General features: G+C 35.8%; 1 protein-coding gene and 1 long non-coding RNA gene across 6 annotated transcripts; one reads left to right on the top strand and one right to left on the bottom strand.

The window, feature by feature from the left end:
• Positions 1 to 54,676: 54,676 nt before the first annotated feature.
• Positions 54,677 to 56,113, bottom strand: LOC149536451 (uncharacterized). The gene is made up of 4 exons (XM_089804217.1): positions 55,869 to 56,113; positions 55,633 to 55,757; positions 55,263 to 55,538; positions 54,677 to 55,155 (listed from the first exon to the last, which is right to left on the bottom strand). The coding sequence occupies exons 1-3, from the start codon at positions 56,088 to 56,090 to the stop codon at positions 55,451 to 55,453; spliced, it is 435 nt and encodes a 144-aa protein (XP_089660343.1). The 5' UTR covers positions 56,091 to 56,113; the 3' UTR covers positions 54,677 to 55,155; positions 55,263 to 55,450.
• Positions 56,114 to 63,216: 7,103 nt separating this feature from the next.
• Positions 63,217 to 267,339, top strand: LOC149536450 (uncharacterized). Of its 5 annotated transcripts, XR_016356910.1 has the most exons (9): positions 63,217 to 63,275; positions 63,527 to 63,746; positions 145,012 to 145,157; positions 156,651 to 156,761; positions 156,925 to 157,030; positions 254,199 to 254,288; positions 254,554 to 254,907; positions 258,262 to 258,342; positions 267,043 to 267,339. It is a non-coding gene; the product is annotated as an uncharacterized LOC149536450 (long non-coding RNA). The 5 variants fall into 5 exon arrangements; XR_016356911.1 differs by lacking the exons at positions 63,217 to 63,275; positions 63,527 to 63,746; positions 145,012 to 145,157 and adding an exon at positions 156,448 to 156,531 and having other exon boundaries at positions 156,657 to 156,761; XR_016356913.1 differs by lacking the exons at positions 63,217 to 63,275; positions 63,527 to 63,746; positions 145,012 to 145,157 and adding an exon at positions 156,479 to 156,531.
• The last annotated feature ends 21,019 nt before the right edge of the window (positions 267,340 to 288,358 follow it).

The raw sequence follows: 288,358 nt of genomic DNA, 5'->3' as shown, positions 1-288,358 counted from the left end.
CCGAAGCGGCAAACAATGTGGTATAAGATGAATTTGGAGACCTGAACTCCTGTAGCTGAGATGAGGGGGACTGCTTCCACCCATTTAGTGAAATAGTCTGTAGCTGTTATGATCCATTTATGTCCATCAGATGAGAGGGGTGTGATAGTTCCAACTAGATCAAGGCCCCAACAAGTGAAAGGCCAAGGTGGTGCAATAGGCTGTAGATCCTGTGTCGGAGCGTGCACAAGATTTGCATGCTGCTGACATGGGAGACACTTTCTAACAAAGTCACAGGAGTCTTCTTCAATGGTAGGCCAATAGTAGCCTTCTCTAAGGATTTGTCATGCTAGGACAATACCACTTGTGTGGGCACCACAAAGTCTAGAGTGTACTTCCTTTAACACCATCGCGGCCTCATTTTGGTCTAAACATCAAGAGAGAGTATCATGATAACCCCGACGATATAGGGTATTGGCTATGATAACATAACGGGATGATTTTTGGATGAGGTTCTGGTGTTGGGTACGTGTGAGGTGAGGGGATATGATACCATCGTTAAGGTAAGCGTGAATCTCATGGTACCAAGGGGATTGAGAACCAACCAAGATACAAACACGATTTGAATCCTAATTCACGTAGGCGGGTGTGAGGAGCTGCTCCACTAAAAACTCATACTGTGTAGCTGCTTGGGGAATTTCCAAGAGCGAGCCGATAGTAGCCATAGCATCGACTGCTTTGTTCTGTATTCGAGGCACTTGTGTAAACTAAAGCTTTGTAAAATGTTGGGTTAGCTGATCAACTAGCTCTTTGTAGGGTAATAGCTTTTCATCTTTGGTTTGATATTCATTTAGGGCTTGCTTGATGATGAGCTAAGAATCACCAAAGATTTGTAGATCAGCAATGTTCCATTCTACAGCTATCTTTAATCCTGCTATGAGGGCCTCGTATTCAGCTATATTGTTGGTGCTAGGGAATTGTAGCTTGAAGGCTTTTGGAATGTAATCTCCTTGAGGTGTGACCAAAAATATTCTTGCCCCTGATCCATGAGATGTGTATGAGCCATCAAAATAAAGCTTCCATGGGGGTTGTTCTTCAATTAGGCAGATATGCTCGTCTGGAAATTTTGTGATCAACGGATAAGCATCTATTAGAGGTGCATCAGCTAGGTGATCTGCTATAGCTTGCCCTTTGATTGCCTTTCTATCCACATACTAGATGTCAAATTCACTAAGGAGCATAACCCATTTGGCCAAACGGCCTGTAAGTGCTATTCTAGAGAGCATATACTTGAGAGGGTCAATCTTGGAGACTAGTTGGATGGTATGACTTAGCATGTAATGGTGAAGCTTTTGAGTTCAGAAAACAACTGCCAAACAAGCTTTTTCCATAGGAGTGTAATTGAGTTCATAACCAACTAGGGTTCTACTGATGTAGTAGATGGCTCTTTCTCTATTGTAGTCATTGAGCTGTGCTAGAAGTGCCCCTAGAGCAGTAGGTGTTGCTGATATGTAAAAAATTAGGGGATGACCAAGAACTGGTGGAACCAAGATAGGGGGATTAATGAGATACTGCTTGAGATGGTCGAAGCTGTGCTAACATAAAGGATCCCACTTGAAGTTCTCATCCTTCTTCAGTAAATGTGAAAATGGTGTACACTTATCTGCAAGCTGGGAGATGAAGCGCCGAACAGATTGAAGCTTTCCTTGAAGAGAACGAAGCTATCACAGTGTCTGGGGAGGAGGCATGTCTAAGATAGCTTTGACCTTCTTAGGGTTGATCTCTATACCTCGTTTAGAAACTATAAAGCCTAGAAGCTTGCCAGATGTGACCCCAAAGACACATTTCTTGGGATTCAGCATGAGATGATATTTGGCTAACCTATCAAAGACTTTCTCCAGGTCAGCAAGATGATCCATGAAGGTATGAGACTTGACCAAGATATCATCCACATAATCCTCCAAAATGCTATGGATGAGATCATGAAAAATGGTTGTCATAGTTCTTTGATAGGTAGCCCCAGCATTCTTTAGGCCAAAAGGCATCATGTTGTAGCAAAAGGTTCCCCAAGGCGTAGTGAATGATGACTTATGTTGATCCTCTTCTGCAATCTTGATCTGATTATACCCAGAAAATCCATCCATGAGGGACAGAATTTCATGTCTAGCTGTAAGATCTACAATCATATCTATGTTGGGTAAGGGAAAATCATCTTTTGGACAAGCTTTGTTAAGATCTCTAAAATCAGTGCAGATTCTGATGTCACTGGAAGGTTTAGTGACAGGGACCATGTTGGAGATCCATTCTTAGTAGTCGATAGGGCGGATAACCTTAGCAGTTAACATTCTTTCTAATTTAGCTTTGACCAATAATGCCACCTTAGGGTGCATTTTTCTAAGCTTTTGTCTGACGGGCTTGATCTTTGGATCGACTACAAGATGGTGAACTACAAGCTTTGGATCCAACCCTGGCATGTCCTGATATGACCATGCAAATCGGTCAATGTTCTCTCTTAAGACCTCAAAGGGAGATCAGCTTGGTCTTGTGATAGAGATGCAGCAATGTGAACAAGCTTAGGGATCTCTGAAGAATCGATGTTGACTTCTCTAGTATCCTCAATTAGAATAGAAGATATCTCTGGTTGATTATCTTGAGGAGGCAATGCTAAATCCTCATGTTGTACTTGTGGCTCTGGATTTTCTTGCTGAGGGGATCTCTTCGCTGCTTTAGCTAGTCTCAGATTCACCTTAGTTCCAGTTTTGGGTGTATCAGAACTAGGTTGGGGAATTTCTCCAAAATACCCCTTGGGATCTAGCTTGTAGATATAGGCAGAATCTGGCTTTGTTTTCTTGTGAGGAGTTTCAGCTCCCATGAATCTTAGAAGTGCCTCCTCTGATGTGAACTCATCGATGTGTATGACACTTGGTTGGTCCCAATCTATGAGTTGTGGATGGATGAGTGATAGGTCAATGAGGTGGATGGATAGTTCTTGGAGAACAGAGTCTCCAAGGGAGATTTGGTCTAGGATATTGTCGTAGGCTCTCTTTTCAACTTCCTTAGGAATGTCTTCGATTTCGACAAGGTTGCGGTGAATGTTCAAAAAAGCATGACCGTTCTCATTGGTGCCCCCAGTTGTGGGTATGCCAAAGCCAAGACCTGACTTCGATTCCCACTTGTGTGTGTCGATGGGGCACTGCATGCCTCTTTCTTCTGGTCCTAGACCACCACCTTGATAGTTCCATTTGTCAGTGATGAGCTTATGTTCTTGGGGATACTTTTGGCTAAAGTGATCAAGGCGTGCTTGATTTCTTTGAGGTGCATCCTTATGTAACCATTTGTCGATATCTGGAGTGAGCTCCTCATGAAGAGGGATTTTCGAGGATACAAAGGTTGTTGGGCCAAACTGTTTGTATCGAGGAGGTGGAATCTCCTTAGCTTTGTGATATGTCGATCATCCATGGGCATGTGGATCAAGTGGGAGTGCCCCGACAGCAAATGCATCCGACAGACTATACTCTCCACAACCTTTGTTATTGATCTTCACGGTAGACAGGGTAGAGGCGAGGATGGTTTCTAGGTCATTATAAGTGTGGGATGAGCTGGCCATGGATGTGTCGATATCAATTCCAGGGCAATGGTTTGTATATGAAGCTTCAACCGCATTGCAGTAAGAAAAGGGTTCTGGATCGGCATGGATGGTTACCTCAGTGCCTTGATGCGGAAATTTGACGCACTGATGGTAAGTGGATGGAATGGCTTTCATGGCATGAATCCATGGGCGACTGAGGAGGATGTTAAATGGTAGGTTTAGATCAATAACATGGCAGAGTGTCTCTTGTATGACTGGCCCAACCTTGATTGGCAGCAAAATAGTTCCTTCTGTGGTTCTTTCCAAGTTGTCATAAGCTTTGATGGTGATAACCTCACTGATGATATCTGCCTCAGTATACCCAACTTGTTTTATGAATTTTAGGGTGCAAATATTCAAGGCTGATCCATTATCTATCATTACTCTTTTCACAGCAAAGTTGGATACCATGATGGCTATGTGAAGCGAAAGGGTGTGATCTGGCTCGACCACGGGTATGTTGGTGGGTTTGAACGATAGGGCACATGAGGATAAGAGGTATCCAACAAGATTACGAAAATTAGTAGCATTGATATCAGAAGGGACACAGGATTCTATGAGAGCACTATCAAGGATGTTCTTGTACATAGGACTAGTGCGAAGAAGGTCTAAAATGGAGATTTGGGCTGGCATCTTCCCAAGGTGTTCCAAGATATTGTACTGGCTTTTTGATGGAGCTGATGGTGTTGGTGTAATGGGTGGGCCTGCGATGTTAAATCGTGCTCTTCAAGTGGTGACTGCACACTCATTGTTTGGTCCTTGGATATTGATAACATTGACGGAAGGCTCTTTCTTGGATATACAACCTATAAGGCTACCATAGTCTATATAGGATGAAGTGTGGTCATTGTTCTTCCCATGCTGTTGGTTTGGCTAACGATTGTTGGTGTTGTTGTTGTTGGTTTGGATAGGTGCTTTTCCAAGATTTTGATTGTTGTGAGGAGGAAAAGCATTTTGATAGATCTGTAAGCCTGCATTCGGAGAGGTTTGGGCACAAACAGTGATTTCCTTTTGATCAATGAGGTCCTGCACATAGTCTTTCAGTTTCATGCATCTGAGGGTAGTGTGACCTTTTACCCTATGAAATTTGTAGTACTCATTGTCCTTGTACCATGCAGCTTTGGATTGGCTTGGGTCAATTTGCTGGGTAGGACGAAATTTGATGAGGTTTTCCTTGACTAATTTCTCAAAAATGACATCCAATGGCTTACCAAGGGGTGTATAATTTCTAGGTGCAGGTTGGAATTTGGGCTTTTGTCCTGCAGCTACATTGATGGCATTAGCTTGATTGTTAGACCCTTGAAAGTTGGGTCTTGGATTGTGGCCTTGATAGCTTTGGTGATTCTTCTGTTGGTAGTTGATAGCTTGTTGATTATATGGTTGATATGGTGGGTTGGACTGCTTGTGAGAAGGACCAACAATATTCACATGTCTGGTGTCAGTGACGCCATCTGTTGCAACATGCCTATTTTTGTTCCAATACCTAGACTTGTCATTGGAATGTGATTGATTTTGGTTGGCCTCTTTGTAAATTTTGACCACACCATCTTTAATGAGTCATTGCTCAAGGATCATTCCTTTATCTTTGATATCTTTGTAGGTCTGCAAACAATTCATGGTCATGTGGTGAGCCAAGCTAGGATGGGCATTATGAATAAACATTTTCACCACATGGCGTTCTGGCAAGGTGCAGGATATGCGGGTGGTAAGGGTTTGCCATCTTTGCAGGTATTCAGCAAGGCTTTCTCCACCTTTTTGCTTGGTGTGGACAAGATCAACTATTGATAGCTCTGTTTCAATAAGATGGGCATATTGGGCTACAAATGCCTCAGATAATTCAGCAAAGTTTTTAATTGTGCCATAGGGGATTCTATAAAACCATTCAAGAGATGGTCCAACCAAGCTTTTGGGAAAAAGACACAAGAGGAAGACATCATTGTATGCTACGTCCTGGCAGTGCATGTAAAATTCTTTGATATGTGTGACAGGGTCTCCTTTTCCTCTAAATTTGTCAAATTTGGGTACCTCAAAGTGTTTGGGAAATGGTGTCATGGTAATGGCTCTGTCAAATGGGTAAGGACACACATTCTCAAACTTGAATGTCTTCGGATCATTCCCTTCTTGGATGGCTTTCAGAGCTATCTTCATTTGCTCCCATTTTGAATTAATAGGTGATGGCTGGGGTGCCCCCAATGTAGGAGTGCCTTGAGGTAGGTATTTGTTGGATGGGGCCACTGAATATGGATGGCTATGAGGGATTTGCTAATAGGGATTGTACATTGTTTGGGCAGCTGCATGGTGGATGACAGGTTGCTGAGGGGGAGGTGGCGCATATTGCTACATGTGCTGCGAGGCTTGCTGTTGATATGGGATTTGAGGTTGGGATTGAGGAACATAAGCTGGCTGTGGGATAAATGGATTGCTTTTTGGAGGTAAGGTATAAGATGGTTGTGAGGCTTGGGGAAAGGATCGGGGGGCTTGTGGGGTTTGACCAATATATGTGGGTTGTGCCTCCATTTGGGATGGTATCAGCAAATAATTGGTGGTTGGCTGGGGTGGTGGATTACCTCCTAGAAGTGGCATTGAAAATTAGTTGGTAATTGGAGGTAATGGATTAGTTGGTGGTGGAGGTGGTGGGATTTGAAAGCTTGGGAATGGAATTGATGGGGTTTGATAGCTTTGTGGTTGGATTTGGAAGCTTGATAGAGTGGTGGCAGGGGCTGGGGTCACTTGGGAGCTTGGTAGAAAATTGGTAGTAGCTTGTGGGATTTGATAGCTTTGTGGAATGAGGGTAGTAGCTTGTAGATTTGTGGCTAATGGTATTGAGCTCCCAAGACCTAATGGAAATGATGGAATTGTGCTTTGGGTTGCGGTGAACAAGCTGGGGGTAATGAAAGGTTGATTACTTGGCCCCATGGGTGGCATCCTTGTTGTATATTGCTGAGGTTGTCCAAAGATGCTAGCACTGATTTGGGAGATGGGTGGATTTGGAAGGCTGGGTTGGGGAGCAGCAGCAACAATAGTGAAGGGGGTGAACGGTGAGTTGTTTTGGGTAAAGGGGGTTTGGAGCGGAGAGGTATGAACCAAGGATGGAGTGGTGGTGGCTGGGTTGGCTTGCGGCATGGAGATTTCAACTTGGGTGGATGATGGTATCTTTGGGTCTGTTGGATCATATGGATTGGCTGGAGGTTCTTCTTTTGGCATATATTAAGGATAATTTGGATCATAAGGGCCTATGGGTGGTGGCAGCTGCCCAAACAACGGGTGAGATGGATCTGATAATGGAGGGGTTCTTCCAAAGTCAAAGGTTCCTACATTGTCCCTTCAAAAATTAGCCATGATTGTCTCTTTGTTCTTGTCTATAATGGCGTTTACCAATACTACATTTCCTGGTTGGTTCATGAAAGCTTCAATGTCAGTAGGTGATGGCATAGCTTTCTCTGGGATGAAGCATGGCTGAGTGCTCAAGGGGGATGAGCTTGTTCGATCCAAATGATAGGGCTCCATTGTTTGTTTCTTCTTGGCTAAGCGAGTGACAGGTGGCATGAAAAATGCTCCTAGGGATGGGATGCAACAAATGTTGGTGGATGCAAAAAGGGGGGGAAGGCTTTTCTATGCAAATTATTTCCTAGGTTGAGGCAAAGCTTTATGAAAAAACCTAAGGAGGATTGGGTTTGGGATTCTAAATTCAAAGATATGTTGCCAAAGCACAAAAGGTCTGCTTTTCTATGTGCAAGCTTGGTGGTGATTGTGTCAACTTAAGGATAGACTGATGATCCTTTAGGAAGAACACGAGATTGACCACTTGTGGATCCCAACCTTTAGCTCAAGGTGATGAGGGATAACAAGTGACAAAGCTGGATTACCCTAGACAAAGCTCTGTCAAAGGGATAACCTTGGTGAGATTGGTGGATTTTGAAAGATTTTAGGAATGGCAAACTTTTGGCAAGGTGACAATAATTTTGAAAGCTTAGATGTGCAGATTTTGGATTGCTGGCTAGATGGTTTGATTCTAAATGAGATGGATGAGCTAATAATTCTTAAGGGGATAACCTAAGATGGCTGGCTTTTCTACAAAGATGACTCTAAAGTGAAGCTTATCCAAGAAGATGTGGAGAAACAAGGGTGTCTAATCATAGAAATAATGCCTAGTTGGTAAGGCATAAGCAGGATTAACTCTTGGATGTTGGCTAAATTTGATGTTGCGCTCTAACCAGGCCTCTTGAAGTGCTTTGTCGGTAACTTTTTCCTCTACTTTGTGGAGTTTTGCAATTCGTGGGCTTGGTGTTATTTCTTTTCTCTTGGATGAAAGTTCTTGGTATGCTAGAGATGGTTTGAGTTTAACTTTGTGGAACTTCTATTTGGGTTTGGGTTGCTCTGACATCAATTCCTGAATCTGCTTGGCTTTGAGAGATCTTGGTTTTTTTGCTTCAACTTGTTCAACTTCTGGAATAGGTAGTGACTACGCTAAGTATGCCCTGAGCTAGGATTGACCAAGTTTGGCAAACATTCATTCAACAAATAAAAGATCAAGCAATAGATAGAAACAACCAGATAGAAGTTTTTGATTCTCAAAAAGTGATACTTGCGCCAAGGAGTGTGTATGTTATACAAATGTTTTGATCAGTCACCTCAAACACATTAACATCCTAGATGGTTGTCTACAAGGCTGATAGTTGGTTTAGCTAAGGAGTCCTCGATATACCCAAGGTACGTGAGGCCCAAATTCGTAGATAAGACCAAAAAGATGTCACACAGCTGAGAGGAGTAGTGACCCACTTCTCCTCTTTCACTTCTCAAGGGTATAAAGTTCCTTGAGGCTTAGCCTGAGTGACAAAATCTTGATCCCAAAAGAGGTTTCTTTCGATTCACCTCCCGATTCTTATACTCCGCTAGAATGCTAGAGTTGAGGTCGTCCAAGGGGTGATGAAATCTCCAAGCAGGCCTCCTAAAAAGAAACAAGGTTTTGGATCCTAATCTTATGCACCCAAGATGGCCTCGAAAGACAACAAGGGGAGAGAAGACTTGGATGACCTTGGGCTAAAAAACACGCTTGTTCTTTTACCAACTGACTCTTATGTGTGCTAATCTAGACTTTGCAAGCACTCATGTTTAAGAGACAATGTTCAATTCCAACTTGAAGCGCCAACAAAAGTAAATCGATCAAAGAATGCAAACAATAAGAAGAGTTAGGGTCAACAAAAGCAAACTCGCGCGCCCAGAGGCCCTCCACGTCAAGTATCAATTAATTTTATTTAAGGCATTCAAGTTTGAGTGTGAGTTTGTTTTAAGCCCAAAACAAAAGTGTGTGAGATTCGATTTCAAGCGTGCGCCCGGAGGCTCTCTACGTCAGTTGTTGTTCAATTTTAGTGCCCAAACTTGAAGTGTGATCGATTTAATCTAGAGTTTTGATCATTTAAAATTTTTGATAAAGTTAAAGCAAACGTTCAAAGACCAAGTGAGTGAGTTAGATTGTGGAACATTTAACACCTTTTTCAAGTAGACCCATCCCCATAAATGGCACTGAGATTGCAACCAATGGTTAATATTTGATGGGTGATTAGAAAAGAGGTGAGTCCAAGGAACTACTCAAATTGATTTTTGCAAATTTGTATTTTAACTTAACAAAGTTTTTTAAATGTCCAAAAATCAAACTTTACCTAGATTGCATGTGGAAAAGAGATTTGTTTTGTTCAATTTTTAGAAGCTCCAAATGAAGTGTTTGATATTGCAATGGTTAATTGATCCTTGGCATTCAAGATTGGATTTGTTGTTTTAATCATACATTCAAGGAAAATTTGATTTTAATCCATGGCATTCAAGAGTGATTTTAGCAACATGCATTCAAAGACAAGTGGTTAAACATTCAAGTTTTTTCCTTTGAGCATTCAAGATTGAGATTTTGTGTGTTGTTTTAAGAACTTTGAAGTGCTTTGTTTTAACCTTAGATCATTCAAGATTATTTTGGACTCAAAATTGAAAATGACTCTTTGGACTTTGGTTTTCATTCCAGATTTTGTGTTATAGTTTGCATATTTTAAGCCCCAAAAATGATATTCCTAGATTGTTTTGATGCATGAAAAACCTAAGAAACATTCAAGATTTTGCAACAAGACATTTGTTTGGAACAAATAAAAAAGCTTTTAGGACAATTTTTGGCAACCATTTAGGACTCTTAGTTTTCATGAGATTTTTAAAAGAACTTTAAAATATTTGCAAATGAGGTTCATTTTATCCTTGATTGATTCTTTGAGTTTGATTTAGATTTTGGTGTGCACTTAGTGTTGATTTTGAACCTTTTGAAATGGAAACTTGAAGTTCCTTTTAAATTCCTAAAAATGAAGTGTTCTTAATTTTGCATGAATGCATCTAAAACCTTGATGTTGCACGGATGCAAATGATTAGATTGGTTTAGTTTCACTTGTTAAAAGATTTTTTCTTTTTTGAAAATTTTTAATTTTTCAATGGATTTAAGTATGATTTGGGGGTTCATTTTAAGCACTAAAAAGAAGTGTGTATGATTTTGCTTCCTTAAAAAAAATGGCCAAGATCTCCCACAAGAAGAAGAAGAAGAAGTAGATGGAATAAGAAGAATATAGACAAGAAGAGGAAGAAGAATTCCAAGTTCTTTGTCCACCTATAAGCTTGAAAAATCTGCAAACACTATGAGATATACTATGAGTTCCTTTGTCTTCTTCATGCTCATGTGGACCTACAAAACCAATTTATACAATCCTACCAATCACAAAAACAAGCAAAATTAGTCAAAATCAGCAAATGACATACAAAACTTGACTAAAAAAGCTAATGAAGATGACCCATGCGGGGTCCCACCGGGCGTGCCAAAATTTATATGAGCAATGTTAGTATGCTAATAGAAACCAAATTTAAATAAAGCTTCTACAAACTAAATAAAATTCATAAACTTCAAGATAGACTAAGATGAACTCTCAATTGAGAATATGAGCCATTAATGGGCTCTCTCAATGAGAAGCTCTCTTGTTGAGTAGCTTTGTCTAAATAGATAGGATGTATGCTCAAGCTTATGCTTCAAAAAGGGCTTCAAATGGAGTTGGAATTTGGGTGTGAGTGTATGGTTTTGATGTAAAATAGATTCTCAAAATGGCATTATGACTTTAATTCATGGATTGTGTTATTTTGCAAAGGGGAAGGATCCAATTTATAGGCAAGAGGCTTGAGGGATTGAGGGCTAAGATGCAAGGATGGGAAAAAGCTCATGGAGGGCTCAGATTGCATGAGAGGAGAGCACATGGATTGTGCTTCCTTACAGCCAATCAAGGAGTGACACATGTCACATGGTGAGAGGATGGAGGAAAGGGGAAGGATGAGTCAACAAAGGAGGCTCAAGGGATAAAATCTTCATAAAGACCCTCATAATGACTTGTAAGAGCAATAAAAGGACTTGGAAGAGTCATTTATGGCCTAGTGGGCTTCATAAAGTTTTATGGTTGAGATATTTTGAGGGTGATGAGAGCAATTTCGACTTGGACTTGATTAGGAAGGTTTTAAGCTTGCTTAAGCTTGTGCAAATAATTAGAGGATGGATTAGGATGGTTTAGGATTAGCTTAGGGATAGGCAAGTGGATGGCATTTAATGAGGGTGGGTGAAGGAAGAGATATTTGTTAACTTTGGCTCGGGTTAGTAATTCTTAACCCATGTTTAGGGAATGTGACAAGGTTAGGAGGGGATTAGGATTAGGTTTAAAGACATCTTCTAGAAGAGTTTAGACTTTGGATGAGGATAAAGACTTTCTAGAATAGTCTAGAATTTTCTACGATGAGGATGAAGACTTTCTAGAAGAGTCTAGAACTTCTTAGGATGAGGATAAATTAGATTTTTAGGAACTAAATAAAGTTTTATTTATTTCAAGGGTTTGGGTTGAGGAGATATTTATTAAAACTTTTTTAATAAACATGAGGATTAATATTTAATCTTGATTAAATATTTTGAGTTGGGATTAGGGGTAGGAAATGATGGGATTAGCCTTTAATCGAAATTAAAGAAGGATTAAAAGATTTTGGAAGAGTTTAGTGGTCTTAAGGAAATTGGCCAAGTTTTGGGCAAATAATAAATTTTTTTATTTATTTTGGGTTTTTTGGTCAATTTATTAATTAAATAATTAATAAATAAGGAAATAATGTTTAAATAAGATTTAAACATTTTTGGGAGGGATTCTTTAATTAAATATTTTTAATTAAGATAAAGGGATTTAATGGCATAAAAATTAATTAATTAATTAATTAAATAATTAATTAATAAATGATGATGTCATCAGGACTTTTTCAGAAAATAAAAATACTTTATTTTCTAAAGGTTTTTAGGTGTCTACAATAGGAACAAAGTAGATTTTCAAAAATAAGTAAAATGTAAATAGAGAAGTGGTGAGAAATAAGGCAAGACTAGTTTGCAAAGGTTATGCACAAGAAGAAAGAATAGACTATGGTGATAATTTTGCACTTGTGGAAATATTGGGAGGCATAAGAACATTGTTGGCTTATGTTGCCTACAAGAAGTTCAAAGTATATCAAATAGATGCCAAATCCACATTTTTTAATGAAATACTTGAATAAGAGGTCTATATAGAACAACTAGAAGGGTTCATTGAACCTGATAAGAGGAACATGGTTTTTGAATTGAATAAGGAATTGTATGGACTAAAGAAAGCACCAAGAGCATGATATAAAAGGTTATATTCTTATTTGATTAAGATTGGATTTATTAGATTAAGTGAGAACAATAATTTGTATTTGAAATGTGAATATGAAAGTATGGCGTTGATTGCTGAAATATTTGTGGATAACATTATATTTGGAGGAAATAACATGTTATGTAAGACATTTTCTGATCTAATGAGTAAATAATTTGAGATGTCTATGTTTGGTGAGATCAAATTTCATTGACCTAAAAGTTCATCAAGTAAAGAATGGTATATATTTGACTCAAACTATGTAATGCCCCACCCGAAGATCCTTGGAACGCAAGGATAAAATGTGCACTGAATAATTTTTTTCTTAAGATAAGTTACTTCACAAAAAAATAAAGTAACCAAGTGTAATAATGAAACACTAGGAGAAGGTGATGAGAATAGGGAACATGGCAAGACTCATATGTTCACATACACTAGCAAAAGTCTTACAACTACTTCCAAAGATCTCCATGATCAAAACCACAAATCATAAACCAAGACCACATGAATCATGGGAATATACCAAGGGAATGTTCACTTTCAAACCCAAGGTAAGAGATCCTAGCATGGTTATACATATAAGTCCATATTCACTAAACATATCATAATCAAGAATTACAAGCAGAGACCAACAACGGTCATGCAAAAGACAATGGCTCACAGGACAACCACTCATCAACTAAACACCATGCTAAAAGATTATGCTGACTCCTAAAATTTGGCTAAGTTTTAATTTATGAAACCCTAATATTACCTAGAATCTTTATCTTAACTCAGAGAGGTTTGGAACCTATCTCAAATGAATTGTCACATAAATTAAAATATATCTTAAGTTTCAACTTATACTTAAACGATATAATTTAAACCCCATAGAAAGACTATTTTGAATTGGATAGGTGTGAAATCCAACAAGGTGTCCAAAACCATCTTTCAAACTTTCCTCAACCAAGCCTAAATGCCCCTTGTTTCTCACACAAGGAAGTGCATTGGTCTTTAGTTTTGTGTGAGACTTTGCATCACTGGGTGTGAGGAAGTGCATTACTCTGTGCGAGGAAGTGAATTACTCCACATGAGGATTTGCATCATGTCATGCAAGGAAGTACACACTTTTCACAAGGAAGTACATTCTCATGTGAGGGAGAATGTATATCTACATGAGACAATACATTCTTGCACGAGGAAGTACCTTTCCCATGCGAGGATTTCCAATAACACAAAAATGAAACAATATGAAAACACATAAAAACATAAATCCTCCACACCGAGGAGTATTGGATCCACATAAATTGAGGAATGATCACTCAAGAGCATAAAAGACAAGACATCATCCAACAGAAAGGAGAAAACATATATCCATCTAATCCATAACAACATATGAAAGAAATTGCAGAAAGAAACATCGCAATGAACATACATGGTTCATAAACCAAACATCATATCATGAAGGGAAAACATAAACATCTAAGCACCAACACAACTAAAACTCGTGCACAGTTCCTCTCAATCATAATGGCATCATGAGACCTCAAAAGACCTAGCTATCCCCTACACATAATATCCCAAACTGACAACTAGATAGTCAGAGTTGTCTTATGAGGGTGTTACTACTACAAAAGTAACTAACATCATAAGAACAAGAAGATCTAACATGGTAATCCAACAAAGCATAGATACTCCAACTAGCTATGAATCACATCATCTAACCATATGCTACAACATCATAATAAAGGAATGCACCAATGAAACTAACATCATCTAAACATGATATCCATACATTCTAATAAAAGCATAAATAACAAGGGAAACATACTCTAGAAAACTTGAAATACCAAGTGAACATCAAGCATCAGTTTTAACTAGAAATAGACCATATTTGTACACCAGTCCCTAATATTGGTATAGTTAGCTACACCTCCCAACCATTTGGAACCCATAGGTCCACTCCTATCATGCTAATGGATATAATGATCCAACCATAAACACACATAAAGAAAACATCCATGGCTAACACTCATGCTAGACAGTAAAGATGATTGAAACCAAGATCATGAGTCAATGCAAGTATAATAGGTCCTGGTTAGACACTCAATGGGTAACTATGTGGGGACTCGCTACATGGAGAGTCACTTGGCATCGAATAGCCCAAGCTAGATATCGTGTGGTTTAACTTCCCAACAAAAGGCTCTCACACTGTGTCCTTTTATTATCTTAGTTTTATTACCCAATATTTTATTTAGTTATCACTTGTTTAAAACTTCTTTTGCCAACCCTGAGGACACAATGATCACCAAGATGTGAGATAGAAGCCCCCTCCATGGTGTTACCCTACCCTACCCATGCTCATCCAATGATGAGTTCCCATAGGCATGCAATATATTTCCAACTCAACCCCAAATAAACATACTTGCCAAAATACAATAGGAGTTTGAGCATCGCAAGTCACCCAAAAAATGCACACACACATGCCCATGTTGGTGCGCCACCATCATGAAGCTCATAAAACAAGGGTTGGATGAGATACAAGAAAAATAACACTCAACCAAATACAAGCTTGAGAGGATAGATTCTACATGAATCACAAAAGACAAAAAAAGAAAAAGAAAAACTATACATCATGAACTCACTCAACCAGCCTTAATCTGGGAGTATGGATTCTACATGAATCCCAATGATGCAACCAAATCACACACCATAAACTCACTCAATCGGCTTCAATTTGAGAGTATGGATTCTACATGAATTCTAGTGTCCACGAGAAAGCAACAAGGGTTTGATTTGAACAATAACACGAGATAAAAAGTCACTCAACCGAACACAAAGTTTTGAGTACAGATGTGACACACATCCCAATACAAACATAATGATGCAATAATGGTTGGATTGACATCCTATGGATAATCTAAATCCACAACCGACACCATGCTAAGAAAACTCGAGTAAACTGGGCGATATGCAAATCGAGACAAAAACCTCAAAACTTGAAAACTTTAAAATTAAAAATCATTTGGTCTTAGGGCACAAAGGCCATGAATATCAAATAAAATATGGGTTTGGAGTTTGTACACACAAATGGCCAGCATAACGGTTCAAAACTCCAAACCCCCATCCTAGAAAATAGGGAAATGCTCATACCCACCCAACTAGGTAAATTTTACATACAAAAATGGAGGGGGAAACTAATTCTCAACCTCCCAACAAACAGCTACCAAAGACGAAAGTAGAAATGAAGCTGAAAAAATAAAATGGGAGAGCCCTACCTCGCAACCAAAAGGGAAAATACAGAAACATGAGCAATAAAATTAAAACCCTACGAAAACTGTTGAAAGTCGTGGCAATCCAAGGTCTCCCTAAGATGGATCCAACAAGACCAATTTCATTATGATCCCACATCTATAGCTCCCACAACAAACAGAACATTATTTCCTCATGAAGAGGGTTTTGGGTTTTACTCTCAAACCTTCTAATTTAAAAGTGAGAAGCGAAGAATAAAATCCCTTTTTGGATACTTATTCACTTTTTTAGTGAATACAGGATTAGGTTAAATAACCAATTCACCTAGTTAAATCCTAAATCAACCCAAAAAAAAAACAAGCTATTATAAGTAATTGGAATTCATCTACGTCAAAGTTGTCGAGAATTAAATTAAATAAGAAAAAGCCCAAAATTCCCTTAAACCAAAATCACAGAATCCCTTAATTACTTTTGTGACAAATGTAAACCTCTAAATGCACAGACATGCTCACAAGTCTAATCACATAATGCAAATGATTTTGGATTTATTAAATCATCAAAGGTTTAATTTAAATAATTAAATAGGGTACATCGACCATACAGGGAGGACATTGGTTAAATATGAACAGCATAATCACTAACTCCTCACTAACTTTGTGTGCCACTACCAGGGACATAAGCCCTGCACACTAAACAACATGATCAAGTGAAATTACATATGATAATATAGCTAAAGTGATAAATGCATTAAATTACATTAAATAAGCATTTTGCATAAATTATCGAAATGAACAAGGTAAGTATCTGTAGCACATAACCAATGAACCCAACATGGACAATTCATTTCTAATTATTTAAGCATTTAATAATGGTTGATTAAACAACATAAAAAAGCACTTAAAACACATAAATGAATAAGGTCAAATACTTGACAAACCACTGCTACATGAACTTGGTCCAGTGTAGCAAGATAATAGTACATGGTGCAATCTCTACACACATCTCAGGGTAATCATGGAACAACCTCATGATACCACATCAATCATGGTAACTACTAGCATAAACCTCAATGAAACCATCTAACACATCATAATCTCATGAATCAGCCATAAGCATCACCAAAGAAACTAATACAGTAACATAAATCTAAACACCTCAAGGGTGTAGATCACTCATGGTCCCAATCATGATCATTCACAAGGAGAGATCATCAAGATTGCATCCAATAGGATGATTTACATAAATCAAATGGGAGAGACACTAAAAACTAAGTATGTAAAGGAAATCCTGAAAACTTTTGGAATAGTTGAGTCAAGACTAGTCGATACACCTATGGTGATTGGAGTAAAATTATCAAAGGATGATACTACAACAGGGATAAATGAAACACAACATAATCAATGATTGGTAAATAAAAATATATTGTGCACACTAGACTAGATATTTCACATAATCTTGGAATTGTTGCAAGTTTTTCATCTAATCCAAAGGAAATACACATGACTATTATAAAGAGAATATTCAGATATCTAAAAGGAACATAAGATTTTGGACTATGGTATAAGTAAGAGAATGACTTTACACTTAAATTCTATATTGACATAGATTAGGTTGGTAATGTGGATGATAGAAAAAACATAAGTGGTGGAGGTTTCCTCTTTAGGAGAAAGTTCCATTATGTGGCTAAATAGGAAATATAGTTGCATTTCACAATCTATTGTTGAAGCTAAGTATATTGTTGTTGCAATCAATTGTTCACATATTGTATGGATTAAGCAACTATTGGAAGGTATGCAAGAAGAGATAACTGATCTTGTTATTATTTATTGTGATAACACTAGTGCAATAAATATATCAAAGAATCTAGTGATGCATGCAAAAATAAAGCATATATCAATCAAGTATCACTACTTGAGGGAGAAAGTACAAGATAAACAAGTTAGGCTTAAATATGTGAAGTCTGAAGAAAAAATTGCAAATATATTTATTAAACCATTGTCTAAGGATGTTTTTGAGTATCTAAGATGTAAACTAGGGGTCCTACCCCTATCCAAAATTTACTAGGTAAAGAAGCATGTTGCATCAATTCATGAATGAACACAAATATCTTTGTGGATTTGATGCAAGAGTTTACTCTTTAGTAATTTCCTGAAGTTGTGAGAATGACTATGATGAGGCAAATGCAAATAATACATGCAAGGTACAAGGATAACTACAAGATTTTATAAATTTCACATTGGAACTTATAATTACCTTTGGCATTTTTGTCGGAAGAGAATTAGTACAAAGATGGAAAGAATCTGTATGAGATAGAGATAATTAGTAAGGAAGAATATGCAAAGGGAGTGAATTAAGAGAAATACTAAGTATACAAAAGAAGATCACATCCTAAGGGGGGGAAATGTTGAAGATTGTTACTACTAAAGATACAAACTAAGTACACATCAAAATGTTAGACCTAGAGTATTTTAGAGCCCCTAAAATATTGGAAGGTCTTTTGAGACCAGCCTTGCTACCTGAGGGAATGAGGCTAGATCATAATTGGGGGGATATTTTTATGTTTCCTACCTTTTCTCTAATGAGAGTCTATGGTTTCCCCCAACCACCTCATATCTTACCAAATTTCATTCCTCCTAGATTAGGAATAATTGAATTTATTTGGCAATTGTTCATGGTTAATAGAGAATATCTAGGCCCTAAGGTGCATAGGGGAACATTTTTGTGTAGATGTTTTAAAATTGGTGATTTTACCATTGGAAAAGAGGCCCTAGATTATGTTCATTCTTTCCTGCACCACTATAATTTATGCACAGGCCTTTATAGAATGTATGACTTTGAGGGATGGATGAGGGCAACATTAAAAGAAATGAGAAAATATGTATTGCCCAATTCCAAGGAGTTGCCCCATGAAGACATCATCCCAAACATAGTGGTAGAAGGGGAGGCAGCTAACAAGCTTGCAAAGCTTAATGATGTTCTGAGGGTGGAGAGGGAATTGAAGAGAATTGACCCCCAATTTCCAAGTTTTTACATGGATATCCCTTACCTCTAGAGAATCAGAAAGATGGTTATGGACCATGCAAAGATAATGGCCAAGATGCCAGAAGGACCAATGGGGGAAGAGGAAAGAGTGTGTCCTGATAGCCCAGAGCTTGATGTCACTCTTGAGGTAGGAGAAGATGATATGCCTCAGGAATCATGTATGGCAAAAGGACATAAGAGGCAAAAGATTGTACAAATCCCTCCCTAAGTCAGGCAAAGGACTTTGCAAATTTTGCTAGGGACTAGTCAGTATTTTGCTAACATGAGACATAATTACCTCCAAACCAAGGCTACTATAGTAGAGAACACTTTGACAAACCTGGAGTTGGCAATAGCAAGACTGGATGATAGGATCATCCAAGCTTAGCAATTCTTGGAGGGTGATGGATTCATCAAATCCAATGAATTCAAGAGCTTTTTATATAAAATTAAATAAAGTGAGCTTGTCCTCAAGATGAAACCTAATGAATCAGATGAACAGAGGATGGAGTTGATTAAGAAACTGTAGGCCTATGATCCTGAAAGTGAAGTAATGACTTTAGAGGAAGCTAGGGATCTTGTCCAAAGAAGTGGTATGTTGCTAATTCCTGGTTGGGACTTGGAGCAAGCTTTCATGCTTGATCAAATCAGAAGACAAGAAAATGCCATCTCCTATGAGGCAATTGGTGCTAAGGGATTGAAGAGAGGGACTGGTTTCAATATTGATACCAAGTCCTTAGTAGTCTGGAGCATGGCCCCTACTTCTAACAAACCTAAATTGATGGATGGGTAGAGCACAGAATAGGGCAACATGATAATATGGACTCTATAGGGCACCTTTGGCACAAATATCTCCAAGGCATTAAAACATTTTTCATTTATGAATGAAGCCAAGGTAGAGGAAATGGAGACAAGGTTGGCCCAATCCATACATGACTCTACATTGATGTTAGGAAGCTCAATGAAAATAAGCTTAGAAGGAGTCATGTATACAAGGAAAGAATTGTTGAGCTTGAAGCTAAAGTCCAAGCACTTGAGGATGAAATTACATCCATCTAAGAGCAGCTAGCACAGGTAGAATAGAGAATGGTTCAAGCTCAGGGAGAAGAAGGATAAGGGACTTCAGTGCCAGTCAAGGATACTAGTGAGGCTTTGGTTCAAACTGAAGATATAGAGGAAGATGAGTCCTCATAACCAAGGAGAATGAGCATTGACACTCAATCAGTCTAGCAGGGAGGAGATGTAAGGACAGAGATCCTTAGAAGTATGATGAACCATAGGGTTGATGTCCTAAAGAACCTATCACAATAGGATCATAATTCCTTTGTTGCTTTACAAAGTGCTGAGCAGTTTTGCAATGAGGCACTCTCATGGTTAACACCCACTTTTGGTCTATGGGGGCCCTACATTCAATTTTTTGATAGATTAATTGTGTTGATGGCTAAAAAGCTAGACTTGCTAGACAAAATTTTCACTGTGAAGGAAAGCCTAGAGATGGTAAAAGACTTAAGTGGCTTCTTTACTAGTAAGTTGCAAGTTATACAAGGAAAATTGAAAGTTTTATCTAATGGAGTAGACCATTGTATACCATCAATACTTAGTGCTACCAATGTATTATGGGACTGGCAGGAGTGGTCAACTTCTTTTGATGAAATTTTAACCCGAGAGATTATAGTAGTAGTTTTTGAAAATACCTTTGATTCTCCTTTCCATACTTTGACTGATTCTCTTTTTAAGGCAGACATAAATTTAAATAAATTTGTTGTTGAATCCAAAGCAATTATGGATGCCAGGTGGACCAAGGCCACTCAAGATTTACAAGAGGTAAAGAATACCGACTGGCCCACCAAAAGAGAGATTTATGTTTGGGAAGCAGTAGGTGAAATAAAGGCTCTACTGGCAGGGGGTAGGTGAGATATTTTGCATATATGGGCAGAAAAATACATAAAGAAGAAAAGATCAAAGTCTCAACATTAATGCTTTTATGCCATCCCATCTACTTATCTTTTTTATTGATATTTTTGGAAGAATTTTTAGTATTTTTATTATTTAGATCTTCCAAAAAGTTTTGTATTCCATTAAAATTTTGACATGTGTCCTCCTCTCATATGTAGCTTAGTTGAGAAGTAGAGGTCGGTTGTCTGTAGAATTTTCATATATGTCATATTATTATTTTGCAGTCCATCTAGAGTGTTATGTAGTTACTTGAATGAGTTTTGTTATATGCATATTTGAATACAAAAAGGAAAACATTCTAGAAAAGCGGTTTTGTCCTTGTATTATATTCTAAGTTTCCTTAGCAATATTGAAATAAAAATAGAAGGATTTATCCTTAATTATCATTATCTTTGAAGTTGTGTCTCTTTTTCATATATCTATAGCTTTGAGACTAAATAGATAAGTTTTTCTCTTCAGTTTAATGCAATCTAAATGGTTGTATATCTCTTATTGATTGTTTTTGATTTAAAGAATTAGGTAATTGCTTTCTATAATTGATAAGGTTTAAGGTTTATGAAAAGGATGAGAATCAAAATGAAACTAAAAGTTTAATGTTGACTCTCTTAATCACAAGTTGATTAAAAAGGTCTAAATTGCTAATCATTGACTCTATAGCCCAATGGATAAGGCACTAGCCCATCATAAAGTTTGAAGGCATACTAGAACATTCATATAATTATAGGACATTTACACAACAAAAATATCAATTTCCCTTTTTATGTATTGAAGAGATAAAAATGTGGGTCATAACTTGTTTGTTATTTCTTTCTTTGGTTGTGGTTAGCCACCATAGTCAAGAAGTTTATCAGAAAATTGTAGAAGAATATTGACCATTTCTACTATAAGGGACAGTCTATTATAGAAAGGATATCAAATCAATGAGATAAATCCCTTAGGTTTTCCTGCCTTGGCTTAGCAGAGCCCAAAGTGAAGTGAGTCCTGATGACTCTTTTAATTGGCCTAGAACCAAGATTTAGCCTTGCTAAATATAGGATTTAGCTCATCCTTAGACTTGTCCCTATCTTTGTTTCCTAGTATCAGGTTTGAATCCACCTGATATGTTCTTTACAGGAAAGAACTCCAAAACCCCCAATTGATGATGTAACTAGGAATGCTATGAATACATGTAAAAGATTCATATCAATTTTTATGGTGTCATTGATATCAAGTATTAGTTGATTAGACATTATGCTAATTCAATAGGGTGATGTATCATTTGATTGATAAAAAGGATATGAAGAAAGTATGTTGATGACACAAGTTGATAAGTATGGTATTCAATGGGCACTTGATTGACTTGGACAATGATAATGTAATGTTGGTTTGGTTTGATTATTTTACAATCATAAAATCTTATAATTTAATGAGTTATCCAAGCTACACTGAGTGATAAGGTGAAAGAAGGAAGACAATGTTCACTAAGTGACTATAGTTGTCATTAAGTAGTTAACATGAAATGTTAAAGTTCAATGTTGATTGAGTAAGTCTAGTATTAACCTAGTGATGTTTTATTGGAGTGAAATGTTATGTTCACCAAGTAGCAACATGAAGAACACATTTATAAATATGGAATATGAGGCCAACTTTTAAAGAAAATAAATAATATTTGAGAGTTTCAAAGGTATGAGTCAAAGTTTGCTACAAGATCTCCAACTAAAAAATATAATGAAGATCTGATGATGGAGATTGAAGAAGGATAAAGATGATCAAAAAGTTCTATTTTCTAAGTTACCAAGTGCAATGAATCTAAGATTGATGATTGTGGTTAAGTGGAAAAACCTACAAGAATCTGGAAGTATGGATACTACTATTTAAGGAGTAGTTGAACAAATTTTGGTTGTTGATTAATTTGTTGAAAAAGGAGATAAAAGTGTGAAGTTGTTGAAGCTAAAAGAAGCAAGGAGGGCTGAGAAGAGCACAGAGAAAATCAAAGTATAAATAAGTAAAAGTGAAAGTGAGGAGGAGTAAATCATCCAAAAGAGATCAAAGAGAGATAAAGTAGAATGAAGATGTAAACAAGAAAGGTAGTGCTAAACCTAACACATCATTTGAACTATTACTTTCTAATAATTGTAGTTGAAAATCTCTTAACCAAGTGGACCTAACAAGTCTGTGAAATCCTATATGGTAACATTGATTAGTGATGTTTGTAAGTCCTTTAGAGCAAGCCACTCTTCAAAAAAAATCAAGGAGTGATAAGGTCTAGATGACCTTTTGGTGTAAATCCTCTAACTAGATTACATTAATAATGTGTATATAACCCTTCCACAATGTTGGCTTCTAAAAGAGCCCACTTTAGAAGAGTGAAATTTTTGGGTTGCGAGTCCTAGGTGGTTTTTCTCTTTACAAGGTGTCCATGCTAAAAATCTTGGTGTCAGATGTGTGATTATTGTCATGTTGTAAGTTAATTTTTACTATATTTAATTTTCACTACAAGTCAATAACAACTAGGTAGCTGTAAAGTTATAATTTTGATAGTTAGTAAAGTAATGAACAATGAGTTAATAGTTTGAGGGAAATTGATTATAAGAGTTGATTGTCAAGTTGAATCAGATCATGGAGTAGTTTCTTTTTTTTTGTGAATTTTTATTGGTACTAAAGTGTTTGAAGGGATTGTAGGATAACTGAACATATCTAATTCAACCCCCTCTCTCAGTTATCTGACAATTATTTCCTTCTAAATTAGAAAATCCTTCTTTTTGTTCTATGTAAACTTCTTCTTCTAAGATATTGTTCAAAAATGTTGTATTGACATACATTTGATAAAATATAAATCCTTTGTAAGCAATAAATGCAAAACATATTCTTACCCCTTCGATTTTGGTTATAGGTGCAAATGTTTCTTCACTATATAGGCCTTCTTTTTGTGCATATCCTTTGCAAACTAGTCTTGCATTGTTTCTAACCACCTCACCTATCTTGTCCATATTTTTTTGAAAACCTATTTGGTTTCAATTAGATTCTTGTCCACTAGTTTGGGCACTAATATCCAAGTATGACTCTTTTTAATTTGTTCAGCTTCCTCTTTCATGGCTTTTATCCAATCTTAATCCTTTAATACATCTTTTACTATCTTTGGTTCAAGTTGAGATATCAAACAAGTACCTTCTCTTTCCCTTCTTCTTGTCATTACACCAACATTTTTATCACCAATTATTTGATCCAAGGAGTGATTTATTTGACATATCTTGGTAATAATGGTTCTACTCTAGGACCTTCTTCAACTATGCAGATTAATTCCTATATATTCACCTATTCTTCCATCAATTCTTTTACAACATTCTATTTAACTAGCTATTTGTAGACAAATCTATGATGTTTCTCTTTTGTCAAATTCATCATTTTTCTTTGAGTTTTCATCACTTCTTATGCTTGCACTTTCTATAATCTTGTTTCTTCTCTTGCTAAAATAGTTGTAAGATTTTCTCTTAGTGGAATAATAGGTAGGAGTATCTTTGCATCACTTCTTAAATCAAACTTGTATCAATGATCATCTCTCTTTATATAAAATTTGCTTCTAAACACTTTTAAATAACTCACACAAGGTAATAAACCATACCACAATTCATAGGGATTTTTTTTTTTTGTAACTTTCTATGTTTGAACTTTGTTTAATATGTAAACTATAATACTCACCACTTCTCTCTAGAAGGTTTGAGCAACACCTTTCTACAACATTAATGTGGCATAGTCAACAATTGACATATTTTCCCTTTTAGCAATACCATTTTATTGAGGTGTCCTGGGAGCTGACATCTACCTTATGATTCCTTCTTCTTCATAGTATGCAGTGAATTCATGTGAAGTGAACTTACCTCCTCTATCTGATCTAAGGAATTTTTACCTCTTATTGGTCTCCCTTTCTACTCTAGCTTTGAAGATCTTAAACTTGTAGAAACCTTCAAATTTACATTTAAAAAATAAATCCCACACCATTCTAGAGTAATCATGTATAAAAACATAGAATAATTATCTCCATAATAACTTTGATTTCCTATTAGACCCCATAGATTAGTATGAACTAAGTCTAGGATTCCTTCAAATTAATGACTTTTACTAATGAAGAACTAGTTAACTTCCCAAGTTGGTATTCTTTATACATTACATTTTTTGGTTTCACTAGTTTAGTCAGACCTGTTACTAATTTCATCTTACTTAGTTTGATTAAATTATCAAATTTAACATGACAAAACCTCTCATGCCATAACCAACAATCTTCAACTCTAGCAATCAAACAACTCTTAATAATAGAATTTAGATGGAACAAGTTACTGTTAACCCCAACTGATAATTCTATTTGTAAGAATTCACCTTAGGTAAAAATTCACCCAAGAAATAAGAACTCAAACACAAGCACAACTGTAGACCAGAAAGAGTATGATCAGAATATCGATATGTATTCAATTCAATAGCCATGAAAGTACACTAGGAGTGCTTGTATATAAAGGCCTCTAAGATGCATCTAGAATACCTAAGAATCAACATCATGATAAGTCATACAACCAGGCACATGTCCACCAGATATGGGTTATCCTCCATTAAGCACAGGAGTAAGTGCGATGATGAGAGGATAATCCTACAAAGGTGTAGCACACAAATTTATGTTGTAGACACCATGTACTAAATTAGGAGTACAAATAATTGTGTTGTCTACATGACAACTCAGTGAATGATGCAAACTCTAGCATCGTAGACACCATGTGTTGAATTAGAGTTGCATACTTCTATGTTGTCAACATGACAACTCATAAAGGTACACAAACTCCTAAGTGTCTCACAAATAAATAATAAAATAATGCATTAACCTAAGTAAACTTAAGTAAGTGTAAATAGTAAATATGTATTTACACCAACACCCCCCCTTAAGTGCAACTTAGGGGAATGCCCTTAAGCTTAAAAAAACTAGGATGAAATGCATAATGGGTCCCAGCTACTAGGCCATATTAGGTACCTGTGTACATAATGAAATGCAATCTCTCATAAAGTGGAGAAAGAGGGAAAACCTCATGGGAAAAACCCTCCACCAAAAAGAGAGATGAAAAACAAGATGCATGGATAGATGGAGTAATCAAGACCCCCCCATTACAACTTAAATCAAGTATATACAATAGTGAAAAATGAGAAGAACAAGACCTCATAAGAGGAAAAAGACCCCCCATGAGAAAGAAGAGGAAGATAGACAAGGTAGTCCCCCCCCCCCCCCCCAAATGAAGAATGTTGACCAGTGACTACTACTCCAAGGAAGAAGTTGGTCCAAGATTTTTGAATGATATTCCTCCCCTTTGGAAGAAACAATGGCAAAGGTATAATCTTGAAGATGTATGGTGGCTGTGAAACCTGCTCAAGTGTCCCTGTGTCATTGTTGGTAGTTGCCCCTTCCAATGTTGCTGAAAAGAACAAGTGGAGATCTGGAAAGGATGTTTTTTGAACCTATCCCAATGAGCCATCTATCTCCTCAATTAATAAAGATGCCTTCGACAACTATTTTTCATAAAGATCCATAATCAAGTAAACCTGTAAAGATTGATCATGTAGAGAATGGACATGAGGGTCGGAGTGAGCCCTTGCAACAATTATAGAAGGATAATCTTCATCAAAGAGAAGATGTAAATCATCAAGGCTATCTCCCAAATTTGCGATGTGTGACTCCATGAACAAACTTGTAATGTCTCCCATGTAGTCATCAACTGAAGCTAGAGCTAGAAGATAAGAAGTACTATGTTGTGCTAAACCTATCACTTTGGCAATGTATGCATGTGGACTATACTAATGTTGTGACTCCTCGTTGCAACTGTTGATAGAACCCCACGTATCTGAAGCTATTGAAGCATTCTCCCTGGTGTCACTATCATTTTCCATAGTGTATGCAGTGCAGAGAGGATTAGAGGATAAGTTGGTTGAACTTTCCTCAAAGTGAACATCCTTCTCCACAAAAATATTATGAGTCTCTGGATCCATAAGTTTGTAAGCCTTAACACTGCCTTCATACCCAATGAAAGTACAAGGCCTAGGTGATGGTGCCTTGCATCCTCGGAAGATAGGTTTTCCCATGTTGGACAAACAAAGACTCTGAAGTGACTCAAAACTAGTTTTCTACTACACCATGCCTCAAAAGGAGTCTTCTTGTCTAAGGCATTATGAGGAGACCTGTTAAGTATGTGAGTAGCACTGCTAATGACTTCAACTTCAAGTGTAGGATCAAGAAACCTAGCTTGTATCATGCAACTTGCCATGGACTTAAGAGTTCTAATCCTAAGTGTTGCAACATCTGTCTTGTGCAAGCTAAATGCTGGTAGCTTCTGAAGATCAATTCCCTCAAGTTTGTAAAAGTCTTGAAGTCTTCTATCCACATATCTACTTTCATTGTCCATATGTAGAACCTTGATGGCTTTCCTTGATTTCTATTCAACATGGTTCTCAAAGGATTAGAGCTTATGAACCACTGCACTCTTGTGATGAAGAAAGTAAACCCATGTGAATCATGAAAAGTCATCAACAAAAGTAAAGATGTAGCAGCCTTGGCTAATTGATGTCGTTGCAAAGGGTCTTGCTAAAACCATCTGAACCAACTAGAGAACAACTAGTGGCCTAGAAGACTTCCCTTTATCATACTTCTCCTCAAGATGCATATCCACTAAACATGATGAACACTCACCCTTAGAAAAGTTGATGTTAGGTAGACCTTTGACCATGTGTTTTGAGCAAAGTTGCTGAAGATAGTGAAAGGCAAGATAACCATGTCGCTCATGCCATAGTTTGATTTTTGAATGTGAATGAGTTAACAAGGCTTGAGAAGGAGACTTAGGCACAAAGTGGGAGAAGGAATAAAGCCTCTTGTCATGATTGACTTTCCCGCTGCAACCAATGAATCATCTCTAGGACTGCACACCATCACTGGATCTAGAAGGAACTCAACTTTGTTACCATCTCCAAGGTGAGTGATTTGGTAAATTAAGAGGAGATTGGAGCTAAGGTTTGGAATGTAGAGAACCTCTTTGAATTCCCCATTTTCCATTTTCACATGTCATTTCCCTTCAACTTCCATTTTAGTATCATCTCCCACAAAGATGTGTGATACCTATGACTGCTTCAATGAAGAAAAGTCTCCCTTTGAAGAACCCATATGATAGGAGGCATCTGAGTCAAGAATCCATTCTGAAGAAGAACTTGTATTTGCCATAAGTGCTTGCCCTTTTTCCTTTGAAGAGGTTGGAGTTGAATCCTTGGAAGTACCTAGCACTTGAATTTTGTTCTTCTTGAGTAGGTTTTCCAACCCATCGATTCTCTTAGTCTTGCAATGATGCTCATCATGATTTGGCTTTTTGCAATATGCACAAGAAAGTTTGTCCTTCTTCTCATTACTTCCCTTATTGTTGGAAGAAGAATTTCCTTGATGTGAGGAGGATTATTGTGTCTTAGATTGTAATTTTTGCTTCCAGTGCTTGTTGTTGTTGTTGTTAGAACTTCTTCCTCCTTCACTTGATTGGTTCTCATCACTAGCCACCAATGCTTTGGTCTTTGATGTCATGAGAAGTCCCAAATCTATCAAGTGAGATTGCTCAATAATCAACATCTCTGCAAATGCATCAAATGTAGGCTTCTAGAAAGCACTTCTCATGGTCAACCTATGAGTATTATAACTTGAACCAAAAGAGGCACACTCTGAAGGTAGCCTCTTCAGGATATGATGAATCAACTTGTCATCCTTCATGGAATTTCCACAATATTTAAGTAGTTCCCTATACTCATTGGCTTTAATGATGTAATCTTGAATTGTGTCAAAGTTCTTTGGATCCAACAGAAGTAGATCATCCTCAATCTAAAATCCCTTTTCCTCATCCACCTTACCATACAATGATTCAAGTTTGTCCCAAGTGGGTTTGGCTTCCTTGAAATTGGCAATGTGAATGAAGACATCTGTATGTACACAACTCTTGATTGTCTATAATTTTCCAATCAATGAGCTCTTTAACATTAGTGGGTTTTGGAATTGTACCATCAACATAAATATTTAGACATTTTTCCATTAATCTACTCCATATAATATCTTTCCATGTAGAATAATTGCATGAAGTTAGAAGTGGACCTTTAGGTGAACCCATGATGCAGAAAATGAAAGAGAGACACAAAAAAAATAGTACACACCCCCCTTTTAACTTAATCAAAAGAACCCCCCAAAAAATATACTTTTGGCACTTTATATGTAGTGCGTGCACAATAGGCTACTTGTCAAAATGAAAAAAGTGGACTTCTAATTTTACTTTTTACATATTCCTTTTGAGGCCGAAATCTGTCACTAAGCACTTTAGCTCAGATGTACAACAATTCTAAAAAGTAATCAAAGCATTACAATGCAGAAAAAGCCCTAATTCTAAAAGTGAGATTTTTTTCCACACAACCCACAATTTGATTGCATATCTAGAAAGTAGACAAAAAATAATGCACTTTCAAAAAAAAATAGAACCTAAAAAAGTGTCCAGATGAGCCTATACAGAGTGTTTGAAGTTGTAAAATGTAAGATTGAATAGGTACAATCACCAAAAAATGCAATTTCTGAAAAATCCTTGCACCAAAACTAGGAAAGAACACCACGACTAAATTTTTTAGGAAATTTTACCTAATTTCAAAAAAAATCACACTTGATTTGAAGTCCAGATGTTTGAGTTATGGACTCTCAAATTCAGGCTACCAAATCAAAACTAAATCTGAAGAGGGGTCTGGGGAGAAAATTGGGAGCTTAAATTTGATGGTCAAATGGCCACCACTGCAGTTATAAAATGCCTAGAAATAATGATTAGACAACTGTCAAATTTAACTTTGTAAAATGTCGATGTCAGCAAAAAACAACCAGCCTGGTGATGTGGTAGTATAGATAGTACACGTGGCATATGACTTTGCTAAGTCAATTGTACGAAAGAAAAACATGTGGCAGTCTACATGTTAGTCCAAGTGTGTAGGTACAATGTTCACATGTCCATCCATGTGGCCACTGATTGATGCAGGCACGTGGCTTAGGTAGAACTAACATGTACAACGCTTATGTGTCAATGAGGACATGTGGTTGTTTGTTAAATGGTCATGTGTCTTGCCAGAGAGGTCTTTGCAGGGGCCATGAAAGGATCGGCTAGCAATTTCAAAGGAAGTAGTGGTGTCGGGTCTTCAAAATGTTGATTGCCAAGAAACCTTTGCACGGGAAGACAAAATGTCGCTAGAAAGATATATTGTGGTCACCAAAAAATTTCTTGCCGCCGATGCAATAGACAATTGCCAAAAGGTGCCTTTAGTGCCAAAATTCGAACCATTACTGCTGAAGAAGTCTGTATGGGATCAAAGTTTGATATCAATAGTCCCACATTTATGTGAAAAGGAGTTCAACACTAGTTTAAAAGAAACCTTGCCCAACGTTAAAGTCAAATGCAAAGTGCTCGCCGGATGTTGCCTTGTGTAACCAGACTTGTGGTATGCAGTCGCTGGCGCAGGGCAATGCAGTCACCAAATTATGATGAATGCTGTCAGAAAATGCCACCAAATGAAATGGAATATTCCCAAAATATTCTACGCAGGGCTAGGGTGTGACTACCTGGCACCTATGCAAAAAAAAAAAAAAAAATCTCTCCTGCCTGAAGGGCAAAAAAATTCTAAAAAATTACAATAATATTGTAATAGAAATTTATGAAAATTTTCAATAATACTATGATGGAAATACAGAGAAAATAAATTGTAGATCTGAATAAAATTAAATTGCAGATCTAAAAGATCATACCCAAACTTGCAAATCGGGTCCTCCAGGTGCCAATTTGCAAAATTTTTTTGCCTCATGATCAACTTTGGGCTAGGGTAGCCAAATTTATAGTGGATCTTTATCGAGTCGATGTTCTGGATTCAATGACGAGGTTTTTTCTGGCCTTAGACGCTCCTAATATCTACGATACTTTGGATCTAAGTCAAGGTGCTAAAGTAACAATGGTCTTGAATGGCTATGTGAAGAGAGATTCTCCAAGCTCTGATACCATGTAAGAATTTGCCTTAGGGAAAAATTTACCCAAGAACTAAGAACTCAAACACAAGCACAACTATAGACCACAATGAGTATGATCAAAATATCGATATGTATTCGATTCAATATCCATGAAAGTACACTAGGAGTGCTTGTATATAAAGGCCTCTGAGATGCATCTAGAATGCCTAAGAATCAACATTATGATAAGTTGTGCAACTAGGCACATATCCACTAGATATGGGTTATCCTCTATTAAGCACAAGAGTAAGTGCGATGATGAGAGGATAAGCCTACAAAGGTGTAGCATGCAAATTTATGTTGTAGACACCATATGCTAAATTAGGAGTGTGAATAACTGTGTTGTCTGCATGACTAACTCAGTGAATGATGTAAACTCTAGTGTTGTAGACACCATGTGCTAAATTAGAGTTGTGTACTTCTGTTTTGTCAACATGACAACTTATAAAGGTATGCAAACTCCTAAGTGTCTCACAAAATAAATAATAAAATAATGTGAAATAATAAAATAATGCATTAACCTAAGTAAACTTAAGTAAGTGTAAATAGTAAATACGTATTTACACCAACACTATTATTATATGTAAAAGAGTCATATCAGTTTTTATGTTATCATTAATGTCAAGCCTTAGATGGTTAGATGTTATGCTAATTCAATAGAGTATCAAATCATTTGATTGATGAAGAGGATTTGAAGAAAGTGCGATGATGAAAGAGATGATACATATGGTACTTAATGGGTACTTGAATAAGTTGTTCTATGAAATTATAATGTTGGTTTGATCATTTTAAAATCATGTAATCATGTGATTAAGTGGTAAAGATCATGTATATGCAAGATAGTTCACATAGTAAAATAAGAGATATAGTATTAACTGAGTTACTACAGTTGTCACCAAGCACTTGGCAAAGAAGAGTTAAAGTTTAGTGTTAATCGAGTGATGTATTTCTTGAGTAAAGTTATAATGTTAACCAAGTGAAGAAAAAAAGGAAAGATTAATCTGAGGATGACTTTTCATGAAAATTAATAATTTTTGAGAAGATCGAAGGATAAAGTCAAAGTTAGTTATGAGATCCACAGTTGGGGTATAATGAAGATATGATGAAGGATATTTAATAGAATGAAGATAAGCACAAAGTTCAAGATGTGACTATTTTCCAAGTGACCAAAGTCATTGAATCTGAGATCTCTGATCGTGATTAAGTGACAAAATTTGGAAGAATATGGAAGGTAGAAGTTGCCTATTTAAGGAGATGAACAAGAATATTTTTGGTTGCTAATTATTTTTTGATTACTTGTTGATTGTTATTTGTTATGCAAAGTGAATAAGGAAGAAGAAGATAGAAGGTAAATTGAGCATAATAGAAGTACAAAGATCAAGAAAGAGGAAGTGCTAAGTGATAGTGTGAGTGTGTGAATAAACTAGTAGTACATCAGAAGGAAGAGACTGAGCAAAGAAGATATCTGCACAAGAAAGGTAGTGTAAACCTAATATATCACTTGACTTTTACTTTCTTAGCATTGTAGCAGATAAAATATCTTAACCAAGAGGACCTAACAAGTCTTTGATATCCTACATGGTAGCATCAATTAGTGATGTTTGTAAGTCCTTTAGACTAGACCACTCTTTACAAATTCCAAGGAGTGATGAGGTCTAGATGATCTTTGGTTAAAATTCTCTAACCATGTCACACTAAAAATATGCATGCAACCTTTAACAAGGTTGGCGCCTAGAAGAGCTCACTTTAGAAGAGTGAAATATTTAGGTTGCCAGTTCCTAAGTGGTTTTTACCTTTATAAGGTTTCCATGTTAAATATCTTTGTGTGTGAATTATTACGTGTTGCAAAGTCTATTTTCATGTTATTTGTTTAATGCTACAACTCGGTAAAAGCTAAGTGATTACTCTAAAACTCAGAATAAGTAGGAATAGTGAAATAATAGTTTGAAGCAAAGTTGTTATAAGTTTGATTTGAGAAGTTGAATTTGGTTACTGAGTTATTGATGCAAAAGTTTATGAAGTTTGAATTGGTATTAAATTATTTTAAAGGTCTCTAGGATAACTGGGTATAACTGATTAAACTCCCCTCTCACTTATCTAACAGTTACCTTTGATTTATTCACCAATACAAATCAAATCTCCTAATTTTCTAATGATCCTGCACATTCCTTCATTGAAGTCAAGCAACACCTAATAGATTGTATTTCACACCTTTAACCCAGTAAAGATCATCATGGTTTGTCTTATTATGTAAAACAATAAAACCTTTACCTTTCATAGCAAATTGACTATTGTTACCAAACCCTATTGATTCTCCATCACATTCCTCCATTACCATGAACTTGTTCTTATCACTAGTTGTGTTATGTGAGAAACCATAGTCAATTATCTAGTCTTAATTGTGACTCGTAGTACAAACCAATGCTTTCTCATCACCATTAAAGGGATCTTCTTTAACTATATGAAATACAATTTCTTCGTCATCTCTTCCATTAGATTCCTCATATGTTACACCTTCTTCTTCAAGATAACATGCCTTCTTGTTGTTCTCCTTGGATTTTCTTTTCTTTTCCTTCTTTACCTTATCAAGGAATATGAAAGCAAGATGTCTAATTTTATTGCATGAAAATCACTTCAAAGGTAGTATAGCATTGTATTTACCACTTCCTCTAGGTAACCTTCCAAAAATAAAAACTTCTAATTATTCTTGTTCTTTTTCTTCATTCAAAAAAAATTCATAGACATTAGAATAATATGTAGAAGAACTATTTGTGATATCCATTACTTTTCTTGCAGGTGCAAAAGCAATAGATTCCTTGAATTCAACTTCTATCTTAGGCATATTATTATCAAAGTTACTCAATTCAAAATTAGTAAACTTGCCTATCAATGCATCCAAAGTAATTGTACCATTTCCTAAAGTTCTAACTTCTTGAATAGCTAAGACTTTAATATCATATCGAGGCAATAAAATTTGAAGCATCTTACTCACCACATCCTATTTCTCAAGAACACCTCCAACCCTTCCAATAGAAGAAACTACATCTTTGATCCTTTGGCTATATTGGTCAATGTTATCATTCTCCATCATCCTCATTTCATCAAACTTCCCTTTCAAATTGTCTACCTTAACCTTCTACACATTTGAGTCTCTACCATAGACTCTCTTCAATTTCTACCACATGTCATGAGTAGTCTTTAGGTGTTGGACTTTGATGTATTCTACATTAGAAAGAGTTCTATATATAGACTTCATAGTAGTTGGGTGCTCTTGTTGTGCCTTCAACTAATCTACATCAAGAGTTCTAATAGGGATAACATATCTTGTGGCAACATGATTCTAATATTTCTCACCCATAACTTTGAGATAGAGTTTCATCCTACCACACCATACTAGGTAGCTCTCTCTTGTGAACTTAGGACCTTCCTTCCTCATCATCTTTGGATCTTTCCCTCAAGTTGTTAAGGTTAACCAAAATAGAGGACCACAACTCTGATACCAATTATTAGTCTAAGGGATCAAATTACTGAGAGGGAGGGTGAATCAATAATCATCCAAATACTCAACTTTTCAACCCTTTAAACTATTAATTGATAAAAAAATTGATAGTAGTACATCAAAAAATCCAACACATGAAAACATCCACACAGTTAACTCAAAATTTTTTGTATTACACAAACCCAACTTGGAGAAAAAACATAGTGGAGATTAGTACCCACAAATTATGTACTCTTTTGAAGTATGCTCTGCTAGAAGCTTAACCCTAGTAAGAGTTACAAAAAAACTATTCGATGTCACCCTGTTAGGGGTAGTCTTGTTAAAGAAATTCAAATACTTGTTAAAGTGCCACTCTGTTAAAGGATTTATGACAAAAGGACCTATTGAGATCCACCTGATTAAGGGATTTCACTACTATAACTATAAAGAATTATTTGTGTAACAACACTACCTCTATCTGACCAAATTCACTAAAGCTCAAGCTTGCTTCTCAATACACTAACTTCTTCCTAGTTGGATCACACATTTCACTTCTTCACTATACTTACTCAACCATGATCAACAACACATATTATTCATCCTTCACTAGTATAGACTGGCCTTCCAAGTTCACTACCTTAATAAAACCCTAAATGTATTATTGATATGAGTTTCAAATATATCACTCATATCCAACTATCATTAGACAATATCTTATGCTATGAAACAAATTTACATGACTACATAAACTATTTCATAGAATTTTGTGCTAGAGGTCAAACACATTTTGACCAACCACTTATTTCATCTAGAATATTCTCTATATATTTTCCTTGAATGATGTGATGCTAGATCATCACGTCTAGGTGTCCATCCACATCACTAGATCACTACAAACTAATCTAGAGTCACTACAACCTTGACATGGATCACCAATCATCAACTAACTAATTGTTACTCAAGAACTCATTATTATTTAACTTATTCATCAAATATATCACTCCTTCATTGGTCACCTTTCTATCTTGTAATTCCTTTACTTGTAAAGATAATGAGTTTTTATTGTAACCATGTCATCTTTACCGACTTCTTCACATCATCCTAGGATTTCTTCACTACATTCAACATGGATTTGACAACCAATCATGATCACTTGTCACTAACTATTTTAGTACTTGAGTTGTGAATTAAATGACCATCTTCCTTTTCACTTCAGTAACAACAACCACCATATACACTTCAAGAGACATCATCCTCAATTTTCTCATTGTGATCACACCCACTAAAACCCATTGGAATACTCTTCTCATCATAATTATTCTTGCAAACACATTAGTAACACTAGGTCAATAGTTGACATCAATGGAAATACAATAATTGATCATCATGCAATCAAATTTGTATCATGACACTTACTAATATCACCATTTATCACACTGTCAACTATATCAATTGGGCCAACACATCACACCACAAAAACAACCAAAAATAGATCACACTTGAGATATATATAATGCATATTACATTTACTTAGATTATCATAACACCATAACCAAGACCAAATGATCATCCACAAATATTTGAATCCATTAATAGATGAAACTTGATAGAATCTATCTAAATCATGATGTAGCCAATAAACCAAACCTGTCTAAAGAATTGTATAATAGATTTTGAAGGATTTATATCTAGACAATAGTACAATCCATAAAACCTGAAGAACGTTTGCATGTAAGAACCTGTCACAAAGACAAAAAAGCAAAGAAAAGGCAAGGGTTTTACTCTAAAAATATGAGAACTGTATTATTAGACTGAAAAGATGAGAGATAATTACAAATGATAAATCCTTATAGAAGGAGATTGGATACCTAAAAGGGAAACCCTAAGAGGTAAATGACATTTAATAATTACTAATTAATTATTAAACAGAAATGTAAGGTGCATAAAGTGAAATCTTAAGAATAGAGTAAAGTTAATTTAATAAATGAAATGAAATTAACCTTTTAATCTAACCTCCCTTAAGATGAGCAATAATGCAGCTACAAACAATGCAAAAAAAGAAAGGAAACTATAATACAATGTTGAAAGCAAACTTGGGTCCCAATAACAAAGCCTGATGAGGTACCCAAACACAATCAAATCTCTATGAAACAGAGAAATAGAGAAAACCTAGTGGGAAAAATCCTAATCCAAAAAGAGATAGAAAAGGATGCACAAATGTAATATCTAAGAGACTCCCTCAAGACCATAAGTACAATAAAACCCCCTATAATAGAAGCTTGAGACTCCATAGCCCCCCATAATGACATAACTTTTGTGTCAATGAACATACTAATGTGGCTCTAATATGAAAGAAACAAAGGTGGTGGAAAAGGAGGGTGAAACCCCTGAATCTAAGGTGAAGCTGGAAGTCCTAGTTGATGCTCAAAGGAGAATGCGTGAGAATCCTAAAATGGAATATCCAATGGAGGTGGGATAATAGGTGTGCTTCATCTGAGAGGAGATGTGTGTCCTTTGATATATCCTCAACAACTACAGTAGGTGGCTCGATGAATAGAGCTACAATTATAGGTAACACTGAAGAGTAATCCTATGCGATAGATGGAATCTAAATTAGAGGTGGAGGTGTAGAAGTCACAACACTAGTCTCAGGAACAACACATAAGTTCAAGTGACCTAAATTCACCTCAATATTCTCTTGTGAAGAAGGAGAGTGAATCTCTGATAGTGGAGATGGTGGACTAAAGTGAGAGAAATAGTATAGGTGGGAAGAGTGATCAACAATCCCTATAGCAAAAATATTGCATGTCTCACTATCTCTGATGTGCACTGAATCTTGTGAAAACTCAACTGTCTTCCCTATACCACTATATGTAATTTGATAAATAGACAAAAGGTTAGAGGACAAAGATGGAACACAAAATACATCATGAAATGTACCATCATCAATGCTAATATAACCTTTCCCACATACAATCATAATAGTGTTGTTCCCCATCAAAATGTGTGGAGTAGAAGATTGAAAAAAAGAGAAAAAATCCTAAGAAGATGCCATATGGTGTGAAGAACCTAAATCCAGTAACCATCTAGAAGAATGTGGAGTAGTAGTTGCACATAGTGCATGACCCTTTCCTATATCTTTACCATCTGACTAAAATGATGACGATGAAGACAATCTATGAGAAGTAGAAGTAATATCAATGTTGCTCTTCTAAAGGAGATTTTTCAAATCTAAAACCTGTTTAGCATAGCCCTCTAACTTCTTCTCATAGAAATGTGAGTCATTGTGATTAGGCTTATTACAATAAGCACACTTTGATCTTTCTAGCTTTGGTTTACCCCCTTAGGAGGAGGTGGTCGAAATGAACTATGAGGGCCAAAATTAATCAGAGACTCTGTAGAATTTGATTTTTGTGTCTTCTCCTTCGTCCCAAAAGATGGTTGAGCTACCAATGCATAAGTCACTTTGATACCATGAAGGATTTGAGCAATATGTAATACAAATCCACAAAACTTGAAGAACACTTGCATGCAAGAACCTGTTACAAAGAAGAAAAAGCAAAAAAAGGCAAGGGTTTTGCTTTGAAAATATGAGAACTATATTATCATACTATAAATATGAGAGATAATTACAAAAGATCAATCCTTATAGAAGGAGATCAAAAACCTAAAAAGGAAACCTTGAGAGATAAATGACATTTAATAATTACTAATTAATTATTAAATGGAAATGTAAGGTGCATAAACTGAAATCTTAAGTGGAGAGTAAAGGTAATTTAATAAATTAAATTAAATTAACATTTTACTCTAATAAATTGTTACATCACATCAAAATCACATATTGATGGTGGAGAGGGATCTCATCAGGGATATAGTTACTATGCTAACACCCTCCATATGATGGAGCCATTTACAACTATTTAGCATGTGGTATTTTCACTCACTACATACCATGTTGATAATATAAGCCTATGTGGACGAAGGGTCAAAGGGTTGAGGGACTCAAACCGATGACCCACACTCTAATACCATTTAGATTTTGCCATCACACCAAAAGTATGTACTAGAGATGGAGAGGTATCTCATCAGGGATATAGTTGATACACCAATAAACACTATACACATATTAACATTATCAGATTTCCACAATCCATTAAGAATTGAGAGCAATGGTTTTGGATTAGATTGTGTGAGTTTTTTTAGCATCAAAAAAATAAAAACGTTTTGGATCACACTACATGATCCATCATCAGGATGAGAGAATGCTAGAATAGGAATAATGTAGACCAAGAGACCTCAAGCAGTCCTAAAAGGAGGGAAAAAGGAGGAGCACAAAAACCAAGAAGACCATAACTAAAGACAAATCTAAAAACAGAATAAGAAAAGAATACAAAACTAAGAAAGAAGATTGATAAAGAGAAAGAAAAAGAAGTAAAAAGATAGAAATAAAACAAACACAAAGAAAAATGCATAAAACTATAACTAATTGACTATCATCATCATTATATATATATATATATATATATGTAAAAATATAAATGAGTATATATGTATATCTATTATCTATATCTGTAGATATATCTATATATATGAATATATAGATGCTAAAAAAAATCACACAATCTAATCCAGAAACATTGCTCTCAACTATACACATAGTAATCAATAGGTGTCAGCAAAAAATCCATGCAATGCTAATTACCAAAAATGTACAAGTATACCCAAGTATTTAAGCCATGAGTATAACTAAGTACACCTATCATAAAATATGAGAACTATATATAGTAGATCCATCTTGTGAATAATTGAAACCTCTTGATACATTACGAACAACAAAAATGTATGTAAATGAAACTACCAACAACAAACTGATATTGCCAAGATGTCAAGGCATGAAGGTTTTGACATCAATGACAATAATGCAAACAACATCTCAATATTTCTAACACTTATTACATACCATGTACAATAAAAGCGTCAAAAAGTAGAGAAAAGGGTAAAAAATCACATAATAAAAAATATCCACACATAAAATGAGAGACACAAGTATTTGATCTACAAAACAACATCCAATAAGACCTAAAAAAAGTTTAGACACCTGTCAAATGATAACTACCACAATGTTGAATGAAAAACCTCCTTTAAAACCAAGATGATGATTAGAAATAATTTGTACGAGTGCCCATAATGACACTACTCAAGTAATGAACAAATAGAAAACAAAGGTAGAATATCTACAATTTGGAGATACATTTTAGACATATTTTTGCATGAGTGACCCAATGACACTACTCAAACAATTAAAAAATGACAAATAATAGATAAATATTTATTTGTCAAAGATGTAAATTACATATGAATTTTAGCAAGTGACCTTGATGACAATACTCAATGTGTGAGAATAATTTAATAGGAAAAAATATCGGTATCAATAGTCTAAACAATTGATCAACTATAAACTTAAGGAAGCATTAACACTTATATTATAACCCCTCATGTGCCATAATGTTGATAAATAAGAGACATGAGAAGTCCATGAAGGCAATGCAATGTGGAAAGACCATGACCTTTATTTAATTGTAAAGAAGAGTTAGGGACTAAAATGTAATGTTGTTATATAGATTCTCCTAAAGTCTATAGTCTCATGCGACAATTATTGGTTGTATATCCCACCTTGCCACAAAAATGTCAAGGTTGGTCCCTAACTTCTTCTTTACTACGAATGAAGACTCATTAGACCAAGAAGAAGGATATGAAGGATGATTCCTCATATTGAATAGTTGCAAGACAACCACCACCTTCACCACAATAGTATAATAGAACCCCTCATAAATATGGATAGTCAAGAAACCTTAAAATAAAAAATTGTGAGAGATCAATGTATATATGATACAAATTCTTTAAAAATTTGACCTAATACTATATAGAGGACACCAAGAACTTTTTGATAGTGTAAAAGTTGAAAAATGGAGTCCATTTTCTCAAGTCATGGCATCAAAAGTGCAAAATCGAAGGCTAACTTTGGAGACATAGTACAAAAAATATATTCCAAATCTAATGAAACTAATATCATAAACAGATTAACACAATAATTACCTTTCTGATGATATCTATTTTTCACAATTATGACATTTCATGCTTAATTTATGGGCAAAAATTGAACAAGTGCTTTCAAGGCAGGGAGGTCAAACTAATCAATTGGTGATGCTAAGAAAAAAATGAATATGAAAAAAAGTCATATAATAGTCTTGAAATATTCCCTGTTGTCAAAAATATAGGTTTACTAAAAAAATCATATTATCAAAATATTCCTCAAAGCCATTTGAATATTCCTTAGGATAGTTAGACTATTCTTTTGAAATCTTCCAACTTGTTACTAAATCTAGCTAGAGGTATACTAAAATTGGAGGAGCCACAAAATCTAGTGGCATTGTTGCTAGTATTATGTTGTCACCAACACTTTGTTGTTGCAAGTTCAAGTCCACGCCTTTTTTTTTTGTGGAAAAAAAAAACATTTTTTTTTTTTTTGCAAAAAATCATCACATAAAAAATGTATTAAATTTTTGGAAAAGGTGCAGACATATATTATTTTATATAAAAGATTGAACCCCCTTCAAGATTAGGACCTATCAAACTATTGATAAAAAATGTAATTTACCTATTTAATATACTGATGATACACTTTTCAATGGATTGGAATTGGTAAAATTTATTTATACTAGGTTTGCATGAGATATTCCTATGTAACAATAAAACCTAGTATTAAGTGGGGAATATGAATCAAGGATATAAAACACCAAGTTCATAACCACACTCAAAAAACTCAAAGAGGGAGTCAAGGAAATTGATCTTTCCAATCTCAATTCTAAAGGACTAGATCTATAAAGATTAGTTCTATCCAAGTGAGAAAAAGAGCACCAAATACAAGCTAGATTTAGTGGGGTATAATAGGGGAAAAGACACCAAAGTCCTTGAGATCCCTATGAATAATGAGAGTTAGGGCTATACATGTAAATGAAATAAGTATATATGATGAAATGACAAAGAACGTAGAGGAAAGACCTTTTAGATCTGATTTTATAATTGTTGTGCTACTTAAAATTGATAAATAATGCCTAATTTGGGCATGAGATGTTGAAATATGTGAAACCCAAAAATCATTTGATGATCTAACAGAGGTGACTCCAATCGGCATAGGTGACTTCATATGACATTGAATTAAAGGTGACCTCTTTGACCCTATAAAATTGTGTGTGATGCTAATTCTAATTTCACATTTATGAAGAAAGCCGAAAAGGGTATCCATATCTGCAACCTATTCACCAATTTGAGATCCACAATCTGTAATAATTGATGGGAGGTTTGCCTTAGTCAAATCTTAGTTTAGGAATTAACCTTGAATTGAAATAATTGAATTTCATAAATGTAAATTGAATATACAAATTCACCTTACAATAGTAGAATCTCTTGAATTGAATACAATGTGCTTACTTAACCAATTGATTTGGATCAAGAAGATGAAAATGAATTAATGTAGAAGATACAAAAAATGACCTTGAATGGATTGAAGGAGATCTTTAAGATAAACTCCTTTAATTGCTCGAATGCTTGAATCCTTGATCTTCAATGGGAGAAATTGCTTGAAGGATGCTTGAAGACTTGAATGCTTGAGAAGTTGAATGTTAGTGCACTTGATCATATAATTCTTGGGTATGAACTTGATGGATGTAAAATAGAGAACATGTATTGGTTTGTATGGGGCTCACAATTGACTAACTCCTACAGGCCGACCCACTTAGTAGTTAGCACCCCAAAACTACCTAGACACAAGACCCAATTAATGGAACCAAAATAGGGTCTAAACATGGATGTACTACATCCTTGATTGACCTATTAGGGGTGCAATACATCCCTAATTGGATAAGGGTGCAATGTAGCCCTATTAACGAGGGCTTAGAACCTTCAGAATTCCCTTGGGGTCCCAAAATAGGCCCCGATTCCCAAAAAATAGGTACAAAATCCAAGATATAGCCATTTTAGTATAGATAAGAGATTCAGAGTGATTAGATGAAGGAAATTGATGACTTAGGTGGTTAGATCCTATATTGATCTTTACAACATGAAAATAGTATTTTTAAAGAGGATCAATTAGGTCTTACCCCAATTCCACCAAGGAGAAAGGAGAAGAAAAGGGAAGAAAGGAGGAAAGGTGGAAGGAGATGGCGATCTTGCATTAAATAGGTGCTAAACCATCATTAAATTAAAGTGCTTCCAATTTAAGATGATACACATAGTTTGGTGAATAACTAGTTATGCTCATTGCTAGTCGAAGATAATAGTCAACTCCTGCCTAAATTTCTTTCCCACCTAGGGATGACTTGCATTAATTTGTATTATTTATCATTATGTTGTTATATTTACTGACATTGCATTTAGATATCACACAACATTCAGTAACATTCACATTATACAAACATTTATATGTTAGTATATACTTCTACTAAACAACTAAAATGAATATGATTTTGCAATACTCACATTAGAAGCATTTTCACAACTAAAGAGGCTTTTTTTTATCACTTACCTAAGTTATCTAGGGATAGATGAAAAAGGAGGTGGAAGAAATAAAATCAAATCTAGTGAATTTGAGAGCAATGAGCCACATAAATAAGGCATAATCGAATTTCCACTACATTCACACCCTCTTTGTTATAAAATATTCTACAATAGTTTACTTCAAACATTCAACGTATGCAATAGACAAATTAAAAATAATACATGTCTTGCTTTGGATGATTTTTTGCCAGTCTAAATGCTTCTCTTGAAATCATCATTAGTCATTCTTCTTAGCTAGAAACAAAACCAACAATTTGAATTAAGAACATCAAGTCAACACTTTTTATAAATGTTACCAATGCATAAATACTCTTAGAATTGATTAGACATAAGATATGATTGCTTCCAATATCAAACTATCATTCATTCATATAACACTTCACATACTTATATGTTTTTAAGTTTTGAAATTTTGAAATATATGTTTAAAAAATATCTTATATTAGAATTGCATGTATTAGAAAAATTAATTTTTAATATTATATGAAGTTTTCTTTACAATCTTTAGATTTTCTAAATGAACGCATACCATTTTTCGATTGGTAAAAGGTCAAAGCCAAGATTCATTATTACTATTACGTGGTGTAATTAATTATTATTATTACATGCTATAATTAATTATTATTATTTATTAACCTCGAGTAGATTCAAACCCAAGACCTCTCAGATAAGAGGCTCACAATTTACCATTGTGTTGTAAGCTCTTGCTTATTTTTTTTTCTAAATTATTGCCTATATTCCAATTGTCTTCTTATATTTTTAAAAATGATTAAACAAATTACAAACATATTCTCTTCTTTTACACCTCCATCCAAAGTGTATTCTTTTATTAGTACTTGCCCTAAGGCAAATACTATTGTATTGACTTGTGTTCAATTAATCAATCATACTCCACCAATCACAATAATCTATTTTTCTTCTTTTCAAAATAAAGTACCACTATCAAAACATAACAATTATAATTCCTAATTTTTTTCTTAAAAAGAGCTTATTTATCTCTAATATGATTTGTTAAGACAAATATGTCTTATAAGGCAATCATAATTATGTGTTTGTGAATTCTGATGATTTTTTATATAGAAACTTTTGTTTTTAAGGTTTAATACTAAATAACAATTAAAAAAAAAAACTCTAATGTGATGAAACTATTTTCAAAGTGTATACTTTAAAAACATTTACAATGAATAATTCTATAACTACTATTTTTTAAACTAAACTTAAACTCATATAATATATAATAAATAGGAATATGTAGGCAAGAGCCTACAACACAATGATAAATTGTGAGCCTCTTATCGAAGAGGTCAATAAATTGTGAGCCTCTTATCAAAGAGGTCTTGGGTTCGAATCTACCCGTGCTTAATGAAATAATAATTAATAATAATACACTATAATTAATCTTGGCTTTAGCCTCTTACTGATCCAAAAAAAAAAAAAAAAAGAATATGTAAAAGAGATTTGTGTAATTTATAATTTCATCCTAATATAAAGAAAATAAATTAATTATAAATTTATGAAGTCTTTGATTCATTATGTTTTGCAAAAATCATAAATATCTATAATGATGTGCAAGACTAACTAAAAATGTGTTAGTAAAGAAAATTATGCGAAAAAATTCTATACCTCATTTTTTGTACTATCATGCAGTTGTAGGAGAATGAAGATTTCGTTTTCAAATTCATCACAATAAAAATGGAATTAATTTTGTACAATACTTATTTTGTTTGATTTTTAATTATATTTATAGTTTAATCAAATAGTAAAATATTAAATTTGTGTATGAGAAATATCATCCATTAGTTACTAACATTTTTTTACACCATAGTCTTCTTTAGTTTCTAGCTATTTAATTAATTCTTCACTATTTATAATTCAATGAAAGCTTTATAATTACAACTCTTTTCAAATTCATCACAATAAAAATGGAATTAGTTTTGTACAATACTTATTTTGTTTAATTTTTAATTATATTTATAGTTTAATCAAATAGTAAAATATTAAATTTGTGTATGAGAAATATCATCCATTAGTGCTAACATTTTTTTTACACCATAGTCTTCTTTAGTTTCTAGCTATTTAATTAATTCTTCACTATTTATAATTCAATGAAAGCTTTATAATTATAACTTCTAAATTCAATGTAAAAAAAGATTTATACTTGACATCAAAATTTGTAAAAAAGATTTACTCAAAAATCATAGGTAGCTTTTTTCTAAAGATTTCTATATATTTGTAAAAAAATTAGAAACAATTTAGAAAAGTATTTACAAGACAACACTTAATTAGAAATGTAAAGTTTTGAAGTGATTTGAGAATTATATATAAAAATAGAATAATAATAATTAAAATTTCATTTAAAATTATTCTTATACAAATATCAAAATTATAACCATCTATTTTTAAATTCAAAATATCTATTTTGAAATTAGAAATAAATTAATAATAGTATTAATTTCTTTCTAAATTTTACAATAAAAAGATACCTTTAAAAAACTTCAATTTTAAAATTTATGTAATTATTCCTTTTACAATTAGAAAATACAATTGGGAAATAAATAAATATATAAATACTAAGTTTCAAATTACTTACTCTGAAAACTTTGAATAAATAAATAAACAAATAAATAAATAAATACACACACACAAAATTTTAAATTACTCACTTTGTAATTTGTAAATAAAAAATATAGAAACTATTTTGAAGAAGATTAGATTTGAAATTTTTAATTAGAATTTTATTAATAATATATTTTCAAATTAGAAATAAAATAATAACTAATTTAATTTCTTTTCAAAATTTACAATAGAAACATACCTAGCAAAATATAAATAAATAAATAAAATTTCAATTTTAAAATTTGTAATAAATTATTTTTTACAATTACAAAATGTAGTTGAAAGATATATAAATATTAAATAATTTATTTTGATTTTTGATTTAGTAAATATTTAAAATATACATTCAACAAACTTTGTTTCAATGAAATACATTATATTTTTATTTTAGAAAATATTCTAAACTTTATTTTTTTCTTATTTTATTTACATTTTGAAAAATATAAATATTCTAATAGATTTAGTTATTTAACAATTAAAATAATTTTGATATTTTTAGATATTAATATATTTAATTATTTATAAATGAACAATAAGGGTTACTTTATCTATTTAGATTTTTAGATTTGCATTTGTAGTGTAGTTCTCACCCACATAATATTGGTTGTTATATAATGCCATGAGTTCTTAATAAATCTTATATACAATTATATCTAGTCTATTTTTCACTATTACATTTGGTTACATTAATGTATATAATATCATAACAATAATACTATAATAATTTCTTCGATTAAACTTAACCGCAAGTATACTGGCACTTGTTTTAATGTCACTTCTTGCAATTGGAAGCAAAAAGCAGAGGAACCGAGAAGAACAGACATTGTTTTTTCCCTTTAAACAAAATCGCAACGGCTCTCTAGCACGTTGGAGGGTGGAGTATGTGATATGAAATATCCTCATCGTACCGTTGGCTTTCCATATCTCATAATTGCAGGAGTGGAATGGGAGAGACAAAGTAGACGAGGTAGGGGAGAAGCAGAGCAGATGCAAAGGGAATAGAGGAAAGGGCGAAACGGGGCAGAGGCGCCAATAGCGAAGCGCTGGGAGGGATAATTTCTCTTCTTCCAGGCAATGTACATTCGTTTTTTTTAATATGTTTTATTTCATATTTCTTGCAATAGCCAAAATGCCAAGGCTCTGTTTATGTTATTTTCTTTAAACTTACCTGCCGGACATTTTATTATGTTGAAAAACTTTTGGTGTGAATGTTTCTTTGTTAAAGTTTAATTTTAGAAGCCCTTTTTGATTCACCTTAATATGGTTCCTCCTCAGGCTTTGCACAGTTTTAGGAATCTATCATTGCCTATCTTTGTTATCTTTTTAAAAAAGCACACAAGAAAAGATTTCAAAAATTGATTGGCACATAATAAAAGATTTCCAAAATTAATTAGCCAACAAATTATTGGAAAACCTCCCCAAAAAGTACAATTACATGTATGTGATTGTGATGCCCACCAGTAATCTGCTTCAAACACCTCAAAAGTGTATAGAAAACTGTAGGAATGTCAGTTACCAAAGCTCACTAGTAGACCTCCAAGGAATGACAAAATTTGCTAGCAACGATTTGGCCATCCCACACAAGATTCTGTCACATCCCTGGTCTCTTTTTTGTCCTTTTATAGCAAGCTAAAAAAGCATAAAGATAAGGTATAAAAAAGATACGCTGGTGGGTAATTGCAAATCCAAACACTTATACGCAGTATCAATTCCCATAATGGAGCTGCTCCATTAACGAGCGGTTTTGCATCTTCAAACTTGGTAGTGGAAGCAAAATAGATTTTGCCCTCCTATTACTGGCACACCAAGGGTTATTTTCCTTGAATATCAAGGGTTTTTGTCTTAGAATACTTCGAAACTATAAATTGGACGGAAAGTGAAATTCACATATCTGGATGATTTGTTTTATTCTTTTGCCTCCTTTTTATTGTTGCCTTTTCCGTAGACTTTATATTTATTTATTTATTTTTGCTCCAAGGGTTTAGAAGTAATTTTAAAATTAATTTTGTTCTTTTAATCTTTTTTTTTTTTTTACCTAGGACCTTTTTTTTCGGTCGGTAATCAAATTCCGAGGACCTATTTTATTATAAGTGATTCATCCCAATTTTATTAATATTTAATTCTAAAAATGATGACATGAGAAGTTCACCCGTTTCTAAAATTTGGTTGCCGTCAGCAATGTTAAGCCTAGATACTCAAGTATCACTGTGCCAATGTGATGACTCATGATGGCTCATGATGCAATTAATGCCCATGGAACCTAGATCTTGTATTTGATAGATGACGCATTGCTTGCCAAAGAACATGATGCAAACCTTAACGTTGGAGTGCCATCATGCCAGTGTCTTGAATTAGATTGACATATGCATGTTGTCTGGATTTTTTACTTTTACATCTCCAATTTGGATTAAACTGCTGATTATCATACTTAGTTTATTTTGATTTCTATCCTTTATATATAGTGAGATATGAGGAATCTTTATAGTCAAAGTGCAGAAGAAAAAATTCTAAGGAAGGTGTTTACACCCTTTATAGAAAGAGAAATAATCTTGAATGGGATATTGATATGCTACAGTAATTATTAACACTTAAACTGTCGGCAGAAATGTATATTGGAGATCAACCTGTAATATCCACCATAGAAGACTGACATATTATATGTGTTCCTTATTTTATATTATCATAGGTTGAACATAGCATATGTATGAATGGTGAGAGTCACGTTCCCGATGGGAAGTGACTTCACCGTGGAGTCACATGCAATCGTGCACGTGACTCACAGTTTGAATTATATTTTTAAACATAAAATATCTTAAATCCATGTCGACCAAACACATTAAATTAGCAGTCTGTCAAACATATGTCTCGTTCAATCAGTCTCAAATGATATAATGATTAATATTTCATATATATATATATATATATTAGGTGAATTTAATATAATATATATTAATCTCATCTAATATATATTATATATAATAATATCATTATATATATTGAAACATTTTACATAAATATAGATATTCAATGATATATATTTATCTTGAAAGAACTAACACATCAACACTCCTTCGTAGTTTAGAAGGATAAACACATATGAAAATAGAACACTATTTGGTAATAGTTTGAAATCACACATCAAGGAAATTTTTGATTAGAAGATTTCCCATATATGATATCATATGGGTATTGGCCTTTTAGAATATCAACACATGATATTCACCAAGTATACTCTCTTGATATCATATTAGGTAACACAAGTATTGGCCTATCTGAACATTAATCAAATGATATTCACTAAGTACTCTGAGCAATGGCCTATCAGAACATCAACTAAATGATATTCACCAAGTACTCAATGTGGTAATGGCCTATTAAAATATCAAGACAAGAGATTCACCAAGTACCTGTCACATTCTATACAAACAACTTATAGACAGTTAACTAAATGACATCTTACACTTAGTTGCTGATTTACAAGATAAGGCCTTTCATGATCTATTTCAACATTTACACAAAATATATATCATGATTTTAGTTATTGTAAGATTGTCACCTTCCAATAACTTCTACAAGTACAAGTGATAATCATTTGGAAGTCGTCACTTCCTCATGATGTACACAGGGGGGCAGGCCCATTAAAATCATGTAGTCACGGACATGACATCAGAAGTTTACATGAAGTCAAACTCCCTTTGAATTTGATATCAACTTTTCGTACCTCTTAGTACAAGGTTGTCTTTGATGAAGTATCAAACTCCCTCTGAATCTAATATCATCCTTCTGACCTCCTGGCAGCAAGTTGTGTCATCCTCCTTGGTTCAACAAGTGTCCATCTATCTAGGAATGTCATAGTCTAGATATTCCAGCCTACACACATGAAACTTCATCCCATGAATCATAGTCCTTCAACTTCTATAGTTTTCTGATAAAAAAGAAACCCTATAAGCAGAGTCTACTCCTTATAAATCAATATCACCAAGATACTCGGAAGTTAATTGAAACATGTCCTCTATCTTTTCTCTCTCTTTGTCCAAGGTTTTCTCTAATAAAAATGTCAGGCTCCTTCTTGATATAGAAGGATACTCGAAATATCAATCATCCAAGATATATGCTTCAAGAGCTGTACTTTATCTTCTTTTCTTAAACATCATTGATACAAGTTTCTCCAATAAATGTCCATATCAAATCAGAATGCAAAGTTTTGAACAAATGATATATTTCACACTTGAGAAGCAAAAGAACACAAATATTGCAGGCTCGCCAGTAAAGCTAAATGATGCCTTCAGTAAATGAACTATAATTTCCTACACTGTACTGTAGAGATGCAAAGGGAATATTATTCCTTATCTTAAGAGGTGCCAAGATAAAATTTTGTGGTAGTATAGATATATCTTTTCAACCCATGTAAATGATGCAAATGTTGACGCTCTTACGATCTGAAAAATATAATCTAGGAAAGACTACATAATCTGGAAGTGGTGGCCCTCCAATTATGACCTAGATGTAAATAATAACTCTTCCCAAGTTCATGCCCCCGAAAAGACAATTGTGCCAACTGTGATGTCCCCTTTTAAGATGAGTTAAAAAAAATCTGCCAGAATCATGTTTGAATGATCCTCTCTTGCTATGAATCATCCTTTCTCGACATACATAACTCATGAGACGTGGGTGGTGATATTATTGTTTCACAAGCACTACACATATCTTGGGTTACTTGCAGAATACTTACTTCTTGATATACATATAATCAATGATATCTCTGATGTAATGACTTGCTATACTTTAGCTGAATTAATCTCATAACTATACGTAGGGCACTAAGGTCTTTACTATACTTGATCTGCGATGATCTGGTTACTTATTTCTATCAGGATAATAGACTGTCATATATAATAACCAGTCCTCTGTGAATTTTTATGTGTATTTTTTATTTGAAATCTTTTTTTAATATGAACACTCTACAAATATTCCTTGAAGGTCCGTTATGATATTTATATTTGGTGGCCCTTGATCCTTCCTAAGGCACGATGGAATGATTGTATTTCTATTAGATATGTCCTCCCAAGGATTCACACTCTTTCATGAACAGTTCTCTTTTATATTAAAGCTTAATAATCAATTCACCATCGATGATTGTTATTGAACTCATCTTAGTCTCGATCATCAATTTCATAGATAGATTGGCTAACATATGTTCGCTGTGAATGTTCTACTTCTGATTCTTTCCTTGTTACCATAACATCAAAAAGAACACTTTCAGCTAGAGAAAATATGCATCTAGTTTAATTACTAATAGGCTTTCATTATTGGACTATCTACAGGCTTTTGGTAGAATAAACAATGAATATTGCAATTGTGTCGCAAAGCATTATTCCCTTTCCTTGCGTTCAGTATTATCATTCTTATTGTGTGAATGTCCTCGGAGATCTTTTCGACAAGTATTAGCACTGCCTTGGATATAGACTTCCGTGCTTTAAGATGTTCTTCTCGTGATATATATTCTATCACTATATCAAATACTAAATATAGATTCCTGTGTATAGAAGCTTTTGCAAGGATAATCAGAATTGTTCCTTAGCCTCTCTATAAGCTACAGTCTGTCATGTGCTTCTTCACAAAGGCCAAACGAAAACTCCTCTATACTCGGAAAGGATCCCATCTGCAACATATATGTATAACTAGGTCTATGGCCCCAAGATCCACAATCAATGGTGATCGAACTCTCAAATTTCAGTTCCAATGGTTCATGCGAGATTTAGCCTCCTAAAACGATGAGCGAATATAAAATAGACGATTGAGATGTAAAAAATAGATCAAACACAGATGGTTTCTCTTTCCTCTGCTAATATATATTCCTGATCAATGATAATCCAATATATTGTAAATTGCCCCCTTTCCTTGTATAATCAATGTACACCGATCTCAATTGCTATTACCGATCACTGTATTTCAATGACATTGGTTATATAACTTCATCCTTCAAAATTTCTAGATGCGTTTTATTATTTCTTTGTAGTCTACCAAGGATGTCTCTATAGGCTGAATATGGGTGTTTCTTTACTCCCAAAGACTGGTGCATATCTGCAGAAGAGTCAGTTCGATCCCCTCTCCGTGAAACTAATTCCTTCAGGATTGACACCTTCTCTGATACCATGTTAAATATCAGACTCAGTTTATTTTGATTTTTATCCCTTATACATAGTGAGATAAAGGAATCTTTATAGTCAAAGTGCAGAAGAAAAATTTCTAAGGAAGGTGCTTACACCCTTTATATAAAGAGAGAATAATCTTGTATGGGATATTGATATAATACAGTAATTATTAATACTTAAACTATCGGCAGAAATGTATATTGGAGATCAATCTGTAATATCCACCGTAGAAGACTGATATATTATATGTGTTCCTTAGTTTATATTATTGCAGGTTGAACATGGCATATGTATGAATGGTGAGAGTCACATCCCTGATGGGTTGTGACTCCACCGTGGAGTCACACATTAAATTAGCAGTCGGTCAAACATGTCTCATTCAATCAGTCTCTCAAATGATATAATGAATAATATTTCGTATATATATTAGGTGAGTTTAATATAATATATATCTCATTTAACATATATTAATCTCGTTTAATATATATTATATATAATAATATCATTATATATATTGAAACATTTTACATAAATATAGATATTCAATGATATATATTTATCCTGAAAGAACTAACACATCAACATAAACAATAAAGGGAGCCGATTCTCTATATGCTTGTGAAGATAACTGAACCTATCCACTCACACGAGACCTAAGGATGATCTATGATTTTTCCACCATATAATTCTGCACCAATCTGACATTAAATGAGCATGATGATGACTCCTCCAGTTCTAATAGATCCTATCAATATAGCTGCAACAATCCAAATTTACCCTATGTTAGGGTCAAAACAAAAATGCAGTACTTGTTAATAATTGTTTTCTGCCACTCTAATGGTTGAAACCCTTAACAAGCAATGTGATGCATTAAAAATTTCCACGAATCTACAAACTTGTAGCTGAATATGACTCACAATCACAGTCTAAAACTAAAAACCCTGAATACCGCTAGTAATAAAATGGTACAACAGCTGCAATATTGAAAACCCCTTGCAAATATCAGCAACATAAAGGCCACAAACAATCATACAATGATTGGGAACTCTTCAATAACAGCAACAAATTGATGATCACTCAATCCTACGAGTGAGCACATCCATACTGCTGCAAATGGTGGATCATAGTATAAGGGAATGGTAATGTTAGAAAACACAAAGCCGTCCACTAATTGACAACAAATTTTGTCATGTTCCTCGTGCAAGATATTTTAAAAATGTGAGAACTGCTTCTTCGTTTTTATACCTGGTTTATATCCTATTATAAACAAATCAAAATTTTTGTTTCTTCGATCAAGCTCATTGACATCTTTGAAGGGCCTTTGTACTATAGCATCAGCTTCCTCTAGATGAGAGATGACTTGAAACATTATCTCCATTTCCTTGGGCTGTACCCAAGGCATGCTTAAAACTTGCCTTGTTTCTCCTAGATTTCTACTTTATAAAATATTTCCCTGATGGATCTCATGGCATTTCCTTTAATTAATCTTAGTCATGAACGAATTTGTGTAATGTCTCCAGTTAGGGATATTTAGAAATTCCTTCAATTTCTTATATTTGCACTAATGAATCTTGCAATTGAACTAGTTTAGGGAGATCACAATATCTTAACGGAGATATTAACTATGTGATGTTAACATACTTTGGTATTATGCAAGAGTTGGACTTCTCACCAATGCTTGCATATTTACAAAATGATAACGAGTTCCTTTGATCAACCAATGTTGTTTGTTTACTAAATTATATAGAGTGATCAATGTATATAAAACTATCTTGAATATCAAATGTCAGGTCTGAGATGTATTCAAGACCCTCTATACATTAAGTGTAATTTAATTGGAACTAATTACTGATTTAACCAGATTGATCTGAATATGACAAAAAGGTACGACTTCTGAAGTTATGAAACTGGTATTATACAAGAGCCAAGAAATGGATTGTATGATCAAGTTGCTGCTTTGGATTAAGCTCAAATACTTACGAACTTAACTATGTCACTGTTTTCAGACTAGTCTTTCGTCCATATGATCACAGTATCATCCCTGATCTGTAAAGTTTAACTTGTAATCAAAGAGAACAGTTGTTCTTCTTGGGAAAATCTACTATGGAATTGGATAAGATGTGTTTGACAGATAAAGTTTCTCAATTTCTCCAATTGGTAAAAGAGGATTTTAGTTCTTGACTTGCTTTCCATAAATTTGATGTGTCCGGCAAAAATCATTCCACAGATCGGTTTCCAATTAATTTCTTTGATTTGATAGCCAATCGATGCCTGTAGAAGCCAAAGTAATAGATAAGTCTATTTTTCTCCAACAATTATATATGCATATATATATATCCTCAAATTTTGATTATGCAAGGTGTATTCTGAACACTCATTTCTGATTCTTGATCTCTGTCTGAAAACTTACACTATAAAGATCTTTTATTACCTCCTTTGCCCAATACTCTTAAATGTGACGACTCTGATAAAGGAATTCAAACTCACTTTAATTTAATGATTCCTGTCATAGTTGTTGACTATCTTAGGCTTTGGTTTTCCGGACTCCTTGAACAATCAAATACTGCCCTGTCTTGATTGCAATTGTGAGTACCACAGCGTAAGATGTCAACCATGTTCTTGTTCCCCATAACATCTATTCCCCTCAAATCTCCTATTTATCCTTCACTTTGTTCGATGCGTCAGTTTTGCTTGCTTGGTCAATACCATGTGATTGCTGATTGCCTTTCTAGGCAGGGTAAAGAAAAATACCTGATTGTCCTGTCCTGTTTTAGATCTGAATGTCTGCTGCTTGGAACGTGTGATATTCTGAAGAAAATAGCTGATGAAAATATTAAGGCTATGATTGAATGAACTCCTTGATTTTCTGATTAGTTTAATGCTTAGTTGCCGATTCGTGACATGAATCCGATTCGGGCACGTGAATCGGATCCGTGGATTCGGGATTTTTTTTTTTCCCCAATTATGATTCGTGGAGGATTCGTGCATATATATATATATATATATATATATATATATATATATATATATATATATATATGCATTATATATACTAAAAAAAAGAGAAATATACATAATTCTAAAACTAAATCATTTCATAGTATGAATCTATGATTCTAGTATGCATCTATGAACCTAGTATACTTGATCAATGACATTGATAATTAATCTATTTTCACGATTATAAAGAAAATCAACACATTCACATTGAATTACTGAAAGTGAAAGTTTGTAACATTCAAAATATAGATTATTAAACTTAAAGTTTATAACATGATTTACTCATAAAAGAGTCAAGAGTCAACACTAAAGTTTTTTATTTAATCATCAAATGGATTTTCAAGAAAATCCGCATCAGAGGGGTATTGGTGAGCTGCAAGTGCTGCATCTGTATCAGTAGAGGAACCCAAACCACTAGTAGTAGAGGGGATTGTTAACTCATAATCCTCCTCCTCATCATCCACATCAATCAAAGTGGATCTAGCAAGATCCCGGATGGTCATATCTAAATCAGGAGTCTCGGGTGCTACATCCCAAAGCTTTTCGAGCCCCTTCTTTTACTTAGGATCCTTCCGTGACAACAAGCGCAAATTGTTGTGAATGAACACAAGGTCTTCTGATTTTTTTGGAGCCAACCAGTTGCGTTTGATTGAGTGGATAAAGGAGTAAGTACTCCAATTCCGCTCAGCGGCAGAAGAGCTGGCAACCTAAAGAGAAATTAAAAACTATCAATACAACAATCAAGATAAATAAATTAAATAATAAATTCAAGGAATTGAGAATGTTAACCTTAAGCTTAATTTTACAAACTTACTTGGGATAGGACCTTTATGGCAAGAGGTTGGAGGTACGTGAAGGCTTGCCCATGAAGGTACCACCATTTGATGGCACCCATCCTGCTTTGGTCTGCTATGGCAATAGGGTCGAAATCCTCACCTGAGTTGAAAGCAGCAAATTCACTCCTCACAATTGCCCCAATCTCTGGATCTTGGAATATCTTAGCTAGTGCCTCTTATACCCATCTGCAACCTCTGCATCTCTAAATGGTGGCACTCTACCTGGAAGGCGAAGTACATCTGCACTATAGTACCTGGGGTTAACAAAAGACAATTGAACACTATCAAATATCAATAGCACAAACATTGGATAAAATAAGCACAAACATTTGATAAGAACTACAGTACCTCGGGGATAGAGCATATGCAAGGAGGTGCAAAGGTGTGGTCATCTTGTTCCATCGATGATGAACAATTTTTTCCACCTTCTTGTAAAGGGTGTCCTCAGGATCATTCTCCCTCCTCTGTATGACCTAAGATATGAAATATGAATAATAATTATAATTATTGAATATGTCAATTTAAACTTTAGAATCTAGATATCTCTCAAATAAAAAATTGTTGTAAAAGAGCGTAAAACTTACCATTTTAATTTTTTCCAGCATACTATCCATGGAATCATAAATATCCCCAAGGCATGGCTCATTACTATCTGCGAAGCGAAGCATTGCCATTATTGGATCGGTGATTTCCAACACATAACTCACAAGACCCCACCAATCCTCATCTAGTATCATTCTTCTCACATTTAAAGCCCTTGCTGTATTGGAATTCTTCCAAATGCCCCATTGGGGGCTAATGACCATATGCTTCAATGCTTCTTTTACCTTCACAAGTTGTCTCAAGACGATTGTGTGAGAGGCAAAGCGGGTTTCAGCAACCTAAGAACATGTTAAACTCAAGTTAGTAAAACATTTAAAAATTAAAACATGTTAATGTAAACAACAACAAAAATTAATAATTGTGGAATCCAATAATATTCAATTATATATTAAATATAAAAATTTACCTTCAATAACTCCAAGTCCGAGAAACTCCTAAAAATTGCTTGTGACATGTGGTGATTTGTCACAAACATTTGAATCTCTTCAGCTTCCTCATATATCCTTTTCACCCAATCTATTTCAGTGCCAATTGCTTTCATCACTAAATTGAGAGAGTGGACGGTGCATGGTGTCCAAAAGATATGATCATATCTAGACTCTACAATTATCCTTGCAGCCCTGCAAACTTTTGCATTGTCCGTGACCACTTGGACAACATTATCAGGACCCACTGACTCTATGGCATCAATGAGAATGCGTGAAATAAATTCTGCATCTTTCACTTGCCCTTCACAATCAACTGCCTTCAAGAACATTGCCCCCTTAGGGCATACAGCAATAACATTGATCAATGGACGATTTCTACAATCTTTCCAACCATCCGAAATAATAGACACACCCGATTGAACCCAAAAATCTCTTATTGGTTGAAGTTGAGCCTCTACATTTTTCCTCTCATCATGTAATATGGTAGTGCGCAACTTCTCATAACCAGGCGGTTTGTAACCATGGGGTGCATCATTTATTGCTTCCACCATCTCCCTAAAATAAGGTGATCTAGCAAAATTAAATGAAACACCATTTGCAATTAAACAACGTCCAATTTTGTGATCAACAATGTCTCTCTTTTCAATTTGGAATGCCCTATCTAGTGGGCCTGTCTTGCGGGTGAGTGGAGATGGGTCTTCATCTTCATCATTTGTAGTTGGCATAGGCAAAAAAGGATGTGTTCTTGTGTTTGTTTGATCAGATGATGGTGTTGGTATATTTGTTTTTTTGGAAGCACCACGTTTTGCTTTTGCAACTGCTCTATCAGCATCATCTTGCTCTTTTGCTAATGCTGCTATTTGTGCAGCTGGTAATCCCTTCTTATCACTACCTTGACACATGTGAATTCCTTCACCCGTAGGGCCCAAAAAATGTAGTTTCACTCGGGAATAGGAGCTTCTATGTTGTATGTTGCAAAAATTACATTTCCATATTTATGCCCCACCCCCAGGACATTGTGCAACTCTTGTTGTGTGTCTCCATAAAGGAGACTCCTTATCAATTTTGAAGCTTGGTGATGCAGCCCCACCCCCACCCACTGAGCCTTGACTACTCATTGTTCTATTCTTGCAATCTAGAAAAAAAAAAGTGAAAGAAAACCATGCTTCACACTTGCACAAAAACTTGAAAATTTGGAAAACTAAAAATAAATCAATAATCTATGAAAAAATTCAAGAATATGGTTGAAATGCATACCTTAAACACTTCTTGCAAGGTATTTGAAGCTCCACAACCGATCTCCTTCGAATCCAAGCACTTCACTTCAAACTAGCAAGTATGAGAGAGCAAAATAGAGAGCAAATGAACCTGCATTGTGATTTAGAGGGTCGTTTTTAGGGTTTAGGGCCTTTAGGACAAAAAAAAAAATTAAAAAATGATAATGGGCCCACGTTTTTGCAAGTTTATCTTGGCATTGCCGCGGATTCACGCGGATCCGCGCGTGGATCCTCGAGGATCCGGGTAGGATTCGTAATCCTGCCTGTGGATCCATAAGGATCCGCGGGCCGCAGATCCTTACGGATCCACAGGCAGGATTATGAATCCTGCCCGGATCCTCACGGATCCATACGTGGATCCGGATCCGAATCGGACCCGAGTCCGGATCCGGCCATTTCCAGGCGAATCCGGTAACTAAGGGCTTAGGTGATGCATAATAGATTTATTTTATACATCTCTTAATTGTTTGTATTGTAAAAACTATATATTTTCATATAACAAATTTTGACTAAATTCCTCTCATCTACATTAAATATGAGCTTGTTGTTTCTGGATTCGATTGTGTAAAAGTTTTTGCTTCAACGTTTCAGATCACACTCTGTCATCCACTTATTATGCTATATTTCATGTTCCTCCTCATGATGGATCACAAAGTGTGATTTGAAATGTTGATGCAAAAACTTTTACGCAATCGAATCCAGAAACAACAAGCTCAGTGTCATATGGATTGTGGAAATCTTCTTGTTCTTACATTAAATTTATTTTTTAAACAAAATACAGGGTTGGCCTTGTCTAGATTTATTAATAATTGAAAATAATCAAGATATTAAAATTGATTGCTATGTTTTGATTTTAGGAATCTATCAAATAATAAAATAAATGGTGCCATACCAGATTTATCTGCACTAACTGGACTTGAATACATGTAAGTGGGTGATACAAATTCACATGTATTAATAAGCTATTTTACTATTGCAAAATCTCTAATTCATTTGAATTCCCAGAGGCTTGAGCAACAATTCTTTCAATTCATCCACAGGTCCTTCTTGGCTAGCCAACACAAAAAGGTTGACCACCATGTAAGTTATTCAAAGCTCCAATTACATTTGAATTTGAAGAGAAAATCTAGATGAATGGTCCAATAATTTTCCTGGTTGTTTCAGAGTCATGGATAATTGCAGCTTAACTGGACAAATTTCTTCAACAATCTTTGACCTGCCAGCACTTGAAACAGTACAAATGAAAAACAACCAGCTGAATGGGACAGTAAAAGTTGACATTAGTGATTTTAATGGAGTGCAATGGATAGACCTTAGAAATAACAGTATAATTCAAGCAGATGTCCAGGGCAATACATCTTTATGGTGAGTAGAATGTTGATTAGTATCCTCGCATTTCATTGTTGTAATTGGAAGATGAGAAAAGGTCAACTTGATTTAAAATGATGAAAACAAAAAGTTTTGCAATGCTGATTGTCTCTATGTAAAATTTACAGGACTGTAGGAAACCCAGTTTGTATCTCAGGATCTAGTCTCTCAAGCTCTAAATCATGTCAAAACATGGAGCAAGAGAAAAGCTATGAAACAGTTATGAGACAATGTGGGGACAAAAACTGCTCTGGAGAACTGAAGCCCAATCCCATGACACGCAAGTGCCAACAACCATATGAGGATGAATTGATATTTAAGGCTCCCTCATTTTCAGATCTTACAGATATACAAAGATTCAAATACTTGGAGGATGATCTAAAGTCTAACATTGGTCTAGGAGCGATCTATATGTGTTGCATCTATTTTGATAGCACCAAGTTTCTGATTGTGCCAGTGAAATTTTTCCCAGCAGATGCTAGGTCCTTTAATTGGTCAGAGGTTATTCAGATTAGTTTCAATCTAAGCAATCAATTTTATATAGGTCCAGACGAATTTCGACCCCTTTTATTTAATGCAACTCCATATCAAATCAGTAAGCAAACCACTGAATTTTAATCTGGGTTATAAATTCATTGGTCCTATTCATAGTGGACCATAACAAGAGACTATTAACTGTTGAGTGACCAGATTGCCTACTTGATTGATTGCAAATGCAGGGTCTGAAGGATATAACACATGTCTAAGTTTGGCAATAATTGCCGGAACAGCTGTTGGGGCAGTTGTTTTGATCTTTGCAGTTATTGTCATAGGAATTTATGCATGGAGGCACAAGAAAAGAGCAGAGAAGGCCATTGAAATGCACAAACCCTTCGGTACAGTATTGTCTTCCATTTTCTTAATCTTCTTCACTAAGCACCCCTCAGTTGAGAATGTTACTCCCGAAATCAATCCCAAATTGATTTATAATCTCCACTGGGGACTTTTTGAAATTCTTTTGGATTGAACCCTAAGCATCTCTACCCAATTTCCAAAAAGAATTTACTGAATTTCATTCTCAATTTTGAGAATTGAAACCCAGAAGAACTAAAACTAGCACTTGCACCAAAAGAAAGTGCAAGGGATATGCCGATAGGTGTTTGATTTGAAAGCATAATTAAAGATTTATATAATAAAAGTAAGTTTTACTAATAACCCTTCCCATGGAATATACATCCTTCTGACATTAGATAAATGAGAGGAGCCTTAGCCTTTGGTGTAATGTCTATCAAGCGTACTTCAGATCTTTTTTTTTATTAAGAACATATTGTTATAGACTCCAAACTAATTAGCAAAACCATGTTAAGTTTCATAGTATGTACTATGTATTAATTCACTCTTAATGTGAACATATTTTTTAGGTATATACTTTAAAAAAAATCCATAATGGTGTCCTCCTGCTGCTCCTATTGCCTCGAGTTGGCCTGCATCAGGTACAGATCCCACGTGGTCATGTCCCCGTCTAGACGTGGTGATTTCACCTCCCAAGGCGGAGAGAGAAGAAGTTAAAGAGAAAGATGTTGCCATTGATGGGTGGGGTCTTCCTGAGCCACCCACCAACCATTGATCTTGCTCTCTTCTTGGCTCCTTGATGGATGTATCAAGAGCTCCAAGGTCAATTCTAATGTTCTGACAGACAATGTCAAACATCTGTGCATCATGCTTTGTCTAAGCTTGAATGGATGCAATGTTAGACAAATTTGTAAACTCAACATCAAATCAAAATCTTCTACTGCAACTTTTTCTCAGTCCTTCAGATCTAATTTTGTCAACTTTATAGTCAAGGTGCTCAGAAGTTTCTTTGTGACTTCCATCAGAGATCTTTGCAAGCTCTTCACCTTCTTGTTTTTGTCAATGATCTTTCTTAGTGATGAGATTGGTTTAGTTTGATCATCTTCATCAAAACTTGTTAGTACTGCAAGTGTGAGGGGTGTCCTAGAAGAACTAGGTACACTTGCCTTCATTTCCTCTTCCTCCTTTTTCTTCTTTTCCTCTTCTTCTTTTTTTTTCTTCTCTTCTTCCTTTTTCTTGTCTTCCTCTTCCTTCCTATTTTTCTCTTCCTCTTCCTTCATTTTCTTCTATTCCTAGTCCTTCCTCTTCCTTCCTTTTCTTTTCTTCTTCCTTTTTCCTGTTATCTTCTTCCTTTTTCTTTCTTTCTTCCTCGTTCTTTTTCTCTTCCTCCTTTATTCTTTCATGTTCTTCCTCTGCCTTTCTCTTTTTTTCTTCTTTTCTTCTTTTTATTGTCCTCTTCTCTTTTTCTTTTCTCTTCTTCTAACCTTTTCTTTACTTCATCTTGTTCCTCAGAGCTAGTGTAGCTAGTCTAATTACCAACATTTGTGCCAAAATCCTTAAAAAGTTCTTCAGAAGTGTCAAAAATCACCTTCATGTTGTCAATCTATATTGTGTCATTTCCATTGGTGACCTGTGGTGGTGTCGATGTCTTATTTAGATCTGGCATCATTTGTATAATGGTCTTTTCTATCTCTTCGTTGGCTTCCTAATAATTGCCTCCCATTATCAATATGGTTCTTGTCTTGTTCCTAAGATAAGGTTCAAGACTCTTCATTAGGCTGGCTAAGTGCTCATTGCTGTTAATCTAGCATAGTTTTTAAATCTATTGTTCTTCGATGCCTCCATCTTCATCAACTACCCTCTTTCTTCTATTCATTAGTCTCTCATAGAGATCCTTAGGTATCTCATTCTTACCAAAAAAAAATTTCTTATCAGACAATATCAAGTGTCTAATAATGGCATTCTCAAGCTCCAATCTATCAATTCCAGTGTAGAGATGATAAAACTTGTTTAATTGCACAAATTTACCTTCATCAATGATTGTCTTGTTTAGCTTCTCAATTTTAGGCTTCCATGCCTTTCTTCTATGCTTGCAACTTTTGGTTTCTTATCTACTGGCTTCTTAGGATCTGTCTAAACTCACATCTTCTTCTTAGGTATATTTGGAATTATTTCCTTGTGTCTCTTTCCAGGTCCTATTGCCATAGCTTTCATCCTTTTCTTTCTACTAGAATCAAGGGATTCTTTTTTTACTTCAACCAACTTAACTGATTTTCTATTGACTTCAACCACTTCCACTTCCTCTTCTTCTTCGGGTGGCTTAGACAATAGAATGGAAGGTGTTATAGGTGTCTTCTCCTGTGACACTGCTGCATATTATGTTATAGGTGCTACTATAGATGATGCTGCTATTGTGACTCCCTCAGATGGTCTTGTCAATGCCAAGCGTGGTATATATATTGATGTTCCCTTGCTGACCTATCTGCCTCATACCTGTGATGATATGCCTTACTGCACTCACCTCTTCTACTATCATCCCTGCTTGCTGCATGGTCTTCTTCATCACTATTTGAACCTTTTTCTTTGTTGTCTTCTCAATTTGTGCTTGGTTGACTGATTGTATCAACTCTTTGTAAGTCCCAAATCTATCAAATTCTTCATCCTTGTTTGACTTAAGGATTGTCTTAACATATCCTTCAATTTCTGCCTCAGAGACTTCATAACCCAATGGCTCAACATATAACGTTCTTGGTTCTACTGCTCCAATGTAAGAGTAATCAGTATCTACAATGAAAAATACATTATTTTAGAACTTTTCTACCATGAAGGGTGGAATTCTGAATCTTTCCCTTAACTCTTTCCAAATTGTCTTCATAATATGATCTGCGATGCTGTTGACCTTTTCAATAAGACACTTATTGTGAATTTTTGATATATTTTCCATTGCACATCTGTCACTTCTAATTTATTCAGATACTGGCATGAATGAAAACCTCTTAATCAAGTGGAAAAACATGTGTGTAATTAAGGATTGGAATTTGAACTGACCACATTCTTGACCTTTTTTATTCTTTCAAGGTTCTCAACCAACTGCGCTCTAAGAATCTTACTCAAATTAACCTTTTCTCTTTCCATACAAATCTTATAGGCTTCTTGTACGAATCTAGCTGCCATGTCATCTTCTCTTGAACTAGAACATTTCCTTTTTGCAATGATTCTACTGAGAATTCTAACATAATCTTTCTTGATCTTGCTAATGAATATTCCTCTATCCTAAGCATTTCTACCCAATTTCCAAAAAGAATTTACTGAATTTCATTCTCAATTTTAAGAACTGAAATCCAGAAGAACTAAAATTATTTGGGATTATACGTAAATGTACAAAGTGTTTGGTCAACTGGTTTTAAATTCAACTTTTATTTTAATTGTTGCAGCCTCATGGGGAGCAAGAGCATGCATGATGGAGACATCCCTATACTAAAAGGTGCCAGATGCTTTTCTTTTTCTGAAATCAAGACAGCAACAAATAACTTCTCTGAAAGTAATGGAATTGGTTCAGGAGGATATGGAAAGGTAGTAGATACGCAGTTCTAATATTTGGGGGACTTCAACAAGTGTTTCAACTATGATTTGAAATAGGTTTACATTTTAAAAGATGTTAAGCAGTGTTTGGTTATGGATGATTTTGAAAACTTTTGCTAGATTTGACCCTCATCATTCCTGTATCATCTACAGGTATATAGGGGAATGTTGCCAGAAAGTGAAATGGTGGCAATCTAAAGGGCTCAGCAGAGGTCATTACAGAGTGGTACAGAGTTCAAGAATGAGATTGAGCTTTTATCCCGTGTTCACCATAAAAACTTGGTGGGACTGATTGGTTTTTGCACTGAGCAAGAAGAACAGATGCTAGTATACGAGTATATCCCCAATGGAACTCTAAGACAAAATCTCATTGGTAATATCTCCTCTTCATCTCTACAATTAGAAATCAGGTGTTTTACTAAAATAACAATGTGTAGTGATGTGATGTCAATTAGACCTCTGTTGTCTACAACAAATCACTAAAACGCTGCTCAGCTCCAGAGTAAGAATCTCGTAGCACACTCAACAGCTAAAAATTAAACAAGCAACTAAAAATTTTAATCGAAACAGCAAATAGAAAAAGAGTCCATGGTCATTATAATCAGAATTCATAAGGAAAAGCAGCAACACCAAAGAGAACTCACTGATACTAAATAGCACCAAAATCTATAGCATCTACTACCAAGAAAAGACTTAGTTGCCGAATTCATCCAAGACAGGCTGGATCAGGATTCATGCTTGGATCCTTGATTCTGCCTGTGGATCCATCAGGATCTGTGGTTTGGATATGTGGCCTGGACCCTGCCCAGATCCTCAAGGATCCAAGCCACAGCATGAGGATCCATAGGCAGAATCAAGGATCCTGCCTGGATCCTCAAGGACCCAAGCAATAGCCCAAGGATCCTCAAGGATCATAATTTCATTTTGTAATTCAGTAATTCAATGCGAATGTGTTGATTTTCTTTATAATCATGAAAATAAATCAATTATCAAATATACAAGATTCACAGATCCATACTAGAATCATAGATTCATATTATGAAATGATTTAGCTTTAGAATTATGCTTAGTTACCGGATTTGCCTAGAAATGGCCGGATCCGGACTCGGGTCCGATTCCGATCCGGATCCACGTATGGATCCGGTCAGGATTCGTAATCCTGCCTGTGGATCCGTAAGGATCCGCGGCCCGCAGATCCTTACGGATCCACAGGCAGGATTACGAATCCTGCCCGGGCCCGCAGATCCTTACGGATCCACAGGCAGGATTACGAATCCTGCCCGGATCCGCCGCGGATCCTTACGGATCCACAGGCAGGATTACGAATCCTGCTCGGATCCTCGAGGATCCACGCGCGGATCCGCGTGAATCCGCGGCAATGCCAAGATAAACTTGCAAAAACGTGGGCCCATTATCATTTTTTTATTTTTATTTTTTGTCCTAAAGGCCCTAAACCCTAAAAACGACCCTCTAAATCACAATGCAAGTTCATTTGCTCTCTATTTTGCTCTCTCATTTTGCTCTCTCATACTTGCTAGTTTGAAGTGAAGTGCTTGGATTCGAAGGAGATTGGTTGTGGAGCTTCAAATACCTTGCAAGAAGTGTTTAAGGTATGCATTTCAACCATATTCTTGAATTCTTTCATAGATTATTGATTTATTTTTAGTTTTCCAAATTTTCAAGTTTTTGTGCAAGTGTGAAGCATGGTTTTCTTTCACTTTTTTTTTTTCTAGATTGCAAGAATAGAACAATGAGTAGTCAAGGCTCAGTGGGTGGGGGTGGGGCTGCATCACCAAGCTTCAAAATTGATAAGGGGTCTCCTTTATGGAGACACACAACAAGAGTTGCACAATGTCCTGGGGGTGGGGCATACATATGGAAATGTAATTTTTGCAACATACAACATAGAAGCTCCTATTCCCGAGTGAAACTACATTTTTTGGGCCTTGCGGGTGAAGGAATTCACATGTGTCAAGGTAGTGATAAGAAGGGATTACCAGCTGCACAAATAGCGGCATTAGCAAAAGAGCAAGATGATGTTGATAGAGCAGTTGCAAAAGCAAAACGTGGTGCTTCCAAAAAAACAAATATACCAACACCATCATCTGATCAAACAAACACAAGAACACATCCTTTTTTGCCTATGCCAACTACAAATGATGAAGATGAAGACCCATCTCCACTCACCCGCAAGAGAGGCCCCCTAGATAGGGCATTCCAAATTGAAAAGAGAGACATTGCTGATCACAAAATTGGACGTTGTTTAATTGCAAATGGTGTTTCATTTAATTTTGCTAGATCACCTTATTTTAGGGAGATGGTGGAAGCAATAAATGATGCACCCCATGGTTACAAACCGCTTGGTTATGAGAAGTTGCGCACTACCATATTACATGATGAGAGGAAAAATGTAGAGGCTCAACTTCAACCAATAAGAGATTTTTGGGTTCAATCGAGTGTGTCTATTATTTCGGATGGTTGGAAAGATTGTAGAAACCGTCCATTGATCAATGTTATTGCTGTATGCCCTAAGGGGGCAATGTTCTTGAAGGCAGTTGATTGTGAAGGGCAAGTGAAAGATGCAGAATTTATTTCACACATTCTCATTGATGCCATAGAGTCAGTGGGTCCTGATAATGTTGTCCAAGTGGTCACGGACAATGCAAAAGTTTGCAGGGCTGCAGGGATAATTGTAGAGTCTAAATATGATCATATCTTTTGGACACCATGCACCGTCCACTCTCTCAATTTAGTGATGAAAGCAATTGACACCGAAATAGATTGGGTGAAAATGATATATGAGGAAGCTGAAGAGATTCAAATGTTTGTGACAAATCACCACATGTCACAAGCAATTTTTAGGAGTTTCTCGGACTTGGAGTTATTGAAGGTAAATTTTTATATTTAATATATAATTGAATATTATTGGATTCCACAATTATTAATTTTTGTTGTTGTTTACATTAACATGTTTTAATTTTTACATGTTTTACTAACTTGAGTTTAACATGTTCTTAGGTTGCTGAAACCCGCTTTGCCTCTCACACAATCATCTTGAGACGACTTGTGAAGGTAAAAGAAGCATTGAAGCATATGGTCATTAGCCCCCAATGGGGCATTTGGAAGAATTCCAATACAGCAAGGGCTTTAAATGTGAGAAGAATGATACTAGATGAGGATTGGTGGGGTTTTGTGAGTTATGTGTTGGAAATCACCGATCCAATAATGGCAATGCTTCGCTTCGTAGATAGTGATGAGCCATGCCTTGGGGATATTTATGATTCCATGGATAGTATGCTGGAAAAAATTAAAATGGTAAGTTTTACGCTCTTTTACAACAATTTTTTATTTGAGAGATATCTAGATTCTAAAGTTTAAATTGACATATTCAATAATTATAATTATTATTCATATTTCATATCTTAGGTCATACAGAGGAGGGAGAATGATCCTGAGGACACCCTTTACAAGAAGGTGGAAAAAATTGTTCATCATCGATGGAACAAGATGACCACACCTTTGCACCTCCTTGCATATGCTCTATCCCCAAGGTACTGTAGTTCTTATCAAATGTTTGTGCTTATTTTATCCAATGTTTGTGCTATTGATAATTGATAGTGTTCAATTGTCTTTTGTTATCCCCAGGTACTATAGTGCAGATGTACTTCGCCTTCCAGGTAGAGTGCCACCATTTAGAGATGCAGAGGTTGCAGATGGGTATAAGAGGGCGCTAGCTAAAAGATATTCCAAGATCCAGAGATTGGGGCAATTGTGAGGAGTGAATTTGCTGCTTTCAACTCAGGTGAGGATTTCGACCCTATTGCCATAGTAGACCAAAGCAGGATGGGTGCCATTAAATGGTGGTACCTTCATGGGCAAGCCTTCACGTACCTCCAACCTCTTGCCATAAAGGTCCTATCCCAAGTAAGTTTGTAAAATTAAGCTTAAGGTTAACATTCTCAATTCCTTGAATTTATTATTTAATTTATTTATCTTGATTGTTGTATTGATAATTTTTCCGCTCAGCGGCAGAAGAGCTGGCAACCTAAAGAGAAATTAAAAATTATCAATACAACAATCAAGATAAATAAATTAAATAATAAATTCAAGGAATTGAGAATGTTAACCTTCAGCTTAATTTTACAAACTTACTTGGGATAGGACCTTTATGGCAAGAGGTTGGAGGTACGTGAAGGCTTGCCCATGAAGATAACACCATTTGATGGCACCCATCCTGCTTTGGTCTGCTATGGCAATAGGGTCGAAATCCTCACCTGAGTTGAAAGCAGCAAATTCACTCCTCACAATTGCCCCAATCTCTGGATCTTGGAATATCTTAGCTAGTGCCCTCTTATACCCATCTGCAACCTCTGCATCTCTAAATGTTGGCACTCTACCTGGAAGGCGAAGTACATCTGCACTATAGTACCTGCGGATAACAAAAGACAATTGAACACTATCAAATATCAATAGCACAAACATTGGATAAAATAAGCACAAACATTTGATAAGAACTACAATACCTCGGGGATAGAGCATATGCAAGGAGGTGCAAAGGTGTGGTTATCTTGTTCCATCGATGATGAACAATTTTTTCCACCTTCTTGTAAAGGGTGTCCTCAGGATCATTCTCCCTCCTCTGTATGACCTAAGATATGAAATATGAATAATAATTATAATTATTGAATATGTCAATTTAAACTTTAGAATCTAGATATCTCTCAAATAAAAAATTGTTGTAAAAGAGCGTAAAACTTACCATTTTAATTTTTTCCAGCATACTATCCATGGAATCATAAATATCCCCAAGGCATGGCTCATCACTCTCTGCGAAGCGAAGCATTGCCATTATTGGATCAGTGATTTCCAACACATAACTCACAAGACCCCACCAATCCTCATCTAGTATCATTCTTCTCACATGTAAAGCCCTTGCTGTATTGGAATTCTTCCAAATGCCCCATTGGGGGCTAATGACCATATGCTTCAATGCTTCTTTTACCTTCACAAGTCGTCTCAAGACGATTGTGTGAGAGGCAAAGCGGGTTTCAGCAACCTAAGAACAAGTTAAACTCAAGTTAGTAAAATATGTAAAAATTAAAACATGTTAATGTAAACAACAACAAAAATTAATAATTGTGGAATCCAATAATATTCAATTATATATTAAATATAAAAATTTACCTTCAATAACTCCAAGTCCGAGAAACTCCTAAAAATTGCTTGTGACATGTGGTGATTTGTCACAAACATTTGAATCTCTTCAGCTTCCCCATATATCCTTTTCACCCAATCTATTTCGGTGCCAATTGCTTTCATCACTAAATTGAGAGAGTGGACGGTGCATGGTGTCCAAAAGATATGATCATATCTAGACTCTACAATTATCCCTGTAGCCCTGCAAACTTTTGCATTGTCCGTGACCACTTGGACAACATTATCAGGACCCACTGACTCTATGGCATCAATGAGAATGCGTGAAATAAATTCTGCATCTTTCACTTGCCCTTCACAATCAACTGCCTTCAAGAACATTGCCCCCTTAGGGCATACAACAATAAAATTGATCAATGGACGGTTTCTACAATCTTTCCAACCATCCGAAATAATAGACACACCCGATTGAACCCAAAAATCTCTTATTGGTTGAAGTTGAGCCTCTACATTTTTCCTCTCATCATGTAATATGGTAGTGCGCAACTTCTCATAACCAGGCGGTTTGTAACCATGGGGTGCATCATTTATTGCTTCCACCATCTCCCTAAAATAAGGTGATCTAGCAAAATTAAATGAAACACCATTTGCAATTAAACAACATCCAATTTTGTGATCAGCAATGTCTCTCTTTTCAATTTGGAATGCCCTATCTAGGGGGCCTCTCTTGCGGGTGAGTGGAGATGGGTCTTCATCTTCATCATTTGTAGTTGGCATAGGCAAAAAAGGATGTGTTCTTTTGTTTGTTTGATCAGATGATGGTGTTGGTATATTTGTTTTTTTGGAAGCATCACATTTTGCTTTTGCAACTGCTCTATCAGCATCATCTTGCTCTTTTGCTAATGCTGCTATTTGTGCAGCTGGTAATCCCTTCTTATCACTACCTTGACACATGTGAATTCCTTCACCCGTAGGGCCCAAAAAATGTAGTTTCACTCGGGAATAGGAGCTTCTATGTTGTATGTTGCAAAAATTACATTTCCATATGTATGCCCCACCCCCAGGACATTGTGCAACTCTTGTTGTGTGTCTCCATAAAGGAGACCCCTTATCAATTTTGAAGCTTGGTGATGTAGCCCCACCCCCACCCACTGAGCCTTGACTACTCATTGTTCTATTCTTGCAATCTAGAAAAAAAAAGTGAAAGAAAACCATGCTTCACACTTGCACAAAAACTTGAAAATTTGGAAAACTAAAAATAAATCAATAATCTATGAAAGAATTCAAGAATATGGTTGAAATGCATACCTTAAACACTTCTTGCAAGGTATTTGAAGCTCCATAACCGATCTCCTTCGAATCCAAGCACTTCACTTCAAACTAGCAAGTATGAGAGAGCAAAATGAGAGAGCAAAATGAGAGAGCAAAATAGAGAGCAAATGAACTTGCATTGTGATTTAGAGGGTCGTTTTTAGGGTTTAGGGCCTTTAGGACAAAAGAAAAATATTAAAAAATGATAATGGGCCCACGTTTTTGCAAGTTTATGTTGGCATTGCCGCGGATTCACGCGGGTCCGTGCGTGGATCCTCGAGGATCCGGGCAGGATTCGTAATCCTGCCTATGGATCCGTAAGGATCCGCGAGCCGCGGATCCTTACGGATCCACAGGCAGGATTACGAATCCTGCTCGAATCCTCACGGATCCATACGTGGATCCGGATCCGAATCGGATCTGAGTCCGGATCCGGCCATTTCCAGGCGAATCCGGTAACTAAGGTTTTATGGGATGATGGCTGTATTTTGTACTATTCAAAACCTTTTTTCTATTCCATGCTTTCTTCTCTTTTGTTGATGATACTTGTTGACTATAATAGTCATGATGTTCTATTCGGTTGTTTCTTTATTTTGACTCCTAAAATTCCACTGTTCGGATTGGAAGATCTAGTTTTATGCGATAGTATTTTCCTTTCCTTATCCATGATTGGCTAATTGGATTTGTGTTTCTATTGCTGATTGGATCTTATTCTTCTGCTTTACCTAAGTCTGAATATTTGATTATGTCTTTGTCCATTGCTGACTGTATATTCTCCCTTCTTGATTCAATCAATCACATGTCAGGGAGCTGATGAGTTTATGAACTACGTTGCTGACTGGACTTTTTCTTGTCTTCCCCATTTACTCCTTACGCTCCTCTGCCATGGTTTTTCTGTTATCTTCATTTGAAACGGCCATACCAGGGGGAATGTAGCAACCTTTCATTCTAGTTGTAATAAGATTAAAAAGTGTTTTTTATATTAATAATATTATTCATTTAATGTTGCTTTATATTTTTTAGTAATATTTATATTTCTATGTTTATTATTGATCTTAAAATATATTTAATATCAATTATTAATTATTATTATGTCAATAAATGATTTATTAATAACAAATTATTATTATATATAATATATTATTAATATTATATATTGTTGAATATTAATAATATATTATTAATTATTATATAAGCAGGTGATTGAGAATTTAAATGAAGGGCAAGTAGGCCTAAAAACACTTAATGGAGGAAGTATCTTTGGTGGTTGGTTAAAGTTGATGCTAAGTGTTGGAAGTGGTTGTTTTATGTCTTATGATGCTCTAAAAGTCATAACATCATTGGTCCTACTGGGAATATGTTATCTCCATGAAATGGCCGTTGTAGTCAAGTCCGTATGCCCTCAAGCTACCTTGTTGAGTTGGTCTTGAAAACCACTGCAAGTCCCAAGCAATTGTTAAAGTTGTAAAGTGTCTTGACTGATTTGAATCCTCCATAGAGTCCTTTGCATCAAGTAACTACTGATCCTTGTAGCATGTCTCTGGTAAGATTCTTCATGCTATGAAACTCTAGACTAGGAAGACTTGCAAAATATGGAAGTCTGTTGTACTTGCAATGAATCCAAGTCAACTTATCTGTGAATTCTGCTGAAGATCGTGATGACTATTTCTCGGTGTTGCATTAGATGTATTACATGTGGAAGTGTTAAAAAACTACGACACATGTCTCTTTGCTTATTGATGTGACCACATTGCATTGAATTCTTAAATGTCTGTGATTTGAGTGAAAAGCACAAATGGGTATTATAGTGTTTACATGTTGTGTAGTATTGGAGTCAGATAAGTAATTGGCCTACTATGCTTGGGTATTTTTTCTAGTGTACCTAGGATGCTGTATTCTTATGTATCGTGTAGTGGTTGCTCCCTCAAATGTGGCTAACACTTTGTCACTCGTTTTTCATGTTTGATGATTTATTTTGATATTAATGAAATTTTCCACAAGTTGTAAGGACTAGCATTGAATTTTTTTAACTTCTTATGCCTGGTATAGTCACTAAAGCTCTCTATTTGTCTATTTTGTGGCTCTTGTTACATTTGACTTATTGTTTAAGTTACTAACATTTTTGTGACTCATTGTTGAATTCAATTACTCACTCCCTTGGGTTTTCCTTTTCAAAATCACATGTTGATTATTCCAATTGTTTGACATTGCTGGTCCTGTTTCGTGTAAAGTGTTGCTTTTTATCATGTTCAATAGGACCCCAAATATCGTATGTGTTAGGGAGTACACTGTGGAGAACGTACCATATATTTATTTTAATTAATTAGAAAAAGGGTTAGTTTAGGATATCCTTCTCGTTGATATGTGTAGGAACTCTCTTGAGTTGCATGTAAAATAATTTTAAATTGTGTTTCTAAATAATTTGTTGTTGTATAGTGTTCCATTAGTTAAAGTTATATTGAATTGCAAATTCTCCATGCGAGTGCAAGTTTATGCATTGTGCGAAATTGGTTGATGTTGAAGTCACATGCTCATTTGTGAGTGGATTGTATTTGGTTCTATTTGAACATGTCAATTGTATTCTTCTACGATTGTATGATTGTTGTGAGTGCGTGATGTTGACCCCTGCGGAGGTTCTTGTCCCTTGTTGACCATTTCATGATTTATTTAGGTTCTCTAACCCTTAATCTGTCATGGTTGAGCCCTGCAATGGCATGCAATCATGTTTTCTTCACTTATGCCTCATGTAACTTGATAGTGGTGTCGCTGTTTTGTGAAGTTTTGGGGTTGCAAAACCTCCTTTGTGTGAGTGGTTCTTCTTGTGAGAGATATCTTTCATCATTTGTGCCTCAAGAGGGTTGATGTTAAAGAAAAACCTTTTTCCCATAACCTTCTGTCATTTTTGTTAAGTTTCTTGTTCTGATAGATTTCAATAGTAATTTAAGGCTCTATGGGTTGTTTAGAAGACCCTATAATGATACACAATTTTTATCATTGCCATTCCTTAAATTAATTCGAAGGATCTTTGTATGTTTGATAGATCTATAAGTGAAAAGTACATACTATTCAGGGTGTGCATGTTAGGGAACTTTGATCATGCGGTGAAGGTGTGAAAAGAGTACATGGCACTTCTCTGACTTTTATCCAATGAATTATGTCCTTCAATCTTGCAATGTGGAGAGCCTTGTCATGGAAAAATCAGTTTTGAAAGTTGGAGGTAAAATACTTTAGATGCTAGTGCACAAGTTGTCAAATCCTCCCAAGACCCCTTTAGTTTTCTTGCAATGTTCTAGGCACCTTCTTTGTAGTTTTGGAATGTGGCTTTCACTAGCTATGTGGGCTTGAAAAAATATCTTTTACCGTTTCTGTGTAATGAGGGCATCCTTCTTTAAACAAGAAACTCTTCTTATTCTCTGATGCACAGATACAAAGCTTCACATGAGGAACAATGATAACAACATTTCCCTCTTTTTCTATTCCCATCGCATGTTTGAAATGGAGTGACATTTTATCTTTCCTAATGAAAACTATGTCTCAACTTTAATGAATTAGGCCACACAAGGCATAAGTAGAACCTTCAACTAATAATTATTAGCTAAATACCCCCTTTCACCATATTAGATTTAAGATTTCTAGGTAAAGAATAAAGACAAAACAATGAACCCAAGTTAGTATAAAGTACAAAAATTGAGTAACAATACTCTTAAGTAAAGGTTCATTTGGAAATAATTCTAGCATATTTTACAATATTTTGTTGACATAGCTTGCTTCAAGTTGTTTTTGCAGATTTTGTTTTATTGATGCTTAAATAAATTTGTACTCAAGATGTGATTATGCTTAGTGCATTTCTTATATTGGTGGCCCTATTTTTACTTTGAACCTAAGGTACGCAATAGGTGGGTTCATGTTTGCAAGGAGTGTCCTTCGTTGGCTATTATACATTATCAGTGTTTTCGTTTTCCACAATATGGTTCACTAGAATTTGCATGTTTATGAATACACTTGAAGCTCAAGCAGTTTTTACGCTATCGAGTTGTTGCTAGTTGGAGGTGGAGATTTAAAAACCTACATAGAAGCCATGTTTAAATTTAATCTTTCTTTTGACATTGCTGTTTCTTTCCCGCCAAAGTAAGATTATTAGAGCATTCTGATTCTGTTTAGATTCAATAATATTTTGGATTCTTCAAATTATTTTCAATGTTTCTAAAGCTTTTCACTTAGTGTAGCAAGTCCTTTTCTTAGCTTGAACACATAGGTTTTAAAATATTTAAAATGACGTATTTTAATGTCTTTGCGATTTTATATTAGCTAATTTTGAATGAATCTTTGGTTACTTAATTATTATAATATTCAAATGGATGCATAACTTTTTTTCAGCTCAGTGCCCTTGTTGTAGCTTATACAGTGCTGCAATGTTTCTGTTGCTCACTTTCATCTGTTAGGGTGAAATGGTGCTAAGTATATTTCTAGTTTGGTGTATAATTTCTTTTCCTTGTTTCCATCATGTATGCAACACAAACACTTCATGTTGCTTTGTCTGGGCATTTTCGTTTATTTTGGTTTTTAATGATCATTTCAATACAACCATTCACTTCAATTTAAGAATTTACTTAAGATTTCCATTTCATGTCATTATTGTTGTTGGCGTGATTTTTTCAAAAAAATGGTACCTAATTGAGGCAAGCTCGTTTACGACACAAACACTATTTCCTCTTTTGTGTGCAAGTCCACATATAGGTGATTGGTAGATTTTGTGGATCTTAGAGGTTTGGAGAGCAACGACATGCAAGATTTTTCAAGATTGCACTGCTAGGAGATTGATGATTAGTGCCTCTGTCATACAGAGTTGGGTGCTGGCACAATAGTCCAAGTAATGTTGCTCAGATATTTCTAGAGAAAGATTGCAAATGTGCCTGATGTAAGATTTGATTTCAATGTTCACTTTGGAGGCTATTGGGACTAAGGCACTTGTTTATAGCATCTGGCCAATCACAGATCAAGTTAAAAGCACAGGTGCATCTCTGTATCTAAGTTTTAGATCTGGGTTTAGTAGATTTAAGACTCCAACTTGTTTGCTTAGTTTATTTATTTGTCTCTTGCCTACTGTATGACCTTCTTGTGTTTCATTAACACCTTAAACAAGCTTTTATAACAAATATAGAACCTTAAAGGCGAAATGGATAGTTGCATAACTCTTTCCAAGCAAGAGTAAAGGTAAGCACACCTCCTATTTGTGATTCACTCTTTAATGTTTAGTAAAAGAGGGTTTGATGGTGACCTTTGTTTGAAACACTAATTTAGATTATTCTGCCATTCCCTACATTATATTTTGCTATTTTGTTGGACCTAACTCTTCTTACATTAGCATACTTTTATGACTTTCAGTTTCAAGTCTCATTTTTTGCGTGTAGTTTTTCAGGGTTAGATCTATTCCTTAATGAAATTTATTGCTTATGAAGCTACATTGGTTTGTCTATGTACTTGCATTTCTTAGTACAAGAGAATGATTCTTGTACTTGTCTCTCTTTGCAATGAAGTATTGGGGAATACTGTTGATTCTTCTTTTTATATGTACCTCCCCATGAGTTTACCTTGGTACAAGAGGATGATATTGTGGTACAATAGATTGATATTTTTGATAATTCCTTTCATGTGTGGAATTGGATGTGTTAAGGACGAGATGTAATTTCTCCAATGAGAGCCAAAACAAAATCTCATTTTATATACCAACAATTTATCAAAATCAGCCGAGACAAAATAAAACCCAAACCTCTATTCATCACCTCATTGTTCTAAAGACACTTGAGCAATTGTGCAGGAGCATGTTCTAGGGTAATATGGGCAAAATTGTCATTTTGTGAGCGTGGGTAAATGCTAGATTTTTAAGTGTCTAGGGTCATTTATGGGTTTTATAATTTCCATCTGACCATTTAAATGTATTAGGAAAGGTTGGTAGTCATTTGTGTTCAAACTGTTGAATCAGTATTGAAAAATACTGAATATAAATTCACAGGTCTGAATTTGAACTAGTTTTTATTCGATCACTATACTGCAGTCCTAATCTGAAGAGATATAATAATTTAGTTTGGCTCAACCATCTACTGTAGCTTCCACTAAAATGTGTTCTTATGCAATCTTTAGGGATGTGTCCATACTCTTGACAGTAGTGACAACTTTGCCTAGTGTTGTAGTCCCAATTGTAGTGATGTTCATGACTTTTGGTCTTTGTTGGTTGGTCTGGTGTCCACATAGGCTTTGATCTGCATTCAAAGGCTCTATGTCCATACTTTTGCAATTGTAGCAGTGACCTTCAAATCTTGGTGTTCTGATGGTTCTAGTCCTGCAAACATGTGCTTGATGTCCTTGCTTGTTGCACTTGTGACAGTGACCCATGCTTTTAGGTTTGTCATGCTGATTGGCATTCTTGCTCCTGCACACATTAGAGGTATGTCCTTTTTTACCACAAAAATGACAAGTGGGTTTATTAGTCTTACCTTTGTCACATCTTTCTTCTGCAGTCTTGGATGACTCCTTTTTCAGTGCTGGTGTCTAATCCTGATGTGTCATTACTAGATCTTGGTGATTTCAGTAGCTGTTCAAAATACTTGATGGCTTTATTAGGTTTGTTGAAGTTTTCTGCAATCTTCTTTTCTCTTCTCAAGTCATTTTGCAGTTGTTCATTTTGCATCTTAAGTGTGGAAATCTCAATGTCCTTGACATTCAGCTCATGATGTGCATTCATCATTTGGCTTAGGGTGTCTAGCTATATGTTGGAAATTCTTGTAAGCTCAATTGACTTTTCTTCCAATTTGTTGGCAAGGTTTCTCTTGTCATCTTCTATCAGAGCCTTATCTTCAATGACTCTTTTCTTCTGTTCAGTCACTTCACAAAGCATCATGGCTTGTGATTCTTGTTCAATCTTGAGAGTTCTGATCTCTTTTGCTTGAGCTCTATTCTTCTCCATCAGGTCTGCTATTACTGCATCAAACTCCTTGGAATCTCCATTTGCCAACACTTTTGAGGTGTCAATCTCCTTGTACTATGTATCATTCTCAGCTATGACAATCTCTCTTCTTCTCTTTAAGGATTTCCCCAATTCTTTCGTAGCTTCTTCCAGAGAATGTAGAATGAGATGTATCTCAATCTCCTGATTTTCTATGATCTTCCTTAGTTTGTAGACTACCATTTCTAGATCTTTTTCTCCAAGCTATAAGGCTTCTCCTTGTGAGAACTAGGCTCTGATACCAATTGTTGGAATTCACAAGTGGGAAGGATACTTCTGAGAGGGGCGGGGGGGGGGGGGGGGGGTGGTGAATCAAAAGTACCAATATTTTAAGCTATAAAACTTTTAACTGAAATTAATTCATGCATCTAACATCTCTAATTACTATGAAAGTAAAGACATGCATGAAAATAGATAACATAAGATTTGATCACCCAGAAACCCTCCAAAATGAGAAGGTAAAACTAGGGTGGGGATGACACCCACAACTTATTACTGCAGCAATATATAACCGGTTAAGATTACAAAGTTTGACCATCATCAGTGGTCTGCCCTGTGTAAGGCTTGCCTTGTTAAAGGCTCTAACACTTTGTTAAAAGTGACCTGTCTAAAGGATTTACAAACATTCACTTGGAATGTCACCCTGTTAAAGGATTTACAACATGGCTGTTAAACCAACCTATCTACATGGGATTTTTCGTTCTCCTAATACAATGGCTAGAAAGTATAGTAGAATGTGTTGACCTGATGACTTACAATCTTCAATTGCTGATTTCAAATCCTTGTTTTGTCCAATCTGATCTGATCCTTCTTGATTTGATATAACTCTGTTCGAAGTGTTGATACTCTATTTTGACCAACATGATTCTGCAAGGCTATTCTTCTTCTTCTAAGTCTTTACACCCCTTTAAAGTTTGGTAGCATTCTTTCCTTGCATTCCCGTACCATTCCATGCATACTAAATTGTGGAGTTTCGACCTCCTTAAAAAGGTTTTGAGACTTAGGGTTAGGTATGAATCTACGATTGAGATTTATCCATCTTTCACGCTCAAATCTTTCCATTTTTCTTGATTGGTTGCATGTTCTTTCCATTTTTTTGATTGGTTGCATGCTGATTGCATAGGGAATGCAATAGATTCAATCTTATATTTTAGATCCTTCGAGATTCATCTTGAGTTGGCTAAAAAATGGTTTACATTAGAGTTTGTGAAGGCACAAACTCATGCTAATTTTGTGTTACTTGGCACTTACTGATTGCTGATGCTTGGCACATATAGGAATCCTGTCTTGCTCGGCATCTATAGTAACTCTATCTTGCTCGACACATATACTGGCTCGGCATCAATTGTCACTCGACACTTGAAACTTGCTCGACACTGTCTATCTGCTCGACATTTGAATAACTCGGCACCTGTTGAATTTCTGGCTTGGCACATACTGTAGCTCGACATCTATATCATACTCAGCATCAACTTAGAAATTTCTTAAGTGTATTTACACTCATTTGTCAAAACCAATCTGAGACCAACATGCTCATCAACTTCCTTCTTCTTCTCTTTTTGACTTCTAACTCTATCTACTGAAAATGAAAACATTCCATTCTATTTGTCTGCACAAAATTTTCCCTTTCATTTCGAATTTGAACTTACCTACCGAGATAAATGCTCTGTCGAGTAGGTGAGTGGTTGGCTCAAGGGGCAAAATAATAGTTTAATATTTCAACAAGAACATGACAGCCTCATGTCATTTTTCACTCTAATATGGGTGTTATTTCAACAACTGAAAGCCCAACATCCATGATGATGCCAGTAATTGTAGATAGCAAAATTTGCACTGGTCAAGAGAAGTCTCCTTTCTCACATACTTTCCAACATGACAAGTATCAAGTTATTTAATGCCTTAAATCTCATAACTTCCAATTAGAGTAACACTTATTCCCTGAAAGGCTCGATTTAGGAAAGTCATCAATGGTAAATGTGACTATTAAAATCCCCATTAGACTTCTTCTATTATCTTAAATCCATGACCTGCTATATTATTTTAGCAACCAACATATCAATATTCCACATTAATATAATTTACTCATTGATAAGATTATTTTGCTTCTCCGTATGTCTAAACTTTTATTCAAAACAATAGCTTTGAATAATTATTTATCAATCTTAGTCAATAAGATGATGAAGACAAGCTTGTAGCTAATCTTGTGTCTCTAATAGGCCATTCAAATTGCACAACGAACAAAAATCTTAGACCTTCAATCCTACTGGCATGCTACAACAAAGTTTAATTTTATTCTCTGTTAGCAATTGTGAACTTGAGAAGCACACAAGGAATTTCGACTTGAGAGGCGCACAAGGTGTGAGAAATCACAACAACTTCAAAATTTTGCTCGGCAACAGTTAATGCCGAGTGATAGATTTGCTCGACAACAAAAGGTGCCAAGTGACAAGTAGGGTGCCGAGTGAGCTCAGCATGGTAAGGAGCCAAGTGAGCTTGACAGTAATGGGGCTCTGCATAATAGATGCCGAGTGACTCGACAATAATGGGACCCGAGTGAATTTGTTCACCAAAGGAAGATGGAGCTCGGCAGGCTCAACACACAACCAACACAAGGACCAAGTGGACTCGGTCGACGAAGGAATCGAGTGAGCTCGGTAGGCACAGGGTAGAAGCTTAGTACACACAATTGTAACTCGGTAGACTCAATGTTGACAAGTGTTGACTGAGTTACCAAGAAGAGAGCTTGGTTCAAGTGTAAACCAAACAAGTTAACAACAGACAAACTAACTAAACTTTTCCACCATAAAAATACAGAGAAAGATAATTAGAGAACTTGCAACTCTAATCTTCCCAAATACTAAGCACCATGCAATAACGAATAGAAAGGAGACAACAAAGAATAGTATGCTTGTTTGCTTGCTTTCTATTCATAAACTGATTAAACTGAATACAAATTTGGGAGCATAGGACTTCAACTAGAAACAAAATACTGTAAGCTATAATTTCTACTTGAAATACAAAGTTGTAGCTCTTTAAAACTGCATACAATAATGCTTGGGGCAATCATTGCTTCATAGGACAAACAAAAACAAACTCACAGAGAACAAGGAGAACAAAGACTGTGCTGCTGCAACCTCTGTCTTCTTCCAGGTCCTTTTGCTCTCTGAACTTTTTTCACTTTCTTCTCCACTTCCTTTGATCTGCTGATTATCTGCTCTGCATTCTACACAAATGAATGAGCTTCATTCCCTTTTGTCTTGCTTCAAAACATTTCCCTCTTTTTTCCAGATTCAAACTCACCTACCGAGTTAAAGTCTGTCAGGTGGGCAGGTGGGCATGTGGCTGTAGGGGCAACCAACCATCATTTCAAATTTTTGACACTTCCCCTTTATCTCGAGCCATATGAACAAGGATCACTCTTGATCCAAATCAACTACACCAAGACTCCTTAGGTGCACAAAAGTTGCTATGCCCAAAGGCTTAGTAAATATGTCTGTTAAACTTACAAAATTCCATTTTGATATCTCCATTCTCCACCAACACTCAAATGAAGTGATATCTGATTTCTATCTGCTTGCTTCTCTCATGGAAGACTGGATTCTTAGACAATGCAATTGAGAAAATACTGTCACAAAAGATTGTGGTTCCATCCTCTTGCCTTTCATTCAAATTTGCCAAGATTCTCCTCAACCAAATAGCTTGACATGCTGCTACATTCGATGCTATGTATTCAACCTCTACTGTAGATTGAGCAACAATATGTTGCTTCTTCGATACCCATGAAATTGCACTCGATCCCATATGGAACATGTATCCATAAATGCTCTTCCTATCATCTAGGCTTCCAGCCCAATCATTATTAGTATAACCAACCAACTTAAAATCATTATCTGCAGTATACAAAATCCCAAATTCTTTGGTACCATTCACATACCTTAGGATCCTCTTTCCCATTTGCGAATGGGAATCCTTTGGTGTTTCCATAAATCTATAAATCAGACTTACTGCATGCATCATATCAGGCCGTGTTGGTGTCAAATACATTAAGCTTCCAACCATACTCTTGTATAATGTTGGATTCACACTTTTGTTGCAATCTTCCTTGCTCAACTTCAGACCTTTTGCTGTTGGTGTGGGGGTTGCCTTATTGTTTTGCATTTTGAATTTCTCCAAGATCTAATTTGCATATTTTTCTCGAGAGACAAAGATGCCATCATGCATTTGTTTTACTTCTATGCCTAGAAAATACTTCAAGAGACCTAGGTTTGTCATTTCAAATTCATTCTTCATGGCCTCTTTGAACTCACCAATTAGGAAATTATCATTTCCAGTGAAGATTAAGTCATCTACATACAAGAGAACAATCAAAACCGTACCATTTGCTGCCTTGATGTAGAGCGTGGGCTCACCATCGCTTTTGCTAAAGCCATTGCTCATCAAGTATGAGTCAATTCTGCTATACCATGCCCTTGGAGCTTGCTTGAGCCCATATAGAGCTCTCTTCAATCTATACACCTTGTGTTCTTCACTTGCAACTTCATAATCAGGTGGCTGCTCCATATATGCCTCTTCCTTCAATACACCATTCAAGAAGGCGAACTTCACATCCATTTGATATGCCTTCCATTTGTGCTGGGCTGCAATTGCTATGATAGCACACACTGTTTCCATTCTTGCAACCAGAGCATATGTCTCATCATAATCTTTGTTATAGTGCTGCTTGTACCCCTTGACCACTAAACGTGCCTTATGCCCATCTATTTTCCCTTCAATATTGCACTTGGTCTTGTAGACTCATTTAACTCCAATTACTTGTTTCTTGGGAGGCAATGTAGTTAACTCCCATGTTCTATTTCTTTCAATAGCATCTATTTCCCCATCCATGAGATTACACCATTTCTCCTCCTTTATAGATTCTTCAAAGTAGATTGGATCACTATGAGAAAATAATGCAAAATTTACACTCTCATCGAACTCTTCATCATACCTTTCTTCACGGTATATCTCCCTTAGACTCTTAGTCTTTCTTGGCAATAGGGAGGCGAGAATGGGATCTGAATTTTGAGTACTACTGCTACTCTTGTTATCTGCTATTGTTTTGCATACTAGCTCAGGGCTGTCTTGAACTGCTATGAGCTGAAACTCGACATGTTTGAGGCTGCTTGCTCTTTTGCCTTTGTTTGCAATTATCCATTTTTGCTACTCCATCATTTTGCTGATCACGAATATCTTCTTTTTCAATGGTCAACACTTTATTTGAAGTACTTGAAGATTCATCCACCGAGCCATCCCATGACTGATTTTCAAGAAACTCCACATCTCTTGAAATGATGATCTTCTTGGTGATTGGATCATACAACCTATAAGCCTTTGATTTCGAGCTATAACCAGTGAAGATACATTTCACACCTTTGTCATCCAATATTTGCCTTTGTTCCTTTGGCACATGTGCATATGCTACACATCCTAACACTCTTAAGTGTTCAACTGTCCATCTATTCCTTGACCATGCCTCAAGAGGAATCTTGTCACGAACTGACTTTGTAGGACACCTGTTTATCAAATACATTGCTTTTGCTACAACTTCTCCCCAATATTCAGTTGGGAGTCCCTTTGCTTTCATCATGCTCCTTGCCATTTCAACAATGGTCCTGTTTTTCTTCTCAACCACTGCATTTTGCTGCGGATTATAACTGGTTGTAAGCTCCTTCTTAATGCCATTCTTCCTGCAAAATTTTACAAACAAATTGGAGGTATACTCCCCTCCTCTATCCGACCTAAGGACATTTACACAGTGTCCACATTCTTTTTCAGCTAGGGATTTAAATTCAACAAATTTATCAAATGCTTCAGATTGTTCTTCAAAAAATACACTCATGTCCTACAATTGAAATTATCTATGAATGTCATAAATAAGTACTCCCCCAATAGAAGTAGTTTTCATAGGGCCAAGTAGATCAGAATGCACCAATTCTAATGGTGCCCTTACCCTTCTAGAATTACTAGAATTAAAGGGAAGCCTATGTTGCTTACCCAAAATGCAAGCCTCACACTTGTCATATGAATATACAATGCTTGGCAAACCATCTACCATTCCTTTCTTGGACAACAAATTTAAACCAACAAAGCCAAGATGTCCATACTTGATGCCATAGCTTGGAGGGGTCTTCAATCATGCTCCTAAGCGCTGATTGCTGATGTACTGGTGTATATGCTTACTTGGGAGTTGTAGAAATGACTTGAGAAGAGAAAGATGTCTTTATCCTCAATGGAACCATCCGATTCTTTGTCATCTAGGCTGCTACAAGTATCTTCTTACTCCCATCCTTCTCATGAATGACACACTTGTCATTTTCCATCAACACCTTGTAACCATTTTGAATGAGTTGTCCAATACTCATTAAATTATACTTAATATCGGGGGAAAAATATACATTTTGTATCTCCTTCTTTTCACCTTGCTTGGTGTGGACTATAATAGATCCTTTGCCCATTATGGGAATGGTTCCATTGTTTCCCATCTTAATTTCAGTCTTGAAACTTCTATAAATGAAAGAGAATAAACTTTCATTATCACTCATGTGGTTGCTACAACCAGTGTCTAAGTACCATACCTCAAGGCTTCCTTCTTCACCAATGTTGCACATTATGAAGGCTGTGGGATTGTTTGCATTTCCTATGTTCACATCAGCCACATTTGCATTTCGCCTTGACTAATCACCCTGCTTCTTCCAACATTCATTTGCATAATGCCCAAACTTATGATAGTTGTAGCATTCTATATTGCTCTTATTGGAGTTGTAATTCTTCTTATCTCCTCTAGAGCTGTTTTGAGAGGTGCTTGCTCTGTCTTGATTGCTAGCTCATCTTGAGCTTTTTGCACTAGCATTCCTTTGACCATTCCTTCCACAACCTCTACTTCTTGAGCCTCTATCGGAGTCATTTCTTCCTCTCCCCTTGCCTCTTGAATTCTCTTGAGCCTTGAGGATTTTCTCTTGGGAAGTTGTTGTTTTGTTGATCCGATGCTCATGGGTTTGAAGAGTTCCCATCAACTCATCCATGGTCAATGTGGTGAGGTCCTTTGCTTCCTCAATGGTCATCATAAGGTTGTCATACTTCTGAGGTAAACTCCTCAATATCTTCTCCACAATCCTTTGCTCTTCATTATCTTCTCTATTTGATTTGAGCTGGTTTATTAAGGTAGAGATCCTTGAACTGAATTCTGCAATGGGTTCATTGTCTTTCATTTAAAGGTTCTCAAACTCCCTTTTGATCATCTCTAGCTTCACTACTCTTACCTTATTACTTCCCTTGAAGTTAGTCTCAAGGATGTCCCATGCTTCCTTTGAATAATTTGTTGCTGCAATCTTGGAAAAAATTGTCTCTGTCATTGCTACCTTAATCAAACTTAATGCTTTTGCATCCTTCCTCCTTGACTCTTTCAGCTGAGTCTTCTGAGGGTTTGTGAGGGCAACATACTGTGCTGGGTCAGTAACATCATTGAACCCATTGATCACAAACTCCCACAAATCATTAGCAACCATAATGGTTCTCATCTTCTTTGCCCATGTATCATAATTTTGTCCATTAAAGGACGGTGGCTGTTGCCATATCTTTCCTATATCTCTTGCCATGTCAAATACCCAAAAAACAAATGCCCAAACTCACTGTGGATGTGGGGCCTCAAAGATCTGATACCATGTGAGAAATCACAGCTTAACAACTTCATAATTTTGCTCGGCAGCAGTTAATGTCGAGTGATAGATTTGCTCGGCAATAGAAGGTGCCGAGTGACAAGCAAGGCACGCTAAGGAGCTGAGTAAGCTTGACAGTAATGGGGATTTGCACAATAGATGCCAAGTGACTTGGCAACAATGGGATCCGAGTGAACTTAGTCACCAAAGGAAGGTGGAGCTCGACAAGCTCAACACACAACCAACATAAGGACTAAGTGGACTCAGTTGACGAAGGAACCGAGTGAGCTCGATAGGCATAGGGTGGAAGCTTGGTACACACAATTGTAACTCGACAGACTCAATGCTGACAAGTGCTGACCAAGTTACCAGGAAGAGAGCTTGGTTAAAGTGTAAATCGAGCGAGTAAACAACAGACAAACTAATTGAACTTTTCCACCATTACAACACAGAGAAAGATAACAAAGAACTTGCAATTCTAATCTTTTCAAGTACTAAGCACCATGCAATAATGAATAGAAAGGAGACAATAAAGAGTAGTATGCCTGCTTGCTTGCTTTCTATTCATAAACTGATTAAACTGAATACAAATCTGGGAGCATAGGGCTTCAACTAGAGACAAAATACTTTAACCTATAACTTCTACTTGAAATACAAACTTGCAACTCTTTAAGACTACATACAATAATGCCTAGAGAAATCACTGCTTCACAGGAAAAACAAAAACGAACTCACAAAGAACAAGGAGAAGAAAGATTGTGCTGCTACAACCTTTGCCTTCTTCCAGTTCCTTTTGCTCTCTGAACTTTTAGCACTTTCTTTTACACTTCCTTTGATCTACTGATTACCTGGTTTGCATTCTACACGAGTAAATGAGCTTCATTCCCCTTTGTCTTGTTTCAAAACTTTTCCCTCTTTTTTCCATATTCAAACTCACCTACTGAGTTAAAGTCTGTCAGGCGGGTAGGTGGGTGTGTGGTTCCAGGGGCGATCGACTATTATTTCAAATTTTTGACACAAGGAACTCCACGTCTTAGACATTAAAAATTTAGAAGTAGAACTTGTACTTAAGTGATTAAGTTTATAAATTTTGAATTTATAAATTATGATTCATCATTAATCATTATACTAATTTGTTTCTTTTTCTTCAGGTGCCACGATTTTTTTGAAATCCATTGATGCCTCAGGAAAAACAAAGAATGCTGAATATCTTTGTGGGATAATGGATGAAGTGATAAAGGATGTGGGTGAGGAGAATGTGGTGCAAATAGTTACTGATAATGCAACAAATTATGTTGCTACATGAAAGCTTTTTATGGAGAGACACCCTCACCTATTTTGGACCCCTTGTGCTGCTCATTGCATTGACCTCATGTTAGAGGATCTTGGTAAACTCCCTTGGATCAAAACAATTATAGAGTGAGGAAGGAGTGTATGCAAATTCATATATAATCATACATGGGTCCTCAACTTCATGAGGAAACACAATGAGCAAAGGGAGTTGTCTCGTCCAGGGGTCACTAGATTTGCAACCAACTTCCTCACATTGAAATCCCTGCTTGATTCAAAGGGAGGTTTGAGACACATGTTTGTCAATGAGGAGTGGCTTGCATCATCATATGCAAAAACCACTGCAGGGATTGCTGCAACTGATCATATTTTTGACGAGCCTTCTTTTTGGACACCGATTGTTGATATTGTGACGGTAATTTTTCTTTTTGTCCTCATTACAACTTTATTTTGTTTATGAAATTATGTTATAAATTATTGTTCATTTTTTAAAGAAAAAATTTAAAGCTGATTATTTCTTTTCCAACTTTCATAATGATTGCAGTTTGTAAAGCCGCTTATTGTTCTCCTACGAACTGCTGATGGAGAGAAGCCCTCAATGGGTTACATTTATGAGGGCATGGATAGGGTGAAGGAGGCCATTCGCTCTTTTTTTGCAGGGAATCGAGATAGGTATGGGCCTATATGGGATGTCATTGATAGACGATGGCACAATCTACTTCACAGGCCTATACATGCAGTGACCTACTTCCTTAATCCAAAATACCAATTCAGCCCACATTTCAAGGCTGATGATGAGGTGTGGAGTGGCCTCTACGATGTTGTAGAGAGAATGTTACCTGATTCAGCAGTTAGCACAGATATAGTACATGAGATTGAGCTATTTAAGAAAGCTCAAGGGGACTTATTTGCACAAGAGTTGTGCAAGAAAAATAGGACAGCATTGATGCCTAGTAAACACTAAAAATCTTTGATTCTATATCCTAATTTCTAATAGTAATTCTATTACCATCTTAATTTGATAAATTCAAAGTGGTTGATATGATTCAAAAATTTCCTGTTTTAGATGCATGGTGGGAGATGTTTGGCACAAAGGTGCCAAATTTACAGAGGATTGCGATTCGCATCTTGAGCCAACCATTTAGTGCATCAAGATGTGAACATAATTGGAGTCTTTTTGAGCAGATACACTCAAAGAAGCGGAATAGGTTGGCAGTGCAAAAATTAAATGATCTTGTCTTTGTTCACTACAACTTTCACCTTCGCCATAGACAGATCCTTGGCACTGATACAACACCGATTGTATTAGAGAATGTTGATCCTCATGCAGAGTGGAACACAGAGGTGGATGATCCTGTCTTCAGTGATGAAGATGTGGAGTGGGTAGATCAGGTGGATCGAGAGGCTGAGGCAATAGCGATGGCAGTTGAGGAGGCTAGAGCACGAGGAGACAGAGTGGAGGACCCTGAGGCTAGGAGTGATGGATCCCAGGCTGATGACGAGGATTATGTGCTTGAGGGTGATGATGATGATGATGAGGATGAGGAGGAGGTTCAGGGTCAGCCTCAGACAAGCAGAGAGGATGGCTCTAGACTCTTCTATGACTTATCTTAGGCGCACTCGTAGGAGGACATAGAGGATGGCTCTAGTTGTTATTTCGATATATGTTTTGAACATTTGAATTTGATACTATGGATTTTGTAATCCATGAATGTTGTAGACATTTAAGTCTTTGATATTGGAGTGACACTATGTTTATTACTTTATAGTTTATAACTTTATATTATGTTATTTAGTTTTTTTTTCCTTCAAAAATTCGCTTTTATACTTATGTGATCTATGCAAAATTTTGTGTGTATTAAGTAGCTTCTATTTATCTCAATTATTGTGTATTTGATGTTAATTGATTAAAAGATGCATGAAACAATCTTAAAATCCTTAAAAATCTTTGAATTTCATGAGTTTTTCAAATTTTCGAGTCCTTGCCGAGTCCGAGTCCGAGTCGGATTTTGACTTTCCGAATCAGAGGCGAGTCCGAGTCCTGTAACACTGCTTAAAACAATAAATCAACTCGTTAAACATATTCTGCTGATATGCTCTGTTCTGTACTGTGTCAGTACTGCGTTACTGTTTTAATTGTAACTCGAGTTTGGTTGATTGTACGGACACACACATTGGTATACGTCATCCTTATGATTTCATGCATGTCTGGTCAATATTGCGCAAGAGAATATTCCAAGGGAATATTTTGTTATCATCAAAATTGTCCTAATGCTGTAACAGTGTTTGATACTTATACAATTTTCTTTTGTAACTAAATGGGGTTAATCTGCAAAACAAATATGTTGCCATAAATGACAACCATGACTTACTTTATCTGATTGATTGGACATATTGCCAACAATCTCCCCCTTTGGCATTGATGGTAGCATTTTTGGAAAATTGGTTTAGTCCCAAACATGCTGTCATGCCAATCAAAACAAATAATCATAACATAAAACATTAAATACATTTGTATTCATGTTTATGAAAGACTACATTTCTTATCACTTCCTATTACAACTTATTGCTCTCCCTTACATACATATTACAGTTCTTTTACAATGTAATTTTTCTTATATTCTCCCTCTTTGACATCAATGACAAAGGTGTCAAAATCTGGTTGCTGCATGTCAAAATTTGGAAAGACAATCACTGAAATTTGTCTTTAATTGCTCAAATTGTTTCTTCCAGTTGTCCTTCAGTGCATTAGATACAATGATAAGTGCACATAGAGCATATGCTGCGAATTCTACTGCATTCAAGTCTGTAGCCACAAACTTGTCATATGAAGATTTTGTAGATAAGCACTCTTTCAATTGGTTTTCCAATAATGTTATCTGAGGGAATAAATGTGCTCTCAAAAGAGTGAACCTTTTTAGGATTTTCTCCTTCTCCTCTTGTATTTCTCGTATATTATCATGAAGTAACTGTACTGTAGGCTCAATGGTGTCTATTTGCTGATTCAACTTCAAAAAGTAGTCAGTGATTGTCTGAAGCTTAGTCACTTTATCCTTGATTTGGTCATCATATTGTTTTAGATGAATGTGTGCTAAGTTACACTTAGCATATGCCTGTTTTCCTTCCTCTATACACTGCCTCAATGCCTTAATACATATGTTTAGGGTTTCTATGTCATTTCTCATATTAGTGCACATGGTGTTTAGGAGTTTACCATCATGCTCAGTTTGTGCTTGTATGGTAGCCACATTGATAAGTGTTGAGAACTCATCATCAAAGGCCTTGCACAAAATTGTTGTGCGCTGTTGGATGTCTATTGGGGTGTCAACAAGGCTCACTACCTGCTCGATTTTGTCCAAAACTGTGGTCAAAGTCTTCTCAAGTGATTTGATTGATTTCTTCTTTTCAAGAAATTTGCTCAGAGATGATATAAGATTCTTTGCCTCATCTTCTTCATTAGATTGAGCTGACATTGATGTTGCTTTTGCTGCTATTTGAGTAGGAGGAGTGGAAGTTCCCACTACTGTTGCCGTTGCTGAAGGCACACTTGAGGTACCTACTTTAGTACTAGTTCCCATCTTCTGTGTAATCTCTTTAGTAGCCTTTTGATCCTCTTCATTGTTAGAGCTATTGTAATCTACAATATTGCCAACAATGTTGGCACCAAAATTCTTAAATGGGTCTTGTAATTTGTCATCAGTCACTTTGGTGTTATCTACTTGCATAGAGTCACTACCAATAGTGATGTGAGGAGGAGAGGTTGGTGTAGTTGCAGGTTCAGTTCTGTAAAGAGGGATGTAAGCTGTTGGAGTATCCTCCTTTGTTTGCGCACTCTCCTTGGCTTCTACTAACTGTGCACTCACTTGAGGCATCTGCGCACTTCCTTCAGGCATTTGGCTTGACTCTATTGATTGCGCACTGTCTCCAGTCATCTGTGGACTTACTTCAGGCATCTGGCTTGCCTCCACTGATTGTGCACTATCCTTAGGTACAGTAGACATGAAAGAAACTATGGCTTCTTGAGTTTCTTTGTTGATTTCCTTATAATTACGTACCATAATTAGCATGGATCTTCTCTTATGCTTCAATATTGGTGCTATACCTTTCAAAATTTCTTTTATGTCTTCTTCATTATTTACAGTGCATAACTTTCTTATCATGTTTACCCTTATCTGTTTGTTCTCTTCTATAACTCTATTTTTCCTATTCAACAGTCTATTGTACAAGTCTTTGGGTATTTGCCCTTTTATATTATAAAACCTTTTATCTTTCAAAATCATATTTCTAAATAAAGCGTTTTCTAGCTGTCTCCTATCCATGCTATTATACAAGTCATAATATTTATTCAACTGTACAAAATTGTCATCATTAATAATTTGCATGTTAAGGTTTTCTACCTTTGGCTTCCATGCTCGATGTCCTACTGATGTTTTGACTTCCTGATTAGTTGCTTCAATTGGTCTGTCACTAGTTTCTTCCTCAGACTCAGATGAGCTAATCTGTAGAGTTTTCCTCTTTTTGCTTGGGGCACTAATTGTCTGCTTTGTTCTCCTTGTAGACTTTCTTGTTGCAAATGTTTCCTCTGTCTTCACTGGTTTCCTTGGTGGTTGCTGTTGTGTAACTGCTGCATAGGGCACAGAAGGAGTCTGCACACTTGTTTGGGCAACTGTGACCTCTTTTGTAGGTCCTGCCACTGCAATGGGTGTAGGGGTTAGGAGCTTAGTTTGGCCACTGGCTTTCATCTCCATGGCTATTTCCTTTACCTTATCAAACTCTTTCCTTGACATTCCAGATTCCATCAGGATGGAATCAATAACTTTCTCTCCCCTTCTTCTTGGAGTCCTTCATGACTTGACCAGTTTTCACTTCCCTCATTTTCTCTATATATGTTCCCCATCCGGGATAGTCAGAATCGACTATGTGATGCTATGAAATATGATGTTATGATATGTGATGCAAAGTAATGTTATGTGATGCGAGAGATGATGGAAATTGATATATGCCCAGTTACCCCTTGTATGAAGAACTGACAATAAGAGGAATTGCAAAGTACAACAAGTGATCCGGTGTTGTATGTATATCTATTGTCTTGAAGAACTCAATTGTATAGTTGCATGTTAGGGCAATGGGCTCTTCTTGCACACATTTGTATATGATCTACCAACTCCTAACAGGGTCGAAGCAACTCCTAACAGTGTTGAGGCAACTCCTAATAGGGTTGAGGCTTCTAACAAGGCCTAGTCTCCTAACAGGGACTTGAGACACTATAAATTTTTCATAGACTCCTAACAGAGTCAATATCCTTAACCGGATTCTTTATATAGTGAATCATCTTGTGGGTTTCATCCCCCCCTGGGTTTTCCCTTGGCCAGAGTTTCTCTAGTTAACAAAATATGATGTTATGAGTTCTTTTTATGTATGTTTGTTTATACTGTTTAGCATTATTGGTTCTCTTTCTTACGCATGTGGCAAAGTAATTAATAATATTCAGTTCGGGCAAAAAGATTGAAAATATTGATTCACCCCCCCCTCAGTATTATCTACTTCTAACAAATACTAGGTGGGAAAACCTTCCTCAACCACTTACGACTTGGTTCAAAGATTTTCTATAGTGAATTTAAACTTTTTGAATTCTAAAGTTGGCAAAAATCCTTAAACTCCATCAAAATAAAGTTATATGAATGCTTTGATATATTTACTTGTGAAATGAATTATTTAAATGAAAGGAATAGTGCTTATGAGTTATGGCTATGCAAAACATTGAACTTCAAGACCTCAAACATCAACCCACTTCCACAAAATAAATTGTAGACCAGTCCCTTATCTAGCTTTAGGCAAATAGAGTCAAAATTTCTCTAGACCCTTACATACAACCTCGAGAGATAGTGCTATGCCATCCACTACTTTATAGACTGAAGCTTCAATTAGCAATACAACCCCTAGTCTAGTTGAATGTAATGTCTTTGGGAAAACTAATTAGACAAAATTTACGTAGACAACAGTTCATATGCGAATTTTGAAAATCAAAGACTTGTATTGAGATTAACTTCTTTGCCATTAGTAGTAATTGATTTAAAATCAAAATCAGAGGGGATAAATCTGGACAAAGTATTTGAACTTTGATTTTCAAGATGAATAAAGAAAACAAGGCCCTTGCATTAAATTTGGAAAATAAATACAAATAGTCAGTGCTTCATTTACAATATTCAATATACCAAAACTTAAAAAATATCTATTCCATCTTCTTCTTATTTTCTTTTTTGTACTTCTCTTTCTCTTTTTTTTTTGGTATTAACATAGAGTATAAAGCTGATTTACATCAGTAAACTAAGATCTTTTGAGTTGCAACATCAGTCACAACATCAAAAAAAACTTCAGAAGTGACTATTTAATATCCATGGGGAATCTATTATGCACATACGTTTGTACACTGAAGTAAACCAAGAAATTGTATAAGTAGTTAATGCAAAAAAAAAGACACTTAAGATCATTTTGAATCCTCAAAAAAGGTCCTTTCATTTTGTCAATTTTTCGTTCCTGGTAGTGCTTGGTCAGGAAGTGTTCCATTAACATTAGTAGGTTAATAATCAATCTTTAGCCTCTCCATGAACTGATTTAGCCTTTCCAATTCTCTTTCTTTGAGCATATCCTCTTTGTGAATCATGATTTGGCTTTCCCGCATCAACATCATAAACTTGTCTCTATATATTTCTAGGATTGCTGCAACTTGTGATATAATATAAAAATGAGTGAGTTTACAATCAAACTCAGTAAGTTGCCTCCTCTTTTGAAAAATCTCTACATGCCTCTCCTTCCAAAGAAACCACAAAATCTCACATGTCAGTACAGACCAAAAGGTGTTGGCTTTAAGATCAAAGGACTCCACAAAACCAACTAAGACCTCACTCCAAGAAAGACCAGGTCTACTGTTCCGCATAATAGGAGATCCAAAAAAAAAGACCAAATATCACGGGCAAACTTACAGTAAAAAAAAAGAACAATGCTGAAAAGATTTAGGAACATTACAGACACCATAGACAATATTGTTCCGAGACTATTAGGAAGAGTGTTACCAACAAAAAGTTTCCTTAAAAGAAGTAACCACCTAAAGCAAGACTTCTTAGGTTCACAAGGGTAGTGCCAGAAAAGATTAAAGATAAATTGCCACCATGGTTCACCTTTTCAAAGATAAAGCAATCATCCTTTAACATGTTATAAATCTGCTTAGTGGAAACTGCAGGAAAACTAGATCCATCAATCCATTTGATCCAATGCAAAAATTGTTCAATATTCATAGAATGCCTTGGAAAAATACTACCCACAACTTTAGCAATTATAGAGTATCTTTTCTTCTGAGTACTAGGAATGTGGTATTTAGCAGAAATTTCATCCCAGCTCCGTAGCCTATTGTCAACCATCAGATCCTTTACAAGAACAATGCCCAGTTTACACCACTTCTTACCAAAATAACTTTGGGTAAGTGCTAGAGGTTTGCCATTAGCTTCTATTCCTCACTAGATAGATCTATCTAATACAGAATAAGTAGGAAGACCTTCACTGGCACCTCTTTTAGAAATAAGAAACCTAACTTGAGCCCATGCCTTCCAGATAGACCGAGAGACCTTGGAACCAAAAATAGACAACTGGAAGTTACCAAAAATCTTATCACATAGAGGAAAATCTGACCAACCTTTCCCTTTTCTGATTCTAGATTGAGATATATAGTTTCTAACCAAAAATTTCCATGGTTGATCCCCTACCAAGGCTTGAATAATCCACTTAGATGCTAAAGCCATGTCCTCAGTTTTTAGATCCTTGATGCCTAGCCCTCCTTTCTCTTTAGGTAGACAACACCATTCCCATTTGACACAATGCCTCTTCTTGTCTCCAATTCCATCGAACCATAGAAAATCTCTCACGTTCTTCTCCAGCCTATCACTCTAATAATTGGCAAAAGAAAAATAAATATGTTGAGCAGATAGGACCTTTTGAACCACCTGAACTCTGCCAGCCAGTGAGAGGAGGTGGGTTTGCCAGTTAAGATACTTCTTTTCAATTTTGGAGAACAACTAGTTCCACATGTCTTTAAGGGATGGTTCTATAGAAAACAAAATTCCCAAATATTTGGTGAGGTCATTAGGCCCTGCCCATTTCCACCCTTTGCTCACCAACCATTACAGAGGGGAGGAAGACCACCCAATGATTGAAGACTTGTGCGGAGCTATTTTAGCTCCGGATACCATACAAAGAAATTGTAATCTTTGAATCAAGTTATCTAAGTTGCTTTCCTTCAATTCAATAAACAATGTAGCGTTATTTGCAAACTAGGCATCAATCAACATATCATGATTGTGAAGAGTAATCCCTCTAATAGGAGATCCTAGTTGAGAGGATCTGAGAATGTAGAATAGTCAATTAGCTGCTATGACAAATGAAGATGGGGCAATTGGGCAGCCTTGTCTGATAGACCTTTGCAACTTAATACTCTCAGTAAGCTCTCCATTAATCTCAATGACAATCAATGAATCCATAAGAAGAATGTCTATCCAATTGCAAAAGTACGAAGGAAAACCAAAAGCTTGCAACATTCCCTTAACAAAAGGCCATTGAACTCGATCATATGCTTGTTCAAAAGCTAGTAGAATGATGACTGCATTCTGATCTTCATTTTTAGCCCAGTGCATGGCCTCCCAACTTGTGATCAAATTCTCCAGAATAAATCTTCCTTTGATAAACCCTGTTTGTGTCGGGGATATAAAATCATTAAGAAGATCTCTAATTCTTCTAGCAAGAAGCTTAGCCACAATCATTGTAGGATAGATTTAGCAGTGTAATAGGTCTCTAATTCCTGACTTGAGATTTGTCTCCTCTTTGGGTAGTAATTTAATGATCCCTCTATTAATTTCAACACCTAAAGACCCCAACTTGAAGGCATCTTGATATAACTCCAATAGTTTTGGGACAATCCATTCTAAGTTGTGGTTGTAGAACTTAGTTGGGAGGCCATCATGGCTAGGTTATTTGTCATTAGCAAGGGAGAGAATTGTAGTTTCAGTTTCTTCCCGAGTTATAGGCATATCTAGCTTCCTAGCATCCTTATTTGAAATTTTCTTTGTAATAAGCTTGAGGAATTGCTGTAATTTATTAGTATTGGTCTCACTGAATCTGAAGTAAAGAGATCCTTATAGGAATTGAAGAAGACCTCTTTGATGCATCTAGGTTCACTATTAGCTTCACCACTAATTTGAACATTTTCAATCAACTCTCTTTTCTGTTTTGCTCTAATAATGTTTAAAAAATACTTCGTCACCTTATCAATATCCTTCATCCAGTTCATCTTGGCTCTGGTCATCTGCTCCCTTATCTTATATTGTTGGTGCTTCCTTAATTGACATTTAATCTCCCCTATCATTTTTTCCAAATGAGAGTCAACACCTTTAATTTGCAATTCTTTTTCAATAGAGTTCAGTGCATTCTGTAAAACTTGTTCCTCCTTATTTCTGTCAATAGCAAGTTTCTTCCCAACTATTTGATATATCTTCCTCCAAGACGCCACTAAAACCTTCCACCTGTCTCCGGGATTCATATTTGGATAGCAGAGCTTGCACAAACTGGTCACCATTTTGAGTGCTTCATCATTGTCTTGATCCTCTAGTAGAGAAATATTAAGCTTAAAACTTGTGTTTTTCTTCTTCCTATTATCTTAAAAGGTATCCAAATAAATGAAATCATTGATTGGGTGATGATCAGACATAGAGGAAGGAGAAACAATCACAGGGGCATGCCCATCTTGTCTGTTAGCAGAGAATACTTGGTCCTCTATATATATTCTATAATGTCTTTAGCTTTAAGATTATTATACCATTTGGTAACCATATATTTCTTATCAAACATCTCCAACCCTCTTACATTCCAACTATGTATGTGGATCATTTAGGTCTTTGGGATTTATTATTATAATACAAGCTGTTGAAACAATCTAGAATACCTTTGCCTGAGTTCTTATTATCATTAGACATGGAATGTCTTTCTATCATTTTCCTTTTCATTTCGGTATTCTTATTGGTAACTTCAATGAAAGGTTCCTCAAACATGGACTCATTTCTGTTATCATTCTTCTCGTAGACCACTATAGATTTTAGTGCCCCAACTAGGTTCTTATCTTTATCCAGAGGTGCAATGGAGGTTTTCCTAATATTCTCCACTCTCTCATTAATAGTACTAAGAGGAAGCTGTTGAGTATTAATTTTAGGTGGGGGAAGAGCTTTGCTATTTACTTCCGCCTTCCAATTAGCATCATTAGAGGATGGTTGACCATTAGCTAGGGAACTGTGTTTACCAAACCTTATGGCCTACGTTACTTCAAACTCATCTTCAAATAGAGGGTTAAAGAAACTGATACATTTTCCACTATTAATAGCCTCTTCAACAAAGCCATTAAACTTACCATCCCTACAATTATCTAGTGAAATCATATCCACATATGACATTACATCCGAATGTAGGTTATCCCCATTACTATTATTGACTCTAGAGTCATGCATATCAGACTCATCCTTCTCATTTTGTCCTGACTTACCACCTTCTTTGGGGTTCATTTTAGTCTTAATTTTACTATCGAATTTAGGGTTCTGAACGCTACTTAGGGCGGAACACTCCTTTTTAGTGTGTCCATTCTTCTTGCAATGGAAGCAAGACCCTAAATTCCCCAGAAGAGAAATTTTCCACACAAACCTTTCCTCTTCCAAGTCCATCGAAATGAACTCAGGAAATTCAATATCGGGAGCTAGGGCAAGCAAGATCCTAGCATTAAGATGTAGCAGTGTGTATCTAGCATCCTCAATCTGAAGCACATACCCAAGAGGTTGGACGCTTTGGGCAATGGAAGTCCAAAACTCTAATTGGAGATTTTTAATCTCAACCCAATGAGGAGTGAACCGAGCCCCTACTTGTTCAATTTTACCGTTAGTCGACAATTGAAATACTCTAAATAAAGATCTACCTACATTCTAATAGTTCTTTTAAAAAATGCTTTCTTGCATTCCATGAGTTTTAAGAAAAACCACAAATAACTCGTTTTGAATCATTTTGCAAAAATCTATTTGAATTCCTAACTTCCTTCCCCAAATGTTAGCAATCCAGTCATGAAAAAATTTGTGAGAAGGCAAAGACTCTTTATCAAGGCAAACAAGGAATATAGCAGTATCTCTCTATCTTGACTATTCTTTTCTAATGGCCAACACCATATCATTATTAGGAGAGAGGGAGAGAATTCTAAAGTCATGGGGAGCGGACTTACCATCTCCACTGTCTCCTATTGTTGCTCCATTGGCTTCTCCCCTATCGAGTCCACCTCCATTGGTTGAGGGTCCTCTTGAAACACGTTCTTTCCTGAAGAAAATGCCATTAAATGAAGCCGAAGGTGGACATGGGACTGGATTAATTAGATAGGACTGCTTTATACAAGGGCTTGACATCCTCACCATCAATAAGTAGGAGATAATTTCCATAGCAAGGCAAATTGTGATATTGCTGTCAGGATTTAACTGTGTGATTTTGAGTCAAACTCATTGAACCATGTTTCATGAGCAGTGATTCAACATGAATCCATCTCTCATGAGAATAAATGGAACACTTAGCACTCATTGGATCTAGGTGATGCTTACAAGGGTGAAACACATGAACTTCCTGGGAGGTCACCCATCCCAGTACTACTCCAGCCTGAGCGCGCTTAACTACGGAGTTTCGTCCATGGTTAAACCCAAAGCTTGCAACCAATTTGTAAAACCTTCACCAAGTCGTGTGCCTTATGAACCATTCATTAGAAAGCCCCTTAAGCTCATCAATTGATAAGTGGGAGATAATTTCCACAGCAAGTCAAATTGTGATATTGCTATAAGGATTTAACTATGTGATTTTGAGTCAAACTCATTGACCCATGTTTCATGAGTAGTGATTCAACATGAATCCATCTCTCATGAGAATAAATCAAACACTTAGCACTCATTGGATCTAGGTGATGCTCACAGGGGTGAAGCACTGGGATCTAGTTGCTAGTTAGGCCTTGACATCCCCACCAACATTTTTCGGCATTTCCTTTCCAAGACTGTTACTGGCATCTTTTTTCAAACTGCTTTTATCAGCATCCATTTCAAACATATGGTAATTATTATCCTTGGATCCTTTCGGGTTACACACAGGTTAACCAGGCTGGAAGCCAAGAGAACTCGACTCCATAGACATATTATCTAAAAACCCTAACTAGCACTCGAGGTACAAAAAGCACAAATGCAAACAAAATGTAAGAAAATAATGAATGACAACACATAAGGTGACTACATAACCAAGGAAAGGACCAAAGACTATGTAAACAACAAAGGAAGACGCCAAGGGGTCCTGCATAGAGTACGACTACCAGTGATGAACACCTCACCATAGCTATATGGTTGCATAGCCCCAAAAAATCCCAAATTCTCCATGTCAAACTTTTTCTAGTTACTACTATTAAAAAAATAGTTTGCTTCTTTTGTTCATAATACTTCCATTATATATATCTTCTTTTTCTTAAAGATGCAACTTTTCAAATAGAAAAGTTGTTCCCTTTCAAAATTAAACCGCAACTTTCCATTATAATATCCAAAATTACTTCTTCATCCATTGTAATGTCCCCTTTCTAGCATTCATAGCATGATGTTGTCGTTAGCCTATTTCCCCACAGTCCCGTAGGCTAACTAGGACATTAAAAGGGCTTAGAGGCCATTTGGCCTAGACAGTTTCAGTTGCAGGTCTTTCTGAGGGGTTCTGAGGCAACTTTGGGCATACTTACTATTTATAGTAAGTCATCTCGGACATGGCCAGACATTCAGTCACAGTGGTATGTCGATGGTAATTGTTTAAAATCGATAGGAAGACTTATTTATCATTGATAAGATTTGTTATGCATTGATAAAGCCATTTTATAAAGTTAAATTTAAATATTTAACTTTATTAATGCATAGACTATAGTTTGTGGGAAATATTTAAATTAAAAGAGTTCCCTTTATTTTTATAACACATTGGAGACATAAGGTACATAAAGGGAGTTATGTTTTATCCCACATTGAGAAAACGAAGGATTGAGCTCTTGTGAGAACACTATAAAAGAAATGGAAGAGCTTTTTGTTTTGTATGCTTGGATGAAGATTAATGTTATGTTGCTGGATATCTAATTATCGGGCTTGGAGGACGGAATCCCTTTTTGCTAGCATTCTCTTCGCTGTTGGAAGATACAGTCAGGAGGATCAAGGGCGTTTTCACTTCAGGAAACACACTGGGTTTCATTTGGGGCATTTGCATAAAGAAATTTACAAGGGTTTGAGGTGCAGATCTGAAGTTAGTTATTGCTATAGTGCCGCATGAACAGTATTTTGCTACAGTCGGCATGAACAGTATTTTGCTACAGTACGGCGTGAACAGTGTTGGTATCAAGTTTACTTGTTTTTTCGGCTGATTAGAAGTTTGGAGGGCTGGCCGACTACATCTGCAAAATACTACGGCCACTAATTCCAGGTTTCTTCTGTCAAATTTTGATATTTTGCATAATAATTGTTGAATACAAGTCTGAATAGTTGTTGCAGCCTTTAAGGCAGCTGTAAGTGCACATCTACATTTAAAAATCACCCTTTATTAGTAGATTGAAAGAGTTTCCAGATTTTTCATATACTATTGAATGTGTGCCAAGTGTTTGTGAAAATGTTATGATGTGTATTATGCATTTTAATGTCACTTCATAGTTGTTCGTAAATCTACTCATTGGAAAGCAATTTATTGAGGAAATCAGCTTTATGAGTTTGCATACAAAGTGTTTGACAATATTCCTTAAGTTAAATTTCTGCAAGTCAAAGTTCAAATCAGGGGAGGATATTACAGTGGTATCAGAGCTATAAGTCTTGCCATCCTGTGGAGGTCTTATAGGAAATTTGGAATTGGCGGATAGAGGGGAAAGTGTTTGATGAAATGTCAAAACACTAAAATCAGAGCATTTATGTTTAAGCATGCGACAGGGGCCTTATAATTTCCGCAATACCAGAGCAAGACAAAGTAGGAGTTCAGACCTGCAAAGCAAACAGTCTAGTTTGTCCGTACAGGGGGGTACAAAATCTAGTCATACAGACACAGCAGAGGTATTCTTTGATCAAGACAGCAATATGGGTGATCGAGATGACAGGAATACAAGATTAGGTGGAGGCGGGAATGCTGGTCCAAAGCCTGGAGAGGAAAGATTCTTACAGTTATTAGAGACCTTGGTACAGGGTCAGCGAGTAGCAGAACAAAGGGCATAGGAACATAATCAGAGATTGGATCTTATGATGCAGATGATGGCTCGTCAAATGGGGTTGAATGCTAACATGGGTGGAGGAAATAATCAGAATGGTAACAATCAGAATGGAAATGATCAGGATGGGACACATAATGGAGATGAACAAGTTGGGAACAATTTCGGTCATGCACCCCAGCGAGCTAGGACAGTGAGTTCAAGGCCCATGATTCCTACATTTCCTCCTAGAGCTCCAGAGCAGCTCGTACCAGAGCCCCAGATTACTGATATACAGGACCAGTTGAGGAGAGATTGGGAAGTCGGAGGGCCAGATTTTACTGCTGCAATTACCTTTAGGTAGTATATGGATGTGCGAATGAAACATATGCCACGTGGACATGACAGGAACTAGAGCTATGAGCTACGGAAGAAAGTAGGGAGACTTGAGTTACCATATTATGATGGCTCAGGAAAGTCTACAGCAAGAGCTTGGGTTCAAAAGCTTGACACATACTTTCAATTGAACCCTATGCCTGAGGAAGAAGCTATTAAGTATGCAACAATTCATCTGGATGGGTTAGCACACGAGTGGTGGCATCATGGTATGGTCACTATGGGACATGCACACATTACCTCATATGTGGAGTTTACAGAGAGGCTGATTGAACGTTTTGATAGGAAGGATCCAGAACTCCATTTCAAGGAGTTAGCTCAGCTTAAACAGTGGGGATCATTGGAAACATACATTTCAGAGTTTCAGAAACTTGCAGTGTTAGTAACAGATGTATCTGAACGGAGGATACTAGTTCTATTATGGATGGGTTAGCTGATCCATTGAGAGGGTGGATTAAAGCTCTCAACCCTCCCACTTTGTAGGAAGCCATTAAGAAAGCTCGTGACATGGATTCCTCTTCATCTTCAAAAAATAAATTCCAGGCAAAGAGTTTCCCTGCAAGGAAAGATAAGGACAGGAAACCTTTTCATAAAGAGGTTCAGCCAACTAAGGAGGAAAGTAAGAGGTTGGACAATGAGACACTTAATGATCTCAGGAAGAAGAAGCTTTGTTTTCATTGCAAGGAGCCTTGGGATTTGTCACATAAGTGTCCATTGAAAGCAAAAGCTAAGCAGATGGAGTACTTTTCAGCCTAAGAGTCAATAGATGGAGATTCAGAGCAGTCATCCGAATCAGATGGAGATGATGATAGTTCTTCACAGGAGGAAGCACGTGGTGATAGCACGATAGCTCAGTTGTCAAGTATACAGGAGGCCGTCACTTTCAGAGTTAGGGGAACCTTGGATGGACAGAGAGTTGTGGCACTCATTGATACAGGGGCGACACATAAGTTCATTGATGAGAAGTTTGTGACACACAGAGGGCTACATACAGAGGAGCATAGGGGATTTAAGGTGATGGTTGCCGATGGCTTCAAAATTGAATGTACCAAGAAAATCTCCAACTTGCAGCTTCGTTTGGGAGATTATGACATGACAGGAGATTTCTTTGTGGTCAACATTGGTGATCAGGATATGGTGCTTGGGATGAACTGGATGAAGTCTCTGGTAGAGTTTACATTTAACCTTGAGAAAATGGAAATGAGGTTTGAGGCAAATGGTAAGAAGATAGTGCTCAGAGGTTTGTCAGATAGGAGACTTTGAGTGGTGTCACTCAAGCGGATGCAGAGTTTCTTTAGACATGATCAGGTGCAGTGGGCAGCATAGTTTAGAGTAATGCCTGAGATGACAGAGCAGCATAAACTAGAGTATCCACCTAATGTACAAAAAATAATAACCAAACATACTAAGGTGTTTGGTGAGATACCTCCAGGGAGACCCCCAGATAGGGGAATCGAGCATGTTATTGAATTAGAGGAAGGGGCTAAGCCAATTATCATCACACCTTACCGCCATCCGAAGAGATATAAGGATGAAATAGAAAAGGCAATTAAGGAGTTGATTGACATGGGGCACATACGGCCAAGCAAAAGTCCTTTCGCTTCGTCAGTAGTATTGGTGAAGAAGAAGGATGGTACAATGAGGATGTGCATTGATTATAGGGAGCTAAACAAGAAGACAATCAAGAACCGATACCCTATCCCGCGCATTGATGAGCTTATTGATGAATTGCATGGTGCATGCTACTTCTCCAAGATTGATTTGAGATCCGACTACCATTAGATACGGGTTAGAGAGGTGGATGTGGAGAAGACAACTTTTAGATGCCACTATGGACATTTTGAGTTCTTAGTCATGCCCTTTGGGTTGACAAATGCCCCTGCCACTTTCCAGTCCTGTATGAATAGAGTGTTCAGAAATCAGTTGAGGAAGTTTGTGTTGATATTTTTTGATGATATACTGATATACAGCCGTACTTGGGAGGAACATTTGAAGCATATTGATACAGTGCTCAGTATTCTAGAGAGGGAGCCATTATATGCCAAGATGAGTAAATGTGAGTTTGGGATGACAGAGTTTCTCTATCTAGGGCATATTATTAGTGCAGGAAGTGTTCGGGTTGACCCAGACAAGATCAGGGCCATTTTGGATTGGCCACCACCGAGGAACACTTCACAACTCAAGGGATTTCTCGGGCTTTGTGGGTTCTACCGCAGATTTGTGAAGGGACTTTCACAGATAGCAGCACCACTTACAGATTTGACACGGAAAGATAGTTTCAAGTGGTCAAAGAGGGCTCAAGATTGTTTTGACAGGTTTAAGGAGTTGATGAGTACATGTCCTGTTTTAGCCATTCCAAATTTCACTAGGCCTTTTGAGCTGCAGTGTGATGCCTCGGGAGAGGGCATAGGAGCTGTTCTCATGCAAGACAAACATCCCATCGCATATGAGAGTAGAAAATTACGAGGTGTGGAGAGAACCTACAACATCTACGACAAAGAGATGCTAGCAATCATGCATGCACTAGCTAAGTTCAGGCAGTACTTAGTGGGAAGCCGATTCACAGTAAAAACAAATCATAATAGCTTGAAACATTTCCTTGGACAGAAGGACCTCAATGATAGGCAACAGAAATGGGTGAGTAAATTACAGGCCTATGATTTCGACATAGCCTATGTCAAAGGGAAGAAAAATATTGTTGCAGATGCTTTATCTAGAAGGCCTCATTTGCTTGCTGTTGGGATAGTCATGGATGATTGGAGAGAGATGATCTTGGCAGAATATGCTAAGGATAGTTGGGCATCTAGCATTATTGAGGGAGCTATTCAAGATAGTCGATACACTGTCATAAATGATCTGATCATCTACAAGGAAAGGATTTATTTAGTACCCGGGTCTGCTATGAAGCAGAAGATTTTGAGGGCATTTCATGATTCACCAATGGCAGGACATCCTGGATTCTTTAAGACATATCGATGGGTGAGAGAGCGCTTCACTTGGAAATGACTCAAATCAGAGGTGCTTCAGTTTGTTAGGGAATGCCCTGTGTGTCAGCAGAACAAACAGGAACATTCTTTTCCGGGTGGTTTACTACAGCCCCTACCCATACCAAAGAAGAAGTGGGATAGCATTTCCATGAATTTTATCACAGGCCTCCCCAAGGCACGGGGTCGGGATTGTATCTTTGTTGTGGTAGACAGATTGACAAAATTTGCACATTTCTTTGCAATTTCGTCTACATATTCAACCACACAAACAGCAGAACTATTTTTTCGAGAGGTATTCAGACTACATGGGATACCACAGAGCATAGTCAGTGACAGAGACAACAGATTTATGAGCCACTTTTGGCAAGAGTTGTTCAGGTTATGTGGAACAGAGCTCACTCCGAGTACCAACTACCACCCCCAAACTGATGGGCAGATAGAGATAGTGAACAAATGGGTTGAGGGGTACCTTCGAAACTACATTGCAGGAGAGCAGAAGGCTTGGGTGAAGTGGCTACATCTAGGGGAGTACTGCTATAATACCTCTTTCCATATGTCTATTAAAATGTCCCCTTTTATGGCACTGTACGGGTATGATGCTCCTAATTTTTTGGATTTGTTATTTGGGGACAGCAAGGTGCCTAAGGCCAAGGATACTTTGCAGGAGTGTCAGGACATTATGCGATCCTTGAAGGAAAATTTGTAAAAGGCACAAAATCAGCAGAAGCAATATGCTGATCAGCACAGGGTTGAGAGGTCTTTTGAGGTGGGAGATATGGTGTACCTCATGTTACAACCGTATAGACAGTCCTCTCTCAAGAAGAGTGGAGCAGAGAAATTGAAACCACCCTACTATGGACCGTTCAAAGTAATCAGGAGAGTTAGCCTATTTCCCCACAGTCCCGTAGGCTAACTAGGACATTAAAGGGGCTTAGAGGCCATTTGGCTTAGACAGTTTCAGTTGCAGGTCTTTCTGAGGGGTTCTGAGGCAACTTTGGGCATACTTACTGTTTATAGTAAGTCATCTTGGACATGGCCGGACATTCAGTCACAGTGGTATGTCGATGGTAATTGTTTAAAATCGATAGGAAGACTTATTTATCATTGATAAGATTTGTTATGCATTGATAAAGCCATTTTATAAAGTTAAATTTAAATATTTAACTTTATTAATGCATAGACTATAGTTTGTGGGAAATATTTAAATTAAAAGAGTTTGCTTTATTTTTATAACACATTGGAGACATAAGGTACATAAAGGGAGTTATGTTTTATCCCACATTGAGAAAACGAAGGATTGAGCTCTTGTGAGAACACTATAAAAGAAATGGAAGAGCTTTTTTTTTTGTATGCTTGGATGAAGATTAATGTTATGTTGCTGGATATCTGATTATCGGGCTTGGAGGATGGAATCCCTCTTTGCTAGCATTCTCTTCGCTATTGGAAGACACAGCCAGGAGGATCAAGGGTGTTTTCACTTCAGGAAACACACTGGGTTTCATTTGGGGCGTTTGCATAAAGAAATTTACAAGGGTTTGAGGTTCAGATTTGAAGTTAGTTATTGCTATAGTGCCGCATGAACAGTATTTTGCTACAGTCGGCATGAATAGTATTTTGCTACAGTACGGTGTGAACAGTGTTGGTATCAAGTTTACTTGTTTTTCCGGCTGATTAGAAGTTTGGAGGGCTGGCCGACTACATCTGCAAAATACTACGGCCACTAATTCCAGGTTTCTTCTGTCAAATTTTGATATTTTGCATAATAATTGTTGAATACAAGTCTGAATAGTTGTTGCAGCCTTTAAGGCAGCTGTAAGTGCACATCTACATTTAAAAATCACCCTTTATTAGTAGATTGAAAGAGTTTCCAGATTTTTCATATACTATTGAATGTGTGCCAAGTGTTTGTGAAAATGTTATGATGTGTATTATGCATTTTAATGTCACTTCATAGTTGTTCGTAAATCTACTCATTGGAAAGCAATTTATTGAGGAAATCAGCTTTATGAGTTTGCATACAAAGTGTTTGACAATATTCCTTAAGTTAAATTTCTGCAAGTCAAAGTTCAAATCAGGGGAGGATATTACATCCATGATAAGGTATTTTATGTTTCAATCACACCTTTTTTAATCATGACTTCAAACTTTATTGAATCATTATATTATTGTGATAGTTTAATATTTTAGTCGCTGTAAATCTCTATTTTTCCTTTGAATTTGTCAGGCAATATCATTTCTTTTTTGCTATATATATGTTTCAATTTTTTTCGAGGTGATTGAAAATACTTGGTATGCTACCGTTGAATGTTTAGTCTATGTATATTTATTTTTTATTCCTGTGTGGCTCATTCTATATATCTCTGGATGTCTTCATATGTATATGATTCTTCCATTGCATCTTTTGACTTATCACCATATTCATTTTTATGCTTGAAGATTAACTTAGTTTTATTCACTCGCACTAGTCAAGGTTTCTATGATATTAATCGACTTTATATACAAATGAAATTAAATTGCGTGACTAATTTCAAACATCTGCTTAGGTGAATTTTTGAAATGTTCACATCATCACATTTTCCCAAAGCTGCTTTCTTATGCAACGTGAATTATTATTTAGGACTTATCCAAAATGAAGGAAAGTTATTTATGTTGGTGCTTAGGCATATTTCTGTGCAAATTGGTCATCCACAATTTCTTGTGTAATCGATTTGACACTAGTTGATATTGTGAATGTTGCTATGTGCCCCATTGGAATCCTCTCTATATTGAATCGGAAGTGAGCAGGCCCATCAGGGATTTCAAAAGCTTGTCTAACTCAGCCATGGTCAATATATTGTCATCACCTGGGAATGAGACAAAGGTGCATCGAGTAATGTTGGCTGACCTACGCATCTTAGAAGAACATTTCCAACTATAATATTTATCTAGCGGGTGCAAAATTCAACATTTAATCACCGTTATTACTAACAGGATCCTACACATGGATAAATGGCTCTATAACTGCCTACTTCACAAGAAAAATGAGTCACTTCAACAGTTATATAATGTCTTTTTATGACCTCTTGCTTCAGTTATCAAGATAAAAAAGGAGAGTATAATTAAGGCTGCATAAGTGGCTCATGTTGGGGACATATGCCTCATGTGGGCATAATTAGACTCCAACCATCTCTAGAGAAGCAGACCAAATATCTATACTTAACCTTATGCAAAGTGAGATTGGGTGGCCCCAGGCCCCCAAAATGTGAACCTTGATCCTTTCCTCTATTGAAAACCCAATTTTGATCATACAATAACTCCTTCCTTTTGATTATGGTATGCTCTCCTTTCATTACTTGCTTAGGATTAGAATCTGGCATTTCCTTATCAACAAGAGTGTTTGAAAAGAAACAAATTTCATAATCTTTTAGCCTCAACATCTGATCCCTTGTTGTTTTTGATGCATCATCCTTTTGGACAATAGTTATTGGTTTTGGTTCATCATTGTAGTCTTTGGTATCTAACTTTTGTTTTGCCTTTGAGAAGTCATCAGGGGCATTAGGGTCCTTGCTAAATGGAGAATCCTTATGCATTTGATTAGTCATATCAACATCTAGATCAATTTTCTTTGCTTGGGTGTCTTCTTGTATAGAACTCGCTCCATCTCTGTAATCTAGATATTGTTCCTTCTCAGAAAAAAGTTTTGAAGATAACTAGTATTCAGGAAATATTCCTTCTCTTTTATCAAGAATTTAATTAGATAGAACAGCTGGATAATTTTCAGAACTATTCTTCAACACATTCTCCTCATTGTGCCTATCTGATTTTTTCTCACCTTCACATGTTTGATATAATTCCCGCTCATAGGATAAATTGAAGAGTATATCACGAGTTTTATCAGTTTCAAAATTGTCCTTAGAACTGCTATCTTCATCGTGATGCGGATGGACTTAATTGCATAGAAAATCCTCTTCAAATAATGGATTCAAGAACATAGAGAACTTAGACATATCTTCTTCTGCCTTCTCCTAAAAGAATGGTTAAAGAACATAGAGAATTCAGGCATACCTCCAGAGAGCTTTCATTTGGATCATTACACAAGATATTAACAAATTATATACCTTTACTAAATTCATCCTTTTGAGAATCATCATTTGCTTGATCAACAAGACTAATATCTTCGTTAACATCATCTCTTGAATGTTCCTCTTGTTCATATATCGTATGCAATTCTATTTCATCTTCACTATTTGGTTCCTGAGAATTATCATCTCCTTTATATTTTACCCCTAAATATGCACTGATCCATCAAATTGTTTATTGTGGTGGATTGAGAAAAAAATTGGACTATTTTTCTGAACAAGTTTTTGATATTCCATTTCTAACAAATCTGAAATTTCTTCTATGCTGAGAGAATCCTCTTCCTCAATTTTACACTCGCTGATATCTGTTGTCATACGAATATCATCATCGGTGGATTCTTCTTCAATTTTTTCTTCTATATGTGAATCTGCAACACCATTTAATTCTTGTTTCACTTTGATATATTTTTCCTCATCTTACTAATCTTCTTCTAATATTTGAATAAGAAGCTTCAAATTAGGGTCATCTGGCGATATTCCCAACTCAATTTAAAAAAAAAAAAAATTCCTCACGTGGAGGTATGACATGCGATCGTATCTCCTGATAAATGCTTGTAATCCTCATGAACAAATGTGTTGAAGATACCCCTTCAAATCTCTCCAAACTAAAAATGCATTAAGTAGAGACATGTTAGGATCTTCTTCCATGCTGCAATTTTTGGTTTTCATCTTGTTCAAAATACATGTTATCTTCCTCGCTTGCATCATGAAATTCATAGAAGAACCATTGGTCAAATTTTTCCATGATGAGATACTTTGTGTAGGCAATGATTTATATGCTTGTCTTGCATTGTCTTTTAATGTCCTGACAAATAGCTTCATCACTTGATCCTTTGCACACATCTCATAATTATCTGTGAATGTATAAAACATATCAAAATGTTGAAGTGCTGATTTATCCCATTCTCCATGGAACTTGAGTTCAAGTTGTGAAAGCTTCGAGAACAACTTGTTAGATTTATTTATCTCATTCTCCATGGAACTTAGGTACAAGTTGTGAAAGCTTCGAGAAAAACTTGTTAGGTTTACAATCAAATCTTGTAAGATCCAATGGCCTGATGTGATATGGATAAAAGGTTTTCTTTGAAATGATTAATACATTTGCAATAAAACTATATACAATTTCCTTTTGAGTCTTCTCAGACACCGTTTGGTGCTCTTGCTTTTGTTGGATCTCTTATTTGTATGCTCAGTTCCATAGACCCATCGTGGTTTTCTGTTGGACATTAGTATTATTATCTTATCTCCCTCAGCAAAGTTACCAATTGAAATCTTATTGAATAGAGTTGCCACCTCTTTCAAGGAATATGAATTGATTTTGCTGATCTTTTGGGTTCTTCCTTCTAGTAGAATACACATCCAAACAAATTAATGCAACTACTTTCTGCTTCTGATTTGTGAAATTTGAAATTTTGGGTAACGTCGCAACATAAATTTTGAGCAACTCTCCCTAGTAGGGTCACCAATCTGTTGGTTACCAAAACCACAGATTGTAAATCCAAGAGCTTTGCCAATTTTCCAATAGGATACATAATCAGTTTTGGGCAACAAAATAGAATAACTTTATGATTTAATTCGCCTGCACTTTAGGCTTCGCTAAACTTAGAGAGATAAACCTTCCTCAAACCCTTATGACTTGGTTCAAAGATTTTATATAGCGAATATAAACTTTGTGAATTCTTAAGTAGGCAAAAATCCTTAAACTGTATCAAAATAAAGTTATATGAATGCTTTGAGATGTTTATTTGTGAAATGAATATTATTTAAACCAAGGAATAGTGTTTAAGAGTAATGGATATGGTTGAATATTGAACTTCAAGACCATAGACATCAACCACTTCCACGAAATAAATTGCAGATGAGCCCCTTATCTAGCTTTGGGTAAATAGAATCAAAGTTTCTCCATGCCTTTATATACAACCCTGAGAGATAGTGGTATATTGTCCACTAGTTTATAGACTGAGGCTTCAATTAGCAACACAACCTCTAGTTTAATTGAACTTAATTTCTTTGGGAAAATCAATTTGACAAAAATTTACATAGAGAACATTTCATATGCAAATTCTGATAATCAAAGACTAGTATTAAGATTAACTTCTTCACCATTAGTAGTAATTGTTTTAAAATCAAAATCACAGGGGATAAATTTGAACAAAGTATTTGAACTTTGATTTTCAAGATGAATAAAGAAAATAGGGCTCTTGCATTGAATTTGGAAAATGAATACAAATAATTTGTACTTCATTTACAATATTAAATATACCCAAACTTAAAAAATATCTTTTCCATCTTCTTGTTTTCTCTTTCTGGAATTCTCTCACTTCTTTTGTTTGCTTGCTTCTTTTGTTTATAATACTTCCATTATATATATCTTCTTCTTCTTAAAGATGCAACTTTTCGTTTCAAAATTAAACTGCACCTTTCCATTTTAAATTTCATTTTAATATCCAAAATTACTCCATTATCCACAATAAAATATTTTGTGTTTCAATCGTACCTTTTAATCATGACTTGTAACTTTAATATTAAATCATTATATTATCAATCAATATTATTGTAATAATTTAATATTTGTAGCTGCTGTAAATCGCTACTCCGGTGCTTTGAATTTTGTCAGGCAATATTGTTTCTTTTTCACTATATATATGTTTCAATCTTTTATGCGGTGATTGAAAATGCTTGGTATGCTGCTGTCAAATGTTTAGTCTGTGCATATTTTTTTTATTACTGTGTGGCTCCTATATATCTTTGGATGTCTTCATACACATGATTTTTCTGTCCCATCTTTTAACTTATTAACATGTTCATTTTTTTGATTTATATTGAGGATTTGAGAGTATTCATCCTTGTACAAATGATGTTTTGTCTAAGTAGTTCTTAGGTTATTGTTAGAAATGCTTTAGAATAACTGAGAGGGGGGGTGAATCAGTTATTCAAGGTCCAAATGTCCTATTAAAACTTTTTCACTAAGTACAGTGAGCCCATTTAAACTAATCATGCATCCAAGCTAAACTTTTTTCTTAGCAAGTTACTATTAAATCAACATGCAAGAATAAAACATGAAAGATCAACACATAACACAATGATTTACGTGGAAATCCAATTTGGGAAAAACCACCAGTAACATGCTACTCAATTCTCACTCTTCTGAAGTGATGCCTTGTGAAAGGCCTGCCTTGTTAAAGGCTACAACACACTATTAAATGTGACCTGGTTAAAGGATTTCTACCACCTTGTTAGAAGTGGGCCTGGTTAAAGGACTTTAGAACATTCACTTGGAATGTCACTTTGTTAAAGGATTTACACATGACTGTTAAACCAACCTAAGTCCATAGGATTTTTCCCTAATTGATACAATTGCTAGAGAGTAACAATAAGGGATTTTGATCCGATACAACTCACAACATAACTTGCAGATTTCAGATCTCAATTCAGCTTACAAAATTGCCTAGCTTTCAGTCTCTACAGCTTTGACAGCTTGTCCTCCTTTCAAGTTTTGTCTCTTTGAGTCTCCATGCTCATTGTGCCAATGTAATCACCTATGTGGTCACTTATCGAAGTAGTCTCTGTACTCTGTTCTTCCCTCTCGATGTCTTCTTCTTAACATTGCATACTTTCTCCAACCACCCACTCAACCACTCTTGCTTCTTGACCTGTAACTCCTTAAATAGAAGTTTGGAATACTTTTTCCGCTCCAATCTTCCCGCTCCTATTTTTAGTTCAAATGGATTAGGTAAGATTCAATGAATGTTACCCCTTATCTTGTTTCTTCTAGAAACATCATGTAGAGTCCTCCTGCATTCACCCAAAAATGGTTTACCTAAAATTCTGTGCCACTAGCTCATCGATCTTATCTTCCATTTGGTTTACAAATTTCAAGGTAACAAACTTGTTGGCTCAGATTTGGCGAATCTTTGACTTTTCAAATAATGCAACAGCTCAGCACTATTGAATTTCTGATGCTCGACACACTGTGTTACTCGACACCAACTATGTTTTACTGATGCTCAACACTTACTGTGGATTCACTCGGCATCAACTAAGATTACTGATGCTCAACACCTATTACTTGCTCGACACCTAAACTTGCTCGACTCCTTTTGTTTCACTCGGCACACACTAGATTTTATATTCGCTCGACACTTTATTGAAAATCTACTCGGCATGAACTAGCTTGCTCGGCACCCACTAATGAATTTGGTCAAATTTTGCAGAGAACTTTGTTACAACTTATCCTTCTAGAGTTTTTAAGTGTGGCCAACCTTGGTATCTTCAAGTGTATTGTCAATACATCATTTTACCATTGTATTAACTGATCCTTGTACTTCATTACAAAACCATAACTCAACCTTTCCCTTAGGTGCTTTTGTTACATCTTATTGATTAAATCCTCTTCATCAATCAACTAAGTGATAGTACTTGGATCTTATAAGCAATTGTCATTCCAGCAAATGGTAGGTTTGACGTCAGTGACAAAACAATGATTGAAAACAATTTTCCTTCTCAACAATCTCCCTTTTTGATATTGATCTTTTCAATCAGATTTCAACAGTTATCACCTTATTGAAAAGATCAATAAGCCCAACTCCAACACTCATAGTACTGACTGAACCCACCATCCCATCAAAATGAACAACTGGAGGGTTTAGCTTCAATGTATGCTGTTCTTTTTTTTTTCCAGTAAATGTTTGTTACTTTCCAATTGCATTGGATGTATAGATTCCTTTAAAATACAAGACAAAATGTTGCCTGATCATATGAATCTTGCCATGAATAAATTCTGATATAATTATCCATGTCCTCCTGGATAAGCAGACTCAGAAATCAATACTCTAGATCCCTCCACTAAATTATCTTGTTCCTCATCCATTAGTTCCAACTCGTGACTGTATTATATAGCCTTATAAAGGGACTGCCCTACAGTATTCAAACCCTCTTACTTCAATTATCAAGGTAAAAAAACAAGAACTAAGTTAAGGCTTTATCACGACCCAAGTTAGTATAAAGTACAAAAATGAGTAACAATACTCTTAAGTAAAGGTTCATTTGGAAATATTTCTAGCTTAATTTACAATATTTTGATTGAGTAGACATAGCTTGCTTCGAGTTGTTTTTGCTGACTTTCTTTAATGACACTTAAATAGATTTGTACTTAAAATGTGATTATATCTAGTAGATTTCTTATATTTGTCACCCTATTTTTAATCTGACCCTAAGGTACACAACAAGTGGGTTTTCATGTTCGCAAGGGTTGTCTTTAGTTGGCTATTATGTGTAATGTTCCCCATCTTTTAGACCCTCAACGGAGTTCTTAGCTTTTCATTCTTTGAAGGCTAAGTGGAGAAATAAATTGAATTAAAGTCAACAAAAAAAAATTCAAAAGGTGACTATATTTAATTAATTTAATTTTCTAAAGGCACAACGAATTATTGTATTAGAAAGGGGGAAGATTTTAGAGAGTGCATTTTCTAGAAATACAACTAATTATTGTCTTGGAAAGGAGGAAGCTTCTAGAGAGTGCAATTAAATAATATTTTATTTCTTTCTAGAAGGGTGAAGGAAAATAATAAATAGAGGTGAGAGCTTCATTGTTAAGCATCCGATTATTGTCAATTGCATTTGATATGAACTTGGGAGAAGAAACTAAGGGTTTCTGATTTCAATTAGCCATTGAAGAGCGTCAATTCTTTCGTGTTGTAACCATTTGAGGTGGTGAAATATCCACTGAATTTGGCATTCAGGAGAGCTTCATTCTGGAGTTCTATTTCTGCTTAAAGTTAAGGAATAACTGAAGGGTTTGAAGAATATTGAAGGACTATCAAGTCTAGACTTGAAGATTCATCTTTGGCAGCGATTAATGATCATTTTTCTCTTGCTGCTACAGTACGCGTGAATAGTGTCGTGTTACAGTATTTATGCTTCCTTCCGATTGCAACTTTCATGTCCATTCGTGGGCATCACTATTATTGGATTCCTCTTGCAACTATTAGTAGTTAACATTGTAATCTTAGGCATATAATTTTGCCGTTGTGAGTGATAGCTCAGTATTAGATTTGACATTGATGTAGTCATTATTGTAAGCCCATTTGTCTTGGTAAATTCATAGCAACATTGTACATGGGAATGAATTCAATAAAGGAGATATATGTTGCATACCATTTGTTTGACGAAATGTCCATCTTATAGCATATATTATTAGCATAATAGTTGTATGTCAATTGTTTGTCAAAATGCCAGTTGGCTGTAAGTATGCATTCCATATCTAGTTTTCATGTATGTGGATTGAAAATACCAAAAGGAACTGCACTTGCATGTAAAGCGCCGCGAAGAGATCCAAAAGAATTAACTTAAAGTTTTACTAAGTTTGGTAACATTTTTTTTTTTTGAACAAGAAGAATAACATACACATCAAAGACATAGTAGCAGAAGCAATTACATACAATCAACTAAAAGCATACATAGTAGGTTACATTCCTTAAGGATCCCATGGCGTTGAATCACATTTAAATCTAATAAATACTAAATCCATCAAATACCACATCCATATGAAAGAATAATTATAAAGTCCAATGTCCATTTAAATAATATACATTTGTTCCAAATGCTTCTTGGCAAATGAAATTCGGAATGCTCAATCATCTACTGTACATGTCACAGGGTATGAAAGGCTAAAAGAATATACATATGTAGAAACAAAAATACATCATCCTCCTTTGATCCATGGTACAAGGTACAATAAAATAAATGATACCATCCACCATAAATGATATATCCATCCATCATAAAATATAACCATCCATCATAATGATACATAGATAGAATGAAAGGAATGCTCCAGACATGGTGACTATGGATGAATCTCAATGGTAAGAGTAAAAAGCACTACCATTCGACTACGTGAAACCCAAATGACCCACTCCCACCGCGCTGAGGAGATAGTCTCAAGTTCCAAGTAGGATATCAAACCAAATATCAAAAATACTCTCTAAGTCCAGGAGATCCTAAAAGTATTCTAACTCAAGGGTTCCAAGATAGGTCGACATCTATACCCAGAGGCACACAAGAGATGTAGGAAACCACGTCATTGCATGAATCACGCTAGAGTTACCCTAGGAATCTCTTAGGACCCTGACCCCCTAGTGATCCCTATGTGGCTACTAGTATCCTCTTGTATTGACAAGGCATACTACAGATGCAAGGTCGCAACCAAGCGTTCTCTCTACTCTCATCCCAGTCTGTACTAGCACTCGAGGCATGGGCGAGAACATACAAAGACTCTTATTAGGTTCATTTTATTCTCATTTAGTATAATGTTTTCACTTATTAAACAACGTACAATGGGTTACCTTGGGAACCACTTAGGGCCCTGGCCCCCATTGCAAGCCACTTCCCAACATTACAAGTAGATAATGTACCCTAGGCTCATAAAAGTATAAATCAAAGAATAATAATATATCACCTTAGTCCTATACAAGTGATTGGAAAGCATCAAAAGACAATTCACAATAATCAAATCAGTTCTCTGTGAGCAACTGGAAAGCATCCCAAAAATAATACTGATCAAAGACTCATAATGGTTAAGTCAAACATGTCACAACATGACATCACCAATAACAAAGCAAACAAACACCTCAGTCCTATCAAAGCGACTGGAAAACAATAGCAATCAATGGATCAACACACATCATAGGGTATACCAGACACATTACCATGGTTGGGTATAAAAGATCGACATCAAAATAGCAGCATGTCATCACAAACACATAACCTCGAGCCTCTGGTAGAGGTCCTAGAACTGGTCAACAATCTAGTCAACCCCAAACCCCAAACATAAGCATCACACAAAAGACAAGGTGTAAGTTCATATTTTGATTTGTTTGAAATCACATGGTTGGGTTAAAGATAAAGGTTTCAGTTTTTCGTTTCAGAATGTGTTGTTCAAATACATAGGATTCTAAGTTTATCCTACCAAGTAACTCCTTCATTTATTTAATTAAGATATAAGATTATCCCATTTATATATTGAGTCATTTCTCTTAAAATGCTCTAAGGACTAGCTTATATATACCTCTATATATATTACGCCGAGAGTAATCGTTCTCGAGGCGCCTAATTTTATTTAATCTCAAAGTTATTTTAATCAAAGTTGGGATTTATGAAAATAAAAATAGGCGCCTCGAGAACGATTACTCTCGGCGTAATATATATATATATATATATATATATATATATATATATATATATATATATATATATATATATATATATATATATATATATATATAAGCTAGTCGCAGTCGCGGCGCAATAGGAAAAATATTTACTTTTTATTTTTTATTTTGATAAGGTTACTATAAATTTGTTAATTAATTTTTTATTAGAGTTGTATGGAGTTACTATAAAATTATGCTTCAAAATATTTTTTTAAATTTAATATAAGGAGTTTAATTTAGATAAAAAATATATATTTTATTTTTGGGATATTGTAATGTAAAATGTTATTGTCATATGTAGATATATGGTTAGGGACAAAGTTACCATTATAGTTAATGTTAACCTTAGGAATGGAATTAGGGTTAGGGTTAGCATTAGGGTTAGGGTTTGAGTTAGGGTTAGGGTTTGAGCTATGGTTAAGGTTAGGGATAGAGTTATGATTATGGTTATTGTTAGAGTTATGGTTAAGGTTCAGATTAGAGTTATGTTTATGGTTAAGGTTAGGGTTAGACTTATGGTCATGGTTAAGGTTAGGGATAGAGTTATGGTTATGGTTATGATTAGGGTTAGTGTTAGGGTTATAGTAAGGCTAAGGTTAGGGTTAGGGTTAAGGTTTGAGTCAAGGTTAAGGTTAGAGTTAGGGTTACAGTTTGAGTCAGCATTAAAATTAAGGTTAGGGTTAGGATTAGAGTCCAATTATGGTAGAGTCAGATCTAGGGTTAGAGTTATGCTCATGGTTAAGGTTAGGGTTAGAGTTATGCTTATAGTTAGGGTTAGGGTTAGAGTCCAATTATGGTAGAGTTAGAATTAGGGTTAGAGTTAGGGGTAGAGTTATGTTTATGGTTAAGGTTAGGGTTAGAGTAATGCTCATGGTTAAGGTTAGGGTTAGAGTTATCATTATGGTTATGGTTAGGGTTATAGTGGGGATAGGGTTAGGGTTAGGGTTTGAGTCAAATATTTTTTAAAATTTAATATAAGGAGTTTAATTTAGATTTTTTTTTTTTTTTTTGGGGATATTGTAATGTAAAATGTTATAGTCATACGTAGATATATGGCTAGGGACAAAGTTACCATTACAGTTAATGTTAACCTCAGGGATAGAATTAGGGTAAGGGTTAGCATTAGGGTTAGGGTTGGAGTTAGGGTTAGGGTTTGAGCTATGGTTAAGGTCAGGGAAAGAGTTATGGTTATGGTTATTGTTAGAGTTATGGTTAAGGTTCGGATTAGAGTTATGTTTATGGTTAAGGTTAGGGTTAGAGTTATGGTCATGGTTAAGGTTAGGGTTAGAGTTATGGTTATGGTTATGATTAGGGTTAGGGTTATAGTAAGGCTAGGGTTAGGGTTAGGTTAAGGTTTGAATCAAGGTTAAAGTTAGAGTTAGGGTTAGGGTTTGAGTTAGGATCAAAATTAAGGTTAGGGTTAGGGTTAGAGTCCAATTATGGTAGAGTCAGATCTAGAGTTAGAGTTATGCTCATGGTTAAGGCTAGGGTTAGAGTTATGCTTATAGTTAGGGTTAGGGATAGGGTTAGAGTTATGGGTAGAGTTACATTTATGGTTAAGGTTAGGGTTAGAGTAATGCTCATGGTTAAGGTTAGGGTTAGAGTTGTCATTATGGTTATGTTAAGGGTTATAGTGGGGATAGGGTTAGGTTAGGGTTTGAGTCAAATATTTTTTAAAATTTAATATAAGGAGTTTAATTTAGATTTAAAAATATATTTTATTTTTTGGATATTGTAATGTAAAATGTTATAGTCATAGGTAGATATATGGTTAGGGACAAAGTTACCATTACATTTAATGCTAACCTTAGGGATAGAATTAGGGTTAGGGTTAGCACTAGGGTTAGAGTTGGAGTTAGGTTTAGGGTTTGAGCTATGGTTAAGGTTAGGGATAGAGTTATGGTTATGATTATTGTTAGAGTTATGGTTAAGGTTCGGATTAGAGTTATGTTTATGGTTAAGGTTAGGGTTAGAGTTATGGTCATGGTTAACGTTAGGGTTAGAGTTATGGTTATGGTTATGATTAGGCTTAAGGTTATAGTGAGGCTAGGGTTAGGGTTAGCGTTAGGGTTTGAGTAAGGATTAAAATTAAGGTTAGGGTTAGGGCTAGAGTCCAATTATGGTAGAGTCAGATCTAGAGTTAGAGTTATGCTCATGGTTAAGGTTATGGTTAGAGTTATGCTTATAGTTAGGGTTAGGGTTAGGGTTAGAGTCCAATTATGGTAGAGTTAGAATTAGGGATAGAGTTAGGAGTAGAGTTATGTTTATGGTCAAGGTTAGGGTTAGAGTAATGCTCATGGTTAAGGTTAGGGTTAGAGTTATGGTTATGGTTATGGTTAGGGTTATAGTGGGGATAGGGTTAGGGTTAGGATTAGGGTTTGAGTCAAGGCTAAGGTTAGAGTTATGGTTAGGGTTAAGGTTTGATATAGGATTAAAGTTAGAGTTAGAGTTATGGTTAGAATCCACTTATGGTAGAGTTAGATTTAGGGTTAGAGTTAGGGGTAGAGTTATGTTTATGGTTAAGGTTAGGGTTAGGGTTAGGGTTAGAGTTAGAGTTAAGGTTATGGTTAAGGTTAGAATTAGGGTTAGGGATAATGTGAAGGTTAGGGTTAGGGTTAGAGTTAGAGTTAGGATTAAAATTAGGGTGAGGGATAGGGTTTGACTTAGAGTTAGGATTAGATTTAGGGTTATTGTTAGGGTTAAGGTTAGAGTTAGAGCTAGAGTCAAGGTGAGGGCTAGACTTGGGGTCAGGGTTAGAGTTAGGGTTAGGTTGAGAATTAGAGTTAGAATTAGGATTAGGGTTAGGGTTAGAATTCGGGTTACAAATATAGTTAGGATTAGAGTTAGAGTTAGGGTTAGGGTAAGAATTAGGGCGAGGGTTAGAATTAGGGTTACAAATACAATTAGGGTTAGGGTTATAAAAACACTTAGGGTTAGAGTTAGGGTTAGGGTTATATTTAGGTTTAGAAATAAGGTTAGGGTTAGTGTTAGGGTTATGGTTAGCATTAGGGTTAGGGTTCCAATTAGAGTTAGAGTTAAAATTAGAGGTAGTGATAGTGTTAGTGTTAGTATAAGAGTTAGAGTTAGAGTTAGATTTAGGGTTAGAATTGGGGACAAGATTATGGTTAGGGCTAGAATTAGAGTTAGAGTTCCGGTTCAAGTTAGAGTTAAAGTTAGATATAGAGTTGGAGTTAGGGTTAGGGTTACCTAGTGAGATTTAGGGTTAGGGTTATACTTAGGGTTGAGATTAGGATTTAATTAGGGTTAGGGTTGGAGTTAGAGTTATATATATTGTTAAGGTTAGGATTAGGGGTAGGTTTAGAGTTAGAGTTAGGGTTAGGGGTACAATTAGAGTTAGAGTTAGAGGTATAGTTAGGGTTATAATTATGAATAGGGTTAGAATTAGAGTTAAAGTTAGAGTTAGGGTTAGGGTAAGAGATAGAGATAGATTTAGGGTTAGAATTAGGGTTACGATTAGAATGAGCATTAGAGTTAGAGTTAGAGTTAGGGTTGGAATTAGTGTTAGGGTTAGGGTTAGGGTGAGAATGAGAGTTATTGTTAGAGTTAGAGTTAGGATTAGAGTTATAGTTAGGGTTAAAATTAGGTTAGGGTTAGGGCTAGAATTGGGATTAGGGTTAGAATTAGGATTAGAGTTAGGGATATATAGATTAGGGTTAGGGGTAGAATTAGAGCTACAGTTAGAGTTAGGGTTAGGGTTACAAATATAATTAGGGTTAGAGATTGAGTTAGAGTTAAGATTAGGGTAAGGGTAAGAATTAGTGTTAGGGCTAGAATTAAAGTTACAAATAAAGCTAGGGTTAGAGTTAGAATTAGAGTTAGAAGAAGGGTTAGAGATAGAGTTAGGGTCAGAATTAGGGTTAGGGTTACCGTTAGAGTTAGGATTGGCATTAGGGTTAGAGTTATAATTAATGTTAGTGTTAGCATTAGTGTTAGTGTTAGAATTAGGGCTAGAATTGAGGCTAGGGTTAGGGTTAGAATTAGAGTTAGAGTTAGGGATCAAGTTAGAGTTACAATTAAAATTGAAGATAGAGTTGGAGTTAGGGTTAGATTTAGGGTTAGATTTAGGGTTACAATTAGGGTTGGGGTTAGGATTAGAATTAGTGTTAGGGTTAGAGTAAGAGTTACATATAGTGTTAGGGTTAGGATTAGCATCATATATAGTGTTAGGGTTAGGATGAGGGGTAGGGTTGGGGTTAGGATTAGGGTTGGGGTTAGGGTTAGTGTTAGGGTTGGGGTTACAATTAGAGTCAGAGTTATAGTTATAGTTAGGGTTAGAGTTAGAGTTAGTGTTAGGGTTAGAATTAGGGGTAGGGTTAGGGTTAGAGATAGAGTTGGAGTTAGAGTTTGAATATGGGTTAAAATTAGGGTTAGGTTTAGGGTTAGAATTAGTGTTAGAGTTAGAAGAACAGTTAGGATTAGGGTTATAGTAAGGCTTAGGGTTAGGGTTAGAATTAGGTATAGAGTTAGGGTTATAAGGAGTTAAGGTTAGGGTCAAGGGTAGAATTAGAGTTAGAGTCAAGGTTAGGGTTAGGGTTAGGGTTAGGGTTAGAGTTAGATTCAGAGTTAGAGTTAGAGTTAGAGTTAGAATTAGAGTTAGAGTTAGGATTTGTATTATTATTATGGTTAAGGTTATTTCTAGGTTATTAGGGTATGTGCAAGATCATGGTGTACCAAACTATGGCCTTAAGTGGTAGTGAAAAATCAGCAAATCAGGTTTATGTCAACTTGACACATAATTTTGAAGTGGTTATGGACTTTATATCAAAAATTTGTAAGAAAATAATTTGTAGAAAATTTAATTTAGTTTCTAAACTACTAGGCCTTATCAGGAGAAAAAAATAATTAATCGGTCAAAAGTTTGAATTTTAATGCAGTAATAAGAAAATTTCAGGGCGAAAATAAAAAGTAGGTGTATGTCTGACCACCTTAATCAGAATCAAATCATAATATTTTTTTAATATAATTATAGATATGAAAACTAGACTCATGCCCGGATGTGACGCATATTTTTCGATATTTTTATTCCAAATAAATAATTAAATATGAATATTCTACCAAAACTTTTTCGGATTAAAAAAAGTCCCGTGTCTGACGACCCTAACTAATAGAAAATTTGATCAAATTTATTTTTTTATTTTTTTCTTATACTAGGCGAAGTATAGAATGTGACAACTTTTAGATTTAAAAAATGTTATACCGTTTGAAAGTTATAGCTATTTTTCATTCAGTATGTCAATCAGCACTTTACAATAATCTTCATTGATAATTAACTAATAAATACTTATCGAACTCAGAATTTGACAAAAATTATATTGATGGAATCTAGAGAGCGATATTAAAAAACTCATTTCGTTTCATTCAATTTTGATCAAAATAACATTGTCAGACGGCTACCCAAAGTCTGAGTATCACTAAAACTCTCTATAAACACGTCTTTGGGGTTGACCGGGCAGGCATGGTAAATACCAAGCCTGATCGGATATCCGATATGGCTCGGTAGTCAAATTCAAAAAATCTTCAAATTTTGGAGGGAAATTCAATTTAAACGTTCTAATTTTTTATTTTTAAATTATTTCACTTATATTAACATGTAAAGGCATATATATATATATACATATATGTATATATATACATATACATATATATACATATATATATATATTTATATACATATACATATATATATATATATATATATATATATATATATATATATATATATATATATATATATATATATATATATATACATATACATATATATACATATATATATATATTTATATACATATATATATATATATATAATAACGTAATGTAAACATACAAGATATAATCTAGTAATATATAATAATATCTTATGTTAATCTTATTACAATCTATAAATATAATATATATTATTATTATTTTTACTAAATATAATATATATTATTATTATTTTTACTAAATATAATAACGTAATTTATATATATATATAATACGTATTATATATTATTATATTAATATGTATGTTATTAATATATACAATAACGTAATATTTTCATTAAATGTAATATGTATTATGTATTATTATATTAATATGTATAATAATATATATATATATATATATATATATATATATATATATATATATATATATATATATATAACAACGTAATATTTTTATTGAATATAATATATATTATATTAATATGTATGTTATTAATATATCTATATAATAACGTAATATTTTCATTAAATATAATAATGTAATATGTATATATATATATATATATATATATATAATATTAATATGTATATTATTAATATATAAGAGTCAAAGGGGGTCATAGGGTGACCTATGACCCTCTTTGACCCATTAAACGACGATATATGTCTCTAAGGGTCCTGGGACCCCTAGGGACATATTAGAATGGGTATTATGGGTCAAAGGGGGTCATAGGGTGACCTATGACCCTCTTTGACCCATTAAACGATGACATATGTCCCTAGGGGTCCTAGGACCCCTAGGGGCATAGTCGAATCGTTCATATGGGTCAAAGGGGGTCATAGGGTGACCTATGACCCCCTTTGACCCATTAAATGACGACATATGTCCCTAGGGGTCCTAGGACCCCCAGGGACATAGTCGAATCGTTCATATGGGTCAAAGGGGGTTAATGGGTGATCTATGACCCCCTTTGACCCATTAAACGATGACATATAGGACCCCTAGGGACATTCAAATGGGTAATATGGGTCAAAGGGGGTCATAGGGTGACCTATGACCCTCTTTGACCCATTAAACGATGACATATGTCCCTAGGGGTCCTAGGACCCCTAGGGACATATTCCAATCATTCATATGGGTCAAAGGGGGTCATAGGCTGACCTATGACCCCCTTTGACCCATATGAACGATTCGACTATAACGACGACATATGTCCCTACGGGTCCTACGACCCCTAGGGACATAGTCGAATCATTCATATGGGTCAAAGGGGGTCATAGGGTGAACTATGACCCTCTTTGACCCATTAAACGACGATATATGTCTCTAGGGATCCTAGGACCCCTAGGGACATATTCGAATGGGTAATATGGGTCAAAGGGGGTCATAGGGTGACCTATGACCCTCTCTGACCCATTAAACAATGACATATGTCCCTAGGGGTCCTCGGACCCCTAGGGACATATTCGAATGGGTAATATGGGTCAAAGGGGGTCATAGGGTGACTTATGACCCTCTTTGACCCATTAAAAGACGACATATGTCCCTAGGGCTCCTCGGACCCCTAGGAACATATTTGAATCATTCATATGGGTCAAAGTGGGTCATAGGGTGACCTAAGACCGTCTTTGACCCATTAAACGACGATATATGTCTCTAGGGATCTTACGACTGCTAGGGACATATTCGAATGGGTATTATGGGTCAAAGGGGGTCATAGGGTGACCTATGACCCTCTCTGACCCATTAAATGATGACATATGTCCCTAGGGGTCCTAGAACCCCTAGGGACATAGTCGAATCGTTCATATGGGTCAAAGGAGGTCATAGGGTGACCTATGACCCCCTTTGACCCATTAAACGATGACATATGTCCCTAGGGGTCCTAGGACCCCTAGGGACATAGTCAAATCATTCATATGGGTCAAAGGGGGTCATAAGGTGACATATGATCCCCTTTGACCCATTAAATGACGACATATGTCCCTAGGGGTCCTCGGACCCCAGGGGACATATTCGAATGGGTTATATGGGTCAAGGGGGGTCATAGGGTGACCTATGACCATCTTTGACCCATTAAACGATGACATATGTCTGTAGGGGTCCTAGGACCCATAGAGACATATTCGAATCGTTCATATGGGTCAAAGTGGGGCATAGGGTGACCTATGACCCCCTTTGACCCATTAAACGACGACATATGTCCCTAGGGGTCCTAGGACCCCTAGGGACATATTTGAATCGTTCATATGAGTTAAAGAGGGTCATAGGGTGACCTATGACCCTCTTTGACCCATTAAACGATGACATATGTCCCTAGGGGTCCTAGGACCCCTAGGGACATTGTCGAATCGTTCATATGGGTAAAAGGAGGTCATAGGGTGACCTATGACCCCCTTTGACCCATTAAATGACGACATATGTCCCTAGGGGTCCTAAGACCCCTAAGGACATATTTGAATCGTTCATATGGGTCAAAGGGGGTCATAGGGTGACCTATGACCCTCTTTGACCCATTAAACGACGATATGTCTCTAGAGGTCCTAGGACCCCTAGGGACATATTCGAATGGGTAATATGGGTCAAAAGGGGTCATAGGTCACCCTATGACCCTCTTTGACCCATTAAATGATGATATATGTCTCTAGGGGTCCTAGGACCCCTAGGGACATTCCAATAGGTAATATGGGTCAAAGGGGGTCTTAGGGTGACCTATGACCCTCTTTGACCCATTAAACGACGATATATGTCCCTAGGGGTCCTCGAACCCTAGTGACATATTCAAATGGGTAATATGGGTCAAAGGGGGTCATAGGGTGACCTATGACCCTCTTTGACCCATTAAACAACGACATATGTCCTTAGGTGTCCTAGGACCCCTAGGGACATATGTCGTCATTTAATGGGTCAAAGGGGGTCATAGGGTGACCTATGACACCCTTTGACCCATTAAATGACGCTATATGTCGCTAGGGGTCCTAGGACCCCCAAGGACATAGTCGAATCGTTCATATGGGTCAAAGGGGGTCATATTGTGACCTATGACCCCTTTGACCCATTAAACGACGACATATGTCCCTAGGGGTCCTTGGAACCCTAGGGACATATTCGAATGGGTAATATGGGTCAAAGTCTTTGACCCATATGAACGATGACATATGTCCCTAGAGGTCCTAGGACCCCTAGGGACATATTCAAATCGTTGATATGGGTCAAAGGACCATTAAACAACGACATATGTCCTTACGACTGCTGCGACCCCTAGGGACATAGTCGAATTGTTCATATGGGTCAAATGGGGTCATAGGGTGACCTATGACCCTCTTTGACCTATTAAACGACGATATATGTCTCTAGGGGTCCTAGGACCCCTAGGGACATATTCGAATGGGTAATATGGGTCAAAGGGGGTCATAGGGTGACCTATGATCCTCTCTAATCGATTAAACGACGATATATGTCTCTACGGGTCCTAAGACCCCTAGGGACATATTCAAATGGGTAATATGGGTCAAAGGGGGTCATAGGTCACCCTATAACCCTATTTGACCTATTAAACGACGACATATGTCCCTAGGGGTCCTCGGACCCCTAGGGACATATTCGAATAGGTAATATGAGTCAAAGGGGGTCATAGGTCACCTTATGACCCTCTTTGACCCATTAAACAAGGACATATGTCCCTAAGTGTCCTCAGACCCCTAGGGACATATTCGAATCGTTCATATGGGTCAAAGGGGATCATAGGGTGACCTATGACCCCTTTTGACCCATTAAACGACGACATATGTCCCTAAGGGTCCTAGGACCCCTAGGGACATATTTGAATCGTTCATATGGCTCAAAGGGGGGCATAGGGTGACCTATGACCCCCTTTGACCCATTAAATGACGACATATGTCCCTAGGGGTCCTCGGACCCCTAGGGACATATTAGAATGGGTAATATGGGTCAAAGGGGGTCATAAGGTGACTTATGACCCTCTTTGACCCATTAAATGACGACATATGTCCCTAGGGGTCCTCGGACCCCTAGGGACATATTCGAATCGTTCATATGGGTCAAAGGGGGTCATAGGGTGAGCTAAGACTGTCTTTGACCCATTAAACGACGATATATGTCTCTAGGGGTCCTAGGACCGCTAGGGACATATTCGAATGGGTATTATGGGTCAAAGGGGGTCATAGGGTGACCTATGACCCTCTCTGACCCATTAAACGACGACATATGTCCCTAGGGGTACTAGGACCCCTAGGGACATAGTCGAATCGTTCATATGGGTCCAAGGAGGTCATAGGGTGACCTATGACCCCCTTTGATCCATTAAACGGCGACATATGTCCCTAGGGGTCCTAGGACCCCTAGGGACATAGTCGAATCGTTCATATGGGTCAAAGGGGGTCATAGGGTGTCCTATGATCCCCTTTGACCCATTAAATGACGACATGTCCTTAGGGGCCCTCGGATGGCAAGGGACATATTCAAATGGGTAATATGGGTCAAAGGGGGTCCTAGGGTGACCTATGACCATCTTTGACCCATTAAACGACGACATATGTCCCTAGGGATCCTCGAAACCGTAGGGACATTTTCGAATCTTTCATATGGGTCTAAGGGGGGCATAGGGTGACCTATGACCCCCTTTGACCCATTAAACAACGACATATGTTTGACCCATAGGACCCCTAGGGATATATTTGAATCATTCATATGAGTCAAAGAGGGTCATAGGGTGACCTATGACCCTCTTTGAACCATTAAACGATGACATATGTAGACCCCTAGGGACATTGTCTAATCGTTCCTATGGGTAAAAGGAGGTCATAGGGTGAACTATGACCACCTTTAACCCATTAAATGACGAAATATGTCCCTAGGGGTCCTAGGACCCTTAGGGACATATTCGAATCGTTCATATGGGTCAAAGGGGGTCATAGGGTGACCTATGACCCTCTTTGACCCATTAAACGACGATATATGTCTCTAGGGGTGCTAGGACCCCTAGGGACATATTCGAATGGGTAATATGGGTCAAAAGGGGTCATAGGGTGACCTATGACCCTCTCTAACCCATTAAATGACGATATATGTCTCTAGGGGTCCTAGGACCCCTAGGGACATATTCCAATGGGTAATATGAGTAAAAGAGGGTCATAGGGTGACCTATGACCCTCTTTGACCCATCAAACGACGACATATGTCCCTAGGGTTCCTCGAACCCCTAGTGACATATTCAAATGGGTAATATCGGTCAAACTGGGTCATAGGGTGACCTATGACCCTCTTTGGCTCATTAAACAACGACATATGTCCCTAGGGGTCCTAGGACCCCTAGGGATATGGTCGAATCATTCATATGGGTCAAAGGGGGTCATAGGGTGACCTATGACACCCTTTGACCCATTAAATGACGACATATGTCCCTAGGGGTCCTAGGACCCCCAAGGACATAGTCGAATCGTTCATATGGGTCAAAGGGGGTCATAGGGTGACCTATGACCCCCTTTGACCCATTGAACGACGACATATGTCCGGAGGGGTTCTAGGAACCCTAGGGACATATTCGAATAGGTAATATGGGTCAAATGGGGTCATAGGGTGACCTATGACCCTCTTTGACCCATATGAACGAGGACATATGTCCTTAGGGGTCCTAGGACCCCTAGGGACATATTCCAATCTTTGATATTGGTCAAAGGACCATTAAACGACGACATATGTCCCTATGACTCCTACGACCCTTAGGGACATAGTCGAATCGTTCATATGGGTCGAAGGGGGTCATAGGGTGACCTATGACCCTCTTTGACCCATTAAACGACGATATATGTCTCTACGGGTACTAGGACCCCTAGGGTCATTATCGGGTCAAAGGGGGTCATAGGGTGACCTATGACCCTCTCTGACCCATTAAACGACGATATATGTCTCTAGGGGTCCTAAGACCCCTAGGGACATATTCAAATGGGTAATATGGGTCAAAGGGGGTCATAGGTCACCCTATGACCCTCTTTGCCCCATTAAACGACGACATATGTCCCTAGGGGGACATATTCGAATGGGTAATATGGGTCAAAGGGGGTCATAGGGTGACCTATGACCCTCTTTGACCCATTAAACAACAACATATGTCCCTAGGTTTCCTCAGACCCCTAGGGACATATTCGAATCGTTCATATGGGTCAAAAGGGATCATAGGGTGACCTATGACTCCTTTTGACCCATTAAATGACGACATATGTCCCTAGGGGTCCTAAGACCCCTAGGGACATATTTGAATCGTTCATATGGGTCAAAGGGGGTCGTAGGGTGACCTATGACCCCCTTTGACCCATTAAATGACGACATATGTCCCTAGGGGTCCTAGGACCCCTAGGGACATATTCGAATGGGTAATATGGGTCAAATGGGGTCATAGGGTAAGCTATGGCCCTTCTTGACCTATTAAACGACGACAACTGTCCCTAGGGGTCCTCGGACCCCTAGGGACATAGTCGAATTGTTCATATGGGTCAAAGGGGGTCATAGGGTGACCTATTGCCCCTTTTGACGCATTAAACGATGACATATGTCCCTAGGGGTCCTAGGACCCCTAGGGACATTTGAATCATTCATATGGGTCAAAGGGGGTCAACGGGTGACCTGTGACGCCCTTTGACCCATTAAACGACGAGATATGTCCCTAGGGGTCCTAGGACCCCTAGGGACATATTCGAATGGGTAATATGGGTCAAATGGGGTCATAGGGTAACCTATGACCCTCTTTGACCCATTAAACGACGTAATATGTCCTTAGGGGTCCTAGGACCCCTAGGGACATATTCGAATCGTTCAGATGGGTCAAAAGGGGTCATAGGGTGACCTATGACCCTCTTGATCCATTAAACGACGATATATGTCTCTAGGGGTCCTAGGACCCCTAGGGACATATTCGAATGGGTAATATGGGTCAAAGGGGGTCATAGGGTGACCTATGACCCTCTTTGACCCATTAAACGACGATATATGTCTCTAGGGGTCCTAGGACCGCTAGGGACATATTGGAATGGGTATTATGGGTCAAACCCTATGACCCTCTTTGACCCATTAGATGATGACATATGTCCCTAGGGGTCCTGGGACTCTGTATGGACATAGGCGAATCGTTCATATGGGTCAAAGGGGGTCATAGGGTGACCTATGAGCCCCTTTGACCCATTAAATGATGACATATGTCCCTAGGGGTCTTAGGACCCGCAGGGACATAGTCGAATCGTTCATAGGGGTCAAAGGGGGTCATAGGGTGACCTATGACCCCCTTTGACCCATTAAACGACGACATATGTCCCTAGGGGTCCTAGCCTAGGACCCCTAGGGACATATTCGAATGGGTAATATGGGTCAAAGGGGGTCATAGGGTGACCTATGACCCTCTTTGACCCATTAAACAATAACATATGTCCCTAGGGGTCCTAGGACCCCTAGGGACATATTCCAATCGTTCATATGGGTCAAAGGGGGTCGTAGGGTGACCTATTACCCCCTTTGACGCATTAAACGACGACATATGTCCCTACGGGTTCTACGACCCCTATGGACATAGTTGAATCGTTCATATGGGTTGAAGGGGGTCAGAGGATGACCTATGACGCCCTTTGACCCATTAAACAATGACATATGTCCCTAGGGTTCCTAGGATCCCTAGGGACATATTTGAATTGTTCATATGAGTCAAAGGGGTTGATAGGGTGACCTATGACCCTCTTTGACCCATTAAACGATGACATATGTCCCTAGGGGTCCTAGGACCCCTAGGGACATAGTCGAATCGTTCATATGGGTCAAAGGAGGTCATAGGGTGATTTATGACCCCGTTTGACCTATTAAACGACGACATATGTCCCTAGGGGTCCTAGGAGCCCTAGGGACATATTCAAATCGTTCATATGGGTCAAAGGGGGTCATAAGGTGACCTATGACCCTGTTTGACTCATTAAATAACGATATATGTCTCCAGGGGTCCTAGGACCCCTAGGGACATATTCGAATGGGTAATATGGGTCAAAAGGGGTCATACGGTGACCTATGACCCTCTCTGACCCATTAAACGACGATATATGTCTCTAGGGGTCCTAGGACCCCTAGGGACATATTCGAATGGGTAATATGGGTCAAACGGGGTCATAGGGTGACCTATGATGCTCTTTGACCCGTTGAACGACGACATATGTCCCTAGGGGTCCTCGGACTCCTAGGGACATATTCGAATCGGTAATATGGGTCAAAGGGGGTCATAGGGCGACCTATTACCCTCTTTGACCTATTAAACGATGACATATGTCCCTAGGGGTCCTCGGAACCCTAGGGACATATTCGAATAGGTAATATGGGTCAAAGGGGGTCATAGGGTGACCTATGACCCTCTTTGACCCATTAAACGATGACATATGTCCCTAGGGGTCTTAGGACCCCTAGGAACATATTCCAATCCTTCATATGGGTCAAAGGGGATCATAGGGTGACCTATGACTCCCTTTGACCCATTAAACGCCGACATATGTCCTTACGGGTCCTATGACCCCTAGGGACATAGTCGAATTGTTCATATGGGTCAAAGGGGGTCATAGGGTGACCTATGACCCTGTTTGACCCATTAAATGATGATATATGTCTCTAGGGGTCCTAGGACCCCTAGGGACATATTCGAATGGGTAAAATGGGTCAAAGGGGGTCATAGGGTGACCTATGACGCTCTCTGACCCATTAAACGACATATGTATCTGCAAAATAAAAGAAAGATTAGCAACCATATATGCTACAATATCAAATAGAAAAAAGAAATGCGAACAGAACATAATGTACTGTAGATGTCTCAAGGCCAAATGAAATGGCCGAGAGTGTAACATCATCTATCTGTCTGAGCTCCTCCTCGGTCATCAACTAAACATGAATGAAGATCACATATATGTAAAAGTTAGTATGGCTTAAAAATTAAAATTACTCTATTATAAAAATTAACTTTAAATCACATATGTCATAACAAAAAAATGTATACACGTACTGACACCAAAGGAGTCCATGCCTCTGCATTCCCCTCCTCTCTCGCATCAGGGTCTGTAGCGTCTGCACGTGCGTCTGGTGTATCGTTGTCTAATACAAAATGATACTCAGGAAGATCACCTATGGGACCCAGGAAAATATTCTTGCATGTAATGCAAGTGTGAGGCACACAAACATGTGTTGAGCTAGCCAACGATGAACTGGCACCAACATCATCAACACGAGGAGGCAGGACTGACCTAGCCTGAGATATCATTAGGCTACTTAGCCTATGAATGGCTCTGATGGTTTGAGAGCTAGCCTCTGCCATAATATTTGGATGCTGCACTCGAGGAGGGGGGAGATATTAGGGGGGTGGGGGGACAAAAGTGCCAAGTTTCTTCTGCTGGGAAGAGGGTCTATCCTGAGGATCTCCTAGTCCTAAGCCCATGTTGGGCTTCATGCTCCAATAGTTCACTTTAAGTTTCAACACAAATTCTGCGTATAATTTTCTAAGGAAGTAAAATGGTATGTCTAAATTGCCATGTGGAGGGATATCAAAGACCATCCACCAACGGTCCCAAAAATTTGCACGTATGGCGTCATTTTTGTGCCATTTAATTGATAGTTTGATTTTTTTTGGGTTAATTGGTATACCCGTTTTTGGGTTAGCAAAAAGGCTTGCCAAATCGTCTTTGGTTATGTTGAGAGCCACGACCTCATCATAATCCAAACCATCATCAAACATCTGGTGCATTTTATAACGCCAATGAAGAGCGGCATTTTGTTGCTTTGTAAGGGTTTCAATGTTATCCACTATGGTTTTTAACGTGGATAACATAGGAGCCAGTGCAGGTACATTATTGTATGTTCTATGCAAACCTCTCAACTCAGTGAGATTTTCATTTATCAAATCCTCGATTCGAGGAGGGTTTTGAGGAGAAGAGGATCATTTGGTGGACGGTTTTGTGGGGATACTGGATCGTTTGGTGGTGGGTTGCAAGGAATATTATTCCCTGCCTTAGTGTCATCATTTGGATCAGCCATTCCTATTGAATTGCAAAACGTAATATATATTTAAAAAAAAATCTAAATTTTAACCATTTTTGTCAAAAAAACCCTAGATTCAACTAAAACAAACAAAATCATGTTAAAATCTATTAAATTTAGGTTAAAAACGAGTCAGGGGGGGGGGGGGGGGGGGGGGAACATACCTGATATTTGATATCCGATTTGCTATCTGATATCCCATCCGACTGGCCCAAATTCGCGTAAAAATAAGGGCCGCGGGTCTGTGATTTTGTGTTTAATCCATGCGCAGGTATCGGATATCCGATATGGCAATATATATAATATAACATATATATTACATTTTATATATTTTTATATTATATTTTATATTTATTATATTAATTTACTATATATTATAATATAAAATATTATTATTATACTATATTATTATAATTTATAATATATTATACTTTTTTATTATATATTATATTATAAGATATTACTTTTTATTATTATATTATAATATATATATATATATTATATTACATTACTATATATTATAATATATGAAATATTATATTATATTATTATAATATAATATGTTATTATAATATTATACGATTATAGTATAATAATAATATTATTATTATATTATAGTATAATAATAATTATAATAATAATATTATTATATTATAGTATAATAATAATTATAATAATATTATTATATTATAGTATAATAATAATTATAATAATAATATTAAATAATATATCATACTATTATATGATTTTAATTATTAGTCGGGTATTGGATATAAAATCAGATATCCGATATTGTCGAATATCCGATATCAAATCGGATATCCGATGAGGCTCGGCTTAACCTTCCAAGTTTGGTCCCTGGATAGGTAAAAAAAAGTCAAAGTGGATTTTGAAGCACTTTTAGGCGTCTTCAAACTCTTTTTTTTTCACATCGCCACTTTTTGGCACACCATGATCCTGCACATACCCATCAATCATATTATACTTGATGTTAGTGCTATTATTACAGTTTATCTTAGTGTTAGGGTAATTGTCAAGTTACATTTTTATGTGGGTTAGTTCTATTATAGTGCCCATGATTAGTGCTATTGCGATACAAGTTATTAATCTTTTTAATAATGTAATCCCTCCCTCTTCCATCCTCTCTCTCTCTATCTATCTCTCTCTCTCTCTCTCTCTCTCTCTCTCTCTCTACTCTCTAACTACACCTATTAATACCTCCCCCTATCTAAATACACCCTCTAACCTCTCTTTGTCTCTAGTCTCTAGATACGCCCCCTAATCCCTCTCTGTAATCTCTAGATACACCCCTTATCTCTCTCATCTTGCTCTCTAGATATACCTCCTAATCTCTCTCTCCCTCTATGCTCTCCAGATACACCTCCTAATCTCTCTCTCTCTCTCTCTCTCTCTCTCTCTCTCTCCCTGCTTTCCAGATACACCTCCTAATCTCTTTCTCCCTCTCTCTCTCCCTGCTCTCTAGATACACCTCTCTCTCTCTCTCTCTCTCTCTCTCTGTGTGTGTGTGTGTGTGTGTGTGTGTGTGTGTGTGTGTATTTTCCACATATAAAAAATATAATATTATTTCTAGTTTCTAGTACATATAGGGTTAGGTTAAGGTATATAATTTACTAAATGCTTAGTACATTCATATATAGAGTAAGAGTTAGAGTTAGGATCCAAGGTTTACAATTTCATTTATATGACACTCAATGTTATGGTTAAGGTTAGTAAGTGGTTAAATGTTACACTAAAATAAGGGACATGGTTAAGGGAAGTATGAGATTTAGGTGTAGTGTTGGAGCATTTGGAGTACAACTATGGTCAAATTTGGGATATATGTTATACAAATGACTCAAATAGTCCAAACCTTTAAATTCATGAAAGGGAAATTAGAAGTCCCAACACAACTATTTAGATGATGTAAAAAGTGTGAAATAATATATAAGAATCAATTTTATGGAAATTATTTCTCCATGATAATGTGAGAACATTATATATTGTTGAATTTTTAATAATGCTTATGTAATTTTTATTGCAATGATTAAGAATTATAATCAATAAATATACTTATCATTAAGGACATCTATTTAGACTTATGATTTTCTTTCTTAATTAACATATTTAGTAGCCACATCCATTAAAGAATTATTTTGTACAATAATAAATTTGTTTTTTCTTGTTCTCTTCTTCATGAAAGTTACATAGAACAATGGGGACTCAAAACTGCCAATACAACTAATTAGAAGTAAAATTCTAAAATTGGAGACAAGAATGAACCATATACAAAAAATAAAAATCTTTGTAATGTCGTAAATACATGTCACATTCTTCAATGATTAGGATTCTTTTGTGACCTTTGTTTGAACAATGATCATGAAAAACTTCTTTCATCATTGAGGGAAACCCATCCACTTTTGTAGATGTGTCACATATGAATTTTTATGCATCTTTCATATGCATTACTTCTATTTCCTCAACTTAGTCAATTGGAAATATTGCGTTCTCCACAACTTTAATTATAGTTGTGCACATCTCTTTAATTATTTGTAGGCATTTGTCAAACTTGGTCTCAAAGAGATCATTTGAGGTTATTGAAGTAGTCAGGCTAGTATCAAATAATGTTTGATTCTTTGTTCGAGGCATCCATAACTCAAATAGTAACCTGCAAACTTATAAGCAAACATCAACATATAGAAATTATCAGAATAAAAAAGTATTCATAATTAACACAAATTCTTTCAAATGAATAATTTTTAAAATAACATAAATAAAAATCAAAACTATTTCAAATGAAAGAGTTAGAGTGTAATGCTTGAAATATGGTGGCATTGTCTTCCACTTTTCAAACATTACAAACATAAATATTAATAAAAAATTATATATACCGTGAAAAATATTTAAATAAAACACATAATTAATCTAATTAAATAATGATAAAATATAAACTAAGTATATGATTTGTTTATTTTAAATTAATCATTAAATTTAATAAAATACAAATTTTATTGATAAGGTGACCTTGCCATCCACATTAATGATAAAATTTAATTATGAAACATGAAAAATATAAATATTTTGAAACATGCAAAATATAAAACTATTATGAAACATACAAATCTAAAACATAAAAACCAAAAGCATTTTGAAATATGAAAATTTAAAACTAATATGAAACATGCACATTAAAAATGTGCAAATGAAATGTATTATCAAATATCTAAATCAAATAGGTTTTGATTCAATTTGAATTCTAAATCTAAATCAACCATGCAAGGCTAAACTATAACTAATTTTGAAATTAAATCTACATTTAAATCTAAATACATAACTAAATCTAAATCTAAATGCAAAACTAAATTAAAAATAGAGATCTCACATGCAAAAAATTACTTCAAAACTTTAATCTACTCTTCTTCAAAAACTCTAATCCACTCCAATAATCTCCACCTCTTCCTCCTTGTAAAAACACAAAATGAAAATGAAATGTGGAGCATTTGTTTTATAACCTATGAGAGACTCCTCATATCCCCCAATAGATGTCTTTTGACATTCCACAGATTTGTTTCAAATTCCCCCACTCCCCACAAAAAAAAAGCATGAATGTGCATGCAAAAATAAATTTAACAAAAATAAATATTTTATATTTAAAAATTTAATGAAATTATTTCAGCCCTATTTTTTTGGCCTTATTTTTTCGGGTCCTTTTTTTGGCCCCTTTTGTCAGGCCTTATTATTTCAGTATCCATTTGGCTTCATATGATTTTGGCCAGCTATTATTTGGAGATTTTTTCTATATTTTACAATCTAATAATGATAAAATATATACTAAATATATGATTCATGTACTATAAATAAATCATTAACTTTAATAAAATATTTAAATTGTATTGATATGGTGACATTGTCATCCACATAAATGATAAAATTATACTTTGAAACATGCAAATGTAAAACTATTATGAAACATTCAAATCTAAAACATGCAAACTAAAACTATTTTGAAATATGCAAATCTAAAACTAATATGAAACATGCAAATCTAAAACTAATTTGAAACATGCATTTTTAAAATATGCAAATGAAAAGTATTATAAAATATATAACTCAAAAGATTTTGAATGCAAATCTAAATCTAAATCAAACATGCAAGACTAAACTATTAAAAGTAAGCGTAAACAATTTCGAATATAATTCTAGAAATCTAAATGGAACTAATTGAAATTGAAATCTAAATTAAAGTAGAATATTATAACTAATTTTGAATTTGAATCTACGTCTACATCTAAATTTAAATAGAAAATAGAAATCTCACCAGCGAAAAAATTACTCCAAAACTTCAATCTATTCCTGTTCAAAAACTCCAATCTAATCCTCCAATAATCTCCACCTCTTCCTTCTTGCAAAAGCATAAAATGAAAATGAAATGAAGAGCATTTGTTTTATAGCTTGTGAGAAACTCCTCATCTCCCCCAACAGACGTCTCGTCACATTCCACGAATTTATTTCAAATTCCCCCGCTCCCCACAAAAAATAAGCATGAATCTGCATGCAATATTATATTTAACAAAAAAATAAATCATATTGAAATTGTTTTGCCCCAATTTTTTCGGGTCCTACTTTTTCGGGCCCTATTTTTTCAGGCCTATTATTTCGGCCTCCATTTGGCATCATATTATTTCGGCCAACTATTATTTCGGAAGTATTTTTTATTTTATTTTATGATTTAATAATTTAATAATTAATTTAGAAGTTTGTAACTCCTGCCTTTTCTTTTTTATTGACAAGGAATTTTGGCATATTCCTGTGTTGGGCATTTGTGCTGCCATTGTATAGAACGCCTCTCGGCATAATAACTTATATATTTTATTTTAGAAATTATTAAAATGATCCTCATTGTTCTTTCAATAAAATAATTGCAAATTAATAAGGACGAACTAAAAAATCTCCGCCTTATTATCTAACCTTTATTATTTAAAAAAAGTTAAATTAAATTATATTTAATTGAATTATATATATAATGTTAAACTGATTAACAATTAAATACTTAAAATAACTATAATTTTAATTAATTATTAAAAGGTTAAAAACAATTAATAAATTTTTTATTTAATAATAATATAATATTAAAAAGTCACATAACACTTTTTAAATAAAAATCAAATTAAAAAAAAAAACTTTATAAATTTATAACCATTGCGATTTTAATTATTGCTGCATTCAAAGAAGCCGTTGACCCTTTATTGGGCGGCCACTTGCTAACGCAAGCCTGTGACAGCACTGCTGTTTGTGGCAGCAGTGGCTGCTGGCACTCAATGAAAAAGGGTGGGGGTATGGGGTTATTCCCTCCCCATCCTAACATATATATATATATATATATATATATATATATATAAATTATTTTTTTGTATAACGTTTTTTTCTGATTAAATGTTTTAGCAATACATATTATAATTTATTTAAATAAATTTATGTTATAGGATTTGTATCAGAAAATTTAATGAGACGAATTTATTTAAATCCTTTTTTTTTAATACCACAACCCCAATATTGATCTGATAGAGGTAACACGACCAATCGGTCGAATTCACAAATGAAATCTTCAAATTTATTATCAAAACCCTCCCTGTTCAATTTCCAATTTTAAATCTATTGAAGGGAAGATTATATTGATCAATTAAAACGTCCATGTACAGAAGAATTGACAAACGTACTAGAAAACTCATAATATGATACATTCGTTACAAGAATTATTCAAACAACCATTAACAAACACGATAAAGACAGGACAGAGAAAGAGCATATTAAAACATGCGAAAATCACAAGCGTCTACCTAGACACTGATGCTAATCGCTACGCCCTAGAAAACTGTAGAGAAAATTCCTCCTCTCAGAACCTCCTTTCTGAAATTTCTTCCTTCTACAAAATTCGTGGTCCTTCCAAAATGAACCCCCAAGTTGTGATATGGAGTTCTCTCCCTAAAATCGGGGCACTAATTGTGCAATCACCCAAGAGAACTCTTGCTCACCAGACTTCAACTCAAAATTAACTTTTCTTAATCTTTCTTTTATGCACATTCATTGAATTATTAAATTACTTTATTTAATTTTCACTTGACTTCTCTTTTAATTAATTTATTAATTTTTAATCTTATGTGCACTTTATGCAATTAAAATATCTTTATTAAATTCACTTGTTTTATCTTTTTAATTAATTTCTTATATTTTAATCTCATGCACGGATCATGCAAACTTAAAACTTTTTCATAATTTAATATCTTTTCGCACTTTTAATTTATTTTCGAACGTTTAATTTGATAAAATATTTATTAACTTGAATAATAATATTATTTAGCATTTATTTAAATATGAACTCTAATTATATTATTATTAAATTAAATAAATATTATCATGTTCTAAAATTTGTTCTTATAATTTTTATTTTCAAATTTAATTTAATTTATTTAATTAATTTTCCAATTAATTAAATATTAAAATATCGTAATAATTTTTCATTAAATTAAATCATAAATTTAATCTTTTAATTAGACTTAATTAATAGAAAATTCACCAAAGACTCATAAAACAAAATACAAAAACCCATCATAGCAAAAGCATATACAAAATCAAACTAAAGGGTTATAATTACGAATTAATGTCATTCAACGCATTCAGAGGGTACTCATCTCGGATACTTGTCTTAATTATCTAGGACAAATGGCTTAAAGGTTTAGGATTTGGACTTAAGAATTTATCTCCCCTCTCTTACCATTGAGATAAAGCGATAGGCTATGCTTATTCTGGCAATTTAGGGAAGTCGATACTCGGTACCTGCAACTTGCATAAAATCCACGCATGTACAAACACAATATATACTAAGCTAAACAGGTAATGGCAGGAAATGGTGCACCGTGTAGATGTCAACTAGCAGGTGACTATGACTCCCTTCCTTAACCACATCAGAAATGGCATACATAAAGAAAACAAATACGCACACCATACACATGCAGTATGGGGTAAGTATCCATAAGAAAACACATATGATAATCCATCTAACCAAACATCATCAATAACTAAAAAATACTATAATAATCATCATGCATACATGAAATATAGAGTACCAAGTAATCTCATCATATAATCAACTGAATTTGAAACAATATCTGATAATCTGAAAATAATGCTACTAAACATCAAGCATAAAACTGGCCTACAAGAGTTTGACAATGATAACAGAAATGCGAACTAGGGGCAAGTAGTACATTCATATTAGTTCATTGTAAGAGGTATTGTAATATCATTTGCGAACATTTTAAATTTCTTAGCATCATTCAAACTATATCAAACAGTCTAAACCAAAAAAAATAAAAAAAGACAAAGGTAGTATACAAGTGTTTGACAAAATTCCTTGAGCTAAAGATCAGTCAGTTTGGGCAAGGGATATTACATTGGTATTAGAGCTTGCTTGAAAAGTGTTTAATGAAATGTCAAACAACTGAATTAGAGAAGAATTTGGTATTTGTCGAAGTTATAACCAATTGGGGTTATTACAGTGGTATCAGAGCGGTTTCTAGCCATCCTGTGGGGTAGCAAATTTATATTATTGTCAGATTTGTTGTTGCATTTGGAGTGACCAGCACTCAGGATTTTTAGCCATGGATAGACATAGGAGGACTGACAGTTCCAAAAGTTAGTGTAATACTAAGGAAGTTAGTGCGAAGATGAATGCTTTGCAAGAGAGTACAAAGAGTCTTAAGCTTCATCAACAGAGATTTACGAAGAGCTTGTTGGATTTAGAGACAATTGAAAGGGTAGCGAGGTATATGGTTTCCTCCTTTAGAAGATCGGCATCGAGGTTACAGGGAAGGAAGCTTGAGTTTTACCCAACAGGAGTCCCTTATGTAGACGTACCTATATTTAGTACGACACTTGCTAGTCCTATCTATAGTGTTGACGATGGACTTAGCCGCACCGAGCTTCAGTAGGTTAAGGTTGCTAGAGCTATTGTTAGAGTTAGTGGACAGACAGTTAATGCGGTTGTTACTATTGATACATTCAACTCTCTTGAGGACAAGATTATTATTGGAGATTTGTATGTGAGATCTCATGGTGTTGCTATAGTGCAGGAGGCAATTGCTTCCTAAGGTGGGACAGAGGCACATATAGAGTCACTCAACTATGATGTTGGTGATGTGGGTGTTTCAGCAGAGTTAGTAGGTGTGGGTTTGTGCTCTAGTATTATTGATTCGCAACCTGGCGCTAAGTCATGTGTGTAGAGTTGGGAGTCTGTAGTTGAGGCTTTTTCAGGAGATGTCAATGCAGATAGTATGGCCACATCTGATGATCCATTTGATGATGCTATGAGATGTACTGGATATGACACCCCTTGTCAAATATTGGGTGATGACTCTGAGGAGGTTTTGGATGAGTCTCAGGATCGATGCTTAAAGGATCTTACAATTGAGGTGGAAGTTGAGACATGCGAGGAGATTGATACGGCAAGGGCTTCTATTTCTTTGGATGAGTTGGTTGAGGTACATGGCAGTTTTATGTTAGATGCAGAATTGTGCGATGAAGATAGCACCCATATGAGTGATCTTGTGGTGGAGAGTTTTGATTCAGTTTCCTATCTTAGTGCAGTTAGTGAGATAGAGAGCTTGCATAGGAGTCAGGGATTACAAAGGCATCATGTGACTTGTCAGCTAAAGGTGAGTGATAGTAACATTTCTTTAACTCTTGAGCATTATGATGCTATCCGTTGGATGTTAGTTACATTTGGTTGGGGTGCTCTTATGTTTAATGAGCATGGTGATAGTACTTTTTCTCTAGCAGAGGTTCATGCTCTTCGAGAGGCTGTTAGGATCTTGAAGCATAGTTACTCTCAGTTAGTTGATGACAGGGATTACCTTCTGGAGTTGGGTAGCACTTGCTATGAGATCTTGTTAGTGAAAGAGGAGGAGGTGGCTGAGCTCACTCGGGAGCTTGAGGTGACTGTAGACTCTCTTCAGTATGCTCAGTTGGCTCTTCAAGAATCACAGTCACAGTTGGATAAGGTTACCATGGAGTTAGAACGGGTACAGTTGACATTAGCCCCAGACCCTATTCAGTTACATATTGTGGTTGGTGGTGAGTTTGCTTCTACGATTGAGGATGAGGGATGTGATGATGTAGCGAATACATTCATCCAGGATATGAGTGTAGTATGTACAAAGGAGGTGAGAGCATCAGTGGAGACAAGCTCTCATGGTGATTTGCTTCCTTCTATTGGAAGTGAATCTATTTCTTCTTTTCATACAACTGGTAGCATTGGACAGTTGGCATTGTCACATTTTCAGAGGGATCAGCTGTGGATTGCGGGGGAGCAGATTGATGCTTCCACATATAATTTCTACTATACTGAGTAATTCATGGAGCATTTGCTTGAGAGTTTGGATTTGCAGGAGGTTTCATATAGTATATTTGAGGGTACTCTCATTCGGGGCTCTCATGCTATACAACGATTAGTGAGGAAGATTGTAGAGACCTTGGCTACAATGCTTCCCAATAGGAATTTTGTGGTTGGGTTTGTTGAGAGGTTTGCCCAAGGTCTTGCCCGACCAATAGTTTGGAGTCAAAGATTGGAGCCATCTTTTGATTCCCAATTTGATGATGATGAGCCCTTGACAGAGATTGAGAGTTTTTATCGACATTACACTATGAGGAGTGCTCATCACTTTTATTTCAACCCACAGGTAAAGGGCTTGGTTTTCAGCGTTATGGATGGTGATAGAAGGCTTGGACTTCATTATACTTGCAGAGGGCGTACTTTGCGAAGGGATGGAGATTTTTAGATACAGGGTATTGGGAAACAGTTGGATGTGGTAGTGAATGAGATGAATCGAAATCACAAACGGATGACCCAACTAATTTCGAATCCAAGATTTGAGTAGAGCATGATATCTCTTTTTCAAAGAGCGAAATGCGATGATACAATTGCAACTTCAGATTTGTAAGACATCTCTTATGAAACATTGCATGAGTTGGGCACAATTGAGGTGGAATGTGATGAGAATTTATGTCAGGTTAAGTCAGATGATGCAGTTGTTGGCATGAGTTCCTCGGATCAAGTATTTGATGGCAATGCGACAATAGTGGGAGTAGGAGCATGCGAGGATACTGTCATATCAGTAGCCACCTTTGTGTCAGTTGAACCATCTAGCGAGGAGTTTAGCAATATGCATGCAGTTGTAGATGTGTGCTCCAATGATAGTACACTTGTTATTGTTGATGAGGTGAGTGATATAGTGACAGAGTCATGTTATTGATCAACAAAGTGTTGATGTTCACTTCATGGACAATACTATGTTCGACATGGATGCAACATTGTCTTATGACAATTTGATGTTTGAGGTTGATGTTGATCACTCACCTGAGTGGAGTTGGGCTCAATTTTCACCATTTGTAAAGATTCAGTTTTGTGTTGCAGTAGTTGGTAATGTTCTTATGTCCACAGATTTCAATGTGGCTACACCTATTGTTGATATAGTTGGCACGAGTGCATATGGTTCTCCTTTAACTATGTCTCTTCAAGGGATTGTTGATCAGGATTCCAGTCTAGTATATATTATATGGGTGGGGACCAAGATGAAGATATTTCTTGTGGGATTTTCTTCTGATGATATTCTAACTCCTACATCATCAGCATAGGTTTTGAGTGCTATACTGTAGGTTATGTTGGTGATCTTGATGATGTTAGTGGTATGCAGTTGGTTCAATGTTGACAGAGGTGTCACATACTACTTCATATGGGATCCAAGTGGAGGTTGGAGTTCATTGTGTTGTTGAATTGCTTGAGGACAAGCAATTTCAGGGAGGGCAGACTGTAATGTTCCCCATCTTTTAGACCCTCAATAGAGTTCTTAGCTTTTCATTCTCCGAAGGCTAAGTGGAGAAATAAGGAGAAATAAATTGAATTAAAGTCAACAAATAAATAAATCAAAAGGTGACTTTATATTTAATTAATTTAATTTTTTAGAAGCACAACTAATTATTGTATTGGAAAGGGGGAAGCTTTTAGAGAGTGCATTTTCTAGAAATACAACTAATTATTGTATTGGAAAGGGGGAAGCATTTAGAGAGTGCAATTAAATAATATTTTATTTCCTTCTAGAAGGGTGAATGAAAAGAATAAATAGAGGCGAGAGCTTCATTGTTAAGCATCCGATTATTGTCAATTGCATTTGATATGAACTTGGGAGAAGAAACTAAGGGTTTCTGATTTCAGTTAGCCATTGGAGAGCGTCAATTCTTCAGTGTTGCAACCATTTGAGGTGGTGAAATATCCACTGAATTTGGCATTCATGAGAGCTTCATTCTGGAGTTATATTTGTGCTTAAAGTTAAGGAATAACTGAAGGGTTTGAAGAATATTGAAGGACTATCGAGTGCAGACTTGAAGATTCATCTTTGGCAGCCATTAGTAATCATTTTTTTCCCTCGCTGCTATAGTACGCGTGAATAATGCTGCGCTACAGTATTTATGCTTGTTTCTGATTGCAACTTTCATCTCCATCCATGGGCATCACTATTATCAGGTTACTCTTGCAACTATTAGTAGTTAGCATTGTAATCTTAGGCATATAATTGTGCTGTTGTAAGTGATAACTTAGTATTAGATATGGCATTGCTATAGTCATTATTGTAAGCCCATTTGTCTTGGCAAATTCATAGCAACATTGTACATGGGAATGAATTCCATAAAGGAGATATATGTTGCATACCATTTGTTTGACGAAATGTCCATCTAATAGCATATATGATCAGCATAATAGTTGTATGCCAATTGTTTGTCAAAATGTCAATTGGCTGTAGGTATGCATTCCATCTCTAGTTTTCATGTATATGCATTGAAAATACCAAAAAGAACTGCACTTGCATATTAGTTCATTGTAAGAGGTATTGTAATATCTTTTGCGAACATTCTAAATTTCTTAGCATCATTCAAACTATATCAAACAATCTAAAACACAGAAAATCAGAAAAGAGAAAGGCAGCATGCAATTGTTTGGTAATATTCCTTGAGCTAAAATCAGTTAGTTTGGGGAAGGGATATTACAGTGGTATCAGAGCTTGCTTGAAAAGTGTTTGACGAAATGTCAAACAACTGAATTATAAAAGAATTTGGTGTTTGACGAAATGTCAAACAACTGAATTATAAAAGAATTTGGTGTTTGATGAAGTTATAACCAACTGGGGTTATTACATTATGCATTATTAGTGTTGTGGTTTTCTACAATATGATTCTTTGGAACTTGCATGCTTATGAATTTTCCAAAGCTCAAGCAATTTTATACACTTTTGAGTTGTTGCTAGTTGGAGGTTTAGAAATATACATAGTAGCCATGTTTAAATTGAATCTTTCTTTCATTGCTTTTTCTTTCTCGACAAAATAAGACTATTATTGTATTTTGATTGTATTTTAATTCAATAGTATTTTGTATTCTTCAAATTATGTTAAATTTTTCTAAAGCTTTTCAATCAGTGTAGCAAGACCTTTTCATAGATTGAACTCATAGGTTTAAAATGTTTAAAATGACCTATTTTAATATATTTGCTACTTTTTATAATAATATTCACATGGATACATAACTTGTTTTCAGCTCAGTGCTCTTGTTGTAGCTTATACAATGCCATTGAGATTCCGTTGCTCACTTTCTCCTGTTAGGCTAAAATAATATTTTGTATTCTTCAAATTATGTTAAATTTTTCTAAAGCTTTTCAATCAATGTAGCAAGACCTTTTCATAGGTTTAAAATGTTTAAAATGACCTATTTTAATATATTTGCTACTTTTTATAATAATATTAAAATGGATACATAACTTGTTTTCAGCTCAGTGCTCTTGTTGTAGCTTATACAATGCCATTGAGATTCCGTTGCTCACTTTCTCCTGTTAGGCTAAAATGACACTAAGTATATTTTTTCTTTGGTGTATAAAAATAAATTCCTTGTTTACATAATATGCACAACAAAAACACTTCATGTTGCTTTGTGTGGGCATTTTATTTATTTTAGTTTTAATGATCATTTCAATACAAGCATTCACTTCAATTCAGGCATTTATTTAAGACCTTAGATTTTCTTTTCATTTCAAAGAAATAGTTTATGTCACACCTTAGATTACCTTTTCCTGCCATTATTTTTGTTTGCATATTTTTTCAAAAAATTGGACTTGACTGAGGGAAGCCCTTATATAACACAAACACCATTTCTTCTCTCTTGAGCAAGTGTAGATATAGGTGAGGAGTGAAAGTTGTGGGTCTTAGAGGTTTGGAGAGTGAATGCATACAAGACTTTTGAAGATTACACCAGTAGGAGACCGATGATAAGCGCCATTGTCACAGGGAGTTGGGTGGTTGGCACGATTGTCCACGTGAAATTTGCAAATTTGCCTGATATACAATCCAATTTTAGTAATCACTTTGGAGACTATTGGGAATGGCACTTGTTTATAGCGTCCAGCCAATCATGGATCAAGTTGCAGTCACAGGTGCATCTCTGTATCTAAGTTTCAGATCTGGGTTTATTAGGAGATTTCAAATGGCAGCTTGTTTGCTCACTTTATTTATATGTTCTCATTTGCCTGCTGTATGCCCTTCTTTTGTTTCAGTAACAGCTCAAACAAGCTTTTATAACAAATCTAGAACCGTAAAGGAGAAAAGGGTAGTCACTTGTACATTATGACTTTTAGTTTTAGGGCTGATTTTTGCATGTAATTTTTCAGATTTAGATCCATTCCCTATTAAAATTCATTACTTATCTACTTGCATTAGTTTGTCTATGTACTTGTGTTGGTTAGTGAATGATATAATTGTTTAGTTTATGCAGTTGCACTTCATTGCTTCATCAATTGCATATGTATGGTTTAGAAATCACATTAAATCTATTGCATCAGACACCAACCTTTGCTAACTTGTATTTGTGTTGAGACTCTCCTAGTAGCACTAAAACAAAAAAATTTGTGCATGTGATGTTGCTTTGGCCTCTCTTATATCATCTTACACCTCTCTAAAAGTCTCTCCCCCCAGTGGGGACATCTTGGTGCAGGAAGATGTTTTTAACACCCTTGAATCATCTCTCTTTGAGACGAAGTATTCAAGAATACTTCTGATTCTTCTTTTAGTATGCATCTCCGCCATGAGTGTACCTTGGTGCAAGAGGATGATATTGTGATACAAGATATTAATGTGTTTGATTATTCCCTTCATGTGTGGATTTGGCTATGTTAAGGGCTAGATGTAATTTCTCCAATGAGACCAATAAATCTGATTTTCTACCATATCAACCATTTATGAAAAGCAGCCTAAACAGAAATAAAAAAGCCAAACCTTTCTTCATCACTTCATTGTTAAAGACACTTGAGCAATGGTGCAGGAGCACCTTGTAGGGTCAATCTGGCCAAAATTGTAATTTTTGTGAGCTTGGGTAAATACTTGGTTTTATGTTTCTAGTTTCATTTATGAGAATGATAAGTTCTATTTAAATCATTTAAATGTATTAGGCAAGGTTGGTAATCATTTTTTTAATCTTGCTAAAGTTGCATTTTTTTTGTAAAAAGTTATCAAGTGTAAACTTGTCATAATCCGTATGGTTTGTGAAGGCTATATATGCCTCATTCCATTGTTGTATAAGTAGGCGGTTGAGAATTTGGATGAAAAATAAGTTATAACAATACGACCATGAAATTATGTAATTTATGAAACATTTTCTTCTGTTCCCATGCCTTGTATGCATTGGTACGGCCAGGTAATGGTGCAAAAATAATTGGAAGTTATGGTACCTTGAATCTACTTTCAAATGAGGCATATCCTTTATCCTTCTCTTATCCTTCTCTTCTATTGTATGCATTCTGATGATGGATCACGGAGTGTGATCCGAAACGTTGATGTAAAAAAATTGGTCACACAATCAAATTCAGATAGAAAATCACAACAATACTTTCAAATGGCTTTGGTCTCAAGTTGATTTGTTAAGATTTGCTCTAGTTTAAGTGACTGAAATTTCCAGATTTTTGTGTAACAGTCCAGTTTTAGTGATTGATTTATGCTGAACATCCATGGTATGAAATTCACATGAGTTGAAAGAGGAACGAGTCTTCTTTTTTTGCAGTTGGCTTGAGCGAACTTCATTAAATATGCACAAAGTTATGGCCATTTTTCTGAACACTGTTCTGTGAATAAGGGTTTGAAGACAAATTTGAAGATTTGAAACAAAAGTGATTGTAAGAAAATTATACAAATCATGATTTTGGAAGATTATTAAGTGTCTTAACCGCTTTTGACAGTTTCAGTTTGGTCGCATGGTGTTTTGGCTGAAATTAGGGATTCCCTAGTGCCATTTTCATTGGTTTTCTTGTTAAATCAACTAGGTAGAACAAGGGTTTTGCAAAAAGGAGTGCTGGGTATAACTTCAAATATTGTAAATGACATGTTCAGACCTTTTTACACTTTCCTAATCCTTAGTAACTCAAATTGAGAATTGGGAGTGAAAATTTGATACTCTTGCTTTATAAAATTGGTGTAATTGACTCTTAAAAAACTAAAACTAGAAATTTTCAACTTGTGTGTACACTCTATGTTACAAATAAGATATCTTATATAAACCTCAAAAGGGTATCTAAATCAGGTTTCCCTTTTGTGTTTAAAAGTTATTACCCAAATTCCGGATTGTCAAGGCTACTGGGCCCAGAAGCACCTAATGAAAGAAGTATCCTTGGTGGTTTGTAAAAGTTGATGTCAAGATGCCATTTACTATGTTACAAATAAGATATCTTATCTAAACCCCAAAAGGGTATCTAAATTAGGTTTCCCTTTTGTGTTTAAAAGTTATTGCGCAAATTCCAGGTTGTTAAAGCTACTAGGCCCAAAAGCACCTAATGAAGGAAGTATCCTTGGTGGTTCATAAAAGTTGATGCCAAGATGCCATTTTCACATTTTCTTGTTAAATCAACTAGTTAGAACAAGGGTTTTGCAAAAGGGAATCTTGGCTATAATTCCAAATATTTTAAATGACATATTCAAACCTTTATATGCTTTCCTAAGCCTTAGAAATGCAAATTGAGAATTGGGAGTGAAATATTGATACTCTTGCTTTGTAAAATAGGCCTAATTGACTCTTAAAAAACTGAAACTAGAAATTTTTGAGTTGTGTGTTCTAAAACACTCTATGCTACAAATAAGATATGTTGTATAAACCCCAAAAAGGTATCTAAATCAGGTTTCCCTCTTGTGTTTGTGGTCGGGGGTTTAAAAGTTATTGCCCAATAGCTGGGTTGTAAGAGCTACTAGGCCTAGAAGCACTTAATATATCTTTTGTGGTTTGTAAAAGTTGATGCCAAGTGTTGGAAGTGGTTGTTTGATGTCTAATGATTATCTAAAATTCATTAAACCATTGCTTCTATTGGTAACATGTTATCTTCATGAAATGGCCATTGTAGTCAAGTTGGTATGGCCCAAGTTGCTTTGTTGAGTTGGTCTTGAAAATCACTGCAAGTTGCAAGCAATTTTTCAAGTTGTAATGTGTCTTGACCAATTCCAATTCTTCATAGAGTCATTCACATCAAGTTTCTACCAATCCTTGTAGCACGTCTCTGATAAGATTCTTCACGCTACAAAACTCTAGACCAGGTAGAGTTGTAAAATATGGAATTCTGTTATACTTGCAATGAATCCAAGTCAGTTGATTTGTAATTTTTTTGGAAGATCATAATGACGAGTTCTTAGCATTGCAATAAATGTATTTCCTGTGGAACTGTTAACAACTATGACATATGTCTCTTTGCTTATTGATGTCCACAATGTATCAAATTCTTAAATGTGTTCAATTTGAGTGAAAAGCATAGTTGGATATTTTATCATTTGAATGTTGCATGGTATTAGAGTCAAACAAGTCATTTGCCTAGTTGGCTCAGGTATTTTTCTCTAGCATACCTAGGATGCTATGTTGTTAGGTATTGTGTAAAAGTTTCTCCCTCAAATTTGGCTAATATTAGTTACTCTATTATGTGATAGTGTTTCATGTTTGATGATTCATTTTGGATATCAATTAAATGTTCCACATGTTGTAGGGACTAGTATTGATTTTCTTAAACTTTTTATGCCTGGTATAGTCACCAAACCTCTCTATCTGTCTATTTGAGACCCTTCTTACATTTGACTTATTGTTTAACTTGCCAACATGATTGTGATTTATGGTTTAGTTCAATATTTTCTCTTTCTTAGGTTTTCCTTTTCAAAATCACATGGTGATTCTAAATTTTCGACATTGCTGGTCTGGTTTCATGTTAAGTGTTGTTTTCTATCATGTTCAAAAGGAAACCTAGATAATATGTGCAAGAGAGTACACCACAGATAAAGTACCACATGTATTTTTTATTAATTAGAATAAGGGTTAGTTTAGGATATCCTCCTTGTTGATGTGTAGGAACTCTCTCTCAAGTTACATGTGAAGTAATTTAAAATTGTATTGCTAAATTAATTGTTGTTGCATAGTGTTTCATTAGTTCAAGTTACATTGAATTGCAAATCTTGTGCTCCTTGTGAGTTCAAGGTTATGCGCTTTTTACTAATTGGTTGATGTTAGAGTCACATACTTATTTGTGAGTATATTGTATTTGGTTTATCGTTGAATGTGTTAGTTGTGAGTGTGTGATGTTGGCCCTTGCAGAGGTTCTTTGTTCCTTTGTTGACTGCATTTTCATGAATTATTTAGTTTCTTTAACCCATAATATGTCATGCCCTATGAAGGTATGCAATCATGTTTTCTTCTCCTATGCCTCATGTAACTTGGTGGTCGTGTTGCTTTTTTATGAAGTTTTTGGGGGTTGTAAAGCATCCTTCGTTGTCATGACCCCTCCTAAAATTGAACTCCACAATTATAAATGATAAAAATACTAAATAAATATCTAGTAAAAATATAATATCATGTCTTATATACATGTGTGTGTGTGTGTGTGTGTGTAATCCACAAGCATATATGAGTAATTAGACAAATATAATTTAGTTATTAATGTTTATTACCATTTGAAATATTCGTATCAATCTTGAACAACATTTAAACAAATATATATGCTGGCATATATGGAAAGAAAGAAACAACATAATATTTCGGGAGGTGGAAAAACCTATGGAGGTGGTTATGGGAATCACGGAGAAATTGCTGAAGGAAAATATAAGGGTAGCCAAATGTAAGTTACTGAAGGAAGAACGAGGTAGGCAAGAAGGTCAAATTGCTGAAAAATGGGGTTTTCAAGAGGATTTTTATCTTTTTGATAACTCAAAAGTGTTAAAGAGACAACAAACGAGATGGAAACCACCAACCCTATCACAATTCAAACTAAACTTCGATGGCACTACTAGAGGGGGCATAGGAGGAATGGGTGGAGTGTTCAGAAATGGAATGGTGAAGCGCTGTTAGTCTACTTTGGGAAGGTGGGGGGTGGAAGTAATAATTTGGTTGAAACTATGGCTCTGCTTTGGGGTCTTCAGCTGATTAGTGAAATGCAAGTTAAGGAAATAACTATAGAAGGGGACTCCAAATTAATTATTGATTTGGTAAATGGAGTGTCTCGACTGGGATAGAATATTCGAACTATCATCACGGACATTAGGCATATTTTAGAGGGATAAAGAAGGTCCACTTGCAACACATCTACAAAGAAGGAAATAAGGTGGCCGATGCGGCGGCGGCCATGGGTTTTGAATTAACGGCAGTTACGTGCTGAAGAAATATGGAAAATCTAAACGAGGACATTATGTCTTTGATTCGCAAGGAAAGAGGGGGGAGCATTAATTAATTATGACTATAAAATTTAAGGCCAGAGCCAAATTTGGAAATTTCTTCCTTAGAAAGTTGAAATTCACTAAATTTAATAAAAGTTTTAGGGAAATGAGGAGAAGACGTGGCCGTACAAATGGAAAAATGAATGAATGCAAATTAAGGAGAGTGTCATTTCGCCATTATGGTAACATACTGCAGAATTCAAATTACTTCCCCTTTAAAGGTACGAATAATATCATTATTTAGATTGTCAGAGATTTTAGGGGTTTAAAAATTGTGATGTTAAACATGCACGATTCTCATAATGAATTCGCATGGGATTTTGAAGTGTCTCAAAAACGGGCTTGTAAAACTATTTCGCTCTTTGTAGAGAGGTACAGAGCTAATAGTATTAGTAGCGATATTGGAGAAAAGGAGGTTCAGATGCACATCACTGAGGTGGCAGAATTCAAATTACTTCCCCTTTAAAGGTACGAATAATATCATTATTTAGATTGTCAGAGATTTTAGGGGTTTAAAAATTGTGATGTTAAACATGCACGATTCTCATAATGAATTCGCATGGGATTTTGAAGTGTCTCAAAAACGGGCTTGTAAAACTATTTCGCTCTTTGTAGAGAGGTACAGAGCTAATAGTATTAGTAGCGATATTGGAGAAAAGGAGGTTCAGATGCACATCACTGAGGTGGGGGAATTGGAAGAAGGCGGGGAAGAGATGGGTGGAGACTTGAATAGGCTGGAGCCCACAAAAATTGAGAATTCCAAAGACAAAATGGCTACCTGGTTCCTATTAAAGGAAGGGTGATTTCTGCCTTACATGCAGGTGATGGTGAGGTATGACAAGAATTGTGCCCTCCAGTTTGTTAATGGGTGGAACGACTGCAAGGTAACCATAAATGGCATTACTTTTCAAGTAAATGAGGAAGTAATTGCCATGGCCACTAGGCTGTCTATGAGGGGGAAAAAATGGGGAAAGGTCATGAAAATGGCAGATGAGGCCAGTATGAGCAATTTTTTTATGGAGGACGAAGAACCGGTGCATTATAGAGGAGGATTTAAGAGGGATAGGCTGCCAGCTCCGTGGGACGACATCTGCCTAGTGCTCATGAAATACATTACGTTGGAGGGCAAGTTTGGTGTTTACTATTGTTACCACTTTCCCCTCTTGAATCATTTTAGAAATAGGGATTTTATTTCTATCCTGTTTTTTCTGCTACATTCTCTGGAGGATATGGTCAGTGATGTTAGGGAGAAGAGGAACAAGGGGCATAACTTCACCATTATTCACCAAGGCTTGATTTTTCGCCTATACCAATTCCATCTTGCCCTTTGCCCCCAAGGGTGGTGGTGGTTGACAACCAACCTTGAGTATCAACACTAGTACTAGAATTCATACCCCGCGACCTTCCCCTAGCTGTGAAAATAAGAAAAAGAAGAAAGCTGAAGTGGTTGTGGAACAAAAGGGTAGTAAAAAGATTAAAGTTGAAAAACCAGTGGAGGTGGAAGAGGACTCAGAGTAGGAGGGAGGTGGAAAGGGTAAGAGAAGGTCAGGAAGACTTGCCAAATCCCAGACAAGGCATAAGTAAAAATCTAATAGATTCAGGGTTGAAGAGGTGGAGGAGGAGAGCTCTGAGAACAATGAAAGGGAGAGGGAGGAGGAGAATAACTCTGACTCCAAGAGAGAAAAAGGGAAAGAGGAGGTAGAAAAATGTGAGAATTCTATCGACAATTCTGTTGATAATGCCTAGATGTTTGTTAGAAATACTCAAGTGTTGGCTGGAAATGCCATCACTACGGAGACTACCTATGTTTCAACCAGCTTCACCCTACGACCCAATACCTTCTGTGAAGATAGTAGCAAAGTTGATACCTCCCTCATTACCATTTCCTCCCCGATCAAGGAAAAATCAGAGGTTTTTACTAACTCAAAAGTTTTGTAGGATGATAACCAGGCGGAAAAAGCTAAAGAGGAAGTTAAAAAGGCGGGAACTGAAAACAAAGAGAAGGTTGAGAAGCAAAAGGAGGTGATTGCCCAGCTGGATCAAAGGGTTAAAGTTTTAGAGGAAGGATTCTCCACCTTCTCTAAGTTCGCTCTAAAAGTCACTCATGATGCTGCCGCCACCCTCCAATTGCTAGCACAGGTGAAAGAAGAAATAGGGATGGACATGGAGGATCATAAGCTCCTCTTTAAGTTTCTTGTAGATAATTGGACTCGGGTTCTATTGGCTAGGAAGGGAAAGGAAAAAATTGAGAAATAAGTCTATAGTTTTAAGGGATCATTGGATCCTAGTTGTTTTATGTTATTATTTTGTTACTTGGTTTGCTGGTATCCAGCTGTTACTCAGACTTGGGTTGGCCTGACTATGCCAACAGTTTTTTATGAACTTCAGTAGTATGGTAAACTTTATAGATTTCTACTATAGATTAGTTGTTTCTGTTCATAGTAGTATGCTGGTTAGTAGTTTGGGTAGAAATATTGTGGTTAAGTTACTTCTTAGTTTGTTTTTGCTTCACTAATGTTCTCTATTGGTTTTTGCTGGTGATGTGTTGGTTACTAGCCTTTTGGATGTAAGGGCTGACCCCCTTGTTTTTGGTCGCTTTTAATTTCCAAAACATTTAAACAAATGAAGGAAATTTAAAACACTAATTAATATTCCAATAATAATAAAATAAGATAATAAACAAAATACTATAATAATTAAATACAGTAGTAGATAATCATCATTCAAAACTAATAAACAAAATATAATAACATGCAATAATCTCCTATGTCATGTTATAATAGTATAAATAAACATTCAAATGCATATATAAGGGGGATCGTGTTAAAAATGGAATACCAATCACATTGGTGAATGGACACACACCAACAAACCGTACCAAAGGTGCCAACAGTCTTAGGTGCCACATCACTTGGTGGGCAACGGCTACCCAGCCAGTTATTTCGACTGGCTGGGTATGACGCCGTTTCTCCTCCGTCTTTTTCCTTCCGCCCCTCCCCATGCACGGACCCCGCGGCAGATTGTTTCGTACCGTCAGTCATGCACGGACCCCGCGGCAGTACATTGCATTTTATGATTTGATTGAATTTTTTTAATGATAAATTTAACAAGTTAGAAATATCAAATTGATTTGTGTTCTTTTAATATGTTTTTTTTATTAGTTGTGATTAAATTTGTATTATAATATCTTATATATAAATAAATTTAAAGATTGTTTATGATCAACCAACAAAATATTTAGTTTAAATATTTATGTATGTACGTTAATGTTTTGAGTAATAAATTTTAAAAAATATTAAATTGTATGTTAAATGAACATCATATATTAATTTTTAATAACTTGTTGAATTTTTTTTATTTTAAGACCTTATTTCATTTATTTTAATTATTTGTATTTAAAATGAAAAGATAATTATATATTGCTGATACTTTTGTAAAATATAGTTTGCCTCTATTTATTTTATTTTTAAAATTATTTGATTTAGAAATTAATATAAATATATAAACAAAGTTATCATATTTATAATCTATTATCAAATTTAAACTTATAAGTTATTAAAACATTAAATGAAATATAATGATAAATTTCATAAAATAATATAATTACTATGTAAAATGAAATGAGAAAGTTTTGACTACCATGTAAAAAGGAAATAAGTTTTGACTACCATGTAGAATAATATTTCTTACTTGTAGCACGTTCAAACCCATTACATTAAAACTCATATCTCACTAATAAAGGGAATACTTTGATTTTTCTTTTTTAATCAAACATTTTATATATATTTTAAGGTTTAGCTCAATAGCATAATATATTCTTATTTGAATATTTAGATTGATGTAAAGAAAGTATTTTGTTTAATTATAGATAATCTTAAAATGAAAAAGATAAAAAAATAATTTAAATATATTTATTATCTATTTAAAAATAATATATTTTTACTTAAAATTTATTTATAACTAAATATTTATATTTTTGTTATTGTTTAGTTAATTGAAATAGATAATTCGTAATTAATATATAAATGATGCATTATAATATTTTTATAATTGTTTAGTAAATTGAAATAGATAATTAATATTAAAATGATGTATTAAAATGTTATTAATTAAATCATTCTTAATAAAAATTAAATATATTAATTACAAAATATTGAAAACATTCATTAATTAGAAAAAATAAAATTTAATTTTATGGTTATATCTATATTGATTATAATTTAGTTATATTTATAATTATTAATATTTGGTCAAAATTTTCTATGTTGATATTTCCATTTTTAATGATTTGAGTTTCTATTATTGAAATTACAATGTATTACATATTTTATTTATAGTGAAAATGAAAATTTTAAACAATAATATATGAGAAAAAGAAAAAATTAGAATATTTTTAACTAAAAGTCAAAAGTAACATGATATGCATAATTATATTTAAAATTTTACTTAATTAATATGTAAACTTAAATTATTTTTATAAAATGTGTTTATGAAATAAATAAAAAATAAAAAAGATTGTTATTTTAATATAACCACGTTATGAAAAGTGTTTAGATAACATAACAAAAAATTCGTAAATCTAGGTGAAAAAATTGAATATGGAAAACTTAACACTAAAATAATTTAGCCAATAATGTATAGAGTATAAAATTTATCAAGAAATAATTTTTTTAAAGAAATATTCGAATTATTAAAAAAAATTGTTTGTGATTGGTGAAAATTAATTAGTTTTACAATAGTATATTGGTAATATTAGAATTTCACCTAAATAATTTGTCATTTTTATTAAAAGATTATATCAATCAAACATTTTTAATCCATTAAATTTTAGAAAAGTAATTTGAAAAAACTATTTTGTTAAAAAATTTACAATTTCATTATATAAATTATTAATTTTGTTTTTATAAAAGTTGATTGAAACTATAAAAATTAATAAGAATATTTATAGTTGTCAAAGTATATTATAAAGTTAAATAGACAAAAAAAAATTATTATTGTTAAATTTTGTATATTAGATACAATCTAAGTTAAAATTGTTCTTATTTAATCATATATTTAATTATATAATTTAAATTAAATATTAAATTATTTAATCATTAAATGAAAACAATATTAACATAAGATTGTACCTTATAGATGAATTTAACATAATTTTAATTTTTTTACATCAGAATAAATTTTGACAATTATAAGTATTCATATTTACAATTCATAATACAATCTTTAAATTTATTTATATATAAGATATTATAATACAAATTTAATCACAACTAATAAAAAAACATATTAAAAGAACACAAATCAATTTGATATTTCTAACTTGTTAAATTTATCATAAAAAAAATTCAATCAAATCATTAGATGCAATGTACTGTGGGGTCCGTGCATGACTGATGGTACGTGACAGTCTGCCGCAGGGTCCGTGCATGGGGAGGGGCGGAAGGAAGAAGACGGAGGAGAAACGGTGTCATACCCAGCCAGTCGAAATAACTTGGTGGACCCTGAGTGGGTTATTTCCAAAGGCCCCTAAGTAGGAATAAGGACATGAAAGAAAAAAACACAAAAAGATAGAATTGCAAACCAAAGGCAAACCAAAAAGGACATGGATGACATAGATTTACAAGTTGGAAAAGATAGTGGTAAAGGGACTTGAACGAAATACATGAATAAAACAAAAGTCAACTCATATACCATATATCCTTAAAAGGGAGCAATAATGTCACGAGGCTGAAATTATAGGGGAACTAGAATGTTAGGGTGAAAAGAAACAATTAAAAGAAAAGAGGATACATATATTTATATAGTTTACAAATTTCCTTATAATTTTAAAAGTGGAAAAGTGTTTTTTATATGAAATCTTATTGGTCCCCATGAAAAAAGGCAAGGAGTAAAATTAATTTTACATAAGAAAAATAGGATAGAAATATTGTTGGTTATTTCAATGCAAAGTTCACTGTAAAATGTAAGTCCTTCACTGCATTAATTGCATTAAATGTAAGTCATTCACTGCATTAAATGTAAGTCCTTTTGATAGGGGAAGTTTAGCATAATATGCTCCAAGAATTCCAGATTTTTCACTTGCATGTCAGTGTTGGTATTTTAAGTAGAATAGTCGGAAGTGCTTGTTAGTTCCTACTAATTCAATTGCTGTATACAAAGTCAATTACAAAAAATTATTATACCTAATTTTGCCATATTGGCAGATTCAGGCTTTTGGCTATCTACTTGATTATAAAGGTGTCCTCTGTGTCTCTATGAGGGATCTACTTTCAACTGGATATTTCTAATATTTTGGATCCTACTAGCGTGAACGGGTTTGAGTTTTTTATTTTTTGCTTGAAAGTTTAATTCCTTTTAAATATGTAATTTTTTGTTCCTACACTTTTTCTTTATGCATTAGCAGCTGCGACCTAGGTACAATGATTGCTAGTCTATAAATTTTCTTAATAAGGCACCTTGCTTGGTTTACTTGCATAGATCTTTGTCTAGTCTTGTGGCACAGAAAGATAACATTCTCCTCATTTACTGTGGCGCTCAAAAGATTTTGACAGTGCAATTTCTCCGCAGGCATAGATTTTGTGAGGTATTTCTAGTTTAGATCTGTTGTTCTCATTCAAAATCAATGCTTTCCTGAGATTTAAGCTTTTTTGTTCAGAAGTTTTGTGAAAGTTTTGCCTTTTTGGATATCTCTAGAGTTGTGGGTTTTTGTATGTCTGGGAAAGAATTATAAACATTTTTCTTCCAAAAATATCTCTAATTCTATTTTAAATTTAAGCTATGTGTTTTCCGGTTTACATAAAAATAGAATAAAAGAAATATTATATCTGAGAGGAAATTTTAGGTGCCATGGCATGTTGTCAAATTCATGGAGGACTAATTTGAGCCTTGCTAGAATTCAATTTGAAGTCATAAATTTTCCAATCATAGAAAATTTAGAAGCAGCAATTTGAATCATATACAAAGTTAATGCAACCCAATATGCTATGGTTTCATTCTACCAGGTAGATTGGGGGTTGTTACCGACATAGCTAAGATTGCATTTTCTCTGCTGCTAGCTGTGATAATAGGGTTATTATTATTGTTTGCTCAATCAAATTAAGCCAACCACAATCCTTGAGGTCAGTCGTGCATATTCAAGAATTATGGGTGTGACCACTAAGAATAACAGCCATCGTTACACTATATATGAGGGATTCTTTAATTAGTTTTGATTTTAATGATGAGAGAAGGCATATGCCTTCATCAGTGATCAGGCCTTACCATTTATGGCTGTAGTGGTAGTGTTTTGCTTTGACATTGGGCATTGATATTCTTTGATTTGACATTGGATGAGTTGTGAGGTTGCAACGATTTGAGTGCCATGCGGCTTCTAATTTGCTCAATCACGCCCTATGAACACTATAACCCTTGTTGCATTTGAGCAGCAACACAATTTATCATGCCAATTATTTTAAGGGATGACTTGCTGACAGCACTAAGTTGTAGCGCAATGCAACCCACCGGTCCATGTGTTGAACACATCCATTCCACAACATTGTTACATTTCCAGCTGCTCTGTGCCTGTGAGTGTATCAAATTAGTGAGTTGAGGATGAATACACCGGGAATTTTTTTTAAGAAAAATGTTAATTCTATGTGCATCAATTTTTGGGAAATTCAAAACACAGAATACCAAACAGAAAAAATAGGAAGCTTTGTTTTAGAGCATTGCTTTTTCATTTTGAAATACAGAAACAATAATAGTACAAATTGGAATCTTGGGAAGAGTTCATGCAAATTTTAAAACCAAGAAAAGATAGAGCTCTCAAAAGACCCCATTTTGCAGGATTCCTTAATGGCTTATGAAAGACGCACTTAAATTTGAAATCTGTAATTTTCTCATTTACACCATTTAGACAATTTTAAATATCGTTGATATTAATAGTTGTTACTAATTCTAAACATTAAAGCAATGCACTTTGACAAGTGTACAATCAAATTCAAACAATCTTGTGCCAAAACTAGACAAGTGTATGGCATTTGTAAAATGTAACATCTATAATTTTTCTTACTTAAAAAGCTCTTACAAAATATAAATTATAAAAAATATATAAATTGTAAACTTGATTTAGGAAATTAACTCTTAAAAAATTTGGAGCAATGTGCACAATCGTCTATAGCTTCCAGACAATACAACGTATTTTTTGGGAAGAAGTAGGTGGACAGAGGAGATGGAGATGTCATAGCTTTAACTCACTGGTCTAGCTCTACAGTTAAGCTCGTGTTATAAAAATCATTGGCCCATGATGGTCTTGCTCGTGGTTTCACAAGGGTATCAAAGCAATTAAAAAGCATGCTCCTCAATTTAAAAAAAACATGTACTGTTCAAAACAATGTAATGCTTCACATTCAAACTACCAGCAAGTTATTTTTAATTTCATAGTTCTCATTGTTTGATGAAAGTATGAATCAAATTAAAAGGTTTTGAATGTTTTATTGTATGAAAAAAATGTCTTTTACAAGTAAGATGACTGAAGCAAAATGCCTCAATGTTCAACATTGATTGTACCTTAATTTTCACATTTTGTTGCTAGACTAATTGTAAGGCTCAACCTATGTAATTACAAAACTGAATACCATTATTTCCCCATCAGAAACAACATCCTCTCCTATACCAAAACCCACTACACTAAAGGCAGGAACTTTGGCGCTTGTGCCTCTTGTTAAATATGCCTTATTTTCATATATGAAATAATTATCTCTTTATTCAAAGAACATATGTATTTTTGAAAGACCAAATTGTATTGGGGAAGAAGTTTTGTATATTTATACTAGTAATATATAATTGAAGTTCTCATCAATTATTCATAATATTTATGTAATTTATAAGTAAGATCGATTCCAAACTCGAAGTTCGAAATTAGAAGCGAATTAGAGACCTATCTCGAAAGGGGACATTATAGTGGTATCAAAGTATAAGATTTGAGAACTATGGCCAAACAACTTGCACAAGAATTGAGAAGCTTCATGGAGCAAACTAATGAAAGGTTTGAGAGAACAAATAAAATGATCCTCGAGGCTATACAAAAATTGAGCAATAATAATAAGCATGAAAGGCCTAATCCAAAGTCTAGGAGGGTTCTCATTCTCATCTTTTAGAAAATGTACCTTCAACACACAAGATTCATTTCCTCGAGACACACACACTTCATTCTTTCCAAGCGAGGAACCAATTATAGAAGAAGGGGAACCAACCACAAATAGTGTGGAAAAAATTGCACAAATGTATGTAAGGATGAATCCAGAGATCACAAATTGTATTCCCTTTAAAGAGTATTATGAAACCAAAATATTGGAAAATGGAAAGAAAAACTATGTAAATAAAGATCTCAAGATAGGGAAAGAAACTGCTTAGTCAAGGATTCAAAAATTGGATACATAACTATCTTATAGCCTGATGACAAAGGAAAATATATAATAACCCCTGCTGGTACCAACTTGACAAACACTAATTTTCTTTACTTTTCAGATATTTGACATTTTGTTAAAGACTTTGCAGGCAAGCTTAATCTCGTTGTACTTTATTTTCAGATTGTGCTCTTTAAGTTTATTGGCCGTAGATGAGGTTATTAAAAACTTCTAGCAATGCAAAGTTGTTATAAAAATGATATAATAGTTACAGACCTTTGGCAAATAATTATGTGACTGAAATAAACTATTACAACTAATAGACATAAAGATAAACACTTACCACATGTCTCAATATGCACCTACAACCACTAGGCATTTCTACAAACACTTGGCATGCATACTAATGATTGGGACACATAACTTCAACTCAACATTTCATCAACAATTGTTATGTAACCTTGCAACTCCAAACTATTTACAATGACAATTAATAATAATTGCAACTTCGAGAATTCAACTGTAATATAAACCAAATTACAATTTGCACCTACAACCATCAATTTTTATTGGTAGAAACTTGCAACAATACAGTGCCCACATATAGGTCAAACTTTGCACACGAATTCACTTCTCTCTCAATGCAATTTGCAGGCCTTAAACAAAGTGGTGACTTATAATGCCCCCACTATTAGGGTTAGTTTGGGACAAGTAATAACTGCAAAATAATGGTTATAATCACAGCAAAACTAACTATAATATTCTGCCCTCTAATTTAATCCCAATCTTAAGGACGTCTCCAGATTCGGCTTCCTAGCTCATAGCTACATCGCCGTCTTCTCGGGAGTGCACCCCTTAAGGTTCTTCTTGCATGGGCATACTCTATCCAAGGCCAATCGCATATGCATATGTTGATGTCATCAGAATATTTTGGCACATTGCTTCTCGGAACAATGAAAACAAAAACACAAATATGCAGCCATCTTAGCTTGGAAAACTCATAAATTGAAACGCTGGTATGCAAAACACTCAGGTGTTCAATTTCAGGTATTATAAATGCCTGATTTCCTTGCACTTACATGACCTATATTGTAGATATCTCATAGTATCAACAAACAACATCTTGGACATTGGGAATGCAATAATGACTCACAATTAGAACTGTGATGCTTGATGCTAAACTTAGAAATAAACCAACAACAAATACTAGATGCAAAATGTGACCACTGCAGCAATTACAAAGTCTTCCCAGTCACAAAAACCACAATAGAAAATACAAACCAATACTCTTCTTAGCGCAGTAGCAACAATAGGGAAGATGCTGAGAAAATTAGATTAGAAATCTCAGTACAAAACCATTATACTTCAGCAAAGGAATTGAATTCACCAAACTCCAAAATCTTCACAAGAAGTAACAAAAGAACATTAGAGAATTGGATGATCTACTTGCTTCATGAAGCCATCTTTTATAATGCACTTGGCTTCACTAACACACGATTAAGTAGAAGTTTCCATTAAATTCTTTTAATAAATAACTTTTTTAGCACATGGCTTCATGAAGCCGCTAACCTTTGAAACTTTGACATTGACAAAAGATGGGGACATTACAAAGTGCCATCAAGTTTTGTATACTCCATTTAGCAGGGCCAGCCCATGACTAGTGGCATTATGGTCGCAAAACTTTAGGCCATAAAAAAATCCCGCTTATAATGAATTCATTTGAAACAAAAAGGAACCGTGGAAGAATTCGCCTACCAGTTCCTATCATTATAAGTTATGATTCATGATCTTTCTCAGAAAAGGCTTGCCTCTATATTCATGAAAGGACTAAAAGATACCACTAAAAGCTCAGTAAAACCCCTTGAGCCCCAAAACTTGGAGGGAACTAATAGGAAGGCGACGAAGTTTGAATCAAATTACCGCAAAGAAAATAATGTTTCAAATAAGAAACACCATAGATGTGAGGAATCAAGGAAGGATGATAAGGGAAAAATGTTATTTTTGTAAGGAATAAACATACAAGACATTGATGCCAAGGGAGAAATGAACTAATGAAGAAAAGGTAGAAGTTTTAAATGCAAATAGCCATGGGAACAAGGACACAAGTGCGGAAAAAGGAGCCAAATCCATTGAATTGAAGCAACAAAAGATGAAGAAACACAATGTAAGAAAATAAAGCACGATCATAGAGACCTCAATAACATCCAATTAGAAAACCGATGGAGTTTTGAGGAGGTTCATACATAAGTATGACAATAAACTAGGGAGTTGTGTTAGCTAGTAACACAAAATGAAAATTAATATATTTAAGTAAATTCAATTTGTTAAATATAAAATAACGAATGAACTTTGATTAGATACATTCTTGGTGAATGTCAAAAGTTAATTTAGACTTTCTTGGTGAGTGTCTCCTTTCTTTGAAGAGGGTGTTCTTGGTGAACACCTCCATTCTTAGCAAACGATGTTCTTAGTGAGTGTCGCTATTTTTGACAGAGGGCGTTCTTGTTGAGTGCCACCACTCTTGGTAGATGACGTTCATGGTGAGTGTTGCCACTCCTGACAGAGGATGTTCTTGGTGAGCATTGTCATTCATGGTTTAGGCGTTCTTGGTGAGCATCAAGGCTTGATCAAGGACATTCTTTTTGAGTGTCAAAGCTTGATCAAGGGACATTCTTGGTGAGTGTTGAAACATGGTTTAGATGTTCTTGGTGACCGTCAATGAGTGATCAAGGACATTTGTGATGATCCCATCTTTTAGCTCTCATGTTCTCCAAAGTCTAAGTGGAGGATAAGAAGAAATTAAATTAATTTCTTATAAAGTCATTCAATTTAAAGGTGACTTTGTATTTAATTAATTTAATTATTAATTACAAGGGAGTAGCTTCTAGGGTATGTATTAATTATTGGAAGGACAGAAGCCTCTCGTCATTTAATTAATTATTGCTAGGGAGGGATTTCTAGAGAATGCATTAATTATTGGAAGGAGGAAGCTTCTAGCTCTTGCAATTAATTAATGTTTTAGTTCCTTCTAGAAGGATGAAGAAAAGGATAAATAGGGCTGAAAGTCTCATTGTTGAGCATGGGATTATTGTAACGGAGGATTATGACTTGCATTTGATAAGAGCTTGGATGTGTGAATCACACTCCTTTTTTTGGCAATAGAGGACGTTCATTCTCTGTTGTAACATTCTAGACGTCATTCCCTTAGGGTTTGGCCTTTGGAATACATCTCTTTGTAATTGATTGCAACATTTTCAGCATTAATATAATTTTAGCCTTGGTTCAGCTTTTGGGCATTCCTGGGTGCCCATTACAGGTGAGTGTCAGATCTTGATCAAGAGACATTCTTGGTGAGTGTCAAAGGATGGTCTTGACATTCTTCGTGAGCATTATGGCTTGATGGGATATTCTTGGTGAATGTAAAAACATGGTTTTTAGGCATTCTTGGTGAGCGTCAAAGCTTGATCAAGAGGCAATCTTGGTGAGTGTTAAACTTGATCATGGTATTCATGGAGCCACACAATTCTAGAGAACTTTGATCATGTGGTGAAGGTGTGAAAAGAGTACATGGGACTTCTTCAACATTCATTCAATGAATTGTGTCCTTCAATCGTGCAATGTGGAGAGCCTTGTCATGGGAAAATCAAATCTGAAAATTGGTGCTAAAACAATTAAAATGCCTAGGCACAAATTGTGAAATCCTCCTAAAATTCCTTTGTTTTCTTGCAACGTTCCAAGTGTCTTCTCTATAGTTCTCAAATGTGGCTTTCAATTGCTACGTGGGCTTGAAATAAACTATCATTTGTTGAACTGTGCAACGAGGGGGTCTCTCTTTAAACAAAATACTCTTCTTATTCTCTTATCCGTGGATACAAAGCTTCACACAAGGAAATGATGATAACAACATTTCCCTCTTTTTCTTTGCCCATCGCATGTTTTAAATGAAGTTTGACGTTTTATTTTTCCTAATGAAAACTATGACTCAACTTTATTGAATGAGGCCACACAAGGCATAAGTAGAACCTTCAAGCAATAATTATAGTATAGATTTTGAAATACTCCCTTTCACCATATTACATTTAATATCCCTAGATAAAGAATAAAGAGAAACAATGAACCCAAGTTAGATTTAGATCCCTAGGTAAAGGATAAAGTATAAAAATGAGTAACAATACTCCCAAGTAAAGGTTCATTTGGAAATATTTGTAGCCTATTTTACAATATTTTGATTGACTAGACATTGCTTGCTTTGAGTTGTTTTTGCATATTTTCTTTTAATGGTGCTTAAATAGATTTGTACTTAAGATGTGATGATACCTAGTACATTTTTTATATTTTTATATAAGATGTAATGATACCTAGTACATTTATTATATTTGTGGCCCTATTTTTTACTTTGACCCTAAGATACCATATGAGTGGGTTTTATGTTCTTGAATCGGCATGTTTATAAATTCACCCAAATCTCAAGTGTTTTTTTACACTATCGAGTTGTTGCTAGTTGGACGTTTAGAAATGTACATAGTAGCCATGTTTAACTTGAATTGTTCTTGTGACATTGCTCTTTCCTTCTCGCCAAAGTAAGACTATTATAGTTTTTTGATTTTGTTAAATTAAAATAATGTTTTGTATTCTTTAATTTATTTTAAATGTTTCAAAAGCTTTTCAATCAGTGTAGTAGGCCCTTTTCTTATCTTGAAATCATAGGTGTAAAGTAATTAAAATGACTTATTTTAATGTATTTGAGATTTTATATTAACAAATTTAAATGAACCTTTGGCTACTTATTATATTCAAATGGATGTAGAGCTTTTTTTAGCTCAGTGCCCTTGTTGTAGCTTTACAATCCCACAATGGCTTTGTTGCTCACTTTTATCTCATAGGCTAAAATGGCACTATGTAATTTTTTTTGCTTTGGTGTATAAAATAAAATCCTTGCATATATCATACACAAAATAAGAACATGTTGGTTTGTGTGAGCATTTTCATTTACTTTAGTTTTAATGATCATTTCAATGCAAGCATTCACTTCAATTCAAGCATTTATTTAAAACCTTACATTTTCTTTCCATTTTAATGCAAGTATTTACTTCACACCTTAGTTCATGTCATTATTGTTGTTGGATTGATGTTTTAATAAAAATGGGGTTTGATTGAGCCAAGCCCTTATACAAAACAAACATCATTTTCTTTCTCTTGTGCAAGTCTAGATATAGGTGATTGGTGACAATTCTAGATCTTAGAGGTTTGGAGAGTGAAGACATGCAAGGTTTTTGAAGATTACGCCACTAGGAAATTGATGATTAGTGCCACTATGCAGGGAGTTGTGTGCTTGCTCCAAGTAATGTTGCTCACATATTTTCAAAGAAAGGAAGCAAATGTGCCTGATGTAAGATGTGATTTCAGTGTTCACTTTGGAGACTATTAGGGCTAAGGAACTTGTTTATAGTGTCCAACCAATCATGGATCAAGTCGTAGTTATAGGTGCATCTGTTTTTTGAAGTTTCAAGTCTGGGTTTATTAGTAGATTTTGTTTACCATACAGGGTAAACAGTTTATTAATGCATGCAAACAATAGACAAGAACATGTAACACATAAGTATTCCTTTTATTACTCGCATATATACAGAAGATACTATAATATTCCATATGATTGATTCCAAATGTTTTCTTTTTTTTCAAGTACATATATCTGTCTGAAAGGGTGACTCAACCATCACGCAACCTTTCGGTTCTAATCTACTCGTTGGCTATACAATGTTTACCGACAACATCATTCCCCCCAAAAAGAAAGTCATCTCTGGACGACACAAAAACAAAAATTAACTAAGAAGACTTGGAAGGATGCGTCCTTGAGTGCGTAGATCAACTTCATCCCAGCTAATACACTTGCTCGGTACGAATCTCTAAATCAGCTCGGATCTGGGAGTTCTCTTCCATTACCTCCTTCAGCATCATTTTGACCTCTTGGCATTCAGCTTCTTTCTAGTCACGGGCTATCTTTGCTGACACCTTCTCTTGTAGCGCTGCTGCAAGTTGCTGTTCTACCTCCTATTTCCCTCGTGTAACTTCCTTGGGATGTGCTAACAATGCTGTCCGCTCTGTTTCCCATGCAATCTGTTGGGTGGCAAGTTGGTTGGCCATCTCCTCCCCAGCCTTTTCTGCAGCCTCCTGAGCTTCTTGCCCAACCTTTTCCCATTGTCTCTTTGTGAGCACTAGCTCTGCCAGGAGCTTGCTTTTCTCTGTGATTTCGGTGAGGCAGGACTGAATATCCTTTGCTACTAGTATAGGACCCTCCGTTCGTACCATCCTTTCTACTTTCTCTGATGCCGCTATACTCTAATCTCTTTCCTCTGGCAATGAAGGGACCTCAACAACTTCGACCATATCGCCTCTAATTGTAGGTCTTCTCTCATGGGAGACTGGATAGAAGGGCCTCTGGCAACAGGGGGAAGTAGTCGCCATGTTAGATACTCACTCACACGACTCGATGAGCTGATCTGTACGACTGTTGGCACATGGTGCTCTACTTTAGACATGTTCAAATCAGTGTTCTCACCTACTGCATCATCCAACAATGCGTTAGCTGTCATGACTACTGCAACCGTCCCAATCACCTCTAGTCGGACTTGCTCTTGTGCCCTTCCCTAACTATCTCTTACCTCCGTAGCTGTCAACTCTACTACTGGATGTGGCTGAGGCATACTTAGTAATGTTGACTGCGGTAATCCGTGCTCCTGAGGTACCGTAGTCAATTCTTCCCTCCCCTCCTTTGGCTGAACTGCTGTCAATGGTTGTGTCTCCATGTGTGAATCTGCCGGTGATGCTGTCCCTCGGCTTCCTGAGGGTTGGGTGGCCACTGGCTCTGAAGATGCTCCTACTGGTTCGGTTCGGGAAAGTGGCTGTGGTTTGGGGTTTAGGGTGACGGGGGTCATCACCACCGAAATGTGAACATTTGCCATTGTGTGTACAAGCAGTGCTATAAGAGATGGCGTAGCTGCCACTGGTGCAATCATTAACTGGTGCAGAAAGCAAAGTGAGGTTGTGATCACCTCGACTTCCTCGTCCTCTTCCTCCTCATCTTGGTCCACCTCCTCCATTTCCTTTGAGTCATTCTCTTCAAAAGATGTTTCCTGTCAGCCACTATCCTTGTTTTCGGGTTCATCTATCTCCTATTGCATCCTCTTCTGACCAATGGCTTTCTATCCTCCAGGTGTGTCTAAATGTCTCCACTGCATTATTGGAGGCTCGTCGGGTACTGTCGAGCTCGGTTGGATTTCAAGCCTTTCGTTCGGTATCATCCTCATAGTTGCCTCCAAAAGAATCCGATGGCATAATGCAACATGTAAAATGTTTTATGTTGTAATGTCATGAACTCATCCATGCGCATGGCCAATAGAGAAGCCCAGTCATAAACCCTCCCATTCATAAGTCCATTCATCATACTGACCTGCAGAAAAGAGATGTTTGACCCCCTACTTGACCCTGAAAGTCGTCTCTTTATTAAGTCCATGAGGAACCTCCTGATGGAACCCTCATTTATAAAATCAGGACTTCCATTTTGAGTATCACTTTTTTATTTTGTTGTTGATCTTTGTTGATAGATTTTTGTTGGATAGGGGTTTTCATTTGCACGGGGTAATTATCAAATACTATGGTCTGATCAATTAGATTCATATTTGTATTAATTGAATATGGAAGCCTAGAATACAAGTGGTTTTGGGGAGTTACATTCATATGCAGGACTTGATGGGGCAAAAGAGAATATGATACTAATTATAAATGAGATTATACAGATGCAACTGTAAGTTCCTATAGTTAAGATAAGTCATCAGAGGACATATATAGTAGGTTCCAAATCATTGGGACTACGCAACAGATTAGAAGCAACACTGTCTCTAGACAGGTTTCAGGGGAAAATATTGATTTAAACAAAAGTCTTGCTTCATGCCAGATTTTGTTTCTCCTTTTCTTAAAGCTCACACACTCAGTCATATATGAATCTCAGTTATTGGTCAGAAATATGCCGTCTTGAAACATGAATTTGTGATTTCATTTGTTTTTATGATTGTGCATTCAAGAAGAGTGAATGGGATAAACTTTTGAGATGCTCCATGATTGTTTCTATATATGTACTATTGGAAGCAAGTTTCGGTTGGGACATGTATTACAGACCAAGTTACTCATGTAATTGTGACATCAATATATTGAAGCAGCAATGGAGGAGTATGTAGAGCGGTATGGTAGAATGGTACAAAGATTGCTCACTGAGTCAAATATTATGTATCGTCACAATATATAAAGTGAGAGAATTCTCCTGTGATGATCACGCTGTCAGCAAAAATATTGATTGGCATAATGTTCGAGCACAACTAAAAGAAAATAGGTATATCTAAAACAATCAATCAAGGAGTCGATAAAGATACGCACCAATGATACATTGAAACAAAGGTCACCATATTGAGTAAAAGGAGCAACAAGATTGAGAGTTTGCATCACCATTTTCACCCATGGAAATTTTTACAGCTAGAAGATGTGAACAATTATTGGAAAAGCCCGATACAATATACACAATTATGTTTGGAGCATGTAGATGGAAGATGGACCTGATATTACATTTCAAAATTCATATACATGACCACGTGATTGGGTTTTTATGTTGTAGACAATTCCAGTGATCAGGCCGGGCTGGGTTTGATATAACCATGAACGTTATTTTCATCCTCGGTGATTTTATTGGCATCATTCTGAATCAATTGAGCAATACTAATTGTTCATTTGTGTTTGTTGTAGGCTCTCAAACAGAAGAAGAAGCGATCGAGAAGAGAGCGTATTGAATTCACAAACCGAGTAGAGGAAGAACCCAACATGATAAAGGGGCCCGATGAAACACGTAAGGAAGATCACGTAACTTTGGAGAAGATCTAGAAGGCATATCAAGAATGATGCCTGGGCTATATATCTGTCAATATAAAGGATCAAATACATTTCTATCTATAATCTTCCACCGCCAAAATTGGTAGTACCAAGTAATATGCGGTTACCTAAAAACAATGACTATTGAATAATCAACGCCTCAATGTTATTTTTGAAGCCTAAGTAGTGAGCGATTAGTTTCTTGTTATCAAAAGTCGTGATAGTTGAAATTGTCTACTCATCAGTTATAAATATGATATGTAAAATCAAACAAGGGGAGAGATACATATTCATATATACTTTCCAAAAATTTCATACTATACACTTGTCCATTTGATGTATTATATTTTTCATTGACAAATAAATGAACTATTTAACCAAGCTCATGGATTATGGATTATGGAATAAATTCTTATGTGATTTTGGAGTTAGATTGTATTGGATAGGTCATTCGCAAGGAGTGTCTCCACTGCAATTTCATTTCCGGCATGATCAGTAAGAAACATTTATTCCATTTTGCATGAAGCTTTAAAGTTAAAATATTATATAGTTTTGTCCTTTATAATTGTTATTTTAATTTTATAAATAATTTATATGACAGATAAGTGGACAGGATTAATTATAGCATTTTAAAATCGAACATCGTAGATATTTGAGAAATATTTAATTGTTTCTGAATCTATGTTTGGTTTGTCTCTGAACCATAGGAGTTAAAGTACATTCCATACTATTTTAAAATTGCCTCAATTTATTTGATCTGTTGCATGTTGAGTACTAAATTGTTTATAATCAATGTGTGTAGAATTTTATAAAGTTGTACGTGTCAACTTATAATATTGACACTATCGCCCTTCAGCACTGGTCTTTATATTACTCTTGATTCATAATCCATGTGCTGGCAACTGCTTAGTTTCTTTCTTTTGATGAATTAATATATTCATTTGTTGCAATCATCTATAATATTTACTTTTATTTAGAACACTAATATATTTTTATTCTTAATTCATAATTTGCAATCTTAAAGCTTTCTATAATTCCTTCCATTTTGAAAGTTTTCATTATATTCACGTTCTAATCAATCTGCCATAAGCATCCTGGGCTTAAGTGTTTTGTTCAGGATCAGGTACACCTGACTTGGTCTTGCACAGCCAGAAGTGTAGGGGGTTTGGATTGCATCGATCAATCCCATCAAGTTGGCCTTAACCAGTTGGATATCCTAGCATCGAGAAAGCAAGGCTCGTAGGATTCCAATCTGCGGTTTTGGGAACCAACAAATTGGAAACTCTTTTGGGGAGAGTTGCAAAACAAACCCTAAGAGTTTTTGATTGTAGACTAGTAAGAGTTAGATTCTATTTGTTAAAACATTTTGATATATTTAAAATTCTAAATCGATAAGTTTTTTTACAGTGCATTTAATTTCCTTGAAGATTTTGATATCATGTAATTATTTTATAAATTTTAAATTGCTTTATGAGGATTTGTTCTTTTAGAAGCATTGTATGTTTTTCTTTAAGCTTTTTTTTGCAGATTCAATCTTTGGTGAGATATACTCTGCTGGAAGGAAGAACTTAGATTCTAAAAGATTATTCATTTCCTCCATTTGGAGGGGGCAACTCTATTCTATTTTGATTGGTACTTTTACAAAAGGAGTGCCTGAATCATTAGTGACTCTACTGAGGGAGAAGACTCAAAAGGAAGTGCTATACAGTTTTTTCAAATGCATCGATCATTTCAAAGAAAGCCTTTTATTCTAGATGGCATCAAGCCATTGGATTTCAGCAAGTTTGATCATGAACGTAGCATGTTATCCCCAAAGTTTTCACAACTGATACCAAAGTTCCATTGAGAATAGGATGAATCGACAATTCAACATTTGGATGCATTCTACATGTTTATAGAAGATTATGAGATTTCTTTGGAAGATCAAGTGATGAAGTTATTTGTTAGAACATTGAAGGACAATGCAAGACAAGTGTACGAATCATTACCCACACAATGTATCTTATCTTGGAAAGAATTTGAAGGATGGTTCCTATATGAATTTCATGATACAAGCGAGGAAGATGATGTGTATCATGAACAATATGAAGACCAAAGCTGCAACATGGAAGAGGATCTCAACATGTCTCCACTCGATACCTTTTTTAGTATAGAAAGATATGAAGGCGAGACTTCAACACATTTATTTTTGAGGATGATGAATGCTTACCATGAAATTCCATCAAACCTTAAACCTCCTTACAAGGAACTTCTAAACAAAATTCTTGAGTTGAAAATCTCGCTAAAGGATCTTGATGTAAAGCTTCTTTTTCAGATATGGGATCAAGCTATTAAAGATGAAGTAAAGGATACTAAAGTAATACAAGAACATAATGATGTTTCAGATCCAAATGTAGAAGAAATCGAAGAAGAATCTGATCATGATGAGATTGGTAAGGAATTAGACTGTGGAGATCATGAAAATAAGGAAGAGGATTCCCTTAGTGTGGATTAGATTTTGACCTTGCTAGACATGGAGTATCAAGGGTATGTTGAAAAGGGTGGTCAAATTCGTCCTCCTGTACACAAAGAAAAGCAAACTAATGAAATAATAAATGTGTCCTATGAAATATTCAATGAACAAAATCCATTCATCTCGTCAAATCCATATTACTTTCATGAGGAGTAAACAAGTGAACCGCAATGGGCATACATTTCTCAGAAGGATAACATATTTGTTGAAGATATGCATTATGGTTTTAATATAGAAAGAGATATCTTCAGATACAATTTCAAAGAATTTTCAGATCCTATATATGATGGACTGGCAAAAGGGAGTGAAGAATGTAGCTCTTATACATTTGTTAAGGAGAATGCGAAGATACAGGAAGAGGAAGAAAATGCATCTGAGATAACATATGAATATGAAGAGGTTTCAGATGAAAGTTCTCATAAAGATATTCCCAAGATTTCTATATTCTTAAATTTATTTCTTGGAGAGGATCTTTTATTCAATCAAGCCTATCAGCCCTATGATGAAGATAGCATACCTAATGACGATTTTGAAGTTGACACAACTTATGACAAGCAATCAGAAGGTGAGATACTTTTCAGCCCATCCTATGATCAGGAATTATACCAGATATATGAAGATGATATGAAATCAGACAAGTACAAAGAGGAGAAAAATCAGCATTTGGAGTATAAAGATCAAGAAGATTGTGTGCAAAAGGAAAATCAAACAAAGGTGACTCATTCTGATGAAAGTATGACTGATTACATATATATGGAGTTTCCATTCGGCAAAGATCAAACGCACTTAACGACTCCTTAACAACAAAACAAGTGTCATATGCCAAGGATTGCATTGAGGAAGCACAATCAATAAGTATTGTACATAAAAAAGATGCATGCGATATAGGTAAGAGGTATGAGCAGCATACCAAGGTAAGTACCCCTAAAGACTCTATGATAACATTTGTTAATAATATGCTTAAGGAATTTCTTTCAAGTTTTCATCATCCTTCTTTTGAGGATTTTTCTTTTATGTATACTAATCAAATCAATGAAGCAAGAAATCACATGCTTGAATTAAATAATCAAATTTATTTCTTTTTAAAAGATCCTATTGTAAGGTAAACGTAAGTTCTAATCTTGAACGGGAGATGAAAGGCAAGCACATGTCATGTGATGATTGTTTTATATGTACTAATGGATCAGATTTTACTAATGGGAGATATGATATCATATTCAAGAAATCCAAAGTGTTGAATGATCATAATAGGGTGTTCGATAGAGGAAAGAAGTGATGATCATTTTTTGGGGTGCCTGGGGCCACCCAATTTCACCATGCACCATGTTAAGCCTGGATGTTCAGTTCGCTCCTCCAGAGATAGCTGGAATTCTCACTATGCCCACAAGGGGCATATGTCCCCAATAAGAGCCATTGATGCAACCCTAATTTATAAAATCAGGACTTCCATTTTGAGTATCACTTTTTCATTTTGTTGTTGATCTTTGTTGATAAATTTTGTTTGATAGGGGTTTTCATTTGCATAGGATAATGATCAAATACTACGATTTGATCAATCAGAACCATATTTGTATTAATTGAATATGGAAACCTAGACTACAAGTGGTTTTGGGGAGTTACATTCATATGCACGACTTGATGGGGCAAAAGAGAATATGATACTGATTAGAAATGGGATTATACAAATGCAACTGTAAGTTCCTATAGTGAAGAGAAGTCATCAGAGGACATACATAGTAGGTTCCAAATCATTGGGACTATGCAACAAATTAGAAGCAAGATTGTCTCTAGACAGGTTTTAGGGGAAAATATTGATTTAAACAAAAGTCTTGCTTCATGCCAGATTTTATTGCTCCTTTTCTTAAAGCTCACACACTCAGCCATATATGAATCTTAGTTATTGGTTAGAAATATGCCGTCTTGAAACATGAATTTGTGATTTCATTTGTTTTTATGATTGTGCATTCAAGAAGAGTGAATGGGATAAACTTTTGAGATGCTCCATGATTGTTTCTATATATGGTACTATCGGAAGCAAGTTTTAGTTGGGACATGTATTACGGACGAAGTTACTCATGTAATTGTGACATTAATATATATTGAAGCAGCAATGGAGGAGTATGTAGAGTGGTATGGTAGAATGGTACAAAGATTTCTCACTGAGTCAACTATTATGTATCGTCACAATATATAAAGCGAGAGAATTCTTCCGTGATGATCACACTATTAGCAGAAATATTGATTGGAATGATGTTCAGGCACAACTAAAAGCAAATAAGTATATCTAAAACAACCAATCAAGGAGATCGTAAAGATACGCACCAATGATACATTGAAATAGAGGTCACCATATTGAGTAAAAGGAGCAACAAGATTGAGAGTTTGCATCACCATTTTTACCCATGGAAAGTTTTACAGCCGAAAGATGTGAACAATTATTGGAAAAGCCCGATTCAATATCCATGATTATGTCTAGAGCATGTAGACGGAAGATGGACCTGATATTACATTCCAAAATTCCTATACATGACCTCATGATTGGGTTTTAGAGTTGTGGACAATTCCAGTGATCAAGCTGGGCTGGGTTTGATATAAGCATGGACGTTATTTTCTTCCTCGGTGATTTTATTGCCATCATTCTGAATCAATCGAGTGACACTAATTGTTCATTTGTGTTTGTTGCAGGCTCTCAAGCAGAAGAAGAAGCGATCGAGAAGAGAGCATATTGAATTCACAAATCGAGTAGAGGAAGAACCCAACATGATAAAGGGGCCCGATGAAACATGTAAGGAAGATTGCGTAACTTTGGAGAAGATCCAGAAGGCATATCAAGAATGATTCCTGGGCTATATATCCGTCAATATAAAGGATTGAATACATTTCTATCCATAATCTTCCACCGCCAGAATTGGTAGTACCAAGTGATATGCGGTTACCTAAAAACAATGACTATTGAATAATCGATGCCTTGGTTTTATTTTTGAAGCCTAAGTAGTGAGCGATTAGTTTCTTGTTATCAAAAGACGCGATGGTTGAAAGTGTCTACTCATCGGTTATAAATATGATATGTAAAATCAAACAAGGGGAGAGATACATATTCATATATACTTTCCAAAAATTTCATACTATACACTTGTCTATTTGATGTATTATATATTTTCATTGGCAAATAAATGAACTTTTGAACCAAGCTCGTGGATTATGGATTATGGAATAAATTCTTATGTGATTCTGGAGTTAGACTGTATTGGATAGATCATTCGTAAGGAGTGTCTCCACTACAATTCCATTTCTGGCATGATCAATAAGAAACATTTATTCTATTTTGCATGAAGCTTTAGAGTTAAAATATTATATAGTTTTGTCCTTCATAATTGTTATTTTAATTTTATAAATAATTTATATGTTAGATAAGTGGGCAGGATCAAATAGCATTTTAAAATCGAGCATCATAGATATTTGAGAAATATTTAATTGTTTCTGAATCTATGTTTGGTTTGTCTCTGAACCACAGGAGTTAAAGTACATTCTAGACTATTTTAAAATTGCGTCTATTTATTTGATTTGTCGCATCTTGATTACTAAATTGTTTATAATTAATGTGTGTAGAATTTTATAAAGTTGTGCGTGTCATCTTGTACTATTGACTCTAATCACCTTTCAGCATTGGTCTTTATATTACTCTTGATTCATAATCCATATGCTGGCAACGGTTTAATTTTTTTCATTTGAGAAATTAATATATTCATTTGTTGCAATCATCTATAATATTTACTTTTATTGAAAACACTCATATATTTTTATTCTTAATTCATAATTTGCAATCTTAAAGCTTTCTATAATTCCTGCCATTTTGAAAGTTTTCATTATATTCACGTTCTAATCAATCTACCATAAGCATCTTGGGCTTAAGTGTTTTGTTCAGGATCAAGTACACCCACCTTGGTTTTGCAGAGCTAGAAGTGCAGGGGATTTGGATCGCATCGATCAATCCCACCAAGTTGGCCTTAACCAATCGGATATCCCAGCATCGAGCAGGCAAAGCTTGTAGGATTCCAATTTGTGGTTTTGGGAACCAACACCTCCAATGGCCTTCCTTGATGTCTCATTTTCGCTACCCTCTTCCCCTCGAGGTGTCAATAAGGGCATCTTTCTTATGTTGCGCTAGTTCCCCGACACTAATTCCACCAGCTGCAATTTTCTATCTTTGTGCATATTTTTTGGCTTGTTGTCAATTTTCTTTCCTCCTTTTGTCGACCCTGGAATGCCAAATACCCTAGTGAAGTAAGTTGGCTGGAATGATATTACTAAGTCCTGTTCCAAGTATGGAAAATAACTCTTTCGGGAATACCTTTCATATGCGTCAATCATGGTTCATATGCGTCAATCATGGTACGTAGGACACCTTCGAAATCCCGAATGCAAAAGACTAGCTTTTGGATTGGCCACTCTACTATTGCCTTCCATATGCTTGTTTTGACGAGGTGGTTTTCAAGACTTTCATTCCACCACTTTCTGCACTCCAGCCCATTCAACCCTTCGAATGCTATGTTCTGCACTATTAGATGTACATCTGGCTGGTTTTGCACTTTGGCCCTTTGTTTCCCATTGTTTTTTCCACTTACCCACACTTCTGAAGGCAATGTCTGCACATTTCGACTCATGGTTGAATGTTCGTCCAGTTTCTTTCTCCAAGCCCTTTTTCCAGCTGAATGCATAACTATCACTTCTTTGTCGTTTTGTGGGATAGATTGCAAACCATTAGGTTAGTTGCTTCGCCATACAAACTTGTTTTGGAAGCCTTCTCTTTTTTTTGCATCCGTACGGATCCGTACGTCCCTCCCGCAATGCTTCTTGTCTGGCTTCTTCCTTTTGAATACTATCTGTTGTACGGCTGCGGTCTCTTTAGTACTATCCCTTGCTTCTTGAAAAGTACTGCCTTTGCTATTTGCTCGCTACTTCACCTTTGAATTAACTGTACAACCAATATATCTCTTTCTTACTCACCGTACAATCCTTCCTTCTCCCCAAAATGCTCCTATGGTTGTACAGGTTTTCGGATTAATACCTTCTCTTGTTGTTGCTTCGTATGGTAGTGTCCTGGCAGATTTTGATTGTCGTATGGTCTAAGTGATTTCTTTGTGCCTCCTTCCCCTTATGCATTGTACAATGATGATTTGTGTTTGGGTTGCTCTACTTTGTAGGAACCGTATCCTCTATTCATCTCTACTTGGCCATATGGTGGTCACTTTCATGATTTGTTTTGATGATGGCTGATCTCCTTTCTACCATACGGCCGTACGGTCAAGACTTTCTCCACACATCTGTACGGTAGCTTATTTTCCCTTTTTCTTATTGAACCGTACGCTTCTTGGTTCTCCTAATGACCGTATGGCTCTAGTATACCTTTTTCCTTTAATGTCGTACGGTGTTTGTACTACCTCTATCGGAGTTTCGTACGGGTCATACAATGTTCTTAGTGTTCTAATTTGTTCATTCCTACACCATACGAAGTTTTGCTCTTCTCCACGCAGTCTACAATGTCGTACGGTCTTCTATTTTAACATGCTCTCCAATGTCGTACGATTATTAATGTTTCTCATGCAGATCGTACAGTCTAGTTCTTTTCGATTATTTGTGTGCTTGTCCATCGTACGGTGGTGGGTGCTTGCTTACTCCTTTCCAGTAGCCGTACTGTTTAATTGTCTACTCCGTTTGATTTATTAATTATGTTCAACATTTATTCCTTCCATACTCCTTTAATAATCCAATCTTTTATTGCTTTATTACTTGATACTCATACTCAACAAATATGTTACTATATATTTTATCTACATTTACTTATCTTACACATATACATCATTTATAGTCATTCTCTTTCAGTTGTTCTTTGGCGGGGGCACATTCTTTTTATATTATATTTTTAACTTCGACCCATTTACCGCGTTTGGTACTTCTTTCTCATCTAGCATCCATAACTTGGTTGGCCCGTTATTGCCAACTTCTCGTATCTTGTATGGTTCGACCCATTTAACTTTGAACTTTCCGAGTTTGATTTCGTTCCACCTACTATACTTCAACACTAACTGGCCTAGTTGGAACTTATTTAATTTTAAGTGTTTATCATGCCATGCTTTGTGCTTGTTCTGTGTCACCTTCGTGGCCCATTGTGCCAATAGTCACTTTTCCTCGAGTTTATTTAGATTATGCAGTCTTTGCTTCAGGTTTTCCATGTCGCCTAACTTATTCTCAATCGCAATTCTCAGACTTGGTATCATAAATTCTGCCAGTACCACCGCCTCTTGCCCAAACATCAATTAGAACGATGTGTGTCCTGTTGTCACTTTGTATGCCGTTCAGTATGCCCAGAGTGCAGACGGTAGTTTTTCTTCCTAGTCTTTGCCTTCTACCACACATGACTTGTAAATTACTGCTACTAAGATCTTGTTCGTAGCCTCGGCCTATCCGTTCGCTCTTGGGTAGTACGGGCTCGATAGAGAGTGATATATTTCGAATTTCATTGTTAGTAGTTTGATGACGTGATTGGCAAAATGCCCTCCATGGTCACTTGTTAACTGAAGCGAAATCCCATATCGAGTGATTATTTGTTCATATATGAATTTCATCGTACTAACTGCCGAGTTGTCTGGTAGGGTTCATGCCTCTACCTAATTCGTCAAGTACTCTATGGCTATGACTATGTATCGACGTCGATGTACTCGGCTTACTTTTAGGGGTTGCACGAAATCCAATCCCCATTGCTCAAATAGTTCTTGTGCGTGTGAGGGTTAAGCGGCATAAAATCTCTCTTCAACAGCTTTCCAGCCCGCTGACAAGTGTCACAACTGAAGACCCATTCTCGTGCATCGTTGTACACTGTTGGCCACCATAGTCCTGCCAGTAGTATCTTTCGTGTCATTGTATCGGGTCCCATATGTCCTCCCGCTAGACCCTCATGTGCTTCTTTCAATACTTTTGGTATTTCCTCTTCTAACACACTATCACAAAATGTGGTATTCCTTGATACTCATGTACCATTTTGGCAATACTGCAATTTGAAACAACTGTGCATCTGGAAAATCATCATTCACCCCTTTAGCTGGTTCTCCTATTTTGGTTCACGAAAGATGGTCTGTATTGACATGACTCTTCTTGGGCCGTACTATGATTTTAAATGTGAATTCTTGCAACAAAAGTAACCACCTGCTAATTTTTCCTTGGATGATGGGTTTATTTACAAGATAAAGTGGAGCTTGATGGTCTACATAAAACACGAATGGTGTTGCTAGCAAGTAATGTCGGAACTTCTGTACTGCATACACCATTCCTAAGGCTTCCTATTCCATTGTGCTATAATTCTTTTCTGCTTTTGACAGTAGTCGGCTGGCAAAATACACCGGGTGATCTAACCTATGGTTACCCATCTACACCAAGGTTGCTCCTATTGCGTAGTTAGATGCAGCTACGTGAACATGGAATTCGTTGTCCCAGTTTGGGTATGCCAATATAGGTGCTGTGGCCAATCGTACCTTTAGCCCTTCAAATGACTCATCTTGTTCTTTCTCCCATTTGAATGGTTCCCCTTTGCATGTCAATTTGTCTAGCGGGTATGATACCTTTGCGAAGTTCTTGATAACCTTCTTTAATACCCTATGTGTCCTAAGGACTTCACTTCCATTAAATTGGTAGATGGTGGCATTTCCATTATCACTCTAACTTTGTTTGGGTCTATTTTCATGCCTTCCTTAAAGACTGTATGTCCCAGTAATTTTCCTTGCAGGACCATGAATCTGCATTTCTTTGGATTTAGGGCTAGTCTCGCCCTTCGACATCTCTCCATACATTCTCCCAATGCCGTTAGATGCTTATCTTTGGTGCTGAATACCGACCAGTCATCCAAGAACGCTTTGAATTTTTCGACGGACATCTTGTCGAATATGTGTAATATGATTCTTTGGAATGTGGCCGGCACATTGCACAGCCCGAACGACATCCGGTTGTATGCATATACCCCATCTTCTACTACGAATGTTGTTTTAAGCTTGTCTTCTTCCGCTATGCAAATTTGATTGTATCTTGAGAACTCGTCCATAAATGAATAAGTCTCATGTCTAGCTACCTCCTCCAATATACTATCTATGAATGGTATTGGAAAGGGGTCCTTGATTGTTACTGCATTGAGACACCTGAAGTCGACACATATCCTAATTTGAGTGGTATCCTTTTTCAAGGATATCACTATAGGTGACACCCATTCGCTTGTTTGGATTTTAAAAATAATACCGGCATCTAACATTCGGTTAATTTCGTCTATAACCCATGCCGCGTAATTTTTATTCATCTTGTAGGGTCGCTTCCATACGGGTAGTGCACCTTCTACCAACGGAATGCAGTGAATGCACAACTCCGGTGGAACTCCTTTCAGATCATTGTATGTCCATGTGAATACATCTTTGTATTCTAAAAATATTTTAAATGCAGCTGCTTTTAATACTGGATTCCAATTATCTCCCACCAGTATGTTTTTTGGTTCAGTATCATCTCCCAGATTCATGGTTTGTACTGTGGCCTCTTCATATTTTATTGGCTTTTCCTTATTGAATATATGTGCAGGTGTTTCATTTAGCTGTGTGTTCCCTTCTTTTATTTCCCTAAATTCTTTTGGAAATCCATCTCTGTTGCATTCTTCCTCTATCGTTAGTATGTTGCAGCTTTGGAAGAGTTGATAATCCTCCATCTACCAGTGAAATAGACCATTTACCGAATCCAGATCGTTGTCCTTCTATCCACCTTCTAGCCATAGGACTCCTTTCTCATCTGGTTCCATTTGCTTCTTACCTTCGTCCTCTCCTTCTAAATTGGACGATCCGGCTTCTTCTCCCACCATTTGTGTGTGTAAATCAATAATAAATCTTTGTCCTCTGCTCTCCATTGATAGTGTAATCTTCTTCTAGTCATGTTTAACCTTTGATTGTATGAGCCATCCTCGTCCAAGAATGGCGTCATATCCTCTTCTTTTTAGCGGGATGACTACAAAGTCGAGCAAGAACCACTGTGTTCCAATAGTTACTAGTTGTGACATCAGGATCCCTAGAGGCTTAATGCTATGTTGGTCTATAGTTAGCAATTGGAATGTGGGTGGCCACAATGTTGGCTATCCCAACTTTTTCCAGGTATCCTCTGGTAGGACATTTATCTTTGAACCTTCATCCACAATTGTGTCTGAGAGGATCGTTCCCAATATACCCATTTCTGCAACCGTTGGATGCCTTCTTGATGTGAGGGCTAGTAGCATTGGGTTTGCTGTGCTTGTTCTGCTTCCCTTCTCCTTCCTAGGTTCTTCTGGTAGTGTAGCAGCCAGAGCCATGTTTGTGAGTGTCGTTCGTAGTTGGGGCATTGTGAGGATCAGATCATTTAATTTTACTGGCACTTCAATTTGTAATATTTGCCTTATGATGTTCTGTTCTGCGTAGTTCCTCATTGAGGTACCCACAGTGTCCCCCTTCTCTATTTGTGATTTCTCTGTCTGCATCCCCTTTTCAATTTCTGCCTGTGCTTCTTCCACTCTCTTCTTTTCTTCTGTTGGGTTTGTATACAACTTTGCCTAGTTATGTGTAATTGCCAGGACTTCCTCTTTGTCCATTCCCGATTCGATGCTGATCAAATTCACTTCTGATTTCGATTTTGGGCACTTGGCATCTTTATGGTCTCCAAGACCACACCATTTGCATAACAATTGCGGTGTGTTCGTCATTGTACAGTTTCCTGCAAAGTGGCCCCACAAGTTGCATGCCCAACATTGAACCATCTGTCGACCATTCGCATCATACTAAATCTGATCGCGGCCCGCATTATTATTGTTATTATTGTTGTTGTTGGTGTTGTTGTTTTGTCCCCTTTTGTTGTTTCTGTACCCACCCGAGGTGGTACTGTCATTGTTTGTGTTTTTGTTCCCTCCTGACGTGGATGCTTCCTATGTCAGGAGCATTTGTTGATGCCCTCTTTTTTGTGTTTCTGTTCACTCTCTAAGTCCATTGCTCGATTGTATGCTTCAGTGTTCGATGATGGAAGTGCAATCTTCATTTTCCTTTTTAACTCTGGGCAATGTCCTTCTATGAACCATCTCTTTTTCAGCCTGTTTGCTAGCTTACTTTCCATTCTATTTACTAATTCTTTTAGTTTTCTAGCATATACATGGACTATTTCATTCTTCCTTGTTTTGTGGTGTAGATTTTTGCTACTATCTCGTTGTCGTCTCGTAGCAGTTGAAACTCTGTAATAAATTCCTTCTTTATGTTTTCCCATGTGGTTAGCTTTGTCGGATTGGTGTCCGAAAACCAATTGATTGCTACACCTCGTAAGGTGGCTGGAAATTGCCTTGCCCATTCGTCGTGGTCTTTTTCTCCATTCACTGTCTAAATCGTTTCGCAAGTTTTGTAGTGTCCGATTGGGTTAGTCGTGCCATCCCCATCAAACTTTGGTAACTTTTCCTTTGGATCGGCCATTGGTACCCTTTCTTTCTTTTGTTGTGCGCTATTGTTGGTCCTTGCATTGTTCTGTACTCTCGTACTGCTCTGAAACCCTGCATTACAGACACCGACGTTCTCAAGTGGCGTAAAGGCTTCCTCAAGGACTTGGTTGTTTCGATCAAACTGTATTTGGTCATCATGTGTATCAAGGACGAAGAGTTCACCCCACGCTTGTGTTCCTCTGACACTTCGAGCTGTCCTAGTCCTTTCCTTCTTGTTCGGATTCTCCCTTGGCGTACACCAGTTTGGCAATTCTTTCATTGTTCCTTTGATCACCCTTCGCCTTTCTCGGGCTTCTTCTATCAACCTCTCCCTTGATCGACTTGGTGACTACACTTCGTTTGTCAGTGCTCCTGTCGTACCGTGGTCACCTTGTGTGACACCACTACCATACCCTTCGGCGAGTTGTTGGAGTATGTGCCTCCGGTCGCTTTGTTGTGTGTGGTTCGATATTTCCATGCCATACGTATGCTATCATCTTCTGGATTCTTATTTCTATCTTTATTCAATATGTTCAACATTCATAGCACCCGGTCCTTATAAGCAACGACACCAAATGTTTACCGTACAGGGTAAACGGCTTATTAGTGCATGCAGACAATAGATAAGAACATGTAACACAAAAGTATTCCTTTTATTAGTCGCATGTATATAGAAGATACTATAATAATCCATATGATTGATTCCAAATGTTTGCTTTTTGTTCAAGTACATATATCTGTCCGAAGGGGTGACTCAACTGTCACGCAACCTTTCAGTTCTAATCTACCCGTCAGTTATACAATGTTTACCAACAATAGATTTCAGACTCCTGTTTGTTTGTTTATTTTATTTATGTGTTCTCATTTTTCTTCTGTTTGACCACCTTGTGTTTCATTAACACATAAAAAAGCTTTTATAAAAATTATAGAAACACAAAGGGGAAAACGGGAATTTTTTTAATAATTTTTTTCCACTTTGTTGGAACTAGCTCTGCTTACACTAGCATGATATATGACTTTTAGTTTCAGGACTGATTTTTGCATGTAATTTTTTAGATTTAGATCCATTCCTTACTGAATTCATTGATTATGTACTTGCATTGTTTTGTTTGTGTACTCGTGTTTCTTAGTGAAGGACATCATTGATTAGTTTATGCACTTTCACATAATTGCTTCATGAATTGTATATGTATGGTTAAAAAATCACATCAAATCTATTGCATTAGACATCCTATAAAAAAATGAATGTATTAAAATCTTTTCATATTCGAAAGTTTTGTTCCATGCTGCCAATTTTGAGATAAAACATCAACCTTTGTTGGCTTCTCTTTGCTTTGGGTCTTTCCTAGTACATTTTAGATAAAACATCAACCTCGGTTGGCCTCTCTTCTCGCAATGAGGACATTTTGGTGCAAGAAGATATAGTTTTAACTCCCCTAAATCTTTTCTCTCTTCAAGATGAATTATTAGGAAATACTGTTGATTCTTCTTTTAATATGCACCTTCCCCATGAGTGTACCTTGGTGTAGGAGGGTGATATTGTGGTACAAGAGAGTCGGAGATGGATACATTTGATAATTCCCTGGTGTGTGGAATTGGTTGTGTTAAGGGTGAAATGCAATTTCTCAAATCTCTATTCATCACTTCACTATTCTATAGACACTTTAGCAATGTTGCAGGGGCGCCATCTAGGGTCAATTCGGGCAAGGTTGGGTAAATGTTAGATTTTAGGAGTCTAGGTTCATTATTATGTTTGATAAGTTCTATTTAAAACATTTTGAAGGTATTAGACAAGGTTGGTAATCCTTTAGGTTAGTCTTGCTAATGTTGGATTGTTTTGTAAAAAGTTGTCATGTGTAAACTTCTCGAAATTGCAAAAAAAATGCAATTTAGTGAAAGATGAAAGGTCACAAGTCCTAAAGTTGGCTGTAATTGAATTAATATGGTTTTTAAAGGCTATATATGCCTTATTACATTGTCGTATAAGCAGGCAGTTGAGGATTTCAATTAAAAATTACAATAACACCATGAAATTGTGTAATTTCTAAATCATTCTCTTATGTCACCATGCCTTGTACAGATTGGTACAGGCAGATAATAGTGCAAAAATAATTGGATGTTATAGTGCCTTTAGTTTACTTTTAAATGGCATTGGACTCAAGTTGATTGGTTAGGATTTGGTCAAGTTATGACCGTTATATTGATTTAAATTTTCAGATTTTTTTGTAGCAGTCTGGTTACAATGAATTGTACGGATCTGTATAGAGAACCTATGATATGAAATTCACATAAAGAGGAATGAGTCTTGTTTCATTTACTTTGGTTTAATCTAATTTCATTAAGTATGCACAATGTTATGGTTGTTTTTCTCAAAAGTCTCTTGTGAATAAGGGTTTGAAGACAAATTTGAATATTTGAAACAAAAGCCACCGTATTAGAATTTTGGAAGATTATATAGTGTTTTAACTAATTTTGGAGGTTACAAGTTGGTCCCATGGTGTTTTGGTTGAAATTAAGGAAGCCCTAGTGCCATTTTCACTCGTGTTCTTGTTAAATTAACTTGTTAGAGAAAAAGGTTTTGCAAAAAGGAATCTTGGGTATCATTCCAGCTAATGTAAATGGCATATTTTGTAATGTCCCCACTTTAGCAGTTGTCTAGTTGTGTGTTTGTTAGCCTTTTATTTTATTTTTATTTTTATTTTATCCATCCCACATTGCTTGTGAAAAGTGGTCGACCCTATGAAGTAGACATAAAAGGAGATCTTGTGGCTGTTGTTAGGCAGGTTGAATATGAGAAGAAAATAGATGTGTGAGTTACAGATCTGTTTTTGGCATTAGAGGACGTTTGTCCTCTCGTGTGACATTCTAGATGTCATTCCCTTCTATCAGCTTCATTAACAGTCAGGTTGGGTGCATTTCCAGCTATAGGTAGATTGAGTGTTTGCTCATATCATTCTCACTCCTTGTCTAATACTTATGCCATTGTGGAGGGATGATTTTATGAGGGTCTTGGACTTATTGAAGGCAGTTTTTACTATAGCAGCATTGTAGTGCGACACTATTCATATTACTATAGCAGCAAGATGGGAACTCATTACTGGAATATCATGTTATAATGCTGGATTAATTAGTGAGTTCAAGAGTTTGCTATGTATTTAATTTTATTAGGTTGAAAACTAATATTATTTCAACAGTAACTCAATCTTCAATTTGCATAAATTCCTTCTTGTTCATGTTTTGTGATTTCAAATCTATACAAAGACATTAAAATCTCTATCAATAGTTGGTTTAGTTCTTGGGCATTTCCAGGTTGCCCATTACAGTGGTATTAAAACTATAAGTCCTGCCATCCTGTGGAGGTCTTATAGAGAATTTGGAACAGCCAAATAGAGGGAAAAGTGTTTGACAAAATGTCAAAACACTAAAATCAGAAAGTAAAAGGGCTAAGCATTTATGTTTGAGCATGCGATAGGGGCTTTATATTTTCTGCAATACTAGAGCAAGATAAAGTAGGAGTTCAGACTTGCAAAGAGAACAGTCTTGTTCATTCGTGTAGAGGGACATACAATCTTGTCATACAGACATAGAGGAGATATTCTTTGAATAGGACGACAGTATGGGTGACCGAGATGATAGCAATACAGGAGTAGGCGGAGGTAGGAATACCGGTCCAGATCAGGAGGAGGTAATGTTCAGATGGTTGCTGGGTACATTAGAGGAGGGGAAGCATATGCAATAGGAGCAGAATAGGTGAATGGATATGGTGTTGCAGCTTGTGGCTAGATAGATTGGCGTCAATATTAATCTAGGTGATGACAACAAGGGAAACAATGACAATGAGGGAAATGATAACAATGGAGGATGAGGCAACAACAATGGTCTTGAGAATAACATTAATGGTAATAATGGACATGGCAACAATTGGAATGAGGCTGATAACTTTAGACATGCTACACGCCTAGCTTGAACAACGAGCTCGAGACCTCTTCTACCCACCTTCCCACCTAGAGATCCGGTTCAACTAGTAAATGAACCGCAAGTTACTAAGTTACAGGATCAGTTTAGGAGGGATTGGGAGGCTAGTGGACCGGAGTTTTAGGCGGACATTTCCCTTAGAGATTATGGACTTGAGGATGAGACACATGCCTAGAGCAGGAGGGAGGAATCAAAATTTTGAGTTGAGAACGAAAGTTGGAAAACTTTCTTTACCTTATTATGGTGCTTTAGGGAAGATGATTGCACGAGCTTGGGTGCAGAAGGTAGATATATACTTGCAACTGAATCCTATGCCTGAGGAGGAGGCTATAATGTATGTGGCTATTCATTTGGATGGACCAGCGCATGAGTGGTGGCAACATGGCATGGTAACTTTGGGACATAATGTGATCACATCTTACAAGGAGTTCACTGAGAAGCTCATAGAGAGATTTGATACCAGGGATCCCGAGTTAGAGTTTAAGGAGTTGGCACAACTCAAGAAGTGGGGATCAGTTGAGACATATATCAGTGAGTTTCAGAGGTTAGCTGTGTTGGTCATAGATATTTCAGAGAGGAGGTTAGTCGTGTTGTTTATGGATGGACTCTCAGATCCCTTAAAGGGTTGGGTAAAGGGGCATGACCCAGCTACATTACAGGAGGCTACTAAGAAGGCTTGTGATTTAGCACCTTCTTCTTGTAGAAGTAGATTTCAGCATAGGGATTCACATATGAAGAAGGACAAAAAATCTTTTCACAAGGATGCCCAGCTGAAAAGGGATAATAAGTTGGATAATGAGATCCTGAATGAGTTGAGGAAGAAGCTATGTTTTCATTGCAAAGAGCCTTGGGACTTATCTCATAAGTGTCCTCTCAAGGCTAAGGCAAATCAAATGGAGTATTTCTTAGTAGAGGAGTCACAGTCAAAGAGGGAGGATCAAGACTCTGATTCAAACTAGGATAGCACTACAGAGGAGAACAACATTCCTGAGGATGAGAAGTCATTAGCACAATTAATGGGGGCTCAGAAGGCAATCACATTTAAGGTTAGGGGTACTATCTAGGGGCAAAAAGTGATCTCACTCATTGACATTGGGGCTCCACATAATTTCATAGATGCACAATTGGTAGCCAAGAGAGGTTTATAGACTAAGGAACATGCCGGGTCTAGAGTCATGGTAGCTAATGGTGACAAATTATTATGCACTTGGAAGATATCTAATCTTCACATCAGGTTTGGAGATGGCTATGAGTTGGAGGATGAGTTCTATGTAGTAGACATGTGAGACTATGATGTCATTGTCGGCATGACATGAATGGCCTCACTAGTTAAGTTCACACTCAACCTAGCAAAATTGGAGATGAGGTTTCAGCATGAGGGCATAACTGTTGTACTTAGAGGACTTTTTGACGGGAGTTGCAAAGTAGTCTCCTTGAGGAGAATGTAGAGACTTTTTTGGCATAATGGCATAGAGTGGGCAGCCGAATGTTTCACTATGCCAGCTTCATGGGAGCCATAGGTGAAGAGTCATCCACCAAATGTCCAGGAGATACTTGACAGGCACACTATGGCATTTCGCGAGATTTCGCATGGGGTTCGTCCTAACAGGGGGATAGAGCATGTTATTGAGCTCAAGGAGGGAGCCAAACTAGGAATGATTACTCCCTATCGTCATCCTAAGAAACACAAGGATGAGATAGAGAAGGCAATTAAGGAGTTGTTGGAGATGGGGCATATTAGGCCTAGTAAGAGCCCCTTTGCTTCAGCAGTAGTATTGGTAAAGAAGAAGGATGGGACAATGCACATGTGGATCAATTACAGGGCATTAAATAAGAAGACCTTTAAGAATAGATATCCCATCCTGTGGATAGATGAGTTGATTGATGAGCTGCATAGTGCATGCTTTTTTACGAAGATTGAATTATGGTCAAGTTATCATCAGATCAGGATGAGGGTGGAGGACATTGACAAGACAGCCTTTCGGTGTCGCTATGGACACTTTGAGTTTTTGGTTATGCCATTTGGGCTAACCAATGCCCCTACTACATTCTAGAGTTACATGAATCAGGTATTTAGGGGGTAGCTTAGGAGATTTGTCCTAATTTTCTTTGATGACATTTTGGTATTTAGTAAGACTTGGGAGGAGTATTTACAACATCTTGAGATGATGTTGTCTATTTTGGAGAGTCACTATATGCCAAGGAAAATAAGTGCGAGTTTGGGTTGTTTGAGTTACTAACCTTGGGCATATCATCAATGTAGATGGAGTTCGGGTAGATCCCGAAAAGATTAGAGCTATTGTTGATTGGCTACTCCTATGAACCTCACACAGCTTAAGGGGTTCTTTGGTCAATTTGGGTTTTATAGGAGATTTGTTAAGGGATTTTCACAGATTGCTGCACCCTTGACAGATCGTACCAGGAAAGGGGTCTTCATATGGACAGGGGCAGCTCAGAGGTGCTTCGATCATTTCAAGGTGATGTCATTATGTCTAGTATTAGGTCTACTGAACTTCACGAAGCCATTTGAGCTTCATTGTGATGCGCCAGGTGATAGGATTGGGGCAGTCTTGATGCAGGAGAAGCATCCCATTGTTTTTGAGAGCAGGAAGCTCTCTCGAGTGGAGAGGAGCTATTCCATCTATGATTGAGATGTTGGCTATTATGCATGCATTGGCCAAGTTTCGGTCCTACCTATTTGAGGGGAAGTTTTTTATCAAGACTGATCACAATAGCATCAAATACTTCATGAGCCAGTGTGATTTGAATGATAGACAATAGAAGTGGATTACGAAGTTGTAGGCTTATGACTTTGAAATTGAGTTTGTCAAAGGTAAGAAGAATGTGGTGGCAGATGCTTTATCTAGGAGACCTCATAGTTGTGCTCTAGTTGAGATTATAGGAGATTGGAGAAATAAGATTACAACAAAGTATGTGAGGGACACTTGAGCTTCTGGAGTGATTGCAGGCACCATACATGATGATCATTATGTGGTGATGGATGGATTGATCAAGTTCCAAGGTAGGATATATTTGATTCCTTCATCATAGTTTTAGGAGGTAATAATGAAGGCATTTCATAATGCACCTACAACTGGACATCCAGGAGTCTTTAAGACCTACAGGCAGATCCGCGAGCTGTTCACATGGAAAGAGCTCAAGGATGATGTTTAGAAGCATGTCAAGGAGTGTGTAGTTTGTCAGCAGAATAAGGGAGAGCACACATATCCTGCAGGGTTGTTACAACCTTTGTCCATTCCAGATAGGAAATGGGAAAGTATCTCTATGGACTTCATCATCGGGTTACCACGAGTATAGGGGAGAGATTGCATCTATGTGGTAGTTGAAAGGTTGACAAAGTTTGCTCACTTTTTTTCTATTCCATCCACCTACACAGCAGTACAGGTGGCCAATCTTTTCTTCAGAGAGATATTCAGGTTACATGGGCTACCTAGTTTAATTGTCAGTGATCGGGATAGTAAATTTATGAGTTCTTTTTTGGTAGGAATTGTTTGGGTTGTGTGGTATAGATCTTACACCTAGCACTAGTTATCATCCGCAAATAAATGAGCAGACAAAGATTGTGAATAAATGGGTGGAAAGATATCTGAGGAACTATGTGACTATACAACAGAGAGCTTGGGTCAAATGACTACATATGGGAGAGTACTGTTATAACACCACTTATCATATGTCCATCAAGATGACTCCATTCATGGCACTGTATTGTTATGAAGCACCTAGCTTCATGGATCTGGTTTTGGGGGATAGTAGAGTGCCCAAAGCCAAAGACTTCTTGCAAGATAGTTAGGATATTTTGAGGGTGCTCAGGGAGAATATATAGTAGGTCCAAAATCAGCAGAAATTGTATGCTGATCAGCACCGGATAGAGTGCAACTTTGAGGTTGGGAATATGGTTTACTTGAGGTTACAACCATATAGACAGTCATCACTCAAGAAGAGAAGAGTAGAGAAGTTGAAGCCTAGATTTTATGGTCCCTACAGAGTGATTCACAGGGTGGGCAAAGTTGCCTATGAGATTGAGCTTCCAGAGGGTAGTCAGGTGCATAATGTGTTTCATGTGTCGAGGCTTAAGAAAGCCATTGGTCAGAGAGTTGTGCCTTCTGCAGATTTGCCACCATTAGATGAGGAGGGGAAACTGTAATATCCCAAATAGGATATTGCTGGATTTCCCTTAGATAAAACCTTGCGGATAATTTACAGCGCATTCAAAAAATTAGTAGAATTTTCCAATTAAATCACTTTCCTCAGATATAACATTTAGATTTGGGTGTACACAAAATTGAGACACAGTGCTATAATAAACCAAAAGATTCTTCAGATAAATATAACTCGTTATTTCGCAATAACATTCAAAATATCAACATGCAACCATGGATTACAAACTAGTATGATAAAACTAGAAAACTCATAATTCCTTAAACAATGATATTGCCTTTTACAACAGCAATATAACAATTGACAACTAAACGTTATTGTATTATATAATAGCAATACAATAACCAATACACAAAAAACCAATCCTAAAAACAGATTCAACAGTCGGATTGGAATGATAGGATAAGAATCTGTACGCGCGAATGAAACACTTGGAATGATGTTTCTCGGGACAATGGGTTTGCGTCCACTATCTGCTAGCATGAGGGGCTACGTCCTCCAACTAGCTGAAAGCTGAAGCTTTCTATAACTCTCAAAGAGAGAGAACTGAACTGAATAGTAAAATCAAGCATGCAAAAGGAAGGAGCCTCTTCTCTTTTTATTCTCGCAACAATGACCCTTCGACTTCCTTTCTGGTTTTGTCTTACCTCTCCTCGTCTTTTTGTGGCCACATGAGAAATTAATTTGACCTTTAATAATAAATCTCCAAGTAACATAGTCAAATTTAATATTGAAAATTCGTTCCTTCCTAATAATTCTAATGTCCCCAAAGAAGGGACATTATAAATCTCCCCTCCTTGAGATTGCTTGGCCCCAAGCAATCAGTACCAGGATCCCATACAAGTCTGCAGGTAGCTCTGAATTCCAAACGGAAAACAATTTCAGCCATACTGTGAAGCCAAATGTCTCTCAGCAATAAGACCATCAAGTGGATCCCTGGATCCCATATAACTCTTTGAAAGAACTCAGCACTTGCACCTGTAAACTGTTCAACACTGGCCAATACCTGGACCACAATAAAATCCTCGTCCAACAATAGATGTAATCTACCAACACTTGGATCCCAAATCACACCACGTGCATGATCGGTCAAAACAACTTGCCATGTACTACTAACATATACAGGAAGTTCCTCAACCCAATTGAGAAACTCACTCCAACTGAGATCACTAGCACCACTGTGGTCACATGCCTGTGGAAACTCAACCATATGCCAACCAACTCCTGGAAACCTTAATAACCACAGGGAAGTTCCTCCTGGATCCCGCAAACAAAAGGGCCATCAACCTTCCCAACTGTTTGCAATATCCTGCTTCTCAGTGCCCATAATGGGTGGTGTGTCCAAGCCTACTTAACTGCCACAGTGTTGCTCCGCTAATTGAATGCTCTCTTGCTATACTGCTCACCATATCTCTATCCAAGGCTGATTTGCAATCAGTGTTATGTCCTCTCAAGGCAGCAACCTCTTGGCTGCAACAAGTATCAATCTGAGGCTCCTCACTATCATCAAACTCGAATAGCGGATTCTCCATTATCCAATCAAAATCCATCTCAAAAGGTGAATTACCATGTTTCACCCAATCAACACTATACATGCTAGAAATAATAACATCATTGTAGGCTTCAATTTCCTTGTTCATTTGATTTGCATGCAAAGGAAAAACTGCTGCAATGTCATCTTTCCCATGCAAAAACTCATCATGTGAAGATTTTAAGTTGCTCTTACTTTGAATAGGACCAACGTCATCAAATTGTTTGTCAAGAATAATTTCTAAATCACCAGATAAGCTGCTAGAAAAATCTTTACCATTAATCAAAGTGGGTTCTTGCTTATGTTTTTCATCATGTTTAGGCTGAACTGTGTATTTTCCAACTCCCTCAATGTTGATTTGCACTTCTTGAGTTGTCTCTTCTTCCTTGTTCTTGTCCCAAATGTGATCAAGAGACCAAACATGCTTACGAGTGAAACATAACTGCTCTTCTGCAAGAAGATCTTGACCCAAATCATAATACTTCTATGTTGCCTGATCATTCTTGTTTTGTAGCTTTGGATGGAAATCCATGTAATCAATGAAGGGTAACTCTTTTCGAATCTTTGAAGGAAGTTTGTTTTACTCATCAAACATATCAAGTACCTCTGTTTTGAAATAACATTTCTGATTTTCGATTTGCTGAACACTTGACATGATTGATGAAGCATCTTCATTCTTTTCCCAAATCTTCTCCAAATTTAAGAAAGTTGTTCTCTTCCCTAGTTTTGTTTTAGAGTGTCACATTTTCTCTATGTTGCATATCTCGTGTTGTAAGAAAGAAGAGTTTGTTAGCTTTGAAAATCCACCCTCCTTCCAAGGTAAATATGACATGGATTTATTATCATTTATAGCACCAGGTTCTATTCGATTCTGAATTCTTCCACAGTTGAGGTTGTGAGCCACCGAACTGTACTTGCTATTTGATAGATGTAAGATGATCTTCCCCATTTCCCATATTTACTAAAGCATTGATCCTCCAATAATATGTTGACATTTTGTAAATCAAGATTTTCATTTCCTTGCCATTTAAGAGCTTGCTTTACAGCTAATCCCAGCCTTTGTCTTCCAGCATCCCTTATATTTTCTGGGACTATCTTTTTGTTATTGAATTCTTCCTTCACTATTTGAAAACCTTGTTTAGCCTCATAGCCTTCTAAGTCATTAAAAAAGTTATTTTGTTGTATACTCATTCCTGTCGTCATACTTTGTATCAAGCCTTGCAGCTGTGCATCCATAATTTGATTATCTCCATTATCATCTATGGAAAGGTTATCAATATTCCCACTAATATCCCCAGTGAACTTAGATTTGCAGCAAGAATTTTCTTCTACCAATCATCCTCATTATCATTAGGATCATCTTCATCAACCTCACCAGCCTTCTTTTTCTTCATTACCAGGGAACCATGACCACCTGGAACAAGCTCAAAGAAAGCTTCACGAAAGTTTTTGGCCACTCCTTTGAATGTCCTCTCAATAGATTCATCTTCATGTTGGTCAAACACTGAAATTAATTCCCTAATTTTCTCATCACCAGCATCAAGCTCAGCTTGTCTCTTATGCAACTCTTCTCTTTGTTCTATGAAACTGACATACTGATCCAATTCTTTCTTGTTGACATGACTAAACCCTTTTAGTGACTCATTGCATTTGTGAAGCAGTTTGTGCAATTCTTTTAGATTTTTGCGATTGTTCTTTTCAAATGCGTCTGATGGTAATGAACCTAAGTCACAGATTTTCTTCATGGATTCTTCTCGTTTTCCTTGAAGTAGGTTTCTTTTATTTAGAAGTTGTTCAAGGTCTTTTGCTTCATCCTGTAGCGTACGTTCATAATTGTCCTCTAGAGCCTTCAATTCATCTTTTCCATTTTTCATCTCTTTTATTTGTTTTGCATACTTGTCTATCTATCTGTGATTGCTTTTAATTGCTTAGTTGCATCATCCACAGATGCTTGTGCATCTTGTAGCTCCTGCCTCTCAAGCTGAAGCTCAGTCGAAAAAGATTCTGAATCTGCAACTGCAAGTTGAGCTTCCAGCTCTTGTTTAGCCTTGACAAGATTTGTGGATAGATTTGTTTCAAGTTCACTCCTTGTTTTTGTCTCAATTCGAGCTCTCATGCACATAAGATGTTTCTCTTTGAGATGTGTAATTTCAATATTTAGACAAGAAAGAAGAGCCTTCTCATCTAGGGTCAACTGATCAATAAAATTTGTACCCATTTCTCCTCGTTTCATGGCCATGCCAACTTTAAGCTGGTCAATTTGATTGTGAGCAGTTGCAAGAAGCTTTTTCTTTTTTTCAAGAGCTTTAGAAATAGATGTGCGCTGCTTTGTTGTATTAGCAATGTCTTGCTTAAGCTGTTCTAACTCAGATTTATGATGTCCTCTTTTAGCGACCTCCAAATCACGACAAATGACAGTTCTTCCAAAAAATTGGGAAAAAGTAGGTGCAAATCTTGATGAGAACTTTAGCTTTTTTTAAAGAGAGGAACAATATCTGGATTATGCAGAATTTTAACTTGTGGAGCTCTCACACGATTCAAAGGCATAAAAGTCACTGCACACTGCTAGGAGCATTACATGCCAGAATGCATAACTCTTGCACCATTTCTTCAAAAATTTGAAAATGCCCTTATCGTTATGAACATGCCTTGTTTAGATGCAACTGCCGTCGGCTCACCACGTGTAACAGGAGCTGCTCCCTGTATGACTATTCACCACCTACGTGGATTGATATTCGAGCTCCTTCCAGATGCTGTGAGGTTCCGACTTGCTATAAAATGGCTTCCCTCATTTGCTCTGCAAACCCATGATTATTAGTTGCCGGTTCATAATGCAAGAATCATGACTAGTGAAGTCTTCAAGGCTCCTGCAAAAATCCATGCCGTATCTAAATACTGTCTTGAATGCATTAATGCCAGTCTGTATGTCTGTTACCTTGACTAGTGCTTTACCTACGGCTCTTCAGAAAAACAACACCTGTCACTAGCCTCACTATGGACTGATGTACGCCGTTCCCTAGCCTAACCTTCACCGGTAATGGCTATGTCCCTTCAAGAAATGAAGTAGAATGCCTTTTGCATTAGAGCTATCCCTGCTAAATGACGTCCAACTTATCCAATTAGCTCTAGTTGGATTGCTTCAAAAATGTGGGAGCAAGAAAAACGTTTATGAAAGTTTCATAGCAAGGGGTTGTCTATCTACCGCTTTTCCAGACTCAAAAGCAATTTCCCTACTGTCATGTACTGCTCAGATTGGAGGTGTTCATTGTCCTGGGTTTGCTCATGCACCTGACAACATCTATTTCCTTGCTTCCGCTGCGAGCTGGTATCTGTAACAAAAATATTCATAGAATGCACTTCTGGACCACATAATAACCCTCTTACCCATTTTTGTATAGTGAGTATCTAAATCAACATCAACTCTTTCTTCTGGAGTTCTTGCTTTCAAGAAACGTAATATTATGGAGATAACGGTGCAGTCAATCTTAGGAAAACGTTCAAAGCCTCCTCCAGTTGTATTAAGTAATGCCAAAGATGAAATTCCTAATAAAAACTCTTAATAAACAATTTCCAATAACCACACAGGCTGGCAGGATGGACGGCTCTGATACCACTGTAATACCCCAAATAGGATATTTGTTGGATTTCCCTTAACAATACACTTAGATATAAAACCTTGCAGATAATTTACAGCACATTCGAAAAACTAGTAGAATTTTCCAATTAAATCACTTTCCTTAGATATAACATTCAAATTTGGGTGTACACAAAATTGAGACACAGTGCTATAATAAACCAGAAGGTTCTTCAGATAAATATAACCCGTTATTTCACAATAACATTCAAAATATCAACATGCAACCATAGATTACAAAGTGGTATGATAAAACCAAAAAACTCATAATTCCTTAAACAGTGATATTGCCTTTTACAACAGCAATATAACAATCGGAAACTAAACGTTATTGTATTATATAACAGCAATACAATAATCAATACACAGAAAACCAATTCTAAAAACAGATTCAATAGTTGGATTGGAATGATAGGATAAGAACTTGTACGCGGGAATGAAACACCTGGAATGATGTTTCCCAGGACAATGGGTTTGCGTCCACTGTTTGCTAGCACGAGGGGCTACATCCTCCAACTAGCTGACAGCTGAAGCTTTCTGAAACTCTCAAAGAGAGAGAACTGAACTGAACAGTAAAATCAAGCATGCAAAAGGAAGGAGCCTCTTCTCTTTTTATTCTCACAACGATGACCCTTCGACTTCCTTTTTGGTTTTGTCTTATCTCTCCTCATCCTTTTGTGGACACATGAGAAATTAATTTGACCTTTAATAATAAATCTCCAAGTAACATAGTCAAATTTAATATTGAAAATTCGTTCCTTCCTAATAATTCTAATGTCTCCAAAGAAGGGACATTACAGAAACTCATATTGATTCTTGAGGCTACTCTGGATACCAGGGAAAGGACTCTGCAAAACAGGGTGATTAAAGAATATTTAGTCAAATGGAGACACCTACCAGAGGAAGATGTTACTTGGGAGAGTGAGAAGGTGTTATAGCAAATAGGATTGAGGTTGCTTGAGGACAAGCAATTTCAAGGGGGCGGGCTGTAATGTCCCCACTTTAGAAGTTGTTCAGTTGTGTGTCGGTTACCCTTTTATTTTATTTTATTTTTATTTTATTTATCCCACACTGCTTGTGAAAAGTGGTCGATCCTATGAAGTAGACATAAAAGGAGAGCTTGTGGCTATTGTTAGGTAGGTTGAATATGAGAAGAAAATAGATGTGTGAGTTATAGATCTATTTTTGCCATTAGAGGACATCTATCCTCTCTTGTGACATTCTACACGTCGTTCTGTTGGGGTTTGGCCTTAGGAATTCATTGCTATCAGCTTTATTAACAGGCAGGTTGGGCTCATTTCCAGCTACAGGCAGATTGGGTGTTTGCTCATATCATTCTCACTCCTTATCCGATACTTATGCCATTGTGGAGGGATGATTTTATGAGGGTCTTGGATTGATTGAAGGCAGTTTTTACTATAGTAGCACTGTAGCGCGACACTTCATATTACTATAGCAGCAAGATGGGAAGTCATTACTGGAATATCATGTTATAATGCTGGAGTAATTAGTGAGTTGAAGAGTTTTCTATCTATTCAATTTTATTAGTTTGAAAACTAATATTATTTCAATAGTAGCTCAATGCATAAATTCCTTCTTGTTCATGTTATGTGGTTTCAAATCTATGCAAAGACATTAAAATATCTATCAGTAGTTGATTCAATTCTTTGGCATTTCCAGGTGCCCATTACATATTCAGACCTTTTTGCACTATCTTAAGCCTTAAAAGCTCAAATTGAGAATTGGGAGTAAAAATATGACACTCTTGCTTTGTAGAATAGGTCTAATTGACCCCTAAAAAAATGAAATCAACAATTATTGACTTGTGTGTTGCAGAACAACATATGGTTCAAATAACATATGTTATCTAGAACCTAAAAGGGTATCTAAATTAGGTTTCCCTTTTGTGTCTGTGATTAGGGGTTTAAAAGTTGTTTCCTGAATATTTGGTTGTAAGGGCTAGTAGACATAGAAGCACTTAAGGAAGGAAGTATCTTTTGTGGTTGGTCAAAGTTGATGCCAAGTATTCGAAGTGGTTGTTTTCTATTTTGTGATGCTCTTAAATCCATAACATCATTGTTCCTTTTTAGAACATGTTATCTCCAGGAAATGGCCATTGTAGTCAACCTTGTATGCCCTCAAGTTGCCTTGTTGAGTTGGTCTTGAAAACTACTGCAAGTCCCAAGCAATTGTTCAAGTTGTAAAGTGTCTTGACTGATTTAAATCTTCCATGGTGTCCTCTGCATCAACTACCTATCCTTGTAGCATTTCTCAGGTAAGATTCTTCATGTTGCAAAACTCTAGACTAGGCGTACATGGAAAATATCGAAGTCTTTTATGGTTGCAATTAATCCATGCTAGCTCATTTGTGAATTTTGCAGAAGATAATGACGCTATGTTCTTGGCATTGCATTAAATGTATTTCTTGTAGAAATGTTAAACACTATGACATATGTCTTTTTGCTTATTGATGTGACTGCATTGCATTAAATTGTTAAATGTTTGCAATTTGAGTGAAAAACATAGTTGGATATTCTAGTGTTTAAATGTTGTGTAGCATTGGAGTTAGACAAGTCAATTTCTTAGTCTACTTGGGGTTTTTTGTCTAGCGTACCTGGGATGTTGTATTCTTAGGTATCATGTAACTGTTGCTCCCTCAAATGTGACTAATATTTGTCAATCTTTTATGTGATACTGTTTCATGTTTTTAAAGATTTAATTTAGATATTGATGAAATGTTCCCCATGTTGTAAGGACTAGCTTTGTTTTTCTTAAATTTCTTATGACTGGCACAGTCACTAAACCTCTCTATCTGTCTTGTTTGTGAGCCTTGCTACATTTGACTTATTATTTAAGTTGCCAACTTTTTTAGTGATTTATTTTGAATTCAATTATATCCTCTCTTGGGGTTTCCTTTTGAAAATCACATGGTGGCTATTCCAAATGTTTGACATTTCTATTCCCGTTTCATGTTAACCCTTGTTCTCTATCTTGTTCGATAAGAACCCTTGATAGTATGTGCAAGGGAGCACATTGTAGAGAATGTACCACATTTTTATTTTAATTAATCATAATAAGGGTCAGTTTAGGATATCCTCATTTATATGTGAAGGAACTCTCTCGAGTTGCATGTGAAATAATTTTAAAATGTATTGCTAAATCATTTGTTGTTGCATAGTGTTCCATTAGTTAAAGTTGTTACATTGAATTGTAATCCTGTATTCGATGTGAGTGAAAGTTTATGCATTGCACAATAATTGTTTTATGTTAATGCCACATGCTCATTTGTAGTGGATTGTATTTGGTTTATCTTTGAATGTGTTAGTTGTATTCTTCTATGATTGTGTGATTTTTGTGAGTGCTTCTCGTTGAATCCTGCTAAGGTTTTTTTTTCCTTTGTTAACTGCATTTTCATGACTTGTTTAGTTTCTTTAATCCGTCATAGTTGATGATGGAAATATTATCATTGATGTCAAAGATTGACAAACTATAAGTGTTGACACCATTAGTGTCAAAGGTATGCATATGAGACAAATCAATATTAGGGATAACATATACATTACTTGGCACTTAAGCATTGCAAATATGTATGAATACACCAATCATAACTGAGCTTGTAAGGAGAAACAAAGAATGATGATAGAGATATGGAGTTCCTTTTATTGACCATAAAGAAATATCATATCCAGTTGTTTATTAGATATTGAGTGCTGCAACTAATACACGGAAAAATAAATAAATAAGTAACAATTATAAATGCAAGTAACATCGATAATACATAACACTTTGAGTCTATGATGAAGCTGGAAAAAGATAGAAATATATAGATGGATCGTTAATTTCGTAGCACTAATAACATTGATTATGATTAAAATATTGTGACTTCTGAAAAGTAAGGAGGGTCAACAGAGAGAGAAGATTATACTTGCAAGAAAGACAAAGCCTGGTAGAAGCATAAAATGAACCTACATGAGGAATATTATGTTTGGGAGCTATGTCAAAAGTTACACCTCATAAATAGAAATGAATATTCAACAACAAAACCAAGCAATTTCATAAGCAACTCAATTATCAACCTTCAAGAAGCCCATTGTGTGCATAACTCATGTTATGGAGAGATGACAAGTATATAAATATGAATACTAAATAATGTTCAATTTGAGAGAACCAAATCTCTTAAGTTTATGGAAAAAATAGGGATGCCATCGGGAGGTTTCATGCACACGCTAATGGTTAAACGTTGAAATATGAATAGAAAGGACTTCACGCCAGACACAAATAGTTTCAAGAGAGCCATGGGGTATAGTTAAAGTTGGGTGTTAAAATTGAATCCAACAAGATCGTTGGTCTCCTAGAGTGTGTAAACAATGAATCGAGATGAGTATGCAGTGTTGTCCTCAATTTTGAGATGTCAAAATTGAGGCAACCCTATGCAATTTTCTCATGGACTCTTAGGTGCATCCTCTTTGTTTTATCACATTCATAAGGAATCATGAAAATAATTTATTATCTCCAAATTGTTCATTATATAGTCTTATTTATGTGTTCTTCTGAAAGTTCTCCATCGAGATTATCCCCAATTGTTTATAGGGAAGAGATTATCTCCAAATTGCAAACACTCAATTTTTGGTTAACATTCTCATCTTTTCTTTGTGTTGTAAATAGTTTATGGTCTTGTTTTTGCCTTAGGTGCATTGCCCTTGGAATTCCGCTCAATTTGAGATGACTTAGGTCCAAATCAAAGTTGTCTAGCTCTAGTTATAAGGGAAAAAGTGGGGTTTTTCAGGTCAACTGCATATTTTTGTTAAAAACCTCATAAAAGTGAGTTTTATTGACAATTGCATGATATAAGGTTATTTTTGATATTTAAAGTGGATTTTGTGGTCAATTTTAAAAATTTCAACTCATTCAATTGATTTGACCATAATTTTTTATGTTTTATGAAAATAGCTTATTTTAAGGTTATTTTTCATGTTGCTTTATTAAAACTATATCTATATATTAAATAGAATTACACGAGACAACTTATGTGTATAAGTGCGATTTTTATTTCATATTGCATATATCCACATGCAAAGTACTCCATGAAAATCCACTTTCAATAAATTCTAAGTCCTCGCATCATTAAAAGTGTGCTTTTAAAATGTGATTGCATATGTGATTGAGTTTAAAGTTCATTTTTAATAACTAAATGCATGTGTTATGAAATCACTGTTTAAAGTGGGTTTTTGAAACTCATTTACATGTAAATGTGAATTAAAATGAGTTCTTTAATCATTTTAATTCAAAGTGTTGATTTTGGACCCAAACACATATTTTTTATTATTAAAATACATTGTTCTCTTTTAAGTTTTAACCTAAGTCAAAAGTGGCGAATTTGAAGCCAACTGAATTTGTTTTAAAAATATATGTAAACGACATTCAAAAATGCAATCTCCATTAAGTCTTAAAGCCAATAGACTAAGTGGTGATTTAAAATGGTTTTACATGTTTCTAAATACACGTCTTTACTTCCAAATAATGTGTTTTCCTTTACCAAGTTAAGGGTGACAATTTTTGGTGGTTTTGCATGTGTTAAAACACATGTTTTTGCCCCTTTCAAAATGCATTTTTCTCCTTAAGACTCTAAGTGACAATTTTTTTGATGAAAGCATGCATTGTTGTATGTGTGTTTGCCTTCAAAAAATGTGTCTAAAGGCAACCCTTAAACAAGTATTCATTGGAGGTGATTTTCCATGCTATTGCTTACATTATAATATATGCATTTGCACAATGAAATCCCGTTTTTAACTTGCAGCCTGCATTTGGAGGGTTTTTGGGCACATTTTTCACATGCAAACATTCCAAAAAAGGGCATTTATGTAGTGATAACATATTGGCAAGTGTTTTCCTTCAAAAAACTCACGATTTTGACCAAAATAGAAGACATTTTTGGGCATTTTTGAAGAGTGGCGAATTTGGGAGAAAAAGCATGTACACATGCATTCAATAAAATATAGTTCGTCAAGGGCACATTTTAAATCAAAAAGGCTGTATTTCTTCATAGTTCTTGGCTTCCAATCACTCCAAATAGAAGTCTAGGGTATGTATTTCAATTTCCAGCTTGTTCTTCATCATTTCCAAGCTTGAAATGATGCCCTGGACGCTGTTTTTGAATGCATTTGCACATGGCTTTGATTTGTCAAAGTTTGTTCCATTTTTTGGGCATTGTATCTCCAACTATCTCCACATGTCCAAATTCGAACTTTGATGTTTGGATTTCGAACTCTATATAAATGTTTGGCTATCGGACAAATCTAAAATCCTAAATCTTTTGGATTTGGATAAAGACTTATTTTTCTCATTCTTGGTGGAGTTGAGGTAAATTTCCTTGGTTATTATTCTAAAGGCATTTGTATATATTTGGTTTGATTGTTCTTGCAAGTCTCATCATTTCCATTTTTAGATTTGCATTTGTTTTGTATATGTCAAGTTTATTCTTCTATTCTTTTGTCTACTTCTCTAAGTTGCATATACAAAGCCTCACTTGCATATGCAGTCGGGGATAAAATCCCATTCTTAAAAGAAAGACAAGTTCATTTTTCCCTCACATGCAAATGCAAGATAAAACGCCACCATTACGCATTCCATGTACCTCAATATGCTTGCCCTATTGTTGAAGTTTCTCCCACAAGCCTATTGGATAGTCTCACATTTTTTATTTGTTAAAACATTGGTGTGTTACTCATTTTCCCCCTTGCTCACTTAATTCCAAGCTTTCTGGTTATATATGCAATCCACTCCAAAAAACCCGTTTTTGGCTATTCAAACCATTTCGGAGTCATTCTAAGCTTGACCCATTTGCTCATTCGCTCCTTGCAATCATATCATACACTCTCCCTATTCATACTTAGCCCTAATTTGTGTTTTTACACACCCAAGTTTGCTATGGACCCTTCATATGACGATGTTCATATACTATGGAACTTTAATGTGACAGTTGCGCAAGCACACCATTCGGCAATGTCAAAAGAAGTTACACCAAAAAAGGGAAAGAGACTACTGTTGGATTGAATCACACTCTCAAGTCACTCAATCATCGACTTGAGTTGTTGGACAAGGATCTTGGAGTCTAGAATAGCATGACGATGATCGATTTGGATGTCTTGTGTGAGTATGAACTTATCACGTTTGTTGAGATGTACTATGTTACGCACATGTAATGACCAACAAAGAGCAAGTTTTACAAGGACTTGAAAAAGATGCAAAGGCAATAGTAGCGAAGATAACTAACCAATAAAGCACGATCAGAGAGGCATTTAGAGCGCTATCATTCAAAATCATCACTAAATATAACGAACTCAAGAATCAAGAAAATGTTCTCACAGAGTTTGCAGAGGCCATCCGTTTACAACTTGAAGTGGATGACTTCAACGTTAGTGTGCTAGGTACATTGGCAAGCTAGAAGTATTCATTGAAGAATCTCCAAAATCAAATGGAGATTTGTAACAAAGAGATATTTGGAGAAGAAAGCATACTCAAGAAGGTTACAATGATCTCACAACACATTGATGAACCAGATATTGTTGTATGCGAGTCTTTGTAGAAGTTTGGAGAGCTGGTTGATACCATGTGACTACTTCGAATTAGATTTTCATATGCTTTAAGTAGAATAGTAGTAGGAATGCAAAATGTTAAGAGCATCTATGTTATAAATACATGATAACATGCACCTGTATAACCAACTCATGTAGTTAAGTTGCAATTGCATTAGGCATGCAATTTTGAACAAAGTCAAAGTAGTTCGTTAGAGATAAGTCAAGGTGGTTGAGGTTGTTCTACTTTTTCCTCCACCTTTCTCTCTCCTATTTTTCTATATAAATTAGAGAGCTCATTGTAAATAATCATCTTTTGGCAGGGCAAAAAAATTCTGCCAATTTGTATTCTGTACTCTAAGACTCTGTGCTTGGATGTAAATCAGATTTCTTTCAATAAAAGAGTCAACTTGCTTTCAAACTTTGTCTTGATTCAAGTTGTTATGTGACAACATTTTTTGAATATTGATTGGTTTTTTTGGAGCTCTGATTAAGAGGGATTTGAGTTTAATCGTGCAAACTTTGAGCTACTTGAGCCAATTTGAAGACTTTGAGTTGCAGGAGGACAAATTGTAATAGATAGTAGTGGCTCTAATCAGTTAGAGGTGAAGAATTTGGGCTTCAATTGTAAGTGTTGTTATTGAATTTGAGGGTATCCAGTTAGAGATTTTGTGCCTTATTGGTTATTCTGCTTGGATCTTCATTTGAGACAAATGCAGGAGACTTTGAGTTCTTTTTTTTTTGTTTCACAAAATATAAAAAGTAAACTGCTGCCCCTGGTGTTGTTCTTACGTCAATTCCAGGGTGAGCGATATTATTAGAGCAATTAGGCACTTTTTGTTAAGTTGGAAAGTTAGAGTTGTAGGCAAATCATTCCTGAAAAAAAGAGGAATTGATCAAGAGAACCATCCTTTTTGTACTTTAGTTAAGCTCCTATTGAAGCCACCTATGGTAAGAAGGGAGCCTCCCCTATTGCTGAGAGGAGAGAGAAATCTCATGAAATGTTTCCTAAAGTCATAGTCAGTGATGTACAACTTTTTTAGCCAACGTAGAGATGATACGACATTGGTAAATACTAAATAGTAAGAAATAAATTATACCAAAGCCCCGATGGTGAATGGAAGCGCTATATTCTAAAATTGAGACTTGGCTCGATGAAAGATAATAAAAAGCATATGAAGTCTTGACAGCTCAACATAGCAAATCAGCGTATAACAGGAAGCCACAATAGTCACAACAAGTATAGAAGTGATAGTAATATGGAATTACAAGCCTTGAACCATTGCCTAGGAAATTGTGAAGGAGTTATGTGTTTAATGGTACTCATTCATAGTTCGGTGGTGTTGTCATAGAATTGATTAGACAACGATAATAATGGCCATCTTTGGACAATTGCAGATAATATATTATGCATGGTGATAATCAAATTTGAGAAGAACAATATATTATACGACATGATTGAAACTGTTATTGGCACTATGAATGAATATAATTAGAAATCATGGCACATTAGCACAAAATGAATATAACATACCTAAAAAAAACAATGATGGCATAATGAAATAATACGAGTCCATAAAGAGTAATAGGAGCAGTATAAAGAGCAATTGGAACCCATTGAGGAAGACAAATTAAACATAAAAAAAAAAGTTAACATCAGAGCTGTCAAAAGACAAGTCAACGGTGATATGCATGTCGTGTGATCCCAACACTCAAACAATTACGTGTATATTGTATTTTTTACTCATTTTCACCTACTGACTCAAAGTTGATAGAGCCATGATTGCAAGGCTAATTGTTAATTTAAATGTTTATGATCATGCATTTGGTTATGCAAACTCTTGTTATTTCATGCATATAAGTTACATTTTATGTAGAAAAGTAAAAGCCATCACATAGAGAAACCAAAATATCATATATCTTTCTTGAAAATGTAACTTTATTTATAAGTGTTCATCATGTTTCACACAGGCTGTGAAACTAACCAATGAAAAATAAATCAAAATCTGATTTACCATATAAATGCAAATGTGGAAAATGAAAAGAAGAAAGTAAGAATGGGTAATGGATGCCAACCATTGCTTGGAATGATTGGCTACGTTGCTGGTTGTCCTCATCTTTGTTCCCACTATCCCACTTTCCATGCTTCCACTCCAAGTCCTGCAAGTACAACAAAAATGGGTTAGATAGAAACGATCTAAGCAATGACCAACAATCTCACCATCCTACTCCGCGCATATGCATTTACATCCAAAATCCCAAGACTCGAATTTATTTTCTGACTGTTTCTCTCATGTGCAGTAAAATGATAAATGCCGCGTGGACGTAATATGTTGCTCCCACAAGGGTTCAAGCCTAATGTATCATTGATGAATAGATATCAGACAAAGCAAGGAACAAACATAATATCAAAGGGACATATCAATTGTTGATTTGAAACCTTATATTATATCAAATAATATCACAGAGTAAATCAACTAATTATTTAAGGGTCACATTTTTTTAAATTCGAAATCTTATAGTTAAACAATAACTAGAAGGATGTTTTTAGTTTCAAGTAGTGTAGAAGTGATCATCAAACATAAAGTAAAAGGATGCTACAAGAGGATTAGTAGGCAACATATAAATATCAAATGAGCAAGAGAAATGAGTTTTCAGCATGAAGGGCTTTTGAAATGAAAATTATAATGGAACTATCACAGCATTATAATCACAGTTCAAATCTTCAGTATGCTTGATATGTAAAATCAACACATTATGACAAGAAGAGCAGAGTCAAAGTATGTTAGTGTAGAAAACATATATCTATAGAAAGGGATGAAAGGCATTTAAAATGAGCAAAGAAATGTGATGAAAACTTTTGAGGAAATGGCATTTCGGAAGAAAGAGTATTTAACATCTTTAATGTTGTTAAAAGGAAAAACGACATGACATCTTCTATAGGAGGGTGCGTAGATTTTGAGTTGAAAGTGGACTAAAGGATTATCATGTGCAAAATGTAATGTTTTGAAGGCAAACGCGGCCCAAAGGCAATCTGGACTCAAAGGGGATCTCGACCCAAAGTTGATCTCAGCCTGAAGGCAACGAATTCTCGAAGGAGATCTTGACCGTAAGGAAATCACTCTAATACCATTGTAGTGTTCCAATCCCCCACAGTTGAAGACGTGCTTCCTTTGTATACCTAATTCATCCTCGTCAAGTAGTTGAAGGGAAGGGAGGAAGCAAATTGAAGGAATTGTACAGCCTGGAGGAAGGAGTCACTGAGTCGTATGGTAGTGGCTATGAGGCTGTAAGGTGAGAGGAATGAGGCCGTACTGTAAGGGGAAGTATGTTGTACGGTGATGGGAAGGTGGCCGTACGGTGAGGGGAAAGAGGTCGTACGGTAAGGGGTTGAAGGTGTATAGTGGATGCAGAGGATGTAGCCATATGGTTTGAGAAGGTAGTTGTACAATGCTGGAATGGTGACCATATGGTAGATAGGAGTTGTCTGCATGGTAAGTGTAGCAAGCGGAAATGAACGATTTGTACACCTAAGGGAGTTCGCCAATGATAGAAGATATGTGATGAAATTCAGTGACGCTAAAACATGGTGAGTTATATATGATATATTAAACACAGACAACTTGGTACACAAGAGGGAGAGATCACAAATATATGCGATTAATTTTCGAATGGTAATTATATTTGCAAACAAAGATGGTGCACGGATTTGCCAGATTCGAGCAAGTCATACAAAGATGGAATAGGGTGAGGGTTGAACCCCACCGAAAATGGAATAGCCAAGTAGGGAAGATCTTTCACTTCCGAAATGGCGAACAAAAAAGAATCTAAAGTATTAGAAACTATCCAAATTGCATGCCACTACTACCTATACACTGTGCTCCTGAGTATTTACAAAGATAGCTAACGACAACACTTATGGAAACACCAAAAATAAAAATGGGTTCGAGATATACTAAATCAATCAGAACCACAAATACAAATATTATTAACCTGACCCCCATATTAATTAATTAAAATAACAAATTAAAGGTCCTTTTATTATATTATTTAAATTGTGGGATCAATTAATTAATTAATTGAATTAAACTATTAGATTAAAATTTGGGGACATGACAAATCCTTGCCACCCAAAGATTGCTTGGCCTCAAGTGAGCCATCATCAGATGAAATGCCAATAGTTCCAGGGTCCTAAATCAAATGCGTAGGCGAGACAAGTGAAATGACATCGATCCTCCGCATCACCATATTGCCATCAAACTTTCGCTGTGCTACTCTGATATAAATATTGTCATGTCCTAAGTCACCAGAATACCAAAGATGCCAATCATAAAATACATTGATGTCATCATGTTCATCAGTCTCTTTTGGAACCTCATAACTTAGGCAGACCTTGTTGCTCTTGTGCGAAATACCCTCATATGGAAAGATTGCAGTTATACATGCCTTGAGCATGGTTGGAGGATAGACTCCATCATCAATCAATAGTAGCAATTGCTCCTGCAAGTAATCTTCGTCCCTTTCTCTAGATTCATTATTCCATTTATGTGACTCTATATTATTATCCATGCTCTCATGTAGATTAACAACCTTGCTCTCATCCCATGAATAGAGCATTATGGGGTTTCACTTCAACATTCGTTTTGTTGTCAGCACCAGGATCCCAAATCAAGCACATAGGTGAGATGACTGAATTGTCATCAAACCTCCCTTGTACCAAACTGTCATTAGGTGTCCACTGGGTCACTCTGATTTAAACATTGTTGTGCCCTTCAGCACGATCCCAATGACTCAAATCGAGAAAATCTTTGTCGTTATCATGTTCAAAATCTCTTTGGGTATGGTCATACACACAGACGTCGATGCTAACACAAACTTAGCCATTGATATGATCACAACGACCACTATTATATTCTTGACAGATGAAACATCGACAAAGAGAGCCTCGGTGGTGAGAATGTCAACAAAGGGGGGCTCGGCCGTGAGTATCTTGACGACAGAAGCTTCGGTGAATGGTGCTGCGATGATGGGAGCCTCAGCGAAAAGTACCTTAGTGAGGGAACCTCGAAGGAGAGTAACTTAGTGAAGGGAACCCCAACCATGAGTATCTTGGTGAAGGGAGCCTTGGCAGAGAAAGCCTCGATGAAGAGTACCTCGATAACAAATAAATTTTTAGTTGCAAATAAAACCTTGGTGGCACACAAAACCCTGACTGAAGCCTTGATGATGGATAGAGCCTTGATAGCAAGCAATATCTCAATGGCGACAAACGTAGCTACTACAATGGACACAACCACAATGATAGACACACAATGATGACAGAGAGCCACGATGATGTCGACGTACACAACTACAATGATGGATACAAACTCAATGTTAGTGATGGACATAACAACATCAACAAACATGATGATGGACTCGGTAACGGACACGATAGTGGTGACGACAACAGACACAATGAAGATGATGGACATGGCAACGACGACAGTGATAGACATGATGGTGGACTCGGCAATGAACATGACGACGGTGATGACAACAGAGACACTGAGGATGATGGACATGGCGATGGTGACAACAACAGACACAATGACAGTGATGGACACACCAATAGGCACAGTGATGGTGAAGAAAAAAAACACAACTATGGTGACAGATACAACTACAATGACAAACATACAACCTTGGCAACAAACATGACCATAATGATGGACATAGCTTAGGTGACTGATGCAACCTCGACAACAATCATGACCTCAATAATGAACACAACCTCGGGCACAAAAACAACCTTGATGAAGATTGAGCTTTAGCAATAGACACAACTTCTATGGTGGACACAACTTCGGCAACTGATAGAACTTCCACGACAGATAGTGCCTTGACGACAGGCACAACCTTGGGCACAACTTCGGTGGTGGGCACAACTTGATCCGTTTATGTCTTCACAAGATCCATGCAAGCAACATCTTCATTTTTTAGGTGTTCTCCCCATGTTGGTGTAGTAAAAAGATTTAGCAAATCCTCCTGGAGTAGCCCTGTAATCATGCCTTCATTCTCCTCACATAATGCATCACCTTTATCGTTGTCATCAATTTTCGCCCACTTGCACAAATGAGATATTAGTTTTTCTTCACAATTCTTGAAAACATTACTGACCAATCTATATGCTGCTATAGAGGGGATACATTCTAGATTATGGACATCCCATAATATAGATGTGATGGGTAGGGATATTTCATCCATCTCTTCAATGCACAAAATCATAAGACTCCATAGCAACTAAAATCTTAGTATCATGATCTTTACTGATGGTGATCAAGAAGTGATGAAACATATCATGGACCAAATTTTGCAATTCATGATCGAAGAGAAGGTTACTTACTTTGACATTCACACAATTCTCACATATTATAGATCTCCTACCAAAAGGGTCACTATTGAAGTCATCAAGACTCTAAAAGCTATCAACTATCAAATGCAATATCTCTATCATGGTTTTATCATCATACAGAGCCTTGGGAGCTGAAATTCTCAAGACCTCACTGAGATATGCTACAAATGCCAACCTTTTGTCCTTGTCATGGTGTCTCAAAAGCTTGGGTTTACTTAACGTATCCTTAATCAGCTTGAGGATTCTCTATATAAATCTTGAAGGTAATTGGTTCACCTTACACAAACATACATCCAATATATCTATTGGAAGATCAACACCCTCCCTGAGCTCTTTGTCAACTCTTTGTAGTGCCTTCAACCACCACTCTCCATCGTTGCTTGGCGCCATAGTGTGATCCCAATCTCAAAATCTCTCAATCATCCCAATAGGCTAGCAAGATCACCAACTTTGATACCGCTAAAATGTCTCGAAGGTGAACTCGACCTGAAGACAATCTCAATCAGAAGGGGATCTCGACTAGAAGGGGTTCTCATCTCGAAGGCAGCGACTTCCGAAAGCGGATCTCGACCCATAGGCAATGTCGGTAATGTCCTGAAGCGGATTTGGACCCCAAGGAAATTTCTTCCCAGAGGGGATCTTGACCCAAAGTTGATCGCTCTAATACCACTGTAATGTTCTAATCTCCTACAGTTGAAGCTTGCTTCCTCTATATACCTAATTCTATCCTCGTCAGGTGGTTTTTAATTAATTAAAGTAACTAATTAAAGGTGTTTTTATTATATTATTAAAATTTTGGGACCAATTAATTAATTAATTAAATTAAATTATTACATTAAAATTTGGGGACATGACAAAAAAAGGGTTGCTTTAGCTATAATGTTTAAATTCAAGAATTCAAGAATATTTTTGAGAAAACCTATTCAAACATTATAGTAAAACGCATCACAGGAAGATGGAAATGACAAGAGAAACCTATGTTTTTCTTCATGGAGCTATACATGTGACACGTATCAGTATGAACAACAATTTGTTTTTATGTTAAATAATAACATCTAAACTAAATGTTATCATATCTTCAATGGAAATCTTCTACAACAAAGAAAACAACTTATTAATAGATATATCAGAAAAATGTTTGTCAGCAAAGGAATAATTAATGACACAAAAAGGATGGAGTTTCCATTTCCAGCTAGAAGCTTTCAAAGGTAGATTAAAACATAATAGGCTAGAAATTGAGTTTGTCACTGTTAGGAAGGAGTTTTCAAGATAACTTCACCATCATTTTAAGCTACATTTTCAAGATGAACTAATAAGTCCAAAGGAAGTAGATTCAAGCCCAAGTCAAAATACAAGCTTTCATGGAAGTAGTGGCTACCAATCAGAGAAGAATTTCCAAGTGTCTATGGAAAGTGAGTGAAATTTGTAGAAGATTGTCATCTCAAACCATTATCACAAACCAAAATGGGGGGCATCCCAAACCTAGTCACAATATGTTCTTCTAGGAAATCAGTGACCACTTTTGTAGTACAATTCCTAAATTTTTTAGCTTTAGTCCACCATATGCAATAATCAATAGCTGTTAGAACAAACATGTCCTATAGATGATGGTGGGTTTACAGACCCGATGAAATCTAGCTCTCACTTGGTGAAAGGGTGAACCTTGAAAAATGGTTGCAATGGCATAGCCGGGTTCCTTTCCCTATTGATACTTGCTTGACAAATGTGACAAGAATGTACGTGTTCATACGTGTCATTGAAAATGGTAGGCCAGAAGTATCCTTACCTTAGAATCTAATGGGCTATAGCCTCCGCTTATGCACGTGTAGTATCGTAGTTGTCATGGTATTGTTCTAGTACTTCTCTTGCTTCTCCATGACCCAAACATTTCAAGTAAATCCCCTCATAGTTTTTCTTGTAGAGTTTTCTATCTTGAAGCACATAGGACTTACATTTTATCTTCAGTCCTTTATGTTGGGAACTGTTCATCCATTGAGGGTATTGATTTTCGAAAATGTAAAATACAATGGCTTGATAGCAGACATGTGTGATTATCCCTTCATTCGTGTCCACTTGAGATACCATGCTTTGTTCTTTGTTGTCCCTTGTCATCTTTGTTAACTGTTGTCCTTTTATTAGCTTCATTGGTTGAATTTCTAAATGAAATTCTTGTAAGACGGCCATCCATTTTTCTCTTCTTTCCCCTAGCTCATTCTGCATTAACAATGATTAGACTGTAGGGTCCAGTATAATGACATATATCTTACTCCAGAGTATGAATTGGTGAAACTTCTTGATTGCTTTAGTTAATTATTATAGGATCTCTAATAGAGAGATGCAAATATCTTCCTCTTACTTTTTTTATTATAAACTGCAAGATACTGATATAGTATTATCTGAATAATATATATGTTCTCTAAATCTGAATTTGATTGCAATTCAAAATAGTGATGATTTATTCTATTTGATTCTTCATGTCAAAATCGACTGTATATGCATCAGCTGGTTATTGTATTCTAAATATGGTTATCGCTGAAGGAGGAGAGAACATTGCGGTTTGATTAATATTCTTCTTCAATCAACGATTGCATAATACAGGGAAGTAAGAAGTCATGATCATGTAGGGACATGACTCTACGTGGCCAAATGCCACGTAGAGGGTCATGGCCCTACGGTTTCATGAACTAATTATTATTGTCACTGTCAATTGGTTTAGCAAACCAATCTAAAAAACATTTGTTAGCAATTGTAAACTCCAAGGTTAAGTATAGATATATATTAGTAAACATATAACAATGATTAAGTATATATATGTGTGTGTGAGTGTGTAGAAATTATAGAATAATATACTAAAAACATATAATGTTCTTCACTTCTACTGAAGCTACACTTTAACACTCCCTCTTAGCAAGGGAGAAGTGAAATAACAAATATTTTGTATGAACTCAAAAATGATATCAACATTGATGATATTCATTCAAAGAACAAATTCTCTGACTTGAACACTTTGATATAGTGACTTGTCAAATAATTGTAACCTCAATGTTATGAACACTATCATAACATGTATTATGATCTTCGGCACTTTGGATCAAGAAACATAGTGATCATAATACGTTCGTAATCAATGACTTTGGGCGTATCTGGAATAGTGGCATGATAACAGGCCTATCATTAGTAAGATTGTCACCTTACAGTGATTACCTTCTGAATACATGTCTATGAGAGATCATCATCTTTCATTACATAGTTGATGCAACTATTTGGTTAGAAGCATAAACACACATACAAAATTAAAACTTAAGTTCAATATTCAAAAAAATTACAATTTGATCATACCAAGTTTACCTCTGAAATATTCCAATTTAACCTTGGCAAGAGGTTTGGTAATAATATCCACTATTTACTCATTTGTACTTATGTAAAAAAACTTGAGCACATACCATATCTCCGATTCAATATTCTTATATTGATGAGAAAAACTGAATTTACAGATAATTGATTTATCTTTAGGTCTGAGTACAACATTGCATATGTCATTTATGTATTCAAACTTTGGAAATGTATCACTCTCTCTTTGATTGCTCACTTTGGGATTCTCATTTAAATTAATCCACTTTATCTCTTTGTTCAACAACTTAAAATGCAAGATTTTCATCCTTTTCATCCTTAACTTCACTAGGGCTGCTTGAATTTTCTTCCATTCCAGACAGACATTATGAGTGTGACTGAATTTGTCACATTTGAAGCATTGTACTTTGGACCAGTCTCTTTTCTTGTATGATTTTTTGAATTCCTTCTTGTTTTGATGAATTCCCTTTCTTTTTCCCTTATTATTGGCACAGATTTGAAGCACTTGAATTTCTCCCTCTTGATTTGAAATGATTCCTCTCATAATTAATCTTGACTCTTCTTGAGTGCATTCATTTTTGAGTTGTTCAAACTTAGGAATTTCTGGTGGAGAACTTAATCCATGAATAAATGTCTCCCAAGATAGTGGTAGTCCTTTTAGGACTATATTGTTGAGTTCTTTGTCATCTCCTTGATTTCCAATGGTTGCAATTTGATCTTTCAATTTTGAGATTCTTGGGAAATAGGACGTAATAGTTTCTCCATTATTCATCTTGATTCAATGTTAGCAATCTGCTTGTGCTGTTAATTTTGAAAGTATTCTTCATAGCGGAGAACATCTCAAAGGCTATCTTAAGATTTGCTATGGATGGAAGAATGTGATCTTTAAGTGAATCTATGATGATCTTCATGGCTTTGCTGTTGTGTCTTTTCCAAGTTGTTTTTGTTACTTAATTTTAACTCATGTTAAAATTCAGTTTTGAAAGATCAAATTCATATTCAAAGTCGCAGAATAATTTTTTATCATTCATATTGAAAGAATATGAAATGTCCTTGTATTATTCATTTTTGAATATACAGCTGATATTTACAAAAGAATGAAATGATCAATGAATATGTTGAATGAACATATACCTCTCACACAACTGACTGTGAGAGTAGCCTACTAATAATAATGCTTCCTATCTATGCAAATGCCAAGACATGAAAGGAAAAGCAAACAAAGATGTAGAGAGTCAAAGGGACCAGCCATTGCCTGATGTTATGACTGGTTATCTTCTTCTTTTAGCCTAGATATCTAGCTGCTACATTGAGTTGATTCGTCAGCGGTGTCTTGCAAGCATGCACAATGGGTTAGATTTTAAGAAAAATCTAAGCAATGGAGGTAACCTCATCTCATGTATTATTGTCTACTTTATTATCATATCATTACACTTGCATAGAAAGGAAAAGATAAAGTACATCAGTCATTATGCTCAAGTACAAAGAATTTCAACAGAGCTTTAGGTTTAATATGCATATTGATTGAAATCAACAATATGTCCATCTGAAATATAAAGACAGTGAGCTATTGTTGTTTAAAGAGCATGATCACACTATCAACAAAAGAGAAATTATATGACTGAAAGCTAGGTTTTTAACAGAGGTGAAAAAATCTGCAAGGAAAGATGTTTAAAATACAAACATGAGGATTCAAAATCAGAACAACAGCAGCAGATTCTAGAGCAAAGAATAATAATCTAATTCATGTATTTTTATGCCTCAGTCGTCCTCCAATGATAGTAATATATAAATACAAGAGAACAACAGGAAGCTATAAATTCCCTCCAAAAAGGGTAGAAGAAAGAGGATATGTCTCGGCTGCAAATAAAGTTCTAGCAGCCTCCAAATGAAGAATACTATGTAATGTCCAGTAATCACATGCCAACAACAAATGAAGGGGATGGAACCTTTGTATTCCAGTCATGACGGCAAGAGTAATCTATAGTAGGCAAGCAAATGCAAACCCCATAGTTCCAAACAGCAGGGTAAGAATATAGGTTAGATACCAAAGTGTGCAAAGGGGTAACAACAAGTGCAATTTAGAAACCCTAAGAATATAGTCACCTGAAAAATATCCAAGTCATATGCAGAAAATGGCAGAAATAACAGTAATATTCCATCAAACAACGACTACAGAATAGGCTGAAGAACAAAGAGAAATGAACTCATTTTCTACAGGAAGAAAATCGGTAAAATTGCAGAATAGTGTTGTTTAAGTCTTTCCAAGCATGAACCCGGTTCAGATTTATAATAGCCGCAAGTGCAAAGTATATATCAAGGTACAAAAACCCTTTACAAAATACAGAAAAACAAGAAGATGGAGCAAAATATGATCTCAACAATGGCGACTACAGATGAAATGCTTATTCCAACAACAATGACTATAAACAACAAAAATGACATCCTTCAGAATACAAGCAACAAAAAAAATGAATTTCCATTTATAAGGGCATGTGATGAGAAAACAACCAAAACCCATAATTCCAATAGCAGGGTTAGAAATGCAAAATGAAAAACCTAGAATGACTACGGAACAAACATTGTTTGTTTCTAAAAGTGTCAAAAACAAATAAAAACAAATACCTTCATTAATGTCGACAGTAGTAAGCAAAATTGCAACAAAAAATTTAGATATTCTTCTTTCCAGTCATGGCAGCTCAAACTCCAGATGCCTCTAGTAACAAAAAAATCCCGCATTCCCTTAGAAGACTTGACATACAGAAAAACAAGAAGATGGAGGAAAATATGATCTCAACAATGGTGGCCAAGGAGAAAATGCAAAAACCCTTCACATTCCTTCTTGAGCTCTCCAGAAGATGAAAATATGAAATGAAGGATTTTGGGGTTATCAAATGAAATATAATGCCCTCAATTATATTTGATAAACATTGAAGTCTGATAGCTTTGGATGGTTTTTACTTTATTTTAAAAAAAAAGTATGCTGTGGGTTTTGGAAAGGGGGAAGTTTAATTGTTTTAAAGTTTTTATTTTATTTGCATAGGTTCAATATTGTAAAACATAAGTACTAGATGACATTTATAAGTCATTTTAATATTTTTGTTATTTCTTAAATGCAAATAAGAGGGAAAAAGGGAAATTTGAATTTCCTTATGATTAATGGGTCAATATGACATGTGCGGAATGCTTAGTCTTAGGAGTTATGAAGAGTTTCAAAGACTTAGTATTGTCATTTAAAGTCGTGAGGAATAAATATAGGAATCAGTTGTAAGTCGAATCTGGACTTTGACTAGGCATTTTGAGTGTTTTTCTGATCAGTTGGAGTGTCTTTTGCAGAATTTTGAGTGAGTCATTGATACTATTATGACTTAGCATAGTTATTAGGCAATGAGTCATCATTTTTTATGAGGATTGACTCCTTTTTTGGAGCCATTTTCCATGACTTTGACCCAAGGTGGTTCCTCATTTTGAGGGTTATTTATTGGCTGTTGAAGAAGGTTCTTGATATATTCTATCATTTGTACTTGTAAAAGGGATTCAGTATTGAGCAGAGGCCTTTAGTTATTTTCACTGTGTCTTCAATATTGTCTCAAATTGGAATTGTATTTTCATAATCTTAAAGGAATATATTGAGCATTGGAGATCTATTTTTGGTGTCATTTCTTGTATACAGATTAATGGTTGATATTTCTTATAATTGTTATCTTGAAACCTTAAAGATTTGTCCCGTTAAGCATCCTTGGGTGACTATTATTGTTCTATGCAGGTCAAAAATTGTACCAGTTATTGTAGGTGTTGAATGTGATCAATTTTCTTTTAATACTTTCAAGTATTTGGTCTTCTTTTGAAATACTTGTGTAGATCAATGTGTCCAAAATTGTATTTGTATATCCATTGCTAAAAGTTTTCGTCTCGTATTCAAGAAAATGCAGCTTTGATCATAATCTTTTGGTGTATTTCCATTTGACCTAAGAATTTGTTTTAAATCAATCCTTTCACATCCCTTTTCCTCACAAGTTTCTTTTCTGGTTATCTGTTCACAAGTGATATACCATTGAAATTTTTTGATAGGAACTGGCCTAGAATCCGAAGGTTCAGTCTTGTTTTTAGGTCACCCACACCTTCAAACTAATCCAATGTTCTCCAAAAATGTCTGGTATTTTGATGCAAAGATAGGGTGCAATTTCTAGAGTTAACAGTTTTGTCTGAATCGTTTTTGGCATAGATTTATTTTCCTCTATAAACTCTTCTAACTCCATTTCACATAGTACAATCATTACTCTAATTTTCCATGATGCAAAATTTAAGGCTCCTTCAAGCATATCTACTAGTCTTTACATGATTCACCATTTTGAATTAAGGTTATATAGATTCTGATATAGAAGTTATTATAAATCTGAATTTCTCTATCAGGGTGGCTCTAATACCATGTTAATTATTATAGGATCTCTAATAGAGAGATGTAGATATCTTCCTCTTACTTTTCTGGTTATAAACTGCAAGATACTGATATAGTATTATTTGAATAATATATATGTTCTCTGAATCTGAACTTGATTACAATTCAAAACAATGATGATTTTTTCTATCTAATTCTTAATGTCAAAATCGACTGTATATTCATCGACTGGTTATTGTATTCTAAACATGGTTATCACTGAAGGAGGAGAGAGCATTGTCGTTTGATTGACATTCTTCTTCAATCAGCGATTGAATAATATAGGGAAGTTCTGTTCCCATAGGGACATGACTCTATGTGGCCAAATGACACGTAGGGTCATGGTCCTACAGGTTCATGAACTAATTATTATTGTGACTGCTGATTGGTTTATCCAATCAATATAAACATTTGTTAGCAATCATAAACTCCAAGGTTAAGTATAGATATATTAATATACATATAACAATGATTAAGTGTGTGTGTGTGTGTGTGTATATATATATATATATATATATATATATATATATATATATATATATATATATATATATATATATATATATATATATATATATATATATATATATGAGTGTGTAGAAATTATAGAATCATATACTTAAAACACATAGTGTTCTTCACTTCTACTGAAGCTACACCTTAACAATGTTTACTAGGGCAAACAATTATTTATCCAGATTGGGATAATTTAACTTGGTATTCTTCAATAGGAAACTCATAAATGCGATGGGTCTTTCGTCTTCTTCATCTTTCTTTTGTGTGAGGATACCTGCACATGAATGTTCCGAAGCGAAACAATAGACTTTGAATGGCAATTGATAATCAGGATTCACAAGTACTGGGGTAGTAGAAATAGCCATTTTGATGTCTTCAAAAGATTTCTTGACTTCAGGAACCTAGTAAGTATTTTCTCCTTCCTTTAGTAAATCATTGTGGGGGCGAACTATTTCAGTGAACCCGTTGATGAATTTTCTTACAAAGCTAATCTTCACAAAGAAAGACTTAAGAATTTTCTGACTATGAGGGGGCAACAATTTTATGATTCTTCTACCCTTTCAAGATCAATTGAAATATCTAGTTTAGAAATGATGTGGCCCAAGAGCTTCCCTTTTGTAACTTTGAATGAACATTTCTTCAGGTCAAAAATGTGGGTGCTTCTCTCTTTTGAAATGTTCGTGAGGTCAACCTGTAAATGAATATGCATTTGTTTACCGACCCCTTAAACGTTTCATCCATTGCTCTTTGAAATGTAGCTTTTACATGAATGTAATGAGCCCTTTTTTAGCATATTCTTGTAGTTGGCTAGGTCAATTCACCATTGCGTCCCTCATGAGCAGGCAGTAGGATTTGAGGGTCTCAGTTATGTGGTTATAGGCTTTCCAACAGCCTATGGTGTGTTTTGGCTCCATTGGAGGAACTTACTATTTATAGTAAGTAAAACTATTGATTCCAATGAGCTTAGATGAGTTAGAGGAGTTGGGTGATGCTCTCGGTTTAAAGAAACTAATTAAAGGTGTTTTTATTATATTATAAAATTTTTGGGACCAATTAATTAATTAATTAAATTAAATTATTACATTAAAATTTGGGGACATGACAAAAAAAGGGTTGTTTCAGCTATAATGTTTAAATTCAAGAATATATTTGAGAAAATTCATTCAAACATTATAGTAAAATGCATCACAGGAAGATGGAAATGACAAGAGAAACCTATGTGTTTCTTCATGGAGCTATACATGTGACACGTATCAGTATGAACAACAGTTTGTTTTTATGTTAAATAATAACATCTAAACTAAATGTTATCATATCTTCAATGGAAATCTTCTACAACAAAGAAAACAACTTAGTAATAGATATATTAGAAAAATGTTTGTCAGCAAAGGAATAATTAATGACACAAAAAGGATGAGGTTTCTATTTCCAGCCAAAAGCTTTCAAAGTTAGATTAAAACATAATAGGCTAGAAATTGAGTTTGTGACTATTAGGAAGGAGCTTTCAAGATAACTTCACCATCATTTTAAGCTACATTTTCAAGATGAACTAATAAGTCCAAAGGAAGTAGATTCAAGCCCAAGTCAAAATAAAAGCTTTCATGGTAGTGGCTACCAATAAGAGAAAAATTTCCAAGTGTATATGGGAAGTGGGTGAAATTTGTAGAAGATCCTCATCTCAAACCATTATCTCAAACCAAAATGGGGGGCATCCCAAACCTAGTCACAATATGTTCTTGTAGGAAATTGGTGACTACTTTTGCAGTACAATTCTACAAGTTTTAGCTTTAGTCCACCCTATGCAATAATCTGTAGCTATTAGAACAAACATGTCCTGTAGATGATGGTGGGTTTACAGGCTCGATGAAATCTAGCTCTCACTTGGCAAAAGGGTGAACCTTGAAAAATGGTTGTAATGGCACAGTCGGGTTCCTTCCCCTATTGATACTTGCTTGACAAATGTGACAAGAATGTACGTGTTCATACGTGTCCTTGAAAATGGTAGGCCAGAAGTATCCTTACCTTAGAATCTAATGGGCTATAGCCTCCACTTATGCACGTGTAGTACTGTAGTTGTCATGGTATTGTTCTAGTACTTCTCTTGCTTCTTCATGACCTAAACATTTCAAGTAAATCCCCTCTTAGTTTTTCTTGTAGAGTTTTCTATCTTGAAGCATATAGGACTCACATTTCATCTTCAGTCCTTTATGTTGGGAACTGTTCATCCATTGAGGGTATTGATTTTCGAAAATGTAAAATACAATGGCTTGATAGCAGACATGTGTGATTATCCTTTCATTTGTGTCCACTTGAGATACCATGCTTTGTTCTTTGTTGTTTGCTGTCATCTTTGTTGTCCGTTGTTTGCTGTTCTTGATACCAAACATCTATGGTTATCCCTTCATTCGTGTCCAGTAGTAATGAGGAAGTTGGCATAAAAATGAGTGCGTTGCAGGAGAGTTTGGAGAAATTGAAGCTTCATCAACAGAGGTTGGTGGAGAGCTTGTCGGATCCCACGACAATTGAGAGGGCAGCGAGGTATATGATTTCCACCTTTAGAAGGCCGACACGAGGTTGCAAGGAAGGAAGCTTGAGTTTTCCTCGACAGGTGTCCATGATGCTGATGTACCTATATTTAGTACGACACTTGCTAGCCCCATCTGCAACATTGATAATTGACTCATTTCACAGAGATCGGTAGATGTGTTAGTACCCTCGGTGGATAGCGACATTGAGCTTCAGCATGTTGAAGCTCCCAAAGTTGTTGCAGCTAGTGTAGAGAAAGTTGATGTAGTTGTTACTATTGACACTTCTGGCTCTCTCGAGGAGGGCATTGTTTTTGGAGATTTGTATATGAGTTATCATAGTGCTACTCCAGTATAGGAGGTAGCTGCTTTGTCAGGTGGGACCAATGCATGTATGGAGTCACCCAATTGTGATGTTGGTGATTTGTATGTTACAGCAGAGTCAGTAGATGTGGGTTCATGCTCTAGTGTTATTGAATCACAACTTGACGTTGAGTCATGTGTGCAGTATCAGGTGTTAGTAGTTGAGGCTTTATTAGGAGATGTGGATGCAGATAGTATGGACACATCTGATGATACATTTGATGATGCTATGAGTTGTGCCAAGTACAATATCCCTTGCTAGGTATCAGTTGATGACTCTAAGGAGGTTTTGGATGGGTCTTTGGATCAGTATTTATGGGATCTATCCTTTGAGGTGAAAGATGAGATGTGGAGATATTGATATTGTGAGGGCTTCCATTTTTACAAATGAGGAGTTGATTGAGGTACATAGTAGTTGTATCTTGGATGCAAAGTTGTGCAAGGTCGGTAGTAGACATGCAATGAGTGATCTTGTGGTGGGCAGTTTTGATTCGGTTTCCTATCATAGTGCAGTTAGTGAGACAAATAGCTTGCATAGATGGCAAGGGTTACAGAGGTATCATGTGACTTGTCAGTTGAAGATGAGTGATAGTGACATTTCTTTAGCTCTTGAGCATTATGTTTCCATTTGTCAGATGCTAGCTACATTTGGTTGGGGTGCTCTTGTGTTAGATGAGCATGGTGATAGTAGTATTTTCGTAGTAGAGGTTCGTAGGCTTCAAGAGGCTGTCAAGATCTTGAAGCATAGTTACTCTCAGTTAGTTGCTGATAGGGATTACCTTTTGGAGTGGGGTAGCACCTATTATGAGACGTTATGAAAAGAGGAGGTAGTTGAGCTTACCCAATAGCTTGAGGTGACTGTGGACTCTCTTCAATATACTTAGTTGGCTCTTTAAGAGTTGTAATCACAGTTGGATGAGGTTATCGTGGAGTTAGAGTAGGTACAATCGACATCAACCCCAGACCCTATTCGGTTACATATTCTTCCAAGTCACAGTTTGTAATAAGATTTACTAATCAATGAATCCTTTTAGAATTTATGCACAGAGAAGATTGCTCAAAATTTCCAAACACTAGGGATTCATGGAGTGTATAGCCATGTAAAGGTGTAAGAGGTGAGAGGAAACCTGTAGGAACACAGAAGTGAAAATCAAATATGATAGAATAAATTAAATAATCTTACTTAATAGCTCATGCTTGATCATGTTTATTGTATTCTTTTGCTACCAAGTCGAGAGGTGTGATTAGAAAGTAGGACGCTTAGTGGATGACAAGGTGTTCCATGTCTATTCTGGGTAGGGAGGGTCTTTCTTGTTAGAGATTGTGTGGGGATAAGTTATGGTCAAAGGTTGGGTGGTTAAGCCCGTGGCAATGCTTCCCTCTCTACAAGATGTCGGACGCACATTAGACAAAGATAATTTGATCAATTCAAACAATTGTCAGAAATAGGTATTTTTACTTTTATGATATATGTTCAAGTAAAAGGTAAGATTAATTGAGTTGTATCATCGTTACAGTTGTTTCTTTAAATGAAAGCAATTCTTATCGTCAATATAATTGGCAACCAGTTAGATCGGTTGACCTTCTAACTCAATGTGGAATATATTTATTTGCGAAAGATAGATTTTGAATTTTTCAGTCTTTCATTTATAAGATTAATGATTATGAGCATATTTTCTAATCTTATGTTATTGCCACACTTAAGCAAATCAAAAGGAAAGGAATGATATAGTGATATTTGAAGCCCTAAATGATACAGTGGTATCTGAAACCCTAAATGATACAATGGTATCTAAAGCCCTAAATGATACAGTGGTATTGATGCCCCAAATGATATAGTGGTATTTGATGCCCTAAATGATCTAATGGTAATTGATGCCCTAATTGATACAGTGGTATGTGATGCCCTAAACAATATAGTGGTATTTGATGGTAATCGTCAATTGAATTTGATATAGTGGCAATGGATGGTAGTTGTCAGTTGTTATTTAATATTGATATTTGTGAACTAACTTGGGTGGTTGGAAAAGCATCCCTAGAACGATTTGATCTCAAATTCTATGGTATGTAGATTTTAATTTTCATAGTAAATTCATTGATGGTGTTTTCAATTCTTAGTTATGAAATTTTGTTTAACAATTATTAACCATTAATCTCATTCATATGAATGAAACTGATTTAACTAACTTCTTATGAAAATGAAGTAATATTTTTAATTCTTTGATATGATAGTTGTTAGTGAACACCCAGTACAAAGTGGATGTTACATATGGTATCAGAGCGTTGGGTTCAATGCTGAAACCTTGGGCCCAACACTGTTTCTAGGAAAAAACAAAAAAACTGAGAATGTAATGCTGAAAAAGATTTATTTTACATAACTGGATATTATAGTCAAAATTGGAAAAATCACACCAGAAAATCATCTAGAATAGTCAGGGAAGGGCTGAGATGAAATGGATAAACTGCAAAATCATAAAGATGAAATAGAACTAAGGAAAATGATATGATTGGCAAGTCGAGTGGTGGTGATCGGCTTGTTAAGCCCATCGGAAATCCTTGGCCAAGATAGTTTATAGGCATGTTTGCCATCTAATGATCACTTGATGTTAGTGGTGCTAGTTATGCAAGCATGACCATTTCATAACTGTGTGGACATTTTAAAACACCAGGATGCTCGGGTGGCAGGATCAAAATGGTACATTTGCCTTATCCTAGGAGGGAGGGCTATTCTCAGTAGAGAATGAGAAGATTAAACTGGGTCCAAATGCTGAGGCTTGCGCAATCCAACTAGCTCCGATAACTTTAATGAGATGTTATCTGATGTTGATTAATCAACAAGGCCATATTGTGCTCCAGTATGGAATAAACACACTTGTATAATTGAAACTATCAATGCTTATATATAAATGTAACTTTTGTTTGGCATAAAACAATTATACTGACAAGATGGGCATGAAAACCTAGGTCACACAAATGGAAAAGATAAACTTCCAAATATTTACAGGTGAATGATGAGCTACTCGACAAGATTTTTATGAGAATTTGTTTCAGACGCTTATGATCTTGAATAGATGTATGATGATCTTGCATAGTATATCATGTTTTTACTCTTTGACACACTACTATACATGTATAATACACATGTGATGTTGCCTTTACATACTGAGCTGTTGTATATTGTTTTGGAGATGAAGTGTATATTCTATTAGGAAATGATTATTTTAACGAAATGTTATTGTAATGAGATGGACATGAAGGCCGAGGTTACATAAATGGAAAAACATGGATCTATTAATTTTTTTCAGGTGATCTATAAGTTTGCAATGATGATCTACTCATTAATGAGTGCCATATGCCAAATGGTATGTATAAGTGACTTGAACTATGTGATCAAGTTATGATCTAAAACTTGCCAATTGAATGATTCCAATTTTGAATACTTATCTTACTTTTAGTTATTAAACCCTGAAAAATTCTCTTATATGAAGATATCAATGTGGGAATCAAACTAATGATATGGTGAGTGTCTACATGAGTATGACAGAAATATGAAATAAAATATCCTACATGTTCAACTCAAGTGATGTCGAGGTAACCACAAGTATGGTAAAGTGAACTCAGGTGAGTGTGTGTTTAATTTTATAATATCATTCTGGAAGTATTGAAGTAAAAATAGACCTTGAGTTTTGATCATGATTTAGATTTTGATCCAATTTTGAAAAGAAATGATATCATGGTACTATATATGCATCTTGTATTTGGAATATTCTTTTAGTGTCTAAATTTGCAGAATTCATCAAGGAAGATGAAACACAAAGGGGAATGATACGTTACATTCCAATTTTTAAAATACTCCGTTATAATGTTCGTTACAATTCAATTTCATCGAGGATGATGAAACACAAGGGGAATGGTATGTTACATCTCAATTTTTGACCTAATTTAAAATATAGCCATTGTGGTTCACATGAAGTCAATTGACAGTTAAATTTGTTATAATCTTGTGAAATCGTAAGATGGTTAGTTATTATAATTTCATGTGAAGATAACACGCTAGTTGATTATTTATTACGAATTCTTAGAATTGAATAGGCGGTTAGCCGTTATGAATGTTACGATGAAATAACTTGTTATGGAAATATGATTTAACTGTAGAGAATTTCCTTGTAGGAAGCACATCGAAGGGGTGGAAGCATTATCAGAAAAGAATTGGACAAAGAAGCATCACCATCATTGGACAAATGGGTATGAATCATGAATCACTGTGGTTGAGGATTTAATGAATTGAACATTAGGATACAATTGATGAAAATACATGAGGTATTAAATAAATAATTTAAAACATAAAATAATTTAATTTAATTATAAAACGTACCTCAAAAGATTTTAAATGATCTTTCACTATTTTATTATTATATATATATATATATATATATATATATATATATACGTACATATAGATATAAAAATGAAGTGGCACCATTATATTATTTTCTTATAATAAAACGATGTCATTTCACTGATATATTTATATGTACATATATAAATATAAACTAGAATAATATTTGAATTATAACCTTTCAACTCTTTTTTTCCATCTTTTATTTTGTTCCTTGTTTGTAACCGATTAAACACTTGGCGTTCTTATTTTGGCAAATGTTCTTTAAGTTATGGAAGCCAAGAGGTCACAACTATTCCTTTTAATTTTGAAGCCGTGTTTAGAGGCGCACATCTTTTTAAATAGACCCGACAGCCTTGTTGTGCTATGATATTATTTAGTAAAAACATTCCGCCTTTTTCTATACACTCGACTGTCATAATCAAGTTCAGCTCCTCCTTTTTAAACCTGACTCCTCCCTTATTCTACTATTTATCAATGCCCAAAGTTCCAACTATATGCAACCATCGAACCTCTGCCAGACACAGGATTTTCTACAAGTGTTATCATCCTTGTACTGGTTGCCATACATTTTTCTCTTTGCTGAAGTTGAAGCTGCCTCTATACACTGTGAAATCATTTGAAGAAAAGCATATATCCAACGTCTACCAAAGGCTCAAGCATTTCCAAATTTATATGAGGTCATGTGTTAATCATTCCAAATTGTGTTATTCTGATTTTTTAAATTGATTTCCATAATGCCAGCTAGGCTTAGAGACTTCTTCACTTTTCAGATTTCACTCACGTTATGTTGTAAGCCTTGCTGAATGATCCATGTCATTTGTTATTAATTTATTTTAACTTTCATAACAACCAGAATCATCATAGATAAAGTCGAATAGAACCTCTTAAGAGAGCTTGCTAAATCCAATAAAACCTAAATAAAATATTTTGTTTGGAAATCATAATTCAATAATATTCTCAACTGGTCTCAAGAACATATTCTTTCAAGTCACAGTTTGTGATAAGATTTACTAATCAATGAATCCTTTTAGAATTTATGCACAGAGCAAATTGCTCAGAAGTTCCAAACACCAGGGATTCACTGGCTATATAGCCATGTAAAGGTGAAGAGGTGAGAGGAAACCTACAAGAACACATAAGTGAAAATTAGATATGATTGAATAAATTAAATAATCTTACTTAATAGCTCATGCTTGATCATGTTTATTGTATTCTTTTGCTACCAAGTCGAGAGGTGTGATTAGAAACCAGGATGCTCAGTGGATGACAAAGTGTTCCATGTCTATTCCGAGTAGGAAGGGCCTTTCTCGTTAGAGACTGTGTGGGGATAAGTTATGGTTAAAGGTTGGGTGGTTAAGCCCCTGACAATGTTTTCCTCTCCACAAGATGTCAGACACACATCAGATAAAGATAAGTTGAGCAATTCAAACAATTGTCAAAAACATATATTTTTAATTTTATGATGTATGTTAAAGAAAAAGGTAAGATTAATTGAGTTGTATTATTGTTACAGTTATTTCTTTAAATGAATGCAATTCTTATCATCAATATAATTGGCAACCACTTAGATCGGTTGATCTTCTAACTGAATGTGGAATATATTTATTTGCGAAAGACAGATTTTGAAATTTTTAGTCTTTCATTTATAAGATTAATCATTATGAGCATATTTTCTAATCTTATGTTATTGCCATAATTAAGCAAATCAAAAGGAAAAGAATAATACAGTGGTATCTGAAGCCCTAAATGATACAGTGGTATCTGATGCCTTAAATGATCCAATGGTATCTGGAGCCATAAATGATACAGTGGTTCTGAAGCCCTAAATGATATAGTGGTTTTGATGCCCCCAAATGATACAATGGTATTCGATGCCCTAAATGATCCAATGGTAATTGATGCCCTAATTGATACTGTTGTATGTGATGCCCTAAACGATATAGTGTTATTTGATGGTAATCGTCAATTGAATTTGATATAGTGGCAATGTATGGTAGTCATCAATTGTTATTTAATATTGATATTTGTGGACTAACCTAGGCGGTTGCAAAAGCATCCCTAGAATGATTCGATCTCGAATTCCATGGTATGTAGATTTTAATTTTCATAGTGAATTCATTGATGGTGTTTTCAATTCTTAGTTATGAAATTTCATTTAACTGTTATTAACCATTAATCTCATTCATATGAACGAAATTGATTTAACTGACTTCCTATGAAAATGAAGTAATATTTGTAATTCTTTGATATGATAGTTAGTTAACACCCGGTAAAAAGTGGATGTTATAGTCCAATTAAAGAAAAGTCACTTCATTCGAAGCATTATATTTCGTGATCATTGTCTTTAATTTTTGCTCAACATCTATTTTGATCTAGTTGTTCAATCCTTTCGAAGGTAACCATAATGGAATGTCTACTTCATGTATGTCGATGATATCCTGAATCATGAGATTTGTAGTCAGCTTTATGCGAACATCCTTCAACTGTCATGTCCCCTCTTTTAGCTCAGTCTAGCAGAGACATGTGAGTTAGCTTATTATGGGGTCTTATAGGCTGACAGGGTTGGATAGGGACCCAATATGGTTATTCAGTGTTGGGGATTTGATGTTCTGGTAGTTATTGATTAGTTGGGAGACATTCCTTGTTTTTAGGAGGCAGTTCCTACTTTTTAGGAGGTACGATCTTGCCCAGGGTTGGGTCTCCATGAGATTACTCTTTGGGTTCAATTTCAGAGGGATAGGGCTTGTTTACTAAATTTTAGGAGCATCCCTAGATTTTAGGGATGAGACTGCTAGTGGATCCTTGATTCCGACTTCAGTCACAGACAGGTGACAGGATGATTTTATGGTTTGTGAGGTCAATTGAGCATTTTGTGGCTATTTGGGTTATATTTTTAATATTTCCTAAGTTAGCGTTTAATAATTAAATAAGGCTAAGTTATTAGCCATTTTGGAGTAATAAGGGGTTTTTGACCTCATCTGGATGCGCATCCTATGGTGTGATAGCTCGTTGGAAAGGTCTCGACATTCTCTAAATCTTTCTCTTTGGTCTTAGGGCAATTCAGTGAACAAATTTCTGTCTATGAGGAAAAAGGTCATTTTCTAGTAACATGACCACTTTAAAATAAGAAATTATAACACTTTCACTACCCAACGCCACTTGGAGACACTTAGGGTTTGATTTGCAATTGAGAGGGGTTATAAGGAGATAAAAGCTTCATTCTAAGATCATCTTTTGCATATTTGACAACTTGTTTATGAATTTTCTCTGAATGGGCAATTTCTAATCTAGGACGCAAACCCTAGGTTAGTGATTGGCTCGGACGTAGCCCTTAGCAATCTTTGGCACCAAATCTCTTAGGCATTGTGCGTGGTGATTAAGGACAGAGGCATCAATTCTCATTGGGGTTTCAGGGTGGCATATCATCTTTCCAGTTGGGACGTGGTTCATTGCAACCTGTGGGATGCCATTTGTAGCAGATACACCACATGATGTATTGATTATTGCTTGTATTCACCTCCAAATGTATGCTGGATTTAAGAACAATCTTCACCTTCTAGTTTGACATCAAATTTGTATGAGCTTTGAGCAATGCATTGGATTTATTGCTTGGCTCTATAATTCAGACAAATTTGCCTGGTACGGTTTGCAATAATTTTGATTTTTATTGAATACCTTACTTATTTCAGTCTTGCTTCATGGTTGTTGTTCCCTATTCCTTTCTATGTTATAAAATCATAAAAAACAAACAAACCTTTCTGCACTTCTGTCTAGTTCTGCAAGAAAGCATAAATAAACAAGAAAACAAATTTAAAAATATAAAATTACAGCAGATCAGCTGAAGAGATCCATCAGGGATCTTTCATCAACACTCTTATGATTTTTACCTCCGTTTTGTCAAGTTGGATTAAAATTCAATTTGTAGGTTGTGGAGTGACCCCTAACCTTTGAGATATTAAAATTGGCATGACATTACATGAAGCACCTAAATCGATGCGGCAATTGTGAATTTTTTTCCAAAAATTCTATCTGAGACAGTCTTTTTCATTTGGTCTAGCTCGGTTGTAACATTGCTCTTTGTCTTGGCGGATGGTGCAACTTTTCGCTCAAAGAAAGCAACTTTTAGAGGTTCGTATCCTGGGTAGGTTATAGTTGGAGCTGAGATAGCCGGTGCTTGTTATATTGGGATTGGATTCGATTGAATGAAATTATTAGGCATCGCTTGTGCTCCTACGAGGTATTGTGGAATCATCATGCCTCCCCCACTGGGGTTAGATTGTTTGGTGAAGGTGACTGTTTCCTTGAAAACCTTCTCTAGAGTGTCGATGTCTGCAGCAAGTAAACTCCTTAAGAATATAATAGCGAGGTGATCCATAGAGCTCAAGTAGATTATAATTACAACTCCCACTAGGACAATATAAGGTGTTTCCAACTTGCGGTATGCCATTTGAAAACAATGACTAAAGAGTGAGATAGCCTTTGTTGGACCCCTCTTGATAGATAGGAATTGGTGGTGTAATATGACTAGATTGATGAATGTTTTGAATTTATCCAAGAAGAACTTCTCAAAAGCTGCCTAGTTTGGAATAGATCATGATGACAAGTTTATGTACCAGTTAAATGTAACCTCTCGCAATGTGTATGGGAATAGACTAAGGACCACGTTTTCTTCTTGAATTTGTTTTCGATTGCATAGATCTTTGAAAACCTTGATGTGGTTATTTGTTATCTGTGTCTCTCCATAGATGACCCTTGGGCAAAATTTCTCAAGCTTCTTAGGAAGGTCATTGAGTGGGCCTTGTAGGTTGATTGATGAATCTACTATGTTTGCAAAGAAATCCATAGGTGGAGGATTCCATGGAATAGTAGGTGGCGGTAAGTTTGAATGTGAAATAGATAAAGGTGATGGATTTTGAAATATGAATTGTTGGAGCCTGGGTATCCCTTTGTTGTTGTAAGGCTTGCAAAAGTGATTGAGTTCTAAGAACTTGTGTCTATCGGGTGAAGACCTTAATGCTCATTGAAATGGAGATGGTGGGTCAAGATCTGTCACTTTGCGTACCTTCTAAAAAACACACCTTCGTGAAAAGCACACCTTCTAAAAATTGCACCATCTGAAAAGTGCACCTTGTAATTGTGAACAAACTTAGAAAAAATAGAACCTTGAAAATTGCAGAATTGTCAAACAACTTAGATTTTTGGGAATAATGGTGTTTAGGCCCTCCCAGGGCCACTTTTGTTGAGTGGACATTGGGCACAATGCTAATGGCTGAAATCCTTACGAATCTCTCTCTTGAAAAGATGGTCAATGACCAACTCTAAGGTTCCGGATGATTATTTTTTAACCTGCTGGGTAGTTCAGTCGAAGATGAATGTAAATGTTCACAAGGAGGCCTTTGTTGGTACCTACCAATTCTGCACAGCTTTCATGAAATGTAACCGCAAAACCAATTTATTTTTTATTTTTTGCTTTATGATGAATCCAATTTCTAATCAATGCAACTATATGAATTCCTATTTTAACCACATTTTTGAAAAGAAAATAATGAAGATAGAGTAACAAGAGATTTAAAGCAAATTACTAAAAGGGAAATTCCTAATGGACATAAGACAAAGAAAAAACATGTCTGCAAATTAAATTATCAAAAGGACCTGGTAAGAAACCAATCGAATTAGGAGAAGCACTTCCTCAACTCCATTGATGCAATTGCCGATGGGAACTTAAATGAAAACTGAACTATGTTTCACAATTCATCAAATTGTGCAACCACAAAAAGTGTGTGCATACGAGACAAAACGCTATGCAAGAACAATAGTGGTCCTTTCTCCAATTTGTCACAACAATGAAATTCCTTAACATAAGGAAAACACCAAAACTAAAAGATCCCATAATTATCAAAACACAATAAAACCATTAGCTCCATCATTGTTTATGAATGCAAATTCACAAAAAATGACACACTCCAAGAAGATTTACTACACTTAGAATGAGAGCACCAATAACATTTATTATTGCATCAAAATATCGGCGTGGAGTACATATTATATCCATGTATTTATAAGAAACCCTCTCCTCGATTTGTGTTAGGAGTGAGAGTTCTTCCAATGCAAACTTATGCTAAAAATTAATTAAGTAAAGCTAATTATATACAAATTGACTCTCTAAATTATGCTAAGTAGCTCTCCACCCTTGTTTATATGAATTAATGGGTGCATGAGCCTTTACATGACTTAAAATAATAAAAGAAGAAGAAAAAAAGAAGAGAGAAGCCATGAGATGATCTGGGAGTCATAGGAACATCTAAAAATGCAAGCTCGACCTTCTCTAAGTGTTTCTAGGAGTTGAATTGCCATCAAAACGCATTTTCGGTGCATGGAATGCTTAAAAATAGCAACTAGCAGTTAACTGTCAGTGCATTGATTTATCTTCGAAATTGTCAATGCACCTCTTGATTGGGTGCACCTTGTGAAACGCGCACCTTCAAAAAAGTACACCTCAAGGTGACAGGACCAAAATTAACAAAAGTTTTTCTAAGTGTCAAAGCTCAATTTCCAACATCTGGGTTTTCTTCCCTCTAGACCAAAATGATGTCTAAATGTGCTATTTTGAATATTTGGATTATGGTGTTGATTGCTTGATTTCTCAGCAAATCTAAGGACTTATACTTATTGTGCACCACTCGAAGGCAATTACTGATCTCCAACATGGAATCTAACTTCAACAATTCTTCAATTTTGAAGATCTGTCTAATATCATCTCTGGAGGAGGCTACCTCAAATAGTGCTTTGAACTATTATAGTATTGTTTATATTGAAGAGAGTTGAGTTCTTGACTCATCTCCAAAAATCTCTAGGCTGGTGGTACGATAGTACTTATCCGCTTCGAAAAATTGGTTTTGAACATTATTCTTCATTTCCTGAATATCATCATATAACCCTATCATGACTCTATTTCCGATTGATACCTTCTCAATTCAATCATCTATTTTATCTAATTCTTCCATCGTATATACCTCCATTAGTATGTCATACCTCTGACCTTTGATAGTCTTCAACGCTTCCAAATCTTTGGTCCAGGGATGCACTTCATCCATTAGCCCAAAATCTTAGTTTATTATTGTGACTAATTTGTCGGCATTATTTTTGATGTTGTGTAGAAAGTTAAAATTACTCTCAATTATTTGTACTCCTCTATCTTCAATTCTATGATGCCACCTTTTGCAAGCATCCAAAAATGAACAACTTTCTTCTGTAACTTATCCTCTCTCTTTCTTCTCCAAAGAAGCCCCTAGAGAAACCTCTGGATGGTCGGGGTCAATCAAGCCTACTATTTGATTAACATATCCCCTTAGCAACTCAATCTGCTTTCTTAATACGGAAATCTCTAACTCACCCTGATCCAAGTGTGTAAACACTTGCTTGAGGCCCCTAGTGATCAGAACCTTTACCGCATCAACTATGGGCCTTACCAACACTCTCCTTCATTTGATAGTTATTTGGAGAAATACCTTTAGCATCCACGTGGGGAGGTGGGATGGCAATGTGTGCCAACAAATCTTCATTTTGGTTCTTTATGATATAGGCTAGTGCCTTAGCATCACCTTTAATAGGTTTCGGTACTTTGATTTCCTTTATCAACTCTATCATACCCTCCTTTGTGTATTTCATATATTTCCTTTGGTGAGTTAAAACTTCCTTTTTCAACCATGCTGGAGTAGTTCCCATGGGGAACGTGTACTAAGTGGATGAGGTAGGCTCTGAAGCTGGTCCTTTCCCTTTATCATCTCATTCTAGAGTCTTCTCTTTTTGTGGAAGCACTACTAATTGAGCCTTTGTTCATGCTTGTGGCAAGTATCTAGTCTCTACTCTAGGAAGAATATGTTCTCCTTCCTTGGCAATTTGACCTTTTGATACTTCATCTGTGTGTAATTGGACATACTCATCTCATTCCATAGTCTAGCTCTCTGGCTCTATTACTTGAGGAGGTATCATAATTGCTTCCTGTTCTTGCTAAGGAGGTACAAATGGAATGTTCATTGATGGTGGAGGAGGTATACCAAGTGGTCCTTTAGGTAAGGGAGACAACTGGTCCCAATCCTCTCCTTGTGATTCATTCCGAGGGGTATCTCGTATCATTTCCCCTATCATTTGCGTGCCCACTGATATGAAGTCGAAGTCTGGAATATCGAAGACAACAGTCCCATATCCTCCCATCTCTTCAATACGTCCTTCCTTTTCTTGATCAGAGACCTCTATTTGAATTGGCTATTCCAAGATGAAAGGTGTTGTTTGGGTTAAACTCTTCCTCCTTTCCTCTTCTATGGCTCTTCCGAACTAGATTCTCCTATTGAGTGGGATATACTCAATTTCTTACTCAATTTCCTCCCATTCTTCCTCATTTTTAGCCTCAAGTATGGTCTCTGGAACTTGTGGAGATAGAGTACTTTTCTTCTTCAACTTTCTTCTTTTCTCTCCCACCACTGTCGTCTCAGTTTGAGCTCTATTAGGTATTGACAGGGTGGCCTCCGCTTGGGTTGGTGGGGCTTCTTCTTTTAGAGCCTCTAATTGCTTGGGTTGAGCTTGTTCTTGTTGGGCCTCTTCCTGTTGAGTTCTTTCTTGAGTAACCCTTTTCCTCTTTTTACTCTTTATCCTCTTAGTCTGAAGTACTCCACTTCCTGTTCGTGCTGATGTACTGTCTCGTGCCTTATTGGTGACTTCACTGGATATGTAGGGACTGTGAATTTCGTTCATTTACCCATCTTTGGTCATGTGGTTGCTTGCAGAGTTGGAGCGTGGGGAACTACATCCAAACATAAAGGTTTCCTAACCCGCTTCTTGGTTAATTGAATAATATGTCAGGCTTTATGATGGATATCATTATTCTCTTCTTGACGAAATGCTGCATTCATAATGTGTCACTCATAGATCTTGTCCCTATTGTATAGCAGGTCCATCACATCAGGAGTATCCTTGTTCCACACCTTTAGGGCTACCTCCAAATTAAGTCCCCTTTTTTCCAGCTATAGACTCATCCTACAATAGTCCCTAATTTGGACATCGTAGTCATCTACATAGTTCATTCAACGATCTTCAATTGCCACATCTGATATAAACTTTTTCCCTACAAGATGTTGTACCATTCCAATATTGTCAAAGTAGGGGCGAGGTGGCAGATAATCTTCTAAGGGGTAAGGATCCCATTCAGAATCAAAAGTGACTATGTCCTATTTCTGCTTAACCTCGAAGGCTCCGATGGTGATCGACTAGACCCATGTCTTCTTGTGTTGTTTTTGCACTTTGTCATAAGCAGAGGCCAATTGCCTTACTATCTCTAATAGTAACAGTCTATTTGAAGGATAAAAAATGAGCTTTTTTGGGTATAGAAAGGTACCAGCTACCCAAATATAGGTAAATGTGTTAAACTATATGAAATAAGCTCCTACTTGTGATATTCGGGCTATCGCTTCTATTGACATTATTTTAGCATAGTCCCCTTCGATAAACTAAATAATAGAAAAGATGAATCTATCATTCACCAATCTATATTCGGGGCTTTTAAAAGCAATTTTCTTTTTCACGAGCTAAGAGTAGACTATGTGTGGCCACGCCTTTGCATCTTGCATACTCCCTCTCTTAACTAAACCAGGATAATCTATTGGTCTTGCGATTAAGAGGTACATGAAATAGGAGGTCATGTAGAATCATAGGTCATTCTTCATCGAGATAAGTTTCTCATCTAAGTTGTCAATAAGGATTGTAGCTCAATAATTGACATCCTTCCTATTTTGATAGTTTCTATGAAATTTACCATCCAGGTCTCTAGGTGAAGTGCTGCTAGGAGGCCCATGGCTCTACTCAAAAGGACTATAAAGTAGCCAATATCGTCAATCATAAATCCTCAAGTGATGTCGACCTTTCCACCTCTTCGATTCAATGGGGACCTGGGGATTAGGTACTTCCCCTGTACCAACTCCCTTTCCTCTACATCATTTTCCCTATACCACTGGTCTGCCATGTCATAAGTGATATGCAAATATTGATCTATCCTTAGTAGATGGAAGACCTTCTCAATGTTTCGCGGCCTTATGTCCAACACAATTTCTCCCATTACACTCTTGACTACCTTCTCTATTGGTACGTAGTGGTGAGCTAGAGTCATTATTAGTTCAAATGATTGGATGGATACTGGATGGGAAGCCATACTCACTAGCCCACTCATGATCAACGCTGACACCAGTGCTGATCGCTCCTTGGGTTCATTGCATAGTAGTAGAAATGCATTCCAATAGATGTGCACTAATTCGGTGTCTCAAATCTCAGAGTGTTTATCTCCAATTCTGGACTTCTTCGGTGCCCCTTGATATTTGAAAGCTGTTGGTTTGGGTGTGATCTTTGCAACCATGGAAGATGAAGATAATGCCATTTTACCTGCACAAAAGATAAATGTTAGTGTATCATCAATAACAAATCAAAAGACGCTCTAATAGACATGACCAGACTAGCAAAAAATTGATTGAATCAGAAGAATTTTAAAAAATAGCCTATAGTGCCTGAAATGCGCACATGCGCACCTACATATGGCATGCACATCTCCTTGCATTCTTTTGAAAAGCGCACATTATGCGCATTACGTTGTGCACATAGAGCGCATCCACATGTGCACAGTTTTGTGTATGTGCAGGTTCATTTTATGCACTTCATGTTTTCCTTGTGCACAATGTGCACCATATAGGGGTGTGTGTTAGATTGTGGTGACTGATCAGGAAAGTACTGTACATACTTCATAAATAGTGGGGTTCGGGGCATCGCCCTGAAATTTTTTTTTTTTGGGAAGTAGCCGACATATTATGGCTGACATGTTATAACCCTAAAGTAGTTTAATACTTGTATAAAAAGGGCTTAGGGTTGGGTATTTTTATATGTGGTGATACAAAATTGGTTCTTGCGGCGGTATTGAGCTGTAAGGGATTACGGATTGTAATCAGGTTGTAATCACTGGATTGTAATAAGATCGGACTTGCTATTTTTTGGATGTAGCCCAGGGATTGGGTGAACCACGTTAAATCTTAGTGCCTTGTGTTCATTTCTGTGTGTTCTATTATTTTCTGTTATTGGTTATATTTGCATGTAGTTTTTATTTCTGTCCGTGGTTTATCCTAACAGTGTGCACATGCACAAGTGTGATTTTCCTTAGAAAGTTCTAAGATAGGAAAGTTTTGAGGTGCGATGATGCAGATGTGTGATAGTGCACAGGTGTGGCTCATGGAGTTTATCGAAATGCAAAGTGAGTGAGAAGAGGGGCGGTTCTTTCTTTTATAGGTGCAGGGAACCTGTGGGTGCGCATAGCGCACATGTGCACTTATCGGTTGAAGCATGTTTTTCCCACATTCTGCATCACTGATGGGTGCACACATGCGTAATGTGCGCATATGCACACTTTTGCTGGCTTATGGAAAAAAATAGCTCCCCGATTTCTTGATTTCATTCTGGATCAACCAACTGGGGAACTTAGAATGACTTAGGCTCTAGAGGTAGACCGTATTCACTAAGGCACCTGACTCAATGTCCTGTTCTAGAGAATGGTATCCCTGAGGCTTGAAATTAACCAACATTTTTTATTTCTATACAATGAGGAGATCCTTCTTTAAACAAGAATCATGCTTATTCTTTGATGCGTGGATACAAAGCTTCACATGAGGAAACAATGATAACAATATTTTCCTTTTTTTCTTTGTCCATCACATGTTTGAAATGGAGTTTGACATTTTAGTTTTCCTAATGAAAACTATGACTCAACTTTATTGAATGAGGTAACACAAGGTATAAGTAAAAGCTTCAGCAAATAATTATTAGCATCACATTTGAAATACTTCCTTTCACCATATTAGATTTAAGATTCATGAGTAAAGAATAAACACAAACAAAGGACATAGCCTGCTTTGAGTTGTTTTTGCAGATTTTCTTTTAATGACACTTAAATGAATTTGTACTTAAGATGTGATGATACCTAGTACATTTCTTATATTCGTGGCCCTATTTTACTTTGACCCTAAGGAACATACTGGGTGGTTTTCATGTTCGCAAGGATTGTCCTTAGTTGCCTAATATGCATTATTAGTATTGTGGTTTTGTACAATATGGTTGATTGTAATATGCATGTTAATGAATTCACCCAATGCTCAAGCAATTTTTTACGCTCGAGTTGTTGCTAGTGGGAGGTTTAAATATGTACATAGTACCCATGATTAAATTGAATCTTTCTTGTGACATTGTTGTCTTTCCTGCCAAAGGAAGACCTCAATAGTATTCTGATTCTGTTTAAATTAAATTATATTTTGTATTGTTCAACTTATTTTAAATGTTTCAAAATCTTTTCAGATGGTGTAGTGGCCCCTTTTCTTAGCTTGGCTCAATAGTCCAACTAATGGTGCTCAAATATTTCCAAAGAAAGGTTGCAAATGTGCCTGATATAAGATCTGATTTTGGTGTTCACATTGGACACTATTGGGACTAAGGCACTTGTTTATAGTGTCTGACCAATCATGGATCAACTTGCAGGCACAAGTTCATCTCTATATCTTAGTTTCTGATCTAGGTTTGTTAGTAGATTTCCTACTTTAGCTTGTTTGCTAAGTTTATTTAAATGCTTTCATTTACTTGCTGTATGACCACCTTGTGTTTCCTTAGCACCTCAAACAATCTTTTATAACGAAAGGAAAAAAGAGTAGTTTCTTAACTTTTTCCAAGTGAGAGTAAACTTAAGCACACCTCCTAGTTTTGGTTGACTCTTTAATTTTTAGTGAAAGAGGGTTTGGTGCCCATTTAGAACACTACTTTCGATTATTCTGCCATTCCCTACATTACATTTTGCCATTTTGTTGGACCTAACTCTTACTCAGAATACTTGAGGACTTTTAGTTTCAGGTCTGAACTTTGTATCTAATTTTTTAGATTCAGATACATTCCTTACTTAAATTAATTACTTATGTACTTGCATTGCTTTGTCTATGTACTTTCATTTCTTTTCAAATGACATCATCTCTTACACTACTTTCGATTATTCTGCCATTCCCAACATTACATTTTGCCATTTTGTTGAACCTAACTCTTACACTAGAATACTTGAGGACTTTTAGTTTCAGGTATGATTTTGCATCTATTTTTTAAGATTTAGATACATTCCTTACTTAAATTCGTTACTCATGTACTTGCATTGCTTTGTCTATGTACTTTCATTTCTTATCAAATGACATCATTGCTTAGTTTATGCACTTGCACTTCATTGCTTCATCAATTGCATATGTTTGGTTTAAAGATCACATTAAATTCGTTGCATCAGATATCATACACAAAAAAAATGAACATATTAAAACCTTTTCATAGTGGACAATTTTATTGCAGTACGCCACTTTTGAGATAAAAATTAACCTTTTCTGACTTGCATTTCCATTCAAGGTTTTCTTTTTGCCAAAACTCCAAGGACCATTGCTCTTTATTTCCATAAACATGGCATTTAGATGCCTAAGGATTTTTTCTCGAAAGCCACCATGACTCTTCTTTTATGGGAGAATTTGTAGGTCCACTTTGGTTTTTCTTTCCCAAATCGGAAGACTTTTGGCTTGTTGGTTGTTGCTTTGCCTCCTCACTTGATTCACAAGTTGGTCATCTCTTCTATTAAATGCTGGTGGAAGAACTGGAAACGGTATCTGTGTATTCCTCTTTGCATCCATGAGCCCAAGTTGGATTATCATTGGTTGGATCACTGGTTGGTTCCCCACTTGTCAACACTCAATATTCTCAACTGGTTTTGGCACTTGCAGTGTTCTCAAAAGACTTGGCATCTTTGGTTTATCTTTGCGTGGTCTTCTACCACAAAACCTAAAATTGCTAAATTTGTTTGGTGTGTGCTTTACTAGGGCTTGCCCTTGTGTTTGAGGATTAGACATGTGGGGTTTCCTAATCCCAGATGCCCTTTACGAGGTCAATCTAGGACATTTTTTTTCACCTTTATTGGTTTTTTTAGAGAGCTCAACATTTCTGGAGTTGGATTCACGACTTTTACAAGCCTTTTAGACTAGAGCCCATCTCTTGGCATATGGATTTGCTATGGGTTTGTCCTAGGCTTCCTCATCAATATTCCCAGATTTGGCATTCTTTCAGGATGGAAATCCTTTTTACACTATAAAAAGATATAAAAAAAATTCTTTTAACTCATAGCTCTCTTGATATCAATGTTTTTATGTACATTAAAACTTGCATTTGTAACAACATTCTCATGCAAATTAAGTACAAGCTAACAAGATGTTTCTTGAGCTGTCCTACCTTTAGGAGCTCTTACAAATTTTGGGTGATGCCCTATTTATGGTGGCCAAAGGGTCACGTGAATTGACTTCTATTGACTGCACTCTGCAATGCGGATGACATTGCAACCACAACTCCTCTTCCTGTTGCTCTCAAACTCTGAATTCCCAAGGCCCTTGTTGATCCTCTCTTGGAGGTTGAGATGGATGGCATCGTTGCTTTGCCCCTCCTCCTCAGTGTGGCTTTGGTTGGTCCTCTAGTGCTTCCACTTCTGGATGGTCCTCACCACAAATGAAAAATAGTTTCCTCACCTTTATTGCCTCCCAGGAGAGAGGAGGGAGAAGAAAAAGAAAACGGAAACAATGAAGATGGGTCTTTCCCTCACCTTCCATTGAACCCCATTGATGTATGGGGTTCTCAGAACTGTCTGGATTTGCCTCCCTTGGTTGGCGTTGTGCTATTGCCTAGGGTGGCTTGTATATATATATATATATATTATGAATAGTTATAGTTTCTAGTCTTAAGGTCATGTGGACTTTTGCAGGGTGATCTTGCATCCCGCTACCTTTTTTGTGAATATGTACTTTTATATTAATACTTAATAGAAAAGGTTGTGTTATCCGAGGAGGCATCCTCAGCCTGAAAAGCCCCATCCTCGTATCGGGAATGTTTCAAGGACTTAGGGATGGCTAGGGGGCATCCCTACCTCGTCTCCCTTTTCTGAAAATTTCCAGGAAATGTCCTGAAAACTTGGGGACTTTCGATTTTTTTTTGGGGGCATTCGTACATCCTGGGGATGGTTGGGGATGCCTTGGAAGTCCATAGGACGGGTAAGCATCCTTGATTTGATAGACAACATTAGCACTTATAATTTTTTTTAAATATACTTTTTAAATTTTTACATGGGCCCCTCCTTCCAAATTCACCCTAATATGCTTATTATTGTTTGGCAATTAATTCCTGCTATTTGGGGCCCCTTTGATTAGTATTTGACAACATTACGTTAAGAATCAAGGAATTAATATTGCTGTTATAGTCACGCTACTTGCTCAAAGTATATAGCAAGTTGTTTGCAAGGTTCTGGGAAAGTTTGAAAAGTGCATAATAGACCTAGAACATGCATCCTTATGCCATTTTTTGGCAATACATCAGTACTTGGTTGGTCTTGGGTTAATCTGGGTCCTTTGTGGAAGATATGGTGAATATTGGAAGTTGCATCATGATATCATCTTACTATAACAAACCTATATTATGATCAAGAACTATATAGAGGATATTTTTTTATTAATATCAGTCCACTTACAATGAATTTGAAGTGTAGTTTTTGAATCAAATGATAGTAGTGTGTTTCACTTTGGAAGGTGAGTTATTGTAACTGTTGCTATTGAAATGAATTTTAAATTATGTTCTTGCGTATATTTCAAATTTTTATGTTATTATTTTAATATTACATGACATTGACAATAATCTCAAATTATGAATGCGTAATAACATATTGAGCATTGAGTTAGATTATTGAAATGGTGTATTTTTAAGTTCCATGATGCTTAAATGACATGGTTTATCCATGTCTTCATATGATTGTAATGTATATATGCAAATTTCCCTATATTTGTATAGCTATCCCCTTTGTCGTCCCTTGCTGCCCCCAAACTTGGCAAAAAAAATTGTCGTCTTAGAAACTCATCCCCCTATCCCCTATCATCCCTATCAGCATGAATGCTGATGATACTACTTTGGCGGAGTATCCTAAGCATTGGGGAGTATTGATATGTTGCATTTATGACTGTGTTTGTCATTGATGTCAACATAGCATGGTTTATGTAAAGACTGGCTGAGTAGCAGACAGAGATCTTAATGGTACGAACAATGGTTTGATTGTTTGGTGATGCGCAGTCATGGACATTTTCTACATCATGTACTGATGACGTGGTCAAGTGTACAGAGTCTAAGTCGAAGACGTATGGAAGATGTACCTGATTTACAAAGAGCAATTCAGAGTATTGGGAAAGCAATTCCTGATGTTTGTTCACTATCTTATATCAGAGATGTAATGAGAAGATGTGCAGTTAGGCAGTGACAGAGGACAGTGTGTTGGTGATGTCAGCAAGTACACAAAGCCTAGTATCGCACGTGTGAAGTTTTGTATAGACCGTGAGCTGACAGTGCTATTGTAATTGTAATTAATTAATTATCTTATTATAATTAATTGGGAAAGCCTCAAAGCCGACTCAAGGAATTATTTTGAAGATATGGTATAAATGAAAGATGTTTTCCTTATTTCTAAGATATCTATTGAACTGCGAAGTTCGAAAGGGAGTAGAGTGGTTGAAGAATGCATGTAAGTGATCCAAGGGATTATTGGATGTGATTTTTGTGATTTGGTTACAAGATCAGGAGTAGAGGTCTAGTTGACAAGACAGATGAAGAGGGAGGAAGTACATTTCATTTCTATTATTCTGCAAGGAATAATACAAAGATCATTATGACAGTGGGTTTTGTTAGCCCTCATTTTCACTAGGCTTATTGTCCAAATTTTGTTGTCAAAAGTGTTCTTAATTGTTGAGCAATTAGGATTGATTGCAGCATGTTTTCATTCTTTGGTGAAACCCTCATTTTGATAATTTTTATCCCTACCAGGCACCTAAGGTTTTCCTGAATTTTTCATGAAAATGCTTTACCCTAGGAAACCCTTGTTTTTAACCCCAAGCTCTTCAAAATTTTAAAATTTTCAAAATACCTTTAAGGTTGGCGCTTTATGATTAACTTTTGTTTTTGATGAAAGCTCATGGGATCTTAAGTGTGCAACCAGACAACTATGGTTAGTTGCAAGGTTGAGGCTCTTTATCAAACCGCAACATCAAACAATGCGACCTGGTGAGGCTGTTATTTTCCTTTGATCGATTAGTCATGGTAGATAGGCACTTAGGCTCTTCTCAAACTGCTACTAAGCGAAACAGTTGGTGATGACCTTGATTGCGTAGTTGCCTAAGTTGTTATGTCAAGTTTTGGCAGTGACTAGGCGATTGCTTAAGTCGCATGGTCGGGCACTTAGATAACGAAGGTATATGGTTTGCCACAACTATGCAAAAATGCTTAGAAGCTTATGAATAGTTTTTCAGTCGCATGATCACATGAGGTTTAGGTTGACCTTGGGTTTGGGTGGCAAAATGGCAAGATGTTGTTGATCGCATGATCGCGGGAGGTAATAAATAATCATGGTTTAGGGACATGATGATGTGGCTACTTGCCATGTGGCATGATGGACCCATGATGCAGAGAAAAGTTAGATCAGTCAAAAGTTGACACGTGGCAAGTGGGGCCATTTTCATAAGGATTTTTTGTTTACATGTTCGTGTAGTATGGTTAAGTATTTAGTTCTTTGACTGCAACTAGGCGAAAGGGTTAAGGAGATGTTAAATTGTGCAGTTGCGATGTTAGCTAAACAGTTAGAGAAGTGAGTTGTGACTTGGCGATCATTGTTGTGAAAGTGCATAAAATACTTGTTTGCCTGGTCGCACCATCAGAAAGGATAAGAGTTGTTAAGTCAGCAACCTGGCAAGAATAGTTAAGGACTTGAGTGCATGGTCGCACGGTTAGTAGATATAAAAAGTAATTAGATTGCAACCATGCGATATAGTCAAACTCATAACATAATATGGTGATCACTCAGTTGTAGGAGCAAATGCATAGCATTGTGCGAAGCTGTGACTTAATTATTGACCAAAGGTTTTCGTGTAGTCGCAGGTAGAAAGTGTAACCATTAGTAGAATGGTGTGATTGCATGATTAAAGTTAATTCAAGGGTCAAAAACCTATGGATGCTTAATCGCGTGGTTAGTGGCCAACAACAAAGGGTGTACCATGAAGCGGCGGAAAGAAGTGAATTGATGTGGTCGCCGGGTCATAAGGATGAAATGTGAAGTAAGAAATGACTATTAGAGGCCTTATTATGACTTTAAAAGTTATGTCCTGTCAAAAGTGCATGAAAGGATTGAAATGCTGGCTGTACATGTTGTTGCTTTGCAATTTTGCAATTTTTGAGATTTCTTACACACGTTGACATTAAGAGACATAAATGCACCTCTGTTGCATTTCTTTCCATTAATAGGTTGATAGAACGGATTCCTAAGTTACATTATTTTGCATAGCTTCAGAGATAAGAGTTTGAGCGGCAAGAATTTGCAGAGTTTTTCAATGTTCTCAGAGCCATTATTGACAGAGATTGTTCCAAAAAATTTCAGTTGCAAAGATCATGGATTAGGAAGAGGGAAGGATGATAGCTCAAATTGATGTGGAAGAATCTTCACAGGTCACAGAGTAGGCAAAGATGAAGTTGGCAAGTTTATATGTAGAAGAGTGGGTGTATTTTCTCCCAGGGTCTTCTCACATTCAAACTTTGAATGCCCATGTCTCCAAAGATGTATACTCCTTCTGCAGGGATGTCGTTGTACTTGAGACCAACAAGAATGATTTATTTTGGTATTTTTATCATAATAGGTATGCAAAATCACCAATTTGTAACCCATGGATCATAAACATGGCAAAGTTGATAGTGCCAGAGGTAATAGTTGATGTTGATCTAGTTAAGGCATTAATCAAGTCTTATAATCCGACAACCAAGGCCTTCTACAAAAAAATATGAGTATCCTATGTAGATTGGATAGGGAGACTTTTGTTGAAGTTTTTGACCTAGGAGGACCTCTCACAAAGAAAATTGAGAAAGAGAAAATGAACGAGACATTCAAGAATTCCAAGAGTTTCTTCGCTGGAACTGTCATGAGGAGGCACATTCCCAAATCAAAGAAGGAAAAGGGGCAATTGCCTAAGAAGGTATGGGAACTAATGCCAATGGACTTCTACAAATATTTCAGATATACCATCCACAAGATTGAAAAGATGGTGGGAGTTGATGGCACCATGAATGCCCCAGGCTATATATATGTCATGGCATTCGATATCCAGGATCCAAATCATAATGTCTGTTATGACTTTGTGGAACACATCATTGAAAGGATGCATGAAGAAATCGAGGTGGCTTGGAAGGGAGAAATGGGAAACTTCAGGTTTTTCCATTATACATTTTTTATGCACATTATCTTTTTTAAGAATACAAGGCATATCAATTGTGAGAGAAGCCCAACACATGGATATTGATGAGCGGGATGGTGCTAAGGAAGTGGAGATTAAGACAATTCTGAATTTCCTTATGCACAAAATTGGTGCTTTACAAGTTGTTTCACAAATTGTGTACAACAGTTACATTAGCTTGCAAGGAGTTGAATACAAGTGCTCAGAGACATTAGACCTTCTATCCTCTCTATTCACAACTTGGGGGCCTTATACCCAATTTTTTGATAATTTGGTCCCTCTGCTACCCCAAAAAAAGGAATTACCCAAGGTGGTAATCATTAATACAAGGAAAATGATAAATAGGATAAGGGAGTAACATGGTTTTGTCACAGGAAAGATGCAATTGATTCAAGGGAAAATGAAAACAATTGCTGTGGGGATCCCAAATTTCATTCCAGGTATTATAGATAGTAATGGAATTTTCAAGGAATGGCAGAAATGGTCTTCTTTTGAAGATACTTTGAGACATTCGAGGTTTGTAGCCTATTGCAACAATGAGATAGATTTAAATGTTGTCATTGATTTGATTGATTTTCTTTTTAAGATAGAATCAAATTTGCGTAAAGTCTCGGGAGAAGTAAAGGCTATTACTAATTCTAAGTGGAATAAATGCATAGAAGAATTGAACGCTGCTTGGCCTGAGATAGACACAGATGTGGCCATATGGAAACTAATAGCAGACATTAAGGCTCTACCATTCCAGGAAGATAAATAGACAATGACAACAAAAGGGCTGCTATGAGAAGACATAAGGAGATGGAAGAGGACAAAAGAGTTAAAGTAAAGACTTCTACCATAAATGTCATCTACTTTTTGCACCCACTTTCCTACCTACTTTTCAAATTGCAAAAGGAATGTATTAATGTAATCTTTCAGAGGTTTTGCCTCTTGTTTTTGACCAGTTAGTTTTTGACACCTGCCCTCCCATTTGAAGCTTGTTGTAATCCTCTATATAAGGATTCCCAAGATGTGGAGTAGAGGTCGGAAGTCTGTAGAGTTTTCTTGTTTTATGTCCTTTTACAGTCCGTCCATTTTTTTTTTAATTATATGAATGTAATTACTCTTGTATACTTGAGAATACAGTGAATACCAAGTATCAGTTATCAATTTCTAAGTTATACTTCGAGTTTTATCAGTATGTATTCATTTTCAAAGGAAATCAATACAAAAATGGAAATCCTGCATATTTGTGTCTTTGAGTTTTGTCTCCTTCCTTATATATCCGTGATCTTGAGATTGAAGTGAACAATGTTCTTTTAGTTAAATTCAATTTAGATAAGTTGTACGTCTCTTATTGATTGCTATTGATTCAAAGAATTAAGTAATTGCTTTCTTTAAGTGATAGGGTCTAGGGTTTATGAGAAGGATATGGTAAGAATGAAATTCAAAGCTCACTGTTGACAAGTTTATTTATAGGTTGATTAGATAGGTCCAAGTTGCTGGTTTTGACTCTATATAACAATAGATAAGACACTGGTCACTTAATTTTAGTTGTAGGTTGATGATTCATATAGTTGCAAAACATACATAAAAATCAAACAATCAATTTACCATTTTATGTAATGAAGAACTAAAGTTGCTAGTTGTTACTTATTTGCATTAACTTTCTCTTTGGTTATAGATAGCTACTGTGATCAGGAACTTTATCAGCAAATCATAGAAGAACATTGACCACTTTCTACTATAGGGGACAGTCTTGAAAAGAAGAATATGAGTGAATAAGTGAGTTTTGAAGGAGAATAACTATAACCAATCATTTCCATCCCTAAGGTGTACTCGCCTTGGCCTTGCAGAACCTAAAGTGAAGAGAGTTCTAGTGATTCTGTTGAAGTTTCTCCACAGCTAGGTTTAATCCTAGTGAGTATAGGTTTTAGCTATTCCTTAGGCTTGGTCTCTGACTTATGCTATTGGATACAATTGTCTAATTGTGTGTTGTCTTTGATGTTAGACAAATGTCATATTAGTTGTTAGTCAGTGCTTACCAAGCTCACTTGGTCAGCAAGAGAATTTTCCTTATCTACCGAGCGTTTTTGAAGATTACTCTGCGAAGATAGTGTTTACCGAGCTCACTCGGGCGTCGAAGGAAATTAGGCAGGAAACAATGTTAACCGAGTTCACATGGTTAGTAAAGGAAAGTTGGACAAAGTCAGTGTTCACCAAGTTCACTTAGTTGCCAAAGGATTTTTGCAAGTTCGCAGTGTTAACCAAGCTTATATTTGGTTAACACAGGTAATCATCTCAGAACTAGTGTTTACCAAGCAGGGTCAGCCAATGAAGGATTTTGTTGTTTTGGCATAAGAAGCTTATTTATTTTAAGTATTGCTTCTAGCCGACTATGGTGATGATTATTGGTTATTGTAATTTGAATCTGAGCTGACTTGATAATCTGGATGGTATAAATGAAAGGTCAAGTTGAGATTTTTAGTGTGTACAAGTGTATTGTTTGAATTGAGAAGGAAAGAGTAAGAGCGAACTTGAAGGATAAACAAGTATCCTTGTGAAGCCAAAAAGTGTTATTTGATCAGGAAGGATCAAGTATGAAGCAGAATAGAGGTTTGTAATCAACAATTCAGTGGCATCACAATCAAGTCATTTCATTTTTACTCTCTAACCATCATAGCAGTGATCTAAAATCTCTTAACAGAGTTGGTTTAATAGACAATTGAAAATCCTCTAACAAGGTGACAGTTCTATTGAATTGTTTTAAGACCTCTTGCAAGGCCACTCCTTACAAGGTAATTAAATCCTCTAACAAGGTCACACCTAACAATGTGTTTTGTAACCTTTAACCAAGTTGGCTCCTAATAGGGCTCACTTCAGAAGAGTGAAAACAGTAACTAGTTACATTGGTGGTTTTTCCCATATTGGGTTTCCACGTTAAATCTTGGTGTCTAATGTGTTCATGTTATTTCTCTTATGCTTGCAAATTAATTACTGTTAATACTTTAAGATTAGCTAAAAGTAAATCACACTCTGTATTTACCGAGTTACAACATTTTTTGTGTTTATCAAATTACAGCAGCAATCAGTTTTTATTGTTGACATCTAAGGGATCTGGGATATATTTTAGTGGTAACTGATTCACCCCCCCTTAGTTACTCCGATATTTTCAACAATTGGTATCAAAGCTTTTGGTGCTTGCTGAAAGGTTTCAAAGATCTAAGCTAAAGATCAGGATGTCTTACAAGAGAGAGATTCCATAGCTAAATAGAGACAACATTTTAGCATGTCAGAGACTCATGAGACTTCATTTGGCCTCCATTAGTGATTCAGGATTGAAATACCTTGATGAAAAATACACAACTCCTACTGGTACATTATCTATTGGAGATATTGCTGAGAAAAAGAACCATAATACCATGATGATTGATATCGCATCTGCTCTTAGCTATGATGAATTTGATGAGATCAAAGATTGCAAAACTGCTTTTGTTATGTGGAACAAGCTAAAGGACATCTATGGTGGTGATGACAATGTGAGAAGAGCCAAAGCAGAAAGCCTGCGAGGACAATTTGATCAAATGAGAATGAGAGAAGATGAAAATGTAGCCAAATATGTGGAAAGAATCAAAGCTAGTGTTAGTGCAATCAAAGCTTCTGGAGGAGAAATCAAGGATCAAACCGTTGTAAGTAAAGTTCTCAGAACATTGCTTCCTATCTATGCAATTAGAGTCTCTGCTATTCAAGAAAAGAGGTGTGATCCAAATCACAAGATAACTTTGATACCTTAGTAGGAAGATTGACAGCTTTTGAGTTAGACAACTATGACAACTATGTTCCAGCTTCTAAGAATATTGAATTTGCATTTGAAGCCAAAGTTTCATTCAAAGAGAAAGGCATGAAAACAAAGGACATTCAGTTAGAAAGTGAAGAGGAATCAGAGAAAAGTTTTGATAGTGATTTTGAAATTATTGAAGCATTACTTGCAAAGAAATATTCTAGAAGTAGAGGAAAATACAATGGCAAAGTTCCCCTAATCTGTTTTTCATGTGAAGAAATTGGTCATATTGCTGCTAGGTGCCGAAACAAAGAAAGCAAGGATGAGAAGAAAAGTCACAAGTGCAATGACAAGAAGGATTTCAAAAATTACAAATCATTCAAGGACAAAGGTAAGAAGACTTGTTTTATGGCTAAAGATTCTGATAACAATGAAGATAAAATAATATACATTGATGTGAAAGATGAATCTGATGAAGAAGAAGATAATATGACACTTATCTCTTATGTCAGTAAAAATAACACATGGATCATAGATAGTGGATGTTCACATCATATGACTGAAGACAAAACAAAGTTTGAACATTTTGAAGACTATGATGAAGGTAGTGTAAGATTTAGAAACAATGAACCTTGTTGCATCAAAGGGAAAGGCCGAATCTCATTAACCAAAGAACTTGTATGTGACAATGCCTATTGGGTTGAAGGACTAAAACATAATCTGTTGAGTGTGGCACAACTAATCAACATTGGATTCAAGTTAGAATTCATGCATGGCAAGGCAAGACTGCTAGATGACAAAGAGAATCTAATTGGATCAGGCAAACAAACAAGAGTTAACCTATTTTATCTTGATCTTGGTGATTGTTCATGTTTTATTGCTCAAATAGAAGAAAGTTGGTTATGGCACAGAAGATTATGTCATGTAAACTTTGGTAATATGGTCAAGATAAGAAAATTCAAAAAAGTAAGAGGTATTCTTAGTTTGAAGAAAGTAGATGTTGGTTTATGCAAAAATTGTCAGATTGGCAAAATGGGAAAGACTAGTTTTAAGAGCAAAAACTATCAGTTTGAAGATGTCTTAGAAATTGTGCATACTGACCTATGTGGACCCATTGGAATAGAAAGCTATAACGGAGAAAAATTCTTTATTCTTTTTGTTGATGACTATTCTAGAATGATGACCGTTATGTATCTTAGAGAAAAGTCAGAAGCATTTGAGAAATTCAAATGGTATCTAGCAAGAATAGAGAAGGAAACAGGGAAAAGATTGAAATGCTTAAGATCAGACAGAGGTGGTGAGTTCATCTGCAATGAATTCAATAACTTTTGCATTGAAAGAGGAATTAAAAGACAGGTATCAACCCCTGGTATTTTCAAGCAGAATGGAATCCCTGAAAGAAGAAATAGATCTATCATGGATTGTGCAAGGACTCTAATGATTGAAAAGAACGTTGTTATCAAATACTAGAAGGAAGCCATCAACACTGTAGTTCATACCTTGAACTGAGTATAGTTGAAGAAGGACTCATATAAAACTCCCTATGAATTATGATATGGCTATAAACCCAATGTAATTTACCTGAAAGTATTTGGAAGTAAATGCTATATCTTGAAAGAGTCTAGAAAAGGAAAGTTTGATGTGAAAGGTGATGAAGGTATATTCTTAGGATATTTCTACAGAAGTAAGGCATATAGATGTTTGAATTTGTCTACTCATAAAATCATAGAAAGTGCACATGTGAGAATTAATGAGTTTGCAAAAAGGATTGAAGAAGAAAGCAAAAGGGAACCAAAAGATTACAAGAGATTTGTTTACTTCAAATTTGATATATTGCTAGACACATCTATCAATAAGGAGACTTCAACTCCCGAGTCTTCCTCAGTTACCAATTTGCAAGAAGTTCAAACGGAGTCACAAGGACCCAAGTCACATTTTGAAGCCACCGAGCCAATGCTTACCGAGTCTGAGCAACCAAAGCCAAAAGTTGAAATTCAAAATGAAGACAATACAATTCATTCAAAAGGCAAAGAACCTGTAATGGCTAAGTATGTCAGAAGGCATCATGCACTTGATCAGATTATTGGAGATAAATCAGAAGGTACTATGACAAGAAGTAAGCTAAAAGGTACATGTTTACTTGTTGATTTTTAACCTAGAAATGTTAAAGATGCATTGAAAAATGAAAGTGGATTGAGGCTATGAATGAAAAAATAGAACAAATAGAGAAGAACAAAACTTGGACCCTTGTTCCTAGGCTTAAAGATAAAAATGTGATTGGAACAAAATGGGTATTTAGAAATAAGCTAAATGAAGATGGACAAGTATCAAGAAACAAAGCAAGACTAGTGTGTAAAGGATACTCTCAAGAAGAAGGAATTGATTATGGTGAGACTTTTTTCTCCTGTTGCAAGATTAGGAGTTCGGACTCTACTTGTGTATGTTGCTCACAGAGGATTCAAAGTATATCAGATGGATGTTAAATTTGCATTTCTCAATGGTATTCTTGATGAAGAAGTCTACATTGAGCAACCAGAAGGTTTTGTTGATCCAAACAAAAAGGACATGATCTGCAAATTACACAAAGCACTATATGGTTTGAAACAAGCTCCTAGAGCATGGTATGAAAGGTTGCACAACTACCTTATACAGATTGGTTTTCAAAGAACTAATGATAACAGTAGTTTGTATATCAAAGAAGGACTAGATAACAAGATTGTATTGATAGAGATATTTATGGATGACACTTTATTTACAGGGAATGATGATTCATGCAAGTAATTTTCAGAACAAATGAACAAAGAGTTTGAAATGTCCATGTTTGGTAAGATAAAATTCTTTGTTGGACTACAGATACAGCAAAGCAAGAATGGTATCAACATTATTCAATCTAAGTATATCAAAGAGATACTCAAGAAATTTGGAATGGAAGATTCTAAACCAGTTGGAACCCCCATGTGTACTGGACTGAAACTTACTAAAGATGATGATTCAAAAGAGATAGATCAAACTTTATACAGATCAATGATTGGAAAATTATAATATGTAGTTCATACAAGGCCTGATATTGCTTTAGCAGTTGGGATAGTGGCAAGATTCTCAGCTAAACCCAGAGAAAATCATATGATGGCAATCAAAAGAATTTTGAGATATTTGAAAGGTACTGAAGACTATGGATTATGGTACAAACTTGGAGGAAACTTAGACCTAAAGGTCTTCACTGATGTTGATTGGATAGAAAATCTTGATGACAGAAATAGTACAAGTCATGGAGCATTCTTTCTTGGTAAACGGTTTGTATCTTGGACAAGCAAGAAGCAAAACTGCACATCCCAATCTACAATAGAAGCAGAATGTGTTGCAGTAGTAGTGAATTGTTCTAATATTGTTTGGTTTAAACAGTTGTTGGAAGGCATGAAGGTTGAGATCAAAGAACTAGTTGTCATGTATTGTGACAACACTAGTGCAATTAACATATCAAAGAACCCAATGATGCATTCCAAAACTAAGCACATTGCTTTAAAATATCATTTTGTCAGAGAATTGGTGTAGGAGAAAGAAATCAGATTGGAATATGTTCGCACAAAAGAGCAGATTGCAAACATATTCACCAAGACCTAAGGATGCATTCCTGTATCTAAGAGGTAAGTTAGAGGTCATTCCCCTATCTGAAGCTCACTAAACAAAGTTTTAGTGATGCATCGATAGGAACCAAGTTGAAGATCAATCAGTTGATGCAGCATAGTCAAAAAGAATATTGCATATGAATCAGTACTCAAGATACATTGATACTCATTTGGTATGTGTTGTCTTTGGCATGTGTTGTCAAAGAGGGAGAAGATTATTGTCATATCTTTCTCAAATTTGTTTATATCTTTTGAAGGAGAAGTATACTATCATAGAAGTTATGTAATTCCTTCACAGAGGGAGATTATTGCATGAAAGAAAAGAAACTTTTGGTAAAAATCTAAGAGGGAGAAACTTTCTATCAAAGAAAGTCTTGTTCTCAAATTTCATTGTGCTATGACATGTTGTGTTGCCATCAATGCCAAAGAGGGAGATTATTGGATACAATTTTCTAATTGTGTGTTGTCTTTGATGTTACACAAATGTCATATCAGTTGTTAGTTAGTGCTTACTGAGCTCACTTGGTTAGCGAGACAATTTTTCTTGTCTACTGAGTGTTCTTGAAGATTACTCTGCGAAGACAGTGTTTACCGAGCTCACTTAGGTGTCGAAAGAATTCAGGCAAGAAACAATGTTAACCGAGTTCACATGGTTAGCAAAGGAAAGTTGGACAGAGTCAGTGTTCACCGAGTTCACTCGGTTGCTAAAGGATTTTTGCAAGTTCGCAATGTTAACCAAGCTTCTGTTGGTTAACACAGGTAATCATCTCAGAACCAGTGTTTACTGAGCAGGGTCGACCAATCAAGGATTTTGTTGTTTTGGCATAAAAAGCTTATTTATTTTGAGTATTGCTTCTAGTCAACTATGGTGATGATTATTGGTTATTATAATTTAAATCGGAGTCGACTTGATAATCTAGATAGTATAAATGAAAGGTCAAGTTGAGATTTTTAGTGTGTGTGCAAGTGTATTGTTTGAATTGAGAAGGAAAGAGTAAGAGCGAACTTGAAGGATAAGCAAGTATCCTTGTGGAGCAGAAAAGTGTTATTTGATCAGGAAGGATCAAGTATGAAGCAAAATAGAGATTTGTAATCAGCAATTCAGTTGCATCGCAATCGGGTCATTTCATTGTTACTCTCTAACCATTGTAGCAGTGATCTAAAATCTCTTAACAGGGTTTAACAGCCAGTTGTAAATCTTCTAACAAGGTGACAGTTCCATTGAATTGTTTTAAGACCTCTTGTAAGGCCACTCCTTACAAGGTGATTAAATCCTCTAACAAAGTCACACCTAATAGTGTGTTTTGCCACCTTTAACTAGGTTGGCTCCTAACAGGGCTCACTTCAGAAGAGTGAACAGTATCTAGTTACATCGGTGGGTTTTTTCCATATTGGGTTTCCACGTTATATCCTGGTGTCTGATGTGTTCATGTTATTCATAAAAAAACAGTGTAAATGGTTTTTTATATTAATACTTTACATCTTGTCTTCCCCCAGAGCCAGGTTTTGGACCAGCGTATCACCAACTTCTACTCACGTGTCCCCTACCATAGGCACGAAACAACCGCTTTGTATTCTCGTCCTGGGGTATATTGGATCTATGAGGTCCTATAGGGGGTTCACCAAACAACGATATTGTACCTCCAGTGGTACTCAGAGACCACCTGAGATTGGTTGCCCCAATGCATATCCTTTGGTTATGGATTTGTTTTAGCCGAGGAAGGGCTTATAGTCCTCATTCTTATTTGCTTCTTGTTTTTTTTTTCCCTAGTCACCATTTGATGTTCCTATTATTAGTGTTTTTCCCATTTTGTTGCTTTCACAAGACAACAACATTGTACCTCCAGCGGTACTTAGAGATGACCTAGGATTGGTTGCCCCAATGCACCCTGTCATTATGGATTTCTTTAAGCCGAGGAAGGACTTATAATCCTTCTCATTGTTCTTCTCTGCTTCTTGTTTTGTTTTTTTCCTTGGTCACAGTTTGGTGTTCCTGTTAGTAGTGTTTTTCTTGTTTTGTTGCTTTCAGTTCCTTGGACCCTTTTAGTGGTTTGTTGTTGGACATTTATAATTTTATCTTATCTATGTAACGTCCCCATTTTTGCTAGCATTGGAGTTTGAGAGATTACCCTATTATTGTGATCTTCCCAGGTTAATTATTGTGGATAGAGGATCTTCTATGTCAAAAGCTTGGCTACGAGAGGGTCTTGTCCTCTTCCCAATTCAGTATGTTCTTGTTTGGTCTTCGTTTGACTTAGAGTGGACTTCATTTGGGCTTAGTTTCATGCACTTGCTATTTATGGAAATTTGGGTAATGATTGAGATGGACCCTTTTTACTTTAAGAAAGTGCATTTAGTTACATGTGTTAGATGCGACTTCCATTTCAGACGACAAATTTAAAGGATAAGCATTTTGGAAGTTATCATTATCAATAAATGGCTTAGTATGAAGTTATAATTTAACTTTATAATTTCACTGAAGTATTTAATTATAAGCCTAAGTCAAGTATTAAATATTAAAGTGCAAGGAGTTGTTATATTTAAAAGTTGAAGCATCTCAAGTAAAAAGCATCTTCATGAAGCCATGTACTAGAAAAGTTATTTATTAAAGAATCTAATGGAAGTTTCTAATTAATGGTGTGTTGGTGAAGTCATGTGGATAATATATGGTGGTTTCATGAAGCAAATGAATCAATCAATTGTCTAATTGCTTTGTTGCTTTGTTGTGAGGGTTTTTCTGATTTGTGGATTCATTTCTTTTGCTGAAGCATAAGGGTTTGAAGCAGATTGGTGATTCCCACTGCTGAGGTATAGTGGATCAGATTCGAAGCTGAGAAGTATACTGAATCACTACTGAGGTATAGTGATTTGATTGTGTGTGGATATTAGTTGAATCTATTTTATTGTATTTGACTGTAGCTAGGAGATATTGTTATTGGTGAGGGATGTTCGTGTTGGAGAATAGATGTTGGGATTTTTTCTTGTTGGACGACTTGCTATCTGTTTGGATGCCATTGTTTTAGTTACCTATTGTTAGTATCTGCAATTCTACATACCAGGCATTGGCATTTGCTGCCCATTGGAAATCTGATAATAACTACAACTGGGTGATTTCTTTTGCAGAGTAAGTGATTTGGTCTGATTTAAAAAGGGTCAGGAGGCAGCGTTTATAAATTACAGACCTGCATTTTCTTTGTTAGAGACTATTGTGAGTCTTGGAGGCTGCCGTTCCTCATTCTGGGCAGCATTCTCACTACTAGGAGGGCTGTGAGTGGACTCCTGGGTCATATGATCACCTTTTTGAGGCCTGTGCTCAACATTTACAGACCTGCAATTGCTTGTTAGAAGCCTGTGTCCAACCTTTGAGGCTTGCGATTCCAAATTGGAGCGCCAACAATCAATTTCAGAGGCCTACGATTACCAGTCAGAGGCCTGCACACGTTCCTATGAGACCTGATTTTGGCAGCATTAATCCAGGTTCATTCCAATGTAAAAATGATTGTTATGTTGCAGCATATATAGTTATTAATGAATAAACTCAGAATTTGATATGAAGCACTTATCATTTCAAAATTAAATGTGCAAACTCATAAGGCAGATTTATATATCAGTGTTTGATATTCATTTTTACAAGATGTATAAGGCCATAGTCAACTAAAATTTGTGAGCAATTATTTGCATCTCTTGTTACTGTGTTTGAAATTTAGAACATTATATGTTCAGTGGTAACTGGGTTGCGTATCAAGTGTTTGATGAAATGTTGTCAAACAACTAATTTGTTAAAATGAAATTGGAGTTGTTTAAGCTATAACCAATCAGGGTTACTACATTCTATTACAAAATGATGAAATTGAGAAAAAAATCAAGAGTATTTTAAATGCAATTTGGATGGTTTGATACTTTTATCTATTCCAATGAAACCCACCACTCTTTATAATGCTTAATATATTCTCTTGAAAATTTCAGATCTATTTATTTTTAAAAATATATTTTAGAAAATATGTTTATAAATTTCATCAGCGCTACATCCACATTCTTTTTTACCATCACCCAATTGTTTACCCTACATAGTTCTCAATACAATTCTCAATTCTAATATATATTGAAATATTTTTAATTTAACATAAAATATTTATTTCTAACTCTAATGGCTAACCCTCCTAAAGTCATGTGTAGGCTTCTTTCCTTTTGTTGCCAATTTTTTTTTTAACTTTTTCCAAACTTTATATCCACCGTTGTATGATAAGACAAGTCATAAAATAAAATAAATAAATCTGACATTACTAACAAAATCTAACATTATCTTCTACATCTTACATGCAAATATTGACATATCTTGAGAAATTAATGAGACATTTATTCCATAGACCTTTTTTTTTCCTTTTAATTCCTATAGCATATGTTGGAAGCTAATTTATTTTCTCATTCAAGCCATACAATTTATACAAACACATGTTCATTTATAATGTTTTTAATATTATCTTTTCCATTTAAATTCATTAAAAAACTTTTATTGTCTCCCTTTCAAGACACACGTTGCTATAGTTTCTTATTGATTAGTTTTGGACAAACAACATTTAGTTTGTCATACATTCTTAGAGTGCTTCTAGATTTGATTGTGTTGTTGCTTTTACATCAATGTTTCGGATCACACTCTGTGATCCATCATCATCACAGAGTGTGATCCGAAACATTGATGTAAAACTGACAACACAATCGATTCTAGAAGCAGTCTAACAATTCTATAGATTGTGGAAATCTGCTTTCTACTATTGTTATACATTGTTGTACATAGTTTTAGTTTTAATTGTGAGATTGTTTCTTCAACATTTGAAATCAACATTTAAGTTTTTTTTTTTTTTTTTTGTCTTATTTTCTATTAAAGATCATAGAGTTTGATCCAAAATTTCAAAGGAAAAATTTTCACACTGTCCAAACCAAAAATTCACAATATTATGAACTATGGAAACCATTTGTTTGCAATTGAGATTGAGTTTCAGTCCTTTAAAAACAAAAAATGTACAATGATTTATCATTGCAATAAAATTTTGTGATGTGTCAATATATTGTTTTCTTTTCCAAAAAATATGGTGACTAACTTATTTAAATTGTGTGCAAATGATTTATCACCGCAATAAATTTTTTGTGATGTTTCAAACATATTGTCTTCTTTTCTAAAAATAGGCATAGAAACCTCATTTGCAATGACTTTTGATTTGGAATTCGATGTAAGGTAAACATGACTATAACTAGCACTTGCACTTAAAAAGAGGTGCAATGGTTACATAAATAGTAAGATACCTCGCTTAAAATACTTGGGGTTGAAGGGGTAGAAATTGAGTATACTATTCTCCCTTTCCCTATTATATCACTGTTATCTCCAAAATCTGCACCCTAAAAATTTTCCTTAAGTCCTAAAACTCGCAGCGATTTTGGAGAAACATGGAATCAGTCAAAAGTTGTGGGTAACTTATAACTTGGCTGAACCTCCAGATTCTAGGCCGGTTTTTGTATGATATATCTTATACCTTACTTATACAAATGGAGAATTGAAACTTTCAGATGGAAAAGGGTAAAAAGATAACCTAGAACACGGAAAACTTAAAGAAATAAGGTGATACACCAAGATTGATAACACAGATTACTGCTATACTTGAGACACAATGAAAGATTTGACAAGACAATCACAAGAAACCTTATTTGAAAATCTGCTAGTTCACATCAATAATTTAAGAGAAGGTCTATGAACTTGAAAATATACGAAAGGAATTTGATCACAATCGAATACATCAATAATTGAAACACAACTCAAAACCTATGAACAACTATTTATAAAGAAGGTACAAGATAAGACATCATTTAGAAAGGCCTATAATTAAAACACGATTTGAATAACATCAATCACCTTAACGCGCACAACTAAATCTGTCAACTCCAAAACTGGTTCCAATGAAAACTTTATTTCCATCAATGGCCCTCAAAACAGTACATCTGCATAATGGATCATAATCATATAGAAAAATACACTTAAGGATGCAATCACATAAGCATCCTCTCTTGAAATCTGCACCTTAAAAATTTGCAAGAACTGATATAAACAATTATTTTGCTAATAGTGGCCACATCTCTAAACTTGTCTGTTACTTGCTCCTTGACAGAAACTGTCATGCATCATATTTTCTTTAGAAAGAATTCTCTGCTGAAAGTAATGTTTACGATGCACTGTTTGCATTTACTCCATGCTAGGCTGTTGTATAAACTGATATATTACAAAAATTATGGTATTTTCTTTCAGCTGTCAAACCACATCTTTCTTTAACAGCTCTAACTTTCATTGCTGAAAGTTGTATATGAATGTCATACTTTCTAATGTATCATGCATGATTTTCTTTTTGCCTTTTTTTTGTAAACCTATTTCTACGCCATAGAAGATTTTAGTGAGATTTTTTGAGTATTGCTTGCATCAATAGCACGTTTCTGTAAGATCTCCTGCTGTAGCTTTCAATCTTTCTGTATGAATGAAACAAAAGGTTTCAAAACTTTGGACAGTTCGTCCCTTTAATGTTTCCTTTGTTGTTACTTATATGCAAACCAATCTCACCTGCTATACTTTTCTCCTTTTCACCAGTTTTATTAGTAAAAGGTTTCAAAACAAAATGAATTGTCCCTTTAATACTTTTATACTTCATGATCGACCTCTCTATCTACTGGTGTATGTCTGTATCTTACTGATATGAATAGCATGTAGGATGTTAAATGCGAGATTTGAGTGAGTCATCAGCATTGCTTAGATCCATTGGATCTAACCCATTCTCTTCTTTGTAAATACAGGAATTGGAAGCACGGAACGGGTGATGTCTGGAGCAGCGAGAGGATGGATGCAATTGGACGCCATATCAGCAGTCATTACAGGCAATGACTGGTGCCCATGAACCTTTCTCCTTTTACCCTTCTATTTAGTTATTGATTTCAGTAGGGTATAGATGTATGTCAGCATGTAGAGACTACTCTCACAGTCAGATGTGTGGGAGAAATTTACTTTTAGCATTTAATTTCTATTATGGTTTGCTTCATCATGCAAATACTGAACATTATTTCAAAATGAATAAAATACTTTTCTTTGATGTATTTTTCTGAAAATTACTTTGAAAGTAATAAGCATTTATTTTACTTCATTTGAACATATGTGAAAAATGAACAACATTTTTGGTGACCTTTGCTGACTGTCTGCCTGCTAGACACTTGATCACTTGCCTTTGACATCCATTGGGCATTAGAGTCTGAAAATATGAATTCCTTGGACTTAAACCAGACCTGACACGACCCCTAAAGTTGCTGGTATGGGCTGGGATGTATGCAAATGAGTCTAATGATAACTGACAGGTTATTATTAGACTGATTTTTATGCATGATCTATAAAAACTCTAGCATCAACTTTAGAAGTCGTATTCATAGTTGTCCATCTCAATCATGCATGAAAATGTGTGAATTGGATGGATGCAGGTGATTAGTATATGTGTGTGTGTGTGTGTATGGTTATGGCTGCCAGGTATGTATGAAAGTGAAACTGAGAATGACTTAGAAAATGCAGCCCTAGGCATATGCATATGCATGCGTATACTAACCTACATGTATGTGTTCAATCCATGCATTAGTGTGCATGATTGAGGTGGGTGACTATGATATGAAACAACCAAACCAACAACTTGAAACCCCTAAAAACCTAAGGAACAAAACAGGAAACTACTCTAGGAAAGGAAACTAAAACCGACATGTGCTTGGACAGCACTTAGGGAAAACTTAAACTAATATGTAGATGCATTTATTGAAAGCATGAAACCTAACCTAGAAAACAAAACAAAAAATAAATCATACCTCAAAGCAAGCCTTGAGGTGAATCCTGTTAACAGGAATCGGTAGAACATCTCCTTGAAGAGTGGCAAGCTGGAATGCATTGTGTTCCTTGCACTCAACAATCTGAAAAGGGCCTTCCCAAAAGTGATCAAAATTAGCATGTTGCCCTGGTCTTGTCTTAAGTACATCCCACTTCAGCACCAAATCTCCTTCTTTGAAATGACGATCTTTTGCCTTTCTATCAAATGTTCTCTTCACATGTAACTGCTGGTATTCCATTTCCTGCAGTGCCTTGCTCCTTATCTCCTCTAACTCCATCAATTTAGCCAATCTTAGCTTAAGAGGGTCCTGTTCTTCAAACAATATCAACTGATCGACAAGCTGTAACGCAGGAAATTCAGTAGTAACATGTCACTTGGCCTCTTTCCCATATACTAGAACGTAAGGAGATGTTCCAATAATTCGCTTAGGAGTAATCCTATCCAACCATAAGGCAGATTTCAACTTTGCATGCCAATCTCTCTTATTCTCCTCTAACGCTCTTTTAATAATCTTTAAAAGGTTCTTATTTGTACTTTCAGCCAAACCATTACCTTGAGGGTAATAGTTTGATGAGGTATTCAGATATATACCTTTCTTTAGTGCCCATTCAGACACTCTAGCCCCTACAAAAGCTAATGCATTATAAAAAATGATTGAATCAGGAACACCAAACGTTGTAGTCAAATCATCATAAAAATTAAGCACAACTGATTCATTTGCCTCTCTTAGTGCTACTGCTTCAGTCCATCTTGTAAAATAATTTGTAGCTGTAAGAATCCACTTGTGACCTGAACTAGAGCTTGGATTAATTGGGCCTATAAAATCAATACCCCACTTCATGAATGGCTGCTCAACCAAAATTGGTTGCAAAGGTAAGGCTGCCAGCCTTTTCTTGTGAGCAAATAATGCACATTTTTGGCATTTTCTTGACCAATTATAGGCGTCTTTGAACAGATCAAGCCAATAGAATCCTGCCCTCAACACTTTATAAGCTGCAGTCTTTGGGGAAAAGTGACCCCCTTCATCATGAAACTGTTCCAGGATCTTGCCGGTCTGATAAGCCCTTAGACAACGTAACAACATGCCACTATGATCCTTTCTGAACAAAACATCATTAACTAAAACATAAGGAATTGATTGAAGTCTGAATTACCTACATTTTGCTCTATCCAACCTCAAAGGACACTCCCCTGTTTGCAAAAAATGTGTCATTTCAGTCAACCAATAGTCTGATTGATTACTTCCAGCTTGATTATGATCAACCAGCAACAGATTTTGACTGATTTCTACCTCTTGAAAGCTATTATCTGCTAACTATATGCATAATCCTTTGCTCCTAACCAGTTTGGTGATATGGATATCAACATCATACTCCATCACCCGAGTAATCCAGCCTGCTCTTTTTTCATTTAAATCTTTGCTTAACAAAAATTCCTTCACGCTTGGATGAGAAACCATTAGATGAATTTTGCTGTTGGAAACCAGGGGTTGAATTTTTTAAGACTTTTAATGACAGCAAAAACATGCTTTTCAACAAAGCTATACCTTTGTTCAAAATCTTGCAAACCTTTGCTGAAAAACGCATCAAGTTGCTCCAAACCTTCATCATTTTTTTGCACCAGCATTGCTGAAATGGCGTCAAAACTGCCATAGGCATACAATATAAAATCTTTAGTAAAATTCGGATTAATCAAAGCAGGAGCAGCAGACAAGGCCTCCTTAATTGCTTCAAAACAACGCTTTCCCTCCTTTGTCCAGCTGAAAATTGTATTTTTATTTAACATTGTTGTTGAAGGTTTCAAAAGATTAGCAATATCAGGTATGAAACGTCTCACAAAATTTATCGTACCAAGAAAACTTTGTAGACCCTTCTTGTGGCTAGGTAATGGTAACTCTAAAATCGCTTGAACTCTCTCAGGATCTATAGTAGTACCATGCTTTGAAACAATATAACTGAGAAGCTTACCTTCATGAACAACAAATACAAATTTTTTTGGATTAAGAGAAATACCGAACTCCCTGCATCTTTCTGACATTTGTCTAAGATGAAAAATGTGATCCTTAGCCTCCTTGCTGAAAACAGTAATGTCATCCAGATATACCAGCACTATCTTGTACATTAAATTTCGAAACGCCATGTCCATAGCCTTTTGAAACGTAGCTCCAGCATTCGCTAGCCCAAAAGGCATCCTTCTGTAAGCCATGGTTCCCCATTTAGTGGTGAATGTTGTCTTGAACTGATCTTCATCTTTTACCAGCACTTGATTATAACCAGAATAACCATCTAACAAAGAAAACCTTTCAGAACCAGAAACATATTGTAAAATCTATTCCATAGATGGTAAGGGATGCCTGTCTTTTAATGAAGCCCTATTTAAGTCTCTAAAATCTATGCACAAGCGAATTTCTCCATTTTTCTGTCTTATAGGTACTAAATTAGAGACCCAAGAAGTATGCTTGATAGGAAAGACAATCCCTCCTTCTAAAAGTTTGTTTAACTCTTTCAGCATTAGAGGTTCTAGCTTAGGATTGACAGGTCTCTGTTTTTGCGTTATGGGTTTGGTGTTGGGCTCAAGCTCAATAGTATGCTGGGTTAATTTAGGGTCAAAGCCCTTTAGATCAGAATAATCCCACGCAAAAACATCATTTAACTCCTGAAATAATTCAATAAACAACTGTTTTTCTTGTGGTGAGTTTATCTTACCAACTTTCAGCCTTTTTCCTTTAGAAATTTCCAGCTCCTCGTAATGCTCTTCTTTCACCAGCAAACTAGTTTTATCTTTTTTCACCTGATCATCTGGATCAAAGATAGTTTCTAAAGTGACCAAACCTTTAGGCAACTTGTTCATTTTCAACTGAATAATCTGATCACTATATTGCTGACTGAATCTATCCTGATTAGCAACTGAAAACACATCTTCTTGTAATAAAAAACTTAAAATCTGTTCTTCTGAATCAAAAACCTGCCAATTTATGTTGTTATCTGGTATTTAAAGTCTAACCACCACCTTAACATGATGCTGTTCGCTCTTTTTTGAGACATTTTCGACAATATCAAATTGTGCGCCTACTGCTGCCAGCCTATTAGCAAGCTAATTCTTTGCTCTAGGTATAGATATTATGTTAAAAGCTTGAAATTGTTCTATAATATCCCATACCCTATTTGTATACAGCTTTAAAGTATCATTCTTAACAGAAATTAGACCTCTAACCTGGTTTACAATGAGTTCGTTGTCCCCAAAAACTTGCAAGCAGGTTATGTTTCTCTTTCTTGCCCATTCCAAACCTTGAACCAGTCCTTCATATTCAGCCACATTGTTAGAACATGCAAATGAAAAATGAAAAGCAACAAAATACTTATCCTCCTGAGGTGACACCAGCATTACTCCCCCTCCAGCACCATTCTTTCTTTTTGAGCCATCAAAATACATCTTCCATACCTGATTTTCTTGTTCCCTGATCTGATTTGTATCTTTGACCAGATTTGGAATTCTTGAACTTTGATCTAAAATCATATAATTTCCAAAACCAGCATCATGAACAACGTTTTTTTGACTGTTAGAAACATTTTCAGTAGCCCATTCATCAAGCAAAATATCCGGGATACCAGTAAGGGGTGTGTTAGAATCTACTACCTTAGGTTCATTAGTATCAAGTGACATCAGATTTGCATTTATAGTAGCAGGAACGTAAGGCTCTATATGGTCTTTTGCTAACTTTTTGGATTTAATAGTGATCTTTGTACCATATCTTGACCTAAAGAGCATATGAGACCAATCTGATGAAAAATAGCCACCAATCTTTGCAGTGAAATCTCTAGATAAGCATAATGCAAAAAATGGCGAAAGATCTATGACATAAACATCCTGAAGTATTGAAAAATTTGGACAGGCATGCAAGGTAAGACTAGCATCCTTAATGACACCTATTGTGTTAATAGCTGACCCATCCAATTGCACCACACCTTTCTTGAGAGGTTGATATTTCAGCCCTAGCTGATCTGCTACCTTTTTAGGCATAACTGAACTTGTGGCTCCACTATCAATCATGAAATTGTGAACCAGATCATTGCCTATGATTAGAGACACATAGAAAGGGGGAGGTTTGACAGCTGGAACTGTTGTTTTGCTGTTACCTTCTTCATTATTTGCAAATACGATATTTGGCGTATTTTCACCAGCGTTACTTCTTTTTGATAATTCAGATCGCAACATGTCAACTTGACCAGGTATTGCCAAAGAATCCCACATACTGATAGACACATTCATTTTCTTCATATTTTCAACAACATTAAAAGGAATTGATGCATGTACCTTAGGCTACGATTTTGTAACAGCAGGTTGTGCTTGTTGTTGCTGTTCTACGTTGGCATGTGGAAATTTGTTGATGGAGCCTACTGATTAGTTGGCTTATCTGATCCAACAATGGCTGTATTACTAGTATTGCTATTATTACTGGTTTTCTAGTCTTCTAAAGCCCTTTTTTTATTCCTGGAATAAATAGCAATATTAGGATCAGCACTATTCATACCACAAAAATCATCTACCTACCAATTTAGGAATGAAGCATCTGCAGGGGATACATCTTGCTGTTCCATTTCAGCCTCTGGTGCATGCTGCATATATGTAGCGTTTTGTACCATCAAATCTTGCTGAATGATGCCATTTGAACAGGTAGCTTGACTATGAGGTTGATTACATGGAAAACACCAGTCATATTTAGCAGCCATATTATTTTGCATTGGTACAAGTACTATATCTCTTACCGGATTTGCAGCATTTAAGGGTGCTGGATTATAAGGCTTATATGGTCTCTGATTTATGCTCTGCTTATTTCCAGCATTGTACCCGTGAAAATTTTGCCTATTTTGAAGCTGCCCTTGGTTTTGTGGTTGATATCCCTAATTATTTTGTTGTTGGTAACCTTGATTCTGCTGTTGGTAACCCTGATTTGCAGCAAAATTTTGGGATTGAAAAGGTTGCCTTGGCTGAAACTGCTGCTTTTTGAGATTAACCAATTCATTTCCAAAAGTTTACATTAAGCTTTCAATCTTTTGCTGACCTTGTTTAATCTCTTGCAGCTCTTGAGAAGGTCCTACAACAGCTATCTCTTGGTTGGAAACCACTGGTAATGGGCTGAAAGGTGGTATTTGCAAAGGTATATTTGGCTGTATATCCGGAAAAATAGGCAAAGGAGGTCTAGGAGCAATTTTACCTGCCTATATGAGGTTATTTTCTGCCCTTACTGATATAGCAAATGCTTGTGGCAGCGTATTACCTCCCATAGACTAAATCATGAAAGAAATGTCGCTGTTCAAACTCTTAAGATAGTATAAAAATGCATGATCAGCACTTGGTCTAACAGCAGCAGGTATCCTATTCCATGTCCTTTGAAAACGTGTATTGAAATCAGTCATCTATTCTTGTGGAGCCCTTTTTATGGTTGTTAGTTGTTCTACCAATGACAAATGATCAGATTTGTCTTCAAAAAATTTGGTGAATGCATCACCCAATTCATCCCATGTGCCTATTGAAGCGACTGGTAAACTTCTGAACCATTCCAACGCTTTCCCCTTGAATGAGGCAGCCAGTAACCTAATTGCTACATTTTCTTGCATCACATGATGAACGTTGCATAAGGTTGCTATATCCCTAACATGCTCGAAGGCTATAGTTTGGCTTTCTCCGGTAAAATATGGCACTCCTTTCAAAGCTACTAAAGGGATGTCATTATGCTGCTGGAGATTCAAAGGACTCCCCTGATCAAAGGGAACAAAAGAAAATTTTCTTAGCTGAGCCATTACTGGTAGCTGATAACCTATCTGTTACGGATGTATAAATGATACAGCTGGTCCATAAAATAAATTTGCAGCCAAACTCGAGCTTGCTGTTGTATCTGCAAAAAATGTAGAAAATTTTGATTCCAAAGGTTCGATTCTCCAATTGGGACTTACTGAAAATGTGCTACGAGTTTTTCTTTGATAAAATCGAGTACCCTATGCTGATTTTTGGTTTCTCTTTGCTAGCTTTGTCCTAGCAAGGGTTCTGCCATGCCTTTTGGGTGTTTCAAGCTATAAATATTCAAATGAATTTGAACTTCTATTTTGTATCTTTCTCATTAACAACACTGATCTGTACCTTTCTTCCCCATTGAGTTGCCAAATATGCAGAAAAAAATATAACTCTGTTGTTTGCACATCAAAAACAGCAGCAACTTCCTTAAAAATAAGGCAAGTAGGTCCCACTAGGCATGCCAAAAACTGTTATCTACAAAATTTGCACCCTGAAAATTTGCCTTAAGTCCTAAAACTCGCAGCGATTTTGGAGAAACATGGGATCATCCAAAAGTTGTGGGTAACTTATAACTTGATTGAACCTCCAGATTCTAGGTCGGTTCTTGTATGATATATCTTATACCTTACTTATACAAATGGAGAATTGAAACTTTCAAATGGAAAAGGGTAAAAAGATAACCTAGAACACGAAAAACTTAAAGAAATAAGGTGATACACCAAGATTGATAACACAGATTACTACTATACTTGAGACACAATGAAAGATTTGACAAGACAATCACAAGAAACCTTATTTGAAAATTTGCTAGTTCACATCAATAATTTAAGAGAAGTCTATGAACTTGAAAATATACGAAAGGAATTTGATCACAATCGAATACATCAATAATTGAAACACAACTCAAAACCTATGAACAACTATTTATAAAGAAGGTACAAGATAAGACATCATTCAAAAAGGCCTATAATTAAAACATGATTTGAATAACATCAATCACCTTAACGCACACAACTAAATCTGTCAACTCCAAAACTGGTTCCAATGAAAACTTTATTTCCATCAAAGGCCCTCAAAATAGTACATCTGCATAATGGATCATAATCATATAGAAAAATACACTTAAGGATGCAATCACATAAGCATCCTCTCTTAAAATCTGCACCCTGAAAATTTGCAAGAACTGATATAAACAATTATTTTGCTGATAGTGGCCACATCTCTAAACTTGTCTATTACTTGCTCCTTGACGGAAACTGTCATGCATCATATTTTCTTTAGAAAGAATTCTCTGCTGAAAGTAATGTTTACGATGCATTGTTTGCATTTACTCCATGCTAGGCTGTTGTATAAACTGATATATTACAAAAATTATGGTATTTTCTTTCAGCTGTCAAACCAGATCTTTCTTTATCAGCTCTAACTTTCATTGCTGAAAGTTGTATATGATTGTCATACTTTCTAATGTATCATGCATGATTTTCTTTTTGTCTCTTTGTTGTAAACCTATTTTTACGCCATAAAAGATTTTAGCGAGATTTTTTGAGTATTGCTTGCATCAATAGCATGTTTCTGTAAGATCTCCTGTTGTAGCTTTCAATCTTTCTGTATGAATGAAACAAAAGGTTTCAAAACTTTGGACAGTTCGTCCCTTTAATGTTTCCTTTGCTGTTACTTATATGCAAACCAATCTCGCCTGCTATACTTTTCTCCTTTTCACCAATTTTATTAGTAAAAGGTTTCAAAACAAAATGAATTGTCCCTTTAATACTTTTATACTTTATGATCGACCTCTCTATCTACTGGTGTATGTCTATATCTTACTGATATGAATAGCATGTAGGATGTTAAATGCGAGATTTGTGAGTCATCAGCATTGCTTAGATCCATTGGATCTAACCCATTCTCTTCTTTGCAAATACAGGAATTGGAAGCACGGAACGGGCGATGTCTGGAGCAGCGAGAGGATGGATGCAGTTGGATGCCATATCACCAGTCATTACAGGCAATGACTGGTGCCCATGAACCTTTCTCCTTTTACCCTTCTATTTAGTTATTGATTTCAGTAGGGTATAGATGTATGTCAGCATGTAGAGACTACTCTCACAATCAGATGTGTGGGAGAAATTTACTTTCAACATTTAATTTCTATTATGGTTTGCTTCATCATGCAAATACTAAACATTATTTCAAAATGAATAAAATACTTTTCTTTGATGTATTTTTCTGAAAATTACTTTGAAAGTAATAAGCATGTATTTTACTTCATTTGAACATATGTGAAAAATGAACAACAATTACTATTTATAAGACTTTTATGCACACTTGGACTTTTGTTGATATTGTTGGATATACCTCGACATACAACGAAATGCTTTTAGATGTTATGCTACACATGTTGGTGTTTTTCTAGATATTTTTGACCTATTGATGATTTTCTATCGATATCATATTATGATGATGCTATGTTACGAGGTTATTTTCTAATGATTATATATTCTGAAATAACATGATGTGGAATTAGGATGGTTCATTTTATCTTTTATATGCAAATGTGATCAATATATTGCATATGGAAAATGTAAACAATGCAATTTAGTTTGGCTAGCTCCTTGGCAGTAGTGAGATCAAAAGATCTGGTTGCACACACCACACACACACACGTACACGTGCATGTACATACATACTTACGTACGCAATTATTTTATTGTTACAAATAAAATGAAATGCTAGCTTAAAGAGTTTAATTTCTTCCCTTATCCTAGAAATTATTTTAAAAAACTATGTTTGATGTAGATATTTAGTTAATTACTAATCGCGTGATTGTGTTGGCAGTTGATGTCAATTAAAGAATACTTCTTTTTATTTATTAAAAATGGAAAATTGAATGCAATATTCAATAAAATTAGAAATAATATTTAACATTAGCTACATGGTGATGTACTCTACTAGGGTTTTGTTTTGCGTATTGGTTTGTTGAAACAATCTTTGTGTATCTGTGTGTCATGTCATATTTATTGCGTGTTCCATAGGGTTTTTTAACATGACTTTGACAACTGTAGCCCAACAATTGATGGTGGTGTTGGAGTTGTTGCGATGAATGCACATGGCACCTCCCTTGAAAAATGCCCTCGCAAGTTCATCTCAAAAGTGTTTTACGAGGCATGTCCTCCCCTAATGTTGTGCTTAATGCTCAAGATTTTCGAAGTGCTTGTGACTATTTAGACAAAAATACCCTCATTGGGTATTTTGTGGGAACTCTTTCGAAAGCATGTTTAAAGAATGGATGGCCAAGGCCTGGACTCCTCATGTTGTTTAGCTTGATCATATTCAAACCCTCACTAAGGGTTTCCTTTTGTTCTATTTTTTCCAACCCTTCCCATGTTGAGGCCATCCTCGATTGTGGTTTGTGGTTTTTTTGGTCCTCCCTTCCAATTTTTCAGCATTAGTATCGAGACTTTTCTATCTCATATGACAAAAATCTTAGGGACTCTATTTGGGTTGAATTACTTGGCCTTCCCATGTCTTTTTGGTCATTCATGCAAGCCATTACCCAATCCTTCAACAAGGTTCTTTTTAAAGAATCTAAATATTTTTAAAGTTCTGCCTTAAAAGAGAGTTTGCGTTGAGGTTGATCTTTCTCGTGACCTCAAGGAAACGATTGATATTCAAGTGGGTAGCCACACCTTCACCCAAACAGTGTTGTATTTGAAAATATCCAACATCTGCTATAGGTTTCAGTCGACAAAACATAAGATCAAGGACTGCCCTCTCGAAGTGCATTGCATTAACTCCCCTCTAAAGGAGACTTCATCTCAGTCACTTGAGCCTATGAAAAAAGATGTATGGTCCATAGTCGTTCGAAAGGGAAAAACTACTTCTGCTTTGAAGTAACCTGTTGCTTAAGCTTCTCAATTGAATTCAAAGGTTTCCACCTAGCCGACTACCTAGTTAGTGTGCACTTCGTCGACTCATGTTTCAAACCCTGGCCAACAGGGGAAGGAGGCTTCAGAGGGTGTTTCTCAGCCCTTATGGGTCCACACTCTGCTACCTGCATTGAGCATTGCTTCACAATCTCTATGTCAATCTCACAACCCTCTTGGGCATACTAAGATGACAAATGACAACTCAGAAAAATCAAGTGTTATCTTTGGAGGAGACTCCCTTCGTGCTTCAAAATCTATTCGAACTTCTTGCACAACATTTTCTCCTTTCTTTGGGATGAGCATGATATGCAAGAATTTCTTATCATGAATTTTTTTCTTGGAATGTTTGAGGTCTAATAGTCCTCCGCAGAAACTATTTTATTAAAAATGCTAGATGCAGGATCGGTTCCTTGGATGTTCTTTTCCTTGATGATAGGTTAAAATTTATGGTATTTTTCTCAATGTTGCATGCCGAGTTATTTGGTTTTAGGGCATTACGTTTTCTTCTCAACACGAAGTTGCTCAAGGTGTAGTTTATACTCTACTTTCCCCTCATTTATATTCTTCTATTATTGTTCATGGTTTTGAACCCATACAGTGAGTGGTTTGGATTTTGCTAACTTTCAATAATCATTTTTTTGGATTGTCAATGTTTATGGTCCTAAAGTTGAGAGTTCCCACTTGTGACATTGGTTGGCAGACTCTTTTCCACCTGCCACCTAGGTTATGTGTGGAGATATTAATATGGTAGAGATGATTGTAGATAAAGATGGCATTTTATCTTTTTTTTTGACAACTAGTAAGCGAGAAGGTTGGTACTTCATGCCTAACAAATTGGGTCTTTTTTATCCCAATGTTAACTGTCGTCATCCTGGTGGGGTTTCGCACACTTGTCCAATTTTAGAGTTGGCTCTGAAAGGATATTTAAGAAGCCTGATCGTGCCATGATTACAACCCAATCCTTATTTCCATTCTTTGAAGCCATGGATTTAACTATCACTCCTTTGATTTCAAATGTAATTCTACCTTAACATGTCATTGCTTAGCCACAATCCCATTATGGATGACATCCTTCAGATTCAAAATTTAGAGCCTTGGCCCCTCTCTAGAGGGTTGGATTCAATGGTGGAATGATGCCATCACCTGCATGACACGGTTTCTCCGTATTTATGGTTGACAACTTGCCATGTAGTTGTTACTAATTTTTTTACACGTTAAGAATTAGTATCATCATGTTTCACCTCATAAATATATCCCCTTTATTCCCTATATTCAGTTATCATTTATTGCAAATTATTTTCACTAGATGCAAAAAATTAAAGCCAAAATGTCCTTTGTATTGATCGTCAAATGATATGTACAACTAATGAAAATTAAATTGGCATGCTAAATATGGATGCATCTCCCACACAAGGTTGTGAGAATAGCCTTTGATATGCTAATACTTCCTATTCTATATAAATGTATAGAACATGAAAAGAAAATAGAATTAAGTATGTAGAGGTTCAAAGGGAACTAGTCATTGCCTGTTACAATCACTAGTCCTTTGTATTGATCATCAAATGATATGTACAACTGATGAAAATTAAATTGGCATGCTGAATATGGATGTATCTCCCACACAAGGTTGTGAGAATAGCCTTTGATATGCTAATACTTCGTATTCTATATAAATGTATAGAACATGAAAAGAAAAGAAAATAAGTATGTAGAGGTTCAAAGGGAACTAGTCATTGCCTATTGCGTCGCTTTATTATAGTTGCATCTTTGCATCTGTTGCTTTGAGTCACACATTGTCCAAGCCCATCTTTTACATCCTACAAGAAAAGAAAGGAAGGAGTTAGATCCAACAGATCTAAGAAATGTTTGTACCTCATCTCACACATACATATCTTACTCTAGTGTCATGTTGTACACTCGCATAGAAGAAACAAAATATCATCAATAGGGCAAACAAAAATGTGCCAAATCAGAAACCACATGAAAATAATTTGCAAGAAATAACAATTGAATGTGAGCATTAAAGGGATATGTTTCCTACATGAAATTTTTTGTTCATACTAGCATGTTATCATGAGCATTAAGGTACTACCAATATCAATGAAGCATTAAAGGGATGATATTTCATCTTTTTGAGACCTTTTATTTCAGTATGCAAACAAGAAACAAGAATAGATGTTACACATGGCAAAGAGTATATCCAAGAGGTACTCAAAGTGTAGAGAAGGGTATAGATGCGAAACGGGATCTAGCAAGCATAAGCAAGAGGTTAACAAGTATCCTACAACAATTGAAGTTGATCATCAATGAAAAAATGCAAATTAGTGAAGCAAAGAAACACAATAAGAAAGGGTGTCAACATGTATGTTCACAACAATGTATGACCAAATTCAAAAAATCAAATAATCAACAGAAGCAAGATACTAGCATCCAATAATGTATTTGTTATGCAAGGGAAGTGAAAGATGCCTCCAAAATTTCTAAGAACATCCACATAAGAAATACAAAACATGCAAGTGATGTGTGCAACCTATTATTTTAATGAAGGATAAACAAAAAATCTCATATAATGGCAAAATATAAGCATAATTTATCATATGTTTAAAAAGACAGAGTGCTATAGGTGGAAACACATAATATTGATCAAAGTACGTAAACAATGAAATTTCATTCATGCTATGGATATTAGATCAATCAAAACAACCATTTGCAGGGGAGGCTTGTGTCATAGAAATCAAATAAATCACATGTGATAAATGGTAGCATATGTATTAAACAATGACTTAATGTATAACTACAAGTATTGCAGAATGGGGTATGCAATAATGGTCATTATCAAGAGGATGCAAAATCAACCTTTTGTAATCAACTTAATGTCTTTTCTATGATTTTCGTGAATATGATTCTACATTCCTAATGTGAGATTATTGTATTTTTAAAGTTTTATTTACAACAAGGTGAAAAAAAATGTCATGTTCATTCAAGCTTAGAGAGGTTTCATATGCAGTAATATAGATAACAACTTGGATTCATGATTTACATCAGATTTATAATTCACTTATCTTTCAACATAGAGCCTCTAGAGCATGCACAAAAGCAATAAAATGGTAGCATCATGATAAGCATATTGTTGAGTTAAATATGCATAAGCATCTTTTCCAAAGAAAGCATACAACTTTTGCATGGCTGTTATGCATGATTAACAATAGAGCTTTAGTAGTAGGTCAAAACTATGGATTCGCAATTACAATAAATATAATGAAGTCAAATTTCATATACTAAAGTTCCTAACATCAAAAAAGTGGAAATTGTTTACACAGACCTGAAACAAGCAACATGTAAAATATCAATACATCCACTACTACATTTGGGCTCAAATTGCGATGATAAGTTGCGATGGTCACCCATCGCCTAAGCGACAGAACTATGAAATGGCTTCTGTCAAACATGCATTAGTAGGCTATCATAATGATGACATATTAAGCTTCCAGTCCCCATTTACAATTGTGACGACCTTGCGACAACTGCGTTGTGGAAGCGACATTGATCTATCGAACATAGTCATTGTAATTGCCACGGTTTTGCGACAAGTGTGTTGTGCAAGTGACGACTAGCCACTAGAACATGTTGTTACAATTACGATGACTAGACAAATAATTTAATTTAATTTTTCTTAATGTTTAATGTTTAATGATATGCATCCAAAGACGAATAATTTTGCGACTTTTGCATTTGAGTCAAGTTGGTCCTTTTTCAGGTTGACCTGTCTCTTTTGCACTTTTTGTTTCTAAAAGAGTGGTTAGTGGCTGCTTTTGGATGTATATACGATATTTCAGTGATAGTGACTTGCTATGGTACTTCATTTCAGATCTCCAATGATGTGTTTCTAAAAGTGAACAAAGCAACAATGAACATGTTGCATTGGTTGAGCCATATGTGACCTTTGGATATGTTCTTAGTTAGTTATAAGCATTATGTAGATCAGGGTTTTCTTATTTCATAGATTCTTGTGTCTACTTTTATTTAATTCTCTTGCTTAATTCTTTCTAGATATCCAATTTTAAAAAACATAAGAGAGCTGATTTACAAGAGAGGTTTTGGAAAGGTTGATAAGTAGTGGATTCCTTTGACTAACAACTCTATCATTGAAAAGGTACTTGTGTTCATGATGCCTTTTTTTGTTAGTCAGTATGCTTTCCCAGTGCTTATTATTTCTACCTTGTTAAAAGAATTAACCTAAAGTTTTACTAAGTTTGCTAAACATTTTTTTTTTTAAAGTAAGAAAGTATAACATACACATCAAACACATAGTAGCGGAAGCAATAACATGTAATCATAAACAAACATACATAATAGGTTACATTCCTTAAGGATCCCAAGACATTGAGTCACATTTAAATTTAATTAATCCTAAGTCTAACAACTACCATATCCACATAAAAGAATAATCAGAAAGTCCAATGTCCATATAATATACATTTGTTTTGAATGCCTCTTAGAAAATTAATTCGGAATGCTCAATCATCCATTGTACATGTCATAGTGTATGAAAGGTTTAAATGAATATACATATGTAAAAATAGAAATATAGCATCCTCTTCAGATCCATGATATGAACAATAAAATAAATGAAATCATCCACCATACATGATACATCCATACATCAATAATGATAAAACATTTATCATAAAATCTAACCATCCATCATAACGATCCATGATTAGAATGAAGGTAAATGCCAACCAAGAAAGCTCTAGCCATAGTGACCATGGACAGATCTCAATGGTAAGAGTAAAAAGCACTACCACCCAACCGCGTGGAACCTAAATTGTCCACTCCCACCACGCTGAGGAGATAGTCTCAAGTCACAAACAGTTTATTAGAACACAAAACACAAGTACCCTCTAAGTCTGGGAAATATTCAAAGTACACTAACTCAAAGGTTCCAACATAGATAGACATCTAGACCCAGAGGCACACAAAGACATGTAGGAAACCTACTATGCAAGTGGGAAAGTGTCATCACAAAAGTCACGTTGGAAGTTACCTGAGCAATCCCCTAGGAATCCCAGGTCCCCTATGATCCTACGGCCACTAGTATCCTCTCGTATTGATGAGGCATACTACGGAATGCAAGGTCGCAACCAAGCATTCTCTCTACCCCATCCTAGTCTGTACTAGCACTCAAGGCATGGGAGAGAACATACAATTATCTTATTAGGTTCATTTAAGTCAGTATTTAGGTGAGATGTTTTCACTTATTAAAACAACTTACAATGGGTTTCTCCAGGCAGCCTCTTAGGGCCCCAACCCCATTGCAAGCCACTTCTTGACACTACACATAGATAACCTACCCTAGGCTTATGAAATCACAAATCACAAATATCACCTCAGCCCTATACAAGCAACTGGAAAGCATCAAATGATAATCATAATGATCACAACAGTTCTCTATCAGCAATTGAAGGCATCAATGATAAGTCATAATATCTAATGGTTCTCCAACGAGCAACCAAAAAGTATCCCAATAATAGATCACAATACTGATCGAAGACTCCAAAATGGTCAAGTCAAACATGTCACAACATGACATCATCAAGAACAAATCATACACTTCAGTCCTCTCAAAGTGACTAGAAAGCAAATCAAACATAACTGATCAATGACTCAAAAATGGTTAAGTTAGGTAACTCATAAACATACACGTCAACTTCACACAAGGAAACTGGAAGCAATAATAAACAGTAAATACATCCATCAAAGAGCATACTAAACACATTACCATGGTTGGGTTTCAAAAAAGATCGAGACCAAAACATCATAAGATGACAATCACATAACCCCCGAGCCTCTGGTAAACGTCCTAAATTGGTCAAGCTAAAATAACCCGAAACCCTAAACATAGACATCATAAGAAACAAGATGCAAATACATGTTTTGGCTTGTTTTAAATCACATGGCTGAGTTGAATTTTAAGGTTTTAGTTTTCATTTCAATGATCGTTTTAAGTGTATAAGGTTCTCAGTATTACCCTTATAATTAAACTCGATAATTTATACAACCCATAAATATAAAGTTACTCTCACGTTTAAAAGTCAAATTTTCTAACAAAATAATCTAAGATAACCTTTTTATTTTATTAAGTTATATAAATAACCCTTAATGATTTTAAATAAAATAATTACGATTTTATTAAAATCATTAATTTTTAAACATCTATAATCAAATTTACAATCTAATTAATAACTTTCATTACAAAAAACTAATTTAAATCTTATTCAATTAAATCAATTAATAATTTATTTATATATATAATAAATTCATTATTATTTTATCATGTTATAAAATATTAATATAATTTAATAATAAAATCATTAATTTAAATGATATCATAAATTTAATATAATTAATATTTTAATAAAGATTGAATGCATATTATATAACATTAAATTTTTAAAACCAAAATTGAATTTAAATGTTTTAAGGGGGCACTTATAAAAAGTTTTTTTTTTTTTTAATATAAAACAAAATGCAATTTTTATATAATCACTGTGTTGCATAAAAATGTAAGTAAGGAAATAACACTAAGCAACTAATGCACATTCCTACATTATCATGCAAAACTTCAAAATATGAAAGAAGACATGTAAATGAACAACAAAATAGCACTATGCAAACCTCATGAAACCATCAAGTGTAGATGATTTTATTGTTGTGGGATGTGGTTGCTTACAAGTCCAGCAGCATAACAATAAGGTAGATAGTGCTTCTTCTTTTTTTTGAAAATGAGGAGAGGGCTCTCCTTTTATAAGAAAATGGATGGCTAAGATTGAATGCAAAATAGAGGGCTAAGATCTGTTAGGATCGATGATGTGTTAATGAGGTGGAGGACAAGTAGACTCCACATGGATTAGGGTTTTGACCATTCAAAAGGGGCAATATGCTCACACATGTGTGAGCAACCTTTGATGGTGACATGATCAATGAGGTGTGAGAAGTGTGTAAGATCATGTTTCCTCACACATGTGTGAGACACCTTTGAAAGTGACATGATCACACATGTGTGAGACAACTTGATTCTCATGCAAGAGGACAAGTGTGCAAGAGGCATGCAAGATATGAGGGGTGAGGAAAGTGTGAACATCTCTCACACATGTGTGAGGACACACTTAGGATTAAGAGGTGATTAGCTAGGATGAGTAGGAAAAGAAAGCATGATTAGGGAAGTGGGTAGGCTTAGCAAGATGGGTTAGGTAGGCTAGTGAGGTTAGGTCAGGGTTAAATGTAGGAGCCATGTGCTCAAATAGGATTAAATGCCATATTTAATTCCTAGTGAGATTAGGCAAAGATTAATTAAGTAAACAAAGTACTTAATTAAAGGGGATGGGTTAGGATTTAAATAAACTTTAGTTTGTTTAAATCAAGAAAAGGTGAACATAATTAAATAAATGTAAAATTTATTTAATTAAAGGTAAGGGAATTAAATAAATAATAAATATTTATTTAATTGGTCAAGACACGTGATTTGGACAATTTTAGGTGTCTACATTTTGCCCCTCTTTGATATAGCATTAGTAATGTTATATCAAAGAAGAATAAAATATAGTGGCTAGGAGGATAAGACTAGTAGCGTGATGCCCCAATCATGAAAGGATGAGGAAGGATGACGAGGATGGAAGGGTATGCCCCCTTGAGAGGACATGCGGGTTAGGAGAACACGGATGTTCTCTCGAAATGGATAGGAAGATGGAAGGGAGTTATGCTGCAATGGTGTGAGCAACCTAAGTTTGATATTGTACTCAACACTATGCACCAAGGTATGAGGAACCAAGATGACAATGTGTCAAGTACGTGAAAAAGGGGGTCAAGTACAACCATATGCCTTATGAAACCATGATATGGAAGACCATGATTCCTGGGACAATAGGATTCAAAGACCACGATACATGCAAAAAATGCTAATGTAGACAAGTAATCAAGCAATCACGCACAAGAAACCAAAAGCAAACCAACATTTTGCCCCTAGTCAAGCTGAAAACCCATGAATGGATTGATTGATGATGATTGATTAAGGATGGCAAAGCTAATGATAAGCGTAATTCACATCCAATGATTGGGAAGGATTCATCCCATGATAATGATGTTTGAATATGATTAATGGATTATCAGCTGATTGGGTCAAAGTGATGAATTGATTAAAGATTGATGTAGAAGATTGCAAGATTAGATTGATTGGATTAGTATTGATTGCACAGGTGATATGTTTTTAATTTTTATGATTTTATGGAGGATAGAAGAATGATCGTGGATGAGATTGGAAGAATATATGTCGATAGGATGAAGAATGATGAGAGTAGGATCGAAATTATTGGAAAGGATTAGAAGAATTGAAAATTGATTGAATTAGAGGATGAATGAATTTGATTGAAGTGATTAGATTGAATGTGATATGAACGAATAGCATGGATAGAAATGAATTGATTAGACGAATGTGTGAGAGAAGGGATAAAATGAATGGATTGAATGAATGTGAGATAGAATGAATAGAATAGAACCAATGACAAGGGAGGGTCAAGGTATGGGAAATGGAAGAAAAGAAACGTGATGTTGGTGGATGCAAGGAATAGTGAAAGGATATCAGGGCCCAAACGATATGGTGGCAAAAAAAATGTGGGGCCAAGGATCATGTTTCGAAGGAGTCCAAATGCCCCATACCAAGGATAGGAAAATGGAAGGAAATATGGTGGACATGGAGGCATGAAAATGGAAGGAGATATGATGGGAAAGGAGGCATGAAAATGGAAAAGGGGCGCGAAGGCTTAGCGTATGGAGGAAGAGAAGGCATGTGCTCTTCCAAAGCATGTATGAACGTTTATGGTATTGTGCCTCTAATAGTGATCACGAGCATGTGAATGAAAGTGGAATGAAGAAGGGATATGGAAGGGAGGGTATGAAAAAGGGATAATGATATGAAGGGTAGGGATGAAATGTGGGATAGGAATGGAGGAACGATAGGAATAACCAAGATCAAGGACATAAAAAGGATGGAAGCATGTACGAGTATGGATGGAAAATGGATGAAATGAACATGATAGGGACTATGGGATGAAAGATATGGATAGCATGTCAAGATCAAATATGTAAAAGGATGATGGAAGCATGTAGGAAAATGTGTGGATAATGCGCAAGGGATATGGAAAGTGCATAGATGGATGGAAGGGAAGTGAAAGTCAAGATCAAAGATGGAAAGGGATAATGAACAGTAAATGGAAGTATGGAAGATATGGATGTAAGAGTGGTATGGATGGAGCTTGCCCCCAGTGTAGAGTGCAAGTGGAAGAGGAAAAGTGAATGGATGGACAAGCATAATTGGAAGGCAATGGAGAGAAAGGGAGGACTCAAGCATCTATATATGTGGATGGGGTCCCTTGATATATTTTTCTCTCTTTTTTTTCTTTGACTATTTTCAAGGAATTTTGATTATTTGCCCCTAGATGTTGATAGGGTAGTGAACGGAGGAAAATGGCTTATGGAAAAGTTTGGATTAAGGGGGTGGAGTGGGTGGGAGGAAGATATGGTTGATGGATGCTAGGTTGGAAGGCTTGTGAATGGGTGGATGAAGGAGGCGAAAAGATCATCATTGGCACACACCTTGAAAGGTGATGGAAAAGAGGAAATTGTGGGGGATACGTAAGTGAAAGTTTGAATTTTGGGATAGAGGGACCCAAAATAGATGAAGGAGACGATGGATTCGGGATGGTGGGTTTGGGTATATAAGAACCCAAAATGGATGTGGAAGCCTTTGGATTAGCCAAATTGGATGTCATTTTGAATCTTTTTTTGAGATTCATTGCTACATTAAGTAGCTTTGGTATCCACAAAATTTTTGCATTTTTAATTTTCAGCCTTTGTGGCCTTTTGAGTTCGCTTTGGATCAGATTTTTCTTTTCTTGGACATGTCTTTTAGAGGGGACATGTTGATCCTTGGATTTTTGTGGATTTTTGGCTTCATTCGCTTTTTCTTTAGCATCCAATGTGCTTCCATTGGCTATGGTAGGGGTGCATGAAGGAGAGCGTATGGGTGGTGAACATTGGAAGGAATTCAATGATGTGTGCCTTTGATGATCTTGACTAGGGCCATGAGGGGATGAAGGGGAAAACATGGATATGGTAGATGGATGTATGTAGGGACCCAAAATGGATGGAAAGGTTGAAGGGTTTGGCGGTGGAACATAAGGACCTAAAATGGATGGAAGATAAGGACCTAGAATGGACTTGGAAGATGAATGATGGGAAGCTATAGGTTTGGAAGGAGGAGTTGTGGAAGGTAGACCAACATCTTGAAAAATTGTTTCGTTAATGGGATACTTAGCATTTTCAACACAAGATGTGAGTCCAGGTGTATGGGGTTCATGAGTGGATTGGATAGGTATGATAGGATCATGTGGAGGATTATGAGGGATAATAGAATCGTGAGATGGAGTGAGATCATGAAAAGAAAGTGAAGGGGTGCTTTGATCTTGACTTAAAATGGGATCATGGAGTGGAGTGCATGGATAAGGAGATGGAATAGGATCATTGAATGGAGTGGAGGGAATGGAACCATGAGATAGGGTGATTTGATCTTGACATGGATAAGAGCTAGTGGATGGAGTGGAAGGAATATCTTCATGAAGCGGAGTGGAATCAGTAATGGTACATGGAATGTCTTGATCTTGGTTAGGAAGGGAATCATGAGATGGACTAGGAGGGATAAACAGATCTTGAGGGATAGGGGAAGGATGGGATGGAGAAATGCTCGGATCTAGAGGAGAAGAGGAATCTATAGTGACATGCTTTGGAGGAAGGTCAGGAGATGGAATTGGGTATATGACTGTGGGTGATTGGCTCTCTTCGTTGTGTATTTTATATTTAGCCAATAATGATGAGAAAAACCCCTTACAAGGTGGGGATGATGTTTTTGGAGGATTAGGATTATGTGAAGGTTGAACTATGGTTAAGGGATTGCATGGAGGGTTGGGGTTGGATGGGACATGAGGACTATGATCTTCGAAACATGGGGGAAGAGGACACATGGCATGGAAGGTGGCCTCTTGCTGTTGGCTTTCCAAGAGATAATTCTTTAGTTGTTCCATTTCCATGGCAAGGGCATTTGCATTGGAGGAAGTGTGTGAGCTATGAATGGAATCATATGTAGGTGCAGGATAATGAGGTGGATTTCCCTTGTCAAAGGTAGAAGAATAATGAACATGAGATGGATTAGAGTTGGATATGAAGTGTTGAGGATGGATTTGATATGCAATTTGAACGGGAGGTATAACTCCATATTATCTTTGAAGATTATCAACCATTTGATTAAGCAAAGTCAAATCCATAGATGATAGAAGAAGAGTGATGAAAGATTTGATGAAGGAAATACGAACTTGGGACTAGGAGCGAATGTTGGACTTTGTGTTGATTTGATTTGAATTTGAATTTGATTTGATTGAATTTTATTGGATTTGATTTAATTTGATTTGATTTGATTTTGATTTTGATTTGATGTTGATTGGATATGATGTGATTGAATTAGGGTTTGATTTGATTTGATAAAAACCCTATGATATTGCAAACAAGTGAATGTGGTATTAGAATTAAAGTCCAATGTTCATGACAATGCTCCTATGTCAAAAGTAGAAAGATGTAATGCAAAGTTGAATTAGAAGAAGATTTGAATGAAATTAGGAAGATTGATTGTGGAGGAATATGCAAATGGATTGAATTAAGAATTGATTAGAAAATAATGAATTTGACAAGGGATTGGAGTAGAAGAATGATGATGTGAAGGATTGAATTAAGAATGCATTATGAGATTGGCGGAAGAAATTGGATCTAGATGATGATGAAGCATGACTAGGATGAAGATTAGGAAGTAGATTGAATGACGAGGAAATGATTTGGACAAATGGAGATGATTAAGACGTGGAGGAATGTTGTGAATGATGAAGACAAGAGATGTATGAGTGTGATGAAGAAGATGTGATGTGGAAGTGATGTGGACAACTTGACGAAGGGGATTTGAACCAAGAATTGTTTTTGTTGTTTTTGAAATTTGTTTTTGATTTTTTTGGATTTTTGAAGTTTTATGATTTTTTTGGATTTTATGTTTTATGATTTTTTGGGTTTTTCATGTTTTATGATGTTTTTGAATTTTTAGGTTTAAGATGCAAAATATATACAATGAAATATGTACAACGCAAGTGTGTTTCAAACACTCAAGAACGTCAAACACACCAACAAACCTATAAGGTTGCAACTAGGTTGTACAAGGATCAACTAGAGAGTGTCCTCGATATACGCAAGGTATGTGAGGCCCAAATATGTAGATGAAAGAAAATACTGCCACACAGCCGGGGGGAGACGGTAACCCAAATCTCCTCCTTCACTTCCCAAAGGTATAAAGTTCTTTGGGGCTTAGCCAAGAGTGACAATATTTTGCTTCCAAGAGAGGTGTCTTTTGATTCACCTCCTAATTTTTATACTCCGCCAGAACACAGGAGTTGAGGTCATCCCAAGGGGTGATGAAATCCCCAAGCAGACCTCCTAAAAAAGAAAAGCAAGACCACTTATTTCTTGTGCACCCAAGATCACCCGAAGGTGTGAGGGGAGAGAATACGTAAGTGGCCTTGGGGTTCAAAAGACACGCGTTCGTTCTCAATGAAGCTTTAAGTTTTGTAATCTACTTGAAGACACACGTGTTTAAAGCATACAATGTTCGTTCCAATTTGAAATAGCGCCAACGTAAATGAAAATGCAAATTCGTTAACAAAAAAGTAAATCGAGCGTGTGTATAAGCAAAATGTTGAAAATGAAATCAATTTTCCTTAAGGCATTCGAGATTGTGTGAGTTCGTTTTAAGCACCAATTCGAAATCTTTGCTAACCTAGGCATACATGTCCATTCCCTTAAGGCATTCAAGATTGAATTTGATTGTTTTAGCATTTAACCATGCATTCAAAGACAAATGTTTAGGCATACATGTTCATTTTTAAAATAAAATTAAAGCAAAATTTGCAAGAAATATGATTAGTGATAAGATATCCCTACAAAAACATAAGTTAGTGCATCAAAAATGGAGAGCAAATGTGAAACAACCCTACAATGAGAAGGTTAGCACAAAGTTTGGACTTTGACAGAAAAAAAAGAGATCTAAACAACATCAAAATCTCATGAAACCAATATCAACGCAATAGGCTCGGAATCAGCTTTTCGGTGATATTTCATTTTTTGAAAACGGAGTTCGTATGCTCAAGTTATAAGCAAAAAACCAAAGGTTGCTCCTTATAGCCTACAAGGGCATGTGGACTGCTGATGCAGTGCTGACATCAGCAACCTGTGAGCAAAATTTTGATGGTTAGGAGAATGTCAAGCAAATTTTTTTTGTTTTTGAACGTTTTTGCAAAAAAAATAGGAATTTGAAGGTTGATTAAAAAGATAAATGTGTTGCATAAAAATGTAACTAAGGAAATAACACTAAGAAACTAATGCACATTCCTACATTATCATGCAAAACCTCAAAATATGAAAGAAGACATGTAAATGAACAACAAAATAGCACTATGCAAACTTCATGAAACCATCAAGTGTAGATGATTTCATCGTTGTGGGATGTGGTTGCTCACAAGTCCAGCAACATAACAATAAGGTAGATAGTGCTTCTTCTTCTTTTTGAAAATGAGGAGAGGGATCTCCTTTTATAGGAAAATGGATGGCTAAGATTGAATGCAAGATGGAGGGCTAAGATCTGTCAGGATTGATGATGTGTCAATGAGGTGGAGGACAATTAGACTCCACATGGATTAGGGTTTTGACCATTCAAAGGGGGCAATATGCTCACACATGTGTGAGCAACCTTTGCTGGTGACATGATCAATGAGGTGTAAGAAGTGTGTAAGATCATGTTTCCTCACACATGTGTGAGACACCTTTGAAAGTGACATGATCAATGAGGTGTGAGAAGCATGGCTTCTCACACATGTGTGAGACAACTTGATTCTCATGCAAGAGGACAAGTGTGCAAGAGGCATGCAAGATATGAGGGGTGAGGAAAGTGTGAACATCTCTCACACATGTGTGAGGATTCCTCACACATGTGTGAGAACACACTTAGGATTAAGAGGTGATTATCTAGGATGATTAGGAAAAGAAAGCATGATTAGGGAAGTGGGTAGGCTTAGCAAGATGGGTTAGGTAGGCTAGTGAGGTTAGGTGAGGGTTAAATGTAGGAGCCATGTGCTCAAATAGGATTAAATGCCATATTTAATTCCTAGTGGGATTAGGCAAGGATTAATTAAGTAAACAAAGTACTTAATTAAAGGGGATGGGTTAGGATTTAAATAAACCTTAGTTTGTTTAAATCAAGAAAAGGTGAACATAATTAAATAAATGTAAAATTTATTTAATTAAAGGTAAGGGAATTAAATAAATAATAAATATTTATTTAATTGGTCAAGACACGTGATTTGGACAATTTTAGGTGTCTACAATCACAACCTCATATTGGCACATTGTTGTTGTAGCAAGGTACTGTTGTGTCAACAGTACCTATTCTCACAGCAGTACTGTTGCCACACTAGTACTTACTACGATGCACAATAGATGACAGGTAAGTAGGGGGTGGGTCAGCCCACCCCCCCCGCCCACATTTATATTTATTTTAAAAATAAATAAATTATTTATTAAAAATTAAAACTATTTATATAATTTTATTTATGGTTCATAACAATTTTATTTTCAAATTGTAAAAATCATATTTTATTTAAATTTTACACACACACACACACACACACACACACACACACACACACACACACACACACACACACACACACACACACACACACACACACACACACACACACACACATAATAGAATCTAACCAAACCAATCTTTTTCTAAACCATTTTTTTAAAATAATATTTACAATATTAGCCAGATAGGAAAATTACATTTAACCATTCAGATTTCAATTTTAAAATTTTCTTTTTAATATTCAAAACCCTTCCCGTTTTAAATTCTTTACTCTACGAAATAAGGATCTTGATTTCTTCTCTAATCTTCACGCATAAAGAAGGGTTTGACATTCATTTAATAATTACAATATTGAAATGTTCAAGTATCCACCATAGAGAAATTTGAATTCACAATCCACAGACATGAAGAAGACAGGAAAGGTAAATTGCATAATTAATCAATGCTCAAAAACACGAGATCCTACCTGAGTCTAATGCTAATACTCAATCCCCAAAAACTATGAGAGAATTTTCCCTCCTTCAATAACTTTTCTTTGTAAATCTTTTCTGGAATTCTCCTTTAGAAATTCACTTCCAAAATTTGTCTCCCAAAATTTTTGTCTCCAAAATTCGCAGTCCCCCAAAAATGAACCCCCAAAGTTGTGATAAGGAGTTTTCTCCTCAAATCAGGGCACTAATTGTGCATTCACCCGAGAGGATTCCTTGCTCACAAGACTCAAACTCAAAATTAACTTTTATTAATCTTTGCTTTATCTTTTAAATCACGTTAAATGTATTATTAAATAAGTTTATTTAATTTTCCACTTGACTTCTATTTTTAATTAATTTATTACTTTAATCTCATGTGCACTTTATGAAATTAAAATAACATTATTATTTTCACTTATTAATTTCTTTTATTTTCACTCATGCTCACATCATGCGATCTAGAATCTTTTAATAGTTTGATATCTTTTACTTTTAATTTTTTTTAGAAACTTAATTGATAAAATATTTAATTAACTTAAATAACAATAATATTTAGCATTTATTTAAAAATAAACTCTAAATATATTATTATTAAATTAAATAAATAGTATCATGTTCTAAATTTATCCTAAAACTTTTATCTCCAAATCTAATTCTTTTATTTAATTAATTTCTCAATTAATTAAATATAATAAAATATTAAAATGTCATAATAATTTTCCATTAAATTAAATCATTAATTAATCTTGTAAATAAACTTAATTAATAGAAAAATATGCCAAAGACTCATAAAACAACATACAAAAACCTATCAAAGAAAAACACATACAAAATCAACTAAAGGGTTATAATCACGAATTAACATCATTCGACGCATTCAGAGGGTACTCAACTAGGATACTTGTCCTATTTATCAATTAGGACAAATGGCTAAAAGGTTTAGGATTTGGACTTAAGATTTATCTCCCCTCTCTTACCATTGAGATAATGCAATAGGGTACGCTCATCCTGGCAATTCAAGGAAGTCGATACCCGGTACCTGCAACCTGCATAAAATCCACGCATGTACAGACACAATATTCTAAGCTAAACAAGCAATGGCAGGAAGTGGTGCATCGTGTAGATCCCGACTAGCAGGTGACTACGACTCCCTTCCTTAACCACATTAGAAATGCCATACATAAAGAAAACAAACACGCAAACCATACACATGCAATATGGGGTAAGTATCCATAAGAAAACACATGCGATAATAAACCATCTAACTAATCATCATCGATAACTGAAAACACTAAATAATCATCATACATACATGAAATATAGAGTACCAAGTAATCTCACTATATAATAAACTAAATGTAAAACAATATCCGATTATCTTAAAACAATACTACTAATCATCAAACATAAAAATGGCCTAAAAGAGTTTGGCAATGATAACTGAAATGCAACTTAGGGGCAGGCACTACACTTGTGAACATGTTTTAGGTAAATATGGCATAATCTATATTGAAGATCTTATCCACGATATTGTTATTGTTGGCCCCAACTTCACAAAAATGAACACATTTTTGCAGCCATTTAAACTTAGCACTCCATTCAGTGGACTAAAGAAGAAACACAACCACTACATTGAAGGTGGCAATGTTGGCAATCGTGAAAAGTCATACATTAAGATTAGACTGCTTAACAGACCCTATTCCATTGGGAATGCATTCTCTCTTTCCCTCCTTTTCTCTAATTGAAAACTTATTAACAGACCCTATTCCCTCCTCAATCTTGAATAGTTCAGCTTAGTAGAATTGACCCTTTATAGCAATAGCTTGGCTGGTACAATCCCACCAGAAATGGGCAATCTGTCTAGCCTCAAGTTTCTATATCTATAGGGCAATCAACTGAAAGGTACCCTCCCAGCCACTATTGTCAATTGTCCCCAACTTAGTAGACTTGATTTGTCTTTCAATCATCGCAGTGGAGCATTACCATTGGAGTTCAACAGGATTCCAATTCTTCAAATATTAATCTCTTCATCTAATCAACTTGTAAGTGGGGGCATTGTCATAGTCCCCATTCTTACAACCATTCAGAATTTGTACAAGTCTTAATCAATTATGGATTGGTCACAATCATTTGATTGGATACTTGCTTCTCACTTATAGTTTTCAAAATGGTAAGTTGTGAAGGCACCATCAACACATAACAACTATTTAAAACATATAAACAACACATTTTAATTTCATTCTCAAACTCACTAGACATTATTTTATTGAAATTCTTTGAAACAACGAGTGTATAGGATCTTGATGCAATGCTATTCACTTTCAATTTTCAAAACGCTCAGGTTCTTTCATATTTCTACTTTATTTTTCCATTCATAGCTCTCAATGGAGCATAGGTTTCCTAAATTAGAATCCCAATGCCTTGTTTAGGGTTCAACCAAATTTTTCTTGAGAAATCAACTCTATTTGAAGTCTAATTATTATCTAGATGACAACAAAACTGTAGTTATCTCTCATATGACCGTAGTTAACACCCTTCATTAATCTGTATGCTATTGATAACATTAACACTGTGTTCTGAACCCTTAAACCATTCAAATTCCTATCTAAATGTTTGACGAAAGGAATAAAATATAGGCATGAACATGATCTTGGATGAAGAAAAAACAAAAATGTAAATTGCAATCAATACCAATAATATGAAATCTTAGGCAAGCACTTATGATATAATGGTAAATTATAAATCTTTTATTCAGGAGGTCTTAAGTTAGAGTCTATTCAAGCTTAACACATAATAATTATTGGTCTTGAGTTCGAGTCACTTTTCTTCTTGAGCTCTCTTATAATGATGGATCCAAAATGTTGAACTATTGTTCTTAACATAATAATTAATTTGAACAAATAATAATAAATTTAGACTTTGACTCATAAATCTGAAATCATGCCTACTAAATTGTGTACCCATTAGATTTGAGTTCATTATCTTAAATTGCAATTGAACATGATGGTTTATTACGTGAACTTACCTCAAGTTGGGAGTGTGAGAAATGGGGAATCTTCCTTGTTCAACGTACACTTTGGGGTCCAATTCATGGGGCTCACTTGGATCAGTAGGGACTTTAACTCTTCATTTTTGACCAACAACCACAATTATCATTTCTTGCATTGAACAGGGCAATAAAATTTCAATCCAAATACTATATCAAAAAAAAAAATGGAAAATGTAGTATGGAATCAACTGTAAAAAAAACTTAGAAGTTAGAACATTTCAATCCAAACATACTTGGATATATCTTAAGTCAAAAAATTTCAATCTTGTTGGATGCGACTTTGGTGTAGAAGCACTGAAGGTACATGCCCATTAGGAAATCAACATGGTATATCATGAGTCATTGGAGTTTTATTTGAATTTTTAATATGATTTTGAGTCAAGTTGAACAAGGATGTAGAAGCTATGCAACCTATTGTAATAATTTGTAAAAGTTGCTTAAATTGTTCTAGATGGATCAATAGAGTCACAATGTGTAAATGTACCTAACAAAGAGTAAAAATGGTCAAATATGTTATTTATGATCTATTTTGATATGTTGTAAGTGTCCATGCAAGGTATAGTGGTCATTCACATCAAAAGAACAAAGTTGCCAAAAGTTGTATAATTTGTAACATTTTTTAAAAAAGTGCAAAAAATGATACAAAAAGTCGCATTTGAGTACTAGAAGGTAGTTTTAATTGTTAAATGCATTGAGAAGGTGTATACATGCCTAAAAATGGTCAAATCATGTTATGGTAGTCAAGTTAGAGAGAGGTTTGCAAGACAAATCTTTTGTATCTCTGACTATCATCAAGTTTCCTATAGGAATCATGGATAGTCGAGTACACCTTAATCATTTTGGAGGAAAAAATATTTCATGGGATGAATATGGAATGATTTAGAAGCAAATAATGAAGATTCTACACCATCAAGAAGGTACATATTGAAGAGGTTAATGAGAAGAATGATATGTTTTGTTTAATTTTTCTTGAATGAATCTATGTTCTCACATTATTTTTCCGC

The sequence above is a fragment of the Cupressus sempervirens genome, chromosome 10 (assembly GCF_028749045.1).
Source record: "Cupressus sempervirens isolate cs-2001-9-10 chromosome 10, ASM2874904v1, whole genome shotgun sequence".
Classification (NCBI taxonomy): domain Eukaryota; kingdom Viridiplantae; phylum Streptophyta; class Pinopsida; order Cupressales; family Cupressaceae; genus Cupressus; species Cupressus sempervirens.
Note: the sequence above shows the minus strand (reverse complement) of the source record. Positions and strands in the feature narration are given on the sequence as shown.

Bases quoted from the DNA above. Each gene is read 5' to 3' on its own strand.
- LOC149536451 (XM_089804217.1), bottom strand. From the start codon at position 56,090: ATGGTCATTAGCCCCCAATGGGGCATTTGGAAGAATTCCAATACAGCA. The intron at 55,758-55,868 runs GTAAGTTTTACG...TTCATATCTTAG, and splicing joins TGCTGGAAAAAATTAAAATG to GTCATACAGAGGAGGGAGAA. The intron at 55,539-55,632 runs GTACTGTAGTTC...TGTTAACCCCAG, and splicing joins GCATATGCTCTATCCCCGAG to GTACTATAGTGCAGATGTAC.